Source organism: Kogia breviceps, chromosome X, assembly GCF_026419965.1.
Source record: "Kogia breviceps isolate mKogBre1 chromosome X, mKogBre1 haplotype 1, whole genome shotgun sequence".
Taxonomy (NCBI): Eukaryota; Metazoa; Chordata; class Mammalia; order Artiodactyla; family Physeteridae; genus Kogia; species Kogia breviceps.
This window is the reverse complement of record NC_081330.1, coordinates 99,406,704-99,695,061: the sequence shown is the minus strand read 5'-3', so window position 1 is coordinate 99,695,061 and position 288,358 is coordinate 99,406,704. Positions and strand designations below refer to the sequence as shown.

The following is a 288,358-nucleotide window of genomic DNA, read 5'->3' as shown; positions in this document are numbered from 1 at the left end:
CTGGGCTCCTCCTTGGGATGTTTAGGCCGCTAGGCCCCAAAACTCGAAGGGAGGTGCGTGCTGAGGTGATGAGGCCTCTCCGAGCCTTTGGGGGCATATTTCAGGACAGGCCACGGTGGCCAGCTTTCCCTGCCACCAACACAGGCCATGGGGGCCTCCGCTGGCCTGCTCCTGGGCTCTCGTCCTGTCCCTGAGTCTCAGCCCTGCTCAGGGAGTTGAGGATGTGCAGGGCAACTGGGTGCCTGTGAGGGAAGAACTTCCTCATCAAATGAAAGCTGTCGTAGGAGACGTGGAGGAGCATTTCTGGGAGAATCTCCAGGAAAGAGGGAGACCCCTGCCCTGAGCTTCCCTGGGAGGCAGACAAGTTGGGGGCTCTGGCTGCTTTTATGCTTTTACCTCCAGGAGGTCCGGCCTACAGACAAGTTGGGGGCTCTGGCTGCTTTTATGCTTTTACCTCCAGGAGGTCCGGCCTACTTTTTCTAATCCAAGAGGGATTGATAACCTAGGTTCATTTATTCAACAAATACTTCGTGAGTGGCTGCCATGTGCTAGGAGCTGGCCTAGGTGCTGGGGACGTATTGGTGAACAAAATGGACAAAAGATTCCACCTCTCAGGACTTCCCTGGCGGTCCAGTGGTTAAGACTCCGCCCTTCCACCGCAGGGGGACTGGGTTCGATCCCTGGTCGGGGAACTTAAGATCCCACATGCCGTGAGGCGTGGCCCCCCCTCCACCCCCCCCCCAAAAAATCCACCTCTCATGGAGTTTACATTCTAGGAATGGGGCAAGACAAACAATGAACATAACACATGAGTAAATTATTGCATCTCTTAAAAAAGAGAGAAGTTCTATGGAAAATGTAAAAGGAGAGGAGAAAAGCAGGGTTGGGAGTATCAGATGGGGATGGTGGCTGAATTGAATAGGGTGGTCAGGGAGGTCTCATCAAGAAGGTGACATTGGAACAAAGGCTCAAAGGAGGTGAAGGAGTAGGCTGGGCAATTATCTGGATAATGAGTGTTCTAGCCAGAGGAAACATCCAGTGCAAAGGTCCTGAGGCAGGATTGCCTGGGATGTTACAGGAGCACCGAGGAGGCTAGGGTGGCTGGGGTAGAAGGAGGGGGAGAATAGGAGATATGAGCAGAGATGTGAGAGGTGGGGCAGATTCTTGTACCCTCTGGTACCCAGTGGTCCTGGAGACCAGTGTCAGAACCTTGGCTTTTACTTTGAGTAAGATAGGGAGTCACTGCAAGGCTTTGAGTAAAGGAGTGATATGATCCGACTTAGGTTTTATTTTATTATTTTTTAATTTAATTTTTTTATTGGAGTATAGTTGATTTACAATGTTGTGTTAGTTTCAGGGGTACAGCAAAGTGATTCAGTTATACATATATCCATTCTTTTTCAGATTCTTTTCCCTTATAGCTTATTACATAATACTGAGTAGAGTTCCCTGTGCTATATAGTAGGTACCTGTTGATTATCTATTTTATATATAATAGTGTGTATATGTTAATCCCAAACTCCTAATTTATCCCTCCCCCACACATTTCCCCTTTGGTAACCATTAAGTTTGTTCTCAAAGTCTGTGAGTCTATTTATGTTTTGTAAATAAGTTCATTTGTATAATTTTTTTTTTTTTTTTTTTTTTGCGGTACATAAGCCTCTCACTGTTGTGGTCTCTTCCTTTGCGGAGCACAGGCTCCGGACGCGCAGGCCCAGCGGCCATGGCTCATGGGCCTAGCCATTCCACTGCATGTGGGATCTTCCCAGACCGGGGCACGAACCCGTGTCCCCTGCATTGGCAGGCAGACTCTCAACCACTGCGCCACCAGGGAAGCCCTATTTGTATAATTTTTTTAGACTCCACATATAAGTGATATTGTATGATATTTGTCTTTCTCTGTCTGACTTACTTCACTCAGCATGACAATCTCTAAATCCATCCATGTTGCTGCAGATGGCATTATTTCATTCTTTTTTATGGCTGAGTAATATTCCACTGTATATATGTACCACATCTTCTTTATCCATTTGTCTGTCGATGGACATTTAGGTTGTTTCCATATCTTGGCTATTGTAAATAGTGCTGCAATGAACATTGGGGTGCATATATCTTTTTGAATCATGGTTTTCTCTGGATGTATGCCCAGGAGTGGGATTGCTGGATCATATGGTAGTTCTATTTTTAGTTTTTTAAGGAACCTCCATATTGTTCTCCATAGTGGTTATACCAATTTACATTCCCACCAATGGTGTAGGAGGGTTCCCTTTTCTCCACACCCTCTCCAGCATTTATTGTTTGTAGACTTTTTGATGATGGCCATTCTGACCAGTGTGAAGTGATACCTCATTGTAGTTTTGATTTGCACTTCTCTAATAATTAGTGATGTTGAGCATCTTTTCATGTGCTTTGTGGCCATCTCTGTCTTATTTGGAGAAATGTTTATTAAGATCTTCTTCCATTTTTTAAATTTCTTTTTAAAAAATTATTTATTTAATTTATTTATTTTTGGCTGTGTTGGATTTTCGTTGCTACATGCAGGCTTTCCCTAGGTGCGGCGAGTGGGGGCTAGTCTTCATTGTGGTGCGTGGGCTTCTCATTGCGGTGCCTTCCCTTGTTGTGGAGCACGGGCTCTAGGCGCATGGGCTTCAGCAGTTGTGGCACTTGGGCTCAGTAGTTGTGGCTCTCAGGCTCTAGAGCGCAGGGTCAGTAGTTGTGGCGCACGGGCTGAGTTGCTCCGCGGCATGTGGGATCTTCCCAGACCAGGGCTTGAACCCGTGTCCCCTGCATTGGCAGGCAGATTCCTAACCACTGTGCCACCAGGGAAGTCCTTCTGCCCACTTTTTGATTGGGTTGTTTTTTTTTTTAATATAGACCTACATGAGCTGTTTGTATATTTTAGAGATTACTCCCTTGTTGGTTGCTTTGTTTGCAAATATTTTCTCTCATTCCTTGGGTTGTATTTTCATTCTGATTATGGTTTCCTTTGCTGTGCAAAAGCTTTTAAGTTTAATTAGGTCCCATTTGTTTATTTTTGTTTTTATTTTTATTACTCTAGGAGGTGGATCCAAAAAGGCATTGCTGCAATTTATGTCAAACACTGTTCTGCCTATGTTTTCCTCTAAGAGTTTTATAGTATCCGGTCTTACATTTAGGTCTTTAATCCATTTTGAGTTTATTTTTGTGTATGTGTTAGAGAATGTTCTAATTTCATTCTTTTACATGTAGCTGTCCAGTTTTCCCAGCACCACTTATTGAAGAGACTGTCTTTTCTCCACTGTGTAGTCTTGCCTCCTTTGTCATAGTTTAATCGACCATAGGTGCGTGGGTTTCTCTCTGGGCTTTCTATCCTGTTCCATTGATCTATATTTCTGGTTTTGTGCCTGTACCATACTGTTTTGATGACTGTAGCTTTGTAGTATAGTCTGAAGTCAGGGAGCCTGATTCCTCCAGCTCCATTTTTCTTCAGGATTGCTTTGGCTATTCAGGGTCTTTTGTGTTTCCATACAAACTTTAAAATTTTCTGTTCTTGTTCTATGAAAAATGCCATTGGTAATTCGATAGGGATTGCATTGAATCTGCAGATTGCCTTGGGTAGTATAGTCATTTTGACAATATTGATTCTTCCAATCCAAGAACATAGTATATCTTTCCATCTGTTTGTGTCATCTTAGATTTCTTTCATCAATTTCTTATAGTTTTCAGAGTACGGGTCTTTTGCCTCCTTAGGTAGGTTTAATCCTAGATATTTTATTCTCAACTTAGGTTTTAAAAGGATCACCTTTAGGGCTTCCCTGGTGGCACAGTGGTTGAGAATCTGCCTGCCGATGCAGGGGACACGGGTTTGTGCCCCGGTCCGGGAAGATCCCACATGCCGTGGAGCGGCTGGGCCCGTGAGCCATGGCCACTGAGCCTGTGTGTCCGGAGCCTGTGCTCTGCAATGGGAGAGGCCACAACAGTGAGAGGGCCACGTACCACACACACACAAAAAGGATCACCTTTAGGGAGAGGCCACAACAGTGAGAGGCCTGCATACCACACACAAAAAAAGAGATCACCTTTATAATATACACTTTCCAAAATTCTCATGCAAGAGAAAAAGGGAATAAGCCATACTAAATTTCAGTATTGAGTTTCTAATATGTGCTAAGCATTGTAGGTCCCAGTTGCTAGGAGTCTAGAAGGCTCTTCAGTTAAGGAACTCACTGTGTGTGTGGGGGGGGCTGTCCTGTTAGAGATATGAAACAAATTCAATTATAACACCAAGAGAAGAAGCGTAGAGGTGATGGGAGTAGTCAAGAAAGGCCTTCTCAAAGGATGATGGAACTGAGTTCTGAAGGCTGAATAAGAGTTTTCCAGGTTGGACAATGGGGGAAAGGTCATTCCAGCAAAGGAAATAACCCATGGAATGGAATGGAGGCTTGAAAGAGCACAGAACTATAAGTAATTCAGGGAATGAGTGCGTGTTTTACTGTGGTATGTGCCAGAGGGAGTGGGCAGAGATGAAGTTGAAGAGAGAAAGGGGAGAGACAGATAGAGTGAAGGAAAAGAAATGCCTACCTCTTTTTCTGTGGCAGTTGAAGATGTGTTCTCTGCCCAGGTTTCACATGTCAGCAACAAAAGTATCTGGTTTCCGAGATTTCACCTGACCAAGTCTGAAGTGTTCTCTGTGCTATGTTTTGTCCTAGTTTGAGTTGAATTTTTTTTTCACTTTTACGTTTTTATTTATCAAAACTTGCATAAACCTGATCCCATTCACCAGCAAAAAACATACAACCAGGACACACACACAGAAGCAGACACTGAATGCAAGGATTTTATTTGGGAGGTGATCTCCAGAGACATCAGTAAGGAGGGAATGAGACAGGGAACAGGAAAAAAATAGTAGAGGGTGAGTGAATAAGCAGATGGGAAACAGACTGAATCCTGACAGGTCCTCTGGGAATGAGTATAGAATTTACCCAAGGGGTGAGGGAGCTGGGGTATTTATCTACCAGTCCCATCAGTCATTAGTTGAGGGCTGCTTCCTGAGGGTAATAACTCCTTGGCCCTCACAGCCTGCCCTGTAGCTAGGGAAAAGAGCTGGAGATGTGAAAGGTGCATACCAAAGGCATATGCAGAGGTACCCACAGCATCTGTTACAATTGTGTACATTTCTTCAACTACCTGTTATTTCTATATCACTGTGCTGGAGAGGCCTTGAGCCCGCCTGCGCCCAAGGAGGATGCCAATGTGGATGGAGTCAACGGCAGATCAGACCCAGGCTCACACTTGGGTGTTCTGGGCTCCATCTTGCTGTGGTCCACGTGACACCGGCTCAGGGGTAAAGGGACAGTATTTGTCTTTTTGTGTCTGGCTTCTTTCGCTTAGCATAATGTCTTCATGGTTCATCCATGTTGTAGCCTGTGTCAGAATTTCATTCCTTTTTAAGGCTGAATGACAGTCCATTGCATGGATAAACCATATTTTGCTTATGGACATTTGGGTTGCTTCCACTTTTTGGTTATTGTGAATAACGCTGCTTTGAACATGGGTGTGTTCAAACAAGGGTATTTATCTGTTCGAATCTCTGCTTGCAATTCCTTGGGGTCTATACCTAGAAGTGGAATTGCTGGGTCACAGGGTAATTCCATGTGGAACTTGTTGAGAAACCACCATCCTGTTTTCCACAGAGGCTGCATCCTTTTACATTCCCTCCAGCAATACACGAGAATCTTTTTTAAAGACACTTCGGTACTGCTCTTCACACCAGCTGCTGAGGTGGGGATGGGATGAGGACCACCCCCACATGGAGGGATTATGGCAGGGTCCAGGGAGGACACACCCAGACTTGCATGGCGAGGCTTGGTGACAGTAGAGGGGACCCTTTTGGTCTCTGAGTGTCCAGTTCATTCTACTATGGCTGCATCACTTCAGTTGGACTGTGTCATGGTGCTGGTCAACTAGAAGGACATGGGTTTGAGTCCTGCCTTTCCTGGGGCTGTGTGACCTCAGACAGAGGACCTTTCCTGAGCCTCAGTTTCCTTTTCTGTTTAAACAAATGGGAAGAGTAATAGGGCAGGGGCGGGCACGCACTGAGGTCATGTGAGTCTCGTGCTTAGTGCAGGGCCTGGCAGATGGATGGTATGTGCTCAGTCAGTGGGTGCCATTGTCATTATGATCCGTTTCTGGGGATTCCTCTGTGGGTGAGTGTCTAGGTGGCAAGTTATGCACCTACAGTCAAGGTTACGAGCCTACTTGGTGCCCATTTCTGTGCTAAGATTTGGGGACGGGGTGTGGTAGTGGACGCCATAATATACTGCCCAGGTTCCCCTTTAAGAAAGCACTTTCTGGGACTTCCCTGGTGGTCCAGTGGTGAAGAATCCGCCTTCCAATGCAGGGGAGGTGGGTTCGATCCCTGGTCAGGGAACTAAGATCCCACATGCCGCTGTGCAACTAAGCACCTGCGCCACAACTACTGAGCTCGCGTGCCTCAACGAGAGAGCCTGCGTGCCGCAAACTACAGAGCCCATGCGCCCTGGAGACCGCGCACCACAACTAGAGAGAGAGAGGACCCATGCGCCACAACTAGAGAGAGAGAACCCGTGCGCCGCAACTAGAGAGAGAGAGAACCCGCGTGCCGCAACTAGAGAGGAGTCCGCGCACTACAACGAAGAGCCCGTGCACCGCAATGAAAGACTGCACCTCAACGAAGATCCCGTGTGCTGCAGCTAAGACCTGAGGCAGCCAAAAATAAATAAATAAATAAACAATAAATCTTAAAAAAAAAAAAAAAAAAAAAGAAAAGAAACCACTTGCTGTCCTGGTTTGTGGAGTGCTTTCAGGGGATCCCTCCGGCTATTAGCACCTTCAGGGGTGTCTCAGCTACAGAGAGTGCCTCGGTCAAAGTCATGCCCTTCCAGTGACCTTTTAATATAGGGATATAGAGTCCTAGGCACCTAGGCCCACCTCTGGACTACTCTGTGGAAGGCTGAGTAATGCCTCACAGCCTCCCAAGATGTCCACGTCCTAGTTCTGGGAATCTGTGAACACATGTGTCACCTCACATGGCAAAAGGGACTGCAGATGTGATGAGATTAGGCATCTGGAGATGGAGAGATTATCCAGGTGGACCCAATGTAATGACGAGGAGCCTTATAAGAGGGGGGCCAAGAGGATCAGAGTCACAGAAGGAGATGTGACAGAAGCAGAGGTCAGAGTGATGTGCCCGCTGCCTCTGAGGTTGAAGGTAGCGCCCAGGGCCAAGGGGTGCAGGTGGCCTCTGGAAGCTAGAAAAAGCAAAGAAACGGATTCACCCCTGAAGCCTCCAGAAGGAACACAGTTCGGTCAACACCTGGATTTTGGATTTCTGATCTCTTAAACTATAAGAGAATAAATGTGCAGTGGGTGGAAGGCAGCAAGTTTGGGGGAATTTTCCCCAGCAGCAGTAGGAAACTAGTACAGCCCTGAAGGTGGGTCCAGCTCCAGTGCTGCCTGGGGGCAAGAGGGCCTGGAGGCTGCTGCCAGGTCTCCCTCTGCTCAATCCGGCTCTCCTCCCACCCTTCCACAAGGATTGGTGCCACGGGCTCTCCCTGATAAGCATCCTGCATCTTTTTTTTTTTTCTTTTGCGGTACGCGGACCTCTCACTGTTGTGGCCTCTCCTGTTGCGGAGCACAGGCTCCGGACGCGCAGGCTCAGCGGCCATGGCTCACGGGCCCAGCCGCTCCGCGGCACGTGGGATCCTCCCGGACCGGGGCACGAACCCGCGTCCCCTGCATCGGCAGGCGGACTTGCAACCACTGCGCCACCAGGGAAGCCCCATCCTGCATCTTAAAGTCCACCTGAGGGTCCACTTCCTAGGTAAACCCAAACTGCCACAGCTGTTGCATGCACACATATTTCACAGCTTTACTGGGGACAATTTCAAACACACACAAAAATAGCAAGAATAATGATCTTCCATGATCTCATGGCCCAGCTCGGGTAATTGCCAACTCGTGACCAATCTTGTTTGATCTCTACGGGAATGGTCATTTACAGGGAAAAGTGCAGCTCCCGCCCTGGAGACCCTCCCGGTGTGGGTGGGGACTTCAGAGGGTGCAGACATCTCTTAGGCCAAGAGAAATCCAGGCAGCAGTCCCCAGGTCAGCGAGTATGGGGCCAGGGGTGCAGAGAAGCAGCCTTGGAGAAAGGGAAGAAGAGAGCCGGCCAGAGCTGGCAGGGCAGGCCACGTCTTAAAGGGTAGGTCCTAGGTCATGGGTAAACTCGCCTAAAGGGGCCCAAGTCTGGGCAGGAGGCAGGTGATGTGTGAAGGGACCGTGGTAGGCAGCACTTGGATAAAGTAGACATCACTTGCCTTTGTGTTACACTCCATTGTCTTTCTAATCTTTCCTTTTTTTTTGAAATAGGCCTCTACCTGCTTCTATATGACTCTATTAATAAATAACAGTGCAACAATAGTGCCAGATGCTGGGCCGAGCACTTTACACAGGTCATCTTACGAATGTGCCCTAGGAGGCAGATACTATTTTTATCCCCATCTCACTGAGACTCAATGAAGTAAGGCCACTTGGCCAAGGTCCCATGGATGGTGTATTAGTTTCCTAGGGCTGCTGTAACAAATTACCACAGACCGAGTGGCTTATGACAATAGAAATAGAGTCGTTCACAGTCCTGCAGGCCAGCAGTTTGAAATCGAGGTGTTGGCTAGGCTGTGCTCCCTCCAAAGGCTCTAGGGAAGGATCTTTCCTTGCCTCTTCCTGCTTCTGGTGGCCCCAGGCATCCCTTGGCTTGTGGCCACATCACTCCAATCTCTGCCTCTGTCTTCACATGGCCTTTTTTCCTCTTCAGGTATCTTCTCTGTGTGTTCTTATCAGGACACTTGTCACTGGATCCAGGGTCCACTTGGATAATCCAAGATCCCGTCTCAAGATCCTTACTTTAAATATGTCTGCAAACACTCTTTTTCCAAATAAGCTCACATTCCCAGGTTCCAGGGGTTAACACGTGGACATAGCTTTTTGGAGGCCAGCATTCAACCCACTACACGTGGGAAGAGGGGGACCAGGGTCCTGAACCTAAGAAAAAGGATCTGCTGTCCCTGGAATGTGATACAGTCTTGCCAAGAAGAGCTGGACCAGTAGGACCCCCCCTTGTCCTGGTTTTACAGCGTGGCCATAAGGTCTTTGACACCCCTCCCATGGAAAGGTTGTGTCCCTGCCCCTCACCTTGAACCTGAATGGGCTTGTGACTCACTTGTCACCAGAAGAATGTGGCGTGACTTCCAATGGTGCATCCAAAAAGGCAATGTAGTGTCTGCCTTTTTTGTGGAAACATTTGCTTTTGAAGCCCTGAGACCGCCATGCTGGGGGGAAGCCCAGGCCACATGGAGAGGTCCCACGTAGGTGTTCTGACCAACAGCTCTAGCTGAGATAGCTGACAGCCAGCACCCCGTGCCTCCAGATGATTCCAGCCCCCAGCTCTCCAGTCACCCCCAGCCATGGAGTCTTCCCTGCTGAGGCCCCAGAAATCATGGAGCAAAGAAAAGCTGTCCCTGCTGTCCCTGTGTGAATTCCCAACCCACAGAATTTGAAGACAATAAAATGGCTATTTTATGCCACTAAGTTTGGGGCTGGTTTGTCACACAGCAGTAGTAATCAGGACACCCCCTCCTTGTCTAGAGAAAGCCCCAAATCGGAGGTTAGCAGTTCCTGAGAAATAGGTCTGATTCAGAGGAGAGACAAAGGGAATATATCCTGTGTGAACCAGCACCCCTGCCCCAATTCCCGGTGGTTCTGTGATGAGAGATGGAGGGGGGGTGGGGGGAGCAGAGAAAATAGAAACAGCTCCTTTCAGCACAAGAAACCGCCCCTCCCCAAAACCTGCTCGCAGACAGAGCTGTAGGGCCTGAGGCTGCAGCCAGGCCTCCCCGCAGCTGCCGTCCCCCCAGCCTCCGCCAGAGCAAGGCTCCCGAAGGCGGGCTACGGTGGAGCCCGGCGGCACTTACAATTGCCCACGCAGCTGCGGCTGCAGCAGGGCCCCGACCACAGCCCTCCCCAGGCCCTGACCACACGGCCCCGGGGGTCCAGGCTACCCTAGCCCAGGGGGCTGGCTGCTTCTCCAGCCGTGCCTTTGCCAGGGCCCTGGGTCTGTCTGCAGCCCTGGCTGCCAATTATAGCACAGGCCCATTCATTTGCTGCATTGGATCTTGGGATTTTGTCATTTGCTATGCGGAGGTTTTCTTTCTGACTAATTTGTTTACCAGGTTTAATTCTTCAATCATGTTTTCATTTTAAGAGATTTCAGGGTAATTATGAACTTTGAATAAATCCATCTGAGGCACCAAAGTGCGCTCGGCTCTGCTCTGCTAGGGCCCGCCGTTCCATTGCTACACTTGAGATTTGGTGTGAATAGGACTTTTCCTGCCCAACCCACCCCCAGTGCCGGCAATTGAAAACAGCTGGGCCTCTAGGAGCCAAGGTCAGGATTGGAGAAAAAGCCACAGCTGAAAACCACACTGGAGTTGGGGAGAGATGGAATCAGGCTGGTGTGTGAGTGAGGCTCCAGAACCTGTGAGAATCTGGCTCCTCTCCACCTGCCTCACCCAGGCTGTTCCCCGCCCCCCCGCTCCCCAGGAATGTGGCAGAGGAACCCGAGGCCCGGGCTGCCCCAGCATCGCCAGCTGAGTTTGTCAAAGCGGGGCGCAGTGATACCTGGGAGAGGCCAGAGGCCGGGGCCCTAGCTCCAGCCATGTACTCCCTGAGCGGCGGTGGGGCCGTAGGCAAAGTTTCTGAGACCTCAGGAGGAAAACAGAAGTAGATCGAGGGGGATGATGACAATTCCTGTTCCCTCTACTTTGCAGGCTTGTCACGAAGGCGCTGATGTAAGAAGCGACATTTTGTAAGCTGTGTCACTTGGCACAGTTGTGAGGTGGTGATGGTGTGGAACAGAATCTCGTGGTCGTATCAGCAGGGTCACACTGGTAGGCTGGGGTGATGTGACGCCCAAACAACGGCTATAAAGGCAGGAAAGGCCACCAGACCCCTAGATGTCTTGACTCCATCACCGTTTCACAATCAGTGTGTCCTGGCTCCTGGGTGTGCAGGGATGGTCTCTATGGAGTGTGTGAGCCTATGAATTGTGACTCCGAATCCCAGTTCCAGCCTCAGCACCTTATCAGTGCCACACAGGAGGACTTCGAGCATCCCGCATCTTATCAGCATCAACAAATTAGGGTTGCCTAATTTGCATATCCATACCAAGCCTACAGCCAGCCCAGCAGGGTGGGTAGTGCAGTGTGTGCAGTAATCACAACTAGGATCAATGGATTAGGCTTAGCTAATTTACATGCAGCCAATCATAGGCAAGGTATGAACAGCAGAGCTGCTGGGGGAACGAATCACAAGAAGGGAACTCTCCACCGCAGAGTGTAAGTGCCTGAGCTTCCCCAGCTGGATGGCTCTCACTCCCACCCCAGGGGAGAGGCCTTGGGGGACTCGGAATTCGCTCTGACAAGGATCCGGTGCTGGATCCCTTCCACAGTGACAGCCTAAGTTGCCGAGAGCGAGAGGAAGGGAGTGCCTGTACCGTAGTACTGTTTGGGTTCTCTCAGAAGCAAGCCTGAGACAAAGATTGGAGGGCAGGAAGCACCAGCAGGGGCGTGCAGGTATGCGGGCAGACAGTTAATAAAGGGTGCACAAGCGAGCCAGGTACCTCTGTGGGCAGCCGTTCTAGGCTGAATTGTGCCCTGAACAAATTCATATGTTGACACCCTAACCCCGGGACCTCCGAATGTGACTGTATTTGGAGATAGGATCTTTAACCAGGTGATTAAAGTAAAATGAGATCATTAAGGATGAGGCCTGATCCAATGTGACTGGTATCCGTAGGACAGACACGGACAACCGTGTGAAGACACGGTGTGGGGGGAGGGCAGTGAGGAAGCTGGGGGATTTATCCACCAACTTGCATCAGTCATTCACTGGGGGCTCTTTCCGGGGGGGCGCCACTGATTCCCACACCGCCAGTCTGCCCGGGGACAGGCAGAGCAGCGCTGGTGATCAGTAGAAGCCCCCGCGTGAAGAAACTCGGGGATTGCCATTTGAAAGTTGGGCCTGGTTACAATAAGTGGTAAGAGTGAGGGGACTTGTGGGCAGCGACAGTGATGGTGACAGTCTCCTGCATAGGCCTATGAGACGAGTAATAGGCTATCAGGTACCCGCCTAGGCACTAAACTACTATGGCCTTTAACCTCTGCCCTAAAGGAAACTGTGTGTGTATGTGGCATGTGCGTTCATAGGAAGGTTTAGTTAGAATATATATTTTTATATTGGATTATCCGTGTAATATGGTATGACCCTGTAATAAATAGTTTGCAAAGGTGACCTCTGGTTGGTTTCCATGCCGAAGCCAGTGGGGTGAATGGACATGTAACACAGCTCACTGTGGCCTCGGATCCTTGTAGCTTCTGTGGCCTCCCTCGTGAGACTGGCAGCGCTTCAGTGCCTCTTGCTAATTTTAGACTTGTGTACTGGGCTCAGCTAGGATGAGGGGGTTTTGAGTCAGGCTTCTTGGTTTCAAGCAACTGAAACTAATGCTACCCAACTTCAGTAGTAAAGGGATTTCTGGAAGGTGTGAGGTGGTCGACCTGCTTGACAGAAGGGAATAGGACTTGTAGCCAAGAATACTCTGGTGGGTGCGGGCAATGTGTGTGTGAGACTTGCTAGCACCCACCCCTGCCTCTTTACGACATTCCTTTGAGATTCCGTTGGGGCTCTCTGGGACAGTGAGATGTTTCTTTCTTTCTTTTTTTAAAAAAAATATGTGATTTTTTGTTGTCGTTTTGTCTTTTCTATTTTTTTGGCTGCGTCGGGTCTTAGTTGCGGTATGCGGGATCTTTCATCGCGGCGCGGGCTCTTCGTTGTGGCGCGTGGGCTTCTCTCTAGTTGTGGCGTGGGGATCTTCTCTCTCTGGTTGTGGCACGTGAGTTACAGAGCGCGTGGGCTCTGTAGTTTGCAGCACATGGGCTCCCTCATTGAGGCGTGCGAGCTCAGCAACTGTAGTGCGCGGGCTCAGTTGCCCCGCGGCGTGTGGGATCTTAGTTCTCCGACCAGGGATCGAACCCGCATCCCCTGCATTGGAAGGCGGATTCTTTACCACTGGACCACCAGGGAAGTCCCAGGGTAGTGGGATTTCTTACACATCAGCCCAGGGCTTCCAAGAAAGAGAACCAGACAGAAGCTGTATCGCTCTTCATGACCTAATGTTGGAAATCACGCAGCGTCCCTTCTGCCGTATTCTGTTCATCCCATGCGAGTCTGAAAAGCCAGTCCATATTCCAGGGGAGGGATTAGCCTCCTCCACCCTTTGATGAGAGGACTGTCAAAGAATATGGGGACATGTTTTAAAACCACCACAGTGGGCTAGGAGTTGGCAAACAGCCACTTGGCTTGACAGTTTGGACCAACACATTTTTCCTTCTCGATTTTCTAATTCGGCTGCTTGTTTCCCATGATGCAGAAAGGCCTGGCTCAAACTCCAGGCAGCGCGTTAGTAACTAACATGCTTGCACCTCGTGGGCTGGACCCACTGACTCCAGTTCATCCCGCTTCATCACTATGCCAGGAGAGCTCATTCCAACTGAAATTTGACTATTGGTTTTTAATTTTGGTGCCATTTTTCATGCTGATGGCTCTTCTGGCTGACAGTGAATTACCCTGGGTGCAAATTAAATACAATAGAATTGCTAATCAGGCCATTAGAATATGCTGACAGGAGGAAATCTACAAGTTGTCAGATCTGGGTGGGCTCTCCCCTCGCCTTTGGGACAGAATTCTTTTGATTTCAAACGGACCTCTGCATGGAACGGGTTCAGATTTTGGAAACAGACACCTGCAGGCAGCCGGAGGGGCTGAGCAAGTGGCTGCAAGGCCTGCAAGCCTACACTGGTTCGGCTGGTTCTCTCTGCAGGAAAAATCTTGTCCTGTTGAGTACACAGGGGATCGCTCTGCGGGGATCTATCTGTCTCTGGGGATCACTGTCTAACATTCCACACACTCTTCTCATGCAAGAAAGTGTTGAGATTTAATTCTCCACCTTCAGGCCCACAAGGAAGGCACCAAATGTCTGGCAGAATGAACAGTGTTTGCAGATTTCTAAATTTAGACGGAAGGTGAGAATGCACCAGCGGTTTTCCTCTTGTGTCTAATTCTGAGCGAAGATAGAAAGACTCTTATCTGTGGGAGACTTCGCGTCGCATGGTCAGTCCCAGTTTCTTTGTATTTTTTTTTAATCCCTACAAAACTGACTGAGAGCAGTAGATTCAGGGGCTACCTCCTAAGGGTGCAGTGCTTGATGCCGAATAGTGGTTCTGTAAATCAGGAGGCGTTAGACCTTCAGAGGAGATAGAATTATGGTCTTCAAGGGTGAGGATGCGAACCTGGATGCTGTGCGGTGATGTTGTTTGGGGAGGGGAAATGCGTTGGAGATCATTTATAAGTGAGAGGAGGACCCCACTGCTTCAATAATAGCTAACACTTATTGAACCCTGCCTACTATATCTGGTCACTTGAAATGCATTTAATCTTCACAACAGCCCTCTGCGGTGAGGATTATGATCGTCACCCCCATTTAAACGATAGCAATCTTGAGGTTAGGTAACTCTTCCAAGGTCACCCAACAAGTTTGTACTTAATCCAGTGTTATTAGATTGGGTTCGGCTGCCAGAGACAGTCGAGGGAAGAAAAGAGTGGCTTAAACAAGAAAGATAGTCTTTCTTAGAAAAACAACATATGGTCTCTGCCTTGGGTTGCTGGATAAAATACAGGACACCAATTAAATTGGAATTCCAGATTAACAATTTTTTAGTGTAAGTATATCCTGTGCCATATTAAATAATTAAATAAAATAGTACAATTCAAGTATTTAAATTTTTCAATTGAATAAAAATTAAGTAAAACGAAAATATTTTTATTTGCTCAATCTGGCAACCCTATCTCCACCTCTTGGTTCAAGATGGCTGTGTGTGCTCCAGCCTTTAGGACCACACTTCAGGCAGCAGGAGGGAGGAGGGTTAAAGAAGGGTCTCGCTCCCTTTAAAGACACTTCAGGGAAGTCAGTCTCCAAACTACTGCTCACCTCACATTGGCCACACGTGGCTTTTAGCGAGGCTGGGAAATATGGCTTTTATTCTGGGCAGCCATGGGCCCAGCTGACAATCAGAGCTTCTGTATTAAGAAAAATGGATATCAGGGGTCAACTCAGTGTCTGCCACAGCTGGGATTTAAACCCAATCAGAATGGCTTTCGAGTCTTGGGGCTTAGTCACCCCGATGTCCTGCTTCTCCATTTCAGGAAAGAAAGGGTGTGTGTTTCACACAGCCCTCCTCAAATCCTTTCCTTGATTTCTGGGTGCCTCTTCCCTGACTTCTCTGTACTTTTGCTGCTAACAGACGGCACGTGCAACACTCTTCAGAGGTCTGCCTTCCGGTTACCGGAGCCACTCAGTCCGCGCCTGGGAATTGGGATGGCACTTCGCCAATGACTCATTGTGCGGGAGTCTGCAAGCCCAGCTCCCTTGGCTGGAGTTGGGAGAAAGACGAAAGTGTAATTTACACTCAAGAGCCCTGGCGGGGTCAGGCCAAGTGTGCGCCCTTGCTCGACTGCTTTCCTTTCCTTGTCCTGTTTTCCTCACTCCCTTAACTGGTCACTCCTGGAAGCACTGCCTTGCCTTCATAAATCACTTGCACACAAATCCTGTCGCAGTGTCTTCGTGGCCTAAGATAAGGGTTTACCCTGGAAAATATAAATAGGAAATGGGACAGCACTTTTGAAGACAAAGCAGTTCTGTTGTCATGTGCCCCTCTGTGATGAAGAGGCCAAAGTGACTCGCAAAGCCCTTGAGGTTGAATTAGGTCACACCCCAGCCCTTACCGGTAAATCCTGAGCTGTGACAACTTATACAAAGTTGAACTTTTAACATTTATTCCAGTCTTCCTCCGAGCTGTATGTTTTTTTAGGGAATGTGTATTAGTCAGGGTTTGGTTGGGAAAACAGCACTTGGTGCTTCAAATAGGAAGGGATTTAATACTGGAGATCAGGTGCTTATAAAACAATTGGAAGTGTTGGAAGAACCAAGGTCCAGGAAAGCTGATACCAGCTCTCAGATTCCTTCACACTTCCAGAGCATCAGAGAGTACAGTGGATTGCATGCTGGTGCAGGACCAAGGTAGGTGATTCTCAGAGACATGCCTGGAGGTGGCCATGAAAATTTCCACTTGCTGTACGCTTTGTGTCTGCCTGCTGTTGCTGGAGGAACAATAATTATAGCTTCTTGCCTTTCTTTAGCCTTCCAATTCGTGTGCAAATACAATAGCTCCTCATTACAGATTTCCCCTGCTATCTGAAAGTAGAGTGTTCCTGCAAAACCTTTTGTAAGCCAAAATGGCGTAAAGCAAAGAAGCAATTACCTTAGGACACATCTTGCTAACAGGTGCACAAAATAAATGGAGATAAATAAAAGGCAGATGCTCACAGACACAGGTGCAAGCTATGGTGGCTTGATGCTGAGGGTAGTTCCCAGGGAAGGAGCTTGGCGGGACCACTCTTGCTGCTTGGGGTGTGCGCTGCCTCTATAACAGCTTGCTGCAAAACAAACACTGAATGCTATTTTTGCTTTTCACCTTTATTTGAAAAAGCGAAAATCCTCTTCGAATTTCTCAGGGTTAGTGAAAACAGGTACTAATACAGGTCTTTAGTAAAAGTGAAGTGGCATAAAGTGAACTTTAGAAAATCAAGGAATACCTGTATTTGTGGATTCCCTATTTGCAAATTTGCCTTCTCACTAAAATTTATTTGTAACCTCAAAATAAATACTCATGGCGCATTCATGGTCATTCATGGGCTTGTGCAGAGGGGTGAAAAACTTGAGTCATCCAACGTGCCCATTCCCAGCTGAGGTTGAACATGGTGATGCTCTGCTTTTTTGTTTTGGCTCTCCTACTATACATAAGTGTCTTTTTCGTGGTCTGTTTAGTGCCATGTTTTTCGCATTTTTGAGCTTTTTGTTGGTGACTCTGCTGTTTAAGGTAACCCCCAAGTGTAGTGCTGAAGAGGCTGGGATGAGAAATTTGTGTGGTAGATAAGCTTCACTCATTTTGGAAACTTCTTGGCCATTATTTTTTCAAATATTTCTCCTGCCCCGTTCTCTCTCTTCTCCTAGGATTTCTGTTACATATATGTTAGACTGATATTCTCCCACAGCATTGTGATGCTCTGTTCTGTTTTTTTCTCTTACAATTTTTTTCTCAGTGTTTCAGTTTGGGTAATTTCCATTGACCTATCTTTGAATTTGCTGATTCTTTCCTTAGCTGTGTCAAGTCTCCTGCTGAGCCATTAAAGGCACAGTAATATTTTTCATTTCCAGTACTTCCATTGATTCTTTTTTTTTTTTACTACTTAATTTACTCAGACATTGTTAACCCAACACAAGTATGCATTTAAGGAAATATATATATTTTTTTTGGCCGGGTGGTGCTGTGCAGCATGCAGGATCTTAGTTCCCCAACCAGGGATCTAACCTGTGTCCCCTGCAGTGGAAGTGCAGAGTCTTAACCACTGGACCACCAGGGAAGTCCCGCCATTTGATTCTTTCTTTTTTTTTTTTTTTTTGCGGTACGCGGGCCTCTCACTGCTGTGGCCTCTCCCGTCGTGGAGCACAGGCTCCGGACGCGCAGGCCCAGCGGCCATGGCTCACAGGCCCAGCCGCTCCGCGGCATGTGGGATCTTCCCGGACCGGGGCACGAACCCATGTCCCCTGCATCAGCAGGCGGACTCTCAACCACTGCGCCACCAGGGAAGCCCTTGATTCTTTCTTATAGTTTTATTCTCTCTGATGAAATTACACATCTGATCTTGCATGTTGTTGTACTTGTTTCACTAAGGCCAGTGCCCAGTGGCTTCCACCTCAGGCAAACAGGTGCTCACATCTTGTCTCACCTTGGAGGCACCCATGTTTTCTTAGCATTCAGGTCACTTGGTTGCTCTGTGACCTCAGCTCTCTGATGAGTTTAAGAAAAGTTGTGATTTTCAGATTGTCCAGATTTTTGTTGTTGTTACTAGTGTGCTATTTCCAACATTCTGTATCCTAAGCAGACTGCTTTTTCGTTTTTTTTTTTTTTTTTTTTTATAGAAGAGAGATGCTTCTATAGGAAAAGTGCAAGAATTAATGTTTTGTTAAATTCCTGGTTTCTTTCAGATCCCTGATATATGCATATATAACCAAACCAAGGCACCAGTATTTACATGATGGAATTCCAAAGGAAATTCTCAGTCTCTGTCAGACTAGCTTATAAGCAGTAGTAAATAGTGTAAATGACTAATCAAACTTAATATATTACCCCCTGTTATCGACTGAATTATGTCCTCCCAAAATTCATATGTTGAAACCCCCCAATGTGACTGTGTTTGGAGATAGGGCCTTTAAAGAGGCGATTAAGTTTAAATGAGGTGTAAGGATGGAGCCCTAATCCAATCTGACTGGTGTCCTTAGAAGAGGAAGAGACACCAGGGATGTGTGAGCACAGAGGTAAGGATTTTGGTCACCAATTACAATGTATGGTTTTTCTCCCCACACCACCAATTAATTCTGGGACACCAACTGGGTGTCCTACCATTCAACTCAATTCTGACACTATCTACCCAGAGATAGCATCAGATCCCACAGGTTAACGGCTCAGTCCTACAAGACTTCCTGCCCTACCCCCTCAATTTTAGACTGCATTCACAAGCCCAGGTTATCACCTGTGCTTCTGACTGACAGGCTACAGATTGAAGGTTCCAGCGACCCCCTCCTTGGGTTCAATTAATTTGCTAGAGTGGCTCACAGAGCTCAGGTTACTGGTTTATTACAAAGGATATTAAAGGATACAAATCAACAGCCAGATGAAGAGATACACAGGGCGAGGTCCTGAACAAAGGAGCTTCTGTCCTCTTGGAGTTTGGCGCCCAGCACCGAGAGCAAGTGGAAACATTCTGTTTCACCATCCTGAAAGTCCTCCAAATCCCATCCTTTTGGGTTTTTATGGAGGCTTCATTACGTACGCACTATTGATTAAATCATTGGCCATTGGCAATCGATTAACCCTCTAGCCTCTCTCCCCTTCCTGGAAGTTGGGGTAAGGGGAGGGACTGAAAGTTCTAACCCTCAGGTCATATGGTTGGGTCCCCTGGCAACCGGCCCTCATCCTCGGGTTACCTGTGTGCTTTCCAAACGTCACCTCGTTAACATAACAAAAGATGCCTTTATTGCTCTCAACACTTAGGAAACTCCAATAGTTTTAGGAGCTCAGTGCCAGAAACAGGGATGAAGACCAAATATATATTTATTTTAAATCACAGTATCACGAGAGGAAACACCAAATGTGGACATGATGAGAAGGTAAGCCAAGGAGAGAGGTCTCAAGAAAAACCAACCCTGCCAGCTTCTTGATCTTGGACTTGCAGACTCCAGAACTGTGAGAAAATAAGTTTCTGTTGTTTAGGCCACCCAGTCAGTGGTATTATCTTAAGGCAACTCAAGTAGACTAGTACACCCCCAATTGCAGGTGTGGTAGATTGTTTTTATTAATTTATTTTTTATTTTTAAATTTTTAAAATTGAAGTATAGTTGATTTACAGTGTTGTGTTAGTTCAGGTGTATAGCAAAGTGACTCAGTTTTATGTATATATGTGCATGTGTATATGTATATTGATATATTCTTCTTTAGATTCTTTTCCCTTATAGCTTATTACAAAATATTGAGTATAGTTCTCTGTGCTATACAGTAGGTCCTTGTTGGTTATCTATTTTGTATATAGTAGTGTGTGTCTGATAATCCAAAACTCCTAATTTATCCCTACCTTCCCTTCCCCTTTGATAACCATAAAATTGTTTTCTATGTCTGGGGGTCTATTTCTGTTTTGTATGTAAGTTCATTTGTATCATTGTCTTTTTTTAGATTCCACATATAAATATATCATATGATATTTGTCTTTCTCTGTCTGACTTACTTCACTTAGTATGATAATCTCGAGGTCCATCCATGTTGCTGCAAATGGCATTATTTCATTATTTTTCATGGCTGGGTAGTATTCCATTATATATGTGGACCACATCTTCTTTATCCATTCATCTGTTGACGGACATTTAGGTTGTTTCCATGTCCTGGCTGTTGTGAATAGTGCTGTGACGAGCATTGCGGTGTATGTGTCTTTTTGTTTTTTAAAAATTTATTTAATTTATTTATTATTATTTTTGGCTGCGTTGGGTCTTCATTGCTGTGCACGGGTTTTCTCTAGCTGTGGCAAGCAGGCTTCTCACTGCAGTGGCTTCTCTTGTTGAGGAGTACGGGCTCTAGGCGCGCGGGCTTCAGTAGTTGTGGCTCGCGGGCTCTAGAGCACAGGCTCAGTAGTTGTGATGCACGGGCTTAGTTGCTCCGTGGCATGTGGGATCTTCCCGGACCAGGGCTCAAACCCGTGTCCCCTGCATTGGCAGGCGGATTCTTAACCACTGCACCACCAGGGAAGCCCGCGTGTGTCGTGTTGAATTACGGTTTTCTTTGGATATATGCCCAGGAGTGGGATTGCAGGATCATATGGTGGTAGATTCTAAAACATGGCTCCCAAAGAATCATGTCTCCCAGGGTTCACTTCCCTTTGCAAAGTATCTTTAGCTGCTTCCATCAAAAGGTGGAATTACCAGGTCTTAAGGGGACTTGCAGCTTCCACTTTGCTTGGGGAGGGATTTCCAACTACCATGTAAAGCCCAGGCTATCCTGCTGGAGAGAGAAACCACTTGGAGGAGAACGAAGCCCCCAGACATATTGGTGACTCTTGCCAATAACATGAGAAGACAGAGGCCCAGACATCCTAGTGGGCCCTCAGGCATTTGATCCACCCCAGCTGAGCCACGTGGGTCCTCCAGCCCCAGCCAACATCATGCAGAGCAGAGATGAGTCATACTCCCACCCACCCCACCCCCCGCCCCAAATTCCTGATCCACAGAATCGTGAGAAAAAAAATGGTAGTTGTTTTAGGCTACTAAGTTTTGGGGTGGTTTTTTAGGTAGCAGTAGCTAGCTAACACAGCAGAGACCTCCAGGTGCCCCACAATGTCCCTTCTTTTGTCCTAGTTTAAAAAAAGCCTCATTTTTCAGCTAGATATATGACCACTGGAAATGAAAATTACATTTCTCAACTTTCCTTGCAGCTAGATACAGCCATATAATTAAGTTCTGGCCAATGGGCTATACATAGAAAGGGTGTATACAACGTGCAGGTATTGTCTATCTTTGAGGCCTTGATCTTAACAATACATCAGAGTCTACTGGAGACACCATTGCAATTGGAGAGACAGGAACACTTTGCACCATGACCATCTTTGCTTCCTACCTTATCTGAATGAGACATGGGTTGCTTTGGTGCCTGTTAGGAGAAAAACAAAAGCAACAGCAACCAAAACAGCGTACTTTAGGCAAGGTATGAGGATCAAAAAGTCAATGGAGGAAAAGGGAGCTGAAAATGATACAGTGTGAGGGTGTGGACAAAAGGGAACCCTTGTGCACTGTTGGTGGGAATGTAAATTAGTGCAGCCACTATGGAGAACAGCATGGAGGTTCCTCAAAAAACTAAAAATAGAGCTACCATATGATGCAGCAATTCCACTTCTGGATATTTATCTGAAAAAAAATGAAAACGCTAATTTGAAAAGTTATATGCAACCCCATGTTCACTGCAGCATTATTTACAGTAGCCAACACATAGAAACAGCTTAAGTGTCCGTTGATGAATGAATGGATAAAGAAATTGTTAAATGGATACATTGTTTTATACACACACACACACACACACACACACACACACACTGGAATATTGCCCAGCCATTAATAGAAGGAAATCTTGCCATTTGCAGCAACATGGATGGACCTTGAGGGCATTATGCTAAGTGAAATAAGTCAGAGAAAGACAAATACTGTATATCACTTATATGTGGGATCAAAACCAAAAACAAACCCAAGCTCATAGATACAAAGAACAGATTGGTGGTTGGCAGAGATGGGGCGGGTGGGGGAGGGTGAAATGGGTGAAGGGGGTCAAAAGGTACGAACTTCCAGTTATAAAATAAATAAATCATTACATCATGGGGATGTAATGTACAGTATGGTGGCTGTAGTTAATAATACTGTACTGTATACTTAAAAGTTGCTAATAGACTAAATCTTAAAAGTCCTCCTCACAAGAAGAAAATTTTTTTTGTAATTGTGTTTGGTGATGGATGGTAACTAGACTTACTGTAGTGATCAGTTTGCAATACGTACAAATTTTGAATCATGTTGTACACATGAAACTAATATAATGTTATATGTCAATTATATGTCAATTAAAAAATTTTGTTCAATATGACACAGGGAAATCCAATTGGAAAGACTACCTTTAACCTGCTAGCAATCTGCTAACATTTTGTGTGCCTTGAAAAATACGTGGTGGTGAATCTTCTCATTGAAAATGGATTTAAATCAAGACTTTGGGGCCCTCTGTCTGACTTTGGTCCTGGAATGTTCTCAGGGTAATAACACAGACCTGGTACTTGCATCTCAATTACCCGCTTGCAGTTTATGCTTGTGATCTCACTGTGGTAAAACTTATAAACATCTCCTTGTTGTATCCTGGTTCCAAGTAAAAAGTCCTTCCAGGTGTGGTAGAAAGTTCAGAGGTATTGAATGGATTAAAACTCTGGGTGGGAACCTATGACTGGTATAGATGCCTCTCGAGGGCTCCTCATCCTGTTTGCCATTAAGCCTTGTGCATTCTTCATCTCTCTTGATTCTATTGCCTTCTCTTTCTCCATTGCCACTTCTCTGCTTTCAACCTTTGTAATTTCTCTCCTGGGCTCCCTGCCCCCTGCCCTCAGTCCTGTCCCCTCAAATCTATTCTCTGCTCTGCAGCCACAGTGACTTCTCTAGAAAGTATATCAGATTCATGACATACCTGTGCTTAAAATCCTAGCAAGTCTCCCCAGTCCTTCCGTAGGAAGTAGAAAGCCACATTCAGGCTCTGAATGATCTAGCACCCGTTTCTCTCCCTGCCTCATCTCTCTCTTCTTCTTCTTTCACATGCTGGCTATGCTCCAGCTACACTGGATGACTTGAAAACTCCTGAAGCAGCCCATCTGTCAAAGCCTCAGGGGCTCCTTCCCAGCCCCTTCTTCTAGACCAACCCTTTGCTGCCTTTTGAGACTCAGTTCATGTGTTAGGCTACTTCCTTGAGGAGGCCTCTCGGATTAGGGACTTCTTTTTTGTGTTCCAAGCATGCCTCTATCATTGCACTTGTCAGGCTGTTTTCTGATGGTCAGTCTTCCCCTCAATACTGTAAAGTGCTTGATGTGAGTATAGCACCCACAGCCAGTGTTCCCTGCCCTGCCCCATATCCTCTCAGCAATTACCATTTCTGTGCCCAGCAGCACAGGGCAGGCTGAAAGTGCCAGAGACTGACAATGGCTCCTGAGCACAGCTCTCAACCAATGAAAGATGGGAGCTAGTGTATAAATACTCCAATTCCCTTGCCCCTTGGGTTGGATAACGCTGAGGCGTATGCTCTACGCCATCAGCCTGACTTTTCCCTGTGGTAGTCAGTAAAGCCCACCCTTCATTGACTGCATTCCCTTCCCTCTCACTTGTGCTGTTCCTTGAACCTCCCAAGTAAACCGTTTAGCTAGCACTCACCTCCTATCTCAGGATCTGCTTCTGAGGGAATCCAAACCATGGTGGTACCTTGTCTTGTTTGAATTATCTTTCCACGGCACCTAGTTTAATCCCTTGCATAGAGAAGTTCCTTGATAAAAACGTGTCGACTGGCCCACTCTGTCTAGATGAATAACAGAATTAAGTAATGGTTGGGAGTGATGCCGAAAACTTGGCCTCTGTGCACCGGTGCTAAATCAAACCTCGGAGACAGAGTTTGGGGTGAAGTAGAAAAGAATAGCTTTATTGCCTTGCCAGGCAAAGGGGGACACAGTGGGCTCGTGTGTGGGCCCTGAAAAACTGTGTGTCCGAACCCAGGAGGATTTGGTGAGGAGTTTTATAGCAGTGGTTCAAGGGCAGGGTTGCTGATAAGATTAGGGTGTGTGCAGGGCCTGCACTCTTTTAATCTGGTCTCAGGTAGTCTCTTGATGAGTTTCTCTGGTTCCTTTAATCTGGTCTCAGGTGATCTTCACTGGAATGAAGAATGCTAACATCTTCCATTTGTTGGGGGTTTTAGTTCTGTAAAGAGCTCAAAGAAATTGTTATGTGTATCCCTTGAGGCAGAACCAGGGCCCTGCTTTTTTTTTCTTTCTTTCTTTTTTTTTTTTTTTTGCAGTACGTGGGCCTCTCACTGTTGTGGCCTCTCCTCTTGCAGAGCACAGGCTCCGGACGCGCAGGCTCAGTGGCCATGGCTCACGGGCCCAGCCTCTCCGCGGCATGTGGGATCTTCCCGGACCGGGGCACAAACCCGCGTCCCCTGCGTCGGCAGGCGGACTCTCAACCACTGTGCCACCAGGGAAGCCCCAGGGCCCTGCTTTAATCGCTGCACTATTGTTTCGTGGCTGCTCCTCCCTTTTCTCTGCAGCCCCTTCCTTCCTTGATTAGCAACTGTTTGAATCTGCCCTTTGGGACTCAGGGAAGGTCATGGAGGCTGGAGTCTGTTCCCTACAAACAAGGAACGGGGGACACGGAAAGGCTTCCATGTCCAGGAGACCCACAGGGTCCTGCTCAGTTTCAGGAGGACCACTCTTCTGGTATTAGCCCCTATCCCTCTTGTGGTAGACACAGAGATACATGCCCAGATCCACCTTCAAGGAAGTTCTTGTTGCCTGTCCCTAGGTATGTGGGTATGTGATGAGCAGACAACCCCCAGCTGTCTCAGGACAGAGAGCCACGCCCTTCCCAGGCAGCCCACACGCAGTGACTGAGTACAAAGGTATGCTTTAGTAGAAAGTATAACAAGGGTGTGACAATGCGGCCATTTTTGCCTATGGCAGGAAAACTCCAGTAGGGGATCCTCCCTCTGAGGCTCTGTGGGGGTCCTGCCACAGCTCAGCTTCCCCCTTTGCCCTATCCTGCCTCCCCCCACTTCTTTTCACAAGCCTTCATCCCTAATAAATATCCTGCCCCTCAAAAGCCATCTCATCATCTGCTTCCAGAGAGCCTGACCTGCAATGCTTCTCTCCCATCCATGCTGTGCCTTAGTCACCCTGATTCCCTTGCTGTCGCCTCCACAGACTGTGCTTTTCTGACCCCACCCGACTGTCCACACTACTGTCCACTCCCTCTGCCTAGTAATAATACCTGGATGATGCTTTGCAGTCTACAGAGTATCTCCCCAGATGATAGCAGATGCAGTCCTCACAGTAGCCTTGTGGGGAGGTAGGGTAGGTGTTTTTATTCCCATTTTTCAGATGAGGACTCTAAAGTTTAGAAAAATACAGAGACTTGCCCAAGGTCACACAGCTTTGAAGTGGAAACTGTAAGTCAGAAGCCACTGGCAAGCACAGGGATGTCAGCAGATGACATCCCTCTGGGTGGGTCACGGGGATATGGGCTATGCAACATCTGCTCCAGGAACTATCTGGTATTTGGGTTCAGATGCTGAAGATCCCCGTTGACTATTTCCTGGGAACAGTAATGGCGCTTAGTACCTGAAGCTGAATTAAATATGTGAGATTTGCTCTGGAGTCATCTGCGCAGGTGAAATAGTTGAAGGAGAAAGGCTGAGAGAGGTTCAGGAGTGAGAGCTTGGAAGGGGGTGATTGCTGGTGGAGGGCCCCCAGTGCTTGTGAAACGGGAGGGAAGGGGGCAGGGCACAACCTTTAAAAGAATGACAGCCATAGGACATGACAAAAACTGGTTAGAACCGGCTAGGTCCAAGATGGTGGAAGATTCGACTTCCAATGGACCTTGAGCCTCATTATCCGCTCATTGTAATAAATTAGCATATGCAAAGTGACACACCCACGGACGCAGTGACAGTTCTGAGGCTGACCATAAAAGGCCCAAAAGTGGGCCCCTTCCCAGAAATAATTGGAATAATCCTCCCACTCATTAGCCTATGAACTTACCCAGCCCGTAAACACTTACCACCCCATATTTCGGGGCTCTCTCACCTTCTGAGATGGCCCACACTCGGTCTGTGGAGTGTGTTTCTCTCTAAATAAATCCACTTCTTACCTATCACTTTGTCTCCCACTGAATTCTTTCTGCGACGAGACGTCAAAAATCTGAGCTTCATTAAGCCCTGAGACCAGGTGTGTGATCTCAATTGAAAAACTATGGGTTCGGCCTTCCCTGGTGGCGCAGTGGTTGAGAGTCCGCCTACCGATGCAGGGGACACGGGTTCGTGCCCCGGTCCGGGAAGATCCCACGTGCCGCGGAGCAGCTGGGCCCGTGAGCCACGGCCGCTGAGCCTGCGCGTCCGGAGCCTGTGCTCCAAAACGGGAGAGGCCACAACAGTGAGAGGCCCGCGTACGGCAAAAAAACCCGAAAAACCAAAAAACAAAAAACTATGGGTTCAAGTCCCAGTCTGGGTTCTGGCTGGGTTCGAGTCCCAGTGCGTGGGTTCAAGTCCCAATCTGAGTTGCACGGTTTCACTTGCAGATGTCGGATGAGGGTAGGCGCTGCATGGGGAGGGGGGAGTCTGTCGCGGCGCCCCTTTTGCTGAGAGTTGCCTGGTGAAAGAGGCCGGTGGACAGGGGAAGGGGGGTGTGGGGGCGGGATCCATGTGGAATTTGAGAGTTCCTCCCTCAGTTGACACAAGTAGGCTGGCAACACTGGCTTCAGAAGAGCTGCCGCTGAATACATGAGTTGAGAACAAAGGCTCTTCACACTCCCCGCAGGCACTGGATGGACACCTAGGGAGGGAAACAAAGGAGGCCCCCAGCCCCCAGGGACAGACATGGATGAATGGGCAGCTTAGGTTGGGGGAAGAAGCCAGGGGTCCATTTCAGATAAAGTCCTGCTGCTTCATTCAGCCTGACCCTGGGGCTGGGGCTCTGGAGTGTGTTACACCTCAGGGTGGTCCCACCCATGGTGAGGGAGCTGGGCTATCATACTCCCCCCACCCATCAGTCCTGGGCAGAGGCTGCCCTGCCCTTGGGAGAGATACATTTCCAGCCATTTCCAGCTCTCCTGAATAAAGCTGCTCCAGGAGCCCAGGGCAGGAACTCTACAGAACAGACAAGTGTTCCTTATTGGTAACAGAAGCTCACTGAAGCCAGTGGGTGCCCCCAAACAGTACAGAAGTATCCAGAGGAAGCCGGGGGCAACATTGACATTGGCAACAATGATTCTTAGTAAAGGACAAGCAGTTTCTATGACTTCCTCGCCCCTTCCAGAGCAGGATGGCTGCTCTTCCTCTGTGCCTCTGGCCATCGTTACAATCATCTTTGCTCTTGCCATGAGCTCCATGGAAGCAACTTCGTATCTCCAGACATCAGCTCAAGGCCCAGTATATAACCCACCTAAATAACTGTTGCCAAAGGGATGGAAGATAGAATGTCCACTAATGTAGAGGATCAAGATTGAACCATGGCTCTCTGGGAACAAGGCAGAAGTCAAGGCATGCACTAGGGTCTTAGCTGGCTCTGGAATGATCGTTTTGATCCTGAGGCCAGTTGGGCAGCCTCTCAGCCACCAACTTGTTCCCTTGAATGAGTGATGCCTTCTGAGGATGTCAGCTTTGTGTGTGTGGATGGGGTGGAGGGTTGGGGAATAAAGGTGCCTCTCTGCTTCCCCCAAAGGAGCCCAGATTGTTCTGAGCTTAGAGAAGAGTGAGATCAAAGAAAAGCAGGATGTCTGGGCCAGAGGGAAGCGGACTTTTAGGTTCGGTGAGAAGTTTCCAGTGCAGAGCTGAATCAGTTGAATCAACTGAAAATAGCCGGAAGAGGACTGTGATGGGTCCACTTACCTCTGCTGTGGCCCTGGCTTCCTGCACTTCTTATTCCTTTAAACTTTTGGTATCTTATTCTTTTTAGGTCTGATTGTTACTCTCCTTCACAAGCAGGAGGGCTCAGGGGACTGACTCACGGTAATTAAAATCACTGGAGATTGGTATAAAAAACCTGGAAAGTTATTATTAATTTACAGTGAGAAATCCAGTCATTTACTCATGTATTTATTCCATGTATATGAGTGCTGACCTAAGGCAGTTTGGTCATGCATAACCCGAAAGTTCTTTCTGGAAGGTTACATAGCCTTCAGGCCAGAGACAAAAATCACACTGGTTATTTTAACAGAGAGAAATTTAATATAGAGAATTGTTAGCTAGATACAGGCATACCTCATTACATTGAGCTTCGCTTTATTGCGTTTTTAACAAATTGAAGGTTTGTGGCAACCCTGTGTCTAGCAAGTCTGTCGGCTCCATTTTTCCAACAGCATTTGCCCACTTTGTGTCTCTGTGTCACATTTTGGTAATTCTTGCAGTATTTCAAATTTTTTCACTATTACCATAGTTGTTATGGTGATCTGTGATCAGTGATCTTTGATATCCCTGCTACCACCCGTTGAAGGCTCAGATGATGGTTAGCATTTTTGAGCCATAAAGTTATTTTTAATTAAAGTATGTACATTATTTTTTTATAGACATAATGCTATTGCACGTTTAATAGACTACAGCATAGTGTAATATAACTTTTATATGCACTGGGAAACAAAAAACTTCATGTGACTCATTTTATTGCAATATTCACTTTATTGCAATGGTCTGGAACCGAACCTGCAATAATATCTCCAAGGTGTGACTGTATAAGGAATTATTAACTAGTCACCAAAGAACCAAAAAAGCAAAAAGGGAGCTCCAAGGCATCATGGAGGTTGTAATTTCAGGCGGTAACTACCACTCCTGGGGGAACAAGAAGAAAGCTGGAATAATTAAAACCTAGAAGCTTGGAGTGGGGATCACATGGGGCTAAAATTCAGATGCTTGAGGAAAGGGCACCTGCTGGCTGGTGCTGGTGTCTGAGCTCAGAGGAGGCGGCCCATAGAGATGGGACCTAGATCCCTGAGGTGGGCATGCTAGCCAGCTGGTTTTGATGTCTCTGAGCTCAGAAAGGCAATCTGATGGCGCTTGGACCCAGACCTCTGAGGAGGGGATGCTGGCTGATTCTGTGAATGTCAGGCAAACTGCAAACTGGATTCAGCTGCTGCTACAGGAAGAAACTGCTGCTGCCGGAGTGAAGAAACATGGATGATGCAGCTCACAGGGTCAGGAAGCGAACAGGAAGCCAGCAGATGCCCAAAGGAAGAAAGAAACAATTCCCTTCCTCCTCCTCTAGCTGTGCGTCTTCCTCTAGCACCTCCTATGGGCAGAGCCTAACAAGGAGCAAGCTGGCAATGCAGAAACGAGGTCTGCAGAGCCCCAGCATCATAAAGAAGGGTGGGTTTGGAGCTGAGACACAATATCTTAATAACTGACACATCTCCAAAAAGTTTGAAGTTGAGTGAGGGTGAGCTAAGCGCTTCCCCATAACATCACTACCAGTTCACACAAAAGCAAGTCTCTGACCAAACATCACACATGGAGACGTTTATTTTTTATTTTTAAAATTTATTTGTTTATTTTTGGCTGCATTGGGTCTTCGTTGCTGCACGCAGGCTTTCTCTAGTTGCGGCGAGCGGGGGCTACTCTTCGTTGCGGTGCGCGGGCTTCTCATTGCGGTGACTTCTCGTTGCAGAGCACGGGCTCTAGGTGCGTGGGCTTCAGTAGTTGTGCTTCGTGGGCTCAGTAGTTGTGGCTCGTGGGCTCTAGAGCACAGGCTCAGTAGTTGTGGCGCAGGGGCTTAGTTGCTCCACGGCATGTGGGATCTTCCTGGACCAGGGATTGAACCCCTGTCCGCTGCTTTGGCAGGCAGATTCTTAACCACTGGCCACCAGGGAAATTCACGGAAGCGTTTATTAAACAGGCATTCATTAGCAACCAGGCACAAAAAAGTCCCTGCAACCTATTCTCTAGGCTTGAGAAGCCCCAGCTCTCAGCCTACTCTTTGCATGAAAGGTCCATTAGAGGCAGATGCAACATTCCAGAATCATCAAGGAACCAGAAATCCTCCAAAACTAACGGTTGGACCAAGCCTCAGGTGCCATCTCTAAGGTGCAGCCTACAGGTCTTCCTAGATTCTGAAAACCTGTTCAGGTAAAGGTGGAGAGTATCTCAAACATAACCAAATCCATAGATCCTGAATCCCTTTAATTTCACCAGCAAGAGCCTATTTCTAACATCCGTCATGCTAATTAACAAGGCACCAGTTTCATCAATGAAAACCTATTTCTGACTTTCACTTTGCTAATTAGCGAAGCCTCAGGTATTGATGAAGCCCTTGTGATCTTGCATTTGGATATAGCCTTTCTGATGCAAAGCTAGCTGACTAGCTAGAGAGGGGATTTTCGATGCAGGGCAAATGACTACCTCCAGAATTGAAGTTTTAACTAACACAGACATAATGTCACACTATTCGGGTGGAAATATTTCAAAAATAAAATGCAGACATTATAAAAAGTTCTGTTTATACCAGGTGCCTCCAGGATTTGGTGGTGAAGCAGGCACCGTCCTTGCTCTGAAGAAACTTGTGGCCTGGAGACAAAAGATAAATAGGCAACTGCAGCATGTGTGAAGTGTGCCGATGAGATGCAGGGTCGGCCAGCACGGTCTGGGCACTTTTGTGAAAACATGGGAGGTACTTCCACTCAACTGTCAGCCAACCCGCTGTGTAGTTTGAGTTACCAGATAAACTACAGGATGCCCAGTTCAATTAGCATTTCAGATCGACAACAAATAATTTTTTAGTATAAGTACTTGTATTTTATTTGCTAAATCTGGTGAACCGACTTCTAGGCAAAGCCAGAAGGAAAGTCAAACGGGGCAGGATTCAGCTTGGTGGGTGTAGATCAGTCAAGGCAGGAGGGTGAGATAGTTGTAGGCTCTGTGCTGGAGTCATCCATTTCCTTCTGCCTGCTCAGAGAAGCCCAAGCGTTTTGAAGGTCAGGGGGTCCACTTCCCTGAGCAGTGCTGGTCCCAAGCCACGTGTGGCCTCTCTGAGCTTCCCCTTTTACAAATGCTGCAGAGTAAACCCCTTCTGCCAGCACATTCTTTCTTGAACAGACCCCCAAGTAGCTGATTATGTTTGAGTTTTCATAATGGCAATGCCACTTTTTTTTTTTTTTTTTTTTTTGTGGTACGTGGGCCTCTCACTGTTGTGGCCTCTCCCGTTGCGGAGCACAGGCTCCGGATGCACAGGCTCAGTGGCCATGGCTCACGGGCCCAGCCGCCCCGCGGCACGCGGCATGCGGGATCCTCCCGGACCGGGGCACGAACCCATGTCCCCTGCATCGTCAGGCGGACTCTCAACCACTGCGCCACCAGGGAAGGCCGGCAATGCCATTTTGCTTTCCTCTTCTAAATAGTTCCCCTGAATGGAATGTGTTTGCTCACAGCCTTCATTTTCTTTTTTGCACTGATGGCTGATCTCATTTTCCACTTACCCAGGGCTAGTCCAGCTGGGACTTCTCACCTCTGGCTTCAAGGCCTATGCCCTTTTAATTTTAAAATTTTAATTGGAGTATACTTGCTTTACAGTGTGTTAGTTTCTGCTGTACAATGAAGTGAATCAGCTATATGTATACATATATCCCCTCCCTCTTGGACCTGCTGTTTGTTTTCTGTCTGTGTCCTGGAAATCGTTATGCTCATCATAGTGAAGTAGTTGTTAGGTAAAATGAAGGACTCTGGGCTTAGAGTCAGAGTGAAACCGCACACAGACTGCGGCTTGAACACACAGGGTGGGACCCGAACCCAGCCGAAACCCAGATTTGGGACTTGAACCCACTGTCTTTTAATTGAAATTGCACACCTGGTCTCAGGACTTAATGAAGTTCAGGTTCTTTATGTCTCGATGTAGAAAGAATTCAGTGAGAAACAAAGCGATAGGTAAGAAGTAGATTTATTGAGAGAGATATACATTCCATACACAGAATGTGATCTGTCTCAAAAGGCGAGAACAGCCCTGGGAGAAACACACTCCACACACCGAGTGGGCCATCTCAGAAGGCAAGAGACCCTGAAATATGGGGTGGTTAGTTTTTATGGGCTGGCTAATTTCATAGGTTAATGAGTGGGAGGATTATTCCAACTATTTGGGGGAAGGGGCGGGGATTTCCAGGAATTGGGCTACTGCCCAGTTTTTGGCCTTTTATGGTTGGCCTCGGAACTGTCATGGCGCCTGTGAGTGTGTCATTTAGCATATGCTAATGTATTACAATGAGCGTATAATGAGGCTCAAGGTCCACTGGAAGTCAGTTCTTCTGCCATCTTGGGCCTAATCAGTTTTAACCATTTATATCATATCCTCAGTGACCAAGTCATTCTTTTAAAAGTTGTGCCTTGCCCTCTTCCCTCCTGTTTCAAGAGGGCTTGGACCTTATTTAGAAATGGAACCATCAGAGATGGGATCAGCAGCATGGGGAGGGCTTTGATGCTTAGGATCTACATATGTTCTGAGACTCATGCAGGTTGATGTAACAGAACCTCTTGATGAACCTGAACTCTGGGCACACAGAGTGACCCATGGCTAGGCCCTGTTAGTGATGTCCCAGCCCCAGGTGGTGCAGCAATTAAAGGAGCAGCCTCTGGGTCAAAGGCTGGAGACCCTGCTGGTGGGAACTCAGGGCAGGGGTGGCTCCCACCCCACCTTTGCAAAACCAGTCCCATTATTCCAGCCCTATGGCCTGGCCATGCCTGTGCCCATCTGGAAGATTCAAGAGGATGGAGGGCAGGTTCATGACATACCTGAGATATCAGGTATTTGAGGATCACATTTGATCCTCAAATCCACCAGGCTGGGGTCAGGAAGTGATGGCAGGGCCGAGGGGCAGGGGTTAAACGAGCACGGGCTTTATGGCCAGCTAGGTGGGAACTCGAAACTTTTCTTTACTAGCTGTGTTCTAGGGTGACTAGACAATCCCTCTGATTAGCAATTTTCCCACGTCAAAATGAGAATTACACTATCCACCTTTTGGGGTTAAGAACTAAAGATAATATATATATGTAAGTGTCTAGCACTGCATCTGGCATATAGTTGTTACTCTCCATGAAACAGTGCTGCCAGAGATGGTGGTGATGGATGAGATGGTGGTGGTAGTGTGGGGACAATAAAGTTGGTAGTGGCGGCAGTGACAGTAGTGGCAGCTGTGAAGCTGGCAGCTGTTCACATTACCTTGAGTAGTCCTAGACATTGAATCCTTGTTGTAACTTATTCAGAGGGACTGGGCCAAGTGTTTGTTTGTTTTTTAATTTATTTTATTGACGTATAGTTGATTTACAGTGTTGTGTTTCTGGTGTACAGCACAGTGATTCAGTTATACATATATACATTCTTTTTTTTAAATATTCTTTTCCATTCTGGTTTATCATAGGCTATTGAACATAGTTCCCTGGGCTATACAGTAGGACCTTGTTTATCCATTCTCTATATAATAGTTCGCATCTGCTAATCCCAACCTTCCAGTTCCTCCCTACCCCCCTCCCTCTTGTGGGCCAAGTGTTTTTGTTATTATTGTTTAAAATTTATCAATTCGTTTTAACTTGCATACCTCACTTTCATTATTTGCTCCTCTCTATGGTGAATCTTTCTTCTTTTTTTTTTTTTTGTAAATTTATTTATTTATTTTATTTTTGGCCATGTTGGGTCTTTGTTGCTGCGAGCGGGCTTTCCCTAGTTGTGGCGAGTGGGCTTCTCATTGCGGTGGCTTCTGTTGCAGAGCATGGGCTCTAGGTGCGAAGGCTTCAGTAGTTGTGGCACGAGGGTTCAGTAGTTGTGGCTCACAGGCTCTAGAGCACAGGCTCAGTAGTTGTGGCGCACGGGCTTAGTTGCTCTGTGGCATGTGGGATCTTCCTGGACCAGGGATCGAACCCGTGTGCCCTGCATTGGCAGGCGGATTCTTAACCACTGTGCCACCAGGGAAGCCCTTCATTCTTTTCTTTTCTTTCTTTTTTTTTTTTTTTCGGTATGCGGGCCTCTCACTGTTGTGGCCTCTCCCGCTGCGGAGCACAGGCTCCAGACACGCAGGCCCAGCGGCCATGGCTCACGGGCTTAGTTGCTCCGCGGCATGTGGGATCTTCCCAGACCAGGGCACGAACCCGTGTCTCCTGCATCGGCAGGCGGACTCTCAACCACTGCGCCACCAGGGAAGCCCCATTCTTTTCTTTTAATGTAAATATTTAATTTGTATTTTCTCTTAGAATATGTATATTGCTTTGGGTATGTGTATGTTTCTTTTACTTTGAAAATCAGCTTCTGGGCTTCCCTGGTGGCGCGGTTGTTGGGAGTCCGCCTGCCGATGAAGGGGACGCGGGTTCGTGCCCCGGTCCGGGAAGAACCCACATGCCGCGGAGCGGCTGGGCCCGTGAGCCATGGCCGCTGAGCCTGTGCGTCCGGAGCCTGTGCTCCGCAATGGGAGAGGCCACAACGGTGAGAGGCCAGTGTACTGCAAAAAAAAAGAAAATCAGCTTCATGGGAGTATAATTTACATGCAAACAATGTACCCATTTTAGGTGTGCAGTTCTATGAGTTTTCACAAATGTATATACCCATTTATCCACACCTTAATCAATATATTGATCATTTCCATCATCACAAAAAGTTCCTTCATATCCTTTTGCAGTCACTCCTTTCCCTCAACCGCAGCCCTAAGCAACACGAATCTGCTGTTTCTAACTAGATGTTAGTTTTACCTGTTCTAGAATTTAATAGACACAGAATCGTATAGTGCGTACTCTGTTGTGTCTGGCTTTTGTTCAATGTATTTTTGAGACTCATGCATGTTATTGCATGTATCAATAGTTTGTTTCTTGATATTGTATGAATATACCACAATTTATTCTCCCATTGCTATAGTTGAAATTTAGGTATATTTTGCATTATTATATACATTATATATATATTATTTTTTATTATATATATTATGTATATATATTATATATTATATATATATTATGTACATTTATGTATATAGTTTAAATTTATGTATATTAAATTTATGTTACGTATCTCCTGTTTCTTAGCTTTTTCACTAAGCATAAGCTTTAAGATTCACGCATGTGGCTAAATGTACATCTGATCTACTGCTACTAAATGCTTCTGTTTATTCCACTGTGGGCAGCCCCCAGGTTTTACCTAACCCCACAGTGATGAGTACCCAGTGTTGCTCTCCACCACAAAAAACACTGCATTGAGCATCCTTCTACATATACCCTATGGACCTCTGAGTTGCCATGGGATATATACCAGGAGGGGAATTGCTGGGTCTTTCTCTGTGTGTTTACTTATTTGTGTCAGAGGTGCCATATTATACTCCAGAATGGCTACACCAGTCTATATTCCTGCCAGCAGGGCCAGAAGGCTCTTACAGCCCCACAGCCCCATAACACTTGGCATCATGCAGCTAATTTTTGCAATCTAATGTATAAAAAGTGATATCTAATTTTTAAAAATTTGCATCTCCCTGGCTGCAAATGATTTTGAGCACCTCTCCAAGTGGGTTCCTCTTCTCTACACCACCTGTAGGTATTTTTTTTGCCCAGTTTTCTATTGAGGGTGCTGTTTTTCTTCTTGTTAATTTGCAGGTATTTCTTGTATAGTTGACATGTGAATCTCTTGTTGCTTTTAGAGATTGCAAACATCTTCCATTTTTGCTATCTATTCACTTTGTGGTGTCTTTCAATAAACAGAAACTATTGATTTTGAAACAATCACATTTCTTCTTTCGTGTTAAGGTTTGTGCCTTTGAAGTTTTATTTAAGAAGTCTTGGGCTTCCCTGGTGGCGCAGTGGTTGAGAATCCGCCTGCGGATGCAGGAGACACGGGTTCGTGCCCTGGTCCGGGAAGATCCCACATGCCGCGGAGCAACTAAGCCCGTGAGCCATGGCCGCGGAGCCTGTGCTTCCGGAGCCTGTGCTCCGCAACGGGAGAGGCCACAACAGTGAGAGGCCCGCATACCGCAAAAAAAAAAAAAAAAAAAAGAAGTCTTTCTCTGCCTATAGATCATAAATATATTCTTCTACATTTTCTTTTATTAACTTTATGGTTTGAACTTTCACATTTTGGTTCTAAATAGGAAAACCCCTCAGCTTTCCACCTGTGTTGGGAAAAACCCAGTTCTTCCCAACTGTGTGTGTCTTCCCTGTGAGTCTCCTTTCCTACTCACACAAAACACGTCACTTCTGACACTTCTGGTCACCAAATGTGTGGAGATTGTTTCCCCACACCAAGCAATTCCCTGCAACACCAGCTGGGTGTCCTGCCATTCAACTCAATTCTGACACCATCTACCAGGAAACAGCATCAGATTCCACAGGTTAAGGGCTCAGTCCCAGGAGACTGCCTGAGCCCCCCTCTCCTGCCCCCCCCCTTACCTACTTCAGATGCCAGTCAAAAGCCCAGGGTGTCACCTGTGCTTCTAACCAACCAGATAGATTGGAGCTTCCAATGACCTTCTTCTCAGGTTCCATTAATTTGCTAGAGCAGCTCACCGAACTCAGAGAAACATTTTACTTACTAGATCACCAGTTTATGATAAAAGGGTATAACTCAGGAACAGGCAGATGGAAGAGAGGCATAGGGCAAGGTGTGGGGAAAGGGCACAGAGCTTCCATGCCCTCTTTGGGCTCACCACGCCCTCCATGTCTCCACATGTTCCCCAACCCGGAAGCTCGACGAACCCAGTCTTTTTGGGTGTTTATGGGGGCTTCATTACATAGGCAGGAGTGATTAAATCATTGGCCATTGGCAACTGAACTCAATCTCTAGTGCCTCCCCCCCCCCCCGCCCCCCAGAGGTGGGGGGAGGGGCGCAGTGGGTCTTAAAGTTGCAACATTCTAATCACCTGGTTTTTTCTTTTGGCAACCAGCCCCCATCCTTTGGTTACCTAAGGGCTTTCGAAAAGTCATCTCATTAACATCACAAAAGAGAGCTTTCTTGTCCTTATCACAGGAAATTCCAAGTGTTTTAGGAGCTGTGAGCCAGAAACTGTGAAGACCAAATATATATGAGAAATATATTTTGATCATCTGAATGACCAAGTCTTTCTTTCTTTCTTTCCCTTCCTTCCTCCCTTCCTTCTTCTTTCTTTCTTTCTCTTTCTTTTTTTTCTTTCTTTCTTTCTCTTTTCTTTCTTCCTTCCTTCCTTCTTTCCTCCCTCCCTCCCTCTCTCTCTCCCTCCTTTTTCTTTTTCTTTCTTCCTTCCTTTCTCCCTTTCTCTATCTCTTTCTTTCTTTATCATGTTTTAAACATAACTGACTGTCTCCTTCTCATGCTTATTTAACATCCGAGTAGACTCTACCCTGCAATCGCCCTGCAATCGCTGTTCTCAGATAGTCATTGTCATTGTTTATCCTTCCAACATTTATTTCTGAATTTATAAACAAATTAAAATATATTCTTTTTAAAAAATTCAACTTATTTAAACTAAAAAAAAAAAGCAAAAACAAGATATACATTTCTTATAAATCACAATATCAAAGGTTCTTAATCCAAAGGATTGGGATCCAGTTTTAATTTTTCCCTCTTTGGTATACCAGTTTTATTTCTCATCTCCATACAGGTGATCTCCAAAGCCTTGGCTCTTCCATGAGTAGTTTGAAAAAAGAAATCTCTTATTTAGAATTTGTTTGAACTTTTTCTTAAAGTATGGCATACATACATAAAAGTTCTCAAATCATAAATGATTTGGTGAATTTCCAAGTGAAAGCACCATGAAACAGACCTTTGCCTGCACTCCAGAAGCCTTCCAATCACTACCTATCATAGATTAGTTTTGTTTTTGTTTTTTTGTTGTTGTTTTGCTTCATACAAATGGAATCATACTTTATGTTCTCACTTGTGTCTGGCATTTTTCACTCAATATTATGTTTGTAAAATTTATCCATATTGTTGTGTCTAATTGCAGTTTATTCATTCTTATTTCTGTATGGTATTCCGTTACATAATCATTCCACTGTTGTTGTTTTTTTTAAATTTTATTTATTTTTTGGCTGCGTTGGGTCTTCGTTGCTGCACACGGGCTTTCTCTAGTTGCAGCAAGCGGGGTCTACTCTTTGTTGCAGTGTGCGGGCTTCTCATTGCCCTGGCTTCTCTTGTTGCAGAGCATAGGCTCTATGCATGTGGCCTTCAGTAGTTGTGGTGCATGGGCTCAGTAGTTGTGGCTCTCAGGCTCTAGAGCACAGGCTCAGTAGTTATGGCGCATGGGCTTAGTTGCTCCACGGCATGTGGGATCTTCCTGGACCGGGGCATGAACCTGTGTCCCCTGAATCGGCAGGTGGACTCTCAACCACTGCGCCACCAGGGAAGCCTTCATTGTGGTTTTAATTGGCATTTTCCTAATACCTAATTAAGTTGAATGCCTTTTAAATATTTAATTGCCGCTTGAATGTCTTCTTTTTTGAAGTGTCTGCTCAAGACTTTTGCCTGTTTCTCTTTTGTGTTATGTCTTTTTCTTATTAATTTGTGAATGTTCTTTATATAGCCTGGATATGAGTCTTTTTTCCGATATATGTACTGACAATATCTTCTCTCAATCTGTAGGTTGCCTTTTAATTCTTTTAATTTCAAATAGTCCAATAGCCCTTTTTGTGTTCTGTTAAAGACGTCTTTGCCCACACCAAGTCATGAAGATGTTTTCCTCTAAAAGCTTTATTATTTTATCTTTTATATTTAGATCTGCACTTCTAAAATTGATTTATATGTATGGTATGAGATAGGGATCTAGATTCTTTTTTTTCCATTAGGTATAATATTAACCCAGTACCATTTATTTAAAAGGCTATCATTTTTTTCCCCACTGTACACCAGAGTCACTATGTCTGCCTCTGGGTTTTCTATTCTTTTCCGTTGATCAATTTATCCTTGTGCTAGTACCTCATTGTATTCCCTAGAGAGGGCTTATATATATTCTTGATTAAGTTAATTCTTAGACACTTTATAGTTTTGTATATTATAAATGATGTTTTGTTTTTATTACATTTTATAGTTCCTAGTTATTTCTGGGGGGTAAAGAACTGTTACTAATTTCTGTAGGTCGATTTTCTAGCTGGAAAACTTATGTATGTCTCCTATTAGAGTTAAGAGTTTGTTGATTGTATTCTGATTTCTAGATAGATGATCATATCACCTGCAAATAGCAGTCTAATCTTTTTTCCTTCTAAAAATAATACTTCCATGATGGTTAATTTTATGTGTCAACTTGCTTAGACTATGGTGCACAGTTTATTGGTCAAACACCAATGTAGCTGTTACTGTGAACGTTTTTTTTTTAGATATGATTAACATTGAAATCAGTAGGCTTTGAATAAAGTAGAAGGATATGGGTGAGCTATATCTAATCAGTGGAAGGCTTTAAGAATAAAAAGACTGACATTCCCAAGGAAGGGGGAATTCTGCCTGCAAAGTGTCTTTGGACTTGAGCTACAACATAAGCTCTTCCTTGGGTCTCCAGCCCACCAGCCTACTCAGCAGATTTCAGCCCTTCCAACCCCCACAACTTCATGAGCCAATTTCTTAAAATAAATCTCCATCTCTCTCTCTCTCTCTCATTTATCTATCTACATCCTATTGGTACCTAGACTAATATAACGTCTTAATAATTTTCATTTTCTAACATTGGTCAGGACTTTCATGCTATATCAAACAGTAGCAGTGATGAGGACATCCTTGTCTTACAGTCTTAAAAGGAATGTGTCTAAAGTTTGTCCGCTGAGTGTATTTGCTATAGGTTTTGATATATAATCTTTATCAAAGTTTCTTTATATTCCTAGTTTGCTAGGTTTACAGATATTGAACCTTAGTTGAATTTCTGGGATAAAACTTTTATTATGATGGATTAAAAAAAACCTGTTGAACTCAGTTAGCTAATATTTTGTTCAGGATTTATACATCTGTATACATAAATGAAAAAGTCCTATAAGTATCTTATAAAATTTTATCACTAACTAAGTTTGGAGTTAAGATTATACTGGCCTCATAAAATGAGCTGGACAGCTTTCACTCTTTTTCTAATTCCCTGAAACAATTTCTGTAAAATAGGAATTAAGTGTTTCTTAAAAATTTCATAGAACTCACCTATAAAACCATCACGGCTTGAAGTTTTGGGGGAGGGGATGTCTGACAGCCATTTCAATCACTTTAGACTTATTGGCCTGGAATTATTCATCTTCTCCTTGATTAAATTTTGACATTTTATATATTTCTAGAACTTTATTTCATTTTAATTTTCAGTATTAGTAGTACAGAGTTATTCATAATGCTTTTCTCTTTCTTAATCCTCACTTTTCTGTCTGTAGTTATTTCTTCCTTATATTTCTGTATTTTATTTATTCACATCTTCTCCCTTTCGTTCTTAAAAAGAATGGGAGGTAAAGAACTGTTACTAATTAAGCATTAACTAGTAATTAATTAATGCTTGCCAGAGGTCTGTCTTTTTAAAAGTATTTTTACAGAACCAGCTCTTGACTTTTAAAATAATGCCTATGGTTTTTGCTGCTGTTCTCTATTTCATAGAGTTCTGCCAGAATCGAGCCAAGTATTTGCAGTTGTTTTCAATAAGAGCTGAACATGCAAGCAGAAGGTCAACTCCAGTTTCAATGTATCAATAATTGGTAACTATATCTGTCACAATATACTCTCTCGCCAAAGTTGCAATTATTCTAGGAAGATGGTCAAATTGTTACCTTGGCCACAGTACATATATCAAGGAACTGTTCACAGGAAAACATGAAAATAGAGTCTAATATTGGAAAGACAGTAATATTGATGATACATGCCTGGACTTTCCAGGACCTGTGATCTATTCAGCAAATGCACCACCTTGAGAAGGTCATGAAATCCTGGCCAAGAATTTTGCAGGACCAATCCAGAGACGGGACTTCTTGACTGTGACAAGCTCATTTGCAGAATCATTTGATATCCTCATTGTTCTAGCTCAGACCCCTGCTCTCACACGCTCAGATCTTCAGTGGGCAATTTATAGCATGGGCGTTGCAAGTCACTTATCTCTGGTAATGGGTCTGCCTTTGTGTCAGTTGAGTATAGAGGATTTATGGACAGGAACTTTATCCCACTGTGGCCATCCTCCCCCATACCCCCAGATAAATGGGCAGATGATGAAGCAGGTACAGTGTGCTAAGGATGCTCTAAAGTAGATTACTGGAAAGATGAGCCATAAGACATGCCAGGTTTCTCACTGTCACATATGTCACACACTATTCAACCTTTACAGTCAGTCCTGCTGAATTACCATGGGACCATCCAATAAGAATGGTCTCAGCTGTCTCCACACAGATAAATAAGTATGATGTCTGAATACCATTCTGTCTGTAACTATATTTCACTTATTTTTACCCTATGAGTTAGTCTTAGACTTGTGAGGTTAAGCCAAGGGTGGGTTCTGCTGCTAGAATAATTAATGACCTCAGAGTGCAGTTAGGTCAGTATGGAATTATCCGGTTGATCAATGGTAAAATATCCCTCTCAGTTATTATTTGAGAAAGACAGATGAATAGAAATGTGTCCTTCAGAGTCACTGGTGTTGATTTTTCAGACTCATGAGGATTCCTCAAGGCTGTAAGGATGGAAGCAATAACTTTTCAGTCACTAAAAATATACCCAGTATTTTACTTGGGTACTTCCCAAGAATACTACTGCAAAACAGTTTGTCATGGTCCAGATTTCCTGGGAAATGACCCTGAGACTGAGATTTGCATGCAGGAAGTTTATTGAGCAGTGCTCTCAGGATCTCCACCTGAGGGGCATGAGGGATGCAGAATTGGGCAGAGGAAATTTAACTGTGTTGGTTGGTTGCAACCAAGGCCCAGAAGAGCCCATGGGGAGCTCTGAAGCTGGGATGGTTCTTCAAAATTATTCCAAATTGAGATGAGGAAGTCAGGGCTTTGTATTTCCACATTGACTGGTCATTGGATATGGGCTTGCCTCTGGGAAGGGAACATGAGATAGGTATTTTCAGCTGAAGGCAGTCCCCAGTGAGGGAAAGCGGACAGCTGTTAGCTGCCAGCACTCCCAGCAGCAGAGGGGATGAGTGCTTCAGTCCCAAAGTGGGACATTTGAGCATTGTGACATGGCACACACTACAGTCCACCCCTTGTGCCACTCAGATCCACTTGCTTCATAGAATCAAGTTGGAGAGCAACTCTTCCAAGATTCAGGTGGGCTTTATTTCCTGGAAAAACTTACCAGAAGAAGGTTAGTGAGACGAACTACAGACCCAGGTACAGCAACTGGCCTCAAGGTCTCAACTGATATTCACTGTCTCCTTTCTCCACTACCTATTCTAGATTCTCTCCATGCTTTGAGAGCAACTCTGTCAGTGTAGGTGACTCATCTGTTAACATGATGCAGAGTCTCATCCCTGATGGGTCTGAGCCCTGGTCACTATGCCCTTTTTAGGCTAGGGTGGCTATGTTTGTCCATATCCTATCAAAATTGGCCAAGGAAGTACCAAGAAGTACCCAAGATTATCACCTGAATGCCAAATATAATCCTCCCTGTCTCCATTGTGTAACACAGCCCTACCTCCTCTTGAAGATCAAGGCCAATTAAACCTACCAGGAAAGTGATTCTTCTTGTTACCTGCTTTCCTGTATGTCTCTAATTTTTTTATTCCTCAATTCCTCTATTACTGCTTTCTTTCATATCAAATGGATATTTTCTAGTGTACCACGTAAATTCCCTTGTCATTTCTTTTTTCTTTTCTTTTCTTTTTTTTTTTTTTGCAGTACACGGGCCTCTCACTGCTGCGGCCTCTCCTGTTGTGGAGCAGAGGCTCCGGACGCGCAGGCTCAGCGGCCATGGCTTACGGGCCCAGTCGCTCCGCAACATGTGGGATCCTCCTGGACCGGGACATGAACCTGTGTCCCCTGCATTGGCAGGCGGACTCTCAACCACTGCGCCACCAGGGAAGCCCCCCTTGTCATTTCTTACACTATATATTTTTGTTATTTTCTTAGCAATTGCCCTGGGGATTACAATTAACATGTTAAATTTATAACAATCCAGTATAGATCAATGAAAACTTAATTTCAATAGTATAGAAAAACTTTTCTCTATAGAATTCCATTCCCCTTATATCGTTATTGTCACAAAGTACATTTTTATACATTATGTGCCCATCAATATAGTCAGTAGATTTATAATTATTGTTTTATGCAGATGTCTTTAAAATCAGATAGGAAAAAGAGGAGTTACAAATATAAAATACATGGATAAACAACAAGGTCCTACTGTATAGTACAGGGAACTATATTCAATATCCTGTAATAAGCCATAATGGAAAAGAATATGAAAAAGAATATATATGTATATAACTGAAAAAATACATTAATACTCACTGTTATATTAACACATTATTGACTGGAGACATATTAATACATCTTTTGTTACCCGAACTTTATTGACCAGAGATGTATCAATACATTTTTATAGAGTGATACAATTAACATCACTGTGCGGAGTTGTTAGAGCTTAAAATTGAGCAAGGGTTCATTATACAACTTATGATTGTTGTTGTCATTCACATTTTGCTCTGTTAGGTTTTTGTTCCAACCTTGTGTATATTATAAACATAAAATTTTCAAAAATGATGCATCGTTAGGGACTTCCCTGGTGGTACATTGGTTAAGAATCTGCCTGCCAATGCAGGGGACATGGGTTCAAGCCCTGGTCCAGGAAGATCCCACGTGCCGTGGAGCAACTAAGCCTGTGTGCCACAACTACTGAGTCTGCGCTCTAAAGCCCGTGAGCCACAACTACTGAGCCCACGTGCCACAACTACTGAAGCCCATGTGCCTAGAGCCTGTGCTCTAGGCACAGGCAACAAGAGAAGCCACTGCAATGAGAAGCCCGCACACTGCAATGAAGACCCCATGCAGCCAAAGTAAATAAATAAATAAATAAAATTTAAAAAATGATGCATCGTGAAATTTTGAGTGAAGAAGAATTTTTTGGTGAATTTCATGCATATACTTACTCTCATTGTCTGAGTCACATATATACTAGTATCTCAGAAGATGATAGTTTCTTCAGAATATAGTTCTGATTCAGACGATGTGAATATTAGACCAACAAAAGACAGAAAACCTTAGTGATTTATTCTTATATGGAAAGTGAAAATGAAACTCACGGTGCTGGAGAATGGTCCTTTGCTTTTACAGAAGAGTGGATTGAAGACAATATTTCACGAAAATTAGAAGACTTTACAGGTGTGGCAGTTATAACTATTGAATGTAATAACCCACAAAGTGCTGGTGAAAATTCAGAATTAATTTTTGGCTGGCCAAAATAAAAATTGCTAGGCACAGGCGTTACTTTCCGCAAAAATCCCCTGGTCCATAGTGAGTTAACCTGTATAGTTATCTTTACCAGTATTCTTACTTCTTTGTGTGGATTTGAGTTACTGCTAGTGTCCTTTCATTTCAACCTGAAGGACTCCTTTTAGCATTTCTTGTAGGACAGGTCTGCTAGTGACAAACTCACTCAGCTTTTGTTTATCAGGGAGTATCTTAATTTCTCCTTCATTAAAAAATTATATCAATTATTTTTATTTGTTCTTTTTCACAAGAATTTATTTTGGAAGAAATTTAGAGCACTAATTTTTGAGTATAAATTCTATTTGTGAGAGAAAACACAGAATTCAGGTAGGCTTGGGATGCCCTTCGTTTTTGAAGGATAGTTTTGGTGGATATGGAATTCTTGTTTGGTAGTTTTTTTCCTTTCAGCACTTTAAATGTGAATGTGCCATCTCACTGCCTTCTGGCTTCCATGGTTTCTGATGAGAAGTCAGCTGTTAATCTATGTCTTAGTGCATTTGGGCTGCTATAACAGAATGCCATAGATTGGGTGGCTTATAAACAACAGAAATTTATTTCTTACAGTTCTGGAGTCTGGGAAGTCCAAGGTCAAGGTACCAGTGGATTCAGCACCCAGTGAGGGCCTATTCCTTCTTCATAGTCAGATGTCTTTTTACTGTTTCCACTCATGGTAGAGATGTGAGGGAGCTCTCTGGGGTCTCTTTTATAAGGACACTAATCCCATTCATGAAGGTTCCACTCTCATGACCTAGTCATCTCCAAAAGCCCCATCTCTAATACCATCACTGTGAGGGCTAGGATTTCAACATGTGAACTTCAGGGGGACACAAACATTCAGACCACAGTAATCTTATTGAAGATTCCTTGTACATGATGAGTTTCTTCTCTCTTGCTTATCAAAAACTCTCTCTTTGTCTTTCAACAATTTGATTATTATGTGTCTATGTGTGGATATCTTTAAGTTTATCCTACTTGGAGTTTGTTTTGTTTCTTGGATGTGTATATTAATGATTTTCATCAAATTTGGGAAGTTTGGGCATTATTTCTCCAAATATTCTTTCTGCCTCTTTCTCTATCTCCTTTCCTTCTTGGACTTCCATTATGCATGTTAGTATGCTTGATGATGTCTCAATGTTCTCTTAAGCTTTATTGATTTTTATTTATTCTTTTTTTCTTCCTCAGACTAGGCAATCTGAATTGACACATTTTTACGTTTGCTGATTCTTTCTTCCACCTGCTTGAATCTGCTGTTAAGCCCCTTAGTAAATTTTCATTTCAGTTACTGTGCTTTTTGACACATTTTTACGTTTGCTGATTCTTTCTTCCACCTGCTTGAATCTGCTGTTAAGCCCCTTAGTAAATTTTCATTTCAGTTACTGTGCTTTTCAACTGTAGAATTTTTATTTGATTCCTTTTTATAATTTCTATCTCTTTATTGACATTCTTTTTGTGTGTGTGTGAGAGACGTTTTTTCATGGTTTCCTTTAATTCTTTAGACAGATTTAAACTAGCTGATTTAAAATCTGTGTCTGGTAAGTCCAATGTCAGGGCTTCCTTAGGGACTGTTTCTATTATTGTTTTTTTTCTGTGTATGGGTTATACTTTTTGTTTCTTTACATGCCTCATAATTTTTTTTGTTAAAAACTGGACATTTTGGGCTTCCCTGGTGGCGCAGTGGTTGAGAGTCCGCCTGCCGATGCAGGGGACACGGGTTCGTGCCCCGGTCCGGGAGGATCCCACGTGCCGCGGAGCGGCTGGGCCCGTGAGCCGTGGCCACTGAGCCTGCGCGTCTGGAGCCTGTGCTCCGCAACGGCAGAGACCGCAGCAGTGAGAGGCCCGCGTACCGCAAAAAAAAAAACAAAAAACTGGACATTTTGAATATTATAATGTGGCAACTCTGAAATTAGACTCTCTTTCACCCTGGGATTTTTTTGTTGCTGCTTGTTGTAGTAGTAGTAGTAGTTGTTTGCTTGTTTACAGACTTTTTTGAACTAGTTTTTTAAAGTCTGTATACTTTGCTGTGTATGGCCATTGAAGTCACTGTTCCATTAGCTTAGTTGTCAACTAGAATTGTAGAAAGATTTCTTTAAATTCCTAGAACCAAGAAACCAATAAAAGGAAAAAAAGCTCTATGTGTATGTTGGAGTACACCTTCAACACTCAGCCAGGTATCAGTAGTTTACAACTCTGCCTTAGCCTTCACTTCTTGCTTGCACAGAGCCTGAAGGTCACTCAGAGATCAGAGCTTAGAGCCTTCGTAGGTCTTTCCTGACCATGCATACAGCCCTGGGCAGGCATGTGGACTTCTAGCACCCTAGGAATACGTCAGAGCTTTTCAAAGCCCTTACTCCCAAAGGACCCCATTACACAACTTTTTCCTCCCATGCTTTTTAGTTAGTCTGTCGTTTGTTTGCCCCAACTGTTATCTATTGCCCCAGGCAGCAGTGACTAACATAGCTGCCTGTAAATGTTTTCAACAAATGCCTCTGGTAGTCATCTCAACAGTGGGAGAGTTCTGAGTTAGATGAGATAAAGGCAAGCCCTTTGAGCTGGTCCTCCAGGAAGCCATCAGACAGGTAGAAATAAACAACCACAGTTCTTTGTGAGTAAGGTCCATTCTTCTCCCTCCAGTACCAACACTAATACTGGGAATGTAGGCTGTTATCATCAAGGCCACTGCCATAATGGGGAGTAGGTGATAGGACCAGGGTTAGTTAAAATGTCACAAAGCTCACTGTTCTTACTGAGATTCAACCTGTTTTTCTTGACTAAGCATTTCCCTCGTTGCTACAATGTTTTGGTTACTTTCCAGAGTTCTGAAAAAGTTGATTATGACAGTTTTTTTCATTGCTTTCATGGAAGGATGGACTTTTGGCATTTGTTACTTTGCCATTTTTGCTAGCATTAGCCTTTAACATGGAGAAGTAGGCCACTTCTGAAGGCCGTGAAGGTTTAGGGGTATATGGCAGGTTAAGATTTTGTTGATTGCACTGATCCATATGTCCCTATTTTATATCTCAGGGTCCCACCCCTTCCCAATCAGGGCCATGATCTTGGTACAGCACACCCTCTGGAGTTGAGAATTTTACTTTCTCTAGAGTTCTGCTACTCTTATAATTAAGTCCTGGGCCTGACTCTCGGCTTTTTCTATCTGGTGGCTGCAGGAGATAAGAGTCTCTTTTAATGCAGTTGGGATAGGACACTGATGGAAAGGAATTCATTGGCCTGGTGCAATGTCTCAGACATTTAAGAGATACAGGGGAAATAATAATTATAAAGACCATAGAATTAAAAGGATATTTCTGAGAGCAATTGATTCATTGGAGAAAAACAATAAAACGTTGTGGATGACAAATCACCAATTAACAGCAAAAAGTAAAAGCTATATAGAGAGCTTCCATAATAATGCTAATAAATACAATAATACTAAAAACTACCAAAGTATTTCAAATGAAGTCACAAAAGGAGAGAAAAGGAAATACAGAACTTGCAGCACAAATAGAATGTCTTCAGCAAATGATAGACTTAAAATTAAATATATTATTAATTATATTACATGTAAAGTAACTATATATATATATTTTTTTTCACCAAAGGGAAGAAGATGTAACTATATTCTCAAAGAAATAAGCTTTATGGGAAAAATTATTACTAGAGATAGAAGAGATTTCATAATGATTTTTTAAATGTTTGATTCACCAAGAAGATATACCAATTTTAAGTGTGTATGCTTCTGATCAGAAGGCCCCTAAATTAAGCAAATCATAATTACGAAGGGAAAGCTCAACCCTTGATCATAGTAGGAAATTTTAACATACTTCTCTTAGTAACTGCTTAGTACATTGCAGACAAAAATATCAGTAAAGATACAGAACATTTGTAGAACTCAATTATCAAACATGACCTAGTAGACATATAAAGAACAATGTACCCAACAACTATAGAAAATAGCTTCTTTATCAGCTCCAATGAAACAGTTACAAAAATTAACTAGACTGGGCCATAAGGCAAGTTTCAACACATTTCAAGAAATGGAGTATGTTTTCTGGCCATAATTCTTATAAGCTAGAACTCAATAATAAAAAGGTAACTTAAAATCCTCACAAGTTTGGATTAAGAAATATACTTCTAAATGACTAAATAAGACATTAGAGTGAAAATAAAATAGTATTTTGAACTGAATGATAATGCTATATACCAAAACTTGGGAGACACAGCTAAAGCAGTACTAAAGCTAAGAAATGTAGAACCTTAAATACATATATTAATAAAGGGGAAAGCCTGAAAATTAATGAGCTGAGCACCCATATCAGGAAGGTAGAAAAAGAACAGCAAATTTCAACCAAAGAGAGTGGAAAAATGAAGTAATAAAGATAAGAGCAGAAATCAATGAAATAAAAAGTAAAGATATAATAGAGGCATTCAACAAAACCAAAAGCTGGTTCTCTGAAAAGATTAATGAAATTGATAAATCCATGCATGTCAAGGTTGACCAAGAAAAAATGATAAAAGACACACATTATCAATATCAGGAATGAAAAAAAAGGCTCACTATAGATCCTTTAGATATTACAAAGATAATAAAAGGATATATGAACAATTTTATGCCAATAAAATAAAAATTTTAGATTAAATGTACAAATTACTAGAAAAATAAAATGTGTCAAAAGGATACACGAAGAAATAGAAAATCTGAATATTTCCATAACTATTAAATGAATTGAGTCTTTTAAAACTTTCCCATACCACCCACTCTCCCCTGCCTCAACTCCAGGCCTAGGTGACCTCATCCAAGAATTCTACCATACATTTAGAGAAGAGATAATACCAACATTATGAAACTCTTCCAGATAGTGGTAAAAGATGGATCATTCCTATACTCCTCTGGTAAAGGCAACATTACCTAGATAACAATATGCAACAAGAACATGATAAAGAAAGAAAATTTACAGACCTATCTTTCTCAAGAACACAGATGCAAACTATCCTAACCAAATATTAGCAAACTGAACCTAGCAATATAACAGGAGGGAGGACTTCCTTGGCAGTCCAGTGGCTGGAACTCCACGCTTCCACTGCAGGGGGTCCTGGGTTTGATCCCCAGTCAGGGAACTAGGATCCTACATGCTGCGTGGCATGGCCAAAGGGGGAAAATAGGAGGGAAATAAAAGGATAATGTACCTTAACCACATAAGATTTAATCCAGAAATGCAGAGTTATTATGATAATAGAACATCAGTCAGTAGAATTTACCACATTAACAGAAAAAGGAAAGGAAATCACACAATCTATTTTATAAATGAAGAAAAAATGATAAAATTTAACATTCATTTATTGATAAGAACTCTTAGCAAACTTTCTCATTTTGATAAACGTGATATACAAAAACTTTATAGCAAAAATTATGCTTAGTGGTGAGGTGTAAAAAGCTTTCCTTTGAGATCAGGAAAAGGATAAGTTTCCTTATAACGGTTCTAGCCATTGCAGCAAAGCAAGAAAAATAAATAAAAGGTATAAGAACTAGAAAAGAAGAAGTAAAACTGTAATTATGTGTAGATGATGTTACTGGGTACACAAAGTAGGAAATCCAAAATATCTCACAGATAAACTATTAAAGTTAATAATTAGCAAACTGCTGTGTACAGGGTCAATATAAAAATCAATTGTACTTATATATACTAGCCAAAACCAGAAACTGAAGTTTGATGCCATTTACAGTAGCATCAAAGAAGATCAAGTACGTAGGAAAAAATTTTTTTAAAAGGAGCATAAGATGTCCTGCAGTAAACTATTAAACATTACTAAGAGAAATTAAAAAGAAAAAACTAAATAAAAGAAATATACCATGTTCTAGAACTGGATGGTTCAATACTATAGAGATGTCAGTACTCCCCAAATTGATCTTCATATTCAATGAAATTATAATCAAAATCCCAACAGGTGTTTTTTTTTGTCTGTTTGTTTTGTGGATCTTGAAAAATTGGTACTAAAATTTTATGAAAATTCAAGGAGTCAAGAAGAGCTGTGGCATGCTTGAAGAACAGAGTGGGAAGACTTGTTCTACTGCATATCAAGACATTATAAATTGACAGTCATTAAGACAGCATGCAATTAGTAACAAGATAGAAAATAAACAAATATGACATAATAGAGGGCCCAGAAACAAATCTTTGCAAATATGGACATGATTTATGACAAAAGCAACATTGTAGAACAGCAAGACAAGGATGGTCTTTTTTAATAAGTGGTCCAAGAACAAATGAATAGCTATATTTACGAAAATGAAACTTGATCCCTACCTCACACCATGCACAACAATCAATTCCAGGCAGATTAAATACCTGCATGTAAAAGACTAAACAATAAAGCTTTGGAAGATAACATATGAGAATGTCTTCTTGACCTTGGGGTAGGGAAAGATTTTTTAAAATGGTACACAAAAAGGATTAATCATAAAAGGAAAAGGTTGATAAATGTGACCACATTAAAATTTAATATTTTCTCTTCATTAAAAGACACCATTACAAGACTGATAGGCAAGCCACAGGATGGGGGAGGATATTTGCAATTCATATATCTGACAAAAACCTCTGACTGAAGCTATATAAAGAACTTCTACAAATCAATAAGCAAAAGACAGAAAAGCACAGTAGAAAAGTAGGCAAGAGATTTGAACAAGTGTTTCACAAAAGAGTGCAAATAAATGTTTGAAAAGGGGCTTAATCTTATTAGTAGTCAAAGAAATGGAAAATAAAACCACAAGGAAATACTACGACATACCCACCAGAATAGCTAAAATTTAAGAATGACAATGCTAAGTCTTTGCAAGGATATAGAACAATAGGAACTTTCATACACTACTAGGGGGGAGTATAAGATATAACATTTTCAAAAATAATGTAACATCATCTACCTAAGTAGTTGATTATTTATTTTTAATGACCTTATTGAGATATAATTCACATACTATACAATTCACCCATTTAAAGTGTACAATTCAGTGGGTTTTGGCATATTACATTATTACTGTTTTTGGAATTGTGGTAAGATATAAATAACAAAATTTGCCATTTTAACCATTTTTGAGTATACAATTCAGTGGCATTATTTACACTCACAAGGTTATGTAACCACCATTGTCTATTTCTAACCTTTTAAAAAAGACTTTATTTGTTTTAAAGCAGTTTTAGATTCACAGCAAAATTGAGAGGAAGGTATAGAGATTTCCCATATTGCCCCTGCCCCGACATATGAAGAGCCTCCTCCATAATCAACATGCCCCATAGAGTAGTATGTTTGTTGCAATTGATGAACCTACACTGACACATCATCATCACCATAGTTTACACTGGGGTCCACTCTTGGTGTTGTACATTCTATGGGTTTGGACAAATGTATAATGACATGAATCTACCATTACTATATCATACAGAGTGGTTTCACTGCCCTAAAAATCCTCTATGCTCTGTCTATTCATTCCCACCCCTCCCCCAATCCCTAGCAACTACTGATCTCTTTACTGTCTCCATAGTTTTACCTTTACAAGAATGCCATAGTGTTGGAATCATACAGTATGTAGCCTTTTCAAATTGGCTTCTTTCACTTAATGAATATGGTAATATGGATTTAAGATTCCTCCATGTCTTTTCATTGCTTGCTACCTCATTTCTTTTTAGTGCTTAATATTATTCCATTTTTGGGACGTACCACAGTTTATCCATTCATCTACTAAAGGACATTGGTTGTTTCCAAGTTTTGGCAATTATGAATAAAGCTGCTATAAACATTCATGCACAGGTTTTTGTGTGGACATGTTTTCAACTCCTTTGAATAAATACCAAGGAGTATGATTGCTGGATTGTGTGGTAAGAGTATGTTTCGTTTTGTAAGCAATTGCCAAACTGTATTCCAAAGTGGCTGTACCATTTTTCATTCCCACTAGCAATAAATGAGAGTTCCTGCTGCTCCACATCCTTGTCAGCACTTGGTGTTATCAGGTTCTGGATTCTGGCCATTCTTTTTATTTTCATTTTAAATTTTAATTATTTAATTTTTTTATTGAAGTATAGTTGATTTACAATGTTTCAGGTGTACAGCAAAGTGATTCAGTTATATGAGTGTGTGTATATATATATATATATATATATATATATATATATATACATATATATTCTTTTTCACATTCTTTTCCATTATAAGTCATTACAGGATATTAAATATATTTCTCTGTGCTATACAGTAGGTCCTTGTTGTTTATTTGATATATAGTAGTGTATATCTGTTAATCCCATACTCCTAACTTATCCTTCCCCCTCTCCTTTCCCCCTTGGTAACCATGTTTGTTTTCTGTCTGTGAGTCTATTTCTGTTTTGTAAATAAGTTTATTTGTATCATTGTTTTTTAGATTCCACATATAAGCGATATCATATGATATTACTCTTTCTCTGATTCTGGCCATTCTAATGGGTGTATGGTGGTATCTTGTTCTTTTAATTTGCATTTTCATGGTGACATATGATATGGAGCATCTTTTCATATGCTTATTTGCCATCTGTACATCTTCTTTGGTGAGTTGTCTGTTAAGGTCTTTGGCTCATTTTTTAATCTGGTTGTTGATTTTCTTATTGTTGAGTTTTGAGTTCTTTGTATATTTTTGCATAACAGTTCTTTATCAGATGTGTTTTTTTGTAAATATTTTCTCCCAGTCTGCAGCTTGTCTCATCATTCCCTTCACATTGTCTTTTGCAGAGCAGATGTTTGTGATTTTAGTGAAGTCCAGCTTATCAATTATTTCTTTCATGAACTGTGCCTTTGATATTATATCTAAAAAGGCATTGCCATGCCCAAGGTCATAATAAAACTCTTTCATCACACCAAACCGAAACTCCGTACCTATTTAGCACTGATTCTCCATTCTTCCATCTCCTTAGCCCCTGATGACCTCTATACTACTTTGTGCGTCTCTGAATTTGCCTGTTCTAGATTTGTCATATAAGTAGAATCATACAATATTTGTCCTTTTGTGTCTGGCTTATTTCATTTAGCATAGTGTTTTCAAGACTTATCCACGTTGTAGCAGGTATCAGAATTTAATTCCTTTGTACAACTGAATAATATTCCATTGTATAGATAAACCAAATATTATTTATCCCTTAATCCATTGGTAGACACTTGTGTTGTTTCCAACTTTTGGTTATGGCGAATATGTGCTGTGAACATTGTAGCACAATGTCGGCATACTCTATTTGAGTCCTTGCTTTTAATTCCTTTGGGTATGTAGCCAGGAGTGGAATTGCTGGGTCATATAAGTACATTAATGTTTCAAGCACTTTTTACATGCTTTACATTTCACAATGAAAAGGAAAGCGAGAGGGGTGAGAAGAGAAAAAGGAGATAACAAGCATAGACAAGTCTTGAATATTCTGCTCCTCAAGGAAGCAGAGAAATGGGGTGGTAGCTGTAAGAGGAAGCAGGCTCAGGGGAAAGTTCTTTAGGATGGGAAAGATCAGAAACGTTTGTATGCTAATGAGAGTGATGTAGTGATGGAAGAGTAATTAATGCAGCAGAAATAAAGAAGAGAAGCCCCATCCCTCTTTGGATGGGAGGGCATGGTGTTGGCTTGAGCCAGGAGCAGGGGATGGTCCATCCCAAGCGGCAGGGCCGATGCTGCAGACGTGGTCGCAAGGATCATGTGGTGGAGGCCACACAAGTCCTCTTCCATTGCTTCAGTCTGCCCCATGAGCCGGGAAGCAAGGTCATTGGTTTTTTTTTTTTTTTTTTTTTTTTTTCGGTATGCGGGCCTCTCACTGTTGTGGCCTCTCCCGCTGCGGAGCACAGGCTCCGGACGCGCAGGCCCAGCGGCCATGGCTCACGGGCTCAGTTGCTCCGCGGCATGTGGGATCTTCCCGGACCAGGGCACGAACCCGTGTCCCCTGCATCGGCAGGCGGATTCTCAACCACTGCGCCACCAGGGAAGCCCAGGTCATTGGTTTTGAGTGAGGATGTCAGAGGAAGTATTAGAGATGGGAGGACAGCGCAGAAGGTGGGACCTTGTTAACTAGGAAAGTAGGAGGGCGGATGGACTGGGAAAGTATGGAATGATTGCTGGGCAGCATTTAGGGTGCAAATGAAGTTCATGGTCATTAACTTAAAGTGGGTCCAGTCAGCCTGCTTGAAAGTTTTCTCCACGTGGGTGCAGCCAGAATAGGTGTAGAGCTGCATGTGACTGTGGTTGGGTGTGGTGAGCACCATGAGGCCAGAGAGAGGTAGGAGCTGAGGGTTCTGCCTGGGAGTGATTGGAATCATCAGTCATGGCATCTGAACAATGTAAGGAGGGGACAGGGACCATCCAGCGGAGGAGGGACAGTGGAAAGATGGAGGGTCAATGACAATGGAAGTCAGGAGGCCTTAGTCAGAAAGAAGGATGCATGATGTTGACTTGAGGAGGAGCTGCAGTTTTCGGGGATAAGGCCTAATGTTCAGCTGGGGCAGTGACGGGGGATGGGGACAAGAGCAGTGGAGGTGAGGAGGTCAGAAAATGGGGAGGCCAGGCTGGTGGAAGGTTCATCTACCTGTAGATGGACCTGGCTCCCTCTTGAATGAACACCCGTTTCCCCAGACTGTCTTCAACGGCATCAACAGTGGTTAAGGGGAAGACCTCTGTATTTTGCCTCCCCCAGTAGGGGTTAGAGGGGGCTATGAGCCTGGGGCAAAGATCACACACACTACCCCCACCTCCCAGCACCCCCCGCAAGCCTTCTACCCCACTCTCGTCACCAGGGATCAAGAGGGGCCATCGAGGGTCACGTATTTATTGAGCACCACTGATACCTACTGTTTACTTACTATGTGGCAGGCATGGTGCTGAGTACTTTACATTTCTTCTCTCATTTAACCCTTTTAATAACAGTGAGGAAAATATGGTTCATTTGCCCATTTTACAGCTGAGAAAATGCAGACTCAGAATATTTAAACCCTGGTCTGCTGATCCCAGCATCTGAAAACCTGAATCTGCTGGCTCCCCTGGTGGGCGATCTGGAGATGAACCAGCTCCAGCCCCTGATCTCAGGCGTGGAAACAAGTCACTGAACTCCACTCTGCACGTTTATTCTTTCGCTCCACGTCCCCCAGGGCCTCCTCTCCCTTCCTGTATGTCCAGATCCCACTTTCTCCCTGTCCCTGAAACTAGGGTAACCCACGTCCAGTTTTGCCCCAGACTGAGGGTTTCCTGGGCTGTGAGACTTTAAGCGATAAACTCTGAAATGGGGACATTTCCAGGCAAGCTGGGATGGTTCAGTCTCCCTGGCTGCAGCTCACCCTCTGGTTGCTCCCCCCCTTTTTTTCTTCCCCAGTGGTTTTGCAACCGCAGAACTCAGATTTGGACTTGAACCCACTATCTTTTAATTGAGATCACACGCCTGGCCCCAGGACTTGCTGAAGTTCAGGTTCTTTATGTCTCAGTGCAGAAGGAATTCAGTGAAAGGCCAAGTGATAGGTAAGAAGTAGATTTATTGAGAGAGATACACATTCCATAGACAGAGTGTGGGCTGTCTCAGAAGTCCAGAGCGGCCCCGCAATATGGGGTGCTTAGTTTTTATGGGCTGGGTAATTTCACAGGCTAATAAGTGGGAGGATTATTCCAACTATTTTGGGGATGGGGCGGGGATTTCCAGAAACAGGGCCACCGCCCACTTTTTGGCCTTTCATGGTTGGCCTTGAAACTGTCAAGGTGCCTGTGGGTGTGTCATTTAGCATATGCTAATATATTACAATGAGCATATAATAAGGCTCAAGGTCCACTGGAAGTTGAATCTTCTGCCATCTTGGACCTAGCTGTTTCTAACCAGTTTATGTCATATCCTCAAGGGCTATGTCATTTTTTTAAAAGGTTGTGCCCTGCCCCCTTCCCTCCTGTTTCAGTTTTGCTCATTTCGTGCATGGCGTTTGCTTGCCCTCCACTCTCTCCTTGGGGGCCACGAGTGCTTCCAGGCACCCTTTGGGAGCCCAGCACCCTGGCAGGAGGAGACTAGAAGCACAGTGAGGGCCTAGAATGGGCATTTCTTGAGCAGGGTCCATAAATGCCCTTTGGGTGCCCATCGTCGACCTGAATATCACCCCCAAACAGACACATCAACGAGCTAGAACATTCTGGGTTCAGCTGACACCTGGGGAGAAAAAAAGGGCAATCTCTCAGGCAGTTTCCCCATTCAACTCATTCAGTCATTCACAAAATGCTTATTGAGCACCTACTATGTGCCAAGTTCTGCTCCAGGCAACAGTGAACAAGCCAGGTAGAATCCCTGGCTTATGTTCCCTGGTTTTCCCAAAGCATTTGTCTCCCTGCCTGTCTCCTCAGTTAAAAAAAAAAAAGTGCCCTAGTCTTCCATATCCTTCAATTCCCAACACCTAGTACGGGATCTGTTACAGAGATGAGGTTCCATAAATGTTACATGAATGGCTGTTTGAATGAATGATTGAATGAATGAGTGATGTAAGGTTCTTAAATTAATGCCTTAAGTTCCATCCTGAGAGGTCCACTAACTTTGATAAGGTCTCTGCATGTTGAGGGCGGGTGTCCGCAGGAGGGATATGGCCAACTGTGCTTAGTGAGAAAGTGACAGCTGACAAAAGAGTGTGGGTCTGGGAGGGGTTGAGGTGCAGTGTCAAAGCGAAGGGGACTTCAGGGAAGCCTAGGGGGCTGGACTTGCATGCGGCTCCCAGTCCCCCACCCCCTCGGAGAGTTCTAAGGATCCTCTAGGGCAGTGGTTCCGAGAGGTCTCCAGACCATCCGCATCACCTGGGAACTGGTTAGAAATGCAAACTCTCGGGCAGCCCCAGACCGGCTGACTCAGAAACCCAATGGCTTTAACAAGCCTCTAGGGGATTCCAATGTGCTCAAAAGTTTGCGAAACACTGTGCTGGGTCAGCACTGGAAGAAAACCTTTGTAAGCGAGAAATTCTTTCTCTGCCCCGAGCGCAGAATCAGGGGAGCGGGTTTCATGCCTGCCCGCTGGGTGCACAGTAGAATCACCTGGCCTCTTCCCAGACCAATTACATCAGACTCCTTGAGGGTGGGGGAGGCAGGCATCAGCAGCTTTTAAAGCTCCCCAGCTGATTCCAAGCACAGCCAGGTAGCCTATCAGAAGCCCCTAGAGGGCTTGTTAAAGCACAGCGTGCCAGCCCCACCCCCAGAGCACCCCATTCCCTAGGTGTGGGCCAGGGCCTGGGGAATTCGAATTTCCAACAAGCTGCCAGGTGATGCACAGTGTGAGATCCACTGCCCAGAGAGTTTAGAGCAGAATAGAGATGTGTGAGAGGTGAGGGGGTTTGGGGAGAAATCCCAGCTTTCTCCCCACCCTCTCCCCCCCCCCCCGACTGAATTAAACATAGGACAGCTTGGTCTGAACTTTGCTTGTACGTGTATTTTCATTACACTCTGTCTGCGGGGGAGGGATGAGGTTCGTTGACATTTGTGGAGTAGCTGAATTGTGGTGTGAGCCACCCTCAGAGAAAGCAGGGATAATCGCCACCATCTCGGGAGATGCCCAGGAAAATCAGTGAAGAGGAGCCGCCTTGACTAGGGTCTCTAGGGCAGTGTGTGGAAAATCCTCCCTGACTCCCTTACCTCCATCGGGGCCTGGCCTCCCTGCCAGCGTTCTCTTAGGAGCAGATGCTTTCTTTTGTGATTTGATTCCACTGCCGCTTGCTCCCAAGCTCCCCTAGTCGGGAGGGGGAATAGGGAGCCAAGAGACTTCCTATCTGGTGGGTTTTTCAGTCACTCTGAGCTCATTCATTCATTCATTCAACAAATGTACATGGCCGCTCTCCAGAGGGTACAGGGAGTTGTGTCTGTTTTGAGTTTCCTGCACCGAATGAAATAAAGTTCTGCCAATACCGCCGGAGGCGTCCTGAGCGCATCTCCCGTCTCTACTCCAGAGGTAACCAGCAAATGAAACTTGATGACCGTCCTTTCTATACGCGTCTTTATGTTTTTATGACCTCGCTGTGTATCGCTACGTAAAGTTCGGTGGTGTGCCTAGAAAACCTTTGTACCTCCCTGTCATCCTGCTCTCTGGCTACGGGCTGCTCTTGGCTCAACTGTGTGTTTGTGAGGCTCCCGTCGTTGGCATCTGGGTCCTGCCTCAGGCGTGTTCCCTGCTGTTTGGCTTGCACGGTACGAGGACAGCACAAGGGATTGATCTACTGCTAAACCCGGCCCGTGGGTATCTCACTGGATCCTCAGAGTAACCCTACGAGGTAAGTACTATTTGTTTGTTTGTTTGTTTGTTTTGCGGTACGCGGGCCTCTCACTGCTGTGGCCTCTCCCGTTGCGGAGCACAGGCTGCGGACACGCAGGCTCAGCGGCCATGGCTCCCGGGCCCAGCCGCTCCGCGGCATGTGGGATCCTCCCGGACCGGGGCACGAACCCACGTCCCCTGCATCGGGCATCGGCAGGCGGACTCGCAACCACTGCGCCACAAGGGAAGCCCTGGTAAATACTATTATTAACCATATTTTGCAGATGAGGAAGCTAAGTGTGGTCCACGCACACCTGGTGCGTGTTGGGGCCTGATTCCCACCTGCGCCTGGACAACCCCGTCAGAGGGGCCTTGGTTTTCCCCATCTCTCTTTGGGGAATCTGGGTACTCATTCAGCATCACCTTTCACCCACTTCCGTGGCTGTGGGATCGCTCCCAGTCCCCCAGCCCCTGAAGGCACTGCTTAAAGGGTGTGGTGAGGCAATTTCTCATTCCGGGGCAGTGCCCTTTGGGGAGGCCTGCCTTCCAGGGGGCTGCCTGTGACCCCAGGAGGCCCAAGGGAGGAGGCCCAGAGCCTGGGCAGCTCTGGGCCTTGGTTGCCAGACCTTGATCCTCGTGCTACTCTCAGCTGGGACTTCCAAGGCCCATCTGCCCACAAGGCCAGGTGGCAGCAGTCGGCGGGAGGAGGCCAGGGCTGCGCAGGGAGCAGGAAGGCTATCCCTGGAGAAGGCCTGCCTCTGCCTTCAGCTATGTGACCTTGGGCAAGTCACTTCCTTTCTTGACCTCAACTTTCTCATCTGCGAAATGGGGCCTCCACTTTCATGTCTGAGGTTCACATCTCACATCCCTTCCAGCTCTAAAAACTTCTTGGTGTCCTGAGCTGCTACAGAGATGGAAGGGGAGGCTCTGGGGTGAGCTCACAGGGTTTGAAGGTGAGGGGCTCCTACTGGGAGGCGGGGGCTTTGGTGCCCTATTGCTAAAGCGACTGAATGATTTCTTCTTAAAAGGAAGAAATCCCCTTGTCTTTTTTGGATAATCATCTGTCAGGGGAGGTCCAAAGCAGGGAATCCAGGAGCCAGGGCGGGCGGCCATGCTGTGTAACTCGGAACCGATAGTACTCATGTCGTGATGAATCAGTAGAACTCAGTGCTTTAATCACAATAAGAGGAGACAGCCCCGTGAACAGGGACGCCTGGGCAGACAGATGGGGCCCGCAGCAAAGGCGGACGAGGCCCAGGCCCAAGCTGACCTCCTCGCCTCAGGTGCGCCCGCCCGTAGCGAGAGGTGGAAGGAGGAGCCGAGCCCCGCCCCCGCTGCTCCGGGCAACATCTCGCGGGAAGCTGTTCCTCTTACAGGGAGGGGTCACCCTACCCACGTGTACAGGCTTACCCTGCTGACCCCCATGCAGCTGCCGGAGCGTGGCGCCCTCAGAGTGAGTTAGCTGCTCATCTTTTCTCCTTGACCATGGGCTGCAATGACAGCAAACCACGTCGACCTGTCACCGCGGCATCCGGCATCCCAGCCCAGTGCCTAAGTGAGTGCGCACCCCGCTAACATCTGATGAACGCGCCGATCTTCCCTGTACAACAACCCGCAGGGGTGGGGACGGCAGTTGGTTGTCGTTATCCAGATGAAATGGGGGCTTAGAGAGTTACTGGCTCAGGTCTGGTGGCCAGATGGGGACAAAGCAGGTCACCAGCCCTGATAAATGACCCTGCCTCTCCTGAGACTCACGAGAAGTGCTTTAAACAGCCCCACGGCAGCATTTGCCCACGGTGGCTATAGTATTAGGGTAGGTGGCATTGGTCAAGGTAGCTGGGGAATGTTTGGGGGATTTTGAAATGTGTGTGTGTGTGTGTGTGTGTGTATGTATATGTGGTATGTGTATATGTGTAGTGTGTATGTGCATGTATATGTAGTATGTGTGTGCATATGGTGGTACGTGTGTGTGTTTCCAAGAAGGCTTTTCCTCCTTCCTCTTCCTTCCCCTTCACTACTCCAGGGGCTCTGAGGATCGTGGCTGAGAGTTTGTTTCCCAAAACTTAAGGTGGTTGAAAAAATTCTCTCAGTGCCCTGAGGGAGCTTTTATTTTTTTTAAATTTATTTTTATTTTTTCATTAAAACATTTTATTAAACTATAGTTGATTTACAATATTGTGTTTCACGTGTACAGCTTCAGATTCTTTTCCATTATAGGTTATTACAAGATATTGAATATAGTTCCCTGTACTATACACTAAATCCTTGTTGTTTATCTATTTTATTTATAGTAGTGTGTATCCCATACTTTTAATTTATCTCCCCCTCTTTCCCCTTTGGTAACCATAAGTTTGTCTTCTATGTCCATGAGTCTTTCTGTTTTGTAAATAAGTCCGTTTGTATCATTTTTTTAGATTCTACATATAAGTGATTTCATAATATTTGTCTTTCTCTGCCTGACTGACCTCACTTAGTATGATAATCTCTAGGTCCATCCATGTTGCTGCAAATGGTGTTGGTTCATTCTTTTTTATGGCTGAGTAATATTCCATTGTATATATATACCCCATCTTCTTTGTCCATTCATCTGTCAGTGGACATTTAGGTTGCTTCCATGTCTTGGCTATTGTAAATAGTGCTGCTATGAACATTGGGGTGCATGTGTCTTTTTGAATTAGGGTTTTCTCTGATTATATGCCCAGGAGTGGGATTGCTGGATCATATGGTAGCTCTCTTTTAGTTTTTTAAGGAACCTCCAGACTGCTTTCCATAGTGGTTGCAGCAACTTACATTCCCACCAACAGTGTAGGAGGGTTCCCTGTTCTCCACACCCTCTCCGAGGGAGCTTTTAGAAGCCAGTGCAAGGGCGAAGCACCAGGGAGAAGCAAAGAGGAAAGTGTGGCCCCCCAGTGCTCCTGGATGGGAGAGCTGGGCCCTCGAGAGAGATGAGAGAGAAGCCTGTGTGTCTAAGAGCTTCAGGATCAAGGCCTGTATGTTGGTTAATTGTAGGTGTCAACTTGGCTGGGCCACGGTATGCCCAGATATGTGATCAAACATTATTCTGGGTTTTTCTTTGAGGGTGTTTCTGGATGAGATTAACATTTAAATTGGTGAACTTTGAGTAAAGCAGATTTCCCTTCCTAATATGGGTGGGCCTCATCCAATCAGTTGAAGGCCTGAATAGAACAAAAGACTGGCCTCTCCTGAGCAAGACAGAGTTCTCCCAGCAGACAGCCTTTGGACTTCATCTGCACCATCAGCTCTCTGTGTGTCTCTGGCCTGCTGGGCCACCCTGAAGATTTTGGACTTGCTAGCCCCCATAATCTCATGATCTTATGAGCCAATTCCTTATGATCAATCGATCTCTCTATATGCATATGCACACACACACACACACACACACACACACACACACACACACACACATATATATATATATATATATATACACCACACATCATATTGGTTCTGTTTCTCTGGAGGAAGCCTGACTAATACAGCCTGCTTCCTGCCAGAGCCTAGGTTGGCTCCAACATCCATGCCCCATGGCAGGAGAGAGGCCTTATGCCCATATAGCAGGAGGGAACTTAAAACCTTTCCCCAAGCCACAGTTTTTCTGTAGCCTTGGAATTGGAGCAGCCCTCACCAAACTGAGCGGCTGGTCATCCTCTCTGAGCCCTCCCTCTTACTCCATCACCCACCAGCTTGGCCCTCAGGCTTCAGAGCCTCCTGTTCTGCCCACCCTGCTGGACCCAGATGTTAGCACAAGGCACAGCTCTTCCCTGTGCCCTGGGAGCCCAGCCCCTTCCTTTTTGCCAGGGATCCTTTGAAGACATGGGAGGGCATTCTCTCTGGACATCCAGGGCCCAATCACCCTCGGTTTTAGTCTGCTTGGGGTGCTATAACAAAATACCATAGACTGGGTGCCTTAACAGAAATTTATTTCTCACGACTCTGGAGACTAGAAGTCTGAGATCAGGGTGCCAGCATGGATGGGTTCCTAGTGAGGGCTCTCTTCGTGGCTTATGGATGGCTCCTTTCTCCCTGTTTCCTCACATGGTGGGGCAGGGAGCTAGAGGAAGCTCTCTGGTGTCTCTTCTTATAAGGGCACCAATCCTATTGAACCAGGGCCCCACTCTCATCATCTCATTTAACCTTAATGACCTTATAGGCCCTTTCTTCAAATAGTTACACTGGGGGTTAGGGCTTCAACATGCGGGTTTGGAGGGGGACATGATTCAGTCCATAGCACCCTTGCAGATGAGTTCCTTCCCTTGAAAGCTTCTGTCTGGTCATTGACTAACAAGGATGAGCTCCCAGGGCTCTCACCTGGAGAAACAGGAAATGACTTGAAAGGTGATCTGGGTACTTTATGCTAAAACCACTTGTAAAGCCCTAGTAAGCCCAGTCTGTCTCAGCTCCCACCCAGGGTTGCCCTCATCAGTCACACTTGTAGGACCCACCCTGGTGGCAGGTAAATCATTGGGTACCTGGTAGGTGCTGTGAAGGCCCAATGCAGGACTGGGGTTGGGGGTCAGGCTTAGGTCAGGGGTGGTTTTGTCAAGGGACTCAAAGTTCACACTAAGTCAAGGAAGAGTAAAACTGTGTGTGTGTGTGAGAGAGAGAGGGAGAGAGAGAGAGTGTATTTGTGGTGGAGGAGGGTGAGCTACCTGTACACAGACTCTTCAAAAGTGTTTTATGATGGGGCATTTTTCTTCCTAAGCCTTTCTGCTTGCTGGCTAAAACGTCTGGGTAGAGTTTCCAAAGGAAAGACAGGATGCCCAGTTAAATGAGAATTTCAGATAAACAACAAATAATATTTTTAGTCTAAGTATGCCCCATGTAATATTTGGGGGTATGGTTCTACTAAAAAAATTCTTCATTCTTTCTTTGGAATTCCAGCATAACTGGGTGCCCTGTATTTTTATTTGCTAAATCTGGCAGTCCTACTGATGAAGGCTGGGTAGGCTACATGCAGAAATGCAAATTGGGGAGTATTAATAGATCACCGGGCCAGCACTGTGATTTCCGCATCTAGGCAAGCAAGCCCTGGATTGTGGGAGGGGCTATCTGCAGAGACCCAGGGAGGGAAGCCAGTGTAGCTCAGCTCACACCTCCACTGCTGGATGCACCCCCCCCCCCCGATCCTGTCTCACTCATTTCAGGGTCTTCACTGCACAGCTCACTTTCCGCAGATGACCTAGCCTTACCTGGTCTCCAGGTGACCGACGGCTTAAGGCAGGCTGTTTGGACACCTCTTTTCAGCCCTGGGGGTTGGTAGACACCCTGGGTCATGTAGTTTCAAAGAGAGTGTCAAAGCTGAAGCTTTTGTGGGGATCTCAGCTCATGCTACCTTTTAGGTAGACCCATAATGAGGATAAGTCCAAGGTAAGTCCCCCTTGGACCAAAGGGCATAGGGTGTGGCCTCCATGGGCTGGCAGATTGCAGGAGAAAGCACAGGCTCAGCCTTTTGCTGAGTTGGGATAGTCACTTTGCTTCCTCCTAATCTCAGCCTCCCCCTTTTGGGAAGAGATTATGCAAATATCTTCCTTTGACAGCAGTTGTAAGACTTCAGTGGAAATGATATTTAAAAAGAGCTTGGCATAGTTTCTAGCTAATGGTGCCAAGAGAAGGTGAGCTGGGACCTCAGTGGTTCCAGGGGCTGATAAAGTGCTTGTCTAAGTCAGCTCGGGCTGACTTCCTTTAACCCTGCCTCCTCACGCCAGATAGTGTCATTTCTCTCTTCTTTGAAGTCCCAGATTTCTTGAGAGAGGAGTCTACACCTCCTCACTTCCACTTACGGCATGTGGCATTGCCTCTTTCCCAACAGAAGGTTGCTAATGACCTTTTTATGACCATGGCCAATGGCTTCCACACAATCCTCTGTCTCCCAGAATAGATAGCTGTTGTAGACACTCATTGCTTACTCACCTAGCTTCCATTCACCCTTCATAATAGCACCTAGATTGTCCTTCCCAGACCCCTTTTCCTCCATTGTCTAGCAACCGTGAGATCTGGGAGGGAATGACCCCTCCAGGGGCGGGTCCAATTGGCCAAAGCCACTCAACCTGATCCTTTCTCTTTTATCACCGTGATTGGTTCAAGGGTGGGCATGGAAAGATGAAAAGAAACAAGGTCCTTGGTGATATCATTAAACTGCTGGATTAAACTTATCCTGAAGCCTATACCAATCATGCACTTTCCAGTTGTGTGAGCCAATAACTCTCTTCAAGGTTTACGTTCACGTGAGTTGTCTTTTCTGTTACATAAAGGGTCCTCACTGACACACGTCTCCAAAGCATTCAATACTGTGACTATCTTCTGCTTGAGTAATGGAAAACCCAAATGATCGTGGCTTAAAATGTTTGAAGTTTTGTGGTCTTATTCTGTTTTCTTTGGATAATAAGAATTCTGAAGGGACTTGGTTGCTAGCATTTAGTCATTTCAGCAGCTCAAAGTTGTAGGAGCAATTCTCTCTGCTTTCCCCTCATGATGCCAAGATGGCTTCTGCAGGTGCAGCCATCACATCCATAGTCAAGACAGAAAGGAGGGAGGGCAGGAGAGGTACCTGCACCAGCTGGCTTCTACAAATGTCACATTGGCCAGCGTTGCATCCCATGGTCGCCACTAGCTGCAAGGGAATCTGGGAAGGCATGGCTTTAGCTTTCTGGACCCTGGAGTAGAGGCAGGTTGGCTAGAGGAGAGTCAGGGTGGAGTTGGAGTGAGCCAACCTAGAGGCTCCTCCTCAAGGCGCCAGGGCTCCTTTACTGAGCCCTCTTCCTCCTCCCATAGCCTCACTGTCAGACTCCCGGGCACCTTCTCTGGACCTCTGCTGTCTTGGGCAGGCTTATCAGCTGCTGGAGGACTCCAGATGCCTAGCCCTGGGCCCACTCTCCCTCCTGTTTGCTCAGCCATCTGTGCATTCCCTCCACCTGATGTCCCACGGGCATCTAGCCCTTTACACAACCTCCCTCACATCACAGTTAAGCCTGAAGTCAACATCAGACTTCCCTGATTCTATCAGACTTGCCCAGAGTCGGCTGCCATACTCAGTATCCAGGACCCGAGAATTGCGCTGGCACTTGGAATTATGGAAGGAAGGACAGCTACCTTCTAGAGCCTCACCGTTGGAGGAGAGGCAAGTTGGGAGAGGGCTGGTGCATCTGGAGGGAGAGAGTTTTGGAAGAAAGATTGCACTGTCACCGTGGACTCCATTTCTAGTTTTGACTACAATTCTTATGAACCCACAGTGTGATTTATTTTTTTTTTATCCACCTGCCCTCTAGGCTTCAGGGCCCTATAACAATCCCAGGAGCGGGCCTGTGATTTCCCAAGGCCTGGCTGGACCTTGCGGCCTCAGATGGTCCCCAACCTCCAGGGGGTGTGAGGGTAGCCGGCAGTATATCCCTGACCTTCCCTGACCTTGCTCGGAAAGTAGCACAAAGTAAGCACACAGATGTGTTAAAAGAAAGGCAAGGGAAGGGAGGGGGGTTGGGCGGGGAGAGAGAGACAGAGACACATGGCCGGGAGTGTGAGCAACCCAGGGCTCACGGGGCTGTCTTTCTCTGTCTGTAACCTCAGGTCACCTCCTTCTGTGGGCCTCAATTTCCTCTTCAGCAAAAGAAGGCCTGGATCACATCACTCCCCAGGCCTCTTCTAGTCCTGACATTCTGTGATTTTCTAATTTCCTTCAGACTCCGAGGGCCTGCAGACCCCATGCTAATGTGGATGAATAAAACATAGGCATATCCTAAAGCTCTAAATATCGCAAGTATTTGCTTTGGATTTGTTCTCACTTAACTGTGTGGTAAGCAGTGTCCAGCTGGGGCTCCGCAGCCTCCCGTTTGGATTGTTCGAGGGTGGCCGGGCTCCCTGAGGAGGCCGATGGCGAGTGGCAGCCTCACCCGCAAACCCACCTCATCAGTTCCCCTGCCCTTTGGCCCTCCAGGCCCTGATCCCACCACCTGGGGGACATTGCCCTCAGATGTCTGCACTGGCACCTTCACACGTTACCTGTCCGCCAGGATCCACGCTGGGAGGCAGCCTGTCGCCCACTGCAGTGAGACCCTTCAGGCGGTCAACAGTGGCCCTCGGGAGGCCGCATATCCTATGTCTCTTCTGTGGGAACTCAACAGATATAACTGGGTTTCTTATTTTTAAGTTTTTTTTAAAATTACTTTTTAGAGCAGTTTTAGGTTTACAGAAAATACAGAGTTCCCATGTCCCCCTTTCCCCTCCCCTCCACTTTCCCCCTGTCATTAACATCTTGCATTAGTTGTGGTACATTTATTACAACTGATGAGCCAATATTGGCCCATTTATATGGGCTTATATAAATATATAGATATATATGGGCTTATATAAATAAGCCCACTTATTTACTGAAGTCCATGATTTACATTAGGGTTCACTCTCTGTGTTTCACATTCTATGGCTTTTGCCAAATGCATAATGTGTATCCGCCATTACAGTATCATATGGAACAATTTCACTGCCCTAAACACCCCCTGTGCTCCATCCATTCATCCCTTCCTGCTTCCCTGCCCACAACCCCTGACAACCACTGATTTTCTTTTTTGAGTTTTATTTTTTTTAATTGAACTATAGTTGATTTACAATGTTGTGTTAGTTTCAGGTGTACAGCAAAGTGATTCAGTTATACATATATGTATGTATTCCTTTATGTATGTATATATACACATATACTTTTTCAGATTCTTTCCATTGTAGGTTATTATAAGATATCAAGTATAGTTCCCTGTGCTATACAGTAGATCCTTGTTGTTTGTCTCTTTTATGTATAGTAGTGTGTGTCTGTTAATGCAAAACTCCTAACTTATACGCCCTGTTTTGCCTTTGGTAACCATAAGATTGTTTTTTTTTTTTTTTTTTTTTTTTTCGGTATGCGGGCCTCTCACCGTTGTGGCCTCTCCCGTTGCGGAGCACAGGCTCCGGACACGCAGGCTCAGCGGCCATGGCTCATGGGCCCAGCCGCTCCACGGCATGTGGGATCTTCGCGGACCGGGACACGAACCCGTGTCCCCTGCATCAGCAGGCAGACTCTCAACCACTGCGCCACCAGGGAAGCCCCATAAGTTTGTTTTCTATGTCTGTGAGTCTGTTTCTGTTCTATAAATAAGTTCATTTGCATCATTTTTTGATTCCACATATAAGTGATATCATATATTTGTCTGTCTGACTTCACTTAGTATGATAATCTCTAGGTTCATCCATGTTGCTGTAAATGGCAATATTTCATTCTTTTTTATGGCTGAGTAATATTCCATATTACTCCATATGGTATTTATATATATACCACATCTTTTTTTTATTTTTAAAATTTTTACTGAAATATAGTTGATTTACAGTGCTGTATTAGTTTCAGGTGTACAGCACAGTGATTCAGTTATACATACATGTATAAATATATGTATTATTTTATTACATTCTCTTCCATTATAGGTTATTACAAGATACTGAGTATAGTTCCCTGTGCTACACAGTAGGTCCTTGTTTTTTTTAAATTAAATTAAATTAAAATTAATTTATTTATGTTTGGCTGTGTTGAGTCTTCGTTGCTGTGGCCTTTCTCCAGTTGCGGCAAGCGGGGGCTACTCTTTGTTGCCATGCACAGGCTTCTCACTGCGGTGGCTTCTGTTTGCTGCAGAGCACGGGCTCTAGGTACATGGGCTTCAGTAGTTGTGGCACGTGGGCTCAGCAGTTGTGGCTCGTGGGCTCTAGAGTGCAGGCTCAGTAGTTGTGGCACACGGGCTTAGTTGCTCCGCGGCATGTGGGATCTTCCCAGACCAGGGCTCAAACCCGTATCCCCTGCATTAGCAAGTGGATGCTTAACCACTGCACCACCAGGGAAGTCCCAGTAGGTCCTTGTTGGTTATCTATTTGATATATCATAGTATCCTTGAGTTGTTTTTTTTTAACATCTTTATTGGATTATAATTGCTTTACGATGGTGTGTTTCTGCTTTACAACAAAGTGAATCAGTTATACATATACATACGTTCCCATATCTCTTCCCTCTTGTGTCTCCCTCCCTCCCACCCTCCCTATCCCACCCCTCTAGGGGGTCACAAACCACCTAGCTGATCTCCCTGTGCCATGTGGCTGCTTCCCACTAGCTATCCACCCTACGTTTGGTAGTGTATATATGTCCATGCCACTCTCTCACTTAGTCACAGCTTACCCCTCCCCCTCCCCATATCCTTAAGGCCATGCTCTAGTAGGTCTGTGTTTTATTCCCATCCTACCCCTAGGCTCTTATGACATTTTTTTTTCTTAGATTCCATATATATGTGTTAGCATACGGTATTTGATTTTCTCCTTCTGACTTACTTCACTCTGTATGACAGACTCCAGGTCCATCCACCTCACTACAAATAACTCATTTCGTTTCCTTTTACGGCTGAGTAATATTCCATTGTATATATGTGCCACATCTTCTTTATCCATTCATCTGTCAGTAGACATCTAGGTTGCTTCCATGTCCTGGCTATTGTAAATAGAGCTGCAATGAACATTTTGGTACATGACTCTTTTTGAATTATGGTTTTCTCGGGGTATATGCCCAGTAGTGGGATTGCTGGGTAGTATGGGAGTTCTATTTGTAGTTTTTTAAAGAACCTCCATACTGTTCTCCATAGTGGCTGTATCAATTTACATTCCCACCAACAGTGCAAGAGTGTTCCCTTTTCTCCACACCCTCTCCAGCATTTATTGTTTCTAGATTTTTTGATGATGGCCATTCTGACCGGTGTGAGATGATATCTCATTGTAGTTTTGATTTGCATTTCTCAAATGATTAATGATGTTGAGCATTCTTTCATGTGTTTGTTGGTAATCTGTATATCTTCTTTGGAGAAATGTCTGTTTAGGTCTTCTGCCCATTTTTGGATTTGGTTGTTTGTTTTTTTGTTATTGAGCTACATGAGTTGCTTGTAAATTTTGGAGATTAATCCTTTGCCAGTTGCTTCATTTGCAAATATTTTCTCCCATTCTGAGGGTTGTCTTTTCATCTTGTTTATGGTTTCCTTTGCTGTTCAAAAGCTTTTAAGTTTCATTAGGTCCCATTTGTTTATGTTTGTTTTTATTTCCATTTCTCTAGGAGGTGGGTCAAAAAGGATCTTGCTGTGATTTATGTCATAGAGTGTTCTGCCTGTGTTTTCCTCTAAGAGTTTGATAGTGTCTGGCCTTACATTTAGGTCTTTAACCCATTTTGAGTTTATTTTTGTGTATGGTGTTAGGGAGTGTTCTAATTTCATACCTTTACATGTAGCTGTCCAGTTTTCCTAGCACCACTTATTGAAGAGGCTGTCTTTTCTCCACTGTATATTCTTGCCTCCTTTATCAAAGATAAGGTGACCATATGTGTGTGGGTTTATCTCTGGGCTTTCTATCCTGTTCCATTGATCTATATTTCTGTTTTTGTGCCAGTACCATACTATCTTGATTACTGTAGCTTTGTAGTATAGTCTGAAGTCAGGGAGCCTGACTCCTCCAGCTCCATTTTTCATTCTCAAGATTGCTTTGGCTATTCGGGGTCTTTTGTGTTTCCATACAAATTGTGAAATTTTTTGTTCTAGTTCTGTAAAAAATGCCAGTGGTAGTTTGATAGGGATTGCATTGAATCTGTAAATTGCTTTGGGTAGTAGAGTCATTTCCACAATATTGATTCTTCCAATCCAAGGACATGGTATATCTCTCCCTCTGTTTGTATCATCTTTAATTTCTTTCATCAGTGTCTTATAGTTTTCTGCATACTTCTCTTTTGTCTCCTTAGGTAGGTTTATTCCTAGGTATTTTATTCTTTTTGTTGCAGTGGTAAATGGGAATGTTTCCTTAATTTCCCTTTCAGATTTTTCATCATTAGTGTATAGGAATGCCAGAGATTTCTGTGCATTAATTTTGTATCCTGCAACTTTACCAAATTCATTGATTAGCTGTACTAGTTTTCTGGTGGCATCTTTAGGATTCTCTATGTATAGTATCATGTCATCTGTAAACAGTGACAGCTTTACTTCTTCTTTTCCGATTTGGATTCCTTTTATTTCTTTTTCTTCTCTGATTGCTGTGGCTAGAACTTCCAAAACTATGTTGAATAAGAGTGGTAAGAGTGGACAACCTTGTCTTCTTCCTGGTCTTAGTGGAAATGGTTTCAGTTTTTCACCATTGAGGACAATGTTGGCTGTGGGGTTGTCATATATGGCCTTTATTAGGTTGAGGAAAGTTCCCTCCCACATCTTCTTTATTCATTCATTTTGTTAGCGGGCACTTGGGTTGTTTCCATGTCTTGGCTGTTGTAAATAGTGCTGCTGTGAATATTGATGTGCATGTATCTTTTCAAATTAGAGTTTTTGTCTTTTCCAGACATATGTCCAGGAGTGGGACTGCAGGGTCATATGGTAGCTCTATTTTTAGTTTTTTAAGGAACCTCCATACTCTTCTCCATAATGGCTGCACCAATTTACATTCCCACCAACTCAACCACAGATCTTTTTATTCTATAGTTTTTTCTTTCCCAGAATGTCATATAGTTGGAATTGTACAGCATTTAGCCTTTTTAGACTGAGTTCTTTCACTCCTAGCAATATGCATTTTAGATTCTTCCATGTCTTTTTTGTGACTTGATAGCTCATTTCTTTTTATCACTGAATAATATTTCATTGTATGGATGAGCCACTCAATAGATGTGATTTTTGATCAATTGGTAAAAAAGACCAAAAGTACAAGATGAATAGCAATCTTCCAAACACAGAGTCTGTAAGAAACCTAGATTTTAGGATGGTTCTGGGTAATGTACACCGTGTGGCCAACAGAGAAAATCCAACAACCTGAGAGTTGAATTTTTAAAAAAAATATTTATTTATTTTTTGGCTGCATCGGGTCTCAGTTTCAGTGCATTTCAGCATGTGGGCTCTTCGTTTTGGTGTGCGGGCTTCTCTCTAGTTGTGGCGCCCGGGGTCCAGAGTGCGTGGGTATGTGGGCTCTTTTGCCCCATGGCATGTGGGATCTTAGTTCCCTGACTAGGGATCGAACCAGCGTCCCCTGCATTGCAAGACCAATTCTTAACCACTGGACCACCAGGGAAGTCCCCCTGAGAGTTGAATTTAGAGTATTAGCTATGAGGCAAATTATTTATTACAGAAAAGTTCTTCCTTAAATAATTGCATTTAAAACAGGGTTCATTTAATTTTTCTACAACATCTTAGGCATGCATTCACACTGGAAATTATCTATACCATGTTAGATATTGTGCAAACAGGGACACTTTGGAGAGTAAAGGGGGATGCTATTAATAATTATGCCCAAACAACAGATGGAAGCCAGGACCATTCCAGATAATATATAGTCTTTCTATTTATGACTAGTATCTGTCTCCTTAAAATAGCTGAGGGGACATAGGATATTTTTGTGTTTCTCCAAAAGTATTTGATGGTGTATGAGTTAAGGTTACACTAGTGGTGGTGACACTTCAAGGGGCAAATCCCAGTTTATCTTTCACTCACATGAAGTCCAAAACACATATTGCTGATTGGTGGGAATGGGAGATTGTGTGGGGGGTGCTCTGCTCCATGCAGTCATTCAGGGACCCAGGCTGATGGAGCCTTCTGCCACGTTCCATATGTGTCTTTCAAGTAGGGTGACCAATCATTGTCTGGGAGTGAGGGGTTTCCTGGGGTGCAGATTTTCAGTGCTAAAACTGGGACAGTTTCTGGCAAACCAGGACAGTTGGCCCTATTTCCTATTTCCAAGGTTGCCCTGAAGATTGACATCCAACTGATCGGGAGGGGAAGAGAGAGAGTGGAGAATGGCATGGCAGGCTTGTAGGACCCAGACCACTGGTCACTTCTGCCTGCTTTCTGTTGGCCAGAACAGTCTCATGGCCACACTCAGCTGCAAGGGAGACTGGGAAATGTAGTCTAGCTGTGTGTCCAAAAGAAAAGAGAAATTGGTTTGGTGATGAGCTAGCTGTCTCTGCCATGGAGAGGAAATGAATAATGTCTTGTTTTACTCCTAGGCCCTCGGACTGAGGTGGACTTCTTTCTTAGCTGGCATATGTCTGGGAGGGGTTAGTACCCGCCCCTCCCACCATCTCCATTTATAAATTTAAGCCTCATTTGCCTAGCAGTCAACAGAGTCAACTCTGAGTGTCCACATGGCCCAGGCCTCTGCTGATGGGCAGTCTGGAGCACTCTGGGGTTCTGGGGAGGTCAGGGGCATGGACTGTGGAGGTTACACCCGGCAGCCACAGAAACTCACTAGAAGGGAATCAGGTTGCAAAGCAGGGAGGTGCCACATCGGAGGGTCTGGTTGTACTGAAAACTAAAAACTTGTGGTCTGTGAAGCCACTGTGATACCTTCCAGCACCCATGTTGAATATACATCTAGCAATGTAATTAGTCTTGAACATGACTGCTTTTTTCCAGGCCAAAACCATCAGTAGATCATTTGGTGCAAGCCGAGCCTTTCCATGGCAGTTAGCACCCTTAACAACCCTTACCTCTCCTAGCATCCTTGAGAAGTGGTTTAAGGCTATTAGCCCCAGGCTTGACTCTTGCAAGCTCTGTCCTCCCCTGGGTGCCCTTGATGCAGCCAGGGACTTGTCTGGAAGATCGTTTTCAGGTACCTGACTCCAGGGCCTCAGGCATAGGGGATCCCTGCCCTCCCTGGTGAGGGGGAGTTTGGGCCAGAAGCAGAGAAGGAAATGATGCTAATTTCACTCCTTTCCCCTCCTGTGGGAGGCAAGACTGGGAGCCAATGTGGGTGGTTGTCAACAAGACCCCCCAGGACAACCCCAGCTAGAGGGACCGTAGTTTCTGCAGCCCTCACCCAAGAGACCAAGGGCTGGCTCTTCAGAGCCTGGGCTTGTAACCCGGGCCTTTCCTTCTGTAACTCTCTCTTTGGGTCAAAGACTTGGTTGACCACTGTGTTCGTTTCCTGTGGCTGATGTAACAAATGGTCACAAATTTGGTGGCTTAAATCAATTACCACAAACTTGGTAGCTCACAGTTCTGGAGGCCAGAAGTCTCAAATCAGAATCACTGGGCTGAGATCAAGGTGTCAGCAGGACCGCTTTCCCTTTGGAGGCTCCATGGGAGAATCTGTTCCTTGCCTCTTCCAGCTGCTGGTGGCTGCCAGCTTTCCTTGGCTTGTGCCAGCATCACTCCAGTCTCTGCCTCTGATCATGTGCCCTTCTCCTGTCTTCTGTAATCTCTCTCCGCCTCCCTTTTGTAAGGACACTTGTGATAGCTTTTCAGATCCATCCAAGATAATCTCCCCACCTCAAGATCCTTACTTTAATCACACCTGCAAAGTCCTTTTTTCCCATATAAGGTAACATTCCAGGGATTAGGACACTGACATCTTTTTTTTTCCTGAAGGGGGCATTATTGCACTTCCCACAGCCGCTATAGCACAGAATACAGTTGACCCTTGAACAAGGCAGGGGTGAGGGGCGCCAGCCCTCCCTGCAGTCGAAAACTCCATGTATAACTCTATAGCCAGCTTTCCATATACACGGGTTCCGCATCTGCAGATTCAACCAACTGCGGATCGTTTAGTGCTGTCGTATTTACTATTGAATAAAATTTGAGAGTAAGTGGACCCGCGCGGTTCAAACTTGTGCTGTTCAACGGTCAGCTGCACTTCAGCGTGAGACCCTCTCTGGGTATACGTGGTGGTGGTGTTCCGAACGCAGGTTCACGTGCCTAACGCATAGTGAGGCCAAACAAACCAAAATGTCAGTTAGGAGCAGAAGATTTATGGCAGGACCAAGCTAGGAGAATGGGTGCATTGTGCTCAAGAAAGACATGAACTCTCCAGTGGTTTTCAGGGAAAAGCTTTTATAGGCAAAATTTGGGGGGAAGGCTGCAGGGTGTGTGACTTTCTTCTGATTGGTTGGTGGTGAGATAACAGGGCGGTGCTCGAGGAATCTTGTGCAGTAGGAGGGGATGGGAAGGGACCACCTGCTCTGTGCCTGGTGCTCCTGTTGCAGGAAGGGGGACCCCTTCCAGGGCCCGGGAGTGGGCTCTTGTCTAACACTCGGAAATGAGTTGTCCGAGGAGACACACGTGCTGACAAAGCAAAAGACTTTCTTGGGAAGGGGCGCCCGGATGGAGAGCAGTGGGGTAAAGGAACCCAGGAGAACTGCTCTGCCACGTGGCTCGCAGCCTCGGGTTTTATGGTGGTGATGTTAGCTTTCCGGGTTGTCTCTGGCCAGTCATTTTGCTTGGTTTGACTCAGGGTCCTTCCTGGTGGTACCGGCATCTCTCAGCCAAGATGGATTCCATTGTGAGAGTTTCTGGGACGTTGGCAGGACATATGGGCTGGCGTCTCCTCCCTCCTTCTTTAGGCCCCTCCCTAATTCTTCTGGGTTAGTTTTACAAGACATATTATGGGCTGGCGTCTCCTCCCTCCTTTCAACACTTCCTGAATTCTCCCGGTTAGTTTTCAGCAACAGCGCCGCGTTCTTTTTTTAAAAAATAAATTTATTTATTTATTTTTGGCTGTGTTGGGTCTTTGTTGCTATGCGCGGGTTTTCTCTAGTTGCGGCGAGCAGGGGCTGCTTTTTGTTGCGCTGCCCGGGCTTCTCACTGCGGTGGCTTCTCTTGCTGCGGAGCACAGGCGCTAGGCGCGTGGACTTCAGTGGCTGTGGCACGCAGGCTCAGTCGTTGTGGCGCGCGGGCCCTAGAGCGCAGGCTCAGTAGTTGTGGCACACGGGCTTAGCTGCTCCGCGGCATGTGGGATCTTCCCGGACCAGGGCTCAAACCCGTGTCCCCTGCATTGGCAGGCGGATTCTTAACCACTGCGCCACCAGGGAAGTCCCAGCACCACGTTCTTTATGGGGAACTCTTGTTGTGAGACAACTCAGGCAAGCGGTTATTGTCGTGCCTAGCCAAGGCGGGCAGTTTCAGTCAACAGCTCCCTAACACTCCTGATCTCACTTAATTCTTCCAGGGCCCTTTGAGTGGGTATTATTAGTTCCACTTGGACTGTGAGACTCAGAGAGGTTAAGTAACTTATTTAATGTAACACAGTGGGTAAGAGATGAAGCTGGACTTAAACAGGACTGTCTGACTCAAGAGTCCAGGTTTTTCCCTGGAAACACAGTTAAGTTCTGGCAGGGCTGGACTCAGTTGGAATGTAGAGGTCCAAGCATGTTGATCTTGGCTGTGTTGGAGAGTCTAGCCTTTTTGCCTGTATGATATTCTGATTTATAATAAGAAATGTGTATTTGGTCGTAGTCCCCTTTTCTGTCACAGAACTCCTAAAACCCTTGGAGTTCCCTCATGCTGAGAGCCACAATGGTGTCTTTTGTTATGTTAATGAAGTGACTTTGAGAAAGCACCTAAGGATGAGGTCTGGTTGCCAGGAGAACCAAGGGAAGGATTAGAGGGTTGGAACTTGCAGTCCCATTCCCTGACCTCTGGGGATGGGAGAGGAGCTGGAGATGGAATCAATGCTCATTGGCCAATGACTCAATCAATTATGCCTATGTAATGAAGCCTCTATAAAAACCAAAAAAAAAAAAAAAAAAAAGGACAGGGTTTTGAAGAGCTTCTAGGTTGGTGAATACGTGGAGGTGTGGGGAGAGTGGTGAGCCCAGAGAGGGCATGGAAGCTCCGCGTCCTTTCCCCACCCCTTGCCCTACGCATCAATTCCATCTGGCTGTTCCTGAGTTGTATCCTTTTAAAATAAACTGGTGATCTAGTTAAGTAAAATGTTTCTCTAAATTCTGTGAGGTGCTCTAGCAAATTAATCGAATCTGAGGAGGAGGTCATGGGAACCTCCAATCCACAGCCAGTTGGTCAGAAGCACAGGTGACAACCTGGACTTGTGACTGGTGTCTGAAGTTGGGGCCTGGGGGGGCAGTTTTGTAGGACTGAGCCCTTAACCTGTGGGATCTGAAGTTCTCTCTGGGTACATAGTGTCAGAATTGAGTTGAATTATAGGACACCCAGCTGGTGTCCGGAGCACTGCTTTGTGGTGTGAGGAAGAACCCAACCCCACAAACACGTTGGAAATTGGGTCCGGGAACCCAAAAGAGTTGGTGTCGTGGAAGTGGGATTTGCTAGAACGGCCCTCGCTCACAGAAACCTGTAGTTTGGGAAGAAAAGGGATGACAGGGTGGAGGTTGAGGAACCTTTGATTCCTCAGTGGCCACGTGGTCACCCATGCTTTGGAGCAGCAGCTCTGCTGCAATCAGTTACTAAAGATGGATCCAACTCCAAGGAAGCTGGTTCACCGGATGCATAGGGAAGTGCAAACTAATAAGAAAAAGGCCAGACATCCTATTCCCTTGGTTGTTGTTATCTGTAGTTGCAAAAGTAAAAGTGAACGCTGGGTATGACTTTGATGCTAGACCAAGCTCAGATTTCAGTGAGTCTGAGCTTGGCACTAGCCTCACAGCCGTCTCCCAAGGTAAGAATCAAAGTGGGGGGAAGGACAAGCTCAAGAAACTATTGAGACCAGGGGGTGCAGTGTGAAGGAACTGTGAACTAATTTAGGAGAAGCATCTTTGGTTTAGGATGTGGCAGAGCGGAAGAGCACGTTTGGGTTGATGCAGGACCTGCGGCTCACCATGGAGCTATCACAGGTGGCTGGCTGCTATCCAGACACATGGGAGGTTATTCCCAAGGGAAGAGCCAGCCTGGTGGACTGGATAAAAGCCACTGCAAGGTCTGCTTTTCCTGGGAGGGGGGCTGTCTTTCACCCCTAGCAATGCCAAGTGGAACACACAGAGTGAAGCAGCTGATCTGCTTTGTAAGCGAGCCATCCGGACTGGCTTTATGATGACCGGGATATTCACCGGCTGAATATGCCCATTACCCAGATCAAGGTCAATGCTGTGGTTAAGGGGATCTTTTTCACATGGGCACTCCCCCATTGTTAACAAAACCAAGAAACAGTTCGGGAAGTCTTGTCGAATTTGGTGTCTCAGCTCCCCCGGCCCCAAGTAGGTCTTACAGATGCCAATCGAAACATTGGTTAATTAACAACGGAATGGGGAGAGGCTGAGGGCGGAGTCAAGGGACTCTTCCCAACAAGGTGGAAATTTTAGATGGTTATTAAGAAATAAGGTGAATAAAGCAAATCTTGACAGGGGCGAAACAAAGAGGAAAAGTCCCAGCGTGGTGGTGGAAATCTTTATATGGAAATCTTTAGAATCTTTAGATGTGATGAATAAAACCAGACATTGGTGGGGTTAAAACAAAGATTTTCACACAGCACTACCTAAGGTTGAGTGGGCCAAAAGACCCCCTGCTGGTCCCCCAACATTAAACAAGTCTGCTCTACATGCCCCAGTCTGGAGAAATTTAAAAGCTGGAAGGCAGAGATGACGATGAGAAATCGGACCAGCAATCCCTTGCGGCAGCACTTAGGCAGGTTAATCAAGATAAGGATTGACAAAAGGGCCAGGGTCCCTTATTTCGACTGCTCACTGGGTACCCAAAGCCTTTTGCACAAGAGTCAGTAAAATGGTCAGGGGTGGAGAAGAGGTTTATAGGACCCTTACTATGGGAATCCCATGGACCCGTTGATGAAGACCTCACTCGAGCTACAGCCAGATTGAGAGGATATAGAAATGTAAGGGTGGATAAGATGATGAAAGTTGGAATGTTTAAGCTGATGTTATGTAAAGAAGTTGAATGTTTTATGCGAATGGCTATTACGTCTGGCTGGGGAACACTTCCCCTCCCTAGTGCTGTAAAATCCAAACCTGTGGATGAAGTCCTGACAGAGGTTACATTTAGGAACGTAATTGATGGTGGAATTAAGGTAAATGTTTGTAGGAGAATTGGTATGTTGGAACAGGCTTTATGTGAAGTGGTGGTGTGTCTTTTACCTGATTGTGTCATGGGGACGGACATTGTATCTGACTGGGGAATGTTTCCCCCCACCGAGGACTGTAAAACAGAAGGCACGTAACTCCACTCCTAGAGCAATATTAATGGCACTTGCTAAATGGGAACCAGTAAGCCTGCCTGAGCCCACACAGCGTGGAATAGAAGCTGGAGTGCCAGTAGGGACAAATCCTCTGTGCCATAGCCCTACGTGGAGCGTGAACTGGGACTCATGGCAAGAGTGCATGACCACTCCCGGCAACAGCAGGGACTTGGAACTAGAGAATTCCCATCTGAGGGCTATTTACTACCTTGCAATCAGGCATTATTAATTGAAGCTACCCCTATGACTGAAGGATATAAAATGATCTTGAAACCGGAAATACCCACAATGTCTTGGGTGATGTCAGAAACACTCCAACGGGGATGGAATGCCCAGAAGAGTTCTAGAACAATATGGAAATGGGTTATACAGGATCTTGTTATTGGGAGAATGCAAGGAGGAGATAGTTAGGAGCGGGGAGCCTCTCTTCTCCTAGGACTGACTCTGGAACTGTGTGAGGAGCTGCTGGATTCTGTCATCACTTGGACAGTGCCCTGTTAACAGCTCTCGACTAACAGAGAAAGAGCTGCTTGGTTTGTGGACAGCAGTTCCACAGTAAATGGACAACATCCTCGATCGAAGAAGGTAAAAACAAATCAGTTCGGTGGGAAGCAGTGAGGGAAGAATTGAACAATGTTGTCTTTGGGTTTTTACTGACTCGTGGGCAGCGGCCAATGGCCTGGCCATACAGTCAGACGGCAGTGGAAACCTGGCCTATTAAAGGGATGCCCGTATGGAAATCACTATGGAAATTTGAGGGGTGCATTAAAGGAGGACATGTCGATGCTTGTCGGAAGAACCCCCTTCCAGGTTTGGGAGGTGACTGGAATCCACAAGCAGATATTCACCCCTGTGTGCTTGCTGGAGGTGGCCACTTGGGTCTGTGAGATGAGTGGACATGGGGACACTGCAGCAACACAGAGATGGTCTGGATCTCCACGAAGTCCTCTTGTTCCCTCAGAGGCGCAAGACGCCAATAAGAGCTGTTCTGTCAGCAAGAGAGACAGAGAGTGCGGAGGGCTGCGTGGCAGATTCTGGTGGGAAGGCCTTGACCATAGCTGGCAAGTGAGGCTGAGGCTGGAAGCGCTGGGGGCTCCAAATGGGTCCTGACAGGCACGATGCTGACTCTGGCCTGGGCTGTGCATACCCGGCGGGAGATGCAAATGCTCAGGGTGTCAGGAAAGAACCCGAACACAAGGTAGCGCACCAATTTGGACATCCGAGCATCGTTTCTTCAGACCAAGGAGCACACTTCACCAGCTCATAATGTCCAAGAATGGACAGCGAGGTATCCTCCTCAGAGTTTGATAGAGAGTTGAAAGGGGCAGTTAGAACAGTGGTGGTCTATAACGGGGCATAGAAGCCTGAAGGGCTGGCTTCCACGCCTTCAAGAGTGTGTGTTCACACACACCATGGACATGAGTGAGGCCAAAGGAGTCTCCCCACTGGGTAGATCTCTGTTTTTCTTTCTGGTGGATCTGGGAGGAATGACTTACATTATTTCCACTTATCTCATTGGCTAGAACTCCATCATATGACCTCAGTCTCACTTCAAGGGAGTCTGGGAAATGTAGTCTTTCTATGACTCCAGAAAGAAGAAACTGCTACAGGATTTGGGGAACATATAGGATTATAGCTTTTCAGGACTCACCATTCTTGTTTATCTTTCCCTGCCAAGTGTCTAGTGCTCCCTCACTTGTCCCCTATGTCACCTACTTCTCCAGATTTCATTTGCACTAAGGAATATAAATGACCAACAATAGCTTAAAACATGACCCCTCTTAGAGATAGTTGCACGTTAAAGCAAATTTAAGCTTTTGGCTAGAGGGCTAATTCTTTGATGTGGGAATTTTAGGCATGAGTAGGCCAGTAGGGGAAATATTTGGGGTTTTCTGAAATGGCAGACTGGGCTTGTCCTATGTGCCGTCTTTTATGCCATTTTGCCACTGCCCAGGGAACATTAGAGAGAGACATTTTGAAGTCATCAGGCTAACAGTATGAGTGGCTGTGATATTAGATGCAACCAGATCATAGAAGCATGATTTTCCTCTGGCTGCCTAAAGGTATTGATGTGAAGTGGGGAGAAATTATTGTCCACCCCAGCTGATTTGGAATCAGCTTTCAAATCATCCATCATTCCTCCCTCTCTCCTTCCCTCCTAGAGAATGAAAGAGGCTTAATCCAGAGTGGGTCTGTAATGAGCCTGGAGAGGGAATTGGGGAGGATTTCCCTGAGGTTCTGGGAAGACTGAGGTCTCTGTGTTTCTCACTGTCAGATTCTGGCTCACCCATGGCTGTCTTTGCGCCTCCTGCTCATCATGAGCTCCCCTTTTGTTGGCTGCACCCATCCCCCAACACACATTCCAGCCCTGTGGTGCCTTTACACTGTGGCCACCCAGTTAGGCTGGAACTACATTTCCCAAAATCCCCTTCTCTGCACAGTTCCATGGTTCCACCTTAGGGTTTGCTGCAGGAGAAATTTGCATGAGATTTGGAAGGCTGAGGTGAAACAGCGGCCACTTTTACACTCTGCAGTTCAGTGTGAGCCAGGTGCATGGGAGCTCTCCCATGTTGTTGCTGATCTGCTGGCTCACCTTTTTGGCCCCAGGGCACAGCCAGGCCCTTAGGTTCTTCAGCTCTGGCTGGATCTTTTCCTTGGTTTCTGCAGATCCTGGACCAAGTGCCTGTGCAGTTGTGGCTGACAGTGCCAGCTTTTCCTGCAGGTGACTCATACCATGGAGGTTAGAGGCTGCGAAATGTGGATTCTGGCTGCCATGGTGGGTTCCGGCTTATCTTTGCACTGCCTCACACCATCCTTCAAGATGGCCCCCAATGAGTCTCGCCTCCTGGTATTAACACCCTTGAGCCATCCCTTCCACATTGTCCTGGTTTGGTCTGTGTGACCAATATGAGTATGGCAGAAGTGATGGCATGTCACTTATGAATTAGGTTATAAAAGACACTGCACCTTCTGTTTTAGTCTCTCTCTTCCTCCCTCCCACCCCCTTCTCTTCTTCTCTGAGATCTCTTGATTTGGAGAAAGCAAGCTGCCATGTCAGGAGTAGCCCTGTGGAGAGACCCATGTGGTAAAAGGCCTTTGACTAACAGCCAGCAAGGCACTTGAGGACTCCCATCAACAGATATATGAGTGAGCCATCTTGGAGGCAGATGTTTCAGCCCCAGTCAAGCTTTCAGATGGCCACAGACTCCGACTGACACCTTGACTGCAACCCCATGAAGAGACCCGGAGCCAGAACCAGAACTAAGCCACTTAGCCAGAAGCCAGTGGCTTCTGCTAAGCCACTCCCAGAGTCCTGACCCTCAGAAACTGAGATAATACATGTTTGTTGTTTCAAGTAACAAAATGTTGATGTAATTTGTTACATGGCAATAGATAACTACCACTATGTCCATCTTTTCATCCCCACTACTGGCCTTGCTGCATTCAGGCCCTCCACCAGACTAGTCAATGGTCTTACGTGGGCAGCTTAATCAGGTCCCACAATAAATCCCTTATTCTGTATCACTCAGTGGTTCTGCTTCCTTGATCAAACCCTACATGATACCAAAAGGAACTAATAGGAGAGATCCTCCAGTCTTTTCATTGTTGGTTTCCCCTGTTGCAGAGGTTCTCAACTTTTGATCAGAGCCACCCAGAGAGCTTTCAAGAAAAATACCACTGCCTAGGTCCTATCTCCAGAAATCCTGATTTAATTGGTCTGAGGTATGGCTTGGGCATCAGAATCTCTTAAAACTCCCGGGTGCTTTTAATATGCAGACAGGGTTGAGAACCACTGACCAGTCCTGCCAGGTCCCCACTTCTCCATCCTTCCTTGGACTGGGGCATGGGCACCCAATCTAGGCACCTACGGTGACTTTTCTTTGGAGACTGACACCTAGAAGTAGGGGCCATAGGAATCTTTTCACTGGTGGAGTTTTCACTGCAGCAAGACTGAGTTCCCAGGGCAGCAGGGCAACGTGGCAGTGGCCTCTGGGGTCTGGTTCTGGTTCTTTAACTCCATCACCACTGCTATCAGTGCTGTGAAAATTACTCCATAGCTTCTTGATTCCATTCTTCTGCCTTGATCAGGGGACCTTTAAGTTCTGTTCCAATGCTGAGAGTCTGGATCTGGGAACTATATTTTATATGAACTCCCCAAATGACCCTAAGAGTACCCAGCCCCTCCATGGGCCTCAGTTTCCTCGTCTGTCAAAGAGAGGACTGTGTTAGGTGTGCTCCAGACCCTTTGTCTTGGCTTGGGTTGCCTGGAAACAGGCTCTGATGTGATGTGTGTGTAGGCTATTTCTTGGGGACTCCCCTTAGGGTCAACGTCTAAGAGAGTGAGGGAAGCAAGATTGGGCAGAGGAGGGCCCGAACTGTGATACAGTCACGACAGAGGCCTCCCATGATCCCCTGGGAGCCTTGGAACTGGTGTGGTCCTTCAGAGTTGTCACGAATTGAGGCGAGGGGGTTGAGCCTTTGTACCCCCAATCAACCAGTCATTGAATGTGGTCTTCCCCCAGGGAAGGGGACTGTGACTTTGCGTGAGGCAGTTCTCTTGGGCTGAGGGCAATTCCTGGAGGGGGATTTAGTTGAGAGCTGTCAGCTGGAAGCATGAGTCTCTCTGTCTTGCGGGGGGGGGGGGGGCGGGAATCCGAGCAGGATACCCTACTGAGTGCTACAGCCTTCCATTTGGAAGATTCTGTGATCATAGCCCTAACTCCAGGGTGATCTGTGGAGAAAGGGGTGGACTTCTTGCTCCCTTTGGCTAAGCATGACATCGGACACCCCGGGAGAGTAGCTGGAAGGTTCCAGGAGACCAAAAGCTTGATTAAAGCACAACTGCCCCTAAAACCTCCCTCACCATTAGCAGAGGGAGAGCCAGAGGGAGGTGTAAAGTCAACTTGCTTCAGAGAAGCAAGGCCCTGGGGAAAAATTAAAAGCCACTCCTGAAGGAAGGAATGGCTTCCAGAAGGAAAGTCTACCAGGTATAACACTCAACTCCCCGGAGTACGGAAGATAGCGGAGCTGTGAGGGGCTGTGGTCGCCATGGTAATGGCATCTCAGATTCCAACTGAAGGAAACTACTGGCTGGCCTGTCAACCACCCAGCAGCTGCATTTTCAGTGGGAACCAGTCTCGGTGCTGGGCAGGGGCAGGGAGGAGAGACCACCTCATATGTGCACACAGTGGGCTCATGGGGGCCTTGATGCTCATATGTGTGCCTTTGCATATATGATTCTTCATAAGGGCATCTGTGCACATGCCTGTGGTCCTGAGTGTGGAAAACCAAGTCCAGTTGTATTTGTGTGTTGGTGTGGAGGGTGAGGTCTGCATGTTACATCCCTGCCCATAAACTACAGGCAGAGCTGATGACTCCATTTAAGGGGCATGATTTTAGGGCCTCTTTGCCCTTCCTCAAAATATCAATAACTGCCATTGTCCACTCAGCATTAGAAAGCCATTTCTTTGAAGAAATTTTCTACCTTCCACAGTTCTTTTTAAAACACAAGATAATTAGCAGCTACCAATCCACCAAGAATGGCGGCCTTCCCTAAAATATAGGCGAAGAAACAGAAGAAGCTGGACCTAGCTTAGTGCCTCTCATACATATTTGCATACATTTATGAATGCGTGAATATTTGAATAAATGGAGGGAGGAGAGGGGCAACCAGGAAAGACAGTGATCTGATCGGGGAGTGGAAGGGAATGGAATCGGTTGCAAGTCCATTTCCATTTCCAATTCAGTTCCGTTTCTGGAGCACCTGTGTTGTGCTAGACATTGAGCTGGGGGCCAATAGGGGGGAGTAGGGCCGATTGGGGCCCTACCTTGGCAGCTCAGAGTCTTTGGGGGATGGGGGCTCCTTCATGGGTTTCCCTGGTGCTGGCCCGAGACCGCAGTTCTTTATCAAGGCTGGACCCTCAGCCTCCTTCCACAGCCTTCCTGGGCCTGGCTGCTGACTTGTCCCCTGTCATGATCACGGTCTATGCCTGTCTGGAGATTTTCAGCCATACCCATCTACTAATCCTGTGTCTCAGTTGGCTGGCCCCAGAAGCAGACAGCAGGACAAGGACAATGACTTGGACACTGGACAATCAGGACCCGGAGGGGAGGGGAGGGAAGCCAGTACAGGGTGTATGTATTATGGGGCAGGTCTCACTGTGGGCAACTGGGCTTAAATCCCCATGGGGACGTCTGGGACACAGTGGAGAGCACCCCTCTCAGAACTGTCCCAACTGAAGGGCAAGGAAACTGGGGTGGCTCTCCACCCACACCTGTTTGTCCTAGGCCGAGGGCTGCCCCTGTGCTCGCAGCCGGCCCCACTCACCCGCCAGGGAAAGCCCTTTGAGGAGAGCAGGTGAATGGCAGGTGCCACTCCGTGGCGGTTGGCACAGACCACAGTGATCAACGCCAACGGGATAAGGGTGGGGCACCACCAGCATCTGCTACACCCCGTGTGGCCCTTCCAGCGGTGTGACCAGGCCAGCTGGTCCTCCTGGCCACAGCTTAACAGGCCCCGTGGTGACAGACTTCAGACCTCAGACCTGAGCTGGGTCAGGGCCAGAGAGTCAGGGCTTCTGAAACGTTTGTGGACTTGAACTGCCTGGACAGCCTCTGCCAGCCTCAGGCTGCAGATCAGGCAATCCCGCTCAGCAGGGAGCTGAGGCCCCTCGCTCAACCTGATGCAAGCTCAGACTGTGGCCTGTCGGCCCAGGGCTTTAGTCCTCAAGAGACATCATCCCCTCCTCTCCCCTTCCATCTGCTCCTGATTCCAGGCCAGGAATCCTCCCTGGATGCTGGAAGCAGTCCCGGCTTCTGCTTGATCAAACCCCAGCCCCTTCTCTCCCAAGGACTATTTTGCACTTGGCCTTGTCACTTGGTTGAGGAAAAGTCCTCTGGATCCTGTGCCTGCCGCCCCCCTGCTCTGAATTGAGGGGAGACCTCCCCTTCCTAGGTTATAATCGGCTCCACCCCTTGCAAGCCTAATGGAGTAAGGGTGGATGGAGGAGGGCAAATCAGAAGGTCAGGGCTCGGGCAGCACCCCCTCAGCTTCATCTTAGGTTGCTAACTAACTTTCCTATTCCGTTCTGCTCAGATTCCCAACCATTTCCAGACTCTCTGGACGTTGAATTCAATTCAACAGCTGCCGGAAGACTTTCTGTGAGTCCAGGACTGTTCCAGCCTGAGGGGATAAGAAGGAAGTCAAGATGAGCCCCTGACACTCGCAGGTTGGAGGTGGGAGGCACATCCGAGCTCAGCATCGCTGTAAGTGATACGTCTGGTTTCTTTGACTTTTGACCTGCCTGGGCCAGAGCTCAAAAAACCCTTATGACCTGGGAACATATTGGGCTTCTGAGCACCAGAAGATGGGCTCCAACCCAGATGAATGCTCAGCCTGCAGTGGCCTTGAAATATCCTGAGGTGGAGCCTCATGTCGATGGGGAATTTCTGTAGGAGGCCTTTGTGACAAGTGCCCTGTTCACCAAGGCGGGGAGGTGAATGTACAGTCTCCAGCAAGGTTGACAGGGAATGCCAGGCTGTTTCACAATCTGCAGGCACTGATGTGTTGCCCCCTCTGGTCAGTGTGTGGTCTCTGTTTGGCAGTTTTGATGATGCAGTTGCTGCTATATATCCCCCATGCTTTTGCAGATGCTCTAGCAAGATCTGCCTTTCCTCTCCGCAAGGTAAAGTAAGTGGGCTGCCTTCTACCTCTACCATGTGGGCTTCTGCCACTGACCCCCAAGAGAACAGCTTTGCCCACAAGTAAACAGTTCATAAAGGAACCCCCAACTTTTGTTGGTTGTGAAATAAAAACTGCTCCGACTTCCTTGCCACAGAGGTCTGGCCAATATTGCATTAAGGGCAGATAATGGTGGACTGTGAAGGCTCTCAGGGACTTGGAAATCTCTTCATGCACCCTCCTTCCTCTCCTACCAAAGATCAGACCTGCAAGATCAAGATCTATGGAGACCGGAAACGCAGAATCTTTAGGAAGCACTGTAGAAGGGGGAAAACATTTATATTTCTTTTGTACAACTTTCCTTCCCCAACCGAGCCCCGCCCCCCACCATGCCTTTCCTGGTGCCCATGCTGAATAGTTTTCATAGAACTTTTCACACTCATTCCCCTGCCCAGGCATATTGTGAGATCTGTGGAGTGAACATTATGATTCCCTTTATACAGATGAGGTTACCCAGTGAGCCTCAGAGAGCCCAAAAGACTTTGTCCCAGAGTAGACACCTGTTTTAGTTAAGATTATGTACAGAGACTCAAAACAGCTGTGGCTTAAACAAAACGAAAGTTTACTCTTCTTTCCCATTAGAGTCTGGGGGTAGGCAGCTCTGTTTCGCAAAATCATAGGGACTAAAGATCCATCCTTTGCTCTGCCAAACCTAGCATGTGGTCCTCACCTACATGATCCAAGATGGCAGCTCCAGCTCCAGCCATCACATTTGCATTCCAGGCAGCAGAATGGAAGAATGGGTGAAGAATAAAAAGAGGGAAAGAGAAGCATGCCCCTTCCCTTTAAGTACATGTCCCCAAAGTGGCACTCACCACTTCTACTTTCACTCTATAACTTAGTAACATGGTCGTACCTAACTGCAAAGAAGGCTGGGAAATATAGTCTTTGTTCCAGATGAACATGTGCCCAGGTGAAAATTGTGGCTTCTGTGTCTATGAAAAGAGGGAGAACATGTATTGGGGGATAACTAGTTGTTTCTGCTACAGTGACTTTGCCATCAAGGGGAGAAATCAGCTTTTAAATCTGATTTTTCTGACTCTAAATTCTGCCTTCTTTCCTCTGCATGCCATGTGGTATCTCTTACGTGTAGCCTGATTCACAGAATCATAGAATTTCCTCACTGAGGAACACTTTGTGGGGTCCTTTTATTTTCCCTTGAGTGGATCCCTGAATTAGCTCTAAAATTGCCTGGACAAATGGCCACTGCCTCTCTGGAACATCTCCTAGCCCAGCCCATTTGGAAGTGGCTCTGATTGTTAACAAAGATCTTTTCTGTGATTGAACGCAAACCAGTTTCCCTGGTCCATCTGCCCATTGGTCCTCATCCTGTCCTTTTGTACCTCTCAGAGCAGAAGGCATCTACTCCTTCCTTCCCTCTTCTGCAGATTAGCTCATCAGAGGTTTGCAAACAGACCATCCTGATCCTCTTGAGTCTTCTCTTCTCCAGGTTAAATATTCCATGTTCCGCTAACCAGCCCTCGGGTGGCCTGGTGTCCACCATTCTAGACATCCTCCTGTTGATGGATGCTCCTTCCCCTGGACATCCTTCTCTAACATGATGACTTCCACACTAGGACACACTCCACAAGGGCAGAGATATCTCCCTGAAGACCAGAGCTACAGGGTTTTTAGCCCTCAACCACTCAACCACTTCAGCAAAAGGGACTTGTGTGGGGTAAATGCAGGGACTGTTAGAGGTCTCATTTAGTGTTCACACTCTAAATTCTCTGTGAAATGCATGGTGGGGATGGGGCCAGGATAGAGGACCCCACTACTCTGACATCTGGGATGCTCGTTCGGGGCTTCTTTAGTCTCTGAGATTCTAAGTGTTATGGACTGTGTGTCTGTTTCCCCCAAAATTCATCTGTTGAAACCCTAATCCCCAATTTGGAAACGGGGCCTTTGGGAGGTAGTCAGGAAGATGGAGCCTTCATGGTAGGATTAGTGCCCTTAGAAGAGACACAAGAGAGCCCCCTCCCTCGCTCACGCCCTCCCTCTCTCCTTGCCATGTCAGGAAACCAGGAAGAGGGTTCTCACCAGAACCCACCATGTGGTACCCTGATCTCAGACTTCCAGCTTCTAGAACTGTGAGAAATGTCTGCTTCAGCCACCCAGTCTATGGTATTTTGCTTAGCAGCTTGAGCTAACTAAGAGATTAACAGCTGATTTCACATCAAAACCATAGAAACCAGAAGGCAGTGAGATGGCATATTCAAAGTGGTGAAAGAAAAAAACCCATCAACCAAGAATTCTGTATCTGGCAAAACTGTCCTTGCAGGAGGAGCACAGGCCCAGGGATGATATCTGGATGCTTGTATCAGTTAGGATTGAATTTGCAGCAGGTAACAGAAAACCTGGCTATCAGTGGCACACATGATAAAGGTTTTGTCTTTTTTTAAAAAAATTAATTTATTTATTTTTATTTATTTATTTTGGGCTGTGTTGGGTCTTTGTTGCTGCGTGAGGGCTTTCTCTAGTTGTGGCGAGCAGGGGCTACTCTTCGCTGTGTTGCACAGGCTTCTCACTGCGGTGGCTTCTCTTGTTGTGGAACATGGGCTCTAGGCGCGTGGGCTTCAGTAGTTGTGGCACGTGGGCTCAGTAATTGTGCCTCGCGAGATGCAGAGCACAGGCTCAGTAGTTGTGGCGCACAGGCTTAGTTGCTCTGCGGCATGTGGGATCTTCCCCGACCAGGGCTCGAACCTGCATCCCCTGCATTGGCAGGCAGATTCTTAACCACTGTGCCACCAAAGAAGTCCCAAGATTTTGTCTCTTGCAACAAAAAAATCCAGGTCGGCATGATGGCTCCACCATGTTGTCAAGGACCCAATCTCCTATTTTCTTGACTTGCCATCCTTAACATGGGACCTTTATCTTCATGGCTGCAAGATGGCTGCAGCACTTCCAGGGATTGCAGCTGTATTTCAGGCAGGAAGAAAGGGGAATGCAAAAGCCAAAGATGTTTTTAAAGGGGAAATATTCTCTTTTCCCTGGAAGCTCCAACTTGTGAGTTTTGTTGATACCTCATAGGCCAGAACTGGGCCACCTGTCCTCTGCCCAGCTGCAAGGGCAGCTGGGAAGAGAGGCATTCTGGTTTTCCAGCTTCTGTGGTCGAAGATGATGGAAATCATTTTGTGAATGGTTTGGGGTGGCCATTCCAGTGTGTGCCATAATGTTCTGCAAACTAGAGGAACCGGGCTCAATAGCTTCTTTACTCCTTTCCAGCTGGGATTGTGTGGGAATGGGACTGGTAAGAGGCTGCATGAACTAATGGAAAAAACACTTTAAGGGCTTTGTCATTGTAGAGTCTGGAGTTTGAATCCTGGCTCTGCCATAACAAGCTGTGTGACCTTGGATAAGTCACTTAACATCGCCAAGTCCCACTTGTTTTGTGTGTAAAGTGGGGATAATAATATTCACTTGTCAAGAGTGCTGTGAGAGAGTCATGTGTCAAGTTCCTAGCACAGAGATGGGCCTACAGTAGGTACTCATCAAAGTAGTAGTTGAGTCCAGCTGAGTCTGACTGGTGAGTTCCTTGGGGAGCCAGGTTCCTGCTTAAGCTTCACTCAGGACCAGGAACTGCCTGCTCTCTCCCTCCCCCCACCCCAATCACAGTCACTGATGGTGACCAGGAATGATCCAGATCATGCTGGAGCGCCCAAGGGAGCAAACTGATTGGTCCGGGCAGAGATCATTTGGATCACCCAGGGAGGCAGCTCAGCATGGATAGAGGCCGCCTCAGTGGATATTAAACATTCACCAGACAGTAGAGTGCAAATGCAGGCAAGGTTTTAATCAGAGCAGGGCTGGTGGGTGCTTAGACCATGCAGATGAAGTACAGCTCTGAGCCTGAGGGGCCGCCACTAAGGTGGCATGCGGGGTGGGGTGGGGTGGGGGGACCCTGAGCCAAGAGGCACTTCCTGTTGCCAGGCCAGGGTGTCCTCTGTGGGGAGGGAGCCCTTTGTGTAGCGCTTTACGTTTCTTAAAATAGAGCCGAAAGGGCTCTGGCTGCCAGCAGAGGAACTGAGGGCTTCCCCCGCTCCCACTAAAGGTTGTAGTCCTCCTGCCACGATTCTGGCTCCCTTTGCCAGGACTACTTACTTGGCTGATCTGAAGGAGGCCTGGGGCCTTTGATGACACTCGCGATGACTCAGAGCTGAACGAGGCTTGGAAGCACTCATTGAGCTGCTTGGGCAGGGCAAGCTGGGGCTCTCGCCTGCCTTCTGAGGACCTATGGCTTGGGCCTTGTTATGGGCTGCATCGTGTCCCTCCCCCAATCCATACACTGGAGCCCTAACCACCGTTATCTCAGAAGGTGACTGTATTTGGAAATAGGGCCATTAAAGAGGTAATTTAGTTAAATGAGGTCACATGGATGGGCCCTAACCCCGTCTGACTGGTGTTGTCCCTATAAGAAGAGGAGATTAGGACACATATAGAGGGAAGCCCATTTGACAACACAGTGATAAAGTGGCCACGTACAAACCACCGGGAGAGGCCTTGGAAGAAACCAACCCTGCCGACACCTTGATCTTGGACTTCCAGCCTCCAGAACCGTGAGAAAATACATTTCTGTTGTTTAAAGCACTTAATATGTGTGACAGTCCAAGCTCACCAATACAGGCCCCTACAACCCTGTTCCGTGCTTTCATCCTGAAAAGAAGAAGGAAGCCAATTTGAGTTGATTGGCATTCATCATCCATCTTCTCACATCTGTAAACTGCCACATGCACCATCTCTATTATTATCAGGAAATATTAATAATAATAGCCAACAGGAGCTGATTGTGGCTTATAGTGGGGTCTGGAGAGTAAATATTTTGGAGGACTCTCTTTAAGAAAAAGAACACAGAATTGCAAATACAAAACCTAGTATGAAAGTAAATGTTTAAATGTGAAAAGAAATAACAGGTTACAAAATTTAAAGGCTCACAAAGACCTCAAACTTCATGAAATCCAGAAAAACTATATAATATTTTTAGTAATTAACAGTCTGAAATACTTTTATGATTCCTTTTTCTACTTTTTGGGGCTGCACGTCTTTGATCGTCTCTTCATATGGTAGCGATTTTTTAATATCTTTTTTATAGAGACAATAGAAAGATCATTCAGCCTTTCCTGTAGCCTGCTTGATCTCCTTTTAATAAAATTATTAACAGCGTTGTAAAGTTTCTTTTAGGTTCACAAGTTGTCATTGGTAATTAGTTTCCATTGTGGTGTAATCACAGAGTAGCATTTTGAAGCATCTGCAGATCTCCTTTCAGTTTGTTTTTGACTTCTACCAAGATGCTTCTGTCTTCCTGTCCTATTTGAATTTTGGTATGATCAGTATTCTAAAAAAAAATACATACACAAAATTAATGTGAAATTAAGGTGTCCCTATTGAGCTACATAATTACATAATAAAATTACTCTTATGCTACATACACTGACGTGTTGATACTCACATGAGTTTTGTCACTGGGGCACTTGTTTCTTCAGGCCATTTTGCTGTATCAGTAGCAATTTTGTATGCCATTTTTTCTGGATCCACCAGGCTTCATCAGGACAAGCTGTGTCAGATACGCTAAGATGCAATACTGGGATTGAAATACTGGGATGCATAAAACTTACTGCTTTCCAAACGGATGTACTTATGTTTGTAGGGCTGCTACAGTTTTGTGCCCTACAAACACATGAATTCTGATAAATCCTATTTTGTGCAGTTCCCATCAGAAAAGAAATAAAACTATATGGTGCGTTATTAATTGCATACACTGCATTATTGAGTATATTCCTGACAGAAGCAAATTTTCATTTTGTCTAGGCATCAATGAGAATGGGATTTGTCACTTACAGTTTTCCTTGTCTGAAGACTGGAAGATTTTTCACAGACTAGCTTCTGGCACCATACATTTCAAGCTTTGTTTCTCTCCACTACCTCCATAATTTTGGAGGCTGGGAGCCGTAGGATACTGTGACAGATCGTATTTTCCAAAATGGACGCAACAAGATCTCCCATCCCACATGCTCTTCTTGTAATGGGATATTGACATTCCTTTCATTGAGGCATGGGGTCTGTTCTCCTTCCCCTTGAACCTGAGTGGATCTGTGATTACGGCAGAAGTGACACAATGTGACTTCCAAGGTTAGGTCATGGAAAGTGATACAGCTTCTGCCTGGCCTTCTTGGGACACTTGCCCTTGGAACCTAGACACCATGTTATGAGGAAGCCCTGGCCACATAGAAAGGCCACAGCCAGCTGAGGTCCCAGCCAACAGCCAGCATACACTACCAGATATGTGAGTGAGACACCTCCAGATGATTCCACCTCCCAGACTTTGAGCCACCCCAGCTGACACCATGTAAGGCTGTGACAAGCTTCCCCATCCAGTGGCAGACTTGTGAGCAAAACAAATGATTGCTGTTGTTTTAAGCCAACAACTTAAACTCTGGGGTGACTTGCTATGTCGCAGTAGACACCCAGGACACACACGATTATATTGTGAAACAACCCCTGGCATGTACCACCAAGTTACAATATGGGGCAAATCAGCCCAGGGGTAGTGTTCCCAAAGACCATTTCTACTCTGCCATGTGTGAGGGCTAGCACCCACTTTACATGGAAGTGGCTGCAAATAGTATATACGTATATCCCTAAATAAAAACTAATTGTATCATCACTTCAGCTTCCCTTCAGCCAGATCCCAAATATACCCATGGCTACTCTTACACCACCAGACCCAATGGGAGGTGTGATGAAAGGGAAGTCACACTGGAAACAGATGGTGGTCTGTACAGAACGTACAAGTGCCCTACTCCACCTGAGCCAAGCTTGGAAGGGGCCAGTGTAAGTGAGGGGCCCTGAAGGTCAAGCTTTTAGGTTCACAGGAAATCTTCTGTAGCCAATATTTCTTGAATGCTTATAAGTGCTACCTGGGCTAAGCTTTTTACATGAATAGTCATACTGGAGCATAAATCAAGACCCTATAGGTGGGTACTGTTCTTCCCATTTTATAGATAAGAAAACAGAAGCCCAATGTAATTCAAATATGTCCAGCATGTACTTATTGAGCACTTGGATATTATAACTAATAACTGTATATTATCTTACATTGTACAAAGGATCTGTACATCTGTCCTGGGTGTTATACTTACAACAACCCTCCAGGCACAATTCTTGCATCCATTTTATAGAGAAGCACACTGAGGTGAGGTACTGAACTGGTATTGTGGGGAATATGAAGTATAAGATGCATTCTTTTTTTATAAAAATGTTTATTTTATTTGGTTGCACCAGGTCTTAGTTGCAGCAGGCGTGCTCCTTAATTGCGGCTCGCAGGCTCCTTAGTTGTGACTTGCCGGCTCCTTAGTTGTGGCATGCAAACTCTTAGTTGTGGCATGCATGTGGGATCTAGTTCCCTGACCAGGGATTGAACCCAGGCCCCCTACACTGGGAATGCGGAGTCTTAACCACTGCACCGCCAGGGAAGTCCCTAAGATGCGTTCTTTACCCTCAAAAGTCTGGGCTCCTCAAAAGGGATAAGAAATGCTTTTAAGGTGGAAAAAGTAACCAAAGATTCTGGGGATGATAACACTATGTGAGGAAGGAGTTCTGAAACACTGGGTAGTGGGCAACAGGCCTAAGAAGTGGTATCCCACTCATGTGAAAGTTGAGGATCGCCTTAATGCTTCACCTACCAAGGATGAATTTCTCCTTCTGGTGGACTGATGTGCCCTCTTTGGGTAAAGTCATGGATAATTAACTAAGGCCCCTTTGGGCATAAGACCCTGAACTAGATTCTAGTCTTACGTTTAAAGAACTTCGAGTCCTGCTGAGAAGAAAAGCCAAGTAATAATAATAAATTAGCTACCATTCCAATTCTTTTGAGAATCATTCACCCTGCTAGGCATTTCCCCCCCTCCATACAATCTTGTGGAGATGAGATTCTCCTTTTTAAGAAGAGAGAGAACTGAGAGACTGTAATTTGCCCAAATCCACAGATATTAAGTAGCAGGATGGGGATTTGAGGCAAAGACTTCTTGTCTCCCTGCCCACTCACTTTCCACTCTGGTACAGAGTTCTAATCTAGAAAGGGTCCAAAGAGGTGGCCTAGCAAGCCAGAGTAGAAAGGGCAGGAAGGCCCTTCATCTGGTTCTACAGAGAAGATAGTGCCTTAAACACAGAGGGTGGGGTTCGTTTACCCTGGTAGAGAGACGTAGGGAGGACATTGGAGGAAAGGAGGCAGCATGAACAAAGGCAGAAATCGATAGGACGTTGGTAGTAGTGCACAAAAAGGGGCTTGAGCAGAGCATGTGTAGAGATGATGGGAGATAATTTATTCTTATGTATTTGATAGGGTTTTTTATTGCTACTGTAAAATGATGTTGTTTTTTTAATTTTCCACTTTTTGTTGCTAATATACATAGAAATGCATCGATTTTTGCATATTCACCTTATATCTCTTGACTTTGCTAAGTTCATTTATCAGTTCTAGTAGTTAGTTTGTAGATGTCCTTGAATTTTCTACAGACATAATTATATCAGCTGAGGACAAAGACAGTTTTACTTCTTTCCAATTTGTATGCTTTTTCGTGCTTTATTGCACTGGTTAGGACCTCTAGTACAGTGCTGAGTAGAAGTGATGAGAGTGGACATCTTTGTCTTATTCCCAATCTTAGAGGGGAAAGCAACTGGTATTTCATGGATAAGTATGAAGTTAGCTGTAGGTTTTTTGTAAATGCCCTTTATCAGATTGGGAAAGTTTTCTTCTATTTCTAGTTTGCTGAGAGGCTCTACCATGAACTAGTCAAGCCTTCTTAAAATGTATAGCCTGGTCTCAGTTGTGCCATGAGGGATTAAGGAGGGTCATGACCTTTCATTCATTCATGGAGTATTTATTGACTTGAGTCAATGGTCTTAGTTGGGAGGTAAGGGAGACAGACAGCAGCAGTCATTCTCAGAATATGGCCATGTCCAGCTGAGTGGTAATCTCTCAAGGTCATCGGCAAGCAGGGAGAGCTGCATGGTGACTAGAAAAGGCAGAGCAGAGGGACCAGAGAGACTGGTTCCAGGGCACAAATAAGGCAGCACCATGGGAAAGTCTAGAAATAACTGGAGCGTATGGGAAATAGGAGTACTAATTTCCAGCATTATCCCCATTTACAGATGAGGAAACCGATGTACAATGGGACTAAATCATTTGCCCCAGGTCACATAATAGTAAGTGGTAGAGCTGGCATTTGAACCCAGGTAGTCTGGCTCCAGAGCCTATACTTTTAACCACTGTACCATCCTATCCAAACCATGATCTGATTGCTCCATCCTTTACCTGTATTCCCCTTTGATGAGCAACTCTGTCCTGATGGTGACAAATGTCACTGTCTTCACTCTGCTGGGTGCAACTCCATTTGTCCTGAGGACCCCAGGCTAGAAGGGAAGCCAGGATTGGCCTGGACCCAGCAGGGCCCCTCTGCCTATAGCACTGCAGAGATTCTGCAAGTGTGGGTGGCACCTCAGTTTCTGGATTGGGTGTTTATTTTCAAGGTCAAAGTCAAGCTTGCTGAGGGGGCCAGGTCTCTGTGGAGGGTTAGGGGCAAGGCTGCGTGGAGCCAGTCTATGGGGAAGGGTGGTTGACCTAGGTTTGCATTTTATTTTTAAACCTTTTCCTTCAGCACAGCCCTGTCAAGGGATGATTCAGCTTCGAGGTGAACGTGTTTGAAAACTTTCAGATCTAAAAGGCTCCTTTTCTTCTGTCCCAGCATCTCCTCCTCTGCCCGACCTCTTCGTGTCCCCTGATTGGTGTCTCTTATTTAGTAATGGGCAGTGGACTCTCTGTAACCCTCCTGATAAATGGCTATGCCTATTCCCATCTGTCCCAGGAATCTGAGATCGGAGACCTTGGAAACAGGGCTTGTCCGTCCCTTACCTTATATACAGACCTGCCCCCCTGAAAGGCAGTGTTTCTTGGACGTAAAATGTTTATTATGCCTTATTGTACCTCTTGTGAAGAGACTTGCTTATAAAACTTTGTTGTGATCTACTATTCCCCCATCGCTTTCTTGTAGATTATTTCTGCTAGACAATTCAGCCAATGGGCTGGAATTAATGCAAACTGGTTTTCTCCCTAAAGCATCAGCGCAGCCTGCCCGATGGGACTGAGCTGTTGTGGACAGGCTTTCTCTGCCACTTCACCCAGGGCATGTGCGATTCCAGGGGCCCCGTGGTTTCCTGAAAGTGGAGGTTAAGAGCCGGCCCCTCTGGCTGAAGAGCCGACTAACCACAGCACCATGGCCAGGGCTGAGCGGGGAACATTTGGAGCTGGTATAATTGCTTATGTAGTTTTAATTGCTCATTTATCATGCTAACAGGCCCAGAGTACTGATCGTTTGCAACGTGCTCAGTAATTAAAAGAGCAGGGGTGAGGTCGGGTGATGAGGAGTGGTGGGGTGAAATGAGGTAAAGAAAGGCCAAAATGCACAGCACAGGAGGCTAGTGGGGAGGCAGTGGCTTGTCCCCTTTCTGACACGGAGCAAAGGCTGTGTTCCACACCAGCATTTCACAGTTGTTGGTTTGAACCCAAGAGCAACTGTGCTCCCAGCTCCCTGCGAGGAAACCCGGTCCCTGGACAGCACTCTTTGGTTTGCAAAGCACTTCCACCCTCGTGAGCTGCATGATTTGGGCCCCCAGTTTTCAGGTGAAGAAAAAGAGGCTCCGTAACATGCTTTGCCCAAGACCACGTGGCGACCGGCAACTGGTGGAGTTAAAGCCCAGACCTGCATCTTGTCATGCCAAATCTCTGGCCCTTTCTTCCTTTGGGACAGCAAAATATGGGGTTTCCTCTTGGCTGCATTGACATTGCTGCAGTTGTTAGATTCTGGAATGAATGTCCAATGGTCTAGGGAATTTATAATAAAATACAGATTCCTAGGTCCACCTTCAGTAAGCACGGCAGGGTTTCTAGGGTCTGTGTTTAAGAAATTCCCCAGCCCAAACCCCACTCCTGCCCCCGGCAGCTCAGACGATTGTCCAGGGCTAGGATCTTATTCTCAAGGGCACGCCATCGGCCCCAGCCCTCCTTCAACGAAAAGCATCATGGCAGGTGTCTTGGTTTGGGTTCCCCCAGAAACAGATTCCGAGTCAAGGATTTGAGTGCAGAACAGTTTATTTGGAAGGTGAAGGAAATGCTGGGAGGATTGGGGGAAATGAGACAGAGGTGGGAAGGCAGAAGATGGAGGATACGTCATCAAACAAGTTACGTCTGTGGGCCACGCGGCCTTAATCCGATTGGGGACATCTAGAGACAACGCAGAACGTGTCTTGCAGTCATCACACCTGACTGTCCTAGGAGTGAGAGTGCAAATCCTCTGTCACTGTCGCTTTCAACCAACCCTGCAGGACAGAGCAGACTCCAGCCCCAAGAGAAGGTCCTCAGGCAAAAGAGATGAAGCTTCTGGCATTTGTGGGTTTGGCTAGTGCGCACTACAGTGGAAGGCCCTCAGGGATACAGGCAGGATGGGGACAGTGTCCCTACAGCAAAGCATCTGTCATAGCGCCATAGAGCAGGCTCCTGAGAGCCCCTGCCCCCAACCAGCTGTGCTGTTCATTCAATTTGTGAATTGAAATCGTATTAGCGTTTCCCCTAGGAGTTATTGATGCATTTATTTTCTTCCTCGGTTTCTTCTTATCCTCCCACTAATGGGGACGATCTTCCGGCCCTAAAAGCCAAAGGAGATGTAGCCACCATTACTGGCAAGAAGGCAGTGAGAAGGAGCTACAGAGAACCCGAAATCTGTGACGTGGTTCATTCCTTCAAACAGCAATTCAAGAACATCATCCTTGGGGCTTCCCTGGTGGCGCAGTGGTTGAGAGTCCGCCTGCGGATGCAGGGGACGCGGGTTCGTGCCCCGGTCCGGGAGGATCCCACATGCCGTGGAGCGGCTGAGCCCGTGAGCCATGGCCGCTGAGCCTGCGCGTCCGGAGCCTGTGCTCCGCAAAGGGAGAGGCCACAGCAGTGAGAGGCCCGCGTACCACCAAAAAAAAAAAAAAAAAAAAAAAAAAAGAACATCATCCTTGTACCTAGCGGAAGACACAGAGGGATGATATCAACATGTACAACCCCCTCGAGAAAGTGAACCTAGGGCTATCCCCTCAACCTGGCTTGGTAACTATAATTCGACAGTGTTCTTTCCCTCTCAAGAAAGCACACTGGAGTGAGAGCACACAAGTGAGTGAGAGTGGTGTCATTTTAGGGATAACCTGGAATGTATTCTAATTTGTTTAAGCCAATAATTTGAGATTTATGTATTTTTATCATTAATGACAAATTTTGTGCATCGCAATGCACAGCTGACAGGGACCTATTCATTGAGAGCCACTATTCTGCACCATCAAAAAGAAATGTGGTTGCTTTCTTTTTGCTTCAAGGGCTGCAAACTCGCTGGAAATGGTTTATTTGCACACATGGCTAACTTCCCATCAGTTGATCAATAAATCAATCAACAAATATTGATGCAGTGTCTACATTGTGCAAGACATTGCGGGGATTTATTGTAAATATAAACATGGCCCCTGCCTCAAAGGAGCTCACAGTCTAATTGGGGGCAAGATCTGTAGATGTGAAAAGGGAACCTATAATGTAAAGCCGCATATAAATGTTGAACGAGTGGTGTACACTCACTGATTGGGCTTGGAAGAAACCAAGGAAGACTTCTTGGAGGAAGAGTGATTTGAGCTGGGCCTTGAAGGATAGGTAGGAATTTCACAAAAAGAGAACAATGGAAGGCATCGCAGGCAAAAGCAGCAGTGCCAAGTTAGGAAACGCCCAAGGCTTGTTCAGAGCCGGTGAGGGTCTGCCTGGCCACAGTGGGGCTCATAGATGGGACAGGCACTGTTCAAGCTTGTTGGACAGCCTGGAATACTGTTGTGTCTCTCTCATTGAAAGACACGCCCAGTCTTCCGTGTTGGAACTTGGTCACGGCTATGGACTGAATTGTGTCTCTCCAAAATTCATATGTTGAAGCCTTAACCCCCAATGTGACTGTATTTGGAGATGAGGCCTATAAGGAGGTAATTAAGGATAAATGAGGTCATAAAAATGGATCCTGATCTGATAGGATTGGTGCCCTTATAAGAAGAGGACAAAATCCCTCTCTCTCTCTTTCCTTCTTTCCCTCCCTCTTTCTCCCTCCCTCCCCCTCTCTCCCTCTGTGCATGCACTGAAAAAAGGCCATGTGTGGACACAGCAAGAAGGCAGCCGTCTGCAGGCCTTCACCAGACACTAACCCTGCTGACACCTTGGTCTTGGACTTCCAGCCTCCAGAACTGTGAGGAATACATTTCTGTTGTTTAAGCCACCCAGCTTAATGAAAGACAGGTGCCCCCCTCTCTCTACCTAATGAAAGACAGGTGCCCCCTGGTATGTTTATTCATGCTCCAGACAGATTCCAGCCAGGGTCTGTGGAGTTGGCAAGGGTCCCAGGGCCTCCCTGACTCCACCCACTCCACTCTGCCAGGGTGGCCTGGCCTCTGCTGCCCTCTCTGGCACCTACAAGCCTTATGCAACTGCAATTCTCTTCACATCAGGGATGTGCTGGAAGTTCAGGCTGGGTTGACCTGCCCCTCGCCCCACATCCCTCCCCAGGCCATGCTCAAGGAGGGCTGCCAGATCTAGCAAATAAAATTACAAGACAGCTAGTTGCATTTACATTTCAGATAAATAACAATTTTGTCACTCTAAGTATATCCCACATAATATTTGGAAATACTTATACTAAAAAAGTATTCATTGTTTATCTGAAATTCGAATATAACTGAGCATCCTTAATTGATCTGGCAGCCCTCTGTGGGAGGGCTTATGACCATACGTGGCCGATCAGGAGGCTGCATGCTCTGGGTCACAGTGGTTGGCTTAGGGCTAGGCATGTGACCCAAGGTCGGACCCTTCTTTGCAAACACACACTGGGACTTCTGTTGGCGCCTTGACTGAAAGCTCCCAAGCTGTCAGGATGAAGGAAGTCCTACGGCCATGGGAGGCCTCCCTCAGGGATCCGCCTGTCTGACAGCCAAGTTCACGGAGAAGAAAATGGAGCTGAGGGAGAAAAAAAAGATGCCTAAAGACAGTGTTTGATTCAGTGTCACCCCCTTGAACTTCAACTAAAACAGGAAGTGGTTTGAGTTGGGAATTCTTCACTCAAAACTGACTCAGAGGGCTTCCCTGGTGGCGCAGTGGTTGAGAATCCGCCTGCCGATGCAGGGGACACAGGTTCGTGCCCCGGTCCGGGAGGATCCCGCATGCTGCAGAGCGGCTGGGCCCGTGAGCCATGGCCGCTGGGCCTGCGCGTCCGGAGCCTGTGCTCCGCAACGGGAGAGGCCACAACAGTGAGAGGCACGTGTACCACAAAATAAATAAATAAATAAATAAAACTGACTCAGAGTTCTGGTGAAATCTCTGGGGCAAAGTCGTTGCGGGTCCTCAGGACCCAAACCTGACTCAATTCAGAGGGACAGCTGCTCCTGAGGCATCCGCATTTAGTCCCTGAGAGAACAGGGATTCCCTGCCACCTCTGTGATATGATCGCCATCTCTGCCACGCTCCGGCCCCCTTGCTGTCAGCTGGCAGACGAGCCCTTTGCTTCCCACGTCCCTCACATGGTCTTTTCTGCCTGTCCTCCCCTCACGTCTAGCTCTGATTTCTTTAGACCTTCTTTGCTTTTTAAGTGAGCCTCACCAGCCATGTCTTTCTGTTCCCTCCCTCCCTTGTTTTTCGCTCCACGCTCACTTCTAAGAGTACAGACTCTCTAAACCACTGAGGGACTGCTGATTTATTCTGGACACCTCCTGGACTGGGCTAGAAATAATGGAGCTGGAAGGACATTAGGGCTAATCCAATCCAATCCCTTCACTGTCCCTGTGTCATAGATGAAGAGACTGACGTTTAGAATGGTTGAATCACCAAAGGTTTCATCAAAAGTTACAGGGAGTACATAGAATAAGAGGAAAGCCATATCGTTTAGGGGAAAGGTCGCTGGGTTTGGCTTCAGAAAGCCTGTATGTTCACTTGGGCTCTGTCACAAATCCTTTAACCTCTTCATGTCCATTTCTCCAGCTTAAGAATGAGCTGAAAAACCAGTCCTGTTTACCTCATCGTGAATTCCAAGGCCGACAGAATTACAAAATGCCGAATGAATGTCCTAGACAAAGGCTGCACGGTATTAACGTTATCGGTGTTACTGTTATTTAACAAGGCTAATCCACCAGTGCAGGAAATGAGCACACATCACGAAATTAATTATAGATGTTTTTTTTTAAATGACTGTTTATACTGAAAGGAAGGCCTTGTATTTGCCGCACAATTTCAGGATAAGTCGTGTTTTGGAAAAATATTAATATTCAGAGCTGTGTTGATTAGCTTCACTCCTGTTGCTAAGCAACAGGGTCTTTGTAGCCTCGGCAGTGTTGGGATTTTTCTAGGGGTGGGGGCGGGGAAGGGGGTGGGGGGATTAGAGGGAGGAAACTACATTACAGTAAATTATTCTGCTGGTTCAGCCAATTCCGAAGTTGCTTCAAAAAAAAAAAAAAAATCTACTCCTTTAACAACCTACGTGATGATTATAGTTGTTGGATGAGGAAAACCAGAATGCGACCCAGAGCTCACCACTCACCCATGACTTGAGTTTCAGGTTTGGCAAGACTTGTGTTTACTAGATCAGGGCTGAACCACACACGGCCCAGGGCTTACCACCACTGACGTTCACCATGGTTCAGCAAGGGCAGCCTGCCAGCGCAGAGATTAGGGTGTCTTGAGGCTGTGTGGAGAGACTGCCCTGCATCCAATGATCCAATCTCATTCAGTAGCTGCTGGGACCTTTCAGTCAAATTCTGACACGTGGATGGGGACCATCCGGGTGCAAGCCAAAGAGTGCATTTCCTGGACCAAAGCAGAGACTCCTGAATATTTGAAATGCACTGAAAACCCAGGACAGGCTACATGGAAGTACCCTACAGGGCACCTACTGTGTGCTCATGCTTTATAGGGTTAGCTCATCAAATTCCAGCACCAATGCTAGGAAAGATGGAGTATCGTCCCCATTTGGGGGGCTGAGGTGCAGAGAGATTAAGCAGCTTGCCCTAGGTCACAGCAGCTAGCACCGGGCAGAGCAAGGATTTAAACTCCAATCTTTAGTGTCTGGGTGCCACGTACCCACTTGACTAGGCTGCCTGCTCCTTACCCAGCTACTTGGGGCTGGGAAGGGCCTGGAGAGAAAATCTTGGGCCTTTGCATGAAGTTGGCTGGTGGCTTCTGTTACGTCGAGCCTTGCCCAGTGAGTTTCCGATTTCATCACAGATCCTTTTATATGCGGTACTGTTCCAGTCACAATTGCTGCGTTAATCACTCCCAACTTAGTGCCATAAAACGGCACCCATTTTATTATGTTCATGGATCTGTGATTCAGAAATTCTGGCCAGGGCTAGCTGGGCGATTCCTCTGCTTCTCGTGGCATCTACTGAGTCCACCCTGTGGTGGGTGGGCTGGGTCTGGAGAGTTCTAGATGGCTTCATTCACGTGTCTGGTGCTGTAGTGAGGACAGGCTGTCACCTGGAGCATCTCCCCAGCACGGCATTCTCAGGGTGATCAGACATCTTACGTGGCAATTGGTTCCCCACAGCTACTGTCCCAAGAGATCCAGGCGGAAGCTGCACGGCCTTTTCTGACCTAGCTCAGAAGTCACACAGTGTCACACATGTCATACTCTATATTGGTTGAAGCAGTCACAAGCCCACTCAGACCCCAAATCTTCATTAGAGAGGTATCAAAGAATTTGGGGACCCTGTTTTAAAATGGCCCCAGGTACCAAGTTCCTCATTCCAGTGAGATATGGCGTCAAAAGAACTTTGGATGCTCCAAAAATTGTGGAAACGTGCGAGTAATAGAAACTTCCATATTCAACACTGCAGTCTTGCTCGTACTGATGAATTTAGGGGGTGGCCGGTTTAATAAAAGGTAGGCTAATAAGAGCTTTTGTTTGTTTGTTTTGAATTTTATGATCAGAGGTAGTCATCAGCTGAAGAGCCTATCTGGCTGACCAGCAAAGTCTCATTTGTAATTAGTGAGCCATTTGCATACAATGTGTTTATGACTTTTAAAAACCTTCATTCCACTGTGATCACAGTTGAAACATCGGTTTGGTTAGGGAAGGCTTTTCTTGTAGAAATCAAATGAGATCATGATGTAGTTGAAAGATACTTTGGATATTTTATTGAGCTCCATAATCCTATGCTATCCTATTTCTCATTTCTTGATGCTCTGTATGAGGTACTATGCAGGAGTCATTTTCTAAACTGAAACCTTGAGATGCACAAGACCATGTATGGCAGACTATTCTCCAGTATACTGCCTCTCCTTCTAACAGTGATCAAACCTTGATTTTAAGCTAGGCACATGACCACCTAGAAGAAAACCTACATTTCCCAGCCTCCTTTGTACGTAGGTGTGGCCATGTGATTAAAATCAGGCCACTGGAATATGAGTAGAAGTATCATGTGGCAGCTTCCAGGAAACTTCCTGAAGAGATAGTTGATATTTAACCACTTCTCCTTTTATTCTTCATCTCTTGCTGCCTGGAATGTAGGTCTAATGACTGGAGCTCTAGCTACCATAATGGACCATGAGGACAAGGGCTTTACCTTAGGAACGGTGTAATGGTAAGCTGGAAGGCACCTGGGTTCCTGAGGTCTTCTTAGAAGAGCAGCCATTCCCATGCTGAACTGCCTACCTCTGGACTTTTGCAAATGAGAAAGAAACCTCTATTACATTTAAGCCACTGCAAGTTTGAGTCTCCTTTGCTTTCAGCCAAACCTAATCCTAATTGATACAGTATCTATCCCTAGCGAGCTCACAATCTAGTGAGGAGACATAATTATGATCAAAGCAGAATGAAATAAGTGGCTTAATCACAGGGACTTTTGGCCTAAATACAGGATTATGGGTTCACTTCCAATTATGAGAAATGCACTTTTGATGTTGAAATACTGGAATTTCTAGGACATTTACATGGTTTAAGGAGACAGTGTGACAACATGTTTGAATTTAGGGCTAGCCAAGAAACTAGAGAACAATGGTAGCTATATAGCAAATGCCAGAGCTACAAGGGAAATGCTGTGTGAGCCCTAAGAAAGGAGCCAGGATTTCTGATGAGGAAATCCTACTCAGATCCATGGAAGAAGAAGTAGAAATTTGAACTTGGCCTAGAATTTGGGGTTGGCATTCTAAGCAGAAAGACGAGCAAGAGTGAAGGCCAGGCGATGTGAAAAAGTATGGAGAGTTTGTAGAAGGGGCCACGAGGCTGGGTGGGAGACCAAGCTGGAGAGACCTCTTTGGTGGGAGGACCAGGATTTTGCCCAGCTCCCTCTGCCAGGCCTCGGGCAGCTGTGTGGGCCTCTGGGACTTTTGGTGTACCATGAGTGTCAGGGGTTTTAGTAGCCATTCTCCTGTGAAGGTTCCTTTGGCCTCTTGTAGCCTTTATCCTTTTGAGTTAATTTTTGTGTATGGTGTGAGATAGGGGTCCAACTTTATTCTTTTGCAGGTGGATATCCAATTGCCTTTGCCCCTTTTCCCCACTGCCTGGATCAAACATTGAGGCCCCTGATTCATGGGACAAGGGAGCACCACAGATTTCAAGCGAACAAATAGGAAACATGAGCAGAGGCCAGGCCACACTCTCAGCACTGTTGTTCACTTATTTTGACCTGGGCAGATTAATTTTAAATGTTGATGATCTCACCCAGCTTATTCTGATAAAGGCCCTGCTGAGTGTTGAGCCATGGGAAGGAGTTCCTGGAAGCCCAAGTCTCCCTTTAAGTGCCTCTCCCCAGAAATCTTTTCTTTGGAGTTGGTGAGGTTTAGCAGGCATGTGGATTAGCAGTGAAGATTAGCACCATCCTGCTGAGAAGATGGCCAGTTGCCCAGAGCCTCCGTTCAGAAAGCCTGTGGTAATAATCTGATGTGGGATGAGGGCAGGGGACATCATAATGAGATTCTTAAAACCCAGTTTTCAAAGACTGAGGTTGGTTGTTTTTGTTCTTTTTTTCAATTTTTAAATAATAAAAATAAATTAAATGTTCTCGTGTATTAAGATGTTAGGGGGGCTTCCCTGGTGGCACAGTGGTTGAGAGTCCGCCTGCCGATGCAGGGGACATGGGTTCGTGCCCCGGTCCGGGAAGATCCCACATGCCGCGGAGCAGCTAGGCCTGTGAGCCATGGCCACTGAGCCTGCGCGTCCGGAGCCTGTGCTCCGCAATGGGAGAGGCCGTGACAGTGAGAGGCCCACGTACTGCAAAAAAAAAAAAAAAAAAAAAAAAAAAAAAAAAAAAAGATGTTAGGGGAATTGATGCACCAAAATCTGGCTTTCTGAACTCCCTCCTTTCAGGGAAATTTAAAGGGTAAATGGTAAGGATAAGGAGTGAGTAAAGACAAGCAGACCATGCCTTGAAATGTTGGTGTAGATCTTTCTGGATTTATGCCTTTGATCCATTTTTAGTTAATTTTCATGTATGGTCTGAAGTAGGGACCCAACTTCATTCTTTTGCATGTGGATATCCAGTTATCCCAGCACCACTTGCTGAAGAGACTATTATTCCCCCATTTAGTGGTCTTGGTACCTTTGTCATAAACCAACTGACCATAGATGCATTGGTGTATTTCTGGACTCCCAATTCTGTTGATCTGTATGTCTATCCTTATGCCAGTACCATCCTGTTTTGATTGCTGTAGCTTTGTAGTAAGTTTTGAAATTGGGAAGTGTGAGTCCCCCAACTTTCTTCTTCTTATTCAAGATTATTTGGGCTATTTGGAGTCCCTTGCAATTCTATATGAATTTTAGGATCTGCTTTTTTATTTTTGAAGAAAAGGCCATTGGGATTTTGATAAAGATTGTATTAAGTCTGTACATTGCTTTGGAGAGTGTTGCTATTTTGTGTGTGTGTGTGTGTGTGTGGTACACGGGCCTCTCACTGTTGTGGCCTCTCCCGTTGAGGAGCACAGGCTCCGGACACGCAGGCTCAGCGGCCATGGCTCATGGGCCTAGCCGCTCTGCGGCATGTGGGATCTTCCTGGACTGGGGCATGAACCCCTGTCCCCTGCATTGGCAGGCAGACTCTCAACCACTGCGCCACCAGGGAAGCCCAGAGTGTTGCTATTTTAACACAGTTCAGTCTTCCAGTCCATGAACATGGGATGGCTTTTCATTTATTTAGGTCTTTAATTTCTCTCAGCAATGATTTATAGCTATCAGTATACGAGTCTTGTACTGCCTTGATTAAACATATTTCTAAGAATTTTATTCTTTTTGATGCTATTGTAAATGGAATTGTTTTCTTAATTTCATTTGTGGATTGTTCATTGCTTGTATACAGGAATACAACTGATGTTTGTGTGTTGATCTTGTATCCTGCAAGTTTCCTAAATTCACATCAGTTAAAGGACTTTAAAATTATAGAAAAGCTCAGTTCAACCTGGCTTGAACCATAAGAGAGATTTATTGGCTCACATAATTAAGAAGTCTAGTGGGCTTCAGGCCAGGCTCTGACTCCATTTCTCTGTACTTTTCTCAGTTTTTATCCTTCTCTAGGAATTAGACCTGTGCTCAGATTGACCTCCCTCATGGTTGCAAGATGGTTGCTAACAGAAACTGGGTCTGCATGCTTCCTCGGTCACATCCAGGGAAAGGGGAAAAATACACATTTCCTTCCCTCAAAAGTCCTGAGTGTCTCTTTGATATGATCATCACTGTCCCTGTGACAAGAGAGATGGACTTGATCTGATTGACTTAGTCCATGGAGGTAGGGATGGTTTCAAACTCACCCAAACTGCATGGTAGCTACACAGTGGTGGGGGGCAGATGGTGGTGGTGACTAAACAAAGAGAGATGGTTCTTAGAGGAAAATCTCAGGGCTGTTAGGAAGGGGAAAAGACAGTATCTGCCAAACCTATGAAATTTGTATAGTGCCAGGCAGCATTCAAGGAATATTTGCTGAATGAATGAATGAATGAGAAGCTCCACTAGTGTTTTCACTGATACCGAGCTCCCTAGGGCTGTGGCAGCCTCCGTTCTGTTGATGGCCAACCTTTCAATGTCTGGAGACCCCCTACTGAGATCCCAGGCTCTTCTATGGGGAAGAGAGAGCTCTTTCTAGGGGCTCCATAACTTCTCTGATTTCCAAGCAGCAAGACCCTGGTAGAATAGACCTGGAAAACTGAGAACACCGGGAATCCACATATTCAAAATGAGCAGGGTGGACCTTGTGGCTTCATGGTGTGACTCTGAAGCCCTTGTCCACAAATTGCTCCCCAGGCCTGGTGCCTGACATTCTGCCATTAGGAACTCACTCCTCCAGTTTAAGAGACTTATTTACCTTCAAATCCCCCCACTCCCCAACTGGGGTTTTTGTTTGCAACAAAACATCTTAACTGATAGAGTAGGCAGCCTACCTTTGTATGATCCAAACCATAGCAACACTGATGTACTCTGAAGAGTATATTCGGCGATAGAGCATAATCTACACCAGAGGAACAGAGTCAGGGATAGGGGTCCCAGGAACCTCAGGTCCTGAATTATGAGAACTTACTTTTCTTCCTAGATATCCAGCTTGAGTTTAGTTTCATCAGCTACAGACTCAGCCTCTTCTCTACTGAATACCAAGCTCCATTGTAGCAGGAGGTATTTTCCAAAGGCAGTCACAACAGTAGCTCCTGTCCCACGTGCATTTCTAGATCCTTGCCACTCTTGCATCAGTAGATGGAGTTTATGACCCTTATCCTTGAACTTGAGTGGGCCTTTGTTACTGCTTCAACCAACAGAGTGTGGAAGAAGTGATGCTCTGTGACTTCAGAGACTAAGTCATAAAAATGTAATGTACTCTTGCCTTACTCTCTCTTGGGACACTTGCTCTGGGAATCCAGCTATCATGCTGTGAGGAAGTTCAAGCAGCCCATGGAGAAAAACCATGATTCTCAGCCCACAGCCCCAGCTTGGCTTCCAGCCAACACCCAGTACCAACTTGCCAGTCATGTGAGAGAGCCATCTTGAAAGTCAATCCTTGTGGTAGGGAGCATCTAAGATGGAACCCAGCAATGGTATTCTTACCCTTGTGTCAACTCCTCCCCCTTAATGTAGACGAGACTGAGTACCTAGCTTCCATCCAGCAGAAGCGATAGGATGACACTCCCAAGATTAGATTATAAAAAGACTGTGGCTTTTGTCTTGGACACTCTCTCACACTCTCTCTTTCTTGCATTTCTTGCCCTGGGGGAAGCCAGCTGCCATGTTTTGAGGCAGTCCTGTAGAAAGACCCATGTGGTGAGAGACTAAGACCTGATGTCAGCCACGTAAGTGAGCTTGGAAGCAGATTCCTCACCAGTCAGGCCTTCGGAAAAGAACCCAAATGCAGCTTGACTGCAATCTCATGAGGCACCTGGAGCCAGAGGCACCCAGCTAAAGGAGGCACTCGGCTAAACTTCACCCACCCATTTTTGACCCACAGAAACTGTGTGAGGTTATACATGTCTTCTTCTTTTTTTAAAAAAAATTTATTTATTTTTAATTTCTTTATTTTTGGCGGTGTTGGGTCTTCGTTGCTGCGCGTGGCTTTCTCTAGTTGCGTCCAGTGGGGGCTACTCTTCATTGAGGTGCGTGGGTTTCTCATTGCAGTGGCTTCTCCTATTGAGCACGTGCTCTAGGTGCACGGGCTTCAGTAGTTGTGGCTCGCAGGCTCTAGAGCACAGGCTCAGTAGTTGTGGCGCACAGGCTTAGTTGCTCCGCGGCATGTGGGATCTTCCTGGACCAGGGCTCGAACCCGTGTCCCCTGCATTGGCAGGCGGATTCTTAACCACTGCGCCACCTGGGAAGCCCCTATACATCTCTTCTTAAGCTACTAAATGTTGGGGTAAATTGTTAGGCAGCAAGAGATAACTAATACAGTCCTCTACTCCCTAATCAAATCAGCCCAGCTGACGCTGCATGGAGGAGAGACAAGGTGTCCCCACCGATCTCTGCCCAAATTACAGAATTGTGAGTAAAATAAGTGATTGCTGGGTTTTTAACCCACTAGGTTTTGGAGTCGTTCGTTATGAGACTATGGTTAACTTTTTCTCATTGAGCGTTATATGACAGGTGTCGGGGAAACAAAGCAACAGACAAACCAGGCCTAAACATTCATCTACTGTAGCCTAGTGTATTCGTTTGCTGAGGCTGCCATAACAAGGGCCACAGACTGGGTGGCTTAAACAATAGATATTTATTGTCTCACTGTTCTAAAAGCTAGAAGTCCAAGATCAAGGTGTCAGGGCAAGGTTAGTGTCTTCTGAGGCTTCTCTCTTTGGCTTACAGATGGCTGCCTTCTCCCTGTGTCCTCACATGGTCTCCCCTCTGTACCTGTGTGTCCAAATTTCCTCTTCTTATAAGGACACCAGTCATGGTGGATTAGGGCCCATTCTAATGGCTTCATTTTAACTGAATCACCTCTTTAAAGACCCTATCTCCAAATACAGTCACATTCTGAGGTCATAGGGGTTAGGGCTTCAACACAGGAATTTTTGGAGGGCACAATTCAGCCCATGAGACCCAGTCAACCCAGTTCTTTTAGAAGGTCCTCAAAGAACTGATTTTTTAAGAGATAAAATGTGTCCTTCTCTCTTCTTGCCGAAGCATTTCACAATGGGACAATTGTGATGGTCTTCCCAAAGTTTTTTTTTTAATTCCTTTGAAAATTCTTTTGCCTTTAGGAAAGCAATACCTAGTAATACCGCTGCTAGTAATTCCTCTGCCTCTCTCCTCACAGGTTTCTGGGCTTCACCATGGCAGGTCCAGAGCCTTCAGTGGACAGAGGCCCACGGCAGTCACAGAACCTATAGCAAAGGCTCAGGCAGACACAGGCCCCTGGTGGATGCAGGCCTGTGGCAGACGCAGGCCCACAGAGGTCACAAAACTTCGAGGAGACACAGGTCTTTGGTGGTCACTCGGCCCAGCATCCGGGCAAACACCGACTCCACGGGTAAAACACGGGGCCCACCGTCCTAGTTTCGTGGTGAGTCTAGTGAGGCCAGAGGAACTGATTCCTGGCCTCCACTTAAGCACTTGTACTTGCCGAGGATTAATGACCACAGGAGAGCTGCTGGCCTGGGGCAGAGCAGAAAGCTGTGACCCTCAGCTCAGCATTAACTCCATCGTTATTAGGCCAGACACTTCTCCCCAGGTTGTTTTCTGTTTTCCTACAAAATGGAGGGTGGGAAAGAGGCAAGTTTTTCCACTGTGGGGCATTATTCTGCTACAGCAGAGCTCTGCTGCTCTGGGCGAGGGACGGTGTGATAAAAACCGTGAGGCTGCTAGTCAACAGAGACTTTTCTTGAACAGAAGCCTTCTCCGAGGCGCTTCTGGTGTGTCCTGTTTCCCTCTAGCCCACCTTTCTACACGTTAGCACGAACATAGAGCAGGCACTGTGCTGGGTACTTATTTTTCTCACGTGGCTTGGATTTACACTGCTTCCAAAAACCCTGCGAACACCTTCCCTTCCCCCACAGACCCCAGCCTGTTCCCACGTGACTCAAAGGCCCCTCCAGGTAAACATGCTTTCCTGGAGGTTATGGTACTTTTTCGGTCCTGGCAGGTGAGGTGAAGGAAAGGAAGGGCTCTTGGTGGCTTCTTCCCATCTGAGCTGCCTGTGTCACGGGGTGAGAGGTGTGTGTTGCAGGCGCAGAAAGGCGGCCTCCTTCCACTGGATCCTCGGCCTGCTTTCCTGGCGAGGTTTGCCCATCTGCTGTCCATGGCCACGCCCTGCCAAGGAAAACAAAGCCGAGGGCCCAGCAGAGAAGCCACTGGGTACAGAGCACACGCCTCTAAATAGCTCTTCAGCTCCAGTCTAAACCTCAGAGATGTGACTCTGGGGTAGGACAAAGGCTGCTGTGGAGCCGGATTGGGACAAATATGTAACAGTGCAGGGATTCTGTAATTCCACTTGATCGCAGGTTTAGAAGAAAAGCGGCCTTCATGGGAGACTCTCAGAGTGCCCCGTGGTGGCAAGGCTTCATTTTACAGAGGGGTCCCGCGAGTCCCCTCCTCACAGGGGGCTGGGCCCCAGCAGCGAGAAGGCCCCTGTCCCAGGAGGGCTGGGGGGCCGGCGGGCCTGCAGGCCTCAGCCCCATCCTGGCCGAGGCTGGAAGATCCTGATTAACATGAAAAGGGGACACCTCAGCTGCTGGCTTTCTGGGCGGCTGAGGGGGAAGGTGATCGTTCTATCACTGTCTTTCTTGGCCAATTAGATGATTCAGCATATTCCCGGCCTCTCTCTTGGCTGAGGTGATTTATAGTGAGCTCTGCGGGACTGACTAGGGTGAGTGATGGGGAATAGGGGCCCATCCTCCATGTGCATGAGCGCGCACGCATGTGCGTGCGCGTGTGCGTGTGCATGCGCGTGCACACTTTACACATCACGTACACAGCACCAGATGGGGGTTGTGTAAGAGCTGAAAACATTTGGAGGCCTCTCAGAGCCACTCTGCTGGCTGACAGTTTCTACTGGAGAAATTCTTCTCTTCGGAGAAAATATTTACCTACGGGTATCTCTTCAAGGAAGGAATGAGAAGGAAGGCAGGATTTTAGGGCGTTGTCCACTCAGCTGTTATGAGTTAAGAGCTTCAGGGAGACAGATGAGGAGGTGCTTGCTCTGAGGGAGGTAGGAAGGACTGAGCCGCTTGGCCTCTGGTGTCTAAGCTCGCCTCTGTGCTGGCTGCAGCGGCCGGTGGGCCTGATGCCAGGGCGGAGGCTGTGGGCGGACAAGATGGTGAGGGAAGTGGTGTTATGTCTTTTTTTTAAAAAAATTAATTATTTATTTGTTTATTTATTTATTTTTGGCTCTGTTGGGTCTTCGTTGCTGCGCGCGGGCTGTCTCTAGTTGTGGAGAGCAGGGGCTACTCTTTGTTGTGGTGCGTGGGCTTCTCATTGCGGTGGCTTCTTTCGTTGCGGAGCACAGGCTCTAGGCGTGCGGGCTTCAGTAGTTGTGGCTTGTGGGCTCTAGAGCGCAGGCTCAGTAGTTGTGGCTCACGGGCTTAGTTGCTCCGTGGCACGTGGGATCTTCCGGGACCAGGGCTCGAACCTGTGTGCCCTGCATTGGCAGGTGGATTCTTAACCACTGCGCCACCAGGGAAGCCCCTGGTGTTATGTCTTGAGGGGCAAGGAAGCCCCAGCTTAATCTTCCTGGAGGAATCAAAGATGGATCAGGATGGGGTTTTTGGCCGCTGTGAGGACTGGCTGTTTCCATCTATGTGTCTTCCCCCGAAACAGTCTCTAGCTTCTGTAATAAACTCTTCATATCACACATAGAACAGTGACCATTGCCAGCCACTCCCTAAGTCACCCATTGGAAATTTGAGGGTCCTGACCAGCTATCCCCTACCATCCTCATCAATGTCACCATCCGTCCTATCAACATCCTGTCCCCCCATGCTTATTAAGTACATAGGATATGCCAACAATTATTCCAAATGCTTTAGAGACCTCATTTATCCCCCAGGACTGTCCTTTGGCAATACCATTAGCATCCTGTGATGGTTAATTGCAGGTGTCCCTGGGCCACAGGGGGCCCGACGTTTGCTCAAACATTATTCTGGGTGTGTCTGCAAGGGTGTTTCTGGCTGAGGTTAACATTTGAATCTGGAGACTGAGTAAAGCAGATTGCTCTCCCCCATGTGGGTGGACCTCACCCAATCAGTTGAAGGCCTGACTAGAAGGAGAAGGCTGAATAAGAGGGAACTTCATCTGCCTGACTGGTGAGCTGGGCCAGTGGTCTTCTCCTGCCCTCAGAGTGGAACTTATACCATCAGCCCTCCTGGGTCTCCAGCTTGCTGACTGCAGGTCTTGGGACTTCTAAGCCTCCATAATCATGTGAGTCAATTCCTCATAATAAATCTATCTCTCTATATATGATATGTCCAGATAGTTTTATATATATATATATATATATATATTCTATTGGTTCTACTTCTCTGGAGAACTCTACTGCATATCCGCATTTAATGCATAAGGAAACTGAGGCGTGGAGAAGCAAATTGGTTGCACGAGGTCTTAACTTAGGAAGTTAGGATTTGCACCCAGGCAGCATGACTCCAAGGCCCTCCCACCTGAACTACTAGTTCTCCTGCCCTCTGGCTCCTCAGCTTCTGCATATTCAAATAATTCCTCAGCGTGGGAGAATGAGCCGAGAAGCATGGGTCCCTGGGCCTGGCCACTAACTTGTGCCCCTTGCCCCATCCAAACCCCCCGGGGCTTCATCACGGAAGGATTAGTGAGAATTCCTGAGGTCTGTCTTGCCGCATCCTTGGTTCTCCAACCGCAGTCACCCTGAGAAGCCAGGTGAGGTGGTGAAGCAGGAGGTGAGAGGGGGCTTGTGTCCAGCTGGCCATTGACTTGTCATGGGGCCTTCCCCCTGTGCCTCTGTTCTGTCAGCTCGGAGAGGGGAGCTGGAGCCTCCCTGATCTCGGTGGCCCCTGAATCCTGAGATTCCGCAGGGCTGTGACCTTCCAGATGAATCATTAGGCAGCCCGAAGTGACCACCTCGGCTATTTCTCAGCCCGAGGGCTTGACAGGAAACTGCAGAGCAAGGAACATGGAGGCTGACAGTTCAGAGTTTGCAGCCACCCGCTGCCCTTCACTGGGAGACTTTGGGCAAGTTCGTTAATCTCTCCCAGGCTGTTTCTGTAAAATGGGGCTAATGATACCGAGTCCGGGGATGGCGGCCGTGCTCACAGCAGGTGAGGCCGGCACCGCACTAAGATAAGCAGCTGCACTGTGGTCTGTGGTACATCCTTCCTTTCCTGACTCGATTTATGTCAACATGGCTCATTTTCCCAGCCCGAGGACTCCAGGCGTCACCCATTTCTCTCCCCTTCCCTTTCGGGAATCTGAGAAAGCCTTGAGAACACGATGGGAGCCGGCTCCTCCCTTAAAGAGTCAAGCTTGCTTCCTCTCTTGATTTGCTCCCCCTCTTCCTTGTTTCCTGGCTCTTTTCCCTGATTCCTTTCTTTTTCTCAACAAGCAGTTGCTAAGAAGCTCTCTACATGTGCATTTATGCTGTTTCTTTCAAGGTCACGTTTCCACCAGCTTTCCGCATGTGAAGCAAACAGCCTTCCTTCTTCTCAGCCTGGTGTCACGTGGCTGCTTAAAGCAGAGAGGAGGGTGGGGGCAGCCTCTACAAGGCCATGTGTGTGTAGATGCAGAAACCCACATATGTATGCTTGTGTGCATATGTGTGCAGGTATACATGTGTCTATATCTAGGCACCCACATGTATATTTGTGCACACGTGGACATCCACACGTGTGTATGCGTGAGCACATGTGGACACGATGTACACATGTGTGTATGTGAGGGCACCCATGTATGCATCAACACCCCAACACGGTTCTCTAGCAGATGCACAAGTGAGTCTGATAATTTCTCTTCTCACCCTGCCTCCAAAGTATAAGATTGCCAGTGAAAATCAAGGTGTCTCTACTGGGCTTGAAGGAACTAAGACATGCCTAGGTAAAATGAAGTATCCATGACAGACAGTGCTCTCTTCAACTCAAAACCAAACATTTTGAGATGTCGCCTTCTCCCAGCTGGGGAAGAAAATTCTTAAATCAATCAAACAAACCAAACAAGGTGGGGAAGACATACTGGGTTCATGGATCAGAGGACTCGACATGGCAAGGATGCCAATTTCCTCTCAAATCAATCTATATATTTAATACAATTCCAGTCAAAACCCCAGCAGGATTTCTTGCAGGTACAGACAAGCTGATTCTAAAATGGGTATAGAAAGGCAAAGGAAATAAAAGCCCAAAATTTTTGGAAAAAAAAAGAAGAAAGTTGGAACAATCACACTACCTGATTTTAAGACTTACTGTAAAGCTACAGTAAGACAGTGTAGTATTTGCAGAGGGATAGGCACAGATCAATGGAAGAGAATAGAGTCCAGACATAGATCCACCAAAATATGGCCAATCGATTTTTGACAAAGTTACAAAGCTATTCAGTGGAAGGAGGACAGTCTTTTCAACAAATGGTGTAGGAGCAATTGGTGTAGGAACAAATGGTGTAGGAACAAGTGGTGTAGGACATCCATAAGCAAAAAAAAGTGAAACTCAACCTAAACCTTACACTTTATACAAAAATTTACTCAAAATGGATCACAGGTCTAAATGTAAAGTGTAAAACTTATAAAACTTTTGGATGAAAATATAGGAGGAAATCTTCATGATCTAGGGTTAGGCAGAGTCCTCACACATGAGACCAAGAGCGTAATCTATAAAAGAAAAATTGATGAATTATTGGACTTGATCAAAAGTGAACACTTTTTGTTCTGTGAAAGACACTGTTAAGAGAATGAAAAAGCAACCTACAGACTGGAGAAAGTATCTGCAGATCACATATCCAACAAAAGACTTGTATACCAAATGTGTAAAAGAATTTTCAAGGCTTAACAGTAAGAAGACTAACAGCTTAATTAAAAATGGTCAAGAGACCTGAACACTTCATCAGAGGATAACAGATGGCAAATAAACAGAAAATGATGTTCAACATCATTAGCCATGAGGGAAATGATGAGATACATACTACCTACCTATCAGAATGGCTAAAATAAAAAACACTGACCATAGCAAGTGCTGATGAGGCTGTGGAGCAACTGGAACTCTCGTAGGTTGCTGGTAGGAATGTTAAATAGGACAGCCGCTCTGGAAAACGGTTTGGCATTTTATTATAAAGTTAAACATACAATTTCCATATGACCCAGCAATCTCATGCCTCAGTTATTTACCCAAGGGAAGTGAAAATCTATGTTCACACAAAAATCTGTCCACGAATGTCCACAGCAGTTCTATCCATAATTACCCAAAACTGGTAACAACCCAAATATTCATCAGCAAGTGAACGGTTAAACAAATGCCACATGATGGAAAACTATTCAGCCACAAAAAGAAGTGGTCTATAGATATACTCAACTTAGATGAATCTTAAAGGCATTCTGTTGAGTGAAAGAAGCCAGACTTCAACTGCTTAGATGCTGCATGATTTCATTTGTATGAGGTTCTGGAAAAGATGACACTATAGTGACAGGGAATGGATCAGTGGTTGCAAGACATTAACGGTGGGGGAGAGCTTGACTACAAAGCGGGGTAGCACAAAAAATTGTTTGGCATGATGGAAATGTTCTATATCCCGATCGTGGTAGTGGTTATGAGAATCTATACATGTGTTAAAATTCACAGAACTGTACACACACACACATACACACACACATTGAGGGGCGTCCCTTAATGAATTGAACACCCTGTACCATTTATCTACTTGAAGGAATCATGATTTCTTCCCTCTTTTTTTTTTTTTAACTTAGTGGTTTATTTTTACTTTATTTTTTTTGGCTGAGCGGCTTGCGGGATCTTAGTTCTCCGACCAGGGATTGAACCGGTGCTCCCTGCAGTGGAAGTGCAGAGTCCTAACCACTGGACCGCCAGAAGAGTCCCAAGGGGACCATATCTTTTAATCCTAAGTGGGCCGTGTGATCTCTGGAAGAACCAGTGTGCTTATGGACACATCAGAACAGAATGTTTGAAGTTGAGACTGACCACAGGACAGCCAGGGCCCACGGTGGTCCTGCCCTGACAGTGTCTCTGGCTGGCCAGTTACCCCGCGTGGAAGCTGCATCTGTCCCCTTTGGAACCCTCTTTCTTGCCCGCGCCCCCCCCTCAGAAAAGGGGATAGACATGGTGGAAATGCAACTCCTGATAAACAGATAAGCAGATGAGGACTGGCAGAAATTAGGCTCCTCACAGCAATCAGGCTGAAGATAAAACAGAGATTTAATGAAAATTGAAAATCCAATCCATATTACATAGCCATTAAAAATGATGTTTACCAGGAGTTTGGAATAACATGAAAAATGCTTGTATCACTACGTTGAGCAAGAAAAGAGCAAATTACCAAATTGTGTGTACAGTTGATCACAATTATGTTTTAAAAGATGTATAAGTAAAAAGACTGGAGCTAAACATACCCTGATGCTGGCAATGACTGACATTCGGTGGGAAGATGCACCTCCCCCCACCATTCTGTGCTTTATAGATTCCACGTATTTTCTAGAACGACTGCCTACATCTAATTTAAATTAATCTTTAAACTTAGAAAATAGGATGTTGGGACTTTATATAAAAAATACAATTTGGAGCACTAGTGCTATATGAGTAAGTGATCAGATATTTATTTGGTACCTATCAAGTCCTGAATTCTTTGCACAATTAAACCGTCACTGCCAAGTCCCCAACCCCCTCCTTGGAAAGCCTCTCCAACACACACAATGTCATCGTCTGTGCAGTGCATTTGTGACCAAGTGCCTTATCGAATAACTAAGGCAAGCTCAAGGATCTGGCACCAACATCATTGACAAGCCAGCTTCCTTTTGACAATTTCCCCAAGACAGACACCCTCTAATAGACCCACGCCTGGGCTGCAAAGGGCCCCAGTTAAAACTCCGGTCTCTGCCATCAAGTTGCAGGCTCCTTGTGACTCGGGCTCAGCCTCCCTCTATTCTAGCCCAGCCCCCAGAGCTCATCAAACATGTCCCCTTTTGTGTCTGGTGGCCACTCTCTCATCGGCAGCTTCCCCTGATTGACAGAGCCCACCTGTCAATCACAGGCCCAGCTCAACGGCCTTTGAGGAGTTAATGTGCCTTCCCTGACATGGGCATTCTTCCCCTCGGGGCTAAGACCTCTCCCAGCCTCCCCGCCATGCCCCCGGAGTGTCCTGCAGGCCTCTCACAATGCCTGCTCGCCTTCATTAGCCCCTTGGGCCTTCTGGGCCCCTTCTCTGTGCGAGGCGTCATTCACACTGATCCCCGCCCTCCAAATTCAGTGTTAGGCCACCTGACCCCTGTCAGCAACAATTTCTGTGACACGACTCAGTGTGGGAAAGGCCAGTGACACTTTCTAGACAGATCAGGCCCCACTCAGCCTCCTTTCACCCTGCCCATCTCCTGCTGCCGCACCCTCATGCGGTGGCCCAGATGGCGACTGCGGAGACTGCTGGGGCCCACCTGGAGTGCACGTCCTCCTGAGGTCTGCTCTTGAGTCTCAGGTCCCTGGAGAGGAGTCTAGAAAGGGCTTTATCATCCCTTGTTAACCGCAAAAGTCGGCACCAGCCGAAACAGGAGAAGCAGGCACGGGGCTGAATCTGCGGTAGTGGAGGGAAATTTAGCTGAGCCCCAGAAAGTGAGAGAGTGGGGCTCAGAGCCCCTGCTGGGCAACAAGCAAGAGGGGGTAGAGCAGAGCCCAGAGTGTCAGAGAGAAAGGGAAGGAGTGGGAGGAGGGGGAGGGGGAGGGGGAGAGGGAGGTGCAGGTGCAGGGGGGCGGTGAGGAGACCAGCTTTGCGGGCAGGCCACGTTCTGAACTGGCAAGAGAGAGTTGCCAAACTCCAGAAACTCCCAATCTAACTGGGAAGACAGTTGAAATATACTGTGGTTGAGTGCCCTAAAGGGGGGAGATATAGGCCGTCATGGATTCCAGAAAAGGGACTCGTCCTGAACCAAGTCTTCGGTGATAAGTAGCAGCTGGCTGGGCAAAAGAACAGGGAAGGGTATTCCAGGTGGAGGGAACAGAAGGTGTGAAACCACCCGCTCTAGGGTTCTTCCATTTTCTCCCAGAAGCGCCTTCGAGGAGCTAGCCTGGGAACTTGGTACCAGCTCCACTTTCATTTTCTACCTAAGATCACGTGGGTGATGAGCCCACGTGCCCTGTGGGTTTCTGAGCCTGGGGGTCTCAGATATTTTGCAAAAACCTCCCCTACCCCGTTGGATGGTGTCACTATTGCCGAGTAGCAAACCACTCCGAAGCCTGGTGACTTAAAACAAGCATTTTATGCTGCTCATGGATTCGTGGGTCAGGAATTTGGACAGGGACAGCGTGTCTCTGCTTTACGATGACTGGGACCTCAGCTGGGAGATTAGAGGGCTGGGGTGACACAAACGGCTGGGGGCTGGAATCGTCTGGAAGCTCCTTTAGTCACAAGGCTAGCACCTGAGATGACTTGAAGGCTGGGCTCAGGGGGGGGGGCTGTCAAACTGCAACATCTAGGATGCCTCTCGTGTGGCTTGGGGTCTCATAGAGAGGAAGTGTCCCTGGAGGTGACACGTAGAGAGAGAGGGTCTTGAGGGGGAGACCCAGGTGGAAGCTTCATGGCCTCAGCTGACCTCTCCTGGGAGGTCATTCACTTCTGCTGCGTTCTGTTGGTTCCAAGTGAGTCACTGGGCCATGTCAGATTCAAGGGGAAAGGATGTCGATGCCACCTCTGGATGGGAGAGGGGTCAAAGAATTTGCAGACTTGTTTAAAACCTCCCTGAATGATGCCTATGGGCTAGTTCTGCCCTCTGTCAGACACTGGAGGCTTTTTGTGATGGCAACATTAATAAAAGACACCCAAGATTTCCTAACGGTGCCATTGAGGGGTTTATTAGGGGCAAAGCCTGGATCGAAGAGTCACACATTATTTGAATGACAGCTTGAACCGTGACAGCCATCAGCAGCAAGTTCATTCCAGAGGGAGCTTAACGCACACATCAGCTCAAATGTCTGTTCCATCTGTTGACAGGAACAGCAAATGCAGAGGGTTGTGTACATAGGGAAGGGAGGAAGCGCTTAGAAAAAGGGAAGAAGTAAAGCAGCTATACTCCAATAAAAATTAATTTTTAAAAAAAAGAAAGAAAAAGGGAAGGACAAGAGAGGCATTTTACTAATTAGCAAGATGGGAGAGGTGTGCCCCTTTCGAAGGCCCGTTCATAAAAGAGCTGTAGGAGGGGTCAGAAAGTGTTCAGGCTTTCAGGCTTGGGCAGCCACATGGCTTTAGATGGGTCACTTTGGCTTTCTGGTCTCTGTTCCCTCATCTGGAAGGTGAGAAGACCAGATGAAGTTCTGTGAGGTTAGTCTAAGGTTACTCTTGATTTTAACAAAAAGGAACGGCATCCAGTAGGTCAAGGGTAGTGTGGCTAGTACAGGGGCCATCCTTCAGGGGGCTTCGCCAAGCCTGCCAGCATGGTCCCGGGTAGGAAATCAGCCAAGCAGAAGCTGGGTCCATGCCCTCAAAATGCTGCATGTTTGAGGCCCCAGCCAGAGTAGACAGAGGCCCCAGGAATCCAGCACCATGGTTTCAGGGTGTGTTTCCTTTGTGAAGAATCCTGTTACAGGGCACTGTTGAAATTGACATTAAAAGGAAGAAAAGAGAATTCCTCTGTACCTTCCATGCAGTTTAGGGAGCAAAAACTTGGCAATTATTCTAAGCTGGCAAAAGAGCCATGTGACAGATGATTTTAAAAAATCCTGAATGGAGTTCCTTGACACACCCCAGGTGGAATCCGGCCAGAGGTTTCCTCCATGTCTGGATCAGCTCCCTCTTGAGGCTCCCACACAGGATCCTGCAAAGCCAACGGGGACTGCAAGACCAATACACCACTGGCACCTTCTGGAGGCCTGAGAAGTAGATGGAGCCATATGCAAAAAGGCTGGCCCCATTCTCCTAGCCTCAGGCTCTGAGTTCCAGGTCAGGACCCGGGAGAAAGGCAGAATCTTGGCTGATGAAAAAGGTCATCACACAAAATGGATAGGAGGAGGGGAGATTTGCTCCCAGCAGGGTGGGGACCAGAAGCCTGCCAACCTGGCATTTCCTAAGGTCCCTCTGCCTCTGCAGATGCCCAGGTTTCCTCCTTGTGGAAGACGATATTTTCCAACAAGAGCTCTCATTCATCCCAAATGCTCTTTTACAATGTAAGGTAGAGGGGGATCTATGTCCCCTCCTCCTTGAATCTGGTGGCCTGTGACTACAGCTGAAGTGACGCTGTCTGACTTCCGAGGCTAGGTCATTAAAGGCCATCGGGTTTCCTCCTTGTTCTCTCTTGGGATTCTGGCTCTTAGAACCCAGGGACCATGCTGTGAGGACACCCAAGACACACGGACAGGCCCACATGTAGGTGTTCCAGCTGATAGCCCCTGCTGAGGTCCAGGCCAAAAGCCCCTGGATGTATGACTGGGGGAGCGTCCAGATGATTCCAGGCCCCAACCTTTGAGACAGGCTCAGCCTTCAGGTCTTCCCAATTGAGGCCCCAGCCATTATGAAGCAGAGACAAGCTGCCCCTGTTATACCCTTTCCAATTTCCTGACCCACAGAATTTGTGAGCAAAATAATATGTTGTTTTGAGCCAGTAAGTTTAGGGCTGTTTGTTACACAGCAGTAGTAACTGATATATCTCTGAACTGGCTGTAAACCAGTATTTCTCAAACTGTAGTCCTTGGACTGCTTACAACAGAATTGTGGCTGGGTGGCAGGGAGATTGCTAAAAATGCAGGTCTTGGCCCCCCAGACCCAAGGAATTGGAATTTCTGGTGAATGGGATCAGAAAATGGATGTTTAAAACAAACACCTCCACATGATTATTCTTAGGCATATTGGTGTAGACAACACTATTAGTGCCGGGTTAGGGAAACGACCTTGATAACGATTGTCTTGGTTGTTGTTTGGACTGCAAGTTACAAACCAACTCTAGCTAACTTCAGCTCCAAATGAGACTTTCCTAATGGAAGGAGATAAACCTCTCACTCCCTACTTCTCTGTGTGTCCCCTTTATGTTTCCCTCTCTTGCAGATTAACCATCTCTCCTCCATGCCTCCTTGCAGCCATGTGTGGTCACATGACCAAACTGAGATGTAATGAGAAAGGTCATGTGGCAAATTTCTGGGAGCTTTCCTTCAAAGACAGCTGATAGATGTAGAGAATGGATTTGAGGACACGGGGAGGGGGAAGGGTAAGCTGGGACGAAGTGAGAGAGTGGCATGGACATATATACACTACCAAACGTAAAATAGACAGCTAGTGGGAAGCAGCCACAAAGCACAGGGAGATCAGCTCGGTGCTTTGTGATCACCTAGAGGGGTGGGATAGGGAGGGTGGGAGGGAGGCTCAAGAGGGAGGGGATATGGGGATATATGTATACGTATAGCTGATTCACTTTGTGATACAGCAGAAACTAACACACCATTGTAAAGCAATTATACTCCAATAAAGACATTAAAAAAAAAAAAGACAGTTGACATGTATCCTTTGCCCCTTTTTCTACCTGTCCTCCATTCTTCTGGCTGGAACGTGGACATGGAAGCTGGAACTAGAGCAGCCATCTTGGACCAAGAGGTGACCTTGGGAATGGAGACCATGCACACCTGAGTGACAAGATAGTAGGAACCCAGATCTCTAAGGACTAGGTGGAATAGGGCCACCTTACCAGTCCTGGGCTTCATTCTTCTGGACTTTTGTGCATGAAAGAAGGAAACTATCTTGTTTAGGCCACTGTGACTAGTTATTGTTACTTACAACTGAAAGTCACCTTAATTGGTGCAAATAACAAATGCCATGAGAGGGCTTCCCTGGTGGCGCAGTGGTTGAGAGTCCGCCTGCCGATGCAAGAGACACGGGTTCGTGCCCCGGTCCGGGAAGATCCCACATGCCGCGGAGCGGCTGGGCCCGTGAGCCATGGCCACTGAGCCTGCACGTCCGGAGCCTGTGCTCCGCAACGGGAGAGGCCACAACAGTGAGAGGCCCGCGTACAGCAAAAACAAAAAAAACAAAAAAACAAAAAAAACAAATGCCATGAGAGGACATCTCTAAGTGATTTGGTACCTAGGGCCAAGGGCTGAATGAGGACTGCCAGGGTCCCCTAGAACATGGGTCTAGAACAAGCTGAAGTCAGATAACCCTCCTAGGCCTCGAAACATACCAGGAAAAGCCGGCTGGGCTTCAGGCTCTTTCCACAACCCATGGGGTTGTTTAAGACATTGGTGACAGGCTAGCTGCTGGTTCTAGGCTCCCCTGAGGAGCTAGATATTATCTATCAAAGCCAACTGGATTCTAGGTACCCAGGAGAGACTGAGGTCTCCTGGTGGCAGGTGCTAAAGGTCTACCTTCAAATTTAGGTTTGTGCTGAAGACCTCATTAGGGCTTAACTTTCATCTAATGAGTCTAATATTTGTTTATAATAATAGATGCCATTTAATGAGCACTCCCTATATGCTAGGCAAAGTGGTGAGCACTTAGCATACTTGATTTCATTTACTCTCACAGCAAGTCTATACAGAAAAAGTTTCTCTTATCAGCAGCGTGAGAAAACAGTCTCAGAGGGGTTACAGGTAATGAGCCCAAGGTCACACAGATAACAAGCAGAGGAGCTGGAACTTGGACCCAATCTCGGTAATTCCAAAGCTCAGGGGTTAACATTTCAGTGACCTTCCAGAAACCAACTGTCTTCCCTTCCATCTGACTGGAGCCAGCTCTCCAAGCTGGCACGCTTCCTCTCCCCAGGGGGCAGAAACCTAGGACACTCCCAAAGATCTGGCAACTTCTGCCTGGACGGGGTTCTTTAGCAAGGCCACAGATGAAAGAGAACATGCTGGAACAGGCTCGGGCAAGAGGGCAATGCCTCTGAAAGGGGTTTGTAAAGTTTCGTTGGTCCAGGGCTCAGAGAGGGAGAGAAAGGATTATTGGCCCAAAGCCACTGCAACCACCTGTGAAAGGAAGCTGGGTGTATGTTTGTGTCAAGCATAATAGGGGTAACTGCTCTGGGGAATTTATCAATCATGAAGCATCCCTGCTTTCCTGTGAATGATTACTAATTGCTCATTCTAGAAAGCTAGAAGCCCCTCTCTCCTCTCACCTTTACCTTCACCCCACTCTCCACCTCAACTTCCTGGCTTGCAAACCACTAATTAGGTGGCAACAGAAACTACCAGCTGCTAATTAATACTAATTAACAGGGCTACTTAAAGCAAATGCTATTTAAAAAGCTAAGTGTTTAACTATTACCGAGTTAAATTGGAAAAGTCATGCCAAGTTTACGCGGCTGCCCTGATGTCCTTCCATCTATCATCTTTCTTTCCAGACCCTTCCTTCCCCTCTGGCCACTGCATGTATCACTCCAATGTGTCTCCTGAAGACAGAGACCCTGCCTCTCTGGATGGCTGTCATCAGCTGCCTTCTCCACTGTGCCTGGAATAAATGCTTTTGTGGAAGCAGAGGACCTTGAGGTCAGTCTACTGAGGATGGTGGTGGTGTTGGTAAACCTCACGGGGTCTTCTAAAGGTAGTCTTGGGGGTCTGGGTCTTGCAGTCCAATCTGGACACCCTCATCCCCAAACGCTACTGTGTCCGTGAGTTTTTATACAGCGAAGTGAAGTCAAATCAGAGACATCCATGAAATGTTTCTGGCTGTCCAGGCACGTGGAAGAATGGCACTTCCTGGCTTGCTGTGGTCGAGTGGCGCCATGTGACCAGTCGTGGCCAATGAGTTATGAGGAGGAAAGTGACCCTGCTTTCCTTTGCCACAATGGATGGGAATATTCTAAATAGCAGCCCATCAACCAGTGTCCTGGAGTGAGGGCAAGATAAAGCAAAACCCTCAGCCAACCCCAAATGGGCGTAGTGTGTGTGTGTGTGTGTGTGTGTGTGTGTGTGTGTGTGTGTGTGTGTGTATTATGAAAAATGAATCTTCTGTTAAGTCACTGAGAATTTAGGGGACCACTTACTACTGCACCGGAGCCTAGCACTTACCACAGCGGTCCTTAACCTCTTGGTGTTTTGGGTCCATTTTCCAATTTGGGAATTCTTATTAACATACTCGAAGGGATTAGGAATCTCACAGGACCCTAAACAGGTCTACCGTGGACACGAGGAACTCCCTACTTCAGTTTTTCAGTGTCTTTACAGGCACCCACAGCTATGACTCTTCAGCTCTGCACCCTTGGCATTAGTCAGTGCTCACCCATTGCAGATAATCACCATTTCCTCAGAGCTGGCTTGCCACACACCACACCTCCTTCCCATGCTTCCAACCACAACGCCTGACCTGCTTAGAACCGTGTTCCGTCTGACATGGTGCCAGGAGAGTTTCATTCTCCATTGTTACTCACCTGTAACGTGGGAACACACCTCTTCCCCCAGGCAACAGCGGCTACCCAGTACACTTCCAAGCAAGCGATCCCAGAGATCACAGGAAAGAAAGGCTCCCGAACCAAGATAGAGAGCTCAAATCACACAGGATTGTGAAGCTACTGAAAATACAGTGAGACACAAAGAGAGATGCAGCAGATTCAAACACTTAGGACAGGGTACCAGCATCCTGCATCCTGCATCCTGGGGTGGGCAATGCTTTGTCTTTCTCTGCTGCCTCCGCCTTCCCCACTGATGGTGTGGGTATGAAATCACAGTTGAGGTTTGAGGTGCACAGAAGTCTGGAATGTGCCTGGGGCCAGTGTCGCACTCATGCTCAACTGAAGAGATGCAGAGACGACATGCCCGGCCATGGCTGCCCGTCTCCAGTTAGCCTGGGGAGCAGCCACTGTTATTTGCATTTCTTGGACACATGGGGCCAGAATGAGTGTTACCAATGGGTGGCTGAATATTGAGTGCCTCATATGCCTCATGTATATTTAGTTTATTATGAATATTTAGTGCCTCAGGTGCCTTAAATATATTTAGCGCCTCATGAATATTTCGTGTCTCTTGTATATTTAGTGCTTCATGAATATTAGGAATCTCTTGCTCCTTCCACCTCTTTTTATCTCTGTTCACCTGTCTGCTCTACGTCATCTGCCTAACATCTATCCCTGGTTACGAACTTACTTATCAGTGGCATTTTATCCAGCCCGCTTGTTTACTTGTCTTCCGTGGCAGACTTGAATATTCTCAAACAGTACAGCAAAAACACATTATGTCAGTTGTAGCTAGAGCTAAATTGTCTGTCTTGGTCAGAATTTTCTTCTGTGACGTCTACGGGGTGCCTCAGCCCACTGCCCAGGCACTTTCGAGGCGTATCTACACAACCAGCCAGCAAGGTTGGCCTTCTTTCGCTTACTTTCCATATGGGGACTTTGAAACACAGAGAGGTTTAGAAACTTGCCAGAGGCCACACAGCTGGTAAGAAGCACAGTCAGAACTTGAACTCAGATCCATTGAATGTTCTCTGACATCATATTTTGGGGCTTTTGTCTCCACAGGGAGCTGGGTAATGTTCTGCATCAGCTTGATGCTTCCCATCTTATCGCCTCCACAGCTTCCACTAGGGTCCAAGCTGCTAGCACCCCTTCACCGGGCTACTGCCATACCCAACTCGGCCTCCCCTCCCCCTCCCACTAATCCAATCTATACACGGTTTCCAGAAAACAACACACATCTGATTACATCACATCCTCACTTAAACTCTCCAATGGTTTCCCTTTGTTTTCCAAATAAAGATCCATGACCTACAACTTACAACAAGGCCAGCACGGTCTGGCCCCTGCTGACCATCCCAGCCTCTCTCTCACACCGTCCCCCTCACTGTCGCTGGCCACACACCGATCCCCTATCAGTTCTCAAATACGCCATGTTACCTCCCATCACGGGACATTTGCACATGCTGTGCTTTCTGTCTGCAATGCTTTTCCCTTCCTTCTTCATCTAGTTAATGCCCACTTGTCCTCATGTCTCAGCTTGCATGCCCCTTCCTCCAAGAAATTCTCCTGACGCCTCTAGTCTAGGTCACTTTCCTAGTGTACAAATTCCTTCCTTGCAGAGGACTGGTGTCAGTTTATCATTCTATTTGCATTGGTGTAATTATTTACTAGCCTCTTCCGTGACCTGCAAGTGCTCTGAGATCAGTGACATTAGGCCTTTGCTCCCCACTGTATCTCTAGGGCCCTCTCTATAGGTATTTGTTGTTGTCAATACAGATTATTTTCCTGGGGAAGTTGCCAGAACCCCTGCCTCGGCTCATCCTCAGCTAGTAGTCCCTCTCTTGTGAGGGAGAGGACTACCTCTTTGCCTTACCTGGAATCAAAATTGATGGCCATCTGTGTAGTGTGACCTCAAGTATTCTCAGAAGTACCCTCCCTCCCATTACTCTGCTGAAAAGTTCCATGACAAAATCATGCCTTTGGGATGGAGTCTTCTGTGAGAATACAAATCTCTCTGAGAGAAATTTCACATAAAGCCGTAGGACCTACTGACCTACTGTATGCCAGAGACTATGCCAGGCACTTACCACCCATAATGCATGTTAGTTATCTCTTGCTGTGTAACAAATTACCCCCAAACTTAGAGGCTTAAAACAGCACACATTCATTATCTCACAGATTCTGTGGGTCAGGAACCCAGGTGTGGCCTAACCGGGTACCTCTGGCCAAGGGTCTCTTGTGAGGTTGCAGTCAAGGTATCAGCCAGAGCCAGAGGCTCTCCTGGGTGGTGGTTTGGGGGGTGGGGGTGTCTACTTCCCAGTTTACCCACGTGGCTGGTGCCAGCCTCGGGTCTTCACTGGCTGTTGGCTGGAGATATCAGTTCCACACCACCAAAGGCAGCTCACAACATGGCAGCTGGCTTCCCTCAGAGTGACTGAGAAAGAGAGGTTGGGCAAGATGGAAACCAAGTCTTTCTATAGCCTAATCCCAGAAGTGACATCTCATCATTTCTGCCATATTCTATTTCTATTCGTTAAAACTGAGTCAACAGGTCTAACTGACACTCAAGGGGAAGGGATTACACAAGGGCATGAATACCAGGAGATGGAGGTCATGGGAGCCATTGTAGAGGCTGCCTACCATACATCAGTTCTCATTCTCCCAGCAGCCTTATAAGGGACTTTTGTCTTCATTTCAAAGGGGAAAAAGCTGGTTCAGAGAGGGTAAGTGTGATGGTTAAATTTTATGTGTCAACTTGGCTAGGCTATGGTGCTCAGCTGTTTGGTCAAACCCCGGTGTAGATGTTGCTGTGAAGGTATTTTGTAGACGTTATTAACCTTTCCAATCAGTTGACTGTAAATAAAGGAAGTTACCCCTGATAATGTGGGTGAGCCGTATCCAATCAGTTGAAGACATTAAGAGCAAAAACAGTTTTCCCAGAGAAGAAGGAATTCTGCCTTAAGACTGTAGCATAGAAATCCTGCCAGAGTCTCCAGCCTGCTGGCCTGCCCTGTAGAGTTCAGAGTCAAGGCTACAATGTCAATGTGGTGTATATATATATATATATATATACAGTGGAATATTACTTAGCCATAAAAGAGAATGAAATAATGCTATTTGCAGCAATATGGATGGACCTAGAGATGATCATACTAAGTGAAGTAAGTCAGCTGGAGAAAGACAAATATCATATGATATCACTTATATGTGGAATCTAAAAAAAATGATACAAATGAACTTATTTACAAAATAGAAACAGACTCACAAACATAGAAAACAAACTTATGGTTACCAAAGGAAAAGGGGGGGATAAACACCTGAAACATTGTAAATCAACTATACTTCAACAAAACAAAACAAAAGACTACAATGTCAACTCCTGTCTGGGTTTCCAATCTGTTGGCCTCCCTGTGAATTTTAGACTCAAGACTGCAACATCAATTCTTGCCTGAGTTTCTAACCTGCTGGCCTGCCCTACAAATTTCAGACTTGCCAGTCCCCACAATCATGTGCTTCAGTTCCTTAAAATAAATCTCTTTATAGATTTAAACATAAATTTAAATTTAAATATCTATATCTATCTATCCATTTATCTACCTATCTATATCTCCTATTGTTTCTATTTCTCTGGGCAACCTACTGATACAATAAGTTTTCCCAAGTCATACAGTTGGTAAGGGGCAAAGCAAGGAGGTGGAGAAAGAAGTTGAGAGCATAAAGCAGTCATTCAATCAACAAATATTTACTGAGTAATGTGACAGATCATGTTTTCCAAAGATGGCCACCACAACATATCCCAACCCTCATACTCTTCTTATAATGTGATGTTGAAACTTCTCCCATGAAGAGGTGGGCTCTATGTTCTCTTCCATTGAATCTGGGTGGGTGTGTAACTACACAGAAGTGACCCTATTTGATTTCTGAGCCTTTGTCTTAAAAGGTGATACCACTTTTGCCTACCCTTCTTGAGATGTTCACACTTGGAATTTGGCAGCCATGCTGTGAGGCAGCCCAAGTTACCCCATGTGGAGAGAGCTGCTGCTGAGGCCATGTGTAGGTAAGGTGTTCTGGCTGACAGTCCAGCTGGGGGTTCCAGCCAGCATCCAGCATCAACCACCATATAGATGAGTGTACAAGCCTTCAGACAATTTCAGTACCAGCCTTTGAGTCTTCCCAAGAGAGATCCCAGCCATTCTAGAGTGGAGACAAGCTGCCCCTGCTATGCATTGTCTGAATTCATGACCCAAAGAAACCTTGAAGGGTTAAAAAAAAAAAAGATTGCTGTTGTTTTAAGTCGCTAAGTTTAAAGGTGATCTGTTACACAGCCATAGATAACTGGACCAGGCCCTGTTGGAGGCCCAAGGGATACACTGGTGAGTAAGATAGATCCGCTCCAATGGAGCTTTGTGTTAGGCAGCGTGGGCTGCTATAACAAAATACCACCGACTGGAGGCTTAAACAACAGATATTTAGTTCTCACAGTTCTGGAGCCTGAGAAGTCCAAGATCAAGGTTACAGCCAATTCAGTTCCTGGTGAGGACTCTCTTCCTGGCTTGCAGATGGCTGTCTTCTTGCTGTGTCTTCACATGGCAAAGAGAAAGAGAGAGATCCCTCTGGTGTCCCTTATTATAAGGGTACTAATCCCATCATGAGGTCCCACTTTCATGACCTAATCACCTCCCAAAGGCCCCACCTCCAAATACAATCACATTGGATGTTAGGGCTTCAACATGTGAATTTTGGGGGGACACAAACATTCAATCCACAGCAAATTTACATGCCAAATGAGGGAGACAGTCCATAATCACATAAACAAACAGGTAAATAACCTATCAACGCCACTGAGAAAATAAAACAGGGCCATGTGTTCTGGAGGTACTGCTTAAGCTAGAGTGGTCAGAGAAGGCTTCTTGGAGGCGGTGCCATGTGGGTTGAGATGTGAATGATGGGGAGAGGCAGATGAGCAAAGAAGAGGGGAAAGACATTCCCAAGTGAAGGGACAGCAAGTTCAAGGCTCAAACCAAGGCCAAACTTGAATGGGGGCTCTTTGAAGGATGTCAGCAGCTGGGAGGTGGCAGAGGGCAAGGGGTCCGGGAGTGGTAGGTCCCACTGCCTGAGGCAGGGATAGAAGACTTCACTGGTTGAGAATAAAGTGCCAGCACTCTTCCATGTGTCCCCTCACAGCCAACCTGTGGGTGGGCGGGTTGTGAGGTGTGCGGGGGGGGTGAGGAGAGGGGAGTATAGGGCAGATCCAGTACTCCAGGAAAATGGATCCTGGGAGGGGTCAGCGCAAGCTGCATCAGAGTTGGTCCAGCCCTGCCCAAAGCCTGCCCTGTGCCGGGGGCAGACCTCCACTCTGGGGTGGGTGTGGCAGAGGGATGTTTGCGAATATCAATGGACTCTTTCTCCTTTCAGTAAGCTCAGCAGAACCTTGGCCTTTGTCTGGGGCCCCTGCTCCCGGGGGAAGATCTCATAAAGGGCCTCGAGCAGCAGGCCATGGGGCAGTCCCGGCTGTCCTCACAATGGCAGGGTGAGGAGGTTAAAGCCTGGTGTCAGCTGCTCAGAATCTTGTCCCCAGGGCTTTTCCTGCTTTTGTCGTTTCTGGTCATAGGCCTGATATTTGATGGGGGCCTCTCTGCAGTTAACTACAGAACTCGGGTAGCGGGTGGCAAGGCTGGTCTTGGCCAAGGTTGCGATGGACTGGTGAGCTGCACTGGGGGTGGGACACAGGGAAGGGATCTGAAGCCCCCGACTGCACAGTCTCTGGGCTTTCAGACTCCCAGCTCCGTGGGCTCCATGGGACTCATAAATTTGTATCTTGCATCCCCAATATCTTAGGTAGGGAACCCGCAACTGCCTCATGTTGTGGACGATTCTTGCTCAGCAAGTGTGGTGGGGTTTTGGGGGAAGGAGCTTGCCATGGAAAGACACTGCTAGGGGACTGAGGCGGCTTCACACCTGGACTCTCCAGGAATGGTGAGTGAATGCACTAAAACTGCACGTCCCCGTCAACGGGAGAAGGATAGATAACCCGCAGTCTAGTTGCACAATGGAATACGACTCAGCAATATAAAAGAAGACATAAAGCAATATAAAAGAATGTATATAAAATATATAAAACTAATATATATTATATCATATATATGTTATATATTATAAAATATATAAATAATATGCTTTATTCTTTATAAATTAAAATATAAATATTTAATATTTCTATATTTATTTCTATATTTATATTCTATACAGTATAAATATATAATATATAAATATATACAATGTAAATATATTTCTATATTTTATTTTAAATATAGAAATTTTAATATTTATATATTATATATAAAATTATAAATATATGATTATATAATCATTATATCTTTTTATATATTCTTTATATACAAAAGAATATATAAAGACTTCAATAACATGAGTGAATCTTACAGACATCATTCTGCGTGAAAGAAGCCAGAGTGAAATGCTGTGGGATTCCATTTATAATAAGTTCACAGGCAGGCAAAAACGATCTATAATCAGAATAGCTAGAAGTCAGAATAGTGGTTCCTTATGGGAGCAGTGATGGGGCGGGGCATGAGGGAACCTTCTGGGGCAGGTGCTGGAATTGTTCTAAATCTTGATCGAGGCAATGGTTATGTATGTCTCTACACACATATAAATTCATTGAGCCGATCATTTAGGATCTGTGCACTCTACCATATACATGTTACGCTTCAAGAAAAAAAAAGAAAGTTAGAAATGACCTGCCCAATGGGAGCTCTGCTACCCCCCACCCCACACACACACCCTGCTGCTTAAGTGAGAGGAAAGTGCTGAGTGTTAATTAGCCCAGGGGCTATTGTAGGGACTATTCAGGGAGCCAGGTTCCAGCTGTACTGAGGATTTCAAGCCTCATTCTCCAAAGGAGCCTTTGGCTGGCACCTGGCCCCTCAATTCAGTTCTGTTCCTGTCCACAGCACTTGGGCTGCAGCGGGTGGCGTGGGGAGGCTGCCCTTGAGCACAGCAGGCAGAAAGCCCTCGGACCAATTACTAAGCCTCTTCTCAGTACCTCAAATCACATAGGCAGGGGCCAGGGGCCTAGGCTGTCTTCATGGCGCCACCTCTGCTGGTGTTTTCTCCATCACTTCCTCCCCGCAGCATAAAGCTGGCTGTGGCTACATGACCACAGCCTTCCCCTAGGAGCTCCTCACTTTGCTAGTTTGGCTTCCTGAATACCGGTACCTATACTTTGCTGTTTTAATTGAATATCTGGAGTTTCTCCGGCCTGTCCGTCCCATCTTGAATTACCTTCCCTTCTGTATAATCTGCCCACCGCAGACACAAGTCCACAAACAAATGCCTCTCCAGAAGGGACTCCAGGCTGACCTGTTCCTGAGTAGTTTGGGGGAGGTCCTGAGTGCTGCTTTGCATCTTGAAGCCAACAGGAAGTGAAGTACTGGAAACTGAAGGCATGGGTGAATGACTCACTCGGCAAATGACCCCCCCACTGGCCCTGCAAGCTAGGGCAGGACTAGGAAGCAGGGAACTTTGTCTAATGCACCTGACATTTGCAAGGGCCACGGATACCAGCGCTCGAGCATCCTTGAGAGGGTTGATGGAGATAGGTGGTCCTCCTCAAAACTGACCATCTCACCTCTGTAAACTCACCAGTGTGGGATTCTGTGCAAATCTAGAAGTATTTATCATGAGATACCTAAGAAATACAAGACACAGTTCCTATTGCTGGAGCACCTCAACATTTATTGAATGAGAAAAATGGATAGATGACCTCCAATGAGCCATGGAATGATTCAGCACACTCACGTACCTCCACTGTCTCTCCCAAAGCCCCCGCTAAAATGACAGTGATGGGATTTTTTTTTTTTTTTTTTTTTTTTTTTTTTCGGTACGCGGGCCTCTCACTGTTGTGGCCTCTCCCATTGCGGAGCACAGGCTCCGGACGCGCAGGCTCAGCGGCCATGGCTCACGGGCCCAGCCGCTCCACGGCACGTGGGATCCTCCCGGACCGGGGCACGAACCCGTGTCCCCTGCATCGGCAGGCGGATTCTCAACCACTGCGCCACCAGGGAAGCCCACAGTGATGGGATTTTTAAAGAAGGATCTAAATCCATAAGGACAAAAAAATGAGAGAAGAAAATTACAGCCCTTGAAAGATGTCATCACATTTGGGAAGCCAGAAGGCAAATGGACGAAAGGTAACTGACTCAGCAGACCAGAGAATGCTGGAAGCCAACGGCCTGTGGTGGGTATAGAAGCTTCAGGAAGCAAGCTGATTCGGGCAGCAGAATCTGAGAAAGTCTGAGGATATGGAGGTGCCAGGTACTGCAGAAGGTACAGATAGGCTGAAAACAGGGTTGTTTGCACGTCTGTTGAAGAAGCAGTGATATCTCACTGCTAGGTCACCTCATGCCCATCCCCCACTCCACGAGAGCCTGGGGTTCCCTCTTTGGAGAGACTGAACAGGAAGGACTCTAGACTTCGGACACCATGCTCAGTTGACTGCAAGGGTGCTATACTGAAAGCAGGAGGTGCTGTACTGGAAACAGTTAATAAATGATTATTGTCATCTTAAGCCACTAGGTTTTGGGGTGATTTGTTACACAGTAGTAGATAACTAATAAAGAAAATAAACGATGAATCTGCAAAGTAAACAATGAATCTGGGATTTAGAAAACTGGAGATCCTACATATTGGAGAGGGGCGAAATGAATTCTCACTTGGATGCTGAGGGGAGATCCCAGGGGTGTCGCTGAGCAGCAGAGGTAGAGTGGAAGCCAAGCCAACCACAGTAGGGGCATGCAGGATCCTGGGACAGGGTCTCAAAGAAAAAACACCAAGAAGCTGAGGAGTTTATTTGAATGTATCCAGAAGCTAAAAAAAACAAAAAGGGGGTAAGAGATAAATATTAAGTCTAAAGTAAACAAAAGTTTGTACAGTGAAGGACATGTATTCCAAGCATACTACATGACATGGCAGGGAGTACATTTCCATACTTATAAACACTGAATATTGATTTAACAAAAAAAAGTGATATAAAGTTATTAGGATAATAGGGGCAAGAGAGAGTCTAGGGATGAGGAGAGGGGAGTTAAATTTGATTTTCAAGTAAAACACCAACGGTGGATTTGTTTTCTAGGGCTGCCAATAAAGTACCACAAATTGAGTGGCTTAAACAACAGAAATGTATCGTCTCACGGTTCTGGAGGCTAGAAGTCCAAGATTGAGGTGTCGGCAGGGCCATGCTCCCTCTGAATGCTCTAGGGAAGGTTCTGTTTAAGGTCCTCTTTCAGTTTCCGATAGTGCCTTGGCTTGTGGCAGCATAACTCCAATCTTCACACAGTGTTCTCCTTATGTGCATGTCTGTGTCCAAACTTCCCCTCTTTAGAAGGACGCCAGTCATATTGGATTAGGGTCCACCCTAATGACCTCATCTTAACTTGATCATCTGCAAAGACCCTATTTCCAAATAAGGTCACATTCACAGGTACTGGGGGTTAGTACTTCAGCATCTTTTGGAGGGGACACAACTCAACCCATAAGAGATGGTAATGTCTAAGGTTAACGTATCAAGAAATAACGGTATAAGCATGATATTTAGAGATAGGAAGGTAAATATGAGGACAGATTAGAGAGTGGAAAGTGGTTCCTTGTGGGTGGCAGAAATTGAGGTCGAGCCAATGAGGACTGCTGCTTTTTCTTTATAAGCCTGAAAGGACTGCCTGACTATTGAAAACGTGTACATTTCTCACCCACCTCAATTATCACACACTCAGCACGTGTCATTACAATATGATTACTCATCTGTGGTCCACACAGGACCATAAATTCCTGCAGGCTGATAACAATCATAGCCAACATTTATAGAATGCTTACTGTGTGCCCCCCACCCAATATTCTAAGCAGCTCACAGCAGCCCTGTGAAGAGGTACTGTTATTACCTACCATTTCAGATGGCAGAACTGAGGCACAGAGAAGTTAAGTAATTTATCTAAGGTCACACAGTTAACTTGAAGAGCCTGGACTAGAAGCTACAACACTACTTCTATTTCCGATTCCTTTTGGCATTCCCTATATTGCTGAGTATGGAGTCACACCACAGTAGGTACAGGATATCTGTTAGAGGTAGGAAGAAGGGCCTCTTTGTCTACTTATCTTTGATGAGTGTGTGGCTGTCCTCTCTCCCAGGCCAGCCAAGTCTCATTACGTCAGTACTCCATGCTCTCCTCTTAGGGAAGGTGTCTGCCCTCATGCCCTCCCATCTGGGTCGCCATATTCTTTTTCATCTAGTCCATCCCACTCCGTGACTGCAGCTGATTGGGCTAGAAAGGGCCCCTGACCCCGGACCAGCCAATCAGAGGCTGCTCTGGGAGCCAGAGTGTGGCGTGGTCTGGTGAGGAGACAACTTGGTCAGTCCAGTTCTTCCTCCTGGGAAATGTTTCACTTAGCTGCACAGAGAATCCAAGCCACTCAGCCATGGACAGAAGGCAGCATCAGTCTGTTCAGGGCTGGTTAAGTTGTGAGAAGCAGAGAACGACTGATGGAGGGAGAACAGAGAGAGGCAGGACCGAGTCACAACCCCAGGAGAGCCGTAGAGAAGATGCCTAGGGCTCCCTCAGTGCCCTCAGGCTGTCCAATTTTTGACCTCATATTGCCTCACAAGCACCCCCGTTTTTTTGAGATGCTTGAGTCTCCTTCAATCTTGTAAACAACCCCCATTGTCTGTGATGGCCTGTGTCTTACATCTGGGCATTTCTCCCTCCCAGATGTTTTCCTCAACATATCTTCCTCTATTTCACTCTTCTTACCTTTTTATTGCCCTCCCTCCCCCTCTAGTGCTCTGGCTAACCAGACATTACATTTTTACTGTGCATTGTTTTTCATAAAGTCATGGACTGTCTGCCCTGTGAGGCACCTTTTAGATTAGTGCTATCCAATAGAACTTTCTACGATGATGGAAGTGTTCCATATCTGTGCTGTCCAAGACAGCAGCCACCAGACACATGTTGCTATTAAGCACTTGAAATGTGGCCGGTGTGACTGAGGAGCTAATATTTTAAATTTATTTAATTTTAATCAGTTTAAATTTAAATAGCCCCACGTGACTAATGGCTACTGAGTTGGACAGTACAGTTGTTCCATCTTCTGATCCATTACCTCTTCTTACAGATGAGCCTCTTCTTGTGAGTGTAAGAGCCGTATTCCAGTGGCTGCCACCTCAAGTCACCCCCCAGCTATAGGACACAGCAGCACAGGACTGGGGTGACGGGGCCCCGCTGAAAGTCAAGCAGTTGCATCCTCAGAACAGCAGGCCCAGGTAGACCCTCCGAGGCTCTCCACGCAAGCGCCTGTGTGTAGCGGGGGTTGAGAGACAAGTCAGGTGATTGGGCTGAAGCAGGACATCATAACCTCAAGTTTAGGGCCACCTCTTTGATTTGGGGGACTTCCTCAGAGGTGGTCGATGTGTTAGCCCCTGGGACAGAAATGAGCTAGGTGATTTCCGAAACGGCTTTAGCTGGACTACGTGGCCCAGATGTGGCCACGTGACTTTGCTCTGGCCAATGGCAGGTGAGCGGAAAAGATGGACACCACATCCCGATCTGGCCCATAGAAATAGCCCGTGTGCTCTTTCCCCTTCCACACCGTGGTACAGATGAGTCCAGCAGAGCTACAAGATGGAAGGAGCCTGGGTCCCTGAATCACTCCTGGAGAGGAGAGCCTCCTTTCCTTCAGGAATACCCATTTTGGACTTTATTTCAGTGATAATCTTCTGTTGCGGTAAGCCATTGCACCTTGGGGGTTTATCTGTTGCAGCAGCCAGAATTTCCCTGACTATTACACCCCCAGAAAACAGACTTCCTCCTGAATGGGTCCTTATGTTGTGGATGGTGGGGATTGGGGTCCCTTTGGCAGTGCAGGGAGGGTGATGTGGTCTTGTCAGTTGCCATCTGAGATCTCAGACCACAGTGATGCTGGGCGCCTGTGCTGAGCTCAGAACTGACTGAGTCTGGGTGGGGCCTTCCTAATCCTCCCAGCCTACCCTCTGTGTAGCCGTGGGCTGATAGACTCATGCTCTCCTAGGTCTCTGAATGGAGGGTCTCTAACTGATGCCCATAAGGGAATGGAACCCTTCTGGGAGAGCAGAGGCCTACAGAACAACCTCTCTGAGGAGCTGACAGCCCTCACCCTTCACGTGGATAATACACTGGCCATGTGAGGCTTCCCTCCTCCAGGGTCCGCAGGCTGGACCAGTGGGTCTCAGTGTGAGGGACAGGGAGCCCCTTAGCACCCAAGAGCTCATGTGACTCATACTAATGTGAGCAGCAAGGAGAAAGTCAAAGAAATTGGAATCACGATTTAAGTGAGGTCTACGGTGGGTATTTCTTGGCATAGGACTGAAGAGCCTGGCCAAAATTCCCTGCCAAAATTTCCCAGCTCCGAGAGTCATGGATGAAGGGCACAGAGACTTTCTGCCTCGTTAACCAAACTAGGGAATACAAGAGGAGGATCGGGCTTGGGAGGGGAACTGTTGAGACCACTTTGGAGCACACAAAGTTTGAGGGGTCAGTGGGGTGCCCACATAGATGCTTCTAGCAGCTGCATGGGAATGGGGACCTGAGGGGCTGGATCAAGGAGCAAACTTGTGTCTGGAGACAGGTGATGATGGAAACCACGGTGAGGAAGGGGTGTCAGAGGAGCCACGTTGCGAGAGTGTGAGGGAGGAAGGAGTGGACAGCCAGGTGGGGCAGCGAGAGGACAGGAGGGCAAGGGGCCTGGAAAGGCCATTGCATCTGGTGACACGAGCTCATTGGCGGCCCGCGAGAGCAAAAGTTAACCCAGAAGGACACTCACTGGTTGGCAAGGGGAAGCCAGGTGGAGATTTAAAATTTATGGCAGAGAGTCCGCAAAAAGGATAAATTGCCCCATCGGGACTGGGAGCTAATTGTATCACGTGGTGTGCCTGGGGCAGGGATGGTCTAGCGGCACAAAATACAAGCCCACCTGCACAAGCTTAAGTAAAAAGGGAGAATTTATGGGAAGAATATGAGGCTATCTCCAAGATCCAGGGACAGGAAGTGCAGCTGGTCTCTGGGGGCAGGAACTGGCAACTGGGGAGCCAGCAGGAACCTGGGCAGCTCTGTCCTCTCCTTTCTCTATCTCTGCTGCTCTGAGGTCTCTGACCTCTGCTTTTCTCCTGGACGGCTTCTTTCTTCTCTCTCAGCTTTTTCTGTTGCTCTGTGCACGCAGTGGAAAATGGCTGCCTCAGGTGGCCCTCCTGGTCTGTTCACTTCCTTCTCCTCTGGGCTCACACTGTGCCTGGCACAAGGCGTTCAAGCAGCCAACAAAAACTGCCTAGAACCGCCCAGGTGTCCCAAGGCCCTGGGAGAGTGTCTGATTCGTCCAGTTGGGTCAGGTGTCCATCCCTTATCCAATCAGCTGTGGCCAAGGGAGGGTCTTGTGCTCTTGGGCCCCTCAGTGGGGGCTGGGGAGCAGCATCTTTGGGAAGGCGGCTCAGGCAGATTCTTGAAGAGGAGAATACGGTGTTTGTCATACTCTGATGTTCCAGACAGGCTGCAGGCCCCTGATCCACTTGGAACAGAGACTCCTGAGGTCAGGCTCCACTTTAATGATGGTCAATAAACACCACGGAGGCCATGAGGGATGGGGCATGTGCACCCACAGACGAGTAGCAAATGCAACTTTCCTGTGCTTCCTTTTTCTCCTCCACCCCGCCCCCCACACCCAAGCCCAGGGATACAACCCAAAGAGCTCATCAGGGCCTCTCGCGACATCCAATTTCCCCAGGCTAAGCTCTCATCTTCTTGGTTTCCTTCCACTACAGCCTGAGATGAGAAGAGCCTACTTGGAGGGGGCTGCAGGAGAGGGGGGCGCAGTACTTGCCCTGCTTGGAATGGCCCTCACTCCACAGTACTGGGTCAGGCAGAGTCTCAACGGGAAGCAGTTGGGATAGTTTTGACAAGTATTTACATACAAAGGGACCGTCCATAAAGATGTGTGTGCTGGGGAACCACAGGGATAGCACAGGAAGCAGAAGCTGTTAGCAGTGGAGTTTTTTTGGTTTTTTTTTTTAACCACCCTGGGCCCAGAGGTGAGTAGAGAAGGCCACCTTAAAATGAGCAGGGACCTTCGGTGGAAGGGTCAGTCAGCCCAAGCAGATTTCACAGGGAGGAAGTTGGGGAATAAACCTTCACCTCATTCTCCTCCTGCCCTCTGAGTTCTTGACGGGGCCTCACTGTTGGCTGGAACTGGCCAACGGAAAGCCACTGGGTGGGGGGGCCCTTTGAGATGGGTGCAAAGGGGTCAGCTTTCTGGGGCACAGGGCAGGGAGGAGGAAGAAGGCGGATCATGGACCTGAAGGGGCAAATGGAAGATGTTGCTTCTGCATGGCTCACACGCTACACTGTGGGCTCCTCCAGGGCAAGCCACTCTGCTCCTTCGTTTTTGTCACCAGCACCCAACCCACTGCCCAGCTCATGATTGCAACCCAAGTTTGCTGATGCCCCGAGTGAATTCCGTGGTGCCTCTTTGTTTCTCATGTTGGCAGTGAACTGGCAATGAATGGCATTCGGCTGAATGGGAGGACCAGGAACTCTTCTCAAGGCAAAAGTTTACAAGGTGGAAGAAGAAAAAAAGAAAAATCAGAAATGCCCCAAAGATGAAGGCTGAATGGTGCTGCTGGAGCTATTTTTCACTTTCTCATCAGGACAGGCAAATAATGAGCCGTACTATCTTCTTCCTCTTTATTATGGCCTTTGTGCTTGTAATATAAACAACCATATGGACTTCCCTGGTGGCGCAGTGGTTAAGAATTTGCCTGCCAATGCAGGGTACACGGGTTCCATCCCTTGTCCGGGAAGATCCCACATGCCGCGGAGCAACTAAGCCCGTGCGCCACAACTACTGAGCCTGCGCTCTAGAGCCCGCGAGCCACAACTACTGAGCCTGCGTGCCGCAACTACTGAAGCCCATGCGCTCTGGGGCCCGTGTGTTGCAACTACTGAAGCCCACATGCCTAGAGCCCGTGCTCCGCAACAAGAGAAGGCACCGCAGTGAGAAGCCCGCGCACTGCAATGAAGAGTAGCCCCCGCTCACCGCAACTAGAGAAAGCCCACATGCAGCAACAAAGACTGAATGCAGCCAAAAAAAAAAACAAAACAACCCAGCCATGACTGGCACATGCAGTACTTTTTTCTTTTTTTTTTTTTTTGGCTGTGTTGGGTGTTCGTTGCTGTGTGAGGGTTTTCTCTAGTTGCGGTGAGCGGGGGCTACTCTTCATTGCAGTGCGCGGGCTCCTCACTGCGGTGCCTTCTCTTGTTGCGGAGCACGGGCTCAGTCGTTGTGGCTCACGGGCTCAAGAGTGCAGGCTCAGTAGTTGTGGTGCACGGGCTTAGTTGCTCTGCGGCATGTGGGATCTTCCTGGACCAGAGCTGGAAGCCATGTCCCCTGCATTGGCAGGCAGATTCTTAAACACTGCGCCACCAGGGAAGTCCTACATGCAGTACTTTAAAATTGACCAAGTGGTTTATGTGCATTATCTCATCAGATCTCCTCAACAATCCTATAAGGTACACTGTATTATCTTTCCAGTTTTACAGACCAGGCTCAGAGAGGTTAGGTGACTTGCCCAAGGTCACCCAGAGGGTATTGGTGGAATCACAGCTAGGACTTCAGGTCCATTTCTACTGTCATTTGCACCCTGCCACCCCTGGTCAGAAGGCCTCTCAGGCCTGTTCCTAGCTGGGCACGCTGTCCAGAATTGGGAACTTTGACTTTCAAGAGGCTAAACAGCTGAGCGGGAACCAGAGCAAACAGGAGCCAGAAATGGCACCGAGGAACTCTGTGGAACGTAGGGCCCCCTTGTTTTCTGCTGCCACCTCCTGGGTTATCAATACCCTTTTCTTCTATCTGTTCTTCTCTGCTTCAAATCCAAGCAGAACGGGGGCGGGGGGGGGGGTGGAACGCCCTCCCTACTCATTGCAAAACTGCATGATAATTTTGAAGATTTTTAAACAGAATTCACTTTAAAAAGAAGGAAATTCTGACACATGCTACAACATGGATGAAGCTTGAAGACACACTAAGTAAAATAAGCCAGTCACAGAAGGACAAATATTCTAGGATTCCATTGTTTGAGTAGTCAAATTCATAGACAGAAAACAGAATGGTAGTCGCCTGGGGCTGGATGGGGAGGGAGGAATGGGGAGTTAGTGTTTAATGGGGATGGAGTTTCAGTTTTGCAAGATGAAAAAGTTCTGAAGAGGGATGGTGGTGATGGTTGTACAGCAATAAGTGGACTAAATGCCACTGAACATTCAAAATTGGTTAAAATGGTAGATTTTTTGTTATGCATACTTTACACAATTTTTAAAAATTGAATTTGATAAACATTTAATGAGCCTCTACTATGTGCTCTGCACTAGGAATTCAAAGCCAGAAAGCATCAGCCTTACCTTCAAGATTGGCCCTGCCAGGCAGAGTGATGTAAATGAACTCAGTGCAGTGTGGAAAGTGCAGTAATACAGTGTGGGCGGGATGCGGGGGGCTGGGGGGGGGAGCCCAGAGCGGGGAGGGGCTCCATTGCTGGGGGGCGGAGTGAAGCTTTCTCCAAGGAAGGAGTCTCCGCCAGGCTTGCCAGAGACTGAGACGGATTCAAGGTTGGGCAGGAAGTGGAGGAGCTGGGGACACACAGAACATTCCTAACAGAGAAATAGCACGAGGGAAAATATAGAGGTGTGAAATAGCATGCTATTAAGCCTCCTCTCCTTTCTTTGTTGGGATGTAACTAAACTCGCGTCCCCCTCCCCCCTTTCTATTATTTAAAAAAATCTTTTTAAATTGAAGTATAGTTGATTTACAACGTTGTGTTAGTCTCAGGTGTACAGCACAGTGATTCCGTTATATATATATAAAACTGCATCCCCTAATTCTACACTGATCGGTCGGTCTATGAAAGCTCTTCTCAAACCATCTCTGGTGAAAAACGTGTGTGTGTGTGTGTGTGTGTGTGTTTAATTTCCAGTCCCTCACAAACTGATATTTGCGGCCCTACTATGTATGATGATTATGGAGCTTATGCCACATGCCACTCACCGTGGAAGTTTGAACCCATCTATTTCCTGTTCAACAAGAGTCCACTGATCACCTGCTTGGATGTCACAGCAAGGTCAAGTTGCCTTCAGGCTTCCAGAATGGTTACTCTCAATTTCTGTGCTTTTCTTATCGTGGACCAGCGGTGGTCCACGGACCACACTTTGAGTAGCACTGGTTTATAAGATGGTGAGTCCCTTAAAGGGAGGAACCATTTGTTTATATTTTATCCATTCTTTGGATTTTAGCAGACCACCCAAAAGAAGTCCTCTCCTTTCCCAGAAAGGGATGCCTACCTATTAATTAGCTAGTGTTTTCCCTGTGTTTTGAATATGGAAAGTTCTGCCAATATTAAATACTACTATTATTATTATTATTAGCTTTGTGTCCACTATAGTGGATGTCATTTAATTAGAACTGCATAATAGGCAAATCTGCCTTAATAGGCTGGGATGTGGCTAAGAAAACATTTCGTGTCTGTGTCTGCATTCTCTGTTCTGTGGCCATCACATCACATTCTCTGGCAATGGGTCATTTTGGAGACCTTGGGCAGGGTTCAGGGAAGGTTATTTGGCTACTGATTAACACTTAATTAGCACCTTTTTCATGTAGCACAGCAGTGACTTTGTAAATTTAAAAATTTCAGGGGACCACTTAATGTGGAATTAAAGTACAAGTGCAATATTTAAGACGCATGAAATTGTTTTACGCATTACGGCATTAACTAGCTCTTAATTTATGCAGTGCATGCCAGTGAAGGGCAATTAAAGTGTAACAGGGAAAAAAATTATAGATCTCTGCGTTGTCCTGTCTTTTCCTCTAACGATGCTTTTGAAGGCTTTTGCTACGTTTGTATCTCAACTCCTATTCTAGATTTAGGAGAAAATGGTTAAGTTCTGAAACTTGTTTGCCCCACAGGAATTGGCATTATCTTTAAGCTGAAGCTACCTCTAACCATGATGTTCCTCTAGGGCCCAGAAATCCACTGTGGCCTCAGTGACTGGTCCAGGGATAGGCACATAACCCCACTATAGCCTTTGAGATGTCAGGAGACGTTTGCTGGAATTTATGGGAAAGTAAGGCTAACAGTGTCTTCCTTCGTAGTTGTTGGAAAGAGTGGTTCTCCTTTCCCCAGTCAGTGTGGTGTGAGGATGTGAGGTTGGGAACAGTGGCAGCCATTTTGTAAGCAGTCTGGAGCTGCAGGGGGAGTCATTGTTTGGAATTTGGCCATAAATCCAACACCGTGGGAGGTCATATGGCAAGATGAAGAGAGACCCAATCCTGGAAGATATTGTGGGAGACAGTGGATTGGGACTAGTCTGAAGGCCATTGACTTCTGGACTTTTGAAATATATTGGAACCTATAAATATACTGCATATTCCCACCTCCCTGCCTTTATTCATGCTGCTCCCTTTGACTGGAATGCTCTTTCCTTCCTTCTCCATCCTTCAAGTCCAAGTCCTAATGCCACCCGTCTAAGAAGCTTTCCTCGAGCTGAACCATGCTCAGGATGGCCAGAACCATGCCCCCCTCCTCTAGGATGCTAATGCCCCTCACTTGAAATTCTCCTTCCGCAAGGAACACACACTGTCCTGAAAAGCGTGAAGCTGCAAATGTGATTCTCCATCTCCCTTGAGAGGACCTAAGCTCTTTCTTCCGCCCCCAGCACGCTGAGTCCGCAGAGTGCTGCAAACCCGTTCCTAGAAAGGAATGTTAGTGCGTAGCTGGAAGAGGAGAGAGCGCATACGAGCATATGCTCTTCTTAGCTAGAGCCAGTAGGAGAAGAAAAAAAACCTGGGTAAATGCTGCAGCTGGGTGGATTCCTGGGCCACTGCAGCTGCTGAGAGCCGGCAAGGACTTGCGATATGAAGGAGGAGGAGTCAGTTATGAGCCAGTCAGAATATTTGTCTGTCCCTCTGTTGGTAACTTACCCAGATGGATACAGTCTCCAAGTACAAAGTCGAGGGCTAGGAAAGTAAAAGTTTCCCGGTCACCTCCTCCTTCCCAGACTCTATGTCCTCTTAGCAGATGTGGAGCTGAGCTGCTCTGATCCTTCTCCAGCCACTCGGAGTCTGGTCAGGTGACAGCCTCACCATCCAGCTAGCGCTACAGCGTTGGTGGTGGCTCCAGCCGACGGCTGAGCAAGCTTGTGGCACTTGCGGCTGGCCATTAACACCAAATGGGCTCCCCTGCCCAATCCTGCTTCCACCCTGTTCCTTTCAGTGGTGTTCCCCAACAAACCCTTGACACTCCTGAGGCCATCTTACACCTGTTTCCCAAAGAACCCTCCCCAGAGGTAAAAACTGCCAACTCTTAGGGGTGTATTCTTCTAGCCATTTTTTTCTATGCATTTATGTACTTGTATGTACATATACCACCTAAAGATTTGTTATAATTCATTTTGCTTTTACATAAATGGGATTGTATTGTGTATGTGAACTATTCTACAATTTAAAAAAATTTAGCACATCTCCATAAACAGTAGACATCAGTGCACATAGGTATGTCTTTTTATTTGCTGTATACTATTCCACAGTATGGTGAGCCCATTGTTACTTAAGCATTCTTATACTGATGGATATTTGGGTTTTCTACCTTCTCTTATTAATAATGCTGCTAGGAGCTTGCTATGAGCGGATTTCAAATAATAATAGCAATAAACCGAACATTATTCCAGACAGTTTATAAACCTGTATTAACCAAGCCTTTTTTGTGTTCTGATGCTTTGACATCTGGGGCTTTTGCTGACCCTGGAGGGACTGCCCCTCCCAGGATTTGCCAGTTCCTAGAGATAGTAAACGAACAACTTGTCTGAGTGTACCTTTCAAATGCAAACCAACCAATCCAGCACCCGTATCCCTCACCGTGGCCTCTATCTGGCTCTCACACTCCAGGCCACTATCCCCCTGCCCTGATCAGACAGCTAGGGACAGCCCCAGTGCCCTGGAGCCCACTGAGATTATTCAAACTAGCCGATCCTAAACCTGCTTACCCTGCCTTGCCTGTTCCTTTTCACAGAAACCGCGATAAAGGCTCTTGCCCGCCAGTTCCCCTTCTCCCTCTGCTTCCTGACCAACCCCAGTGCTTCCCTGTGTGCCCCTCCCCCCGTGGCCTAGCCTGCCCCCTCCTCTTGGGATTTGTAAGTATAACCAATTATCTTCTCTATGGCCGTCATCTCCTGCTCTGTTGGCATCACCAGACCTGAATAACAATAAAACCTATGTGGCCTCCAAAACAGGAGGACCTCTCATTGGCAAGGTGGAACAAACATTTTCTTTTTCTCCCGAAGGTTCTAGAATGCTTTCATTTGTGAACTCTTTCTGGGCGAATGGAAGTGCTAAATGTGCTGGGTTACTTAGGGCAGACACAAAAAAGAACTTCCTGCTGAAGGCCTCAGGAATTTACCACGCACCAGGGCACGGCTCCACCCCTCTCTAAAGGAGGCCACGAGGTTCCCCCCTCCCCCGCAGGTCCCTGCAGACAGCTGAGGTCATCCTCACCTGAGAAGGGAGGAGGGGTGGGATTACCGCCCTCTCCGTTGCCCTGGGGCTCTGGGCCCGGTGACGCGGGGCGTCCTGGCGGAGGCTGGCCCATGTTCGCAGCTGCCTGCCGGGAGCCGGAGCCTGTCAGCTCGAGCGGCAGCGAGGGAAGACGTTTCTGACACAAAAGCCCAGGGGAATCCGCGGAGGAGCTGGGCTGTCATTACTTATTAACAATGGGCCTGATCCCCAGCCAGGCAGGCCCGGGGAAATAGCCTGTGGGGAGGCCGGCCTCCCCGCTACGAGGTGAATTAACACTTTCAGGGCAGGAGGGCGCTGTTCGGGGGGAGGGGGTCAATTGTCACATTTTTGCATGTAAGAGGGGCCATCCTTTACATATTAGGGGCGCGCCCGGCCTCATCTTCCCCTCCCCCTCTCGGTATCCTCATTCTTCTCTTCCGTTCTCTTGCCCCCTCTGGTTTTAAGCCGGCAAACCCACAGGATGTGGGAGACTGCGCTCCTAGGGAAAAGGAAGAGTTGAGCCTGCACGCAGCCAGAAACCTGGGGTTAACGTCCTGAGAGAGGGCCCGCGGAGGCCGGGAGAGGCAGCTGCAACCGGCAGCTCCTGGTTGCAGACCAGGAAAGGTCAGCAAACTAGCTGGTCGTTAAAGCTGCTTATTGCCTATTTTCCCCCCACGAGGGGGTCCTGGGCTCCGGTGCCAGCACGCCCTGTCCCGGCTCCGCGATCTCAGGTGGGCAGAGCCACCCACCCGTGGTGTTGCAGGTCGGGTTTCCTGGGGAAGCAGATGCTGAGACGGAGATTAGCACGCGGGACATTTTGTTAGCATTCTAGGATCAGCACCTGGAGAAGGGAGGGGCTGGAAGCCGAAGCCAGCAAAGGAGGAAACTGAACTACAACGGTAGCCCGACGGAAGCCTCGGCTGACCCCACAGGGAGCTCCGGAGCTGGGGTGACCCTTCGGAGTGGTTCGGAACTGGGCTGGAGGGGTGAGCCTCCGGAGGCTGGCGTGGATCAGCCCCGGGGCGTGGGCTGCTCCAGAAGCAGGCATGGCCCTGGGCAGGGCGGTTTCTTCGGCCTTGGGGAAGGGCTGACAGCTGAAGTCGGGCTGCAGGCAGCCCTCCAGCAGCCGAGGGTGTATGTCCTTCCTTCCGGAAGGGGGAACACAGCCGCCACCATCACCCTGCTTCCCCCGGAGGATGGCTGAACTGAGGCTTCGCCAAATCGCAACGGGGGCATTCCTCAGGATTCCTGCCTCCGCACAGAGGCCAGCCTGGCCTCCTTTCCTGCTGCATCTCCTCCCACCCCTCCTCCCATCCTTCCTGCTACCCCTCCTCCCATCCCTCTTTTCTTCCCTCTTCCCTGCAGGGGCTATTCCAGAGGTTTTCAAAATTTTAAAGGCCGTCCAATCCGGTGGGCCAGTGCAAGTTTACAAGGCAGCGGAACTGTCCTAATTGAGGCCGAAGGTCAGGGAGCCCCTCCCTCTGGCCGCCGTTGTCTTGCTATAAAACATTTTGTAATCTGTAAAGAGCTGGCTGGCTGAACCCAGGGCATTTTTTTCCTTTCTAATTGGGCGGTTCCAAACTTCACCACAGGGGGTGCTAAATTGTCACGGGCTCTTTTATTTGTGTCAACAGGAGCAGGAAGCGTACAGTTGTTATGTGTCTAATGTAAATTCCGTGTCCGGATGTATGTATCTGTTCGGTTTCATCTACTTGAGGAGAAGGTAGTCGGCCTAATTGGGGACACGCATCTAGCAATAGTCAGCCATTTTATCACGAGTCCACGCTCCAGAGCCCCCCCAAGACCTGAGCTTCAATCAGCACCAGAGCTCTTGTTCATTAGTATAAAGGGCCTTAGAAACGAGTTCCCACTGGCGGAAGCAGTTCGAGGCGGGTGGATTGGTCAGGAATAGGAGCGGTACTTGAGCTCTTGCAGGTGCAGACCGGGAAAATCTAGTGTGCTCCGTGGTTGGTTCTCGTAGGAACGGCCCCATGGGCTTGATTCTTAAGTGGTCCTGCGTGCATCCAGCGGCTGATTTGGTGGATTGTGCGCCCCTGGAGTCGGACTAGAAGGTTAGAGAATCCCGCTGCAAGACTTTCCTTGCATTTGCCTCAGGCAAACTTTCCTGAGAGGCGGCTGCTGGAGCTTTTAAAGGATGGAGGGCTGGAACGTCACGGAATTTACAGGACCAGTTATATGGCTGCTTTGCGTAGCTTCTTCAGAACTTGGCCTGAAGACTTCCTTTCACAATATCCTGGTGGCATGGTATGGAGAGAGGCCCTACTCCCTCGCCCACCTCGAATTACTAAAAGGTACAGAGATTTACCAAAAAGAACCTAATGGGTTTTTTTGCAAGACCAAACTGGCTTAGGTCAATTAGCGCCAGCCTAAAACTCCACCCCAGATCCTCTATAAACCTTAATCAGCTGTGAATTCCCACCTTCCCACGTCAGTAACAACTGTGTACCTCCATATTTTCTCACGGGTATAATAGGGGTCTAATCCTTGCGTCCTCTGTCATAAGAAGTTGTAAGGACTATATATATTGTGTTCTTAAACCCTGCCAAAAGAGGTTGGATTCACAAATTGGAGACTGATGTGTTGGGGTTGGGGGGAGGTTAAAAAAAAATTAGCTCTCAGAAGTGTCCGCAGCAGGGAGGCCCCTGGTGTTCCTTATTAGCAGAAGCGTTTATTAAGGGCCGGTGTGCACGGGGACCACGAACTGCACTGCCACGTGTCTCCACGTTTCTAGCTCAGATGAAGCTTGACTAGGAACAGTGTCCATCCACCCATGGATCCTGCACACAGTCAGATAATCAATGCAAAACTCAGGTGAGGAGATTAGATTAGATCATTAGATCTGACGGCTCGGCTCGGAATGCTGGTTGCCTGCTGAGGAAGGGAACCAGGGCTGTGATTTACATTCTCAACTTGGGTTAAATCTTCTCTCCCTACAGCCTGGTCCTGAGGGGTGGAGAGTCAAAGTCACCAGGAAACAGAGGGTTCTCAGCCAACGGTATTGTGCTCACCTGTATCAGGTAAGCCCCAGTGCTCAAGACCTTAGAGCACAGCTTTGGTTCTGAGTGTCTTTCCGTCCCTTTAGTGGACAAAGCATTTTCACTGTCAATATCTGGTTGGACCTTTACAGCTGCTGAAAATGTGAGGGTTGCAGGGCAGACAGCTGCAGCTCCTTGAGCTCACCAGTAGCTACCTCCCTTGTTGCTTGCTGATGAAAGTCCAGATTTTTCCTGATATTGGATGGCAGTGTGTTCATGGAAGGCAATCTTAACCCAAATGATTCATAATTACCCTAAGCCAATCATGGTACAAACATTACTTCTTCTTTTTTTTTTTTTTGCGGTACGCGGGCCTCTCACTGCTGTGGCCTCTCCTGTTGCGGAGCACAGGCTCCGGATGCACAGGCTCAGCGGCCATGGCTCACGGGCCCAGCCGCTCCGTGGCACGTGGGATCTTCCCGGACCGGGACACGAACCTGTGTCCCCTGCATCAGCAGGCAGACTCTCAACCACTGCGCCACCAGGGAAGCCCTCTTTTTTCTTTTTTAAGAAAATTCTAGTTGATTTACAATGTTGTATTAGTTTCAGGTGTCCAGCAAAGTACTTCAGTTATACATATATATCTATTCTTTTTCAGATTCTTTTCCATTATATGTTATTACAAGCTATTGAATATAGTCCCCTGTGCTATACAGTAGGTCCTTGTTGTTTATCTATTGTATATATAGTTGTGTGTATATAGTAATCCTAAGCTCCTAATTTATCCCTTCCCCCCTTCCCCTTTGGCAACCATAAATTTGTTTTCTATGTCTATGGGTCTATTTCTGTTTTGTAAATAAGTTCATTTGTGTCATTTTTTTAGATTCCATATATAAGTGATATAATGATATTTGTCATTCTCTGTCTGGCTTACTTAGTATGATAATCTCTAGGTCCATCTATGTTGCTGCAAATGGCATTATTTCATTCTTTTTTATGGCTGAGTAATATTCCATTGTGTATATACACCACATCTTCTTTATCCATTCATGTGTCGATGGACACTTAACTTGCTTCCATGTCTCGGCTATTGCAAATAGTGCTGCTATGCATATTGAGGTGCATGTATCTTTTCAGATTAGCATTTTCGTCTTTCCCGGATATATGCCCAGGAGTGGGATTGCTGGATCATATATGGTAACTCTAGTTTTTTTGCAAACAGTACTTCGTGTTGATTTAGTTTAGGGATGTCCCTGTCCTGGCCAGTAGAGCTTAACAGGGATCCTGGTAGGGGGGTTTCTCAGAAGTAGTTTTCTCCTCGAAAAAAGAGAAATGCTTATGGAGATTGCTGCCACCATCACCCATCCACGTTCTACAGCTTTCGAATGCTGTTGTAAGGATGTGAGATATCGGAGCAGCAGCAGTCATTTTGTGACTGTGAGGGAATGATCAAACAGAAAGGTAGAAAGAGCCTGGCTCCTTGAAGACCTCTTTGGCCATCAAACCCAAGACCACCTGCCTCTGAGCTTCCTGTCATATGCAAGATTAATATACCTTAATATACCCTTATTGTTTTTGTGTCTGAGTTCCTTTTTTTTTTTTTTTCTGCATGGTCCGCGGGGCTCTCTCTGCTGTGGCCTCTCCCGTTGTGGAGCACAGGCTCTGGACGCGCAGGCTTGGCGGCCATGGCTCACAGGCCCAGCCGCTCCGCAGCATGTGGGATCCTCCCGGACTGGGGCACGAACCTGTGTCCCCTGCATCGGCAGGCGGACTCCCAACCACTGCGCCACCAGGGAAACCCCTTACCCTTTACAACAGCGGCCAGCTCTTTACACCAGCAGAGTGGAAATTGTAAAGAAAGTGTCTTTTCTAGGAGGAAATGTGGGGAAGAGGGAATATCTTAGTTCCCAGGCTTAAGCCCAGAGATCCTAGCAAACCGCTCACTCACATGCTTACACATACAAGCCACAGACACACACACAAATGCACTTCTGAAGCACGTGCATGCAGACACACTATTCACTTGATTTTTCATCCTCTTAGGCGCTCTGGAGTTGTAAGGCAGAATGAGACGCAGTGAGGCTAGCACAGGTGCTGGGGTTTATGGAAGCCCCCGGAAGGCCAAGCGTGAGCAAGAGCCCCTGCCTTGGTTCTGGAAACTGCAGCAGGCGAGGCCACACTTGTCATCTGGTCTTGTCCTTGGCTTTTCCAGACTCCAGGGCCACCTCCATTCTTGAGACCCAGCTTGTCTTGACTTCTACCATTTGCTCTCAAGGTGCCCAGAATTGGATCTGGGCACTTTGATCTGATCGGGTGGGCTCCGTGCCACACCACATGGTCCCACCAGCCCTGCTCGGGCTGGACAGAGTTCTCAGGCAGGATGCTTCATGTTTTTCTGGGGTGCCGATTCCTGATCCAATCAATGGTAACAGGGTAACAGAGTTAAATGACACAAAACACAGGTGGCAGCTTATGCAAAAGGAACCTGGCTCTCCTTAAAATGGGGTTATGAGCATTGCAAGTGCCTGACATTTGATCAGCCCCAGTGCAGCCTCCCGAGAACAACTGGGAACTGCCTTCCTCCCCTCTCTCAACACCTCTGTGTGCCCCCTCCTTCCCTTCCCTTCCTTTGTTCCTTCATTCAGGAAACATTTCTTCATTGCCTACTGTTCCCATTATCTATTGCTGTGTAATAGACAATCCCCAAACCTAGTGGCTTCCAAAGAAAACCATTTTATTATATCTCACAACTCAGAATTCAGGGGCAGGGCTCGGCTGGGCAATTCTTTTTTTTTTTTTTTTTTTTTTTTTTTTTTGTGGTACGCGGGTCTCTCACTGTTGTGGCTTCTCCCGTTGTGGAGCACAGGCTCTGGACGCACAGGTTCAGCGGCCATGGCTCACGGGCCCAGCTGCTCCGCGGCATGTGGGATCTTCCCGGACCGGGGCACGAACCCGTGTCCCCTGCATTGGCAGGCTGACTCTCAACCACTGCGCCACCAGGGAAGCCCTCTTTACTTTTTTAAAAAAAATTAATTAATTAATTTATTGGCTGCATTGGGTTTTCATTGCTGCGCGCAGGCGTTCTCCAGTTGTGGAGAGCGGGGGCTACTCTTCCTTGTGGTGCGTGGGCTTCTCATTGTGATGGCTTCTCTTGCTGCGGAGCACGGGCTCTAGGCACGTGGGCTGCAGTAGTTGTGGCACGCGGGCTCAGTTGTTGTAGCTCACGGGCTCTAGAGCGCAGGCTCAGTAGTTGTGGTGCACGGGCTTAGTCGCTCCACGGCATGTGGGATCTTTCCAGACCAGGGCTCGGACCCGTGTCCCCTGCATTGGCAGGCGGATTCTTAACCACTGCGCCACCAGGGAAGTCCCTGGGCAATTCTTTTGTTCCTCCTGGCATCGCCGTGATCACTCAGTGGTATTCGCTGGCTGCCTGGCTGGTCAGGAAGGTCAAGGTGGACCATGACGAGTGCCTGGGCAGGAAAGGCTAGAATGTTTGGGTCACTGGACTGCGCTCCTTCTTTATGCCACTCCGGGCCCCTTCAGTAGGTGGGTGTGACTTTGTACATGGTGACTGTAAGAGTGAGCGTTCCAAGAGACAGGAATTGGAAGCTGCCAATCTCTTGAGGCCTGGGCACCAAAATGGGCACAGCATCTCTTCTGCCGTACTCTATTCGTCAAAGAAGTCACAAAGGCCACCCAGATTGAAAGGGGATGGGACGAAAGCCTAGTCTCTGTCCTCTCTGTGGGAGGAGTGTGAAAGCAGGGGTGGCCAGCTTGAATCTGTCACCTCTCCTATCTGCTGGGAATCGTGAGAGATGCTGTTAAGTAAAAGAGCGAATAACACGAGTACTGCTATTTCGTTCCCTTTTTCTTTTCTCTGGGTTAAGTCCAGATCTGGGGGTAGACTTTCCCATTTCCCCAAGTTACTAGAGAAATTCTGCTTGACATTGTAGTGGGGGTGAGTGAAGCAGCGAGATGAGAGGCAGAATCTGGGCAGCGCGGGGCTACTCTTAGGAGGTCACGTGGGCTGGGGGTGAGATCCAGGAGAGAAGACACTGCAGCTGAGATGACCGTGCTGCGGAAGGGTGTGCGGGGGTTGGGTGGCAAAGCGGAAGGCGCTGTGGCGATCGGCGGGAAGGGAGGACCTTGACGTTGTCTGAATCTGAGTTCCTTCTAAAAGCAGAGCCTGAAAATGAAGACTTGGGTGCAGGAAGTTCCTTTGGGAAGTGACCCCCAGGAAGCATGGGGAGGGGGAGGGGAAGGAAACCAGTGAAGGGTGAGCTGTGGGGCAGGTGGGCTTCTGGGGCTCAATCGTACTGGAGCCCCCGGGAGACTCTGCAGGAGCCACTCCAGAGTTGTCAACTTAAGAGCAGCAAAGCTGCGCTATTTATACACCAAATTCCTTCCGTCGTTGATCAAGCGTTGATCCTAAGGTCTTAAGCTTCCAGTACTTTTGCCCCACTCTACACTGGTGACCATGCCAGGATAGTCACTGTGTCCAGGAGCTGCCTGTTGGTGGCCTCCAGGGTGGCTATGAAGGTCTGCCGAGACGGTTTATGATGAGAATTTCTAGTCCCTTTGTGTGGGACATGGACAGGACCTCTGCCTCACGCGCCTCCAGGGGGCGCCCATCACACTGTCTTCCACGTGAAGGGTGCCCCCCTGTATGTGCCCCGTAACACCCCCCCCACCTTCCCACAAATTCATCATTACAACTCACAAGGCCCACGAATGCTTTGGGAGCCAGCAGATTCTCTCTGAGGTACGCAACGAATGCCAAGTCCTAAGTCAAGGTTGGCTCTGGGCCAAAACAAAGACACTGATGGGGACAAGTGGTGCTTGCGGTTACCCCATACTGGTCTCCGTGCAGCACAGAGTCCAGGAAGAAGGGGAAAGAAGCACCTTCATAAACACCAGGCCAACCTCTGGGACCCCTTTTTGTGTTTTCCAGTGCTTAAGAAACACATGGAGTACTTAGTCCACTGAGGGCAGACCAAGTTAGCAGGTTTGTTCACCCTTTGTGGAGAAAGTGACTTGACCCCTCTGAGTTTCTGTCTCCCCATCTAGAGTCATCTCTGAGGCCTCTTAATACCCTACCAGGCTGTGATTTTTGATTCTACAGGTAAGGAGTGAGACGATGCGTCTCAGTGAACGCTGGGAAGTTAAAAGTACTGTACAAACTGAAAGCTTTCATGCGATTGTAACTGTTATGGCAACACAGAGCGCTCTGTGGAAACAGCCTCCACCTCGGTTTATGCTCCTCCTGTAGGAGCCCTGACCCCACGCTCCATCACCCTGCCTCCCAGACTCCTAGCAGGATCTCTGTGTCCTTGGTTACTCCGTGAAACCTATGTTGAGAGACTCTGCCTTTCTAGTGGTCTCCTCTTGACAGGGGAAGAGGGCACCCCAGACCCCTAGTTCATCCATATGCCCTAAGATGCCTCGGGCCACACCACAAGGGCACGATTCACCAGTTCACGCCCATACCGCATTCTGCGTGGACTCCCATGGGTGTGTTGAGACAGGCAGGCCTTTTTGTTCCAACTGCCCTCAGTTAGGGGGCCTTTTCAATGGTCCTGGTTCTAAAATTATCTCTAGACTGCCTCCTTAGGATGCTCTTGACTGCAGGTGACAGAAACCCCCAAGACAGGAAGAGCTCCAAGATGATACTTCAAGGTTCCTCTCCTCTCTAATCCTCTCAGCTCTGCCTTTCTGGGTATGTGTGTTCAGTTTCAGCCTCCAACTGGTCCCCAAAAGGCTGCTGAAGTTCCAGGCATCACATGCAGGTACACAAGCTCTAATAGCAAAGAACAGGCCCTTCCAGCCAGAGATGATATTCAAAATATTCAGCAACCAGTACAGCAGGGTATGGACCAGTGAGAAGAAACTCTAGCTATACTGGCATGGGCCTGCTGAATGTCAGTGTTTCCAGGGTTGCTTCTGTAAGAGGAAGGAGGGCCCCCACCAGAATTAGCTCATAGCTCATTGGCCGGCAGTGGGTCACATGACCCCACCAGTTTCTGGGGGTTAGAATGGTAAAGATTTTGCCATGAATTGGGGATGGAATCCCCTTTCTTGAGGGTGGACATGTGAATTAGATTCTGGTTCCTTTAGCAGGTTGGAGGCTGGGGGAACCCGTCAATCTCACCTGCTTCCCAGGCTCACACCTCCCCACCATCACCCCTCCGAAATCAGACTCCTTATGCCGGCCTCAGATACACTGTTAAATCCGACCTGAATATCTTGTGTGTGTGTTTTTAAAAACATTTTATTTTGAAAATACTGCAAACCTACAGATTTGAAATTGCAAGAATAGGGTCACAAACTCCCATATACACTTCACCCAGATTCACCCATTATTGACATTTTACCATATTTACTCTGTCTCTCTCTCCACACACACACACACACAACTCAGTTGTTGTTACTTTGGTGGAATAATTTAGTCAGTGGCAGACATCTTTTTTTTTGCTTTTGCTTTTTAAAAAAAACTTTAAATTTTATATTGTAGTAGAGTTGATTAACAATGTTGTGACAGTTTCAGGTGTACAGCAAAGTGATTCAGTTATACATATATACGTATCCTTTTTTTTTTTTTGGCTGTGCTGGGTGTTTGTTGCGGCTTGCGGGCTTCTCTCTAGTTGTGGCACACAGGCTTCTCTACTTGCAGTGCACAAGCTCCAGAGCGCACAGGCTCAGTAGTTGTGGCACGCAGGCTTAGTTTCCCTGCAGCATGTGTGATCTTAGTTCCCTGATCAGGGATCGAACCCACGTCCCCTGCATTGGAAGATGGATTCTTAACCACTGTACAACCAGGGAAGTCCCCCATGTATCTATACTTTTTCAAATTCTTTTCTAATTTAGGTTGTTACATAACGTTGAGCAGAGTTCCCTATGCTATACAGTAGGTCCTTGTTGGTTATCCATTTTAAATATAGCAGAGTGGGGCTTCCCTGGTGGCGCAGTGGTTAAGAATCCGCCTGCCAATGCAGGGTACATGGGTTCAAGCCCTGGTCCGGGGAGATCCCACATGCCGCGGAGCAACTAAGCCTGCGAGGCACAACTACTGAAGCCCGCATGCCTAGAGCCCGTGCTCTGCAACAAGAGAAGCCACCGCAATGGAAAGCCTGCGCACGGCAACAAAGAGTAGCCCCCTCTCGCCGCAACTAGAGAAAGCTCGCCGTAGCAACGAAGACCCAACGCAGCCATCAATCAATCAATCAATCTAAAAAAAAAAATATATATATATATATATATATATATATATATATATATATATATATATATAGCAGTGTGTAACCTGTCAATCCCAAACTCCCTATCTTCACTCCTAAATCTTGAGTGTGATTCTCCAAAGAACAAAGACATTTGCTTACATAATCATAGTACAGTGATCACATTCAGGGAATTGAACAGTAATGCAATACTATTATCTAACACAGAGCACATATTCACATTTCACCAGTTGTCCTGAAAGTGTGCCCTTTAGTGATTGCTCTGCCTCAGGGTTTTATCCAGGGTCACATATTATTTCTGGCCACCTGGTCACTTCACTCCCCTTCAGCCTGGACCAGCTCCTCAGCCTGACCTTTGTTGTTCCTGATACTGACAGTTTTGAAAAGTACAGCCCCTTTTTGCAAAGTGTCACTCAGTTTGGGCTTGTTTGATGTTTTCTTATGGTTAGATTCAGCTGAGCATCTTGGTTTTGCCCCTTTGCTGCTTTCTGCAACTGAAAGTGCTTTAAGCTTTTATGAAAGTTATCTTTATGATGTCTGCAAAGTATAAATACTGTTCGGTTCAGTTAGACCCATTTCATGGATGGACAGACTGAACACTCCTAAGTGAGTCAATTTGATAAGGTTAATCGAAGAGGGCTTGTGACCAACCAGCAATTTCTGCTCAGCTGCCTGCCTTTCTACCTCTCCCTTGCTCACACCCCATCTCCCCTTCTCCTTGGGCTTAATTGATAGGCGAATTAATGAATGTATGGCCAGGTGGGGGGCCCAGGAGGCCGTGTAGAGCCTGCAGAGCTTGCTTTTTAGGTAAGGTGGGGATGAGTCTGCCAGCAGCCTTCCAGTGACAAGGGCGTGATGGATGCCCCCCATTCTTTGATAGCAGTGCTTTTGTTAGTTTGCATTTTATTCAGTGCCTTTTCTCTCGGCAACTCAAGGCCTTTTGCAGAGTCTTATGTAACGAAAAATAATTCTGCAAAGTAGGCAGACCGGGCAAGGCCACAATACGTAAACCACATTCCTTATACACACATGCAGCAGCCTTGCTGGGGCCCATCTGTGTTGGGGCAGGAACATTTGACATGTGTGGTACTTAGAGACCATAAGGGAGCAAAGACATAGGCAAAGGGGGATGCAGTTGCCTTTGCTAAGCTCCAAGGAGGCCCCTCTCCCTGTGCTTGGGTGACTGACTCTTAAATAAGAAAAGGAGGGACTTGAAGTGAGAGAAGTAAGGGAGGGAGGAATGATCAAAAGGAAGGAGTCAGTACGTACAGGAAAAGGTGCTCAACAACCTTGGTCATCGGAAAATGTAAATTCAAACCACTCTGAGATCATGTATACCCATCAGAATGACTAATACGTCAAAACTAACATTAAGTTCCGGTAAGGATGGGGAGCGACTGGAACTTCATAGGCTGCTGATTGACTAGAACTTGGCACAGCCATTATGGAAAACTGAACGGTAACCACTAAACTGAACAGATTCTCACCCTGTGACCCAGCAGTTCCCCTCCTGGGGAAATACCCACAGATGAGTACATACGTTCACTAAAAGACCTGCAAGATAACGTTCATCACACTATTCCATTAGCCCAAAACTAGGGACTACCCAAATGCTCATCAGAAGTACAAAGGATAAATAAAGTGCGGTGCATTTATGTTGTGGGATATTATGCAGCAATGAAAAAGGACAAGCTACTTCTTTGTATAATATATAGACACTCATGTACAGAATGTGGAGTGAAAGAAGACAGACAATAAAGACTGAATTCTGCATAATTTTATCTACATAAAGTTTAAAACCAGGCTAAAGTAATCTGTGGGGACAGAAATGAGAAGAGTGGTTACCTACTAACTGGGAGGCATGAAGGGGCCATCTGGGGAGCTGGTGGTGGTCTGTATCTTGACCTTGGTGCTGAAGAACACATGAGTTTACTTTGTAAAAATTCATTGAGCTGTACATTGATGATGTGATAGTTCAAAAAAGGTTTACAATAAGGCGGGGAAGAGGAAGAGTAAGGGAAACACAGACGTGCCTCTATCGGTGAGCAGGTTGGATTCCACTAACTGTCCTTGAATCCATTTGTTCCTTAATCCAAAGGGACCATCACTCACTCCACCTGTTTGTGGTAGCAGAGTTAGTATACTTTTTTATTTTCTGGCACTTAGCTTTCCATCAAAGTTTGTGGGCCAAAATTTCATAAGCAGAGAAGCTTCTATTTAGAGCAAGGCTAAGGGCATTAGCGATTTATGAGTTCATTCATTGATTCATTCATTCAACCATCAAAGACAGGATAAGTTATGTGATTCTGGAAGCCTTTGGCTAGAACTATTCATTTCTAGATGTCCTCTCATCAACAACAAGACATTTCAACCCGTCTGGGGAAAATGTCAGAGGTGGGATGGGGACTGTAAAAACTGCCTTCTATCCCATTTTCCCTACATTTCTGAATTGGGAGGCTAATTCCTGCCAGAGTGACAGATGACAAGGTAGTGACAGCTTTGAAAGAGGGTGTACTAGTTTCCCATGGCCACCATAACAAAGTACTGCAAACTGGGTGGTGTCAACAACAGAAATGTCTTGACCCATCGTTCTGGGGGCTAGAAGTCCAAGATCAAGGTGTGGGCAGGGTTGGTTCCTTCTGAGGGTGTGAGGGAGAATCTGTTGCAGGCCTCTCGCCTAGATTCTAGTGGTTTACTGGCAATCTTTGGCATTCTTTGGTGTGTGTCTGTCCTCAAATTTCCCCTTTTTATAAGGACACCAGTCATACTGGACTAGGGCCCACTCTAATGACTTCATTTTAACGTGATTACCTCTGCAAACCTTATATCCTAATAAGGTCACATTCTGAAGTACTGGGGGGTTAGGACTTCAACATACAAGCATACCTCGTTTATTGCACTTCGCTTTATTGCACCTCACAGATAACTGTGTTTTTTTACAAATTGAAGGTTTGTAGCAACTCTCGGTTGAACAGTCTATTGGTGCCATTTTTCCAATAGCGTTTGCTCACTTCGTTTCTCTGAGTCGCATTTTGGTAATTCTTGCAATATTTCAACCTTTTTTACTGTTATTATATTTGTTATGGTGATCTGTGATCAGTGATCTTTGGTGTTACTATTGTCATTGTTTTGGGGTGCCACGAACCGCACCCATGTAAGATGGCGAACTTAATCGATAAATGTGTGTGCGTTCTGACTGCTCCACTGCCTGGCCATTCCCCCATCTCTCCCCTTCTCCTTGGGCCTCCCTATTCCCGAGACACAACGATATCAAAATTAGGCCAATGAATAACCCTACAGTGACTTTTAAATGTTCAAGTGTAAGGAAGGGATGCATGTCTCTGACTTTAAATCAAAAGCTAGAAATGATGAACTTAGTGAGGAAGGCACGTCGAAAGCCAAGATAGGCCGGAAGCTAGGCCTCTTGCATGAAACAGTTAGCCAAGTTGTGAATACAAAGGAAAAGTTCTTGAAAGAAATCAAAAGTGCTACTCCAGGGAACACACAAATGATAAGAAAGCAACCAACCTTATTGCTGATATGGAGAAAGTTCTAGTGGTCTGGATAGAAGATCAAACCAACCACAACATTCCCTTAAGCCAAAGCCTAATCCAGAGCAAGGCCCTAACTTTCTTTAATTCTATGAAGGCTGAGAGGGGTGAGAAAGCGGCAGAAGAAAAGTGTGAAGCTAGCAGAGGTTGGTTCATGAGACTGAAGGAAAGAAGCTGTCTCCAGAACATCAAAGTGCAAGGTGCAGCAGCAAGGACTGATGTAGAAGCTGCAGCAAGTTACCCAGAAGATCCAACTAAGATCATTAATGAAAGTGGTTACACTAAACAACAGATCTTCAATGTAGGCGAAACAGCCTTCTATTGGAAGAAGCTGCCATGTAGGACTCTCATAGCTAGAGAGGAGAAGTCAGTGCCCGGCTTCAGAGGACAGGGTGACTCTCTTGTTAGGAGCTAATGATGCAGCTGGCACCTTTAAGTTGAAGCCAATGCTCATTTACCGTTCTGAAAATCCTAGGAGCATTAAGAATTATGCTAAATCTACTCAGCCTCTGCTCTATAAATAGAACAACAAAGCCTGGATAATAGCACATCCGTTTACAGCATGGTTTACTGAATATATGGAGCCCACTGTTGAGACCTACTGCTCAGAAAAAAAGATTTGTTTCAAAATATTACTGCTCATTGACAGTGTACCCACATGCTCTGATGGAGATGTGCAGTGAGATTCATGTTGTTTTCATGCCTGCTAACATAACATCCATTCTGTGGCCCATGGATCAAGGAGTCATTTCGACTTTCAAGTCTTATTATTTGGGAAATACATTTCATAAGGCTATAGCTGCCACTGATAGTGATTCCTCTGATGGATCTGGGCAAAGCCAATTGAAGACCTTCTGGAAAGGATTCACCATTCTTGATGCCATTAAGAACTTTTGTGATTTGTGGGAAGAGGTCAAAATATCACATTAACAGGGATTTGGGAGAAGTTGATTCCAACCCTCTTGGATGACTCTGGGGCATTCAAGACTTCAGTGGAGGAAGGAACTGCAGATGTGGTGGAAATAGCAAGAGAACTAGAATTACAAGTGGAGCCTGAAGATGTGTCTGAATTGCTGCAATCTCATGATAAAACTGTAACGGATGAGGAGTTGCTTCTTATGGATGAGCAAAGAAAGTGGTTTCTTGAAATGGAATCTACTCCTGGTGACGGTGCTGTGAAGATTGTTGAAATGACGACAAAGGATTTCGAATATGACAGAAACTAAACTTAGTTGATAAAGCAGCGGCAGGGTTTGAGAGGATTGACTCCAATTTTTGAAAGAAGTTCTACTGTGGGTAAAATGCTATCAAACAGCATTATATGCTACAGAGAACTTGTTTGTGAAAGGAAGCATCGATCAACGTGGCAGACTTCATTGTCTCATTTTAAGAAATTACCACGGACACCCCAACCTTCAGCTACCACCACCCTGATCAGTCAGCAGCCGTCAACATCGAGGCAAGACCCTCCACCAGCAAAAAGGTTATGACTCACAGGAGACTCAGATGATGGTTTGTGTTTTTTGAGCAATGAAGTATTTTTACATTAAGATATGTACATTTTTAAAGACATAGTGCTATTGCACCACTTAACACATTATTGACTGGGGAATTTTTGCAGAAACGAACGCCTGTGGCCGGCGATTTGTTCTGTAAGTGAATATTGAAACACCCACGTTTGAGTAAATATCAACAACTTTTATTGCACTTATTGTATTTATTTGAAACTTTGAACATGTCTTACTGAAGCATTCTAATGTTTCGTTAGAGCGTGATAGGCGGTATAGCAGGCACCTCTGTGCAGGGGAGCACAACATCTATTACAAATATACCGTGTTTCACTGTGCTTTTCCCTGGAAGAGCAGACTCTACACTTTCTGGCGGCTTATTTGTTTTTAGTCCTGTGGGTATTCTTTGGTGGCTTTTTTTTTTTAGTCCTGTGGGTATTATTTGGTGGCTTATTTTTTTTAGTCCTGTGGGTATCATTTCCTCTAGAAGATGTTCGTTTATTTTACCTGTTGGTCGACAAGGTGGGTCTTTGCAGGGGGTCTTTCAGAAACGCCACAAGAAGGACCAGGTGCGGGACTACCCCTACATTCACCAGAATGGTCAGTTACCCATTCTCTAGCTACTGCTAACAAAAAGTGCTTGTAAGACATTTCATTCTGTGCACTAAGGCTACAATAAATTTTAAACGCGTTGAATACACCACAATCAATCAAATAGAAACCCACTTTCTTATACCATTTTCGAGTTTTCCAGAGGATATTGAAGTTTGCCAGATATTGATCAGATCGATCAACCCCTTTCATATATTTATTATACTCTAATATACAAGTGGGCTTAGTTACCTGATGGCCAGTCCTCCTGTCTTCCTTTCCTGTAGATGCTGTGGAGGTGTCATGAATAGTGTCGCCATGCGGACTAACCTCTTGTCTTTCCATATAAGAAGAATCACTTCTCCCTTCTGTAAGAGTGTCATTTCTCCCCTCTGTAGATTTTTAGCTTTCTCCTTTAATTGGTTTGGTAGACCACGACTCTCTCTTATAGTCCCACAAACTCTGGTTTTATTTTTCAACAATATTTTAGATGTGGACACACTGTTGTAATAATTGTCTTGGTAAATATGGTGCCATGAACCAAGATAAGGTTGTAGCGCCGATAATACTGTTTCTTACAGTTTCTTTCCTTCACCCGTGTAAATCTCAAGGTTGCATATATATCCAGTTTCACTTTCGCTAACCATCCTGACCAAAATTCCATATTTTGTAAGTTTTCCGGGACTATAGGTTTTGAATCTGAGTCGTCCTCTCCACTTTATCATTGCCTACTCAAGTGATAGCTCTTGTTTGGGTATATAGATCGATTGAAATTTTGGTAGAACATAATACAAAAGAGATTTAACTTTTGAAATTCTGTCTGCAGGAAGTGGAGCTTCTGAGTTATCATTAAAGTGAAGAAATGTCATTATTTGTTTGAACCTTCTTCTCGTCATAATCTTTGGAAAGGTAGGTATTGCAAGTAAGGGATCAGCCGCTCAGTATTCCTTCCAGTGTGACTTTCTTATTTGTCCCATCAAAATTACTAATCCAAGAAACTTCTCCGTGTCACTATTGGTTACATCAGTCCATTTTAAAGCCTTATCATACTTTTTATATGATTTTTCATTCTGTTGGTGATACAAGTTTGTTTGAGAAGCGACCAACTTGAAAAAGGCGTTCCCAAAATTAATTCTGTTGTTTCACGAACACTTTGCAGGTTATTACATTCAATAGTTAACACCTGGCACACCTGTAAAGTCTCCTAATTTTCGTGAAATGTGAAGTCTTCTAATTTTCAATCTACTCTTCTGTAGAAGCAAAGGAGCATTCTCCAGCACCGTGAGTTTCATTTTCACTTTCCGTATCAGAATCAATCACTAAGGTTTTTTGTCTTTTGTTTGGTCTAATATTCACATTGTCTGAATCAGAACTATATTCTGAAGAACTGTCATCTTCTGAGATGGTAGTATATATGTTGCTCGGACAATCAGAGAAAGTATTGGTAGCTGCATAAAATTCACCAGAAAATTTTTCTTCACTCAAAACTTCGCGATGCGTTATTTTTGAAAATTTTACGGTAGTAAACTTGCATTTATAATATACACAAGGTTGGAACAAAAACCTAACGAAGCAAAATGTGAATGATAGCGAGAATCATAAGGTGTATAATGGACCCTTGATCAATTTTAAGCTCTAACAGCTTCGCATGGTAATGTTAATTGTATCACTCTCTAAAAAACGTATTGATATGTCTCCGGTCAATAACGTTCGGGTAGCAAAAGATGTATTAATACGTCTCCGGTCAATAAATTGTTAATTGACTATAGTATAATGTAAACATAACTTTCATATGTAATGGCAAACCAAAAATGGGTGTGACTTGCTTTATTGTAATACTCACTTTATTGCGGTGGTCTAGAGCCAAACCCACAGTATCTCCAAAGTCTGCCTGTATATTTTGGTGGGGGATACAATTTAGCCAGAGGGGAATGACTCCATTCAACACTGTCCCTCCCTGTTCCTACACTGTGTCTGGCTGATGAGGGACCGGTAGCTTCTTTTTCTTTTTAAATTTACTTTTCATTCTATATTGGAGTATCGTTGATTTACAATGTTGTGTTAGTTTCAGGTGTACAGCAAAGTGATTCAGTTATTCATATACATATATCCATTCTTTTTCAGATTCTATTCCCATATAGGTTATTCAGATTATTGAGTAGAGTTCCCTGTGCTATACAGTAGGTCCTTGTTGGTTATCTTTTTTTATATATCATAGTGTGTATATGTTAATCCCAATTCCTAATTTATCCCTCCCCCCACCTTTCCCCTTTGGTAACCATAAGTTTGTTTTCGACGTCTGTGAGTCTCTTTCTGTTTTGTAAATAAGTTCGTTTGTATCATTTTTTTCAGATTCCCCATATAAGTGATATCATGTGATATTTGTCTTTCTCTATCTGACTTACTTCACTTAGTATGGTAATCCCTAGGTCCATCCATGTTGTTGCAAATGGCATTATTTCATTCCTTTCCATGGCTGAGTAATATTCCATTGTATTTATGTACCACATCTTCTTTATCCATTCCTCTGTCAATGGACATTTAGGTTGCTTCCATGTCTTGGCTCTTGTAAATAGTGCTGCAATGAACGTTGAGTGCATGTATCTTTTCGAATTATGGTTTTCCCTGGATATTTGCCCAGGAGTGGGATTGCTGGATCATATGGTAGTTCTATTTTAGTTTTTGTAAGTAACCTCCATACTGTTCTCCATAATAATTGTACCAATTTACATTCCCATGAACAGTGTAGGAAGGTTCCCTTTTCTCCACGCCCTCTCCGCATTTATTGTTTGTAGACTTTTTGATGACGGCCATTCTGACCAGTGTGAAATGATAACTCACTTTAGTTTTGACTTGCATTTCTCTAATGATTAATGATGTTGAGCATTCTTTCATGTGTTTGTTGGCAATCTGTATGTCTTCTTTGGAGAAATGTCTATTTAGGTTTTCTGCCCATTTTTTATTGGGTTGTTTGTTTTTTTGATATTGAGCTGCATGAGCTGCTTGTAAATTTTGGAGATTAATCCCTTGTTGGTTGCTTCATCTGCAAATATTTTCTCCCATTCTGTGGGTCGTCTTTTTGTTTTGTTTGCCATTTCCTTTGATGTGCAAAATGTTTTAAGTTTAATTAGGTCCCATTTGTTTATTTTTGTTTTTATTTTTATTACTCTGGGAGGTGGATCCAAAAAGATATTGCTGCAGTTTATGTCAAAGACTGTTCTGCCTATGTTTTCCTCTAAGAGTTTTATAGTATCCGGTCTTACATTTAGGTCTTTAATCCATTTTGAGTTTATTTCTGTGTATGGCGTTAGAGAATGTTCTAGTTTCATTCTTTTAATGTAGCTGTCCAGTTTTCCCAGCACCACTTACTGAAGAGACTGTCTTTTCTCCATTGTATTGTCTTGCCTCCTTTGTCATTGATTAACTGACCATAGGTGTCTGGATTTATTACTGGGCTTTCTATCCTGTTCCATTGATCTATATTTCTGTTTTTGTGCCAGTACTATACTGTTTTGATGACTGTAGCTTTGTAGTATAGTTGAAGTCAGGGAGCCTGATTCCTCCAGCTTCATTTTTCTTTCTCAGGATTGCTTTGGCTATTCGGGGTCTTTTGTCAGTAACTTGTTAAGCATGTGGGGAGGGGAAAATGGTTGGCCTGAAGAAGAATTAAAGTGTCCCCCAGAGAGAAGGAGGAAAAGCTATGGAAACATCATCATGGCTGCAGGCACAGGCTCAGAAGCCAGGCAGGTTTGGTTCAAATTCTGGTTCCACACATGGACCCCCACTCTATTGTGTGACCTTGAACAAGTTAAAGTTAGGTTCTTTAAGCCTCTGTGTCCCCATCTCTAAAGTTGGGACTCGACTTCCCACCTCCCAGGGTAGTCCTAGGGCTCAGCTTTGATCGTACATGTAAGGTGGATTATGCTGTGCTTCATGTCGGACAGCACATAAGACAAGCGAGGAATTATTGTTTGGTCCTGGAAGAGACTCAAGGAGGGCAAAAACATTCAGTCGGGGCTGTAGTAGCTGTGGAGAGAGCAGTTTTAAAATGATTAACCATTTTTTCAGTGATTTAAGGCATATGGGGTTCTGTTTTTTAAAATGCAAACCCCATAGAAGGGTTCAAGGTGCAAAGGGCCTCTCTGCAGTATATGCCGTAGGCCTTCAGGCCCACAACCCTAGAATTTTTTTTTGATACACAGATGGGACCACAGCAGATGCTATCTGTCGTACCCACTCACCTCCCCTGGATCACCCCCACCCACTCCCAGAGGCATCTGCAGACATTTCTATCAAAGTTTACCTCTTCCTGTATCTCTCTGTGTCAGGATGATTGCTGGCCAAGGAGATATCTGCTGGAACTCGGGGTTGGCTGGAAGTAAGTGTCCAGGAATGAATGCCCCTCGACCAGTGAAGGACTGGAGTTGGTGGATAAATACCCCAGCTTCCTAGCCCCTTGGTGGCATGATCCTGAGGCGCGTTCCACACAGACCCTTAGCAGGTCCCTACGGGACTGAGCCCCAGATGCCTACAGCAGGAACCCACTCACTGATACAGCCTTTATCGGCATCCCCCCTGCCCTGTCTCGCTTCCCTCTTCCTCACTGTGCTTCCTGGATTACCTCCTAAGTAATGATATGCACCCAGATTCTTGTCTCAAGGTCTGCTTTGGGGGAAATCCAATGAAGACTGGGACAATACTGTCACACACTGGTCTGCACGGAACTTTCTTCAGCTAGCAGTATGGCTCCCAGACCTTTTCCCATCAGCACATACCGAAGGTCTGTTTATCATTCGAAAGTCTGGGTGTGCCATATTTAATTTAGCCAGTCCTCTTCCGATGGACATTTAGGTTGCTTCCAGGTTTGGGCTGTTATGAACAATGCAGCAATGAGCAGCTCCGTGCACGTATCTTTCTGCAAATGGGTAAATCGATCTGAAGGATTACTTTCTAGAAGTCCAATTGCTAGGTCAAAAGCTAAGGGAACAGTTTAGCTCAGGACCCAAGGGTAGAGTTGGAGTTCCAGATTGGAGGTGACAGCTGTAGAGTGGCTCAAGCCTGGGGACACTGTTTGCAGTAAGGAGCCAGCATGCCTGAAGAGGGCCTGCCCGCCAGGAGATTCTACCCAAGGGTCTCTGTGCATTTGCAGGGGGCTTCTGTGTGCTCTTTGTGCTGGGTGGTGGGCCCACTGCAGCAGAAGGGGCTTCCCTTCTGCTTCCCCTGGAGTCAGTGTTTCCAAGAAGAATCCCACCATCCGTTTCACCTGCCCACACCCCGCTGCCACGTTCATGCCATATAGTTGTTTTTCGAGCCAAAGTCTCCCATTATTCAGATGAAGAACAACTTGTTTTGAGAGAACGCACTTCTGAGATCTTCAGGCTCTTCCTTCTGGCCGATGAAATTAATTTTGAAAGTAGGAGGAATCGGGGAGGAGGCCAGGAACGAGTCCATAGCACACGCAGGGAGTGTTTTCTATAATTTGGTTGCTCTTTCCACTCATGAATACTTACAGTGTTTGCCTGATCATCAGCCTGTGCAGAAAACAAATTTTAAAAGCATCAAAATACTTCTTTGTTCTCCTCTTGAGTTATTTTCTGGCTGCTGGCTGCCTACTTGATCTCACCTTAAGATGCAGAGAAAGGTGCCCCAGACCTTTCTCTGGGGACTTAAACTATCAGAGAGATGAGACGACCAAGGCTGGAAGCAGCAATGGCAACCACTGCTCAGAAGGTCAAGGTTAAGGACAGAGAGGAGGGAAAGGAGTACTCTTTCCCTGTCTTTTCCTTTTTCTTCTTTCTCTGGTTTTTCCTTTTCATCTTCTTTGTTTTCCTTTGTCATTGGAGGTGGGGAGCAGGGGCAGAGACGGCACATACCACACACCCAGGACTCATGTGGCCTTAGGGGATGTTCTCTCAGCTGCATGGGGACCATCCCACTCCTGGAGCTGTGAGTCTGGAGAGAGATGTGGCAAAGGGAGCTGGTCCTCCCTGGCACCCCAGCAGAAGTGGCAAGTTGAATTCTGACCTTTTTGCCAAAGGTGTGCGATTCAAAGGAGCGATGTAGTCAGAAGTGATTGGGAGGGGTGGTGGTGCTGAGCAGCGACCTCATTTATTGAGCACTGACCCCGTGCCAGGCCCATGTCATCAGACAGCCCAAAGTTCTCTTCCTTCATATCCAGGGGAAGCCACTGTGGCTGAAGTGTGTCTGAGGAATCTCAGACGTGCATAGTCTCCAGGTGGCTGCAAATCCCGTCCCTCCCCCAGCTCCCTGCTGCCTATCTTACGCGCTCCTGACTTCCCCATTGAGAAGCAGTACAGTAGAGTGGCTGGGAACGGGGACCCTGGAGCCGCACGGTCTAGGCTAGAATCCCAGCACTACCACTGACCAGCTCTGAGACCTTGGACGACTTACTTAACTGCCTGTGCCTGTTTCCTCCTCTGGTTGCTGTGAGGGTCAGTGTTTGAGAACTGATTCTAACAGTGCCTGACGCATGGTCAGCACTGAATATAAGAAGTGTTTGTTGGGCTTCCCTGGTGGCGCAGTGGTTGAGAGTCCGCCTGCCGATGCAGGGGACGCGGGTTCGTGCCCCGGTCCGGGAGGATCCCATGTGCCGCGGAGCGGCTGGGCCCGTGAGCCATGGCCGCTGAGCCTGCGCGTCCGGAGCCTGTGCTCCACAACGGGAGAGGCCACGACAGTGAGAGGCCCGCGTACAGCCAAAAAAAAAGAAGTGTTTGTTAAATTAAAATGGTGGCGTGTCCCCCCGGCAGTCCAGTGGTTAGGACTCTGTGCTTCCAGTGCCGGAGGCCTGGGTTTAATCCCTGGTTCGGAAACTAGGATCCTGCAAGCCGTGCTGCACGGCCCAAAAAAAAAGGAGGGAAGGGAAGGAAAGGCTGAGACACACTGTCACCATAAACCCCACCCTGGCATGGCGACCCACCATCAGGAGGGAACTCATGAGCCCAGAGCTTCTCCCTGAGGAGTGAAGGGTTTAAACCCCACATCGGGAACCCCAACTTTTAAGACCTGCACCGGAGGTATGAGTCCGCGAAACACCTGGCTTTGAACGCCTATGGGGCGCGCATCCACGAGACCCAAAGGTCCATAGCAAACCGAGAGAGAGCTCTCAAAGGACCCGTGTGCAGAAGCCACTTCGAAGCGAATGTCCCACAATTTCCTGGCTGACTGCCCTCATTAGACATCCATCTCTGGCCTCTCACCTAAGCCTCCGAGGGCTGCAGTTTTGCAGTTTCCTTCCTCTCCCTCTTGAGACCTTTCTCCCTCCAACTCTCTTGCCCAAGCCTGGAGGAGTCTCCGCCTGCCTGTGGAAAACTCAAATTTCTCATTTCTCTGGTCCCAGAGCAAGTTATCCCCCTGTGTTCCAACTTCTCCATTCTGGATGCTGGCCTGCTCTGGTCCTTCTTCATGAAAACCCATCCCGGGTCTCCATCCTTAGTGACCTATACGTGATCTTAGTTAATCCTTATGATGCTGAGTTCTGCTGTTACCCATTTTGTAGCTGAGTAGATAATGACCTAAAGAGATTGTCACAAAACCACTTGGTCATGGAGCTAAGGTTCAAACCCAGCTCTGTCTACCTGCTCCTAACCATATAAGGACCCCGTATTGCCTTCCCATCCCCCCAAAAAACGATTTTAAAGGAGACCAGAATTTCTGTGCCTCACTCTCTGAGTGACCCTAGGTTCCGCTAAAAACACTATTGCTTCTACCACTGTGGAAAACACTATGGAGGTTTCTCAAAAATTAAAAATAGAACTACCGGATGATCCAGCAATTCCACTTCTGGGTATTTATGCAAAAGACTTGAAAGCAGAGAAGAGAGATTTTTCACACCCATGTTCATAGCAGCATTATTCGCGGTAGCCAAGAGGTGGATGCAACCCAAGTGTCCAACAAAGGATGAGTGGATAAACAAAATGTGGTCTGTCCACACAATGGAATATTATTCAGCCTTAGAAAGGAAGGAAATTCTGACATGTGCCACTACGTAGATAAACCATGAGAAAGGTATGCTAAGTAAAATAAGCCAGTCACAAAAAACCAGACTGTATGATTCCACTTGTATGAGGTAGCTTGAATGGTCAAATCCGTAGAGACAGAAAATAGAAGGGTGGTTGCCAGGCACTGGGGAGGAGGAGAAGAGGAGTTATTGTTCAGTGAGAACAGTTTCAGTTTTGCAAGATGCAAAAGTTCTGGGGATCTGTTGCACAACAATGTGAATCTGCACTGTCCCCTTAAAAAATGCTTGGTCAATTTTATATGATGTGGTTTTTACTACAATTGAAAACTCTGAAAAATTAAAAATAAGAAAATTTTAAACATGGTTGCTTCTCCAATGCTCGACGTTTAACCCACTCTCTGACCCTGCGTGATTCTTTTGAAATCTCCTTTGCAGAGCACAAGTCCTGGACTGATAGATCTGACTCTACTGGGAAATAGCTAAAGCTTGCCCAGGCCATCTCCAGGCAAGATGTTTCTTTACACCTGCTCTGCCCAACTGTGCCGAATTTGGAGAATCTTAACACTTTGGGGGTGTCAAGACCCTCTTAGAATCTGATAGAAGTTGCCACCCTCTCCCCACCTCCACACCCTGAATGCACGCATGCATTGACACAAATCATTTTCCTCATGATTCAGAGGATTCCTTGATACTCTGGGGCCTCTCCATGGTCTTTGAAGGACCCCAGAATGAGATTCCCTATGTCTCCCTCACATCACAGCGCCTCCCCTGATGGGTTCAAAGATTTCATTGTTAGTCATCTGCCTTCCCTCTCGGTGAAATCAGGGAAAGGGAGAGCTTCTTATAAAAAGGTTGCATGTGGCATCTCATTCTACCAGAATGGTGTTACATTATCTGTGTGACAAGTCACTGTAAGACATCTCTATGTGTACAGAGTAATATGTGTGTCTCTGTGTGTGTGTGTGTGTGTGTGTGTGTGTGTGTGTGTGTGCGTATGTAAGTATAGCTACTCTAGGGGCAGTTAATTAGCATTTGGAAGAAACTAATCAGGAACCCAGACTCCAGAAGTGGCTACTGAAGTACTTCACATATCCAGATCTAAACCTACACCCCAAAAAAAAAGGAAAAAAAAAAGAAAAAAAGAAAAAGAAATAAATCGACACCAGAAAGACCTTTAATTAGCACAGGTATCTTAGAAATATTAAGAAACACGGTTTAAGAACAAGGTCCTACTGTATAACACAGGAAACTATATTCAGTATCTTATAATCAACTATAATGGAAAAGAATCTGGAAAAGAATGGATCTATGTATATGTATAACTGAGTCACCTAGCTGGACATCTGAAACTAACACAACATTGTAAATCAACTATACTTCAATAATTAAAAAAAGATTATGGGGGGACTTCACAGGTGGCACAGTGCTTAAGAATCTGCCTGCCAATGCAGGGGACACGGGTTCAAGCCCTGGTCCGGAAAGATCCCACATGCCACGGAGCAGCTAAGCCTGTGCACCACAACTAATGAGCCTGTGCTCTAGAGCCCGCGAGTCACAACTACTGAGCCCACGTGCCACAACTACTAAAGCCCGTGTGCCTAGAGCCCGTGCTCCGCAGCAAGAGAAGCCACCGCAATGAGAAGCCCATGCACCGCAACGAAGAGTAGCCCTCGCTCGCCGCAACTAGAGAAAGCCCGCGTACAGCAACGAAGACCCAACACAGCCAAAAATAAATAAATTAATAAATTAATTAATTTTAAAAAGATTACGGACTCCTGACACCCTCAGCACAGTGCTCTAATCTGGAGTTCCATTTGGCCCCCTACCGTCTTCCCATGTTCAGAGGACTGTGGTTCCTAACCCCCCCAGAAGTTTGGCTGACCCCACCAAGAGAGTATCACTGCATCTCCGTCAGAAGGGCCCTGTGTGCAGAGTGCATATTGGAGTACCTGCAGATGGAGTGGGTGTTACCAAGCCTGCAGGAACAGGTTATAGCACTGTCCTTGTACCTGCTTCCTAATAATGATCATCCAGCTGGTCATATTCCACCTGAGGTTTGCTTTCATTCTAACATGCCACCTGGCAGTGGGTGATGAGGAAGGACAGGTAGAGCCCCAACCGATTTCCCTGGCACATTTCCTGGCAGGAGGATCAGCTCGGGGACGCCCACCAGCTGTCCAAGTTGGATGAGACTTTGCTGTATTCAGGAATTAAACCGTGTCATTGGGACTCAGTTTCTCCCTCTCTCTCCTCCTGGCCCTGGCTTCATTCTTAGATTCCCTACTGATGGCAAGATGGTGGCAGCATCTCCTCATATTTACTCTGGTTCAAGTTTGGCATGGAAAGCAAAGAGGATATTTTCCTGAGAGCTCTAATGAAAGTCCCCAAAGTGAGTCTGATTACCATTTTGACCTGACTTGCATCAGGTAACCATCCGTGCCTGATCCAATCACTGATGCTGGGGAAAAGATGTTCTGATAGGCTGGGCATGAGTCACATGCCCCTCCAGGCAGGGGTGTCAGCTCCACCAGAACCCCATGGCGTGAGAGTAGTTAGGGGTGAGTGGTGGATGGAAAGCTGCCCACAACTTCTTTGCCACTCCTCTCATTGAGAGCTAGAGTCCATTTCCCCTCCCCTTGACTCTAAACCAGCCTTATGCCTTGTTTTGACCCCCAAAATACGGTATACATGACACTGTGTAAATTTCAAGGCTGGGCCTTAAGAGATCTGTGGATTCTGCTTTTCCTTGCTTGGAACACAGCCTCACAGAATGCTGTGAGCAAGGCCAAGCAGCCATGTGGAGAGGCCCACGTTGGGGAGAATTGTGGAGCCCTGGCCAGCATCCCCAGCTGATCTCCCTGCCAGCACCCAGCACTACCTGCCAGCTGTGTGCATGGAGCCATCTTGGATGGTCCAGACCAGCTGGGCCTCCAGACACCACAAGGAGCAGAAGAGCCACCCAGCTGAGCCTAGTCCGCTCACAGAACCATGAGAAATAATGATTATTGTTTGAAGTCATGAAGTCTGGGAAGAATTTGTTACACAGCCATTGACAGCTGATACCGAGTGTCCCCCCAATTGAAAATTAGAAGGTTTTCCTGGAAATTAAGTGAGTGAATACCAGATGGACAGCAAACAGGAGTCCACCACAACCATCTACTCTGTGCAGTCAGCTCTGCCTGGCCCTTGATGGACTGAAGAAAACACGGAATTTTCCATAGCAGCATTCCAGTGTCTGCTCACCAGTTTTGTCAGTGTCCAGAGGCAGTTGCTGCAGCAGCTGGGGCAGCTTCCTGATTGCAAGCTCACAGCTCCAGCAATGGATTTTTAAATACAGCTGCTCCATTGGTGGCTCCTGGCCTTCCCACGTGTGACAAAGATGGTGGCTCCCCTGGCAGGTCAGGATTTCAGGATTCTGGGAGTCATTTCTGGAGACCCAGCCTAGGGTTTTCTCAACAGCCCTTCTGTAATGGGTTGGATGGTGGCCTCACAAAAGCTGTGTCCACGTCCTAATGCCTAGAACCTGTACATGGGACCTGATTTGGCAAAAGGCTTTATAGATGTAATTAAGTTAAAGATCTTGAGATGATATCATCTTGGATTACCTAGGTGGGCCCTAAACCCAATGATACATGTCCTTATAACAGATAGAGGAGGAGAAAACACAGAGGAGAAGAGGGCCATGCGAAGACAGAGGTGGGAGTGATACAGCTACAAAGAATGCTGACAGCCACCAGAAGCTGAAAGAGGCAAAGGATTCTTCCCTAGAGCCTCCAGAGGGAGCATGACCTGACCTTGATTTCAGACTTCTGGCTTCCAGAATAGTGAGAGGATCCACTTCTGTTGTTTTAAGCCACCCAGGTTGTGGCCATTTGTTATGATGGCTTCAGGGAACGAATACAGCTTCCAATGATTTTGTAAGCACCGGCTTCCCTGTATTAAATCCCTTTCTGTATAAAATACCTGGAGCAGTTTCTGTTCCTTGCACTGAAACCTGAGTGGTACAACTCCTTTCGCATCCTGTCAATGGAAGACCAAGCAAGCCAGAACGCATATGGTGAATAGGACCCAGGGACATACTTAGATTTGAGGCTTGTAACATTGTACCATCCGTGGTTCTGCCAGCAGCCTCACAGGCAGGTATATTTTTTTTGGCAGAAGCGTTGATCCTGATGGTGGTCTTCTTATTGCCACTGTGGCAGCAAGAGTTTATTTTTACTTTAAATTATTCTGCAGCCAGCACCCCGGCTCACCTCTGCCAAGAGCCCAGAACCTTCGCAGTCTGGGAATACAGAGCCAGGTGGGGCCCAGTGATGCCCGCCTCTCTTTCCTTTATCCCACGGAGTCCAAAAAGAGCTGGAAGCCACCACAACAGGATGGAGAGTCTCTACCCGAATGTCAATAAGAGGCTCCATCCGCAGTCACTTCCTAAAGAACAGGCGGTCTTGGTCTGCTTTCTTTCTCCATGTCGGAACTCTACATTTCAGCAAGATGAAGATGTGGGTGACTCTGAATCTGTGTGTCTGTGTTTCTGTGTGTACATGTGTATGCATTTCTGTGAGTGTTTGGTGTTTGGGTATGTACGTGTATTTGTGCATGCATATATATGTATGTGTGTGTATTGTATGTGTGTGTGTATTTATATGTGTGTGGAGAGGGGGAGTCGGGAGAAGTAGTGTCCGCCCGTGGGAACTGTTAACACCGTACACTTGGGAGGCTGCTCTTTACCACCGTGCTGTTAAAATGACATTGCTGTGGAAAAATCCTTTCGTTCTGCAAGCGTAACCACGAAAACCAGGATGGGTGAATTCTGCTCCATGGGAACTCATGGGATCTGCTTCATTCATGGAGCTCCTAAGCCAGAGCACTGCAGCCCCTCGTGGCCATTGTGTTGGGGATCATAATAAAAACCATGGAATTCTCTGCTGGTAAAAGTGACATCACCACAGTGCTTCTCGGTACATTCTCTGTGGCGCCTGTGTTGCTGCTTATTAAGCGCACATTTTGCACCTGGAGCTGTTCTAGCCACTGGCTGGACTGAGAGAAGTCCATCCCTATCCGGGCCTTTAGGAAGCTCTTGACCTGATGTGGTGCCATCAACACTGGGCAAGGCAGGGGACAGGGAAGATGCTGGTGACTCAAGCAGCTCTGTCCCTCCTGCCTTGAGCCTAGGTCTTTGGAAATGGGGCTTCCCGACCAAGCCCCCACCTTGGACACGGGCTCCCGAAGGGAACTCTGCTTCCATGCTGCCTGCTTCATCCTCTGGCTGCTATCAGAGGGGCCCTGTGATTTCCGCATGACTTCAGATTCCTGACTCTGAACGCCCCTCATGGGGTCTGGGGCCCGGCTGCCACCCACCCTTCTACATCCCCAGTGGCACAACCCATCGGCCAGGCCACGCTGGGCCCCTGCCCAGCTGGCTATCCCAGTATTTGCCACTGCTGCTGCTGCTGCCGCCGAGGCTGAAGCGTCTAGAGCTTGGGGCCTGGCCACGCTCACCATCCCATCTGGATAGTCCCCAGCCCTGGTTCTGACAGCTGCTTTGGCAGAAGGCCCATATCAAACTTCAGCCTTCAGACCCCTTCAAATCCCTGCCCACTAGCTGGGGTGCTCCAGAGAGGGCAGCGTTACCCGGAAACCATCGCCACCGTGCCAAGCATCGCCCAGGGCTAAGTGAGTGCCATGACCCTGAGGCTCAGCCAGGCGATGCAGCAAAGCCAGCCTTTCCAAGTGGGTTCAGAGAAACAAAAGGCAAAAGGAACAGAAGCCGAGGGGAGGGGCGGGGGCTGAGGAAGGTGGGAGGGGGACAGCTGGGGCACCCATGGCACCCAGTCCTCAAGAACCTCACTCTTGCAGGAGAGGATAATTAGCGGCAGTGCTATTCGTTTTTGAGCGCTCACTGCGTCCAAAGTGCTGGATGTGCATCTTCGCACCAAGCCTCACAACAATATGAATCATTCCTGCCTGTTAAGGCCACCACGACTGATGCTCTGCTATGGATTTCTCAGACCTGTTGCTGGCCAAGGTCCCCTGCCCGAGTCTGGATGAGTCTGGAGCTTAGGGACAGACACAACTGGTTTCGTCCCTCCTCCCTGCCCCCACCCCCGGCTCTGTCTCCGCTCAGGGGCGCCTGGGCTCCAGCCCCTGTTCCCCTCCCTCCTTGAGGCTCAGAGCATGACGGTTGCCATCAGGGCCAGGGCTCGGAGCAGCCTCTGTGCTGATTCCTCTATCATTCATCACACAGGGTTCTCTCGGATGTCTGCGTTGAGAAACAAATGTTTTCCCCCTTTAGTAAATCATGTGAAACATCACACATTGGGGACAGCTGGTTAGAACACAAGCTACTACTTTCCTACAAGGTGAGGACACTGAAGGCACAAAATGTATGTAGGGCCGTGCACGGGCAGTGCCCAGCCTGCCAGCTCAGCACATCCTGGCTTCCCTCCCCACGCCCCTCTACCCTGGGCTCCGAGCCAGCTGGGCACCGTGTCTCCCTCCTCAGCCCTTGAGGAAACAAGGTCATCTTTCTGGTTGGTTACCCAGCTCCTCCAGGTGCCTCCCCAGTATCTCAGCTTGATTGGCTTCTCCTCTCTGATTCTTGAAACCAGAAATCTCCCCAACAGGGCTCCTGCATCAGAGCTGGGAAGTAGGGGGACAGTGGTGTATAAAGCAGTTGTTGGGATGTAGACTGATCGTGCTATTGGACTCTTTTATAGCCTCTGCTCTTTGGGTTGCTCTTTTTCCTCTCTGTCTTTAAGCTCCTAGACCCAGGCTCCCAACTTTCGAAAGCTGCTCTTAGGAATATATTTTGTGTCACTCAGTCATTTATACCTTAGTATGAAGTTAACAGTGAAGTAATTCTCTCTCAGGAGGATTTGCATTTGAATCTTTCTGGATGGAAATCATTCTGCAATGAGAGATTTGTCCCCATTAAAGGGATTTTGACTCATAATCTCATAAGGCAGAGAGAGAGGCATGGGTGAGGGGGCGGGGTATGATGCTTCTGCAGACTGAGAATCCTACCACTTCGTCCACCTGTCCTGTTTCCAAACTGTCTGGCTTACGTCGACGTCTTCCCTCCACGCTCTCTTACTCTCTCCCAGCTTAAATTGATCCTGGGGTTTGAGAGCTTTTGTTGACTCACCTTTGTGATTCATGTAAGAATCATAAGATTTCAGGTCTGGTGGGAACTTGGAGGTCAAATAATGCAAGTCTGTAGATGAAGAAACAGAAACTCAGACTGAGGGAGAAGTGAGATGCCTGAGATCCCGCAGCAAGTTATAGCAAAGCTGGGACCAGACCCTGGATTTCCTGGCTCCTAGCGATGTCCTTTGTACCAAGACCCAGAAATAACTCTCAACCAAACACTGGTGCTGTTTGCAAAGTGAAGTCCGGGCAGAAGCTGTCTGCTTTGCTGAACCACAGAGCATGTACCAGGGGTCTGGCCCTTCCAGGGTTAATGACACAGGCAGCCTTTGTGTGGCTTGGGAGGAATGTTCCTAGAGGAATTCAGTCTAGAAGAGGAGGCCCAGGGAGCTCTCCTTTTGGCTGCAGGGTCTAGCAGAGCTGTTTCCACCGTCCAGATAAACACTTCTCCTCAGTTTTACAACAGGGGGCTTTACTTTTGTTTTCCAAGCAGCCCAGAGCCCTTCATGCTTCCAAAACAGAGCCACCGTTGGCTGTCCCCACCAGGCCGGCCTTCTTAGTTACTTCCTCCTCACCAGCCAGCACAAGGCCACCTCATCTATTTGAGATCAGCCTTGGCCTAAATTTGCTTGGAATTGATCCCAGAAGTACAGGCCAAAGGCAGAGGACCAGAATCAGTATGTGGTCTAGTGGATTAGCAGACACTGGCAACAGGCAACCTGAGTTCAGATCTGCCCTCTGCCACCTCCCAGCTCTGTGCCTTTGGGCTGTTTGCTTAGGCTCGACATGCCTCAGAATCCTCCTTTGTCATTTATGTTCTGGTACCTGTCTCCCGGGTTGTTGTGACAATTAAATGGTAAATGGAGTCGTGGAAAACACTTAGAATTTAAACGCTTAGAACGGTGCCTGCACATAGTAAGTGCTCATTTAAAGTGACTCATAATGTCTTTGGTGTCTCCCCTCAGAACCTCCCAGATGTCTCTCCCCCCAAAACTAAGCACTCCAAGCTTTGGTTTAAAGGGGTTGGGGGGTATGTTGAAAGGAACCTGTGTGGGAATTTCTGAGATTTATCTGAAAAATTGAAAGGCACTGGCCATACTCATTTCATCTTGACATGGGGCTGAACCAAACCAAGAAAACTAATAAGGTAAACAAGTCCTGCTGTGATATGGAGAGAGAGAGAGAGAGAGGGAGAGGGAGAGGGAGGGCAGAAGCAGGTGGGGTGCAGGGTCCTGCCCTGCCCCCCTTGAAATTAGCATTATTCTACATTAGGTCATTGTTCCATAATCGTTTGTTTTGTTTTGTTTGACATGGTCTTTGTTTCTAATGCACAGGTTAGTGCTGAGAAACCAAATAATGAGGAAAAGGAGGTGGAATGCTCTGAGGGAGTCAGTGCTACAGAAATGTTTTAACTTTCGAACGAACTTGAATTCTGTGCACACACTGCCTTCATTCTCGCCCCTTAGACTGTGCGGCACTACATCTGGGTAGCTCTGAGCTGGCCACCAGCGTGGCCCAGAAATGTCACCTCTTCCCCTTCTGCAGGCTGGGTATTGATTCTCAGGGATGGCTGGGGAACTGCTCTGCAGAAGCTGCTGTCCAGGCTGCTCTGAGAGCCCCAGTGGCCACAGTTTGGTGTTTATGGGCTCCGGGCAGATTGAGCAGCCATCTGTCTGCAGCAGGAAAGTCCCTTGGCCGAAAAATATATCCCCTTGGCCGAAAAATATATCCCCTACCGTCTTGCGGTAAATGCCTGAAATTCCACCATTAGCAATGCATTCCTTTGGGTATGCCACACCATTCTCTGGCCACAATTTTCACGTAAAAATGCCCCTCAGGGGAGTAACACGTGAAGATCCTGACACTTAAGATGAAAGAGTGTTTCAGATCGGTCCTGAGAGAGGAGGTGAACATTGTCTATCTTGCTGGTGGGAGAGTGGCTGGGGGCATGGGAGAAGGAGTATGGAGGAAGGGCTGGGTTATGGAACACTGAGGGCCAACTTGGACTGCTGGGCCATTATAACACTTTAAAAACATGACCTTAAAGTCTTTGCCACTCCTTCCAATGAGAGGTGGGGTCTATGGCCTCTCCCCCTGAACCTGGGTGGACTTGTGACTGCTGAAGCACCAGATGTCACCTCTGAGGCTTTTGGTCATAAAAGGCCACACAGCTTCCTCCTGGTTCTCTGGAACATTCGCTTTTGGAGCCCGGGAGCCTCAGGTGAGAAGTCTGACTACTCTGAGACTTTATGCTGGAAAGCTCACTCTGAGACCGACCTGCCAACCAGCCCTGCCAAGGTTCTAGATATGTGAGGGAAGCCTCTAGAACAATCCGTCTTGCCAGCTGAACAGCACTGAGAGACCTCCCTCAGGGCCTCCAGAAGCAGAAGAGTTGTGCAACCAAACCCCACCCAAATTCCCGACCTATGAAATTGTACAATATACGGAATCAGTTGTTTTTAGCCACTCAGGACTGCAGTAGTTTCTTCTGCAGGAGCTAACAGAACAGCCATGCTCCAGGAACTGGCTTGACAGAGTCAGTCTCACAGACGGCTGATACAGATGCTTCTGGGAATTGGCGCCGGTAGGGGTGGAGCTGGACTCACCCATAGAACAGCCTGATCCATCAGAAATCAACTACCTCAAGTCCCTGGAGATAATGCCGAGCCCACACCTGGGGACTGAACCTTCTAGCCCACGACAGGCCATTACCTGCTAGAGCACAGAACCCTCTGCAGATCCAGGGTTGGGAGCAGAAGACTTCGGGGAGCCCTGCACGCCCTCCTTTACAGACAAGGACATTGACCTTCCAAGATAAGAGGCAACCTGCAGCTCCCCTGGGGTCCGCGACAGGACCTGTTGTCTAGTTCTTTAGACCCCTAGAGGGACAGTGTGAGGTTTGGTAGGAAAAGCGTAGGCGTGGGCTCAGAAGCCAGGAAGGCCTGGGTTCGAGACCTGGCTTCTTCACCTCTTGGCACACACGGGAGTCAGGCCTCTTATTTGCAAAATCAGCAGGTTGGGTTTCCAGCCCCAAGATTTTCCATTTCTGACCTGGGCGACCTCTGGAACAGAGCTGTGGGCTAGGGCTAGGACAGGAACTAAAGTAAAGCCATCAAAAGTCCCCCAAACCAACCACAGCCAATCCTGATGGCAGCCCCTTAGAATCTGTCCTCCAGATGGCCAAGGACCATGCATCCGGGGCGGGCCTCTTCTTGTATAAGGCATCCAGGGATTCCAGATCCCTGACTTCATCTAGAAGAGGGTGAAGGGATGGAGGGAGCAAGGGGCCTGAGCCATAGAGAAGGCTCTGTGTCCCCAGCCCGCTGGGTGCCCACCCCACGCTGGGCCAGCCGAGGGCAGTCAGCAGCACGTGGCAGCCAGAGTCATTTTCCAGGCTGGGCAGGGCCGGGCTCCTGTCACCAGGAAATCTTTCCACTTGCAGACGGGCCAGTTCCGTTAGCACCTTGTTTCTGTTCTGGAAAAACAGAGACTGTTCATAAGGGAGAGAGGGTGGATTGGGGAATTTAAAAAAAAAAAAAAAAGGCGACTTTGATGGGCGTGGACATAACACCTTTTTTCTCCTGTCCTAGTGGCAACCACTAGGTTTGTTTATGCTCTTCCTGCGGTGTTTTCCAGACTCTCGCTTCCTGAGGTCCCTCCTTTCCATTCTGACCTAGTTTGGGCTCCCTGAGAAGCAGACTCTGAGAGCTAGACTTGAGCATACCTGGTTTGTTTGGGAGGAAATGCAGTGGCATAGGGGAGGCCAGCCGGGGAAGGGAAGGTTGTGTTATCAAGGGCTAACCGCCACGGGCCACGGGCTTCAACACGCTTGCCTCGGAGTCCCCCATCTCAGGGCCAGGAGCTGAGTAATTATCGTCTAACTCCTGCGGCGCCTGCTGAGAGCTTGGCCTTGCGCGAGGCCGGGAGCAAGCCCTCCGGCGGAGGTCCCTGTGCGCACAGGGGACCCTGCTGGTGCGCACAGAAACTGGGAGTGCCAGGGCCATCGGGGCCGCCGCTGCGCCTGCTGCAGACTCTGTCCCTTCAGACCTGTCCTCGGCCTTCCCTGTGAGCTCTTTATTCACACGTGATCAGCTGAGGATTTACTTGACGCAATCGCAACATCCATCTCTCGAGAGCCTCAAATGGAGCAAAAGTCGCCATAATCCCCAGATTTTCCCTCTGAGTTCCTGAGAAGAAAGGAATCAGCCTCCCTGCCTTGGAGACTACAGAAACAGCTTCAGAGAGGCGGGCAGACTGATCCACCCTCCAGTGTTGGGGGCAGGACTCCCCTTCCCCCCCACTCCCCATTCTGTTCTGGTCCTTAGAGTACGCAGGAGGCCCTGGCCGTACCCGTGCTCTCCCTCAGCCCCTGGGCGCCCCAGCGCCCGAGGGTGGGCCTGGCATGGCCTCTGCCTTCGTGCTGGCACGCCCCGGGCCTCACCTCGCTTTGCTAAGCCCCCACGCTCTGTCGAGTCGAGCTCAGCTGTCATTGCTGTGGCCAAGCCTTGACACGGAGCAGAGCGCTGAGGTTTGTTTTTATTTTCCGTTTCCAAGGCTCCTTCTCTCCCAGGAGCAGGAGGTGCTGGGGAAGCTGTAATTTGCTAAACAGGCATTAATCTTCACATCAATCCCGAGAGGCAGGTAGAGCTTCTCAGTCAAAACACACAGGGTTGTGATTAGACGTGGCTGGCAGGATAATGCGCAGAGATTTGCACCTTCCTGGCCCAGCCCCGGCTTCCCCCACCTGGCAGCTGGCGACCTCGCCCCTGGGCTCTGGCCCACAGAGAATGTCGTCTTCGCAGAAGGGCAGGAGAGCCAGGCGTCAAGACCATTTCACTGGGGCCCGGCCCCTCAGTCTTTCTCCACCCCTCCCCTCTTGGACAGGGTCTAGATAAAGCAGCATGGCCTTGGAGGAAGGCAGACCTGGGTGTGAATCTTGCTCTGTCACTTTTTTCCATTCAACGAATATTAATGAGCCCCTGTTATGTTCCTGGCACTTTTGGGTTCTGGGAATACATTGATAAATGTTGGGGTTTCAGGAGGATCAATTAATAACACTCCTTTATTCTCCTCCCGGCCAATTGAGAAATAGACATAGAAGTCCAAAAGGCGGAGTTCAAAATGTTCTTTATTACAGAGAAGGCTGTATTGGCAGATGGGGCTTGAGATCTGTCACAGTTGTCTTGCTGACACTGGCCCCAGCATTGATCTGACCCGCTCAGCCACGGGAAGGGCTGAGGCCCACAGGGAGCAGAGATGCTGTGCTTTTCTGGGTGGGCTGTGGTCCAAAGGGAACCCACAAGGTGCCGAGACCCCCGCGGCCTGGGTTCTCTGCTCCAACTCATCAAGTAAGTCACTCACTTTGTTGGGGTCCCCCGAAGGTAGCCCCTGAGATGAGGATGTGAGTGCATGAGGGGTATTTGGAAGGGGCCGCCAGGGAACATGGGGAGGGCATGTGGCCACGGGCCAGGAGTCACAGAGCCTGGCGTGTGCTATGTTCTCAGGACATGATTATCTGCTCATCCCTCATGCTGCAGGCAGGAATGGGTGGCCCTAGGATGTGGCAGTCTGGCTGCCTCACCATCCTGCTGCTTGGGGAGGTGGGGCGGGGCCAGGGGATATTAATGGCCATGGAGATGGGGGCACCTGGAGTCCCCTGCCCCCGACCAACAGTGACAGGGCAAAGACGAGGGTGGAAAGGACAAAGGTGGGGTCATTGGCAGGGAGCCGCAGCCCCTGCCTGTGACTCGAGGGGGAAATACGATTGCTGAATGATTCTCAAGGACTCCATGCTCCAGATCTTCCCTCTAGTTCCTAGGTCTGGAGTTCTGTGACCCCAAATTGCTCTTCCCTTAGTGCCAGAGACGCCACAGCAAAGATGGGCACACACGTGCACACACAGGTATACATGAATACAGACACGCACAAACATATACACGCATACACATGTGTGCACACTCAACACACGCACAAATTATCCACATTCACAAATACACACGTTCTCACGCATATTCATTTACACGCACATACTTTTTCTGCTGGTTTCTGTGATCCCATCGGGCAGGAAAGGTCTTAAAGGGAAGCCCTGGCGTCGTGACCTCTTCAACAGGAATCGGCCTCGATCGTTGTGACCGTCTGTACCCTCCCTTCTACCCTCGCCTCCTGCCCTCCCAGCCCCCAAGAACTAGTCGGGAGATAGGCCCGGCGCTGGCTTCCGCCATTTCTCCCACAGGCTTGCAGATCCAGAGGTGTCCAAAGTGAGGGCCTCTTCCCTGGAGTGTGACCTGGAGGCCCAGCCGCTGTGTTGGGCCCCCCTCTCCCAGGTCAGGGGCTCCCGCATTTGAGGGAAAAGTGAGAGCAAGGCTCAGGGCCAGGCCTTTGCTGGGCAGGACTGGTGGTCTGGGCTCCAGGCCAGTGCTCACGCACCAGCCCTGCATGTCTTCAGAGCATACTCGGAGGCCAACGTGTCTGTCCACCAGACCAGGGCCACTGCCTGTCCTGCTACTGGACGGGGGCTGTGACTTCAGCACAGGCAAACCGTGCCAGGCACACTCCCACCTTATCCAATGGGTAGGTCAGCCTGGCACAGAAAGGCCCTCTGGCCCTCATGGCCAGTTTGGCTTTAGCCAAGCAAAGGGCATTTCTGGGGGCTGGCGGTTCTGTGGACGGCCGAAGGTCAGAGGGAGAGAGATTGTGGTCCTTGAGAGAAGGGGCGTGGGGCAGAGGAGCTGTTGCTTTTCGAACCACAGACACTGGTGTCTCATCCTAAGTGAGCAGGGAGGGGGCCACCTTTTTCTAGATCCGAATCTTTTAGGTTTCCTCTCCTTCAGTGGCCGCAGTGGGCGCTCCCTGTGTTTTTCAGGCTGGCAGCGGGTGAAGCAGAGATGGAGTCTAGAACATGCCAGATTGGTCCACGTCGGGGCTAATGTTCATCAGCCCGGCAGGAGGGGAAGCCACCCAGCCTGGGCGCTGGCCCAATAACCAGCTACGTCCCAGGGCAAGGGGTCTGCTCTATTTGCTTGCATTAAACTCAACCCCCAGGGAAGCCTCCCCATCCATTAAAACGAACTTACAATCTGGGGACTAACCTCTAGTTAGAAACAAGCTCAAAGCTTTCTCAGTTCTGCTCGTAACTCCCATCATCAAAAAGCCCCTAAAGGGAATGGAAAGAAAGCTTAGTTTTGCTGGTGAGGCATTGTTCTAGGCTGGGAATCAGCCTGACAGTAAACCACGAGTGGCCACCTGAGACGTGAGGTCCCCACGGTCCCCCAGTGGTCCCTGGTAGAATTGCACCCCAGCTGCCCCAGCGGGGACCTGCCCAATGGCATTTCCTCTATTGGCTGTGCCCCATCCCTGGCCCATGGCCCGTGGTCAGCCAGGAAGCTCTGCTTCTGGGGACTGGCTGTTGGCTGGAGCAAAGGGCTACCTGCACCATGGCTCTGGTCTTCCAGCAGGCTGGCTTGGGCTCGATCACGTGGTGGCCAAAGATTCCAAGAGCAGCAAGTGGACAAGCACCACCGTGCAAGTGCTTTTTAAGCCTTGGCTTACCGTACCGTTTGTGACTTGCCAAACCAAGTCAATATCCAAGTTCAAGGTCGGTGTGGGAGGGCAGTAACAAAGGGCAGGAAAGAATTTGGGGCCAATTTTGCAATCTGCTCATCACAGGCAGGGGGCGCCACCCAGCCCAGCGAGGAGGGTCTACTGGCACAGTCATCCCCGGGCCACGGCCCTGAGCGTGCTGTGCGTTTATGCCGGCTGGAGCTGTGTCAGACTTACATCCCCAGCCCAAGATCAGAGCACCGGGCCAGAGTGTAGAAGAGGCTTGTCGAGTGCGTGGTCGGATATTGAATGCACATCGCTTCTGGTGGCCAGGGGGCCAGCGAGAACACTTCAGCCTCATCCCAACTCTCCAAAGCCCTCTGCGGCCTGGGGTCCTCATTGGGTGTCCTTGTTCCAGACCGGGGACAGCTAGGGCTTGTGTCGACAGATGATTACTTTCACCTCTCTCTTTTGAAAAATGGCCCATGTTTAAGGATTCATAAAACTTAGAGAATGCATCACTGAGCCTATAATGCCGTGAGAGCTCCATGTAGGGAACGACTTAAAAAGAAGATTCATCAAACTAATTACCTCTCCCCCCGCCCCCACCCCCACCCCGCCCCTGTTTCCGCTTGGCCTGCTCAGAAAGATGTACAACCTCATCGGCTGGGCTGCTTCGAAGCCAAACTCCCGGGCCTGCTTGTGTGGGAGGGACAGTGAAAAACCCTAGCCTCAATCTTTCTCCGGCTTTCTGGGCAGACAAGAGTTTTTCCTGCTGATTCATCTATTCCAGAAGCTGAGCAAGGCCAGGACGCCTAAGGAGTGAGGGGAGGGATGGAGGGGGGGGATACTGAGAGAAGAGCAGAAAGGCTGTCTGTCATCCATCGCTCTGAGGCAGATTCTACACATCCCTGTATGATGCCTCCTGCCGTGTCCCCTGGGCCACCTCTGGGTTTGCCCGCCACCATGGTGGACAGTGCCTGAGCCGCCGACCGCTTCCCACCTCAAGTACCTACCTCTCCCTCTCTGCCTCCCTGACCGGGGCTTCCTGTGGAGGCTCGGGAGCTTTCTTGGTAGAGGGCAAGTCTCAGTGCTGGGATTTGACACCACCAGAGGCAACCCCAGCCAGTGGGGAAGGAGAGTCTGTGGATAAGTACTCCAGCTTCACAGCTGTAGCGGGCTGAATGGAGGCTCCCAAAAGATATGTCCACCCGGAACCTCTGAACGTGAGCTTCTTTGGGAAAAGGGTCTTGTAGACATAATCAAGGTAAGGATCCCGAGATGAGATTATCCTGGATTATCCAAGTGGACCCTAAGTTCAATGACAAATGTCCTTAGAAGAGAAGTGACAGGGAGAGAAGACACACAGAGGAGAAGGTCACGTGAAAACAGAGGCAGAGATTGAAGTGATGCGTCCACAAGCCAAGGAAAACCAAGGAGTGTCAATAGTCACCAGAAGCTTGAAAAGAGGCCTGGGATGGATTCTCCCTCAAAGTCTCCAGGAGGAAGCGACCCTGCCGACACCTTTATTTCAGACTTCCAGGCTTCATATGTGTGAGGCAATACATTTCTGTTGTTGTAAGCCACCCAGTTTGTGGTACTTTGTTACAGCAGCCCTAGGACACTAATACAGATGCCTTCAGTGGGATGGTTCTGAGATGTGTTGAGAACAGTTCCTAAGAGGGTCCCCAATGGGATAGCACTCATCGATACACCCTTATCAGCTTTTTAATCCGTCCCTGTCTCACTTCCCCATTGCCCTATTGGGGTTTCCTGGGATCGTTTCCTGCACCCAAGTCCTTGTCTGCTTTGGGGAGAACCCAAACTCAGGGCACACAGTCCCATACCACTTGTTCCTTCCTTAATTCATCCCATCACCATTTATAAAGGAGACAGTGTGGGGAGTGGCTGTAATAGACCAAATAATGTGTCCCCAAAGAAATCCACATCCTAATTCCCAGAACTTGCAAGTGGTACCTTATATGGCAAAAGGGACTTTGCAGATGTGATGAAGTTAAGAATCTTGAGATGTAAAGATCATCCAGACTTACCCAAATAGGCCCAATATAATCATAAGAGTCCTAGGAGGGAAGCAGGAGGCCAGAATAGTAGGCGGAGAAAGTCATGTGACCATGAAAGCAGAAGTTGGAGTGATGCAGCCACTAGAAGCCAGAAGGAGCAAAGAATAGATTCTCCCTCCGAGCCTCCAGAAGGGACCAGCTCTGTCACCACCTTGATTATAGCCCTATAACACTCATTTCAGACTTTTGACCTCCAGAACTGTAAGGTGATAAATGTGTGTGTGTTTGTTTGTTTCTTTTTCCTTTTGCGGTACGCGGGCCTCTCACTGCTGTGGCCTCTCCCGTTGCGGAGCACAGGCTCCGGACGCGCAGGCTCAGCAGCCACGGCTCACGGGCCCAGCCGCTCGGCGGCATGTGGGATCCTCCCGGACCGGGGCACGAACCCGCGTCCCCTGCATCGGCAGGTGGACCCCCAACCACTGCGCCACCAGGGAAGCCCCAGTGTGTGTTGTTTTAAGCCACTAAATGTGTGGTCGTTTGTTACATCAGCAGTAGAAAACTCATACAGTGGTTAAGAATACAAGTATTGGGATCGAGCATAACCAGGTTGAAGTCTTGCCACTCATTGCTGTGGACCTTGGGCAAGTTACTCACCCTCTCCAAGCCTCAGTTTCCTTAGAGGCCAAATGAGGATAGTCATTCCTGATGCTGCTGTTGTGTGGACCACAGAGGGTGAGTGGTCAAATCACGGCAGTGCTGATAATTCACTGAACATTTACTATTAGTCTCTCACTGTACTCCACCTGTTGGAATACAAGGTCAAATAGGACACAGTCCTTGCCTTTGGTAAACAAAATGCAATTCTAGTCGTTAAAGGGATCACAGCCTAGAAGCATGGATGAGACAACGAATGTCTGTGAAAAGGGGATTTCTAAGCCATAGCCCGAAATGGAACAGAGGTGTTCCTTGGCTCATTGGGCCACAGCAGATAGGGCCTCGGAGCTGCAGCTCCTCCACATCCCCCCCCCTTGCTTCAAAGGCTCAGTGGTACTAGAAGTCATAGTCGTAAGAGCAGTGGTAATGGTAGTAATGATTGCTATTGTTACCGGAAGGGGGACCCCTTCTAGGGCCCGAGAGTGGGCTCTTGTCTAACACTCGGAAATGAATTGTCCGAGGAGACAAATGTACTGACAAAGCAAAAGGCTTTATTGGGGAAGGGGCGCTTTCGGGGAGAGCAGGAGGGTAAGGGAACCCAGGAGGACTGCTCTGCCACGTGGCTCGCAGCCTCAGGTTTTATGGTGATGTTGTTAGCTTTCTGGGTTGTCTCTGGCCAATCATCTTGCTTGTGCCCATATTTGGTCTGACTCAGGGTCCTGCCTGGTGGCGCACGCATCTCTCAGCCAAGATGGATTCTAGAGTGAGGGTTTCTGGGAGGTTGGCAGGACATATTATGGGCTGGCATTTCCTCCCTCCTTTTGGCCTCTCCCGAATTCTCCTGTTTAGTTTTTGGTGACAGCGCCATGTTCCTTATCGGGACCTCCTGTTGTGAGACAGCACATGCAAGCGGTTATTATCGTGCCTGGCCAAGGTGGGCGGTTTCGGTCGGTTCCCTAACACTATCGCCACAGCTCTGACAGCACCAATGCCAGCCCTTAGGCTCCAATGTGCTGGTGGATGCTTGGCCTCCCATTTCAGAAACCCTCCTCATCGTCCCAGAGTCGCTCAGAATGGCAGCTATTTTGGGTGCCTGAACCCAATTCCAATGTGTGTGGGGTGGGGAGGGGTTCCCCGGGGAGGGGTTCCCCCACACCAACAACAAGCAATTCTCTGTGACACCAGCTGGGTGTCCTATAATTCAACTAAATTCTGACACCATCTACCCAGAAATAGCATCAGATCCTGCAGGTTAAGGGCTCAGTCCTATAAGACTGACCTCCCCCAACTTCAGACACCTGTCACAAGCTCAGGTTATCACCTGTGCTTCTGAATAACTGGCTACAAATTAGAGGTTCCAATGTCCCCCCTCCTTGGAATTCAGGTGCCGGTCACAAGTCCATGTTGTCACCTGTATTTCTGACCAACTGGCTACAGAATGGAAGTTCCCATGACCCTCTCCTTCCTTGGGTTGGATTAATTTGCTAGTGTGGCTCACAGAACTCAGAGAAACATTTTATTTACTACATCACCAGTTTACTATGAAAGGCTACAACTCAAGAAGAGCCACATGGTAGAGATGCATAAGGCAAGGTGTGGGGAAAGGACATGGAGCTTCCATGCCCTCTCTGGGCTCATCACTCTCCCCACAACTCCACATGTTCACCAGCCTGGAAGCTCTCTGAACCCCGTCCTTTTGGGTGTTTATGGAGGCTTCATTACGTAGGCACGATTGATTAAATCATGGGCCATTGGTGATTGATCCAAACTCCAGTCCCCTCCCTTCCCCTGGGGTTGAGGGGGATGAACCTGAAAGTTCCTACCCTCTAATCACAGGGTTAGTTCCTTTGGCAACCAGTCCCAATCCTTGGGTTACCTAAGGGTTTTCCCAAAGTCACCTCAGGAACATCACAAAAGACAGCTTTATTGCCCTTATCACAGGAAATTCCAAGGGTTTTAGGAACTCTGTGCCAGGAACCCTTCAGAGACTGAATATCTATATCTTATTATAAATCACAGTATCATAGCAGCCATGCTCACTGCAAAGTCTGGGCTCCCTAGTGCCCTAGAAACTCTGCCTCAGCTGAGGCATGCCTTGTGTGTGGTGTGGGGGGAACATAGAAAGTTCCATATGGAATTTAGAACTGCTTCTTCTCTCTCCTCTTTTTTTCTCTGGTCAGACACCCACCTCTTTCCTGCCCAGTGAGTCTTCGATGTGGCCCCTTGGAGAGCTGGGGCTTGGAAACTACCTGGTACACAGTGACGCTTGCCCTTGGTAAATGAAATGAAGTTGTCAGCGCAGCCTTGAAGCAGGGATAATGAAACCGAGCAGAGCCCTGTGGGGCCTTCCTGGGTACAAAAGCCCCTCTGTGTCCCCTGTTTCTTGTTTGTAGAAAAAAGAGTTTAGTCTCCGAGGCAGACTCGAGCAGTTACTAATTAGGGAAGTGAGAGAACTCAGAAACAAAGGAAAAGCAGTTAAGCAAGAAAAGTAATGACAATAGTTCAGCAGTAAAACAGAGTCCTAGTTCCTCCCCTAGGGATATACATAACAATCTGACACATATCTTTGAGTTGTTCTGCAGAAACTAAGACCCCACCCAGGTGGAGGAGGGTGAGTGCATGCTGACCACAAGCACGTAGATCCCAGACTGGTTGGAACCAGAAGGTTGATGATTAAGATTCCTGAAACACCACCCTGTTACCTCACCACCAACCAATCAGAAGAAAGTCCACAAGCTGCAACCCTCACCCCAAATGTTACCTTTAAAAACCCTTGCCCGGAAGCCATTGGGGAGTTCCGGTCTTTTGAGCATGAGCTGCCCATTCTCCTTGCTTGGTGCCCTGCAGTAAATGCTGCACTTTCCTTCACCACAACCCAGTACCAGTAGATTGATTTTGCTGCAAGATAGGCAAGTGGACCCAAGTTTGGTTCAGTAACAACAAAACAATGGCACCAGTGTCTGTGAAAAAGGATCCCCAAGGCACGGGCCAGAGGGATCCCTTCTGTCTGGAATCAGGGACAGCGACGTGGAGGAAGTAGCATTCGCACTGAAGACACACAGGGACAGGGACAGGGGGTTCTGGGAGCTAATAGCAGGAACAGAGGAAGAGGGGGGAAGGGATTTGCAGAGCCCCAGGAAGGACCTGTCCCCGGTGACCTCCTCTGTGTCTGATCACAGAGGGAACCCCCTGAGCCCATCTCCAATCCTGGCCTTGCACACTCAAAGCCCTGGCCACGCTCCACCATGGCAGCAGGAACCCTTTGAAAGCCAGCTGCCCAGACAGGCGAGTGGCAGGGCTGGGGGCCAGGAGGAGGGGAGCACCCCAGGCAGTCATCCCCATTTTGCCTGGGGCTGGTCTTTCTTTTGGGGCAGGGGGGAGGGGGGATGCCATGAAGGTCTGCAGGAAGGAGATACTCAGTACAGTGACTATAGGACTGGAAGTGTGCTTGCTGTCCGTACTTGCTTCCTTTCCCCTCCCCTTCCCCAGTGGGAGGGAAAGTCAGCCATGAGTCAAAAGCTTTCCAATTGACCCAGCAATTGTTGCAAGTTGTCACCATGGAATACCTGACACAGGTGAGCTCATTACAGTGTAGTTTATAATAGTGAAAAATTGCAAATGACCTAAATGAACCTTAGGAGGTACATTTAATAAATGATAGTGTTTTCATACAACAGAACACTGGGTGGCCATTTAAAAACTCAATATTGATCTATTTTTATTTTGGAAAATATGATCCGTTGTTAAATGAATAAAGCAGTTTTTGAATTAATTCATATGACACATCCTAATTTTGTTTAAAGATATCTGTTTATATGTAGACATTTGCAGAGGTGAAATTTGATGAGATGTACACTACCCTGTGTTAATGATGGCAATCTCTGGGTGGGTAGAACTTTGGATGATTTTAGTTTTCATTATGTTGCTCATCTATGTTGTTGGTTTGTGGGTTTTTTTTTTAAATATAGTTAGCACATGCCACTTGCGTCATTTTATTTATCTTTTAAAGTTTTAAATACTTCTTATTGAAATATAGTTGATTTACAGTGTTGTGGATTTTTTGGGGGGTTTTTTTTGGCTGCATTGAGTCTTCGTTGCTGTGCACGGGCTTTCTCTAGTTGCAGCAAGCAGGGGCTACTCTTTGTTGCGGTGTGCGGGCTTCTCATTGTGGCGGCTTCTCTTGTTGCGGAGCACGGGCTCTAGGCATGCAGGCTTCAGTAGTTGCAGCACGTGGGCTCAGTAGTTGTGGTTCATGGGCTTCTGTAGTTGTGGCATGTGGGCTCAGTAGTTGTGGCTCACGGGCTGTAGAGTGCAGTCTCAGTAGTTGTGGCGCACGGGCTTAGTTGCTCCGTGGCATGTGGGATCTTCCCAGACCAGGGCTCAAACCCGTGTCCCCTGCATTGGCAGGTGGATTCTTAACCACTGCGCCACCAGAGGAGTCCTACAATGTTGTGTTTGATTCAGGTATACAGCTAAGTGATTCCGTTATATCTATCTATCTATCTATCTATATTCATTTTTATATTCTTTTCCATTATATGTCATTACAAGATACGGACTGTAGTTCCCTGTGCTATATAGTAGGTCCTTGTTAGTTATCTATTTTATATATACCAGTGTGTATATTTTAATCCCAACCTCCTAATTTATCCCTTCCCCCCCCTTCCCCTTTGGTAACCATAAATTTGTTTTCTATGTCTGTGAGCCTGTTTCTGTTTTGTAAATAAGTTCATTTGTATTATTTTTTTAGATTCCACATATCAGAAATATCATATATTATTTGTCTTTCTCTGTATGACTTCCTTCACTCAGTATGATAATCTCTAGGTCCATCCACGTTGCTGCAAATGGCATTATTTCATTCTTTTTTTATGGCTGAGTAGTATTCCATTGTGTATGTATACCACATCTTCTTTATCCATTCATGTGTTGATGGACATTTAGGTTACTTCCACGTCTTGGCTATTGTGAATAACGCTGCAATGAATGTTGGGGTGCATGTATCTTTTACAACTTCTGTGATTTTAAAGGGCAAGGGTGGGCTTCCCTGGTGGCGCAGTGGTTGGGAGTCCGCCTGCCGATGCAGGAGACACGGGTTCGTGCCCTGGTCCGGGAAGATCCCACATGCCGTGGAGCGGCTGAGCCCGTGAGCCATGGCCGCTGAGCCTGCGCGTCCGGAGCCTGTGCTCCGCGATGGGAGAGGCCACAACAGTGAGAGGCCCGCATACTGAAAAACAAACAAAAAACAAACAAGTAAAGGGCAAGGGTTTCTTTACCTGTACTTCCTCACTTGTAGCGGTATTTTGCCCCTCCTATCTAGGCCGCATGAGCTCCCCAGGGACAAATGTCCACAACGGGGGACACTGAGAGTCCTGGATTGATGGGGTGTGTGGTCAGCACGGCCCACAGAGCTGTGAGACGGAATCCCAGCTCTCGTGGAGGAGGGTCATGGTGCTCACCATTGTCTGAGAGGCAGGACCAGGCCATAAACTCAGAGGGAGGCCCAAGGGCAGAAGGCAGAGTCTGGAAGGAAGGGCAGGGCAGGGGGCCCAGGGCAGGAGGCTCAGGGCTGTGGCCAGTCGTGAGGGCCAGAGAACTCCATCGTGCCCAGGTCACGCTGGGGCGCTGGGGCCTTAAAGCAGCCACACAGGCCCCGAACAAAGAGCTGCTCGGTACTCTTTGAGCTTGGCACCGTCCTTCGCTCCACGGTGAGAAAGAAGGAGTTAACATCTGGAATCTTCCGATGGAAGCCGCACTCAGAGCGCACGAAGCCACATTTGTGAAAAATGGGCTCAATTTCATATTTGGAGAGCAATGAAATTGAAATCATTTCAAATTTTAAATGCCCAACATATTGAGACCCACCCTCTGATAGATCTTCCAAATGAGTTTGCATGCTCTCCATGCCCAGTTCCAGGAGGGGATTCACTTCCTTGCCAAAAATGTTCCTCTCCTTGAGTTGGAAGACAAGAGGCGCCGGGCTGGCAGGTCTCCCTGAGCCTGTGAGCCCTCGGTGAGCTGCCGAGCGAGCGCCTTCTGCACGGGGCTGGAGGAAGAGTTTTCCTTCCTCTTGGGTAATGAATTTGATCGAATGGGACTGTCTGAATGTCCAGATAGCGGGGTGATAGGCACCCCATAAACACAGAGATAAACAGGTAGAGAGAGATGGAGGCAAGCATAATTTGCTTCTAAGTGCCTTCTCACTGGTATAAATAAAGCAAGAAAATAAAGTGGCTGGAGGCACTTGCAGTACTAATGTAAGGAGGAAATTAAGCGCTAATTACAGCATTAAGGATAAATGAAAAGGATGTACGTGGAGGGGGCAGGGGTGGCAGAGGTTGCGGCTACCCAACCATGGCCCCGAGCTGCACCCCAAGGTCATCTGCAGTCAGTTCCCACATCACCTCCACTTCCTGTGACTCTACCAAAAGGCATTCTCTAGCTCAGCGGGCATGCGTGGCTTGGGCTGGGAAGTTGGAGCAGCCTGGGTGAATGGCCCCGGGGTACAGGAGTGACCCTCAACCAATGAGAAATGGGAATTGAAGAACAAATACCCCAGCTTCCTGGCCTCTCAGTGGAAGGCTGACTCTGGGCGTCTTCCGTGTAGTTCCCCGCCCCCCCGCAAGGGGCACCCCGGCAGCATTGCACCCCAGTTGCACACAGGACAGTCCACCCAATAACAGACCTCACTTGGCTTTCCCCACTTCCTTTCTCACTTTCTCACCCAATCACTGTGCTTCCTGTGATCACCTCCCAACTCCCAACTCGCACCTTGTCTCAGGGTCCATCTGCTTTGTGGACAACTCAAATCAAGACAGGAGGTTTGGCACCAGCTGACCAGTGAACTGGTCAGAAGTCCAACCTGACGCTCGCACACAGCGTCAGCAATGGCGCAGGGCCCGCTCTCAGAAAGACCCCACGCTCCGCTGACGCCGTCTTGAATTTCTTATTCATTTTATCTTTAAGCCTGTGTTTCGGGCTTCCTTGGTGGCGCAGTGGTTGAGAGTCCGCCTGCCGATTCAGGGGACACGGGTTCGTGCTCCGGTCCGGGATGATCCCACGTGCCGCGGAGCACCTAAGCCCGTGCGCCCCAACTACTGAGCCTGCGCTCTAGAGCCCGTGCTCCGCAATAAGAGAAGCCCACGCACCGCAACAAAGAGCAGCCCCCGCTCTCCGCAACTAGAGAAAGGCTGCGTGCAGCAACGAAGACCCAACGCAGCCAAAAATAAATTAATTTATTTTTAAAAAAACCCTGTGTTTCGTAAGTGACATCTGATGGGACACTGGAGCATGCACGCGAGCAGCATAGATAACACTGGCTGGCAGCTCTGGGTCTGCAGATAGCCCAACCCAAGCGATTCCCTCGTGAACCGGGGTGCTCATGCACACCTCCGGGCAGTTCCGGTCATCGCAGAGCCCCAGGGTCCAGATTGATGGTGCTGATGGTGGCGGCTGCAGCAGAATCAGCAGCGGTGGCTGAGCAGAGAGGAGGGGCTCCGTGTGGGGTTAGCCCTGGGACCTGCGGTGGGAAGGCTGCTTGCCTGTCAATGCCCGGACCCCATCCCTGCGGCATCTGTACAAAACACTAACTCTCCAGCCTGAGCCCCTGGACAGGAGCTGCCCAAGCTCAGACGGTACACTTTGTCAGTAAATTTTTTAAAATAAATTTTTTAAAATAAATTTTTTAAAATAAATTTATTTATTTTTGACGGTTAGGTCTTTGTTGCTGCGTGTGGGCTTCTCTAGTTGCTGTGAGCGGGGGTTACTCTTCGCTGCGGTGCGCAGGCTTCTCATTGCAGTGGCTTCTCTTGTTGTGGAGCACGGGCTCTAGGCGCGCGGGCTTCAGTAGTTGCGGCTCACGGGCTCTAGGCGCGCGGGCTTCAGTAGTTGCGGCTCACGGGCTCTAGAGCGCAGGCTCAGTCGTTGTGGCGCATGGGCTCAGTTGCTCCGCGGCATGTGGGATCTTCCCGGACCAGGGATCAAACCCATGACCCCTGCATTGGCAGACAGACTCTTAACCACTGCACCACCAGGGAAGTCCTGTCAGTAAATTATTAAAAAATAAAAGTATACACACGGATGTTGCAATAAAGCATATCAGGGAGCTATTAGAGTTTTTCAAAGAGTTTAGAATCCCAAGGTTTGAAAACTACTGCAACATTGCATGACAAATACCCACAGGCTCAGAAATAGAAATTAAATTTAAAGATCGTCAACTTCAACACAAAAGAACACGATTTTCATAGGAAACTTTGGATGAACCAATTATTAACAAAAAGGACAACTTTTAAATTGTTTTCCTTGTAATTGAAGATACAGTAATAGAATATATAAACAGGCATTTTGAATTATATATAAATCATGAAGCCACTTTCAATTTCTTCTATGACCCGTACAAGTTAGAGGAAATGTCAAACAAAATATTAAAGTGCCTTGTATAAATTTACATTTAAAATTAAATTCAGACTTACATGAAACTGATTTGTATAGAAATTTTTTTAGAAACTTTTTTAGTAAAAAAAGTTCCATCAGAATCATCGGCTCCAAATATACTGAAATTTTTGAATTTCAAAATATATTTTGAAATAATTGATTAGATAGGTATCCCAATATTGTCACAGCCTATGAAAATACTCTTAACAGTTCTTGTAACAGTTGCATCAGCAGAAAGATCCTTTTCAAACTTAAAAATTACCAAAGTTACCTGCAATTTCGCATTTGCCAAGAGTGACTGATGTTGCTTTCGATTTGTATTGACTGAAAATGAAGTCGCTAAAAGTATAAATTTTGATGACCTAATAAATGAATTTTCAGAAAAGTGAGCCAGAAAAATATGACCAGTCAAGATATCACATTAGTAAAGTATTATTTATTGTACCACATAATGTTATGACACCGAAAATGTTACTGTTTGCAGTTTGTACGTCTATATTGTTATTCATGTATCACTCTTACTCCTATTGTGTTTTATAAATCATAAAACATTTTTAAACGAAAAAGCTTTATATTTTTGTAACTTTAACAGTACTTTTTCCCTGCCTTTGGAACAAGGGCCCTGCATTTTCGTTTTGCGTGGAGCCTCACGGGTTATGTAGCCAGCCCTGCCTGCTTAGCTTGTTTAGGCCTCCAGGCCTGACACTGACTTTTTTGTTTTTCTGGTTGCACCGGGTCTTAGTTGCGGCTCGCGGGCTCCTTAGTTGCGGCTCGCGGGCTCCTTAGTTGCAGTACACAGGCTCCTTAGTTGTGTAATGCGAACTCTTAGTTGTGGCATGCATGTGGGATCTAGTTCCCTGACCAGGGATCGAACCTGGGCCCCCTGCATTGGGAGTGCGGAGTCTTAACCACTGTGCCACCAGGGAAATCCCTGACACTGTCCTTCTCTCTTTTTTTCTTTCCTGTTCTGAAATTTTAAAAAAAATTCTTTTAAATTGAAGTATAGTTTATGTACAATATTATATAAGCTACAGATGTACAATATAGTGATTTGCAATTTTTAAAGGTTCTATTCCATTTATAGCTATTATAAAATATTGGCTCTATTCCCTATCTTGTACAATATATCCTTATAGCTTATTTTATACATAATAGTTTGTTCCTCTTAATCCCCTACCCCCTATCTTGCCCCTCCCCACTTCTCTCTCCCCATTGGTAACCAGTAGTTTGTTCTCTATATCTGTGACTCTGCTTCTTTTTTGTTATTTTCACTAGTTTGTCGTATTTTTTAGATTCCACATATAAGTGATATCGCACAGTATTTGTCTTTCTCCGTCTGACTTATTTCACTTTGTATAATGCCCTCCAAGTCCACCCATGTTGCCACAAATGGCAGTCTTTCATTCTTTTTTACAGATGAGTAGTATTCCATTGTATATATGTACCATTCATCTGTCGATGGACGTTTAGGTTGCTTCCGTGTCTTGGCTATTGTAAATAGTGCTACAGTGAACATTGGGGTGCATGTATCTTTCTGAATTATGGTTTTCTCCAGATATATGCCCAGGAGTGGGATTGCTGGATCATATGGTAACTCTATTTTTAGGTTTTTGAGGATCCTCCGTACTGTTTTCTACAGTGGCTGCACCGATTTACATTCCCACCAACAGTGTACGAGGGCTCCCTTTTCTCCACATCCTGACTTTCTCTCCTCGTAATCCAGCTGCATCATGAGGTTGGCATTAGTCATAACAAGAGGTAAACCGTAAGGACTGCAGAGAAAGGAGTTCTTGGACCTGAGAGCTTCCTGAACCTCTGTTTCACAAACTAGGTCTTTGTCATTCAGTCTTTGGCTGCAGGCTTCCCTTGGAAAGGACCATAACCTTGGGCAGGGAAGGTCACTGTACCTGAGGACAATGCCCACTAAAGGACACGGCTGTGAGCCATCAGTCATGGGGGCTGGGTAGGTTGGTCCTAAAGGGGGATCTGGGTAGAACCGGACAGTGTTCCCCTCAGTCCGCCCCTTGCACTTCATTCACTTGCTTCTTATAATGAGTTGACTCCCCTTGAGAAGAGCTTGTCCAGCAGTCTGGGGTCTTATTTTCTGGGAAACTTAAAAGAAAAGGGTTAGTAGGAGAACTATAGCCCCTGCTGCTGCTGCAGTTGATTTTGAAGCCATAGTTAATGATACTCCTCCACCACCACCGGCTTTTAGAGATTCCCCTCAGCTAACACCCGTGTTGTCTAGTTGCCTTTCCTGGTCAGGTGATAAAGAGCCTCATCACTAAAAGCCTTTGTCTGAACCCTGGGTTACCATGGCCTTCTTAGGCTGTGACTGCTGTACTTGTCCGTTTACCATTAACCCTGGACATTAAGGGCACCAAGAAGATTCCTCAGTGGATGATTTGGGAGCCAGATTCCTCAGTGTCCTGGTTGTATAGCAGCAGCTCTATCTCCTCCTAATGATCAGGGGTCCACCACTGCCAGGATGGTGATGCCTTTCTTTGCCTACTAGTCACTTGGCATAAGGAGCCCAGAGATTGGGAGACCATTGAATCTTAACGTATAATGAAAACCATACTGTGCCCCTGAGGTAAGCATTTCTCTTCTGAGAACCAGGACCTGTAGATCCATATTATGGGGACTGCAAGCACAAATACCCCACGTGGATCAATGGGATTGATATGAATCGGAACACTGCTACTTCTATCTCTTGGTTTCTGGATCTATATATCCTAACTATTGGGGCTACAGCAGCAAAACAATAGTCATCGTTGATTTAGAGTATGGACAGGGCTTCCCTGGTGGCACAGTGGTTGAGAATCCACCTGCCGATGCAGGGGACACAGGTTCGTGCCCCGGTCCGGGAAGATCCCACATGCCGCGGAGCGGCTGGGCCCGTGAGCCATGGCCGCTGAGCCTGCGCGTCCGGAGCCTGTGCTCTGCAACGGGAGAGGCCACAGCAGTGAGAGGCCCGCATACCGTGGAAAAAAAAAAAAAGAAAAATAGTGTATGGACAATGTCCTGAAGGATGGCATCCCACCCTTACAGAATATTTTCTCCAAACTGGGGCATCAGCTGCACCATTCACAGGCCATTCCTCTGCTTTATTGTGCCAACAGCTTCTGGGTGGTGCAGTATATGATAGAACCAGAGCATCCTGTGGTTACGTGGGTTATGTGCCCACTGTCATGCCTCATTTGCTGTAAAGAGGGTCCCTCTGTCTGAGGTGATGGCGTGTGAGATCGCATGTTAGTGAATCCAGTGCTCTGTAAGCCCACAGGTGGGGTGCTTGCTGAGCCCCTGTAGTTAGGAAAGGTAAACTCATACCACAGATACCTGTTGATCCCAGTCAAGGTGAATCATTGCCCTTTCCAGGGCGGAAATCAACTTGCTACCAAGTGGTCAACAGGCCTCTTTGAGGAATGGCGCCATATTGGGAGTTTAGCTTTGCTCTCTGTTAATGACAGGTTGGACATTCAACAGTGCCAGTAGCTAAATCAGCCTTAATGAGAGAGAGCGATTGGGTCCATAAATAACCTCCATCCCTGCTGCCATAACTACTTCATTCACACACCTATTATGCCATCGTGCCGGCATTGGGGTGGCCAATGACAGAGGATGGCGGATGTCAACTGGTAGAATCATTCTTTACCTACCTGGTTGTTTAGTGCCTCTTCTGTGGTTGCTGCTCTCTGGTGCATATTTATGTGTGATACAAATATCTTCATATTTTGTGCATACCCCCCATAGTTCCCTCCCTCCACATGCCTCTTCCCCAGATTTGTTTGTCCCTGATCTTCTAATCTTTCTCCTTTCTGGACCCTGACCAACCAGCCCAGCCATTTGCCACTGCCTATGAGTCTATATATTTTCTTACTTCAGGCTACGTCTCTTTCTGCCCAAGGTAAATTATCAGGTGCCTCAGCTAGATCTCTGCCCATTGAGAGGATTTCTCCCCACTTCTGTCTTCAGGGCCACCCCTGACTGAGGCTATAACGTAGCAGCCCCCCATTTGGGGCTTACAACAACCTACCAAGTTGATCCATCTGTGACCCAAACTCAGCCTTGTCCATTATCCATCAGCTGATCATAAGGGACCCCTACATGTCACCCTGTGAGGTCAGCTGAAGGGAAGATGCTGGTGCAACAGTGGTGGATGACATGGCATCTAGATCACCTGTTTGTGCACCTTACTTGTGCTCTCTGCTCCTATTTGTATCCAACCCAGGAGTACCATTCTTATCACACAATGGATTATGCTGGGCCTGCCCAAACTTGTGATTTGGTAGATCTTACAGCCTCGGCTCATAATGGGTGGTTATGATCACATGTTCACTTGATATCCCTTATTTAGATGCTCCAGCTCCATCAGAGCCCAGTAGCATGCAGGGAGCTGCTTTCTGAATGGCATGGCATGGCCTTGCTCCGGAAGCTGGCTCTAGGCATCTGCATTGTGATCTTCTGTCGGGGCTGGCCATAAACTCTATCCAGCATCCTTTCCTACTATACTTATCTCAAGTATCAGGCCTTATAGTCTAAGAAAGAGGGCTGCTGGCACCTCAGCCTGAACTTACTGCAGAGTTCCTTCCTGCTCTGGGTCCCACACAAAGCTGGCAGCCTTCTCTATCACTCAGTTGATGGATACCCCCCTGAGGAGGCTTAACAAACATGACACTCCTTTCTTAGTGGTGGGACATGTGGAATGCAATAAGTTGTCTTTCTTTGCAGGGGATGTCCCAGCATGCCCCAGCTCACAGGGTCCCTCAAACCTTCACTGGTGTGGTAGGGCCCTAATTTTCATAGAGTTTATCTTTCACTTTCTGGAGCTCATGTAGTCTTATCAAGACCTCCAACATACCACTTCTTGCCCATCTGGTAAGATTAACATGACGCCAGCAACATGATGCACCCATGCGATGTTTTGCAGAATGTCCAGATGGTCCAGAGCTCTTCAAGTTATGAGAGATGTTGGGAAAGTTAACATAGCCCTGAAGCAAGACCATGCATGTCTACTGTTGTCCATCCCACACAAATGCAAGCTAATAGAGATGGAAAAGAATACATTTGCCAGATCCATGGCCACATACATGTGTCAGAAGTAAAGACTGAGCAAAGCAGCTGCAATTGGGGCTGCAGCTTGATTGCGTGATCTACTCTCATTCACCACGATGCATCCAGTTCTTTTAGGGGCCAGACTGGTGAATTAAATGGGGGAGAGTTGGGGACTACCCACCCTGCATTCTTTAAGTCATTGACGGTGGCCCTAATCTCTGCCATCCCCCTAGGATGTGCTATTGCTTGTGATTTACTATTTGGCTTGCTGTGTGAGGGGGCGTTTCAGAGTCTCCCATCTTTTCTTCTTACTGTGGTAGCCCTTACTCCATAGGCCAAGAAACCAATATGGATGGGGGTCCTGCTAACCACTGAGTATATCCATTCCAATTAGACACTCAGCGACCAGAGAAATGACCACTGGGGAGGTTCATGGACCCAGTGGAACCACCATCAGGCAGACCTGGGCCAGAGCTCCATTTATTACCTGGCCCCCATATTCTTCCCATTCTAACAGGGGGCCCATGGTGGTGTCTTAGGTCCCTGGTATCAAAGTTTATACCCCAAATCCTTAAAAAGTCTGTGCGGTCTCATTTTTCTAAGGCTCTGTTACCCAAGTAAATGGCCACAGGACTCTTCAGGAAAGGAATGCGCCTCAGCCAGTGAGAGGTGGAAACTGCTGGATAAGTCCCCCAGCTTCTTTGCTCGTGGGGGACAACAGTTCTGCTTCACCTCATCTCACAAAGAGTCCCCAGTGCCATTGCACCCAGTTGCTCACAGAGGTCACCCGCTGTTGAGCTCACCCTTGACTGGCCTTCCTTCCTGCCCTGTCTCACTTCTCCAGGCCATCACTGTGCTTCTTGGGACCTCTTCCCAAGTGAACTGCTTGCACCTGCATCCTTGTCTCAGGGTCTGCTTGTCAGGGACCCACACTAAGACAACAGTGCAGAAATAGAGCAACCTGAGAGGTCAGCCGTCTCCTCTTGACCTTTAGGTACTTCCGGTCTGTTTGCCCAGTTCTGCAGAAAAGGTTCCATCAGCTTCCACAGTAACCCAGTTTAATTTTCAGTTCTCATTGTCAGACCTTGCTTTTTATTCTCAACCCTCAGTCCCTCCCGCTGGAATTTAAAACCACTTCATCATCTTACGATTTTTTTTTTTTTTTCCTTTCTCTGAGAGATGGAGAATAGCTGACGACCGACTTTGGTGTAAAAGCCCCTCATATACTTGAGTGTGGGTATTCGTCTTTACTTCTCCAGGCTTAATAATCCAAGTTCTTTGAAAGAGTGCCCATCAGTCCCGTTTGCCAGGCTTTTAATCATCTTTGCAGCTGTAAGCTGTCACCCCCAGCTGCTCACCATAGACCAGCCTGCAGGCTTCTGGAGACCACCAGATGCGTGTTTCAACCTGGAGAAGTTCACAGGAGGGGAGGTACCCCAGCTGCTGTAAATCACCTTCTCCCTCACCTCCTCCCCAAAGCCAGAGAACAAGCCTCAGCTTGCTGTTGAAGGCCATAAAACTTTTCTTTAAAGGGCCGCTTTGTTGGGCATGTTCATTGTAGCTGGCGTGCAAGTCCACTGAGGGCCCATAAAACTTCCCCAGGCTTTGTGCAGGTGACCCCACGTGCCTGCGCCTTAGCAATCCCACCCTTAAGCCCACAATGAAACTGCTGCTGGGTTCACCCAGAGACACACGGGACTCAATTTACCTTGTGATTTGTTTGTTAGCTTTACAAATGGCTTTTGAGGCCAGACAACCCCTCCTAACCCTGATGACTTGAGAGATGGAAGCCCAGGGACGTCCCAGGGAACTGTCGGGGCTCTCGAGTCTCCATGGAGATTTCAAAACAATTACCCTCAGGGAGAAACTGTGGCTGCCCTTGAAGGGTGAGGCAGCCTTCGGATGCAGCTGGGCTCTCCTGTCTCCGGTGGGCAAAGGTATTTCACCTCTTACCCTCACCAGCATGGTCCAAGGCCTGCTTCCTGAGAAGCCCCAAGGCTGTCACCTGCTCCCTGACAATGAATCCACTCCAGCAATCCCACCAGCCTTGGTAAGTGAAGTCCAGGAAAAGCCAATCAGCTGGCGGATGACATTGACCTCATGCATAGCTTAGCGGTTAAGAGCACAGGGTTTCTAACAACCCAAATGTCCATTCGCAGTAGAATGGATATTCGTACAGTGGGATATAAAAGAATAAAGCATGAGAGTAATTCTTACAAGTTCTCATCATGAGAAAACAAATTTTTGTAACTGTGTAGTGACAGATGTTGTCTAGATTTTATTGAGGTGATCATTTTGCAATATATACAAATATCAAATCATTATGCTGTACCCCTGAAACTAACATAATGTTATATATCAATTATACCTCAATTTAAAAAATCAAAATACATTTTTTAAAAAAGAACAAAGCACAAATATACACAACTACATGAATGAATCACAGACATCCTGCGGAGTGAAAAAAGCCAGACATATGAGTAAATACTACACGTTTCCATTTACCTGAAGCTTAAAAAGAGGCAAAGCTTAATCTGCGGTAGTAAAAGTCACAATAGCAGTTACCTCTGGGAGGCAGAGGGGGGTGGAATTAACAGGAAAGGGACATAGAAGAGCTCTTTGGGGGGTGATAAAAGTGTTCCGGATCTTGATCTGAGTGCTGCTCACATAGGTATATACACATATAAAAAAGAAATTGAGCACTTAAGATCAGTGCTCTTTCCTGCATGTAAATTATACATTAGGATACTACTGGGGGAAAAGCCCCAATTTCTAACCTACATAACTATGAGCTAATAAATGGCTGTTGTTTTAGGCTGCTAAATTTGCGGTGATCTGTCATAGAGCCATAGAAAACTAATACACCTCGGTTCTAACATTGGCCCTGCTTCCAGTTTACTGTGTAACTAGGGGGTATGTCACTTACCCTCCCCGAGCTTCAGCTTCCATAGTTACTGACAACAGTAACTCATGTCCTGCCTGCAGGATTCATGTGAAAAGCAAATTACTTAATGTACGTGAAAAACATTTGCAAAGTTATTAAGTGGCTTCTAAATGGAAAGTTTATTATTGTCATGTTCAAAATAAACCCCCAACTTTGACCACAGGAAGTGGTTTAGAATCAACCAACCCAGGGCTGATAAGCCCCTATTTTGTTACAGGCCCTCAGCCATCATGTCAGCTGGATATGGACCTGTTTAGTGTTGGATCTGGTGAGCTTGGAGAATAAATGATGTCAAATTCACTCCTGAACACTGCCACCCGTATGTCATTTTGTCTCTGCTCGGATTTGATTTAGGCAGATGCCTTCATGTTTATTTACTATTTTCTTTACCTTCCCAAAGTAAAATACATAGGGATTTAATTTTCACTTGCTAGAAACTTCTATAACTTCTGGAACCCTGCAGCTCTCCCTCTGACAGGAAAATATTGCCCTGTCATATGACTGTGAGCCAGCCCCCAATCCTGTGGTTGTGGCCTTCTTAAAATATTACTATCACTATATCTTTGTTTTACAAATTAAAATCTTTAATGGACTAAAATATCTTTCACTTACAATTTTCGAATTAGAGCATAATACTTCATCCTTGAATCCATTCTTTTTTCTTGAAATTTTTTTCATTTCTCCTCCTGCCTTTTCCACACGTGTGCCTCACCCTCCCCGCATGCTCCCAATAGAGTTATAGTGTACTTTTGATTGGATCACTATTCAGTGTTTATCTTATTAAATGTCTCAGTGTTTGGTAAATATTTTATACAGCTGATCCATGTAGTGAATTATGGTTATTACTTTTTTTTTTTTCTTGCACAGTCCTTCCCCTGGAGTTAATAGTCATCTGGCTTTTGGGTTTCTTAGTTTTCTACATATTTATCAGTAATGCAACTGTAAACTTTGCCGGATGTCTGAATCGGCTCTGAAGATATTCAGACACATCTAGTATTCGATCGATTTCATTGGAAAAATCTCTCTCCTGGAGCCTTCTGATCTGCCCCGATCTGGATGGGCTGCTCTCCAGGCCTGGTACATAAATGATTTTTAGTGTTATTTTTAGTGTTTTACTGAGCACTTATTCTGTGCCAGGCACTATGATATTTGAAGCACACAACAGTCTTATGAGGTTCATATTTGTACACCCAGGACACTAGGTCTTAAAGAGGTTAAATAACCCCATCAAAAGATGGGCTAATAAGTGGAAGAGCCTGGATTTTAGCCCAGTGATTCTTTAACTCCAAAGCCCTAGGTTGGTTGATTCTAAATCATTTCCTGCGGTCAAAGTTGGGGGTTTATTTTGAACATGACAATAATAAACTTTCCATTTATAAGCCACTTTATAACTTTGCAAATGCTTTCACGTAAGTTAAGTAATTTGATTTTCATATGAATCCTGCCGGCAGGAGATGAGTTGTTGTTGTCATTAACTATGGAAGCTGAAGCTCGGGGAGGGTAAGTGACATACCCTTGGTTACCCAGTAAACTGGAAGCAGGGCCAATGTTAGAACCGAGGTGTATTAGTTTTCTGTGGCTCTATGACAGATCACCGCAAATTTAGCAGCCTAAAACAACAGCCATTTATTAGCTCATAGTTATGTAGGTTAGAAGTCGGGGCCTGGCATGGCTGGATTCCAGCTCAGGTTCTCACAAGGCTAAAATCAAGGTGTAATCTTGAGCTGTAATCTTGCCTGAAGCTCAGGGTTGCCTTTCAGGTTCATTCAGGTTGCTGGCAGGACTCAGTTCCTTGTAGTTGTAGGACTGAGGTACCTGTGTTTTTGCTGGCTATTGGCCAGGGGTTACTCTCAGCTCCTAGAGACTGCTTTCAGGTCCTGGCAATGGAATGGAAAATCTCCCTGATACCAAGTGTCTCTCAGGTGTTGTATCCTTCTCAGTACCAGGAGCCCAGTTCCTTTTTAAGGACTCACCTGTTTAGGTCAGGCCTACCTGGGATAATCTCCCCCACAACACACACTTTTTTTTTTTGCAATTTAGGCAAATTTTCTTAACTTATAGTGTTTAGTATTTATTTTGTTTCCTTGCTTTGGTTTTCTTCTTCAGGACTCCCATTACCTTTATTTTGTATCTTTTTGCCAATCTGAAATATCTGTCACATTCTCTTAAATCCTTATCTTCTTCATTACTTTTTAAAAAAATATTGATTTTTGGCTGTGTTGGGTCTTTGTTGCTGCGTGTGGGCTTTCTGTAGTTGTGGCGAGTGGGGGAAACTCGTTGCTGCGGTGCGCAGGCCTCTCATTGCAGTGGCTTCTCTTGTTGCAGAACCCAGGCTCTAGGCATGTGGGCTTCAGTAGTTGTGGCACGTGGGCTCAGTAGTTGTGGTGCACGAGCTTAGTTGCTCCGCAGCATGTGGGATCTTCCCGGACCAGGGCTCGAACCCGTGTCCCCTGCATTGGCGGGAGGAATCTTAACCACTGTGCCACCAGGGAAGCCCTTATTATTTTTTAGATTCCACATATAAGTGATACCATATGGTATTTGTCTTTCTCTGTCTGACTTATTTCAATGTGCATAATATTCTCTAGGTCCATCCACATTGCTACAAATGGCAATATTTCATTCGTTTTTATGGCTGAGTAATATTCCATTTTACATTTGTACCACATCTTCTTAAGCCAGTCGTCTGTTGATGGGCACTTGGGTTGTTTCCACATCTTGGCTATTGTAAATAGTGCTGCTATGAACAATGGATTGAATGTATCTTTCTGAATTAGAGTTTTCATCTTTTCTGGATATATACCCAAGTATGGGATTGCTGGATCACATGGTAGCTTTATTTTCAGATTTTCAAGGAACCTCCATACTGTTCTCCACAGTGACTGTGCCAATTTACATTCCCATCAACAGTGTAGGAGGGTTCCCTTTTCTCCACACCCTCTCCAGCATTTATCAATATTATTTGTAGAGTTTTTGATGATGGCCATCCTGATAGGTGTGAGGTGATACCCCATTGTGGTTTTGATTTGCATTTCTCTAATAATTAGTGATGTTGAGCATCTTTTCATGTGCTTGTTGGCCATCTGTATGTCATCCTTTTTTAAAATTTTTATTTATTTAATTTTTGTCTGTGTTGCGTCTTCGTTTCTGTGCAAGGGCTTTCTCTAGTTGCGGCGAGCGGGGGCCACTCTTCATCACGGTGTGCGGGCCTCTCATTGTTGCAGCCTCTCTTGTTGCGGAGCACAAGCTCCAGATGCACAGACTCAGTAGTTGTGGCTCACGGGCTTAGTTGCTCAGCAGCATGTGGGATCTTCCCAGACCAGGGCCCAAACCCGTGTCCCTGCATTGGCAGGCAGATTCTCAACCACTGTGCCACCAGGGAAACCCTGTATGTCATCTTTGGAGAAACATGTATTTAGGTTTTCTGCCCATTTATTAATTGGGTTGTTTGTTTTTTTTGATATTGAGTTGTATGAGCTGTTTGTATATATTTGTCAGTTGCATCGTTTGCAAATATTTTCTCCCATTCCATAGATTGTCTTTTCATTTTGTTGATGGTTCCCTTTGCTGTGCAAAAGATTTTAAGTTTAATTAGGTCCCATTTGTTTATTTTTGCTTTTATTTCTTTTGCCATGGGAAACTGATCTAAGAAAATATTGCTATGATTTATGTCAGAGAATGTTTTGCCTATGTTCTAGTCTAGGAGTTTTATGGGGTCATGTCTTATATTTAGGTCTTTAAACCATTTAGAGTTTATTTTTGTATATGGTTTGAGGGAGTGTTCTCATCTCATTGGTTTACATGTAGCTGTCCAGCTTTCCCAGCACCACTTGCTGAAGAGACTGTCTTTTCTCCATTGTATATTCTTGCCTCCTTTGTCATAGATTAAGTGACTGTAGGTGTATGGGTTTATTTCTGGGCTCTCTATTCTGTACCATTGATCTATATGTCTGTTTTTGTGCCAACACCATACTGTTTTGATTACTGTAGCTTTGTGTAGTATTGTCTGAAGTCTGGAACGGTTATGCCTCCAGCTTTGTTCTTTTTTCTCAGGATTGTTTCAGCAATTCTGGGTCTTTTGTAATTCCATATAAATTTTAGGATTGTTTGTTCTAGTTCTGTGAAAAATGTCCTGGGTATTTTGATAGGGATTGCATTAAATCTGTAGATTGCTTTGGGTATGGCCATTTTGACAATATTCTTCCACTCTAAGAGCACAGGTTCTCTTTCCATTTCTTTGAATCATTTTCAATTTCCTTTATCAATGTTTTATAGTTTTCAGCATATATGTCTTTCACCTCCTTGGTTAAGTTTATTCCTAGGTACTTTATCTACATGATTTTCAACAGGATTTTTTTTTTTTTTTTACTTTCTGATATTCATTATTAGTGTAAAGAAATGCAACAGATTTGTGTATATTGATCTTGTATCCTGCTACCTTGCTGAATTAATTTATTTTAATAGTTTTTGTGTGGAGACTTTAGGGTTCTCTATATAGAGTATCATGTCATTTGCAAATAATGACGGTTTTACTTATTCCCTTCCAATTTGGATACCTTTTATTTCTTTTTCTTGTCTGATTGCTGCGGCTAAGGCTTCCAATACTATGTTGAATAGGAGTGATGAGAGTGGGCATCCTTGTCTTGTTCCAGAATTTAGCAGGAAAGCTTTCAGCTTTTCATCATTGAGTATCATGTTGGCTGTGGGTTTGTCATAAATGGCCTTTATTATGTTGAGATATGTTCCCTCTGTACCCACTTTGGTGAGAGTTTTTATCATGAATGGATGAATTTTGTCAAATGCTTTTTATGTGTCTGTTGAGATGATCATGTGGTTTTTGTTTTTCCTTTTGCTAATGTGGCATATCACACTGATTGATTTGCATATGTTGAACCATTCTTGTGACCCTGGAATGAATCCAACTTGATCATCGTGTATGTTCTTTTTATGTACTGTTGGGTTCAATTTGCTAATATTTTGTTGAGGATTTTTGCATCTATATTCATCAAAGATCTTGGCCTATAATTTTCTCTTTTTTTGTAGTGTCTTTGTCTGGTTTTGGTGTCAGGGTGATTGTGGCCTCATAGAAAGAATTTGGGAGTCTTCCTTCCTCTTCAATTTTTGGAATAGTTTGAGAACGATAGTATAAATTATTCTTGGTATGTTTGGTAGAATTCCCCAGTGAAGCCATCTGGTCCTGGACTTTCGTTTACAGAGAGTTTTTGTTGTTGTTGTTGTTGTTGTTTATTTGTTTAGTTTTTTTTAAAGATTCTATTTCGCTTCTGTTGATCAGTCTGTTCAAATTATCTATTTCTTCTTGAGTCAATTTTGGCAAGCCGTATGTTTCTATGAACTTGTCCATTTCTTCTAGATTGTCCAATTTGTTGGCATATACCTAACTGTTCATAGTATTCCCTTATAATTTTTAAAATTTCTGTGGTATCAGTTGTTATTTCTCCTCTTTCATTTCTTATTTTGTTTATTTGGGTCCTTTCTCTTTTCTTCTTGGTGAGCTTGGCTAGAGGTTTGTCAATTTTGCTTATCTTTTCAAAAAAAACCAGTTCTTGGTTTTATTAATTTTTTTTTTTTTTTTTTTTTTTTTGGTGGTACGCGGGCCTCTCACTGTTGTGGCCTCTCCCTCTGCAGAGCACAGGCTCCGGACGCACAGGCTCAGCAGCCATGGCTCACGGGCCCAGCCGCTCCACGGCATGTGGGATCTTCCCGAACTGGGGCACGAACTCGTGTCCCCTGCATTGGCAGGTGGACTCTCAACCACTGCGCCACCAGGGAAGCCCCTATTTTGTTGATTTTTAAAAATCTCTATTTTATTTAGTTTCTCTCTGATCTTTCTTATTTCCTTCCTTCTTCTGACTTTGGGTTTTGTTTGTTTTTCTTTTTCTAATTCTTTTAGGTGGTAGGTTAGGTTGTTTATTTGAGATTTTTCTTGTTTCTTAAAGAAAGTCTGTGGCACTATGAACTTCCCACTTAGAAATGCTTTTAAAAAATGCTTTTGCTACAGCCTATAGCTTTTGTAAAGTTATGTTTTCATTTTTGTTTGTCTTGAAGTATTTTCTGATTTCTTCTTTGATTTCATCATTGTCCCATTGGTTTTTCAGTAGCATGTTGTTTAGTCTCCATGTGTTTGTTCTTTTCCCGTTTTTCTTCCTGTGTTTGATTTCTAGTTTCATACCGTTGTGGTCAGAAAAGATGCTTGAAATTTTCTGTTCTCTTCAATTTGTTGAGATTTGTTTTGTGACCTAGCACGTGATCCATCCTAGAGAATGTTCCATGTGTGCTTGAAAAGAATGTGTATTCTGGGTTTTTTTTTCTTTGGTTGTAGTGTCCTGTAGATATCAATTAAGTCCAACCAGTCTTTTAGGACCTCAGTTGCCTTATTGATTTTCTGTCTGGATTATCTGTCCATTGATGTCAGTGCAGTGTTAAAATCTCCTACGATTATTGTGTTATTGTCAGTTTCTCCCTTTATGTCTCTTAGTGTTTGCTGTGTATATTTAGGTGCTCCTATATGGGGTACATATATGTTGACGTGTGTAATATCATCTTCTTGTATTGATTCCTTTATCATTACATAATCCCCTTCTTTTTCTTTATGGTGTTTGTTTTAAGTCTACTTTGTCTGATATGAGTATCATTACCCTCGCTTTTTTGTCATTTCTATTTCCATGAAATGTGTTTTTCCATCCCCTCACTTTCAGTCTCTCTCTGTCTTTCACCCTGAATTGAGTCTCTTGTAGGCAGCATATTGCAGATTCTTGTTTTTTTCATCCAGTCTGCCACTCTGTGTCTTTTGATCTGAGCATTTAGTCCATTGACATTTAAAATACTTATTGATAGGTATATACTTATTGCCATTTTAATCTTTGTTTTCCAGTTGTTTTTGTAGTTCTTCTTTGTTCATTTCTTCTTTTTGTTTTTCCTTTTGTGGTTTGATGATATTCTTTTGTAGTATGCTTGAGTTCCTTTCTTTTTGGTTTTTGTGAATCTCTTATGTGTTTCTGATCTGTGGTTACCATGGAGTTCAAGTATATTGACCGATAACTGTATCTACTTTCTTTAAACTGATAGTCATTCAAATTCAAACACATTCTAAAAGATCTACATTTTTATACTCTTCTCCCCCACATTTTGTGATTTTGACATCCTATTTTACAACTTCATGCTTATCCTTTTACTGTTTATTGTAGTTATAAACACTTTTACAAATTTTTAATTGTTTTTAAATCTATGTACTGTCTTATTTAAGTAATCTTCAATTCTTACTATATATTTGCCTTTCTTATTATGATTTTCCCTTTCCTATAGATTCTTGCTTCTTTTCTATTTAGAGAAGACCCTTCAATGTTTCTTTTAGGGTAGCTTTAGTATTGTTGAGTTCTTTTAGTTTTTGCTTGTCTGAGAAATTCATTTTCTCTCCTTCTATTCTAAATGATAATCTTGCTGGGTAGAGTATCCTAAATTGCAGGTTTTTCCCTTTCAGGACTTTGAATATATCATGTTACTCCCTTCTGGCCTACAAAGTTTCTGCAGAGAAATCGACTGATAGCCTTATAGGGGTTCCCTTGTAACTGTCTCTTTGTTTTCCTCTTGCTGCTTTTATTTATTTATTTGCCATGCTGCACGGCTTGTGGGATCTTAGTTCCCAGACCAGGGATTGAACCCAGGCCACAGCAGTGAAAGTGCCAAGTCCTAACCACTGGACCACCAGGGAATTCCCTCTCTTGCTGCTTTTAGAATTCTCTCTTTAACTTTTGTCATTTTAATTATGCTGTGGTTTAGTGTGGGTCTATTTGGGTTCATTTTGTTTGGGACCCTCTGTGCTTCCTGTTCCTGGATATCTGTTTCCTTCTTTAGGTTTGGGAAGTTTTCAGCCATAATTTCTTCAAATACATTTTCAATCCCCTTTTCTCTCTCTTCTCATTCTGGAACCCTTATTATGTGTATGTTGGGACGTTTTATATTATCCCATAGATCTTGTATGTTGCTCTCATTGTTTTTTCATTTGTCTTTCTGTCTGCTGTTCTGATTGGGTGATTTCCATTTTTCTATCTTCCAGATCACTTATTTGTTGTTCTATGTCATTTAGTCTGCTATTCATTGCTTCTAGATTGCTTTTTATCTTGGCAATTGAATTACCTATTTTTTATTGGTTCATCTTTGTAGTTTCTAGTTCCTTGTTACAGTGATCTGTGTTTCTATTGATAATCTTTTTTTTTTTTTTTTTTTTTTTGTGGTATGCGGGCCTCTCACTGTTGTGGCCTCTCCCGTTGCGGAGCACAGGCTCCGGACGCGCAGGCCCAGCGGCCATGGCTCACGGGCTTAGTTGCTCCGCGGCATGTGGGATCTTCCCGGACCAGGGCACGAACCCGTGTCTCCTGCATCGGCAGGCAGATTCTCAACCACTGCGCCACCAGGGAAGCCCTCTATTGATAATCTTTAAAAATTCTGTTAGCATTTTTATTACCACCTTTTTTAACTTGGGTCTGATAGACTGGTGAGCTCTGTTTCATTATTTGTCCTTTCAGGGGATTTCTCTTGCTCTTTTAATTGGGAGTAGTTCCTTTGCCTTTTCATTTTCCTTAGTGTTCTCTGTCTCTAAGAATTTAGGAGGAACAGTTACCTACTGTGGTCTTGAATGGGTGTTTTTATGTGGGAGCATTCCTGCATAGACTGTGTGTGTCTAATGTCTTTGGGGCAAGGGCTGGTTTTGATATGGACGCCAACCAAGTCTTTCTTCAGGGTGTGCTGGCTGTTATCCCCTTGATAGGGGGTGTGGTTGGTGTGGGGGGGATTAAAGCCTGTGCAGGGTGTGCAGCAGGACTTCTCTGCTCTGTAGCTGTTGCTGCCCTGTCAGGGGCAGGGTCTACTCCCCAGTTGTTGCAGTAGAAAACCTAAGGGTCAGGTTCAATCAGGCTCTGTTGTCCTTGAGTGCATGCCCTGGCCCAAACAAGGTAATTGCTGAAGCAAGTGAGGCCCATGTGCTCACAGTAGACCTATGTGCCACCTGTGTAGGCATCTGCAGCTCTGCTCAGAAGCAGCCCAAGGTCACATCCCGTCCCCTGTTTTGTTCGTCCCAGATCTAGTGCCAGGCTGTGGTGTTGAGTAGGTTGGGGTTGCAGGGTCGGGGCATTGTGGCTGCAGGAACTGAGGTGGCTGTGCTTCCGCCTGAGATCTGGGCTGCCTCTGTGGCAGTCTTCTCCCAGGACCTGTCTGTTCCAGATCCAGTGCTAAACTGCAGTGTGGAGTGGGTGGAGCCAGGGTGCTCTGGCTGGGACACTAACTCTGCTTGCTCCTGAGCTTGCTGACAGTAGCTGTCGCCTGGCCACCTGGACCGCACCCTAGGCCCTCCAGGCTGTCTATGCGTAGCTAGATCCAGTCATTTCCCAGGGCCTGGTTGGCCTAGATCATCAAGCTGTGGTGTAGAGTGAGCAGGGCTGGGGTGTTTGCCCCATCAGATTGGGGAGTGTGGCCAGGCGGCAGCCACCAACGCAAGGCTCTTTCTGCCCTGATTGTTGGAAAGCCAGCATGTGCACACTCCTCTCAAGTAGAGTCTAGGCTTCTCCAGCCCTTCTGTCTGTCCCAGTGGTCCTCTCAGCAGCCAAGGGGGTGTGTCTCCTCCATGCAGGACCCCAGGTGTGGGATGCCCAGATTGTGGCTCGACCTGCTTGCTCTCCAGGGTGAGGGTCCACCCATGTAGACCTTCTCTTCCTTTCTGATCCCTCCCAGGAGTGCAGGTCCCAAACCAGTACCTTTTTTCCATCCTACCCAGTTACGTGGAGATTTTTCTTACAGCTTTGGTTGTATAGGAGTTCTTCTGCCAGTTTCCAGTTAATTTTCTGTGAGAGCTATTCCACATGTAGATGTATTTTTGATGTTTTTGTGTGGGGAGGTGAGCTCCATGTCCTCCTACTCCATCTTGAGCCTCCTCCTAATCTCCCTTTGTTAAAGTCAACCATGCAATGTGGTACAACCTAATCATTACAGTGATATGTCATCATATTCATAAGTCCCTCCCACACTCAAGGAGAGGGGATTCTACAGACTGAAGAACCCTGGGGGCCATCCGAGAATTCTGCCTATTGCAGAAAGTATACTGGAAATAGCATTCTCCCCACAGTAGTGAGGTTTTTCTTGACCACTCATTTTGAGAGTTCTATGCCTATCCAGGGTGTTGGCGAAAAAGACATATATCACTATAAAATCTGCCTAAAGGGACGCTTTTGGGCTGAGGCATTATAGCTCTCCTATTGAGATTGTAGAATGTGTTTGCTCATTATAGCAAAGATTTGTAATATAATTGGGGGTCCTATTTGTTCATTGCAGATTTTGATAGCCTGAGTTTCTTAAAAGAATCATTCACCAGAAATAAACCAGTCACAAAATGACAAATACTGTATGATTTTACTTTTTTGAGGTATGTAGAGTAGTCAAATTCATAGAAGCAGAAAGTAGAATGGTGGTTGTCAGGGGCTGGGGGGAGGGGGAATGAGGAGTTATTGTTTGATGAGTATGTAGTTTCAGTTTTACAAGATGAAAACATTCTGGAGCTCTGTTGCATAACAATGTGAATATACTTGACACTACTGAACTGTACACTTATAAATGGTTATGATAGTAAACTTTACATTATGTGGAGGGTTTTTTTTAACCGTGGTTACAAATAAAAATAAATTTAAAAAAATCATTCACCAAAGCTTTTTGTGATCTGAAGTATGAAAGAGCTCTTAAAAGCAGCCTTGGGATCAGGAAAAGTTACTAGAATGTCATAGTGGATATGGAGGATTTGTGTTCTTGACATCCATCCTACCCTCCTTTTCTGTGCCTTCCTGTACTGCAGGGTGTGGAAAGCTAGTGTTCTGAGTGTGAATTGGATTCTACCAGTTTGATGCTCTTGTGGATTACTTGGAGGGTGGGAGTGAGGCTGAGGCTACGTTCCATTGACAAGCATGGTCGTAGGGCAAGTAAGTTCCTGCAGTAGTTTTCCAGTGCCCAACACTAGTCCCATGAGTGTCAGTTGGCAGTTGTGGCAACCGCATACAAGTCTTCCTGACCCCTGGATCACAGCTAAAGCACCACGCTCTTGAAATCACCAGTCCCTATACAGCCTTCAACCTTTCTGGCTGAGATCAAGGTAGAGTAGCTCCCCTGGCAGGCCAGTAGTTCTGTGGTATCATTCTGAGAGTCAGTCCTGGAGGGCCAGCCCAAAGCGTGATCTCCCCTTTTTTTTTTTTTTTTTTTTTTTTGCTGGGCCAGGTCTTAGTTGCGGCACGTGAGATCTTCGTTGTGGCATGTGGGATCTTTAGTTGTGGCACGTGGGCTCTTAGTTGCAGCATGCGGGATCTAGTTCCCTGACCAGGGATCGAACCCGGACCGCCTGCATTGGGAGTGCAGAGTCTTAACCACTGGACTACCAGGGAAGTCCCGATCCTCCCATTCTTAGAACAATTTTGCAAATACCCAATACCCTGAATTAAATCCCTTTCTGCTTAAAATGGCTGGAGTGATTTCTTTTCCTGCAACTGAACCATAAGTGTTCGTGATACGTGATGATCAGGCCAGTGGATGTTTTGGAATTTGATCATACCATCATGTGAAGTTTTGGTGGCACCTGATGGAGGCCTTCTATGTAAATGGGACTTTGGCGGTTATTCCCATCTGCCCCGCTTTCACCCTGCTCCCTTACACTGGGCCTCAAACCCAGCTGGACCTCTGCTGCTGCTGGGCAATGCTTTATTTCTATCCTTTCCCTTTTGTAGCTACTGGAAAACTTTTTTCCTCTTCTCCATCCACCTGCCTGATTGTAGCAGACTCTAAGGCTCTCCACCCAAGGCATTTTTCCCACCTGTTCCCTGCTAACAGAGTCCAATTTTGTTTGGGCATTAGGCAAAGGTCTCTTGATTTTAGGTAATATGTTTTATGATGGGTTTGTGACACAGTCTTGGCTAATAGGGGAAGTCTCCTGGGAAGCTTCTGAAGAGAATGTTTCTTCCTGACAAGAGGCAAGAGTAAAGGAGTTTTCTCATTGCCTGACTGTCTGTGACTTCCTCTCCTAAAATAAACACTTGATGCCTGGAGCTACAGCAGCCATCTTGACACTACAAGGTAGCAAGCATGGGGAGAAAAAGTCAATAACTAAGGATGGCAGGGCAGAGTGGCTGATAGAACCGGTGCCTCCATACAATCAGTGAACCATGGACAAACCTTGAAACTGCCTACCTCCAGACTTCTTGCTTGCTAAGCAGTAAAGGCCTTTGGGATATAAGCCACTATTAGTTGGATTTGGGGGTACTTGAAGCCAAAAGCCTTCCTGATACCTCCAGCCCATTCCTGATAACTCTCAGCAGATGCCCTTGCCTTTGAGTTTATAGAGAAAATGAAGTGTACTTCCTGCCCCCCCACCCCTAACATACAAGATTTCTTCCTCTGCTCTTGTCTCATAGCCAAGGGCCTCTTATCTGATCTGAGGCTAATCTCTCCCTTGTGTTCTGGACAACAGCTCCTCTGCAGGGGCCTGGGCAGTCATCTTTCTCTCCTGCATCTTCCATCTCCTGCTCTCCCGTGACCCCTTTCCAACTGTGGTCTTGAGTAAGCACCCAAGGCTGTGTGTACTGGACTGGGTGGACATGTCTCATCCTAATCACCAGGTAACTGCTTCTCAAGGGCCCCTTCCTGGTCCCCTGGGTGAGGCCCCGGAGGTGAAAGAAGCAAGAGGCTAAGGGCTTGGAACTGTTCTCTGACCCCAGAGTGAGCAGCTGCCCAGGTCTGGGGATTGACTATGGGGTACTCAGGCCAATGCCTGCTTTCCACTGCAAGGCTTTTTTTTCCTTCTGCCTTTTCTCCTTATGTTTATTGAGAGCATATTTTCTTTATCTTTAAGGCTTTTACAGCTTTGTATCTCTGCCTCATTTTAGTATATTCTGTTGTTATGATTTATGCTGCTTTTACTGGCTCTTTACCCTCAGCACATAAACATGTTTAAGTTTTCCACAGCTTAAAAAAATAAAATAAAAAACCCTTCCTTGACCCTGCATTCTCATCGAGTTTCAGCATCCTCTCTCTCTCTCTCCCCCCGCCCCCTTCCCTTCGTCGTGAGCTCTTTGGGAATCCTCTGCACGCACGGTGTTTCTTCACATCCCACTCAATCCTTAACTCTCATCTCCAAGACAGGAAACTCAGCCCAGCTTTGCTTAGCACAATGGGGGTTTTATTGGCAGGATGCTAGGAATCTCGCACGACTGTGGGAAGAAAAGAAGGAAAGGGATGCAGCTGGGCCACCAGATCCCCTGGGACGTTTTTCTTGTGGCCCTCACACTCTCTCTACTCACAGCTTCTTTTGGAATGATGTCATTCTTTCCTCCACGTTATGCCCAACTGCTCCAGACCCTTCTACCCCATGGCTCCCTTTAACTCCAGTTTGAAAATCTCAGGGAAGGATTCTGATTGGTCCAGCCTGAGTCAGGTATCTTCCCATGGATCAATCAGCCATGGCCCCAGGAGGCAAAGTCCCACAGCTGAGACAAAACCTCAGAGGAGGGGGATTGTGAGCCAGCTTCTCAGCTGGCTTCTCCCTTGCCAGCAGCACTTGCTTGAAACTCCTCTCATGTACCTCTTGGTGCCCCACCCACGTGGTACAGGCCTTACCTCTTCATCCCACTGCTGACACCTGCCTGAAGCCATGAGCTCTGCTCTGCCCGTATATGAAACAGGTCAGCAATGCTGAAAGATTATGGCACCTCTGGCTGGCTCAACCAGGACCCTCGGGTGTAGAACCAGCCCAGCTTCCTCGAGAGGGCAAATGTGGGGGCCATAGAGATGTGCCCACAGGTCCCCTTCAGGGAGGGACTTGTGGCTCCATTGTCAGCAGAAAACCACCTCTCCCCAAAGGCACTTCCTGGGGTAGCCGGCATCCAACGATTGGTTATTTCATCCACCGTGCGACAACTCTGACGGGCTCTACACACTTCAGCGTCTCCCATAGGGTCTGTCCAGGTTTGCCAGGCCAGCTTTGCAGTTCAAGCCCTCTCCCGTCCCAGTCCCACTTTCTCCCCCTCCTTTCACTGATGGCGGTCCTAGTAACTATCTCACATGCCAAACTCCATTTCGGTTTCTGCCTCCAGAGAACCTAACCTGTGATAGATACCCCTGAGCTATGTGTCTCACACCATCTCCCAGGGGTCCCTGTGGGATTGAGCACCAGTTGCCCACAGTGGGAACCAGCTTGGTGATGCACCCTTTATTGGCCACCTTCCCTTTCCCATCCCACTTCCCCACTGCCCATAGTCTCTAAATCTCCTAAAATCTCCTTCCTCTCAAGTCCTTGTCTCAGGGACAACCCACACTCAGACACCAGGATTATTGTGAATTTTTCGCTAAATACAAGAATCCCAGCCTTTATCTGCAACGTGTATCACTGTGACCACGGGCTCTTCTTGAAGTGCTTTCCTCCCTCAGCTTTGCTGGGTTTCTTGCCCCCTTGCTGCCCACTGCTTTGCCCACTCTTCTTCCTCTGGCCACCCCGGAATCACAGCTTGGCTTCCTCCTAACACCCAACACATCCCAAGGGAATTCAGATAATCCCTTGAAGTCAATCATCACTACACAGGGATGACCTACCCTGTCTGTCTCCTGCCCAGATCTCTCTCTTGAGCTCTGGACTCAGATATCTAACTGCCTCCAGGTCATCTCTACGTGGCTGTCCCACAAGTGCTTCAAATCAATATGGCAGAAGTAAATTCATCACCTTTTTTTTTTTTTTTTTTTTTTTTTTGTGGTACACGGGCCTCTCGCTGCTGTGGCCTCTCCCATTGGGGAGCACAGGCTCCGGACGCGCAGGCTCAGTGGCCATGGCTCACGGGCCCAGCCGCTCCGCGGCACGTGGGATCCTCCCGGACCGGGGCACGAACCCGTGTGCCCTGCATCGGCAGGCGGACTCTCAACCACTGCGCCACCAGGGAAGCCCCCCATCACCTTTTTTAAAGCCAGCTTCCCCTCCTTACTTTCCCCTTTTCATCAAATAACATCACTGGTTTTTGTCCCCAAAGCCAGCTATCTGGGAGTCACCCAGCCTCCTACCCATCTTCCCACCGCCCCATTAGCACTTGTCCTGGTGCCAACCAACCTCTCACCTTCATCAGTCTCCCCATTCCCAGGCTCTGCCCTCCATTAGCATGTGACCTCAAATAACTCATCAAATCTCTCTTTGCCTCAGTTTCTACATCTGTAAAATGGGCTATTCATACTAGTACCTATTCTTTTAGAGTTGCCGCGAGCTTTAAAAGATATTGCACGTATAAAATGCTTAGAAAAGTATATGGCACTTAGTAAGTACTCAATGAGTGTTAGCTTTTTATTATTTTTGTTGTTTATCCTTCTAAAGGCCTCATCAATTTTCATCTTGTACTGTAGCCACTTACATGCCATCTTTTTTTTTTTTTTTTTTTTTTTTTTTTTTTTGCGGTACGCGGGCCTCTCACTGTTGTGGCTTCTCCCGTTGCGGAGCACAGGCTCCGGACGCGCAGGCTCAGCGGCCATGGCTCACGGGCCCAGCCGCTCCGCGGCACGTGGGATCCTCCCGGACCGGGGCACAAACCTGTGTCCCCTGCATCGGCAGGTGGACTCTCAACCACTGCGCCACCAGGGAAGCCCCATGCCATCTTTAAGTACTCTATCGGTTTTCAAGATTCTTGGGGGCAGTGCTATATCTTATTCATCTATCTATCTGTCTATGACCAGTTTCCCTCTCCTCCAACTTCCTGTCAGCCAAACTTCCCCTCATATCTGGTAGCATTGGAGCAGCTAGGGGAATTTTTTCTTATATCCAGCTAAGAGGAAGTTGAGTGGGGGGGTGTATTTAATTTGGGTTCAGTGGGATATTTTGTGTGTACAGTCTATCTTTGAATAACATGAGTTTGAACTGCAAGGATCCACTTATACACAAATTCTTTTTCATGCTCCTACATTTGCTATCCGAGGTTGGTTGAATCTGCACATGCGGAATCCACAGATAGGGAGGGCCGACTCTGGGACTAGAGCATACATGGATTTTAATATCCTCTGCTGGCCCTGGAACCAATCCTCAGAGAATGCCTTGGGCCGGCTGTATTTTTAAGATATCACTAGCCATCCCAGTGTAAGAATAGCTTCCAGAGACAGTCTCACCACTCGCTGGATTGACTCCCCAGGTGATGTAACATGAAGACTCAGGCCCAGAGGTTGTATCTCAATGTAAACGCGTCCTATGGTACGCAGAACCAGAAGCATACAGGTAGTGGCGGAGAAACAAGGTTCAAAAGGCATGGAATCGGAAGCTACTCTGTGGAAAACTTTTCCAGTCATCAGACAAAAAAATTCTAAGCAGGGGCAAGTTCTTACTTATCCCTAGATAAAAGAAATTCTCTCCTGTCGGGAATATATTCAGCAAGGCAATGGATACAATTACGAATGTACCATATTTTCCTTTTTCCTTTCTCATGGAATGTATGTGGAAGAGAATTTATCAGAATTCTTGCAGGGGACAAACCTATAGCAGTACAACAAGCAGTGAGTAGGTCTTTGTGTGAAGTCGCATGTTTTGTCCACCCCAGTGATTTGGCCCACATCTTAGAGTATCTAATGCCTCTTGTTTTGATGACGCATGGCAATTCCAGATGAAACATCAGGCAAAATTGCCACTGACACAGCAAAATACCCTAAAGAAACATATTTATCAATGAGTCAATTTTTATCCCATAAGAGTAATTTGAGTACATAATTATGTAGCCCAATACAATGTAGTGGCAATTTAAGAAGGCATTTGAATTGTTCTTGTATGCCCTAAATTTCAGACTAACTTTATGTATTTTTTCAGAATTATTGATCAAACCCAAAATCGATCAACAAGTATGCAGCCCCAAATTGTCAGATAAAAAGTACTACAGAGGTGTGTTAGGCAGTTAATAAAAATATTGTTACACTGTCTGGGTTTTGTGAGGTTTAGGTGGTAGTCTACTCTTTAAAATGCAGAATTTCTTGTGCTTTCTTGCCATACCTAATTTTGTACCTGTAATCTTGTATACTTTTACTTAAAGAGGGATCCCAGGATTGTGAGTTTCAGGCCTCACAAAGCCTGGGTCCTCTTCTGGTTTCACCCCACGACCTTACACATGTGTGTGCCATCACCCCTGTTCTGGTACCCACCACACACCACGGACATTTCCACAGCCAGGCATGCTGGGAGGTATCTTTGGACAGAGGGAAGAAAGAGCCAAGTAAAAAGGGTTTTGGTTCTATCATGTAATAGAGCTGGGACTTGAAAACCACAGAGGTGAAACGGTGGGGCAAATTCAATCAGCCAACTCCCACTTTGGGGACTGAGGCACAGGAATGTTTGGCAAATAGAAAAAGGGGCGGGGTGGGGGTGGGGGGGGAGACCCAGAAGAGGCTGCAGTTCTGGGCTTGACCAGAAGATGGAGGTAAAAGAGTGGTCCCTCCATTCAGTCAAAAACTCATTAAGAGCTAATCAAGGTAAAGTGGGTTTTTCATGTTCCCTACCTGTGCCTTCTCACCTTTGCCAAGCCTCACTGCACTTACTATTTTTCCATTCTTTTTGGTTAAAGTCGTCACAAATCTGCATTTTTGTTTGTTAACTCAACTGTAGCCTGCACATCGTCTTCTAGACATCTTCCCCTGCTTCTTATGGTTAAGGATTATGTTCTTATTAACTGTTATTAGAAGAATTTTCTGACTCAGAAGTTTCAGGACTTAAAGCTATAGTCTTAGTTCAATAATTGCCTGATTATTTGCTGCTATGCTTGAAACTTTCATTACCTGGCTTCTATTTTGCATGCATTTCTCCACACCCCCGAGTCGGGGCTCTGAACAGAGTGCTATCTGCAACACCAGCCCTCATTCCCGTCTGTCTGAGAGAGATATGGTTCCATCTATTTTTTACTGGGGCCCTGTGAAGGCTGAATGACTCCTGTGTTAACCATAAAAAAAACGGAGCAACTTGCCTAAGAAAGACAATGATAGAAATAGTCAGGCTTCCTGGATCCAGTTCTGCATTTGCCAAGCTGGCAGTGGCCACTATCGGCCCCTTCCCCTGCAAGATTTCGGCAGTCCTCTAGCCCTTTAGGCCAACACCATTAGCTCAGAACACATCACACAGAAAGCATGGGGCAGTGACCAAAATTCACCACCTTCTTGATTTCTTTTGAGAGCTTTGCCGTTGCTGAGGGCTCTTGACCCAAACGTGTACTTGGCGTATTGGTGAGGGCTCTTGCTGGAAAACGATGCTAACGATGAGAGGGTGAAGAGTACAACTCAAGAGCCGCCATGCTGTCATCCTGAGTGCCCAGATGCGTGCGCTTCTCCAGTAGTTGAGGCTACAGTGTTTGTCTCTGATGAGTCGTAAGCTTCCTTATAGTGATGCCGCTGCAGGCTGAGGTTGGAGATTACGTCTGTGTGAGAGGACACAGCAGATCTGACTGGCCCAGAGTCACAGCAGCTCTTGGCTGCACCTTTAGTAAATCCCCTCGTTCCTTGACTGCCCCAGGATTGACAAATCCCGTGGGACAACAGGCGCTTTTTCAAAGCAGGTGGAGGGAGCGAATCAGAAACATCCTGGCCGGGTTCCCCTGCAAAGTGCCTTTCTGGCTTTAGATCGTGGTGGTTCTGTTTTGCCTCGTAGAAGTAGCCCGCTCTGGACAGCAGCTTGGTCCTCTGGTTGGGCAGAACAGGTGGACCAGCTCTAGACAAGGAATTACGGGATCTGTGTTCCGATGCCAGCTGTGTAACTGCGGCATCCCCCTTCAGGAATGAAGGACTTCTTCCTCCCAGCTGAGAGAGCCCCTCCAGCCAAGGCCACACTTTTCCCAGGTAGCCTACCTCCAATGACTGATTGCCAAGGGGGCATGAAGGCTCAGCCCTCTTGCCCCACCTTCAGAAGGCACCAAGTCTCATTCTGTCTTTCAAACTCCCTGTAGAGTCGGCTAAGTCTTCCCTGAAGTCTGCATCGCAGCTCCATTTCTCCGTCTGGCTATTCTTGCCTTCTCCCCTCCCTTCCTCAGGGCTAGATCCCAAGGGCTCTCTCTAGTAAACCTCCTGCACATTAAACTCCATCTCTGAGTCCTCCTCCTGGGGAACCCAGCATGAGGCAGTGACCTTGGGGAAGGCAAACACCCTTTCTGTACTGTGTTAGGAGGCTATCCGAAAGCCCCGGAGCTATGTTCAATGCCACTCCCAGGGTTCCCTTGGTGGTCATTTTCGCAGCTGCCCGCTACAGCTCCCACCAGCTCTTGGCAACTAGACCCACCAAAGAACCCAAAATTTCAGAAGCCTGAGAACCCGAGCACATATGGAAGCGGCTGCTCATCGAGGCAGGTTAGCGGGCGATGCTGGGATCGTGTAGCTCTCAGCCCCAATTCAAAAAGCGCTGCTGGGACTTCCCCGGTGGTGCAGTGGTTGAGAGTCCGCCTGCCGATGCAGGGGACGCGGGTTCGTGCCCCGGTCCGGGAGGATCCCGCGTGCCGCGGAGTGCCTGGGCCCGTGAGCCATGGCCTCTGAGCCTGCGCGTCCGGAGCCTGTGCTCCGCAACGGGAGAGGCCACAACAGTGAGAGGCCCGCGTACCGCAAAAAAAAAAAAAAAAAAAAAAAAAAGCGCTGCTGTATGATAAAACTAAGAGATAATCCCCCCCCCCCCCATTCAGTCCCTCCAACCTGGAGACAGGCCTGGGAGGTTCTCCAGTCCCATTGGAGGTTGTCCATGTTGACCTTTGCTCTCTTTCTTCCTCTAGGGTGCCCTGCCCAATAGAAATCAAATTCAAGTCACATCGGGAATCTCCCATTTTCTAGGAGCCACACACACAAAAGTAAAAAGAAACAGACAAAACTGATTGCAGTAATATACTTTACTTAAGCCAATATATCCAAAAGATCATTTCAACATATAATCAATCCAAAAATAATTATTGAGGTATTTTCAGTCCTCCTTGTTCATACTGAAGCCTTTAAACTTTGGTGCCTATGTGACATAGCACCTCTCAGTTTGTACCGGTCACATTGTAAGCATCCGGTAGCCACGGTGGTGACGGTATTGGTCACAGATTATAAGTGACGGGGGTTGCAGAAGGCGGCGGATGAGGATCTGGGATTTCAAAACTGAGCGCTTCTGCTTCTAGGGTTGATGAGTTTTAAGCCTGAACTCGAAGGTTCTTACTCGCCTTCACTTCTCATTGCTCCATAAATTAGGGATCATGCTCTATCTGCCTCCTAATGCAGGGGTGAGACTTTATTTAACAAGCTAGCATCCCTAAAGCACCTGGCATGCCTGTACATTATTCAGAAACAATGGGCTTCTTATGGTCCCCTCAACCTCCACCTGCAATTAGCAATAGCAGCCAGGACGGACACTCGTGTTTGAAAGCAATGATTCGTAAGACATCTTTATTTTGAGTTTCATTTGTGCACCTCATACAAAGTCTTGACCAATTTTCTAATCCCAATCAGGAAAGGAAGCATTTGGAGAGAGGTATAATGCTATGTGTTCCTTTAAAATGTAAAACGTTTAATTAGATGCCAAGGATTGAAAATCTTGATTCAGAGCCCGAAATGGCTAATAAGGTTTTATTGTTGCTATTACTTAGAGGTTTTATAGAACTATAGGCTTGCAGAGAGCTTTTCAATCACTTGAGAGAATCTAAGTTTGTTAACAGTGAGATGAAAAAACGCTCTATTCATCAGGAGAGACAACATACATAATATCTTAAGTATTTAAGAATTACGACCCTGCTATGAGAACTCCTGAAATTACTTCTACGTGGATGCAAGAGATTCTCGTTAGAGGTACAGGACATTCATGCAGATAACCAATGTTATTACCCTGCTGAGTCTGCAAGGGTGAACTTTTGCAAGTCAGGAAATAGAGATGTTTCTAAAACAAACATTAGCTGGCTCTAGTTACACATATGGAGCTTTTTGCCCACGCGTGATTTTTGAACATTTTTCTAAAGGAGCTCTTAAGGTTTTATGGGTGATTATATTATAAAATCGTACATAGTTCCAATATGGCCTAATTTATGACTGCTCTGGGTCACCAAAATCTCCCAGGATTCCACTGTTGAGGCTGCTGCAATTGGAGACAAATTTGCACCAACTCCTCTGTAAATATTATCAGTGGGGCAGCCTGGGCTGGAAAGTATGTGAAAAATGGATTACCCCTTCCTGTGTGTACCAAAGGCAAATTCAGGCCCTCTAGACTTTTGACTATATCAGTGAGCTTCTACTACAGCAATGCCACCTAACAACTCAAAGCTCAGTACTTATGCAACCAGATGGCTGGCTAGGTAGCTCTGCTGATCTCAGCCGGACTCACTCATGGCTAGCTGGTGGCTGATCGCGGCTGGCCTCAGCTCCTCTGCACTCCACATGTTTCTCATGGTCCAGCAGGCTAGCTTGGGCATATTGTCATGGAGATGGCACACACCCAAGAGAGAGCAAGCTCCGATGGATGGGCCGTTTTTAGCCTCTGTGACATGCCTGCTAACAGCCCATTGGCCTAAGCCAGTAACATGGCTGAGCCCAGCATCCAGAGATGGGGTAGATCAAGCCACCCACTGTGGGAAGGCATGGCAAAGTCACATGGCCAAGGGCATGGAAGAAAGGAGGGGTGAGAATTGTGGCCGTGTGAGCTACCACAGGTGAGAATGGATTCGAATCATTTTCTTGGAAAGAGAAGGCCAAAACAGTAAATGTCATCAACGTATACACCCATTTTGAGAGAAAAGGTTTTCAACTGGCAACACCAAGCTATGCCAACCTACTCCCCATCCCTACCTCTTGGAACAGTCCTAGGCCAGAGGTCATGGGAAATTTTTGACTAAGCTCTAACAGGCAACTTGCTTTTCAAGTGTACTTCTTCCTAGAGGACACATAGGTGAGTAGCCCTCAGCACCCCCTGCCTGTCTCCTTATGGTCACTTCCACTTCCGGCCCCAAGCACTGTGCAGAAATCCACGTCAGAATGCAAGAGAACAGGAGTTACAGGCCCCTGTAGCCCCGCGTTGACCAGGTTTGGGTGGTCGCCACACATGCTGAGGAGAGACCCTGCTCTCTGCCATTAGGCCGAGCGTCAGCTGGCCCCGTGCCAGGCTAGCGTTCGTGCCCATCTGTCAGGGTGGCACCTGGCCCTCTTCTAGAAACAGATGGTTTCAATTGATCTTTCCTTGCCAGTCTTTCCTGCATGAACACTCCAAACGTGCCCTGCTTCATCCTGGAACTTAATGGGATCCTCACATGCTCTAGTTTCCTGTATCGTTTCCCTGGGAGCCAAATTGTTTTTCTTCTTTTCGATCTTTTTTTTTTTCTTTAGTTTTTACTTTTCTGCAATAGTAGGATTATAAATGGATTTGTATATACAGAGGGGAAAATCAATAAGCTGTATTTTCTGGGACAAAATGTAACCTCGCAGCAAAGCACCGACAATTATTTTTAAAAAATCATTTGTTTTTCCATTTCACTGATCTTGACATACACAGCTCACCTCATATTCCTAGGCCAAACTGACTTTGGCCTCCCTGGATGTCAGAGGCTTGGCCTGACAAAACCTTTTGACATGACACAGAAAATATGAAGGCGCATACCTGCCACACCCTCAGCCTCAGGCTGACAATTTAGTGGCCCAAGGACAACAAGGGATTTAAATTTTATTTTGTTTTTAAAGGAAAGGCGTGAGTTAGGGCAGCTAAATCTTACAGATATTCCAAAGGCAAGATTGCACCTTGGCCCTGAGGCTCTAGCCTGGGAGGGGACAGTTGCCCCTGGTGACCTGGCCCTAGGACAGCAGGGAACTTCCCCCAGTGCTTTGACCTTCTGACCTCGCCTGCAACCCAGCCCTCTAGAGGTTTAGCTTTAGCCAGTGGAGCTGCCCAGCCGCACCCAGCAATGTACAAATCACAGCCACGGTCCGGTGCTTCTCCTACCACATGCCTGAGATGCCACCATTTGGGTTAAATAAAAGGGGGAGGAAGGCCTTATAAGCAAACACTTCAATATGCATGGAACAGCTCTAGTCAATAGAAGTAGAGTGCAAGCCACAGAGATAACTCAAAATCTTCTAGTACAGTGATCCCCCAACCTTTTTGGTACCAGGGGCCAGTTTTATGGAAGACAATTTTTCCACGGAAGGGACGGGGTGGTGGGGTGTTTCAGGCGGTAATGTGAGCCATGGGGATCAATGGGGAGCGATGGGGAGCGGCTGTAGATACAGATGAAGCTTCGCTCGCTCACCTGCTGCCCACCTCCTGCTGTGTGGCCTGGCTCCTAACAGGCCGCTACCTGTCTGCGGCCCAGGGGTTGGGGAGCCCTGTTCTAGTAGACACATTGAAAAAAAAAAAAAAGAAAAAGAAACAGGTAAAATGAATTTTAATAAGATATTTACTTAGCCCAATATATCAAAATATCATTTCAACATCTAATCCGTAGGAACAGTTGTTCATGAGACATTTTACATTCTGTGTTGTGTTTTAAGTCTTCAAAATCTAGGGTGTATGTTACACTGATAGCACATCTCAATTCGAAATAGCTATATTTCACATGCTCAGTAGCCACAGTTAATTCTCAGGAAGAGAATTAAGGGACTGGGGGATAAAGTCGGCCACCTTACTTTCACCCGTAAACCCTTTTGCACTGCTTGAATGACGTACCAAGTATGTGGACCACATATTTTTTAAAATGACAGCATACCCTGATATTTTTTTCAGTGATAACTCAATGTCGGCAAGCAAAAGGGAAAAAAGACACATTCCTACACAGTTGGTGGGACTGTAAGCCCATACCACTGTTCTTGGGGGGGATGGTTAGGGTCAGTGTTAGGGTTTCCAGAGAAACAGAACCAATAGTCATTGAAATTACATTTAAATGTGTTTTTACTATATCAGCACTGTGCCAATTGCTTTTAATCTTCACAGAAACCTCAAGGTAGAAGGTGTTGGGGATTCCGCTTTACAACATGGAAACTAAGGCTCTGAGAGGTTCAGAAACTGGGGGCTAGTAAGAGGTGGGACTTGAGTTGGAACTGATTCTCTCTGACTTCAAAGGTAGTGGACAAAGATAGGGAGAATGAACACAGAGGGGCCAATAAAAGAGATTTATTATAAGGAACTGGCTCACATGATTCTGAGGCCAAGAAGTCCCATGGTGTAAGCCCCAAGCCCACGGCAGAAAACCGATGTTTCAGCTCACATCAGGCAGAGAGCCAAGCTCTCCCTTCCTCTCTCTTTTTTTTTTTTTTTTTTGGTTCTACTCAGGCTCTCAGTGGATTGGATGAGGCCCACCCACATTGCAGGGAGAGATGGGTCCTGCTTTACTCAGTCTACCAATTCAAATGCCAATCTTATTTGGAAACACCCTCACAGAAACACCCAGAAACATTGTTTAACCAAATATCCAGGCCCTTCCAGGGCCCAGTCAAGTTGACACATGAAATGAACCATCACGTCTACTTCTAGAAATTTATCCTAAAGAAATGACTGGCCAAGAGGGCCCCTGTATTATGGACCAGGATGTACATCTCAGCACCTGAGTTCTTACTGGAACACTGAAAACATCCTGAATACTGTAAACAGATGTGCAGTGAAATTGCACCCTCTGGAGGAGGTGGCTTCTAAAGACAGGCAATGAGAGAAAATCACCAATAGACAAAATCGCCCTTGAAAATAACTTGGGGGCTTCCCTGGTGGCACAGTGGTTGAGAGTCCGCCTGCCGATGCAGGGGACACGGGTTCGTGCCCCGGTCTGGGAAGATCCCACATGCTGCGGAGAGGCTGGGCCCGTGAGCCATGGCCGCTGAGCCTGCGCGTCTGGAGCCTGTGCTCTGCAACGAGAGAAGCCACAACAGTGAGAGGCCTGCATACCACAAAAAAAAAATAAAATAAGAAAATAACTTGGACGGCAACATACTGGAATCTCAACATTAAATCCTCCACAGAGAGGTCCCTGTTTCTCGTGGTGAGTTCCTGCTGTAGTAGTTCGCTAGCGTGTCGGGGCCATACAGTGTGAAAAAGAGGTACCCTCGACACCAGTATCACTTAACAAGATTGGAGAGACACATTTGAATTGAAAGCAACTGAGGAAATAGATTTGTGGCTTCCATCTTAAGTTTATTCTTTGAATGAACTTGTGGACCAAATCGTCTCTATTTTTTTAATACTATATGATTCTATTTATGTAAACTTTAAAAATAGGCCAAACTATATCAATGGCATTAGAAATCAGGAGATTGGTTACTCCCAGAAGCATTCGGGGAGGAGAGTTCTAGGGTGCTGGTAATTTTCTGTTAATCTTCGCCTCTGTTATTAGAACTGTTTTCTCTTGCTCTGGGAAGGTACAGCGTTCAGTTGACATACTTTAAAGGGGTTATAGGTGACTCTGTTGCATATTGACGTGAAAATATAAAGAATGAAGTATGTAAGGGGATGCCCCCAAATGTCATGTTTTTATCTCTAGGTGTCAGGATAGCAAATTACTTTTTTTCTTTTTTCTTTTTCTTTTTGTGTGTGTGTGTGCACCCATGTGCGTAATACACATCTGTATTTTTACCTTTTTCTCCGATGGCCAGACTGAAGGTGAATTTTGTATGAGTTCGTAATAGAAAAAGAATAATTTTGTAAGCCAGTGCTAGCCTACCACGGGGTGATCACCTAGGCCAGAAGAGTCGCAGGCCCCTCTGGAGTCCCCTGCCCTCCAGGACCTCCTAAGAGGAGGCCGTGATGTGCTTTGCTTGAAGCACAAGGTGCCATTCTCGTGGCTGCCACATTCAAAGGGATTGGGGGTGCTTACAGATGCCCCCGATCCTGCTGGGCCCCCTGAGGAACAGAGCTCCCCTGCCCTAACTCCAGACCACTACCGCCTGGGGCTCAAAAGAAATTAGAAATGTCTCTTGCAGAGATGGCACCCCACCCTGGGGACCCAGCTTCCCCACCCCCTCTCTTCAGGGCTGTGGTGGTGGCGCTTCAGCGGGCCACCTTGTAGCTTGTCACGCCACTGTGGATTGTCACACCCCCAAGTGAGCTCACACAGCTGAACCAGCAGCCTTAGCACAGCAGGAGGGACTCGGGCAACCACAGGGCATGTTACCAGAGGAACACTCGTAGCCTGGCAGCCCTCACTTAGGTACAGGTTTAAAGCATGAGACGATCCCCTTGCAGCAGCTGGCTGTCATTTCCCGCCAGCGTCACTCCCAGGTCCTGGCGGCTCCTCGCCCCACCCCGAACAGGACCAGAACGGCGAGGCGGTGTCTCATCTAATCTGCGTAATCAACCTCTAAGAAGGCAGTGCCACAACTACATCGAAGATGAAGGAAGCCAGGCAAGGGGGGGTGTTAAATTAACTCACCTAAGTGTTGGGTGTTGGGTTCCCAGGAAGGAGACGCTGAGACAGAGGTGAGCACGTGGGGTGTTTGTTAAGTCTCCTGGAAAAGGAGGAGAAGGAAGCCGGGGGGAGGGAGGCCAGAGGCCGAAGTCAGCTGTGATGCAGGCCCCGTGGCAGCCTCAGCCACCCCCATGGGAAGCTCTGGAGCGAGAATGGCCCTTCAGAGTTGCCCCAAGTTGCCCCAAGGTGGCCGGCCTTTTCTACTCTGGCAGCCGTCAGTCAGTGGATGGGGACCGCCCCAGCAGGCCGTGACCTTGGCGAGGTCTCTAGAGCCAAGGAAACCTTGAAAGGCTGAGGGCTGTCTGCCAATAGCGCTGCAGATAGCAGCCGGGGTGACGCATCCTTCCTTGAAGGGGGACCTGGACCCCTTCACATCACCGTGCCCACCACACCAAGGCCACCCAGCTAATGGGTGACAGAGCTGCCATTGAAAGCAAGCAATCCGATATCTGCCGTTTCTGCCCGGCTACTGAGCTAAATGACCTCCTCTGGGCTCACACAGCCCTGGTCCTCTGCCTGGACTGGGTCTTCTCTTAGACCTTCTAGAAAAGCGTGAGCCCCTTCCGGAATTTAGGTAACGAGGCTGTTCCAGCAGCTCCCTGCATCCCCCACCTCCACCCCTTCCAACAACTCCGTTACTGAGGCCGTGGGATCTTTCCATTTGTTCCCCAGCTAAGTCAGACAGTGCAAGGTCCTATCCGTTCTGGGCCATTCTGCCCTCTGGCTCCCCAATCACCACCTGCAGCCCCACTACATTCTTTAGCAGTTTTCAGATGGGCTGTAATTATCCAAAGGAATTTTATCAAAACCCAAGGAGATTCTCAAGGGAAATGAAGAGCATTCGAAGTGCATAGTGACACTAGAAAGTGTGGTTTCCTCATCCTGTGATAGCTTACCAGGCATCAGGAAGCCGAATCAAAATCCTGCTTCGCAGTCTCCCCTTTTGCCATCTCAGATTTTTACTCACCCACCCTTCCTACCCTTCCCCCTCAACCCTCAGCCACACTAGGGCAGGGGCTACTAAGCCACTCAGTCCTGTAGCCCATCTGGAGGTGAGTGACACAGAGGACAGCCCACATGGGTAAGGCCCAGACAACCACACTCTCTCCCACCCCTCCTTAGGGAAGGACTGCTCTTTGCTTTGGAGAGAGCAGGATTCTGGGATCCAAACACACACACAGCAGTGTTTTGGGAACAGTGGTCTTGCTGGCTAGAGGCTGGACAGAGAGGAGTGGCTGGGGAAGAACACTGATGTAGGAGCTGATGGGCAAAGGGCACAGGAGAAGAGGCAGAAATGGATCAGAGGTGGAGAGTGACGATAACAGCCATTGTCAGAATCCCACTCTGTCCAGCTTGGTGTTTTCGTTTGCTAGGGCTGCTGTAACAAAGGACTACACACTGAGTGACTTGAACAACAGAAATGTATTGGCTCACCATTCTGGAGGCCAGAAGTCCAAGATCAAGGTGTTGGCAGGGCTGGTTCCTTCTGAGGGTGAGAGGGAGAATCTGTTCCAGGCCTCTCCCCTAGCTTCTGGTGGTTTGCTGACGGTCTTTGACGTTCCTTGGTTTGTAGAAGCATCACCTCCATCTCTGCCTTCATCTTCACATAGCCAGCTCCCTATATGCACGTTTCCATGTCCAAATTTCCCCTTTCTTTAAGGACACCAGTCATATTCTTTTTTTTATATATGTTTCTTTTCTTTTTAAATCTATTTTGGCTGTTTTGGGTCTTTGTTGTTACGCCTGGGCTTTCTCTAGTTGAGGCGAGCGGGGGCTACTCTTCGTTGCGGTACATGGGCTTCTCATTGCGGTGGCTTCTCTTGTTGTGGAACACGGGCTCTAGGTGCGCGGGCTTCAGTAGTTGCAGCACATGGGCTCAGTTGTTGTGGCACGCTGGGCCCTAGAGTACACAAGCTTCAGTAGTTGTGGCACTAGGGCTCTAGAGCACAGGCTCAGTAGTTGTGGCACACGGGCTTAGTTGCTCCACAGCACGTCGGGTCTTCCCGGACCAGGGATCGAACCTGTGTCCCCTGAATTGACAGGCAGATTCTTAACCACTGCGCCACCAGGGAAGTCCCCACCAGTCATATTCGATTAAGGCCCACCCTAATGACCTCATTTTAACTTGATTACTTCTGTAAAGATTCTATCTCCAAATAGGGTCACATTCTGAGGTTCTGGATGTTAGGACACCAATATATCTTTTGGGGTAAGGGGGACACAATTCAAACCATAACACTTTCACTTATTTGTTTGTTTGTTTGTTTATATATATATATTTGGCTGTGCCACGTCTTAGTTGCGGCACGTGGGATCTTTGTTATGGCATGTGGGATCTTTACTTGCGGCATGCAGGAACTAGTTCCCTGACTAGGGTTTGAACCTGTGCCCCCCGTATTGGGAGCGTGGAGTCTTAACCACTGGACCACCAGGGAAGTCCCCACAACACTTTCTAATTCCAAACTTAGGGAATTCCCTGGTGGTCCAGTGGTAAGGAATCTGCCTTACAATGCAGGGGACGCAGGTTTGATCCCTGGTCAGGGAAGTAAGATCCCACATGCTGCAGGGCAACTAAAGCCCACGTGCCACAGCTACTGAGCTCACGTGCCTCAGCTAGAGCCCGTGTGCCACAACTAGAGCCCACGTGCTGCAATTTACAGAGCCCTCACGCTCTAGAACACGCGCCACAACTACAGAGCCCACGCACCCTGGAGCCGGTGCGCCACAACTAAAGAAGAGAAAACCCGCACGTCACAACTAACAAGAAGCCCACACACCACAATGAAGAGCCCACGCACTGCAACGAAAGATCCCACGTGCTGCAACTAAGACCCAACACAGCCAAAAATAAATTAAATAAATAAGTAAATAATAAGTAAATCTTAAAAAAATAATTCCAAACTTAGACTGGGCATCTCTGGGTTTTGTCTGCACAGCATGCCTGGCCATCTTTTTCTGGTAACAATATTCCTCTTCCTTATGAGTGAACCCTTCCTTTCTGTGCGGCTGCCAATGATGTGACTTTGTCCTCTCATTACAGGGATGGACATATGACCCAAGCTGGCCAATCAGCAGATTCTGTCTCTCCTTCTCTGTCTTTCTATGTTTTGTAATTTTTTTTTTTTTTTTGCCACACCATGTGGCATGCGGGATCTGAGTTCCCCAACCAGGGATCGAACCCATGCCCCCTGCAGTGGAAGCATGGAGTCCTAACCACTGGACCTCCAGGGAATTCCCTGTTTTGTAATTATTTAAGTGAATTAGGAGAGAGAGAGAGAGGGAGAGGGAAAGAGAAAGAGAAAGAAAGAGAAATTGGGGATGTTCCTGAAAATTTACCCAGGCCCAGTCTGTTCACTGTATTTGCTCTTTCAGAGAAGTCCTGATAACATGCCTGAACTGTGACAAATCTAAGGCTGCTGTGGCTAAGGAAACAGTCTGGCTTTGAAGCTTGAACCCCAACCTCCTCATTAACTAGCTGGGGGACTGAGGAGTTTTCCATGTCTCAGTTTCCTCATCTATAAAATATGGTGACAACAATGCTATCTATCTCAGAGTATTCTGGCAAGGATCACATATGTGAGAATATTTTGCGTGAAGCAAATTTCTATACAAATGTTTGTCATTGTTAGAAAGGTAGAAATCTAGGACTAGGAGAGCCAAAGAATAAGAATTTGTTAGTGTTTAATCAGTCCTGACTTAGAGCTCTGGCATCACACTTGCCTGCCACCCCTTTCCCCTCCGTCTTGCAGTTGGGCAGGGCCATGTGATCACTTCTGCCCACTGAGTTGTGAGCTGAAATTGACAGGTGTCACTTCCCAGCCCAGAGTCAATGTGTGAGAGACTACACAAGGGCATGAATACAGTGGGGTGAGGTTCATTAGGCATCACCAAATGGCAGTCTACCATAATGGTCAAACATTCATTCATTTATTCATGCATTCATTCATTCATTCATCAAATCCTTTTTGAGCACCTTGCTTGAGCCCAGCACTGTGCTAGGCTCTGGGGATGAAAAGACAAATAAGCAGGGTCATTATCCTCAAGGTGCTTGCTCCAGATGTCAAAGGGGAGGTAGGTGCAAGCAAATAATTGCAATATAGTGTGTTCATTCCTTTAAGAGAGGGGAGCATTATCTGGAGGAGGCCAGAGAGGGCTTCCTGGAAGAAGTGACATATGAGCTAGCTCTTAAAAGGCAAGTAAGTGATTACCAAGCCGACAGGGGGCTGAAGAGTTTTTCAGGCAGAGGAAGCCACATTTCCAAGGACACCAAATGTTATAGAGGTTGTGGAAAGAGGTTCAGAGTGGCTGGAGCATAGGGTGTGTGCAATGTGAGTGCCAGGCTGAGGCGTTTTGATTTGATGCCAAAGCCTGGGGAACCAAAGGAGGTTTTCCAACAGAGAAGCATCATGAGACAGAGTCTTTCTAGGAGAATGACTCTGGTGGGAGGGTGGAAGATGAAGCAGCAGGGGAAAGATTGGAGGCAGGCCAAGGAGAAGGCCACTGCATGAGTCCTAGAAAGGGATGATGAGGCTCAAACCAAGGTATGGGTGTGAGGATTGAGGGAAGAGACCAGATTCAAGCAGAATTCTTGGATATAAGAAATTAGATATTGAGATGGGAGGCTGAAGATGACTAATTCTGGATGATTGGTCCGAGTTCTTCAGACAGAGGTCTGGTGTGAAGAATACCAGTCTATCAGGCCTCTGTAGCTTGATGGGAATTTGTTTATTCTAATTCTCTGCTTCCCAAACAGTTCTCTGGTCTGTAGTTTAGTCTACTAAGGAGATAGACCCCTCCCGCAACCCCAGAAGAATGTCCTATGCAGATCAAAAGTTTGTGTTCAGGACTCAGAGAGGAATATCTAGTCAAAAACATAGCTTTCTCTTACCTCCAGTTCTGCTGCTAAGAAATTAGGTCTCAATTTCACTTTTTGGCTGATGCTCTTCCTTCTGAAACAGATGGGTGCATTTTCTCCTCTACATATAAGATTGTATATGGGGTGTGAGGGAAAGAGCAAAGGGGAAGGTAACACCAGGCTTTGGGTTTGAGCAACTAGAAAAATGGAATTGCCATTTATTGAGATGGGGAAGCCTGAGGGAGGAGCAGGTTGGGGAAGGTAGGAATTTAGTTTTGGATGTGCTATAGTTGAGATGCTATTAGGCATGCAAGTGAGAAAGCAGTTGAAGTTATTAATACAAAGTTGTAAGACATTACCCAGAATGCAGCAAAGAAAGAGAAGAAAAATATGAAAGAGGGGTTACTAGATATGGAGGACAGAATGAGGCAGTCTCATAAATGTTTGATTGGAGTCTCAGAAGGAAAAAAAATAGAAGAAAGGCAATATTTGAGGGGATAACAGTTGACAATTTTCCAAAATTAATGGAAGATATGAATCTTCAGATCCAGAGAGCCCAACAAATTCGAATAGGATAAAAAGAAATCCACATTGAGACATATTACAGTGAAACTGTAGAACCAAAAAAAAAAAAAAAAAAACCAAAAAGATTCTAAAAGTGGCCTTGGTGGAGGGGAGGACAATTACCTATAAAAAAACGACAATTGGAAATATCAACATAGTTTCCAATAACAATAGTAGAAACCAGAAGACTGTAAAATGCTCCTTTAAAAAAAAATATATAGGGGCTTCCCTGATGGCCCAGTGGTTAGGAATCCACCTGCCAATGCAGGAGACACGGGTTTGAGCCCTGGTCCGGGAAGATCCCACATGCCACAGAACAACTAAGCCCGTGCACCACAACTACTGGGCCTGCACTCTAGAGCCTGCGAGCCACAACTACTGAGCCCGTGTGCCACAACTACTGAAGCCCACATGCCTAGAACCCATGCTCTGCAACAAGAGAAGCCACCGCAGTGAGAAGCCTGTGCACTGCAATGAAGAGTAGCCCCTGCTTGCCTCAACTAGAGAAAGCCCACATGCAGCAACAAAGACCCAACGCAGCCCCCCAAAAATGAATAAAGTAAATAAAATTTTAAAAATATTTTAAAAAATAATTTAAAAAATATATATATACCACATACCATGTAGTTCATTCTTTCAAAGTGTGCAATTAAATGGGCTTTGTATATTCATAAAATTGTGCAACCATCACCACTAATTCCGGAACATTTTCATCACCTTAAAAAGAAACCCACTGGGACTTCCTTGGCGGTCCAGTGGTTAAGACTCCATGCTTCCAGTGCAAGGGGTGTGGGTTCAATCCCTGGTCGGGGAATGAAGATCCCACATGCTGCACGGTCCAGCCAAAAAATTAAAAAAAAAAAAAGCTCACTGCCCATTGGTAGTCACTCCCTATTCCTCTCTCCCCACAGCTCCTGGCAAGCACTAACGTACTTTCTATCTCTATGTATTTGCCTATTGTGAACGTTTCATATGTATGGAATCATACAATATGTGGTCCTTGGTGACTGGCTTCTTTAACTTAGCATAATATTTTAAAGGTTCATCCACGTTGTAACATGTATCAGTGCTTCATTCCTTTTTATGGCCAAATAATATTCCATTGCATGGATATAGTACATTTTATTTATCCACTTGTCAGTTGGTGGACATTTGAATTGTTTCTACCTTTTGGCTGTTACGAATAATGCTGCTATAAACATTCATGTGCAAGTTTTTGTGTGGACATATGTTTTCATTTCTCTTGGGAATATACCCAGGAGTGGAATGGCTGGATCATAGAGTAACTCTTGTTTAACATTTTGAGGAACTGCCAAACTGTTTTCCAAAGCAGCTACACCATTTTTCATTTCCACTAGCAATGTATAAGAGTTCTAATTTGTGCTCACTTCAGCAGCACACATACTAAAATTGGAATGATTCAGAGATTAGCATGACCCCTGTGCAAGGATGACATGAAAATTCATGAAATATTCCATATATATATATATATATTTTTTTTTTTTTTTTTTTTTGGCCACACGGCTTGTGGAATCTTAGTTCCCCAACCAGGGACTGAGCCCAGGCCCTTGGCAGGAAAGTGCAGAGTCCTAACCACTGGACCACCAGGGAATTCCCTATTCTATATTTTTAAAAAAGAGTTCCAATTTCTCCATATCTTTGTCAACACTATTTTTTTAAAATATTTATTTATTCACTTATTTATCTTGGCTGCACTGGGTCATTTGCGGCACGCGGGATCTTTGTTGCAGCATGCAGAATCTTTAGTTGTGGCATGCGGACTTTTAGCTGTGGCATGCATGCAGGAGCTAGTTCCCCAACCAAGAATCGAATCCGGGCCCCCTGCATTGGGAGCATGGAGTCTTACCCACTGGACCCACAGGGAAATCCAACACTTATTATTATCTGTCTTTTTAAGTTATAGCCATGCTTGTGGGTGTGAAGTAATATTTCATTGTGGCTTTGACTTGTATTTCCCTCATGGCTAATGATGTTGAGCACCTTTTCACGTGCTTATTGATCATTTGTATATATTCTTTGGAGTTGTGTCTTTCTAAATACTTTGCTTGTTTTTAATCGGGTTGTCTTTATTGAGTTGTAAGAGTTCTTTATATATTCTTGATACTAGACCCATATGAGGTATATGTTTTTCAAGTATTTTATCCCATTCTACGGGTTTTTTTACTTCATTGATGGTGTTCTTTGAAGCACAAAATTTTCTAACTTTAGTGAAGTCCAATTTACCTATTTTTTCTTTTGCTACTCATGCTTTTGCTGTCATATCAAAGAATCCATCGCCAAATCCAAGGTCATGCAGGATTACTATATTTTTTTTCTCAGAGCTTTATAGCTTTAATTCTTCCAATTAGTCTTTTGATTCATTTTGAGTGAATTTTTGTATATGGTGTGAGGTAGGGGTCCAACTTCATTCTTTTGCATGTGGATATACAGTTGTTCCAGCACCATTTGTTGAAAAGATGCTTCTTTCCCCATTGAATTTTCTTTGTACCGAATGCTATCTTTAAAGTGCTGAGAGAAAATAACCATCAACTTGGAATTTTATACCAAGATAAATTATAATTCCAGAAGAAAGGTGAAAAAATGATATTTTTAGAAAACAAAAATGGAGAAGTTTTACCAGCAACTGACCCTCACTTAAGGAACTCCTTAAGTGATGTACTTCTGCAGGAAGGAAGGAAGGAAGGTCTGAGATGCAAGAAGGAATATTTTAGCAGCAGCATCTGTCATGCTAAAAGAGCAACCCACATCCGCAGCCACAGCATCCTGAAGCCCACCAGACAGTCACCCCCAGAGCCAGGTTCTCTGTGGCAAGATTCAGGCTCTCTTTTTGTGCTGCACATATTCCTGGGTAATAACAGAAAACTCGAATGACCCCTGGCTAGCACACTAAGGTATCACAAGGAGGATGGCTTGCAGAGGAAGCCTGCCAAAGACCAGCTAGCAAATTGCTTATCTCCAGGGAGGCGAGAGAAACAGATCAATCAGAACCCACAATCAGAGATGAGTGGTGGGTGGCCTGTCCTGTCCATCTGTGCAAGCACACCCTGTGAGCCCTGTGAGTTGTAAGGAGATGGCATCTCTCCCTTCTCCAAGCTGCCCTGGGATGCTTAGAATCAAGCCCCGTTTCCACTTCTAGGTGGTAAAACCCTAATCAGGCACAAACCTTGTGTCTGTCACTCCCTCTCCTCCCATCCCTTCCTCCCACCTTACTGTTTTCTTCCTCGTTTATAATACAACACTAGATCTACTCTGATCACAAACTTAGTCACCTTTCTAAAATATTTTCTACACAATCCAAATGGTATTTAATACCAGTAGAATGGACCTTATGTGCTGTGATCACAAATCAGACAAGCCATGTGAGATTTCCAGAATTCAGTTGAATATCATTTTAATATCTGGAAGTATTGAGTGGTCCTGACACCATGAAAGAATGCAGAATTCCTGTAAAGTTCAAAGGTCTTTACACCTAGGCAGGAAAATATGAACATACCTTTTAAGAGTTCAAGAAACAAAGACTCTAGTGGGGTACTCAGCCTAGGGAGGTGCTTGCTGAATTAGGTGAGAAAACTGAAGAATTAGGTAATGTCAGGAACCCATGACCACCCCACCCCTTGGAGTTATAGAATCATTGACATAGCAGCTCTAAATGTCAATGCAGATTCTTTTTGCAACCTCAAACATGCTGAGAAGATGATATAATGGTTTCCTTAGTGGGTGTGAGAGGAATTGCCCTGCTCTCTGCCTTTCCAGAGCTCACGTGTGGCCAAAATTTCTGGTCAAAAGTAACTTAATTTCACTGGGATGATAACCTTGTTCCTTAGTGGGTAACATCTTTTGATCCAGTAAAGATTTCTAATTAACTTTAGAAATGTTTAAAAGTAGCCCATATTTTCTTATAAAGAATCTTGGCAAATCAGGCATTTTATGTACTTGTAATGTTTAAGAAGATTTAGCCTATTCAAATAAAAGCCATGTGCTTCTAACTTAAAATATGTAACTGATGTAGACTTAGAATTTTAAGTTGAAATTGTACAGTCTCTGTATGGTACCAGAATATCCAGGAAATTTTTAAGTTCATTGGCTTTGAAAGTTTAATTTGTTTGATTTATGTTATTTAATAAATCTAAAAGAGACATGTACCACAATGTTCACTGAAGCACTATTTACAATAGCCAGGACATGGAAGCAACCTAAGTGTCCATCATCAGATGAATGGATAAAGAAGATGTGGCACATATATACAATGGAATATTACTAAGCCATAAAAAGAAACGAAATTAAGTTATTTGTAGTGAGGTGGATGGACCTAGAGTCTGTCATACAGAGTGAAGTAAGTCAGAAAGAGAAAAACAAAGACCATATGCTAACACATATATGGAATCTAAAAAAAGTATATGGTTCTGAAGAACCTAGGGGCAGGACAGGAATAAAGATGCAGATGTTGAGAATGGACTTGAGGACATGGGGAGGGGGAAGGGTAAGCTGGGACGAAGTGAGGGAGTAGCATTGACATATATACACTACCAAATGTAAAATAGCTAGTGGGAAGCAGCTGCATAGCACAGGGAGATCAGCTCGATGCTTTGTGACCACCTAGAGGGGTGGGATAGGGAGGGTGGGTGGGAGATGAAAGAGGAAGGGTATATGGGGATATATGTATACATATAGCTGATTCACTTTGTTATACAGCAGAAACTAACACAATATTGTAAAGCAATTATACTCCAATAAAAATGTTTAAAAAATCTATTAATATTTGAGAATGTTTTGTTCATTCATACAGGTGAAGTACTTTAAAAGGAAAAAGAATATATTAAGTTTTGATGCAAGTGGCAGTCTCAAGGGGCAGGTTATGACTATCATTACTGGTCTCTTACCCCACAGCCATTCTCTTACAAAATCCAGATTTTTTTCATTTATGGAAGGCTTTGCGACTCAGGATAAGCTGGGCCCCTCCCCATCCCAGGAGTGGAGCTGGGGGTGAATCCTGACAAATCAAAGCTAATCGCAGTAATTCCATTCCTCTTGCCTGGGATTGGTTCAGGAAAGGAAGTGTGATGCAATTTTGACCAAAGTTAAGATGGAGAAGTCTGCTGGGAGGCTTTCCTGTCAAAGAGGAGCACAAGGAAAGAGATAAGACTCCTCCCTTCTGGCCTTGGAATGTTGTGTGAGGATGTGATGCCTGGAGCTGATACAACCATTTTGTGAGCATGAGGGGAGGCACTGACAACTGAGGATGACAGATCAGAAATGTAGAAAGAAGCTTGGTCACTGAGCCTCCAAATTAACCAACCATCATAGAGTATTTAAAAAAATACATTCTCCTTACTAGTTTTTTAAAGTTTTCATTCAGTCCATGTTTTAGTAACTCCTCTTCCTGTTTTAAGGATTCCCCTTCAGTTATCATTAATCTTGCATCTTCCCCCTCTTACATAAACATTTGCTTATTCTTGCTGATTTAGGTGAGGGAAAGGATATTTTCAAATCTCCAAAAGATAGAGGTATTTGGGCTGTTCTTTTTTTTAAATTTTAATTGAAGTATAGTTGATTTACAATGTTGTGTTAGGGCCTATTTGTTCTTGTTACTTTCTAATTTTATTGTATTATGGTCAGATAATATGGCTTATATGATATCTTTTGGGAAATATATTCAGATTTTCTTTGAAAGCTAAGTCTTGGTTAATTTTTATAAATTTTCCACAGTTGTTTCAATAAAATATGTATTCTCTGTTGGGCACGATGCTTTATCTATGTCTATTAATTGTTGAGGCTGGGGACATCTTGAAGGCTTCTTTGCTTATATGTCCAATACCTGAACTGGGAAGACTTAGCACACCTGGCAGCTGGTATGGCTGTGATCCTCGGGTATCCCTCTATCCCTATATGGTCTCTCTGCATGGTGGTTTCAGGGTAACCGACTTCTTATATGGGGGCTCAGGACTCTAAAGACATGTGTTCCAAAAGGGATAGAATTAGGCAGAAGTCTTACAGACTTTCGTGATCTAGCCTCAAAAGTCATGCAGCATCACTTCTGCCAAATTCTATTCATTAGAATTGAATCTCTAAGGCCAGCCCACGTTAAAAGAGAGGGGAATTAGATTCCATCTCTTAATGTGTCCAAGGATTTGCAAACCTGTTTTAAAACCACATCACACCATCCTAACGTGTCTAAAGAGCAGAAAGGACGTGGGCGTGTGTTTCTGGTCCCATCTCCAGCCCCTCGGCTTTTGTTTGTAATCTCTACTTGCCAGCATCTCCCAGGCTTCCGTGTCACTTCTTCTTTTTAAAAAAAAAAAAAAATTTTATTTATATTTGGCTGTGTTGGGTCTTCGTTGCTGCGCACAGGCTTTCTCTAGTTGCGGTGAGTGGGGGCTACTCTTCGTTGCAGCGTGCGGGCTTCTCACTGCAGTGGCTTCTCTTGTTGCGGAGTATGGGCTCTGGGAGCACGAGCTTCAGTAGTTGTGGCCTGATGGCTCAGTAGTTGTGGCTCGTGGGCTCTAGAGCGCAGGCTTAGTAGTTGTGGCGCATGGGCTTAGTTGCTCTGTGGCATGTGCCATCTTCCTGGACCAGGGCTCAAACCCGTGTCCCCTACGTTGGCAGGTGGATTCTTAACCACTGCACCACCAGGGAAGTCCCCATGTCACTTCTGTAGCCAACTCTGCCCTCATTCCAAAATGTTGCCCCTCTATTGTCATGCTTGTACTGTGTAACCTTCCTACTTACCCCCCTTTTGCTGAGCCCTGTTAACCCCCAGAACCATGAGGAATAATATTAAAATGATGGTTGTTATTTTTTTTAAAAACTGAGGCTCAGAGAGCTGAGCATTCTTTTCTTTCTTTTTTTAAAAATTTACTTATTTAGTTACACCAAGTCTTAGTTGTAGCAGGCGGGCTCCTTAGTTGCGGCTTGCCAACTCCTTAGTTGTGGCATGCATGTGGGACCTAGTTCCCTGACCAGGGATTGAACCCAGGCCCCCTGCATTGGGAGCACGGAGCCTTAACCACTGCGCCACAGGGAAGTCCCAACTGTTATTTTAAGTCACTAAGTTTTGAGATGATTTGATAGGCAGCAGTAGGTCACAGAAAACCACTGTCTTATTTTGAAGGCTGGTTTCCTAGCACAAAGGTTAGAGGACGGACACTATCCTGGTCATTCGGAAGGTATGAAGTCCCAAGTGACTCCACCCCCTGTGAAGCTGTACATTTCTTCAGCTGCAACATTTTGGCCAAGACTAAAAAAGCTTATGTTTGTGAAAGTATTTTCATGAGCCCAACACCTTTCTTGATGCTTACTGCTTACTGCAAAACTTAAGAATGAACAGACTTCTGCCTGGAAGCTTTGAAGTTGAGTCTCTTTTTAAAAATTGTGGTAGGAACACTTAACATGAGATATACCCTCTTAAATTTTTAAGTGCACAATACAGTATTGTTAGCTACAGGCACAATGCTGTACAGCAGAGTTCTAGAACTTCATCTTTTTTCTTTTTTTTTTTAAGCTGTGCTGCGTGGCTTGCGGGATCTTAGTTCCCCAACCAGGGATCGAAGCCAGGCCCTCGGCAGTAAAAGAGCCGAGTCCTAACCACTGGACTGCCAGTGAATTCCCTAGAACTTCTTCATCTTGTGTGACTGGAACTTTATCCATTGATGGACAACTCTCCATCTCCCCCTCCTCCCAGAATTGAGTCTTAATTGAATTAATTTTTTAAATTAATAAAGCGTAGGAAAAATATATCCCCATTTTATGTTTAACAAGTATCTAATCTCAACAGTAAAGTAGCCAAATGTATAAACTTCACATTTCTCATTAAGAAATTCTTAACTTCACCACCCGGGCTGCTCCTGTAGCGATGGCTCCCTTCGTGACCTTGGTCCTGCTTGGGCTGCTCTCGCTGTCTGGCTTGGACGCCATCCAGCGTCCTCCGAGGGTTCAGGTTTACTCCTGACACCCCACAGATAATGGAAAACCAAATTACCTGAACTGCTATGTGTCTGGGTTCCATCCACCCCAGATTGAGATTGATTTGCTGAAGAATGGGGAGAAGATGGAAGTAGAGCGATCGGACCTGTCTTTCAGCAAGGACTGGTCTTTCTACCTTCTGGTCCACACTGCGTTCACTCCCAACAGAGTGGATCGGTATAGTTGCCGCATGAAACACGTTACTCTCAGAGGGCCCAAGATAGTTAAGTGGGATCGAGATCACTAACCAGCATCATGGAGGTTTGAAGATGCCTCATTTGGATTGGACTAATTCCACATTCTGTTGTCTTGGTTTTTATTTTCTTTTAAATTTTTTTTAAAAAATTTATTTTATTGAAGTATAGTTGATTTATAATGTGTTAATTTCTGCTGTATAGCAAAGTGATTCAGTTATTGTTGTCTTGCTTTTGAATGCTGATATGTTTTTATGCTTTATGCATATAAATCAGAAGTTGTATTGATGTTACCGCAAATATCATCTTCTTTATAATTCTACCTAGGGCGCTACGTCTCCATGTTTGACCTGTCTTGGCAGGTAGCTGTAGTGGGGGCTCTGGCAGCCTAGGGGTGGGGAAGACGGAATTTCAGGTTTAACATCAACACCTTGGTCAAATCTGAACTCTTCAGTCTCTTCTGCATACAAAACTGGGTAATAAGATCGTATGCATGTTTAGAGTAAACCTCCAATTTGTAATTTTTCTCAGAATTTTGGAAAAAGTTTGAAAGATAATTTTCAGAATTATGGAAATTTATTATAGTGGATAAAACATTTTGCCATATAAAATTCATATTTACCTCTTTAAAAAAAAGAAATTCTTGAAGTTTGAGACTATAGAAGACCAAAAAGTATATGCTGAATAATACATTTTCACAATGAATTCTTCCGGATGCCCACTCTTATTGCCAATAAGACCCCAAAATAAATATAAGTTAAACCACAAAAAAAGGATGGCAAATTTTAACTAACTTCAAAGCTTTCTTTGAAAACTAAAGACATTAGAAAATATCGAATATGTTTTTTTTAATTTTTAAAATTGAAGTATAGTTGATTTACAATGTGTTAGTTTCAGGTGTACTGCAAAGCGATTCAATTATACATATATATACCTATGTATTCTTTTTCAGATTCTTATCTATTGTAAGTTATTACAAGTATTGAAGATAATTCCCTGTGCTATTCGAATACATTTTTAAAAATAAGACAAATTACAAGATGATAGATTTGGTAATAATCCTGTCTCTCACTTGCCTTTATTCACCCAGGCGTTCATATTTAATAAATACTCTTTGAGTGCCTGATATTAATAATAATCAACATTTTTGAGCCTTTTTATATATCAAGCATTATACTAAAACTCTGTATAGCATCTTGTTCTAATCCTTTTAACAGCCTGTGGGGTAGATTATTTTCTTTATTCCTGTTGCACAGATGAGGAAACTGAGGCAGAGAGAAGCTAGGTAACTTGCCCAGTCACTAAATGGCTGGGCCCAGATGGGAGCTCCGGCTGTGTGCCCAGGACTCTTCCTTTAAACCTCTATCCTCTGCTGCCTCCATGTGCCCAGCGAGAAACTCAGGCGCCAAGCTGGAGAGCTGTTTAAACAATCTCTTCAGTTCAGGGAGCTGAGGAGATCAAAAAGATCAACCTAGCCCAGGAACAAACAGTATAGATGCAAACTTGGTAGGACAGGTTTTACCAGTTTGGGGTTAAATAAGTTCACGTGGCCTTTGTTTTTTTAACATTTTTTTTTAACATTTAACATTTTCAAACTTACATGAAAGGAGAGAGATTAGCAAGCATAATGATCCTCCAAGTACCCATCACCCAGCGTGATTAGTATCCATTTACGGCCAATCTTGCTTCATCTATACCCCACCCACTTTTTCCTTCCCCCACCTCCTCCCTACTGAATTTTTTTTGGCTTTATATATAAGCAATTGCATTTATTTTTTTAAGTTTATTATTATTATCTTTGGTCATGCTGTGTGGCTTGTGGAATCTTGGTTCCCGGACCAGGGATTGAACCCTGATCCTTGGCAGTGAAAGTGCGGAATCCTAACCACTGGACTGCCAGGGAGTTCCCTAACCCATTTTACTTTTAAAAAAAATTGAAGTATAGTTGATTTACAATGTCAGGTGTACAGCAAAGTGATTCAGATATATATATATACTTTTTCAGATTCTTTTTCCTTATAGAATCCTACTGAATTTTTTGAAGCAAATCCCAGCCAATCATATTCTTTTATCCACAAATACTTCAAATCCACAAATACCTATCTTTTTTTTTTTTTTTGGTGGTACGCGGGCCTCTCACTGCTGTGGCCTCTCCCTTTGCGGAGCACAGGCTCTGGACGCACAGGCTCAGCGGCCATGGTTCACGGGCCCAGCCACTCCACGGCATGTGGGATCTTCCCGGACCCGGGCACGAACCCGTGTCCCCTGCATCCGCAGGCGGACTCTCAACCACTGCGCCACCAGGGAAGCCCAATACCTATCTTTTAAAGAGAAAGAATCCTTGTGAGCATAACCACAATACCAATATCACTCCCAAAATAACTAACAATGATACCTTAAGATCATTCAGTCTGTAGGGGAGGAAAAATCATTTTCCCTCTACCCTTCTGGGTTCTTGGCTGAGAACCCCCCTGTAATAAAAGGCAGATTAACAGGAGAAAAACAGAGAGAAGTTTAGTAATATGCATACCTCCTGTGTACATAGGCGAGCCCCAGGAAAACTGAGTAACTTCTTGAAATGGCCCAAGACACCACCTTAAATCCCATCTCCAGCTAAAGACAAAGGCAGATGCTGGGGGGAGTCAGTTATGGGAGATTATCAGGAAAAGCACAGTAAACAAGGGGAAGGGGACTCCCTGGTGGTCCAGTGGTTAAGAATCCGCCTTCCAATGCAGGGAAGCAGGTTCCATCCCTGGTTGGGGGAACTAAGATCCCACATGCAGTGGGGCAACTAAACCCATGTGAGAAAACTTTCTAAAACTAGAGAGAAGCCCGCAAAGAAGAGCCCCGTGCGCCGCAACGAAGACCTAGCACAGCCCAAAAAAAAAAAGAAAAGAAAACAAGGGGAAGGTTGTTACCCAGATTTAGGTCCGTACCTTCTCCTTTGATAAGAGTTTGTAAAGATTTAGGCCATCCTTCTCTTGCTGGTACAGAGAGGGAGACACCATTATACATGGGCATTTCCCTTATAAATATCTCTTACAAAAAGGTAACTTCTACTCTGTTTTTAGAGTTTTTCCTATGACTGCTCTTTCTTTAAAATAATCGGTCTAAAATAATTTTTATGCCAAAGAGACATATTTTGGGGTGACAAATTCTGCTCCCCTTCAAGTCACTGATATATTCAAATTAACTGCTTAACTCCCAGATTAATAAAAAGCCCAGTTTCTCTCTTGGGGCCCCTCTCCTGATAAATTATCCAAGGTGCCAGTCTGGTGCCATCCTAGCCATGCTTCCAAACACCTGGAGGAGAAAGAACTAGAGAAATCTGAGCAGTCCCCCAGCAGGCACCATCTTTGTTTACTGCCATGGCTGCCTCTGAGTTTTGCTGATGAAAACCAGTGGTCTGGTTCAGTCCAACCACCCTAATTCACTGTGAGTCCAGCTCTTGTCCAGGCCCCAGTGGCTCTCCAAGGAAGGCCAACCCCCTCCCTTGGGGGGACCCTGAGATAAGATGCCAAGAGCTGGATCCCAGTATATGGCTCTTCACTTGCCCCTGACACACTCGGCCCTTGTTTCCACAACAGACCTGGGGGCCTGCAGGCCCAGCCCCACCCCTGAGCAGAAACTACCTTCCCCAGCAATGGTCAATGCCAAGGTGTTGAACCTAGTCAAGCTTCTTCCTTCTTGGTGTGCTTCCCCAAGAGTTCTTCCCATGTCCCCTCCCCAGCCAGCAGCCCCCTGCCCATCTCTCAACCCATCAGAGAAGGGAGATTCCTCAAAAGTGAAGGACTCAAGCCAGTTCCCTATAATCTCAGGAATCTCTTGAGTGCCACACAGATTTGCCCTGGGAGAGTCTCTGCGTACCAAGGCCTCCTGGGAGAGGCCATATCCAGCCGCAAAGAAAGGTCTTATTATACCCCTCCCCTGAGCTATCTGTCACCACGCATCTACATAGCTAGGTGAGGTGGCTTGAGGACCCCTTGGAACCAAAGTCAACACCAAAGTGACCTGCTGCCTCCCCCTACACAGTCCGTGTTGTTTCACCTTCCTTTTGTTTGCTTTTTACTTTTCGTCTTGTTCATTTAGTTTTCAAACAGCTCATACATTTGCATGGTTCAAAATTCAAAAGCTATCAAAGGATATATAAGAGAAAGTCTTCCTTCCAGCCCTGTTCTCAGCCACCCAGATCCTCTCCCCAAAAGCAACCAATTTTATCAGTTTCTTGTGTTTCCTTCAGAAATATTTGTATGTCCATACAAGCCAATATCTCTGTGTGTGTGTGTGTGTGTGTGTGTGTGTGTGTGTGTGTGTATTCCCCTCCTTTTTACATAAATGGTAGCATACAATACAGTGTTCTGCTCCTTGATTTTTTTTTCACTTAACAGGATAACTTTTCCTTTTTTTCCCCCACCTAACAGGATATCTTTACAATCAATCCATAGGGCTTTCTGCTCTTATTACAGCTGCAGAGTATTCCAAAGCATGAATGTACTGTAAGTTATTTAACTGAAAGTCTTCTAATTGGTAGACTCTCAGGCTATTTGCAATCTTTTAAAATTACAAATAAAGCTGTACTGGATAAACTTATAAACAGGACCCAGGCAGCTTTTAACAAGCAACTTCTCTTACCTAGAAACAAATTAAAATCCCAACTAAGGAAGCACCTTGCTGTATAAGGTAAAGAATGATAAACTACTTTGGAGGATCAGAAAAGATAGAACGTACTTTTGGCTGCCTTGGGCCAGGGGAGAAAAGGTATATGGATTGGGAGGACGAAATCTGCAGGAGGGGAAATTACAGATGAATTCATTTTGAAAAAACTAAGTTACATTGAACTGTGTATAGAATGTATGGTATGGAGGGGGGAGAGTTGTTATTTCAATTAAAAAAAAAAAACCTCCTCTAACTTAAAAACTCCTGTATTAGCATGGCATGATAGGAATGTAAATATCAGGCCCTCCAAAATAAATTACAGACATAATGCAAAATCTGACCCAGTTCTTAGGAACACAGACTATAAAACACTATAACAAAGGCAAAAATCCATATCAAATCTCCATTGTCTCAGAAAATAGAATTTAAAGAAGTCCTTCACTATTCAGTAGTATTATCACAGGTAAATGAGAATAATGATCCTCCTGCCCTTTGTTATTAATATATGCTTGCCACTTCTTGGCCAATGTCTCTGGTTTGCTTTTTGGTTGGTGGGTGAAAGGTGAATGGAATGCAGTTAAGGTAGCAGATTTTCCCACAAACAGGCAGTGCAGACATAATATCTTTCCACACTGCACTTGATGCTCTGAATTATTAATTAGGACGTTAAATATATAGCTCAGTGCATGAGGTTATATTTAACTCCATATACTGACGATCTGAGCTTTGCACACCTTCCTGGGTTTGAAAATTAGATTCTGTAACAACAGGATTTCTTACGTTTGTTCAGAAAATCATACCTGTAACAAGGGTGGGGAATCACTTTAAGCAGACCCAGAGAGGTGAAAAGTCAATTGAGGTCCTGGATGGAATCCCCAAACAGGAACTGGGAAAAGAACAACATCCATTATTAGCTCCTTGGCACTTTACTCCCAGGTTCCATCTTCCAGAAAATTCTGTTTAAAAGCATTAGAAAAGCCTTGGGCTTCCATCAGCCAGACCCAGGTTCTGATTTGGATTCTGCCAAAACCAAAGATACAAAAATAGGGGGTTAGATCAATAAATGTGGGTGCATCCCCTCAATGAAATAGTATGCAATTATTATGTTAAAAAATTTTATGCAAACATTTTGTGAAATGGATGGCACTGCAGTGTTTAATGTAAAGGCAAAACATTAGAAGCATTTTAAATGTCTGTTGAAATGGGTTTGGAAAAATAAATTATGATCCATAATGTTGTGAACTGACCAAGGTCAATTTGGTCAGGTAGTCTTACGAGGCTCTCTTGTAACTGCCATTAGTCCAAGGTAGGTGAGGCCTACCTATTCCCCACCTAGCCACCAGGTTGTAACAGGAGCGGGTCTCAGGCCCAGATCAGCCAGGTAGAAATTAACAAGCAGGCCTAAGCAACAGTGGTACAACCTCTTCTGTGTACCCAAAGGAGTCCCAGCTCGGTCCTTGCATGTAAAATTCATTTAAGGCAGAGGCTACAGTACTCTAGAAGCAGGATTCTATTAGCCTTGAAGGCAGCATCAGGCAAGCAGAATGTCTAAATTCATGGTTGGACAAAGGCCCCCTTAGAGATCTAGCCAGACGTGCCCCTGAGCACAGGCTACATGCCTGCCTAGATTCAACTGCCCTGTCTGTGCAAGTTTGGAGAGTGTCTCTAAAATAGTTCAGCCAAGCCATATACCTTGAATACTTCTCAGTTCAACAATAAGAGCCCATTGGGAATATCCGTTGTGCAGATTCACTTGAACAATCACTCTGCTAATTAGCAAAATCTAGTGTTGATGGTAGATAAAAATAGATGAAGCTCATGGAGGGTGACTTTTCTGATTAAAGTTGGCCGCTGCTCCTGGAGTGGGAATTCCTGTAAAGAGCAGCTCACTGGCCCTGAAAGCATAGCTTAAACTAAATAACACACACTTTATAACACACTGCCCGTCTTTAAAGTAAGTTAGAGACATCATAACACAGACAACAGAATACTATGCACTTCCTGCTTCAGCAAGATAGCCAAACCATTTTAAAGTAAAATAAGCAAGAATATATAACATGATTTTTATTTTTATAAAAAAATAAAATCATATAAATGATTAAATAGGTATAAAGGAAAGTCTAAACAGATATAAAATTTATTGTTACCCCTAGAGAATAATTAGCAGGAAGAGAAGGGGGGAACTTCTCTGTTTCTTTACGCATTTCTGCGTTTTGAATTTTTTGAATTTTTTATGCGTATGTATTACTTTGATAACATGAATTTTAAAAATTAAAGCTTGTTAGAAAAGGATGTTGGGGAAGAATAATTATGTGGAGAAATATTTATAATATATTCTTGGCTAAAATACATTAGATAGTATTATATTAGATATGGCGGCCATTGTCTCCTCATCTGTGTGCAACCCCCCTGTTGGGGATTATATTTTCCAAAGATGGTCACGCCAATAAATATGCTAACGCACAAGCTCTTCTTCGGTGTGACTTTGACAGGCCTCCGTTGACAGGTGGCGGTGGGGGTGGGGGTGCTGTGCTCCTTCCCCTTGAACCTGGGCAGACCTTTCTTGCTTTTTTTAATTAAAGGGTTAACAATTTCTTACTGTTTTATTTATTTATTTATTTATAAATTTATTTATTTATTTATTTTTGGCTGCACTGGGTCTTCGTTGCTGTGCACGGGCTTTCTCTAGTTGTGGCGAGCAGGGGCTACTCTTTGTTGTGGTGTGTGGGCTTCTCATTGCAGTGCCTTCTCTTGTTGCGGAGCACGGGCTCTAGGTACATGGGCTTCAGTAGTTGTGGCTCGTGGGCTCTAGAGCGCTGGCTCAGTAGTTGTGGCACACGGGCTTAGTTGGGTGCCTGTATGGGATCCTCCCGGACCAGGGCTCGAACCCACGTCTCCTGCATTGGCAGGCGAACTCGTAATCACTGCGCCACCAGGGAAGTCCCTCTTTTTTTTTTTTTTAATTTAAATTTTATTTTATATTATAGTTGATTTACAATGTTGTGTTAGTTTTAGGTGTACAGCAAAGTGATTCAGTTACACATATACATGTGTCTGTTCTTTTTCAGATTCTTTTCCCATATAGGTTACTACAGAATATTCAGTAGAGTTCCCTGTGCTATACAGTAGGTCCTTGTTGATTAACTATTTTACATATAGTCATGTGTATATATTAATCCCAAATTCCTAATTTATCCCTCCCCCCACCTTTCCCCTTTGGTAACCATAAATTTGTTTTCAGAGTCTGTGAGTCTGTTTCTGTTTTGTAAATAATTTCATTTGTACCATTTTTTTAGATTCCACATATAAGTCATATCGTATGATATTTGTCTTTCTCTATCTGACTTACTTCACTTAGTATGATAATCTATAGGTCCACACATGTTGCTGCAAGTGGCATTGTTTCATTCTTTTTCATGGCTGAGTAATATTCCATTGTATATATGTACCACATCTTCTTTATGCATTCCTCTGTTAATGGACATTTAGGTTGCTTCCATGTCCTGGCTATTGTAAATAGTGCTGCAGTGAACATTGAGGTGCGTGTATCTTTTCTAAATATATATATGCCCGGGAGAGGGATTGCTGGATCATATGGTCGTTCTATTTATAGTTTTTTAAGGAACCTCCATAGTGGCTGTACCAATTTACATTTCCACCAACAGTGTAGGGGGGTCCCCTTTTCTCCACACCCTCTCCAGCATTTATTGTTTGTAGACATTTTGATGATGGCCATTCTGACCAGTGTGAGGTGATATCTCATTGTAGTTTTGCTTTACATTTCTCTAATAATTAGTGATATTGAGCATAATTTCTCTAATAATTAGTGATGTCGAGCATCTTTTCATGTGCTTTTTGGCAGATCTTTCTGTCTGCCTTGACCAAGCAAGTGATGTGATGAGCAAGTGAGCAAGGAAGTGATTGATGTTCAGTGAGCTTCCAAGGCCTGGTCATAAAATGCAAGATGGCTGCCACCTGGCTTTCTCTCCTTCTTGGGACACACACTTGAGCCTTTGGTGTTCTGAGCCATCATGTAAGACATCTGGTTACCCTGAAGCCACAATGCTGGAATGATCATGTAGACATCTTTTCATGTGGAAAGATCACGTATCAATAGAAATAGAGAGAGAGAGGAAGATACCCAGTATGCCCAGCTGTGCCAACTGCCAGCCGTTTCAGTCTTCCCAGTTCAGGTGTCAGACACGTGAGTGCAGAAGCCTTCAAGATGACCACACCTCCAGCCACCATCTGACGGCAGTGGCATGAGAGATCCCCAAGCCAGGACACCACCTAGCTGAGCTGCTCCCAAATTCCAGATGCAGAGAAACCCTAAGAGATGATGAAAGCTAATGATTTGAAGCCACTAAATTTGGGGGCTATTTGTGGTGCAGCAGTAGATAACTATGACACCCCCTGAGAGAACTTGCCACTTCCTCAGTCTGGGAGGGGAAGCCGTAGGAATCCATTGGCTCCATACGCCCCTTACACATACCACCAGTGACAGGACCCCTGGAGGCTGCCTTACCCGGCGGGGCTTCTCTGTTTTTCTCTTCCGGAAATTTGCAACGTAAACACCAACATTGAGCCTCCTAGCTTGAAGGCACTAGGAACTTCAGCTTCTGTTTGCAGCCTGTGTCCCAATCTGTGGAGGACAGAAGAAGGAATCAAACAGAGAAGAGCAGGAAAGAGAGAGACCTCGTAGCCTTAAAAAAGGAACCTCCTTTCCTGTTTCTCTGTCTTACTTCTGATGCTCTTCCTTGGTTCTTCCTTGAGACACCTTTATGACCACCATCATCGTCACCTTTATTATTATGGCTAAGGATGACTGAACGCTCACACGCCAAGTTCTAACTGCTATATGCATATTAACTTGTTTTTTTAATTTTTAAAAATTGTATATTTATTATTTATTTATTTTTGGTTGTATTGGGTCTTTGTTGCTGTGCACGGGTTTTCTGTGGTTTCAGTGAGCTGGGGCTACTCTTCGTTGTGGTGCGCGGGGTTCTCATTGCGGTGGCTTCTCTTGTTGCAGAGCACAGGCTGTAGGCGCGCAGGCTTCAGTAGTTGTGGTGCACAGGCTTAGTTGCTCCACGGCATGTGGGATCTTCCCGGACCAGGGATTGAACCCATGTCCCCTGCATTGGCAGGCAGATTCTTAACCACTGCGCCACCAGGGAAGCCCTATGCGTATTAACTTCAATCCTCGCATGACCTATGGGGTTGACACCACAATTATCCACATTTACAGATGAGGAAACTGAGCCCTGAAAGGTCAAGTCACTCGTCCAAGATCACAGTCAGTTGGATAACAGGAACTCTTTATCCAACACTGTTGTTATATACCCTTACGTCCTGCCAATAAAGACTCCCTGTTTTTGTTAAGGTCACTTGCAATCAAATCGCTTCTGATCAAGCCAAATATGTATGGAAGTGTTCCAGTTTGGTAAAACTTGATACAAATAGACTTAACAGGAGTCCAGAGGGAAGGATGCAGTGGTTGCAGGAGACAATGTGATAGCTCTAGATACAGGTGCAGGTCAGAACTGCAAGTCACTGTGGCTTCCAGGCTTGACGCTCAGCTGCTCGTTGAGATGGAGAGCACTGCGGCTGCGCAGGAGTGGAGTCGGGGTGGGGCTGCAGACCGAGACCATCCATGCTCAGGCCAAGGCAAATTTAGAAGACGATGGAAGGAAATGAATCAAAACTCCAGTTGGATTAGGTTAAAACTGAGGGAATCTGAATAAAGTATGGGCTTTAGTTCATCATAATGTGTTAATATTGGTTCATTAGTTGTGACAAATATACACCAAACTAACATAAGAGGTTAACAATAGGGGAAACTGGGTGCGGGGTATGTGGGAACTCTCTGTGCTATCTTTGCAACTTTTCTGTACACCTCAAACTATTCTCAAATTTAAAACGTACTCAACCAAGCAAACCATCTGTAACTAGAAGGCCGAACCGGGCACCAAGAGACAGTCTGACAGTGAACAAAAGAGGAAGCAAAGGCCAGAGCAGGAGTCTGAACACCGGGCGGGTTAGGAACATGAGGCTGAGTCTGACCTGCCCTTCTCTCCTCAGCCCTGGGCACCCCATCCAGTGTGCGCTGGAACTCAGGATGCTCTAAATGTGTGTGTGGGGGGAATGGGGGGTGCATGCCTGAGGGCAGTGATGGTGCAAAGCCAGGCTCCCACGGTCCCCTCTTGGCTCTCTCTAATTTCACTAACAACCGGGAGTGGGTCAGTGCGGGACATCCCCGCAGGCTGCTGTGTTCAGGGTTCCTGGTGTTGCCGTCTGAGGTTGAGGGGAGGGTATCTGGAGACTGGAGATTTTTCATTCATAACTCACCACATTCATAAGGAAGGGGAAGTAGCTGCCGGAGGTGATGGGAGAAGAGGAAGCACAGTTGGTTTCCTGATGCTGGTAATGGATCGGTAATGACCGATGCACACTCCTGAGTCTAGACTCTTTCCCATTATGGGCAGCAGGATGGATGCCCAGCAGCGGACTGGAGCTAGGGAGGGCAGGGATGGGGGGAGATAGGGGCTTGAAGACTTTTGCTGGAAGCTTTAAATAGTTATTGGAGTGAGGGAGGGAGAGAGGAGGCAGTGACTGGGTCAGGAGAAAGGATGATTGGGCAGGCTTTGGGGGCCCAGCTGAGAGCCAATCCCCAGAGGTAGGGAAAATTCCACAGCAACAATCAGCAGCCCATTATAGGAAGAGAAGGCGAGCAGCCACATGATTCCGGGGTCTGGGTTTTGTCCAGTAGTTCCAAGAGAAGTCCTGAGAGGCAAGGAAATCAGGGCGTAGTGAAGAGAAAGAGTGAGGGGTAGTCCATGGGTCCAAAGTGGAATGAGCATGGCAGAAAAGATAGAAGGGGAGGGACTTCCGTGCTTCCACTGCAGGGGGTATGGGTTTGATCCCTGGTCAAGGAACTAAGATACTGCATGCTGTGCAGTATGGCCAAAAAAAAAAAAAAGAGACAGACAGAAGGGGAGTCAATGGGGGAAATAAGAGGACCAAGGACCTGATCAGGTGACCAAGCATCCCAGCCAGCTCCTGTCAGCTTCAGAAGCTGTCTTGAAAACAGTTGTCGCCAAAGTATGGTCTTACCTTGTTCTTGCCTTTTGTAATTATCTGGAAAATGAACTTACTGTGATCACTTCACTAGCAGAAGATTCCCTTATACACTTTGTGTATGACTAGAAACCATCATTTGTTAGTTTGTTCATTCATTCATTCATCCATTCATATATCCAATGTTGAATGTTTACAATGCGCTCTGTCAACACTGGGCCCTGCTATCTTGGAGCTGAACCATATGAAAAGAAGCTTTTTCCCCTTTCCCCCTTCATGTGGGATGTAAATTCTCAGGTTATTTATGCAGCGTTCATCTCCAAGTTAGCAGGACCCAGTGTTCACAGAGCACACTGCAAACGCCCAACACTGGATATATGAATGAATGAGTGAATGAAAAAATTAAACAACTTCTATTCATGTTAGTTTAAATATACTTATCCGCTAGGTGCAATCTGAGAATACTCTTAAAATATTTTAGGTGTAATTTGCCTACTGTAAAATGCACGGATCTTAAGTGAACAGCTTGTTGTGTTTTCATCTATGTATATATCCCCCATGTAACCACAGTCGAGATCAAGATACAGAACATTTCTATCACCCCAGAAAGTTCCCTTGTGCCCCTTCTCAGTCTATCTCCCTCACCCTCAGATTACGAACATTCTGACTTCTGTCATCATAAGTTCAGAGGACATGGTGCTTTTGGTTAGGTTTTTCAGGGGGGTTTGGAGAGAAACTAACCCAAAGTCACTGAAGTCAGTATCCAGTGGCTCAATGAGATGAAATGCCCACTAAAACGTGGAAATAAGATTGCGCTCTGTCTCAGTCAGAGTTTTAATCAGGAAAACAAATATGGTGAAGACCATGGAAGGGGGTTGGAAGCTCTCACGAATGGAGAGGTATGATCTGTGCAGTCAAACCGAAAGGGGGCTTATTACAGTGCCCTGTCAGTCTGACACAATTATCTAGTCTGCCCAGTGGGTGTGTTCCAGCCATGGAGATGGGTACAACAGAGCCTGATTCGTTAAATATTTGCTGTGGCTTCATACTCACCAAGTTGATGTTGAGTAACTAGGATTCCTGTGTCACTTGCATTTTTGGAGAGAAAACACTGACCAGGTTGTCATGAATATGCAGACTACCACATACTTATATATGTCAAAATGCTATTTGCAACATTAAGAACTTACGACTTTATTGTTTTGGGTCAATGTCACAGTGTCAGATTCCCTCTGGGACACTGACAAAACTGGTGTTCTCAGGCTGGGAGGCTGAAGCCTGGATTTTGCCCTGTGGTGAATTCCCATAGTAGATACCACCTCTAAGATCTCTTGTAAGACAGCCATTAACATGCCAACTGCAACTCTGGCCTTTCTTTGGAAACTTCCACCCTTATTGAACACATGTTTTGTAAACACAAGAATCTCCAAACATAAGTTGAAATCGCATACAAATAATTCCTACCAAGTCAAAGGGAGATACAGCTCCTCAAGATTCAAACAAGCAAACTAGATTTTAAAAACCTTTTTTATTGTAAAATATAACACACAAGCATACAACATCAATGTTCAAAATATAGATAATAATGAAATGAACGCTAGTGTAACCACAGCCACCTAAGTCATTAAGAAATGACCAGCATCCCCAAATCTTTCTACATGTCCCTTTTAGATGTATCCCCCTCTCTGCCACCCCATAGATAACTTCTATGGCATTTTTATGGTAATCATTTCCTGGCTTTTCTTTATACTTTGACCACCTATGCTGCATCTCTAAACAGCATACTTTCTTTTTGTGTGGTTTTGAACTTTATATAAATGGAATCATACTGTTCATTTCTTATTTCTATATAATATAATACAATATAAATGTGATATATAATACATAATCTGTTATTTATATTTATTCATTTCCACTATGGTATAGTATGCCATTGTATGAAACATACAATACCACAATTTATTATCTAGCCTACTGTTAATGGATATTTAAATTGCTTCCAGTTTTGGGCTATTATGAACAGTGCTGTTATGATCATTCTGGTACATGCATTCCGGCACATGTTAAGTGCATATTCCTGTAGTATTTCTTCCAAGGAATGGAACTGTTGGATCATAGGGTATGTATATCTTCAGCTTTAATAGACAAGGCAATGTTTTCAAAAATCGTTGTACCAATTTATACTCCCACCAGCATGTTATGAGAGTTTCAGTTGATTCACATCCTTGCCTACACTTGGCATGGTCAGACTTTTAAGCTTTTGCCAATCTAGTGGTGTGTCGTGGTATCTCGTGGTTTCAAATTTGCGTTTCCCTAACTACTAATGAAGTTGAGCATCTTTTTATATAGTTGCTGGTCTTTCCTATTTCCTCTTCTGTAAAGTATCTATTCAAGTCAGTTGTCCATTTTTCTATCAGGTGGTGTCTTATTGATTTGTAGGAGTGATTTCCACTTTCTGGACATAATTGATCTTTTCCATTTTGTGACTTGTATTTTCACTTACCTTATGGTTTTTTTTTTAATCGACTTTATTTTTTAGAACGTTTTAGATTTAAAGAAAAATTGAGAAGATACTACAGAGAGTTCCCATATACCTCACACTCAGTTTTCCCTATTATTAACAACTTACATTAGTATGGCACATTTGTCACAATTAATGAACCAATATTGATAACATTATTCTTGACTAGAATCCATACTTTATTCAGATTTCCTTTTTCTGTTGCAGGATCCCATCCAAGATCCCACATTACATTTAGTTGTCATGTCTACTTAGGCTCCTCTTGGCTGTGACAGTTTCTCAGACTTTCCTTGTTTTTGATGACCCTGATAGTTTTGAGGCACACCGGTCAGATATCTTGTAGGATGTCCCTCAATTGGGAGTTGTCTGATGTTTTTCTCATGATTAGACTGGGATTATGGATTTGGGGAGTTAGGTCCCAGAGATTGAGTGCCATTCTCATCCCATCATATCAAGAGTATGTAGTCTCAACATGGTTTGTCACTGTGGATGTTGACCTTGATCACCAAGCTGCAGTAGTGTTTGTCAGGTTCTCCTCTAAAGTTATTCTCTCCTTCTCTCTCACTTTTCCATTCTGTATATTCTGTCTTTTGAAAAGAAATCCTTAATTTTAATTGAGTGGGGCTCTACAGGGCTCCCTGATGGCTGATTTGCAGGGACCAGACCATCTCACAGTGGTCTCTCTGAGATCACTCAGAACTTACTGCTGGAATTAATAAGGGGTGGAGGGGGCAGAGTTAGGGAAGCAAACTATATTACATATTCTTTCAAATCTTCTATCTGGACCTCTCCTTTGGGAACTCAAGAACTAGGAATTTGACATTTTTGTTTTCTGGTTCTTCTCCAAGAGTCCTCTCCTCAGGGCAATGGATGGCTGGAGTCTCGGCCATTTGGCCTGGGAGGAGAGGTGTGGCAAGAGTCGGGGAGGAGGTTCTTTTAGGCTAACACATGGGTCATTACTTCAAATATTATCCTGCCACACACATATCCACCTCGAAATGCTTCAATGGAAAAGTTAACTGCACATCACCGGTTGTTTACTGAGCGCTAAAGATCGAATCAGAAGGGCTGTGTTCATAAAGCAGAACTGCTGATGATTCAGAATGTGACCTTGAGTACACATGCCCTCCCCCAGGTTTCAATCTCTCAGTCTATGAAACAAGGAGAAAGCTTCCTACAGCGTTTATCCTGCTGCATTTCAAGGCTATAAGGAGCAGCAATGCCCCTTTGAGACCTCAGATGAAAAGGGGTCTTAGGTTTAAAGGATAAGCTGTTCACCCTTAGCTCAAAAAAGGATGTTATTTCTCAAGACATAGAGTATGAAAGATTGTGAGATTTTTAGGTTTTCTTGGGGGGGGGGGAAGAGGCAGGATTTATTTTATGTTCCAGTCTATTTATAATATTTTTAGTCTACTTCAAATTAATAGAAATAAGAATGTCCTAGAACTCTTTCAAGAACAGAAAAATTCACTCCTTTCCCTGTTTGTTTCTTAGGCTGGATGAAATTGCAGGAGTTGTGCTCCACTTTTAGCTGATTATTTAGACAAACGTTTTCAGGGCCTTTGTCTAGAACCTGTTCTACAATACATAGCAAGATGCACAAAGAATGAAATTTTAGTTGATGTGAAGAGAAATGATTCCATCATGCTTGAAAATGAATTTTTAAAAAAATGATTAAATTCTTATATTGATATTTATTTTTTTCAAGCCAGTCATTTTAGAGTTGATGTTTTGAACTTAGCTGCTTTAGATAGTTTTGGTAATCTAATAATTTCACATTCCTAATGAAAAAATATCCCTTCCCCCTTCAGATTTCTTTAAAATCACACTTGTGCAAATTCTCCTCTGAAAGAACTCAAATTTGAGAGTCCAAGGGTTTTCTGAAATTGAGTGAGGAAATCCAGATTCCATTCCCTAAACTGAGAGTGGCTTTGGTAACCTAGGGGTTCTAGACAGTTCAAACCTGAGTATTTTCCTAGGATACCTGAGAAACTGCTGGGGTCACTGCTTTCAACCCACTCTCCGTTTTTTCTCCCTCTATTAATCCCAAGAAGAAAATGGAGATTGGAAACTGAGGAAACAGTAGGGCATTTACCGCCCCCCCAACAGTTTTGTCTTGCATTTGTGCACTGAACAATGCTCAGACACCTTTCAGTGGCTCCCCATTTCCTACCAACTGAAGTGTGGTTCTTTTATGTAACATTCAACATCCTCAATAAACATGTCCCTAATTGAAATTTTTAGCACTTTGTGCCCCTCTTCTTTGGTTAAACTAAACATTTAATGCTTAACCTGATGTGTTTTCTCCCTGTCATAGCTTAGTTTTTGCTACCTGAAAGAACCTCCCCATCTCCTATCCTTGTGTACTGAAATCACATCCGTCTTTCAAGGTCATTGGCTGGGGCATCGTTTTCTGACCACAGATGATACACTGTCATTTCTTGCTTCATATCATAGGTTTAACAATAACCCATAAGACGTGAGAAGGGAGGATCCTGGTCAAATTATTATGTCTAGCCTTCGCGTAACACTGAGTGAATGGATGAAGGAAGTAATTAATGTAATTAACTTCTGGTAGATCAGAAAGTCTTAGATAGGGTTGCCAGATTTAGCAAATCAAAATGCAGGACGCCCAGTTATATTTGAATTTCAGATAAACAACGAATACTTATTTTTAGTATAAGTATGTCCCATGGAATATTCACGTTTATGCTCAAAAGTATTCGTTGTTTATCTGAAATTCAAACGTAACTGGGCGTCCAGTAGCTTATCTAGCACCCCTACTTGGAGTGCAGGGGTTTCGCCGAAGCGCCTGCCTTCCTCCCAGCAGGTGCTCAGCATCTGTGTAATTGTTATAGCGAAACCCAAACCAGCCCTGCAGCTTCCACAGCTGCACCCGTAGCGGGGCGAGGCCACGCGCCGGGACAGACAGACACCCTGGTTGGAGACCGTCGCTCGAGACTGGCGAGAGGGTCCGCACCGGGAGGCAGCCCCACCCTGTGGGCTCTCTGGACCCCTCGACAGGTTCCGTCATTCCCCCCAGCCCGGGACCACCCGCCCCACCCTCCATCCCGTGACCGGTCGTCACGGGCCGGGGGAGGAACTGCCCGGCTCTTCGATCGCTGCCTGCCATTGGCAGGGCCTTCCATCCATCACGTTAGGCTCCGCCCATGATGCTGACGTTTCCCTGGCTTCGTCTCTTCCGCAGGCCGCGGCGTAGCTGGCGATTGGTGGAGAAGGCTGCAGCCGTCCCATAGGAGGCGAGGACGGGGCGGGCTCAGGGAGTCGGGGCGAGTCCGAGCTCGTCACCCCCTCGTGCTGCGGTGGTCGCTCGCGTCCCGCCGGCCTGCTCCGTGTTGCCGTGCACTGCGGCGGCCGCCGCGGAACCATGGCTGTGCTCGTCGTGCTCTTGTCCTTCTCGGTGGCGGGTGAGGTCCCGGGTCGCGGGGCTTGGGGGCGGCCGCGGGTGGGCGGCAGTGGGGCGGATGCCGCAGTGCGGGCAGCTGGCGATGGCCTCTCCCCAGCCGCCTCCTTCACCGCGCCGGCCTGTGGCGGCGCGGCCTGGCGGGCTTGCTGGGGCCGGGCGGGGCTGGGCTGCATGGGGGCACCTGAGCCGGCCTCCACCCTCCTCCTCTTCAAGAAAGGCGCGTCCGCCTGTCTTGCTCCGGACTCTTCCGGCTCGGGAGGCGCTTCGGAGGACGGGGATGCATTTCTCAGTCAACTGTTGAACCGCAGCCCTCTGCGAAGAAGCGAAGGCAGACTTCTCAGCTGCCATCAGCTGCTGCTTTTCTTTGCATTTTTCTGGTGTCTTCATTTCTAGCGGTTGTTATCAGTAATTGGTGAAATCTCCCCACTCCCCCCAGTTGTTTCAGGATACAGAAGTTGGAGGTGGAGTAATTGTTTTTGTATGATTATTTCTCAAGGAGGATTTAAAGTTCCTCTCAGTAGTTTGCAATAGTTCCCAATTTTAAGGATTTGGAAACTAGGATGTGAGTCACGTTCTTAGGGTCACACGTCAAATAAATGGTAGTTTTCTCCGTGGAACCTAGGTTCCCTAGCATTCAACAAGGAGAATGCAAGTCAGCTCATAATTGGCCTCTTACCGTGCATATCATGTAATTCGGTTAATTTTACACCAATCCTTAGAAGAGGATATCACCCTCGTTTTACGGAGTGGTCAAGCCTAGATAAATTACCCAAACAGCACACAAGTAGTAAGCCGCAAAGCTGGAATTGAACCCAGATCAGCTGCTTCCAAAGCGTGGGCCCTTCCCATTATACGTGTCGTGGCACAGGTGTGAGAATGTGGGAATGATGGGGGCTGGGACTAGGGGGCACAGTGGTGAACAAGAGGCTGAGTTGAGAACAGTTTGGAGGAATGGGTCCCTGTTCCCCAGTGTGTCGATTTAAAACCTAGACGTTAAAAATCTGTAGGACGCCTGTGCCGCTGCTCTGTGAGGTGCTGAGATGCCCCACTTTGGGAATGGTGGTTTAATTCTACGTGAAGGTATAGACCTTTGATGTTTTTGAAATCTGCAGGTTTTCTCCATCCCTGGAGGTGCCCGGTGTTGTGTGTTGGTGATAGTTACACTTACTTTAATGACCCCCAAATTTTAAGGTTGTATTGTACCTTTCGTCTCTGGCTCTGTCAAGGTCGTTCTGATCTATCTACTCAATTTCTTTGGGGGGAATTTTTTATTTTAAGTTTTAAAATTCAGTTTTTGAAATTTAAAGATCTTCCCTTTGATACTGTGATTTCACTGAACATCTCGCTGAAATTCCATGTTTTAATGTTATGATTGATATTATTTTGATTCAGTGAGGTTTAGGGGTTTTTGTTAGGTTTTTGTCTGAGGCAAAATAATTTCTTCTGTATATGGTTTGAACCTGCTTTCCTAACTATAATAGTCTAGTTCATACAGGTCAAGAATCTGATCCTGTCAGCTTCTGCACTGCATGGTCTTGTCAGATGAGGTTAAATTACTATTTTCCACAATGACTAAATGTGATTTAATGGAAAACATCTTTAAGAGATCTGACTTCTCTATTTGAGAAAAAAATATATAAGTCCTTTAAAATGGTGTTACCAAACCGGAGACCAGGGGAAGGGATCTAGGGTTATGAATACCAGGTCATGAGGAGTATTTGAAAAAAAAATTCAGATGTTTAGCTTGGAGAGAAAAGGCCAAGGGTGAACACATGGAATTTGAAGGGATGTCATGTTGAAGAGGGATTCAATTTGGTCACTGATGCCCCAGAGGTCACAAGTAGGACCTGTATATTTTTTCACTTGTTGATTCCATCCCCACTCATAGATCACAGCATAGTATGGTGGGAGTTCCCAAAGAGGGGAAGGATTCTTAACCTCTCTCCCAGGCTGGGGGAAATTTCCCTAGGCAGGGTGCCTCACAGGCAAATGTGAAAGGTTGGGGTGGGAAGGAAAGGCATTTTTGACAGAACAGTATGTGTAAAAGCACAGAGGTGTGAGAGCAAAAGAGCGAATAGTTTGGTGGAGCTGAAACGTATAGGGGTTAAGTTGGGGAGATCCCAGAAGGAAGGGTGGTGAAGTGCTTTGGGTGTTACATTTTGGATTTTGTTTCAAAGGCTCCGGGCATCGAGTGAAGGTGGTTGAGCTGAAGGGTGAATGTTCAGATCTGTAGTTTGAAAAGGTGCTGGGAAAGCTGGATCCGAGAGTGGCATGATGGGTCATAAGGCGGCCAGTTCTAGCAAGCCTCGGGAGGGCCTGAAGTGGGGAGGGCCTGATGAGGACCCTGAACATGGAGGGGAAAGGGTTGTGAGATAAGAAGAACAAAAGATGGACAGAATTCATTGGTTGATTAGCTGTGGTGCTGAGGAAGGAGTTAAAGATGACTAATTCGAGCAGCTGGGTGGAAGGTGGTATCATCCTTTGATGCAGAGAATGTAGGAGGCATGTATGGAAAAATGGTGAATTCAGTTCTGAACCTGTTGAGTTTGAAGGACCCATGGGACTTAGAAGGAAATGCTCAGCTGACTGTGGGGTATGTAGGCCTAAGGCTCAAGGGAAATCTAGGCTGAATATAAAAATCTGGGAGCCATTGGTGTGTTTTTGCTGTTTGCAGTCTTAGGGAGTAGATGGGCTCAGCCAGGGGGAGACTCCATTGTAGAACAGTGTAGAATAGAAAGCAGTGAGGGTCAGGAATGGAGCTGCAGATCTCCAAAGTGGAGTGTGCCCAGTGATATTGGGATGCCAGAAGAATGTACTGGAGATTCTATTTGTCTCTTATTTTCTCTCTCTTTTTTTTATAGTAATGGTCAGATATTTTTGTAGAATGTCTCTCAATTTGGGCTTGTCTGCTATTTTCTCATGATTAAATTGGGAAGAATACTAAGGTGTCTCATCCTTTAAAAAAATTTCTATTTTGTATGTTCTGTAATATATTATGAATATATATTTTATACTACAAATGTATACTTTATAAGTAAATATATATATTGGGAATACTTTCAAACTTTATACTGAAAGGGTTGAAATCTCTAAAGTTTGGACGTCACTGCTTTAAAGGATGGGAAGGGGAAGAAACTGAGGAGAAAAGCAGCCAGAGGGGTTGGAAGGAAAACCAGGGGCCCGGGCTTATGGAGGCCAAGGCGGGAGAGTTTCAAGGAAGGAGTTGTCAGTATCAGTTGCTTTGGGAAGTTACATAAATTGAGGGCTGAAAATTGTCTTCTCCGGGATTTGGTGAGTCATTTCAGTGGCATGGTGGGGTCAGAAGCTGTGGGTTAGGTAGCAAACAGGAGATGAAGAAGTAGCAGAGCCAGTGATGGCTGACAGCTCTTCCAGGATTCTTTGTCTGAAGGGAAGCAGAGGTAGGTGGAGGCTGGTAGGACCAAAGGAAGGGTTTTGTGGTTTGGATTTTAGGATGGGAGCACCCTATGCGTATTTTATGCTGAAGCAAAAGAGCCAGTTGAGAGGGGAAACGGCTAGTGCAACATGTGGCTTCATTTATTCACTCAACAAGTATCTATTGAGCACCGGTGTGCCAGGCACCGTTTTCAGCCCTGGGGATATTGTGTGAACAAGACAGACTGAAACCCATGCCCTCGTGGAGCTCATATTGTACAGGGCCAGCTTCGTATGCCCCAAACCACATAGCCACCTAACTCCTGATACATCGTCTGTTCCAGAATAGAGACTTAATAAACCCTGAATGAATAATTCAGTAGGTGAATGAATGGCGGTCCCTTGAAGGCTGAACCATGGGCTATTTTCAACCAGAGGAGGGACATCCCTGCCAGCACCTGGAGGGAGAGGAGATAAGGATAGGGGCTTGTGCAGATAAACTTGTGATGGAGAGAGGAAGGAGGAAGCTGGAGGAATTCCTGTGCTTTCTCTTGAAGCTGGAGATGAGGTTATCTGGTGAGACTCAGTTGGGAGTGATAAAACTGGAATTTGAGAGAAGTTGGGAAGCCAACTTCTTAAACTTTTTAAAGGATTAGAATGTTGGGACAATGGAGATGATTGCTGGCAAACGTAGTGCTGAGGTGGCATCCCCCTTCACTGGTCATATTCAGGTAGAGGATGGGTGACCTTCTTTCAGGTATCCCGGAGATGCCTGCGTGAAGCAGCAGTTTCTCAGTATAGGAGTCTCTCTGTAAGGTTTTCTGAAGCTCTGGGCTCCTGAAGGGACTGTTGTACAGGTGTGGAAGTGGATTCTAACTATAAAGTTGAGGCAAAGTAATTTAGTAGAGCTCTGCTGGGGTCGAGTGAGTAGGGCTGCATCTCAAACAAGGCAATCTCCAGATCCAGATATTATTCTTTAAATGTGTATGGTATTCAGAAAGTATGCCTTCCTTGCTGCCCCATTTTCCTTAGAGTTTGCAGTTAACTACTACTTCAGCGAACCAAGATGTCTATCATTTACAAACTGCCATTCCATTCTGCTAATTGTTTTTTGTCTGCCTTTGGTTAGAGCAGTTTGGAAATTCCTGCTCTACTGGCTGTGCTGAATGAAACTCGTAACTCTTCATGTTGTATCAGCACCATCCTGAGGCCTTTTATTTACTGTCAATACTGCAACACCAGAACATTTACTGTTGCTTCCATTGTTATTCCCATAGCCTGTAAGCAGTACTTTCCTTAGGTCAAGAGAGTAATAGTGATGCTTTATTAAAGTCTCATTTTCCTGTACTAGGCATGACCAAGATTTGTTTTGGACTTGGAACTAATCTTTTCATAGGAACTCGAAAGTTTCCAGTAGTTACTTGTCCTTGTGTAATCTAGACATCATTGGGTTAACTCACGATGGGTGAAGAAGCAAGATACCTCATCCTTAGCCTTGGAGGGCCTATAGCATAGTCCCTTTATTCTCATTCTCACCTCTTAATCTCAGGCCCCATACCCCTAGATTAGTTGACTCTATTATTACAGAATACCTTTTCTCAGCCTCTTGATATGTGCATTGGAAATACTATGTCCTGGACTTTGTTTCTAGAGTCTGAAGTATTTTACATTCTGACTGGTAACGTGGACCCCCGTTTGACAGTACTCATTTCACTAGCTTTGCCTGTGGGACATAAGGGAAGCTATGATCTATCCTAAGATATACTAACCTGTTGAAGTTTTGGCATGATATACTAGGAATTTTATGAATTTGCATTTTCAAGAGAGGATCGACAATAGAGATATTTATTTATTTATGGCTGTGTTGGGTCTTCGAGGCTGTGCGCAGGCTTTCTCTAGTTGCAGTGAGCGGGGGCTACTCTTTGTTGTGTTGTGTGGGCTTCTCGTTGCAGTGGCTTCTCTTGTTGCAGAGCACGGGCTCTAGGCACACGGGCTCCAGTAGTTGCGGCACGTGGGCTCAGTAGTTGCGGCTCGTGGGCTCTAGAGCACAGGCTCAGTCACTCCGTGGCATGTGGGATCTTCCTGGACCAGGGCTTGAACCCGTGTCCCCTGCATTGGCAGGCAGATTCCTAACCACTGAGCCATCAGGGAAGCCCTCGATGGTAGAAATAATTTAGAGATTTCAAGTTTCTTTTCTTCCTTTCTGGTCTGGGCCAAGGTTTTGGTTTTTGTTCTTTAAAAATCTGGAGAGATGCTGCTGATTTCTAATTCTTGCCAAATTGCCACATGCCCCTGTTTAAGGGCCATCTGTAGGATAGCACCTAGATCATTAGGAGAATCTTGTTTCATAGTTGTAACTTTGTTACAGCAGAATGTATGGACTTAAATTCTTACAGTGATACTTTGAAAAAGAATTTGTTGATGTTTAGGTTTCCACATTTTGTCCAATCAAAATTTAGTATACTAAAGTCGATGGAGAATGGGAAAGTATGTATTATATTTAATAATTTTCAATGTGGGTGCAAAAGATTTATGATGGTGATCATTTATTAATCTGTTTTCCTTTCAGGTGTCTTAGGGAACGAGTTTAGTATATTAAGATCACCAGGGTCTGTTGTTTTCCGGGATGGAAATTGGCCCATACCAGGAGAGCGAATCCCAGACGTGGCTGCATTGTCCATGGGCTTCTCTGTGAAAGAAGTATGTGTATTTTAAAAAAATATTTGGAGCTGCTTCTGAAGGCATTTTTGTTGATTTCTGCTAATAGGCCGGGAAAGCAACTGGTAAACATAGGTACAGATTACAAAAGTAAAAAGCTTATTTGTAGTCAGGGAGATTTTGGATAAGTGTTCCAAGCTCGATTATGAAAACAAATCATTATAAAACATTAACCATGTAATTGTTTATTCATAGTAGTGACGTTCTTTGTTACATAAGAGAATGCATCTGTCCTACTATTAATAGGATGTATAATTTTATTGTGTTTTTCCAGTACACATGATGGATTTGTGTCTTGGTTCAGGCTGCTATTACAAAGTACCATAGACTGTGTGCTTTATAAATATTTATGTCTCACAGTTCTAGGGGCTGGAAGTCTGTGATCAGGGTGCCAGCATGGTAGGGTTCTGGTGAAGGCCCTCTCTGGGTTGCAGACTGCCAACTTCTTGATGTAGCCTCACATGGTGGAGAGAGCCGGAGAGAGCCCTCTGGGGTCCCCTCTATAAGGGTGCTCTAATCTCATTCATGAGGATTCCACCCTCATAATGTAGTTACCTCCCTAAGGCCCCTCCTCCTAATACCGTCACACTGGAGGGATTAGGATTTTGCAATATGAATTTTGAGGAGACACATACATTCAGTCCATTGCAATTTTTTATGAATGATAAAATGTATATGCATCTTACCTGAGTTTAGGAAAATAGTGTGGTCAGTAGCCATAACCTGTTGTAATAACTGTCTGCTTACATGATTGTTGCATAGGGGGCCTAGGTCCAGTCAGTGTGAGACATCTTACAAAGCTCAGGGCTGGAAGAAAGGAGATGGAGTTTACTCTATCTTCCTATCTCCTCCCACTTTAAACTTTGGTGCTTTTGAGGTGGTCTCTAGATATCATCAATCACTCAAAGGAACATTCTTCCTAGGTCCTGAGTGCCTTTGAAACCAGAAGCAATGCATGGGAACTGCCTCTCTGCTGGGCCTTTGGGTGGAGCCCCTGCATTCCTTGCGTGAACCTGATGGGTTGTTTACATTGAAGGATGAAATTTGTACCTAGTTCTTTACAAACTTAATTTTGACTACAAATGGCTGTCAAAGTAACCTTTAGAAATAATTATGAATAAACTACTATGAGTTACTTTCAGCAGGAATTTTATTTATAAAGCACTTAGTCTAAAGAGAATGTTGTAGTGGTAGCCTTGCTGTGTCACTGTGAAAGAGAAAAGTGATGCTGTAGGTAAGGGCAAAGAATGATGTGAGGGAAGAAAATGTCCATGGTTATGTGGAAAAGAGAATGTTTTGTAATCTGGAATTTGAAAAGTACCTCCATTTTGCTTATTTGCCTGCTTTTTTCCACAGAAGGTTTGAGGTGACTTATTATTAGACTTTATTGTTTCAAGTCTGTAGAAGTTTAAGAAAATGAAGAAGGTAGAAATCAGCATCCTTAATTAGGAGATTGCAACTACTGCTTTAAATAAGACATTTGCTGTCCCTGTGAGTTGTCATTGCCAGTGTCATCCCAGTACCCCTTAATTCTGCTTGTTAGATGTTATTAGGGAAATGGTTTCCTGAGTTGATAATTGGCACAGTTTCACACTTTTCAATGTATAGGACCTTTCTTGGCCGGGACTCGCAGTGGGTAACCTATTCCATCGTCCTCGGGCTACCGTTATGGTGATGGTGAAGGGAGTGGACAAGCTTGCTCTACCCCCAGGCAGTGTCATTTCGTACCCTTTGGAAAATGTGAGTATTTATTATAAAGAATTAAAGGGATGCATTTAAAATTTTGTCTTGTCAGCTGTCATTATGGATTGTGTTCTAAGCACTCGTCTTGTTTTTTTTTAATGCACTGATAAGTAAAATAGTTTTTTTTTTTTTTTTCTTTTTTCTGGTATGCGGGCCTCTCACTGTTGTGGCCTCTCCCGTTGCGGAGCACAGGCTCCGGACGCGCAGGCTCAGCGGTCATGGCTCACGGGCCCAGCCGCTCCGCGGCACGTGGGATCTTCCCGCACCGGGGCACGAACCCGCGTCCCCTGCATCGGCAGGCGGACTCTCAACCACTGCGCCACCAGGGAAGCCCTAAAATAGTTTTTTTAAAAAATTATATGATGGTTGTAAATTTATTGAGACTTGGCTGTTTGCTATGGGTGAGAATACTTTCTAAGGTAAGAGGTAGAGAAATTGGCCCACTCTCAGAATAGTCAGAGGCTCAAAAAAGAGAAACAAGTTGAGGGCGTAACCTGCTGACATTTTCTAGGGCATTATTTTGTCACCTTCCCTTCAGAATTTTATCATTTTTGTGTAAGAAGGAGACTGGAGGCAGTTTTGCCGGCTCACTTATCCCTTCACTGGCCTTTCAGGCAATATGGCTGACTGAGCTGTTGTGAGAGGCCCTCCTTCTACTGTAAGCATATAGAAGTCACCAAACATCTTTATAGGTATCACTAAACTTGAAAGTGAGGAAGGGATACACACAGGTGCCAGATATGAATAGAGAATTCAGAAGCCACAGTGGTGAGCAGGAGCTGAAGGTGAAGTTGTGTTCCCTACAGAAAGCCCGGGGCTATAACATGCTGTCTTGTTCTTGAAAGGAGGACTATTAAAACCCCAGCTGCCCCAGGGCTACCATGAAGGAGCTGGGTTGCCACCCTTAGCTGTGGGGCCCAAAGAGCCCCCCTAAGAGAAATCGGAACTATGGGCTTGTGCTGTGCAGAGTCACGTGCTCCACATTCACATAATCCACCCCACACAGACACCTCCCCAGCCCAGGGCTCCTTTGGTAAAAAAGAATTGAAGAGGAGTTGAATTTACCCAATACTTGAAGGAAAAAAATGCTATGAGAAAGTCAGCAGGTGCAACAAACAGAATTCATCCCCCTAGAACTACTACAGATAACAGACCAGCCTCAAAAAGAGATTTAAAAAATATATATATTAAAATTGTGAAAGAGTTAAAGGAAGGGATAGAAACCAGAGGCAGTTAAAAGTTTTTTGTTTGTTTGGTTGGTTGGTTTTTTTGGCGGTACGTGGGCCTCTCACTGTTGTGGCCTCTCCCGTTGTGGAGCACAGGCTCCGGACGCGCAGGCTCGGTGGCCATGGCTCACGGGCCCAGCCGCTTCGCGGCACATGGGATCTTCCCGGACCGGGGCATGAACTCGTGTCTCCTGCATCGGCAGGCGGACTCTCAGCCACTGCGCCACCGGGGAAGCCCCCTAAAAGATATTTGATATGTGGTGCTTTCATTTTCACTTAGAAATATTTTGTAATTTATACTGATTTCTTTAACCCATGAGTTATTTAGAAGTGTTGTAACATATGGGTTCTTTCAAAATAATTTTTAATTTTTCAGTGTCTAATTTCACTGCATTGTAACACTGGTCTGTATGTTGCTGATTTTGGTGTGTGTGTGGGTTCACACTTTTCCTGTGGTCTAGTATAGATTATCTCCAAGCACACATGACATGCTTACAAAAAATGACCATGTACTGGGCCACAAGGCAAATCTCAGTGGATAATTATCAGTATCATATAAACCACCCTCTCTGACCACAATGCAGTTAAATCTGAATACAATAACAAAATGATACCTTAAAAAAATGCTTGGAAGTGGTAGAAACAAACACAAGATAGACTCCTCAGGTTTAGAGCACACTGAGGTAGGCTAAAGCCAAATCAACACCTAAATACAGTGAAATTGAAGAACTGTCAAGGACGCTAATAATCTTCCCAGAGAGCAAAGATGCTGTCGTGACAAAGGAATGAGAGTAAAATGGTAGCAGATTTCTCATCATTGCCATTAGGTACCGGAAGCGCAAGAAAGGAAAAGCAGGAATTGCATAGTATGAAGCTAGGCTGAGAGTATTGTTTAAGTAGTTATGATAAAATGATACAGAAATGAAAATTATAACTATAGGGAGGGTGGAGAGATAGAAACAGAGTGCTTGTAAGGGGATAGGGCTGTGGTTGGTAATGTGGGAGAGCTAGATCCTCATTTTTTATAACGGGCGATAAATACATAATGCCTAAAATTGAAAAATCAAGATGGAGTAGTATAAACACGTTATTTAGAGGTGGTGGTAAAAATAAAAAAACAAAGGATTTGAAGGTGAGTGCTGTAAATAGGTACTAAGGATGTAATGTTCAGTCAGCATGATGACTGTAGTTAACACTGCTGTGTGATACATATGAAAGCTGTCAAGAGGGTAAATTCTAAGTTATCACAAGGAAAAAAATTTTCTTTTTTGCTTTCTCTTTTTTTGTATCTATATGAGATGATGGATGTTCACTAAACTTATTGCAGTAATCATTTCACAGTATATGTAAGTCAAACCATCACGTTGTATACCTTAAAACTTAGACAGTGATGTATGTCAACGGTATCTTGATAAAACTGGAAAAATTAACTTGAAGTGAGGAAGAAAAAAGATGGGGGAGGAAAGAAATTGAGTACCTCAGAGAAGTAGGAAATGGATGGGCAAACTTATCTTCCATAGAAAGTCTTAGAGAATTGTTTGTCTCTTTAAACTGCATGTATATATAACTCTTAAAAATTAATTTTTAAAAAGCCAACAAGAAAAGATAGCTGGAATAGACACCATCCTAAATAATTCATTGGTTGAGGAGAAAATTATGGTGGAAGTGTTGAAGTTATTTGGAACTGAATATCACAAATGTGCCATATATTTTAAAAATTGTGGGGTACAGCTAAAGTGGTAAGAAGAGGGAAAATTTATTACCCTACATGCACATGTTAGATAATTTAAAAGATTGGAAATTAATGAGCTAAAGAAACCAGAAGAATTTCAGAGTAAATGGAAGGAAGGGAACAATAAAAATGAAAGACATGTGAAAAAGATACTTTTAGTCTTCGCAAAGATTATTAAGTAGCTTGTTGTGTGATTTCTGTGAAAATCACTGTAGAAGATCTCTTTTAAAAACGTATATATGGGATGTCCCTGGTGGTCCAGTGGTTAAGATGCCACACTTCCACTGCAGGGGGCACAGGTTCCATCCCTGGTCAGGGAACTAAGATCCCATATGCCACGCAGCACAGCCAAAAAATAAAAATAAAAAAGTATATTAAAAATCCAATATGCCATTAAGATTTTCATTAGCCTACAATCCCAAACTAAACATTTTAAAACAGACTAGCCTCATTTTACAGGAGTAGAAGCTGTGAAAAGAGGTCATGTTATTGCTTGACCCTGACTGACCGCTTCTAATACTTTTACTGGCAGTAGGTGGAAAGATATAAGGCTCCGAGGGAAAAATACGTGCCCCCCCCCCCCCGCCAAAAAAAGCCTTAGAATTCCACTTAAAGCTTCTGTTTGATTAGCTAGCTGTTATCATTCGATTTTCAAGTCCCGTAGATACAGAATTTCCATTTTTCCCAGGACAAACATGTGCATCCTTATAATGTAGTAGAAGAAAACAATCATGGGATCTTAAGCATGACCTTTTTTCCTTTTTGAGTATAGCAGTCTATATAATTTTTTCTTTTCCTTCACAGTTTGGCGCTCTCCTGACTCAGTAGCTTCTCCAATTTGATTGCTAGGGACACGTTACCTTTAATCTTCAACTTTCCTGCTGTGTGTGCCACTGAGGTGAAATGAGGCTGGAGAGTTTGTGTTACATGTTCTCATATTCCTTCCAAAACCCAAGGAAGTGAAGTGTGTGCTTGCAAAAGGAGGAGCGCTTGTGGCTGACTCAGGGAGCTTGTTACAGGATGCTTTTGCAACCTGGAACTCTTCCCCTTCTTCAGTTACTCATTAACTTATTTTAAGAGAATTTGGGGAAGAGTTAATATGCATCTTGTGTAAGGGTAAAAATAGATTACACTTCACATTTATTAATCACATTTATTTCTGCCTGGCCCACGTTAACGAGCTACTTATACACATGAACCTTTTAATAGTAAAGGGAATTACTGGGGAAAAAAAATCACTGTATGAAATTTCCATTAAAACAAAAACATTACTACTGTACTGCTTGTTGTAATAATATTGAGAATAAAATAAGTTTTTGAGGGGGAAAATTACCATAATTTATTTAAATAATGTGGGACAAAAACAGGTCTATGGGAATAGAAGTCAGAATTTTGGTTACCCGTGGGGGTGGAGGGAGTGGGTAGAGAGGCTTGTAGGGTGCTGTTTTGTTTTGCTCTGGTTGGGTTATATGAGCATATCCATTTGTAAATATTCCTTGAGCTGTTACTCCCAGATTTGTGCACCATATTATATGTATGTTACACTTTAATAATAAATTCACAGAAAAAAGTACATTTTATCACAATTAGCTATTTCAGTTTATTAATATCATGTGTTCCCAAGATAAATTTCACATTCAGAATTCTTGTGACATGCTTTATGCCTTGCCTAAGAGTCTTCAGTCTATCTGAAGACCAAACCCTACATCTTATTAAACATTTTTAAAATTTTGAAATGAAAAATGGTCTCTTTCAATTATATTCAAGTCTTCAAATTCCTTTGACCTTCTCTTAAATGCAAGTTAATACATTATTGTAGAATATACATTCATGGTGGCACATTTTATCAATATTGAAACCGGATGTATTGCTGCTTAAAATACCTGAATGACCACCAGAAAATGGTCATTTGTGCAAGGCAGTGTTTTGTCCTTCATTTTGCACGTTTTTTCTCATATAGGCACATTTGGAGACACAAACTCATTGGCCCACTAGGGGGATGTTTATTTAATCTTCTGTGCCCTCAAAAGGGCTCTTTGCGTTTGGATATGATTTAGGCCTTTTGAATTTCCATAGAAAATGCTGGTACTTGGCTCCTTTTTTTAATACTATGTAAATGATTTTTCTTCCCATTTTGGTTCAGATAATAATTAAGATCTCATTATTAAATTTCAGGCAGTTCCTTTTAGTCTTGACAGCGTTGCAAATTCCATTCACTCCTTATTTTCTGAAGAAACTCCTGTGGTTTTACAGTTGGCTCCCAGTGAGGAAGTAAGTGTGATACAGTTTTTATTTTAAATGCTTTAAAAAATAAGCTTTCTTTATTTAATGAAAATTTAAAACTAATTTTATGAAAAATGCTGACAGACCTCTATATTGGAATTAATCTGTAGAATGTAACAAAATTTTGTATTCTTGCAGAGAGTGTACATGGTGGGGAAGGCAAACTCGGTTTTTGAAGATCTCTCAGTAACGCTAAGACAGCTCCGTAATCGACTGTTTCAAGAAAACTCTGTTCTCAGTTCACTTCCCCTCAATTCTCTGAGTAGGAACAATGAAGTAAGTAGTGCAGTTATTGAATGAATAAATGAATATCATTAGTAATTTCCCATTTCTTATGCTGACTTTAGAGCAAACTTGAAATTTTAGAAAATGAAAAGTTTTGTAAGTTTATTGCTTGGAGTAGATTCTTTTTTCCTTTAGTGTAATTTTTAAAAAATGAATCTCATGAATGAATTGACTCTCTTTGTGAGCTGATCTGTAGTAATAAATAGCACTACATTCTAGCGCAAGGGTTGCCACCAATTAATCCTGACAGGCCAGAAATCACAGTAACTAGTTGGTAGTTGGTAGAGCTGTGTGGATCTGGTAATGTGGGAGCCATTATTCACTGCCACTTTTGATGTGTTGCCTTATTTTTCTAATTCATTCTTGACTGTACAGTGGAGGGCACCACCCTTACTTTTGACTCCTGTATGTCAGCTTCACCACCTGTTCATGCACCCGCTTAACCACGTGGCATGCCACCTTTGTGGCAGCCTCCCTTCTTCACCTACTCTGCACGACCAGGACCACCATCTTTTATTCTTCAAGGGATGTGAGCAAAGTAGGCTGTTGGCAGGACCTCGTTGCAGTGCGCCCAGGATATTCTGATGCCCTGAGGGAAAACCAGTTGAGTTTAGATGCTTATCACAGCTTTATCAAAAATAAAGCTATTGGGACTTCCCCGGTGGTGCAGTGGTTAAGGATCCGCCTGCCAATGCAGGGGACACGGGTTCGAGCCCTGGTCCGGGAAGATCCCACATGCCACGGAGCAACTAAGCCTGTGTGCCGCAACTACTGAGCCTGCGCTCTAGAGCCCGTGAGCCACAACTACTGAAGCCCGTATGCCTAGAGCCCGTGCTCTGCAGCAAGAGAGGCCACCGCAGCGAGAAGCCCGTGCACTGCAACAGAGTAGCCCCCGCTCGCCACAACTAGAGAAAGCCCATGCACAGCAACGAAGACCCAACGCAGCCAAAAATAAATACAATAAATAAATTTTTAAAAAATAATAAAACGCACAAAAAAGCATTCCTTAAAAAAAAGAATAAAGCTGTTTGAGTGGTTAGTCACCGCTGGAGAATGACTATAACTTTTTGTTAGGAAATACTGTTTTATAAGCATTTTCAATTGAAATGAACCTAGCAAATGGAGGACAGTTGTTGCATAAATTCACTCATGTACTTAATGTTTGTAATATCCTGTGTTTTATTTGATAGATGGCAAATATAGATCTTAGATGCATATTTAAAATAATGCTCATTTCTTTCTGCTCTCTGCAGGTTGATCTGCTTTTTTTTTCTGAACTGCAAGTGCTACATGATATTTCAAGTTTGGTAAGTAGGCTTCTCTAATTTTTCAGTTCCATTTATTCTGGTTCCAGAAGACATTTCTAGAGAGTCCTTGAATGATAGTGAAGCCAGTCAAAAAGTTTAAGTATGCCCTAGATTTATGATTCCGAAAGTTGAGAAATCAGTGGTGGTGTTGGGAATTTTGAACTCATCTCACGTTAACAAATTACTTTGCATCTGTACCTTTAGGAGGGGTAAGTATTACTATACCTTCCAAGAACACAGGCTTAGGAGTAAGGCCACCCTGGCTGTGGTCCTGACCTGTTGATGTCTTGTCAGACATTAAGACTTAAACAGTTTGGACTAATGCAGTCGACCAAGTCAGGAAGGGAATATATATGCCTGTAGTGTATTCTTTTTTGTTTTGGTGAATGACTTTTTTAAAAAAAAAACCCTCCTATGATGAAATAGAAAATCGTACCCATGTGCTGTCTTCTGAAGTTGTTGCCCAAACTCTCAGTGGGTTGGTTTGGGGAGTGTGGAAGTGTAGTGCTGGTGGTGTGGGAGGTGTCTGCTCTGTGAGCACTGATGGCTCGTCTCTCCTGGGATCAAACTGGTCCAACCATCTGTTCTCTCATACCCTGGCCCATATCTGAGGTTTTAAAACTAAGAAATTTTTAAAAGAGCTTTTATTATAACTGCTCCTAAAAATGAGATTTGTGTTGGATTTGTTTTATCAGAAACTCCCATTTAAACCAGTTCTGTTTGCCACCGTTCTAGACTATTGTGGTACCCTGGGGTGCTTCTGCCTAGTTGTTAGGTGTAAAACTCCAACTGGCTGTGTTTGACAATACTTCATCTATTTCCTTTTGTTTGTTTGTTCTCCTAAGTTGTCTCGACATAAGCATCTAGCCAAGGATCATTCTCCTGATTTATACTCACTGGAGCTGGCAGGTTTGGACGAAATTGGGAAACGTTACGGGGAAGACTCTGAACAATTTAGAGATGCTTCTAAGATCCTTGTTGATGCTCTACAAAAGGTAAACCATCAATGGGGTGTGAGCAGTTAAGAGTATGAGCATTTGACTTTTGGGAAAAATCTACTTAGTGAATTACTATTGATTGAAGTCTTTTACTCACCTTCTTTGAGGGCCCTCTAATTTCAGTGACCGAGGATGAAGTAGGTCATAGGTGTATGTTGGGATGTCTGTCTTTTTTTTTTTTTTTTTTTTTGGCCTTGCCGAGCGGCTTGCAGGATCTTAGTTCCTCGACCAGGGATTGAACCCGGGCCCCGGCAGTGAAAGTGCCAAGTCCTAACCACCGGACCATCAGGGAAATCCCAGGGATGTCTCTGTCTAATGCTGGCATAAGCGGCATAGGAAATGATCGATAACTCTAGCACAGTACTTTTTTCTTTTCTTTTCGGCATGGTAAAATATATCTAACATAAATTTACCATTTAACCATTTCTAAGTGTACAGCTCTGTGGCACTAAGTACATTAACATTGTTGGGCAACTGTACCACCATCCATCGCCAGAACTTTCATCTTCCCTGAAACTCTGTCCCCGTTAATCCCTATGAAATAATCGAAGGAGAGCACTTAGCACAGTACCAGACATTTAGCAGATACTAGTAAATGCTAGTTTTCTTCTGCCCTTGACGTTATATTCACCTGCAGCTCTTCACTGAGGCTTCATCTTTGTAGATATTTGCGATCAACCAGAGACAACAAAGATTTCATTTTTCCTGCCCCCAGTTTATACACCAACAAATTCAGTGACTCCTTCTTTCTGGAAGTAATTTTATTTCAAAGTAATATTTTGCAGTAATTTTATTTTGAATGTTTATATGTTGAATCTTAACTTTTCTGAATATTTATATTTAAACTTTTAAGACTTGCCTATTTTAAGACAGTGTACTTCATGAGCCAGTAGGTAATTGTATTTGTTCTTGTAGGTGCACAGAAGCTTTACAAAAATTTTAATAAGTATGTTTTGAGATTCATAGTAATGTCAGTAACTCTTCAGTTTGCAGATGACATGTACAATCTCTACAGTGGGAATGCAGTGGTAGAGTTAGTGACTGTCAGATCGTTCGACACATCCCTTGCGAGGAAGACTAGGACTATCCTTGAGGCAAAACAAGCGGTGAGTACATTTTTAGATCCTGCTTTAAAATTGTAAAATTAACTCTAAAAAACCCACTAAATCCTGTATCACTTGTGGGCAATATGAATGAGCAGTTAGTAAATCTGAAAAAACAAAACGTAGGTTTCTTATTCACGTAGGTGTTTTGCCAGTGATGCTCAGTTCTTTGGGGTTGTAATCAGATAATGCAAGACTTTGTTAGGGATGCGAGACTTTGTTAGGGATAAAAGCAAATGTGTCAGAGCCCATAAGATAATTCAAATATGGGTATTACAAGGAGACCTCAGAAGTTTAACATGAGGGAGTGGTGTGGTGCTCTCAACTTGTGGAGTCTGCTTTTCTCAGAGGTACATTGTCTTTGTGGTACAGTCTCCCATTTTCCGGCTATGTACACTCTTTATAATACAATTTGACCTGGATCTTGCTTTGATTTTTAAGCATTTAGAGGATCATAGGCAAGGGTGCCAGCCCTAGTAAAACAAGAGCGTGTGCGCGCACGGCCAAGCACATTACTTACAGCTGGCTTCATCTCAGAGCAGGCGGATTCCCAGTTGTTTACGGACACTCTCCTTTGGGTCCATTTTGCAGCCCGCACTTTCCTCGGTTTTGCCGACACTCTCCTTTGGGTCCATTTTGCAGCCCGCACTTTCCTCGGTCTTGCCAGTCGCTGTGTGGGACTTAAGAGTGAGATGCTCAAAAGTAATGTGTTCAAGATAATCTAGATGTGACTGGTTTGAGATTGTCTCATCCTAAACAGGAGTGGAAGGACTTAAGACAGCACGGCAGGCTAGACAAACCGAAAAATTTTCCAACTACAGAGCATCTAGAAGTGGATAAAAGTAAACACCCTCTTGAGTGCACAGTTTAACTCTCAAAAAAGTAAGGGAAACTCTTGAGCAACTAAAGAAAGGGAACTGGAGAACTGCTAGTCAGGCTGCCCTGGGAACATTTCCAGTTGGGTTACCGAGCAACTGGCTCTCTGTGGGGAGTTGGAACTGACGCCTCCCCGTGAAGCTGGAACCCTGAAAGGGCCGTGCCTGCAGTGAGAGGGCCGTGCCCACAGTGAGAGGGCAGACTAGAAAACAGCCTGCCTGCCAGCAGAAGGAGACAGGAAGGCAGCTTGGAGGCTGTGCAGTCGGGGTATGTGCTGGGGGTGGAATGTCTCCTAGGGAATCCTTAACCACAGGGCCACCTTCATGTGGGTTTCAGGCTCAAATTTATACTATCCGCAAGTTCTAGGAAGCCCCAGGCCAAGAAACTGACACAAACCTCAGCCCCAGGCTGGTAGACCGGTGGCCTCCAGCAGAAGTGAATGTAAAACCTCCCTGGCAGGACACACCCTCCACACACAGCATACAAAGTATGTAACATGTAATACTAGTTAAAGAATTTTTAAAATTTAACGTTATAAAACTGAAGAGAATACTTGTTCTTATGAAGCTCCCTCATCTTATTCCTTTACCCTCCCCATCTAGAGGTAATTGCTCTCCTGAATATTATGTTAACCATTCCCTGGCTTTTCTTTACAGTTTTAATACATGTGTATTTATCCTTAAATAATGTTTGGTTTTGCCTGTAATTGAATTTTCTATAAATGGAATTATACTATATTTTTCTCTGAGCAAAGGCTCAGTATTGTTTTTAAGAGCCACGCAAGTTGATGAATATAGCAGTAAAATGACCTGAACTACTCTACTCTGTGTTCCACCGGATGTGCCACAGTTATCCATCCCGTTGATGGATGTCCTTGCACATGTCTTGGTGTACACATCTAGAAGTGTTCCCTAGAGCGTGAACTGGCTGGATCACAGTATACGTGCACACTGTCAAGTTTATCAGCGTTGCAAGCAGTTGGAGCACTATATATACTTCCGCCAACAGTGTGCTAACCTCTGTGAAGGCTCCCCCTTCTTGGTTCCTCCTAATGTAAGGAGCTTTTATGCCACTTATTAATAATATAGGTTGTTAGATAAATAAATGAATCATAGCTAGCAAATTGGGATAATTTCCTAACTTAACATTCTTCCCTCTTGATTTTCTTTTCTTTATTGTAGAAGGACCCATCAAGTACCTATAACCTCGCATATAAGTATAATTTTGAATACCCAGTGGTTTTCAACATGATACTTTGGATAATGATCGCCTTGGCCTTGGCTGTGATTATTACCTCTTACAATATTTGGAACATGGATCCTGGATATGATAGCATCATTTATAGGATGACAAACCAGAAGATTCGAATGGATTGAACTCTCCTTATGCCAACTTAGGAAAGGGGTTTGGAAAAATCAGCTGTTTGGAAATCGGCTATATCCTTTAGTGTAAAGTAGATAGTATGAATTTATAAAAAAGCAGGTTGTGTTCTCTATTTTGTGTGCCTGTGATGATGTTCTTTATAGTATCGATGTGAATTGATTTGTAATATACGTTCCATAATATGCTCAAATACTATGATTGATATATACCATTTAATATTTGGAAACATGCACTAAACGTAAAACAAACATTTAGAACAGTTTTTATGTTGGGAAAATGCACTGAATTTGAAATGCTTACTCCCTTACACAGGACAGGTGAAAGTGATCATTGCACTGTTATATACTGTGAACATAAACGTCTTAATGTAAATATCTCTGAAACGAGTAAAGGTTTTTAACTTCAAGCAGCTCTAAACTATGTATGTGCTTATATAGTCACTTACTTAGATTTGGACTTCCACCTGATTGACAGACTATGCTGTTTTTTAACCTCTTCTGAAAGTTTGGTGATCCGAATGGTCAGCTGTGGATATTAAAGATACTAGAAGGAACTAGCTTTGTGGAGTTATGGATGCTTGTAATTATACACACAAAAACATTTGGGGCATGATTTCAGTAATTTTTCCCCTTTTGTAACTGAGTTACTCTGGTTTGCAGTACAACATCGTTCTATAGAATGTTAAGTGGAAGTAGATGCTCCCTACTTTTCATGTGGAAGTGGACCAATGTCTATAAGAGTGGCAAATAAAGTTAATAATGATTCCAAATGTGTCATTTCAATATTAAATCTATTTTATATTGTAAAAACCTAACTGAAAAGGGTTTTAATCTAATCAAAATGGGCTGTTTTGTTACACAAACTGTTTTATATTATTTACACTTGTTTATTCTCACTGCCTCCTGAGATTCATTACCAACATGACAAAGACATTTCAATTACTATTGCTTGTTACTGAATTTATACAGAATATGTGATAAATTCACACTGGCCTTCAGGTAGGGAAGGCTTAAATTTCCTTCAAAAAGGTGAATATACAACTCATTGATTAGAGTATGAAGAACTAATAAGGTAAAGGCTTAAGGGATACAGTTTTAAATTCTTATAGCTTACCCAATCAGAATTTTAAATTTCACGATTATGCAGCTAAGTTACTTTAGTAAGAGAGTTGTGCTGCCCTGCCCCTGGGAACCCTATTTGGGTTTAGTATTAGCTGTGTCTGCCTCTTCTTTGCAAAGAACATCAAATCATTTCTAAATAACATGTTTGAGAAGATGGAGTCTATTTAGCTGCGTTTTCTACACTACTGCAGGATACCGTTGACAGTTACAGTGTTAAACTTCCATAGAGTGGAGGAAATTTTTGTTTTCTTTTTGCCTCTCATTGAACTATAAACAGTGAAGCTGATAACGCCACAGGAAAGAAAAACTAATGGTCCTAAAGTCACTCAAGTGTTCTCCTCCACCACTACCCACTGCCAAGTTTATGAGGGTGAGGGCATTTTCAGCACCCTAGCCCGGAAACACTCTGACCCCCACGGAACCCAGCAGGGCCTATGTCTGGGGAACAGGGATCTACAACTCTGCAGAGCGGTTAAAATTCATTTTTCTTTCACAAGTTTCTTATATAAATATTGCCACAGAAGTTAGATTGTTATGATGAAATATGAAGTAAACCAGTGCCTTTGTAATTTAAAACTGATGAGACTAAGTTCTAGGAGAAGAAAAAAAATTAATAACATGACAGCACTAATCCTTACAAGGTAAATGGCATCAGCACCCTTCCATCAATGGTAGGCAGAAAGCAATTAATTAAAATAAATGTTCTGCCAAGATTATTATACCTGTTGCTGATGATTTGCTCTTAAATTAAGTCTAATTTGTTCAGGAACATAAATCATGATGTCAAGATTTGTGTGAGAGGCAGGAAAGTCAGGCTCATGGCAGACTATTCCACTGACACACAAAGTTTATATCTAATTGGTGGAATATTCCAGGTTTATAAAATATCTGAGATTCTACATGTGGTAGATACTGCTTATGGCCTAATTCTGTTAAGAATAATAGAGAATTGATTTTTTACTTTCTTTGGCTGTCTTTTGTGAAGGAATGCTATCCTGAATCCATTTTCACTAGTACCAAATAATATGGAAGCCATAAACTTACTTTTTAATGGGTGATCAACAATTTCCAAAACATGCAGTGGCATCAGGCCCTCCAACCTTGGCTTCAGGTAGGTTTCTTTCCAGCCTTTTCATGACAGAGTGACTATGCAGTGGTTTCCTGGAAAAATAAAGAGTTGTCAGAAAAAGTCATTAGTTAAGAAGCACTGTGACTGAAATAAAGATGAATTCAGTTATCCGCTTCACCACTTACTAGCTGAACAATCTTGGGCAAATCCCTTAATCCTCTCTAAATCAAAATTTTTCATCTATATAATGGGGATGGTAATACTCCAGGCTTGTGAAAAGTCAGCATTCAGTGGGATAACATGCTCAAAGGTTTGTGAATGCTTAATATAAACTATAATAATAGTACCAAATTCAAGGATCTCTGCTTGGGCCCATCATTGTACCACTGATATGTACTGGCTAGTTTCTTGGTTGCAAATAATAGGAACAAACTTTAGTTAGTAAATTATGTCAGTTGTCCTACTCTAGTGACCTTTTACTGGACCCAGATGCAGTTCAGGAGCACATTTCGCATTTAGTTGTCCTGTCTCCTTAGTCTCAGTTCCCCGACCAGGGATTGAACCCGGGGCCCCAGCAAGTGAAAGTGCCGAGTCCTAACCACTGGGCCACTGGTTCACTTTTGAAAAAGTAATGGCCAGTGATTTTATAGAATGTCTCTCTATAAAACTGTTGGTTTGATATTTGCTCATGATGTCAGGAGGCACATGATCTCAATATGTCTAATCTTTGGTGACATTAACTTTTTAAAAAACTCTAATCCAAGAAATAAGAGAAAATTTAAATCTACATATTGAAATGGCCCACCATGTACTTCAGAAAATTGACATTAATCTATCAACTCTGAGACATATCTTATTAAAATTTTAGACTTTTAAGACAAAAGATCTTCAGGGCTTCCAGGCACAAGGTCAAATTACTTACATGAATAAGAAAATTTGCCTAGCATCAGACTTCTCATGTGTAATATGCAAAGTAATGTGAGGGTGGAACAGCATTTTCAAGAAACCCAAAGAAAGTACAAGCCCAGAATGTTACATCTCAAACCATGGCTATAGAAAACAAGTTTCAATTTTGAACCACTCTTAAAAGACACAAGGCTTCCCTGGTGGCACAGTGGTTGAGAGTCTGCCTGCCGATGCAGGGGACGTGGGTTCGTGCCCCGGTCCGGGAGGATCCCACATGCCGCGGAGTGGCTGGGCCCTGTGAGCCATGGCCACTGAGCCTGTGCGTCCAGAGCCTGTGCTCCGCAAAGGGAGAGGCCACATGGAAAAAAAAAAAAAAAAAAAGACAAAAATAGACAAATGAAAAGACATCTTTTTGAATAGAAAAACAACATGTATATCAGTCGGTCTGCTCCAGAGGATATATGAAAAATAAATATACACACACATATATACATGCACATTTAAGGAGCTGGTTCATGTGATTGTGGGCACAGGCCAGCAGGCTAGAAACTCAAGCCTGTATTTCTATGCTAGACTTTAGGCAGAATTCCTTTTTATAACAGTCATAATGGACTAAGGGCTCACCCTTAGTACTGGGCCCACCCCAGTATGACCTCATCTTAACGAATTACATCTGCAACGACCCTATTTCCAAATGAGGTCACATTGTGTGGTACCAGGGGTTAGAACTTCAACGTATCTTTTTGGTGGACAAAATTCAACCCACAACAACATAATAAAAATGTCAGTTCTTCCTAAGTTAACAAATTTAATCTGATCCTAATGAAAATAAAAATGTTTTTATGGAGCTAGACAGGTTGATCCAAAAGTTTATATATGAAAAACTAAGAAAACAGTGAAAAGGAAAAGTGAACTAGCTAGTTCATGAGGGTGAACTAGCTCTACCAGATATTAAAACATAAAGCCTCTATGATTAAAACAGTATGGTTTATGCTAACGCATATATATGGAATCTAAAAAAAAAAAAGGAACTGATGAACCTAGTTGCAGGGCAGGAATAAAGAGGTAGTAGACACAGAAAATGGACTTGAGGACACGGGGTGGGAGGGCGAAGCTGAGGCAAAGTGAGAGGAGCATCAACATATATACACTACCGAATGTAAAATAGTTGGCTAGTGGGAAGCAGCTGCATAGCACAGGGAGATCAGCTCGGTGCTTTGCGATGACATACGGGGGTGGGATAGGGAGGATGGGAGGGAGGCTCAAGAGGGAGGGGATATGGGGACATGTGTATGCACATGGCTGATTCGCTTTGTTGTGCAACAGAAACTAACACAGTATTGTGAAGCAACTATACTCCAAGAAAGATCTATTAAAAAATAAAAAATAGGAGGAGACGGCTTAAAGATGGCGGAAGAGTAAGACGCGGAGATCTCCTTCCTCCTCACAGAGACATCAGAAATACATCTACACGTGGAACTTCTCCTATAGAACACCCACCGAACGCTGGCAGAAGACCTCAGACCTCCAAAAAGGCAAGAAACTCCCCACATATCTGGGTAGGGCAAAAGAAATAAGAATAAACAGGGACAAAAGAATAGGGACGGGACCTACGCCAGTGGGAGGGAGCCGTGAATGAGGAAAGACTCCCACACACTAGAGGCCCCTTCGCGGGCGGAGACTGCGGGCGCCGGAGGGGGAAGCTCCGGAGCCGCGGAGGACAGCTCAGCCACAGGGGTGCGGAGGGCAAAGCGGAGAGATTCCCGCAGAGGATCGGTGCCGACCGGCACTCATCAGCCCGAGAGGCTTGTCTGCTCGCCTGCCGCGGCGGGCGGGGCCGGGAGCTGAGGCTCGGGCTTCAGTCGGATCCCAGGGAAAGGTCTGGAGTTGGCAGAGTGAAGACAGCTTGAAGGGGGCTAGTGCGCCACGGCTGGCCGGGAGGGAGTTTGGGAGAAGTCGAGCTGCCGAAGAGGCAAGAGACCTTTTCCTCCCTCTTTGCTGCCTGGGCGCGAGGAGAGGGGATTAAGTGCGCCGCTTGAAGGAGCCCCAGAAGCGGGCGCGGAGCTGCCGAAGAGACAAGAGACTTTTTCTTGCCTCTTTGCTTCCTCGGGTGTGAGGTGAGGGGATTAAGAGCACCGTGTAGAGGAACTCCAGAAACGGGCGCGAGCCGCGGCTGTCGGCACGGACAGTAGAGACGGGTGTCGGACGTTAAGGTTGCTGCTGCCACCACCAAGAGGCCTGTGTACGAGCGCAGGTCACTCTCCACACCGGCCCTCCCGGGAGCCCGTGCGGCCCGCCACTGCCGGGGTCCCGGGATCCAGGGACAGCTTCCCTGGGAGAACGCACGGCGCGCCTTGGGCCTGTGCAGCGTCACACCGGCCTCTGCCGCTGCGGACTCGCCCCGCCCCCGTGCCACTCCCTCCCCCCAGCCTGAGTGAGCTGGAGCCCCCGAATCAACTGCTCCTTTAACATCGTCCTGTCTGAGCGAAGGGCAGTCGCACTCGGACAACCTACACGCAGAGGCGGGACCAAGTCCAAAGCTGAACCCCAGGAGCTGTGCGAACAGAGAGGAGAGGGGGAGGTCTCTCCCAGCAGCCTCAGAAGCAGCGGATTAAAGCTCCACAATCAACTTTAAGTGCCCTGCAGCTGTTGAAAACCTGAATAGACAACGAATCATCCTAAGTTGAGGAGGTGGACTTTGGGAGCAAGATATACTATTATTTTCCCTTTTTTTTTCTTTTTGTGAGTGTGTATGTGTGTGCTGCTGTGTGAGATTTTGTCTGTATAGCTTTGCTTTCACCATTTGTCCTAGGGTTAGACCGACCCATTTTTCTGTTTTTTTTTTTTTTTTAAAGGAAATTTTTTTTCTTAATAATTATTTTTTATTTTAATAACTATACTTTATACTACTCTGTCTTCTCCCTTTCTTTCTTCCTTTCTTCCTTCCTTTCTTCCCTCCTTCCCTCCTTTCTCCCTTCCTTCCCCCCTTCTTTCCTCCCTTCCTCTCTTCCTTCCTCCCTTTCTTCCTCTGCACCTTCCTTCCTTCCTTTCTTGCTTCCTTCCTTCATTTCTTCCTTCCTTTCTTCCTTCCTTCCCTCCCTCCCTCCTTCCTTCCTTTTCTTTCCTTTCTATTTATTCTACCTTTTATTTTGAGCCGTGTGGATTAAAGGTTCTTGGCGCCCCAGCCAGGCACCAGGGCGGTGTCCCTGAGGTGGGAGAACCAACCTCAAGACACTAGTCCACAAGAGACCTCCCAGCTCCACGTAATATCAGACGGCGAAAATCTCCCAGAGATCTCTATCTCAACACCAAGACCCAGCTTCAATCAAGGACCAGAAAAGAACAGTGCTGGACACCCTATCCCCAACAAAGAGCAAGACAGGTCTACAGCCCCATCCATTAGCAGAGAGGCTGCCTAAAATCATAATAAGGTAACCAACATCCCCAAACACACCACCAGACGAAGACCTGCCCATCAGAAAGACAAGATCCAGCCTCATCCACCAGAACAGAGGCACTAGTCCCCCCAACCAGGGAATCTACTCAACCCACTGAACCAACCTTAGCCACTGGGGACAGCCACCAAAAACAACAGGAACTACGAACCTGCAGCGTGCAAAAAGGAGACCCCAAACACAGTAAGATAAGCGAAATGAGAAGACAGAAAAACACACAACAGATGAAGGAGCAAGATAAAAACACACCAGACCTAACAGATGAAGAGGTAATAGCCAATCTACCTGAAAGAGAATTTAGAATAATGATGGTGAAGATGATGCAAAATCTTGGAAATAGAATAGACAATTTGCAAGAAACAGTTAACAGGGACCTAGAAGAAATAAAGAGGAAGCAAGAAACGATGAGCAACACAATAAATGAAATTAAAAATACTCTAGATGGGATCAATAGCAGAATAACTGAGGCAGAAGGACGGATAAGTGACCTGGAAGATAAAATAGTGGAAATAACTACTGCAGAGCAGAAGAAAGAAAAAAGAATGAAAAGAACTGAGGACAGTCTCAGAGACCTCTGGGACAACATTAAACGCACCAACATTCGAATTATAGGGGTCCCAGAAGAAGAAGAGAAAAAGAAAGGGACTGAGAAAATATTTGAAGAGATTATAGTTGAAAACTTCCCTAATATAGGAAAGGAAATAATCAATCAAGTCCAGGAAGCACAGAGAGTTCCATACAGGATAAACCCAAAGAGAAACACGCCAAGACACATAATAATCAAACTGTCAAAAATTAAATACAAAGAAAACATATTAAAAGCAGCAAGGGAAAAACAACAAATAACACACAAGGGAATCCCCATAAGATTAACATCTGATCTTTCAGCAGAAACTCTACAAGCCAGAAGGGAGTGGCAGGACATATTTAAAGTGATGAAGGAAAAAAACCTACAACCAAGATTACTCTACCCAGCAAGGATCTCATTCAGATTTGATGGAGAAATTAAAACCTTTACAGACAAGCAAAAGCTGAGAGAGTTCAGCACCACCAAACCAGCTCTACAACAAATCCTAAAGGAACTTCTCTAGGCAAGAAACACAAGAGAAGGAAAAGACCTACAAGAACAACCCAAAACAATTAAGTAAATGGTAATAGGAACATACATATCGATAATTACCTTAAATGTAAATGGATTAAATGCTCCCACCAAAAGACACAGACTGGCTGAATGGATACAAAAACAAGACCCATATATATGCTGTCTACAAGAGACCCACTTCAGACCTAGGGACACATACAGACTGAAAGTAAGGGGATGGAAAAAGATATTCCATGCAAATGGAAATCAGAAGAAAGCTGGAGTAGCAATTCTCATATCAGACAAAATAGACTTTAAAATAAAGACTATTACAAGAGAC

The 288,358-nt window shown here is 45.8% G+C and overlaps 1 protein-coding gene, 1 non-coding gene and 1 pseudogene across 3 annotated transcripts; all 3 read left to right on the top strand.

The window, feature by feature from the left end:
- The first annotated feature begins 146,761 nt into the window (after positions 1-146,761).
- Positions 146,762-281,155, top strand: ATP6AP2 (ATPase H+ transporting accessory protein 2). 2 transcript variants are annotated; one of them, XM_067023412.1, is made up of 13 exons: positions 146,762-148,306; positions 148,952-149,032; positions 162,702-162,784; positions 163,035-163,156; positions 261,121-261,340; positions 267,302-267,432; positions 269,059-269,190; positions 274,327-274,422; positions 274,573-274,710; positions 275,973-276,026; positions 276,872-277,021; positions 278,011-278,130; positions 280,185-281,155. In XM_067023412.1, the coding sequence occupies exons 5-13, from the start codon at positions 261,301-261,303 to the stop codon at positions 280,377-280,379; spliced, it is 1,056 nt and encodes a 351-aa protein (XP_066879513.1). In that variant the 5' UTR covers positions 146,762-148,306; positions 148,952-149,032; positions 162,702-162,784; positions 163,035-163,156; positions 261,121-261,300; the 3' UTR covers positions 280,380-281,155. The 2 variants fall into 2 exon arrangements, with proteins under 2 accessions (XP_066879513.1, XP_058906711.1); XM_059050728.2 differs by lacking the exons at positions 146,762-148,306; positions 148,952-149,032; positions 162,702-162,784; positions 163,035-163,156 and adding an exon at positions 260,792-260,936.
- LOC131749036 (U6 spliceosomal RNA) lies at positions 236,865-236,968 on the top strand. Its single transcript, XR_009333158.1, has one exon. It is a non-coding gene; the product is annotated as a U6 spliceosomal RNA (small nuclear RNA).
- Positions 243,355-243,781, top strand: LOC131748578 (beta-2-microglobulin pseudogene; annotated as a pseudogene).
- Positions 281,156-288,358: the final 7,203 nt, after the last annotated feature.

What these genes read in the sequence shown, in the direction of transcription:
- ATP6AP2 (XM_067023412.1), top strand. Translation starts at nt 261,301, where the DNA reads ATGGCTGTGCTCGTCGTGCTCTTGTCCTTCTCGGTGGCGG. An exon ending in CTTGTCCTTCTCGGTGGCGG is followed by an intron (nt 261,341 to 267,301) that starts GTGAGGTCCCGG and finishes TTTTCCTTTCAG; the next exon opens with GTGTCTTAGGGAACGAGTTT. An exon ending in TACATGATATTTCAAGTTTG is followed by an intron (nt 276,027 to 276,871) that starts GTAAGTAGGCTT and finishes TGTTCTCCTAAG; the next exon opens with TTGTCTCGACATAAGCATCT.